This window comes from Drosophila takahashii, chromosome 2R (genome assembly GCF_030179915.1).
Source record: "Drosophila takahashii strain IR98-3 E-12201 chromosome 2R, DtakHiC1v2, whole genome shotgun sequence".
Classification (NCBI taxonomy): Eukaryota; Metazoa; Arthropoda; class Insecta; order Diptera; family Drosophilidae; genus Drosophila; species Drosophila takahashii.
The window spans coordinates 21652664-21897165 of record NC_091679.1 but is presented as its reverse complement, the minus strand read 5'-3'; the positions used below and the strand labels follow the sequence as shown (position 1 = coordinate 21897165).

The window sequence follows — 244502 nt, the reverse complement described above, 5'->3', positions numbered from 1 at the left end:
TCTATTGCAGGTAGTATATATGTCGGAACGAGCCGGTTCGGACAACTATATCATATTATATAAAAAAATGCAAAAAAATTATATTTTGAATGATTTTTAACATATAACCTACAACGTTTGGAAATACCATTTTTTATCTAATTCTAAATTTCGAATTAATTTGTTTTAAAATCAGACGACTATATCATACAGCTGCCATAGGAACGATCGGAAAAGTAATGAGAAATAAATGAATTTAATAAATTTTTCGACCAAGACCTATTTATTTTTCGCCTGTGTGCTGCTGCTGTTGATGCAGGGACATTTAAGCAGGGGTATGTGCAGCCGCGTCTTGTTGATTGTCAAAATTGACAATGAATGCGTTCGCCGGTGGACGGAGGACGGTGGATGGAGGGGCTCCCATAATGGAGTTGGAGGCTGACCCAGCCCAGTCAGCCGGAGACAAGTGCATGTCTCGCGTCTGCAGTTTGTCTGGAGGCCGTGGCAGACACTCGGAGCTGCTGGCGATGTCGATGTTGGTCCTTAAGTGATGCAGATGCGTTGCGTTGTTGCATCCAAATATGGACCATGGGCCGATGTGATGGTCGGTTCTGCAGCAGCAGCAGCAGCAGCAACATCAACAGTGACGGCAATGCAGGTGAACCGACCGTCGGATGGGATAGTGGCTGCTGTTTCACACTTGTGCTGCGCCGCGGAAAGTTATTTAAATGATATGCACATGCAGTGCTCCTCCGTCGCGTCGCGTTGTCTGGTAGCTGTAAACTGAGACTTCGACTGATTCCCAGTCGTCTGCGATTTTGCCTGGGCATGGGCCTTTGCCAGTGCCTCTGCCTCCGCCTCTGCCAGCAATTATGAGCGTCTGGCCGTCTGGCATTTTACAATATTTTTAATTATCGCGTTTTTTCTAAGCACAGATAAGCATCTGAGCGGCTGGACTACTCTTCAGCCACTTTTCGAATTTCAATTTGAGGCAACGAAGGCAGCCCGAATTGTCGCCACTGTTAATTGCCTCTGGTCAGCAGTAGCAGCCATCTTGATGACTAAGCGAGGAGCAGGTCTTGGAGGCTCTTCTTGGACTCTTGGGCTCCCGGCTGTCTGCTGTCTGCTTTCTGGCCGTCTGACCATCGCAGGCCGTAAATTAATGCAGATTCGAGCAGCTCCATGGCCATGCCCCAACTCGGGCCCAAAGTGGAATCGCCAATCTTGTGGCCATGGTCAGGTAGTAAAAGTGAAAAATAACTCCAAGCCAAGTGCTGTCAGTCGTCATTTGGTCTATTGATTAGGCACCTGTCGTCAGTCTTAAAGGAGCTGCCCATTCAGACACAGACAAAGCCATTGGGATCTATTCGAACAGAGATGGCAAGGAGGGTTTTAAGGCTCATTATACCCTTTCAGAAAGTATTATAATTTCAGTCAGATTTTTGCAACGCACTGAAGGAGACGTTTCCGACCACATAAAGTGTATATATTTTTGATCAGCACCAATAGCCGATTCCATCTAGCCATGTCCGCCTGTCCGTTTCTATGCAAGCTAGTCTCTCAGTTTTAAAGCTATCGCGATGAAACTTTCCAATAATACGGACCACTATATCTAATGACCTCATAAGAATATTCGAACGTTATACGTTTTTCGTTTTGAAGTAGGCAATTTGATTTTTGAGCAATGAGCCATTTTAGATTTGATTTTTAAATTGTATTATATAATTTAGTTTAAATACATCTGATTTACCAGAAACGAACCCATCGAGATACAGCGTTTGAGGCTGTCAAAGAAGGCTAATTAAACAGTGAGTATGTATTTGAAATGCAAGGGTATACAAACTTCGGCATGGCAAAATTAACTTCCTTTCTTGTTTTACTGTTTAAGTCTCCAACTCTGGGTTCTATAATTTGATTGACCTGATTAGAAAACATCCAAAAATATTAAAATAAATAAAAAACAAGAGAGAACGCTATAGTCGGGTTGGTGTCTCGACTATCTAATACCCGTCACTCAGCTAAAGGGAGTGCGAACTCGGGTTGGTGTCCCGACTAATAATCGTAACTCAGCTAAAGGGAGTGCGAGGGAGATAGATATTTGAATGCGTATAACTTTTTAATGAATGGTCCGATTTGAAAAATGTCTTCTACATTTCGATAGGTATAAATATACACAACAAAATTGCATTTATACTTATCGGAAAGCTTTAAAGACGTGGGCGCAGGACCCATTTTAAAATCGTTAGTGGGCGATTGTGGGCGTTAGAGGGGGCGTGGCGCTCGGCTGAAATAAACTTGCGCTGCGTAGGAACCTTCTAGCTTTTGTAGTTTCTGAGATCTCAGCGTTCATACAGACTGACAGACGGACATGGCTAGGTCGACTCGGCTAGTGACCCTGATCAAGAATATATATACTTTATGGGGTCGGAAAAGCTTCCTTCTAGCTGTTACATACTTTTGCACGAATACAATATACCCTTTTACTCTACGAGTAACGGGTATAATAAAATAAACAAGAGATATCGCTATAGTCGGGTTGGTGTCCCGACTATCTAATACCCGTCACTCGGCTAAAGGGAGTGCGAGGGAGATGGATATATACCATTTTCTTGATTGCGTTTTTATTGAATGGTCCGATTTGAAAAATGTCTTCTACATTTCGATGGGTATAATTATACACAACAAAATTGCACATATACTTCTCGGAAATCTTTAAAGGTGTGGGCGCCAGACACATTTTAAAATTGTTAGTGGGCTATTGTGGGCGTTAGAGGGTTCGTGGCGCTCGGCTGAAATTAACTTGCGCTGCGTAGGAAGCCCAAGAATGTGTGTGGAAAATCTCAACCTTCTAGCTTTTGTAGTTTCCGAGATCTCAGCGTTCATACGGACGGACAGACGGACGGGCAGACGGACATGGCTATATCGACCCTGATCAAGAATATATATACTGTATAGGGTCGGAAACGCTTCCTTCTCCCTGTTACATACTTTTGCCCGAATACAATATACCCTTTTACTCTACGAGTAACGAGTGTAATAAATAACCCAAGGAACAAGCGCCTTTAAAAAATAAAACAAAGTAAAAAAGAGAGAAAAAAAATAAACAAAAAGAAAACAAGAAAGGAAGCTAGCTTCGGCCAGCCGAAGCTTATATACCCTTGCAGATAAAGTAAATACCTATAATTTAATGCTCACTCGGTGCAGTTCCAGGGATTCCAAATTCAGCGTATTTAAATTTTGTTTTATATTTGTTTGAATATTCCAATGAGAGCCTTAAGATATAGTGGTCCGATCCGGCTCGCTCCGACATATGTACTACCTGCAATAGAAAGGAGACTTTCGGGAAAGTTTCATCGCGATAGCTTTAAAACTGAGAGACTAGTTCGCATAGAAACGGACAGACGGACAGACAGACAGACGGACAGACAGACAGACGGACAGACGGACATGGCTAGATAGACTCGGCTATTGGTGCTGATCAAGAATATATATACTTTATGTGGTCGGAAACGTCTCCTTCACTGCGTTGCAAACATCTGACTGAAATTATAATACCCTCTGCAAGGGTATAAAAATGTCTGTTACTTATCTTGTTAGACTAAGAACTTATTAAGAATTAAGAACAAAATATTGAGAAACTATAATTTTTTTCAAAGGATTCTCCAGACCCCAAAAGAGCCAAGACGACAGCACTGTCCGTGACTGATGCGTTCTTCGATGCTAAAGCACTGCCAAGGTAATCAAATAAATGAAGATGCAACCTTACCATAAATGTCTCAAATACCACTCATACTCCTGCATTCTCCACTGGCTACGTGCAACTCCTGCCTGATGTTAATACAAATATAAGTAGGCATACATATATAGCTATATCGGTTTTGAGTTCCAGCTTATTTATAGGACAGCAACGACGCGTGCCGGCACGCCAGGATGCCAATGGCTTGGAGACCACGACCACGTGGCGGACAATGAGTTCCCATTGTGGAATAGGATACATAAATGAATGAAATGGCGTTTATGGTAATTCGCACCGACCAAGTTTGTGCTTCAGTTCGCAAACTATGCTAATGAGACTGTGGATGGCTGCAGCTCCAAAAGCGGCTTGTTGCTCTCAGGAATATGACGAAAATGAGGAAGCATTCCGCTCTATTTAAGGTGTCGTTCGAAAAACTACTTCGCGCAGACTTTTCGTTATTTCTTAACGTGGCTGAAAGTCTGTAAAATCTATTTATAACATTTATCAGAATTTACGACAATCACGAATTTTTTATGTACTATTTTGGTTTTGTGGCCCCATTGTGCCAAGGAAATAAAACTTTTTACCATCGTTTTGCGTCGCGGCAATGTTGGTTAGTCGTTAGCAAACGAAAAACAAGGAAGCATGCTTTAATGTTCTGTAATATTTGCTTAAAGAAAAACAAACTCCAAAATGTATATTAGTTAACAAAGAAACTAATAGAATGTAGTAGTGAATTAAATAAGTGGCCTATGACTTATGGGGCTTTAAAGAGAAAATAGTAAATATATTTCATTTCCAGCTATTTTACTAATCTAAAAAATAATTAAAATAGGTAAATATTGTTTTTATTTTTTCGATGAGATTATGGCCCCTACATTCGAAATGAACAGTGTATTTTACATCGATTTTCGTTCGTCCCCAGCTCAAAAGTATGCAGCAAATGCAGGGTTTAGACTTTAAACTTTTAGGAAATAATTTATATTATTATTACACACGATCTGCCCTGACTAAGTTGTCACAAATTAACAATAACAATTTAAATTTTGTAATTTACAATAGTTCTAAACGAAACTGATCAGGATGTGCGAGTTGGTGCTCCCGTGCGAGTACAATCCGAAGGCATGCCCTCGTCCTTTGCCTGAGAAAAGCCGTCTGTTCACGATCCTGCTCCTTTATTGTTGGCAGCGGGAGTACGACGAGCGACCCTACCGGCAGTTCCAGTTTAAGAGACTGCTGTTCGAAGAGCGGATCGGTCGGAAGTATCACTGCATACGCGACTTCCGGATCATCGTTAACTATCTGCTGCGGCGCCACCAGTTGTCGGTGAAAATTTCGAGCCTGGTCGTTAGCAACTGGGATGCTGGTCTGCTAAAGGACTTTGCCCGCTCCCTAATCCCGGTTTGGTACATAGATCTGAATCTGATGCGGTTCCCCCACGAATTCTTTGTGATGTTACGTCTCAATGCGAAAAAGATGAATGTCAGCCAACTGAGTTTGGAAGGTAAGAGCTGAAGTGAACGTAGGATTGAATGAAACACATTTTAGTGACACAAAAAAAAATAATGATGAGTGTACAATATTTATACCCCTTACTCGTAGAGTAAAAGGGTATATTGAAATCGGGAAAAAGTATGTATCAGGTAGAAGGACGCGTTTCCGGTCCTATAAAGAACATTGATTCTTGGTTAGGATCACTGGCCAGGTCAAACCAGCCATGTCCGTTGTTTATATGTATTTCTTTTTATCAGCATTTTTCGAACGTTGAGGTCCTTGTGCTGAGAGTCCTTGCATCGGGGATCTTTTTGGAAAACGCAGTTTGACTTGGGAATTCGTAATGAATTTAAAAATGTAGCATCCATCGAGGTAAATTTTATATGTTGCATAGTGTAATTTAGTTGGAAACATTTTGGCTTTGCTTAAAGAATTTGTAGTCATTTTCTATTTTCTTTCATGGCGGAAATCAATTAGGTCTCTTACATCTGCTACAAAATGAAAATGATAAATTGCCCCTTTCCCGTCTCCTTTCCCCACAGCATTACCCCTCCCCCTCATCAGTTTTTTGGCTGTTGCTCTCTTGGCATCGGCTCTCTGGGTTTCGCTCTCTCGGCAGGCTTCCGCAAAACGCGACGCAATAACTTAGAAAATTGTAGCGAACTACGTTTCGAGAGCTGGTGTAATTTGTAGCCTACGTTGAGCACGCGCTGGTTCCGGCATGTGTTACCAGTAGAGGGGGGTCGGGGATAGGTTTTAGGAACGCTGCTACTTGCTCTATAGACGAACAACAAAATCTTATTACTTCGCGTGCTATAGGGTACGAGGATCTCCGCAGGACTAATGGACCGGACTATTGACTAGCAAAGGACAGACAAGGACGAACAAGGATGAAGTGCCTTTATGCCAGCGGTTGTTTGTGCTGACTTGCCCTCCCTACCATGATCACCATCGACCAGATATATATATGGCGATCCCTAAAAGGCGACTACACTTTACACGACAGATAACATTCGACGACGCATGGCTTCCCTATTGACTCTACTCAACTTTAGACAACATTATAAATTTTATTTTTAAACATAGACTAATCCTATTAAATGACACAAATTAATTCTAGACAAGTTCATTAGGATCCTAAGAAGTGATTAACATCTAGATTGAAATTAAAAATGTGAATTTAATGACTAAAAATTAAATTTAGCGATCGCTGAATATTTCAGTGCTCATGTATATGACATCTAGATTTTACATGAAGCAATACTAATGTAGAGAGCGGGTATAATGGGTAGAATGTATGTATGTTAAATTATGCCATTATATGTGAGACTTTAAATTTTATTTTATTGAGCAGGGAGTTGTGGTTTGGGCTTTGTGGATAGGACATTTTTTTGGAGTTTGGATTTTTTAAATTTGTTTTTTTTTTTTTTATTCCGGCATTTAGTAAGGGGTTAAATTTTAATGTTTGTTGTCTCTTTGGACTTTTGTGTTATTTAAAAAAAGGTAGTTGAGATTCATTACAATGGACTCACTTTGTATCCCACGATGAAGCGCTTCTCGAAGGGGCCTGTGTAAGAGAACCTCAACTACTTAAGAGATCGATTAAGTTACTCTCGCCTTACTTGTAACCTACAGCGGTACGGTACTCTGCCGTTAAGATATGGGAGAGGGAAGGGAAATGTACATGGGAAGACGGGACTGCTCAGCTCTAATGCATATTTTTCCTGTTATTGACCTTCTCTCTTCATTCAAACTATACTCTTAAACTACTTAAACTAAAATTCTGCTTCGATCTGACTCTACGCGTAAAATTCGATCTGACGCGTAAAATCTGTAACTTTTAGTTTCTAAATGCGATTAGAGTTGGTTTTGTATATTTCCGGGGATTATTACTTCATTTTTTCCTTGGGCTATATTTCCCTACGGCTTACGGACGGTATTGCCGGTAAATGGTCCCTAGCCTAAATTTCGTTGGCTACTGGGCTACTCTACAACATATAAACGTAGAAGTAAAAATGTAGAAAAAATATGTAGATAATAAAAATAAATAAAAATTCTCGGCGCTATGTTCTGCTGCTGCGGGAGCTCGGATTCTGCTGCTGCTGGTTCTCGGATGCTGATCGGTAGATGGGTCGATTGGTTGCCAGTTTGCGATTGATTCCGGTTGGCCTTTCCCACTTCTTCCACCAAGCTTGGCTTCTAGCGCACAGAGGTTATGTAATTAGGTGCCACCTAAAAACATTAGGGCGTTCAAACACCGTTTTAACACCTTCTCGCACTCAAAAAACTTACCCACTAGGGGTTGGCACTTTAGCACTTGTTTTTTGTTTCTATGCAACTTGCAACGGCGATTGCTGGGAATTTTGGGTAATTTTGGCTTTCCTTTAATTTGTATAACTTTGATCTTCACTGCACTTGCAACTAACTTGTGTTTCGATCCACTGGTAATTTTGGTGTGAATCTAAACGAAATTGCCTTCGGGTCGGGACCCTGAGTACGACCTCGCTCACCACTTTGGTGAAATTTTCGGAATTTTGGCTCAAGAGACTTATCCCCGTCCAAAATCGTTCTGGCCAAATTCCGTTGCCTACTTTTGGGCCGAAACATTTTCAAGCCAACCGACAAGCAATCCTACAAAATCGAAATAAATTCGTTAAAAACTTAAAGCAATGTTAAAAACTAGAAAAATAAAACTTAAGCATTTGGGCCATAGAATAACTTATGATCCCTTTTCAAACCTTAAAATTCGGTAAAATCCAAATTTCGAAACTCTTACCACTTTAAAAGGTAAGCATTTAATACATCTAATTTTTTTGCTCAAAATATTGACGTTGGAGCCTCCAGGGGCCCCAAATCTTCTGCATTTTGATAGGTATAAATAAAAGCAATAAAATTTGTATTTATACTTCTCCGAAATCGTTAAAAATGTGGGCGCCAGACACAGTTAGAGGGGTCGTGGCGCTGCGTTGGAAGCCCAAGAATATGCGTGGGTAATACCAACTTTCTAGCTTTTGTAGTCTCCGAGATCTCAGCGTTTAACCAGACAGAAATGAAATCATGGGTAATTGATCATATGTCTTGCATTGAATGTTCTCCCCCTGATCCGCAGGTACGCCCCTCACCGACGACGATGTTCGAATCCTGCGAGAGTTCCTGCTGGTGAGCAGGACACTGCGCAGGCTCAACGTGTCCCACTGCAGCCTGACTCAGTACAACTTCGCACTGATCGCGGACGGAGTGCACAAGTCGCCGGGAGTGCGACGCCTGAATGCCGGAAGGCTTCTCGGACTGAGTCTCAGCCTCGACACGGAGAAGATTGCCTCCGTGCTGGGTTCGCTGCTGATGCAGAACACACTATGGAGTCTGTCGTTGGAACACTGCGAGCTGACCGCCCAGGATATGATTCCAATTGCCGAACACCTCGCCCTGACTACATCGAGATTCCGCCGCCTGCGCATCGCCTGCAATAAAATCGGCCCGGATGGAGCCTTTTTCCTGCTGCGCGGAATGTCCATCGGCGGGATGCTGGAACTGCTGGACATTAGCCATTGCTCGATTGGCACCCACGGTGGCGAGTGGGTGGCCAAGTACCTCACCTCGTGCCGCCAACTGCGAACCCTGCTCTTGAACAACAACGACATGAAACCGGAGGCAGTCAACCTCATCCTTCTGGCCATGAAGAAGCGCTGCAAGCTGGATCGCCTGACTTTGTATGGCAATCACTTTGACTCGCGTTCCGCGATGATAGTTCGACGTCTGCTGGACGCCGAGGTGGTGCTGCATTCCGAGCTGGACATCAGTTACACCTACGACGAGGCTCTCCACGACTACAGGGTGGTGCCGTGGCGATAGGGAGTGGATAGTAATTTTCTTGCTCTGTTTGCAAAATAAATTTAAATCTCAACTTTTCGGTTATAATAAATGTTTGTCGTTTATTTCTTTTCGAATCTATTACTACACAATACTATTCAAATCCTTTTATAGTCTCCGACAAACGGACAGACCGTTTTGGCTAGATCGACTTGACTATTTAAGCAATGGGGTCGGAAATGCCTTTTTATATCTTTATTTTTATAGTTTCGTATATTTGTATTATTTATTTAGCACTCAATGAATTTTGTACATACTGACTAGCTAAATAAATACATTTGTTAATATAATTAATAGACGGCGGATGATATGTGAAATCATTTCCTTACACCGCCAAATAATTAGTAAACAAATTCTATTCTTTCCTCTTTGGGGCATCCACATAAAATCTACAGCAGAAACTTTTGGCACACCGTGATGAGCATAATCAGGGATACGGATGCCGTGAGTTCTGCTGTTATCGATCGCTCTTCCCGTTGCTCGACCAGGAAAACAGCGCGGTGGTTATCGCTCTGCAGCTCCCGGGAGTTGTTCTGCAACTGCTTGCCCTTTGCGAACTCAATTTTCTTAAACTCATTGACCTGGTCAAGGGTGACCGGCAATGTCTCGGTGAATACAATCCATGTGACGATCTCGTTGCAATTGGGCGTTGTCAGTGAGCCGGCATAGGTGAAGTATCTCTTCACACTGGGAATCCAATCACCCACAGTCAAGGAGTCTGCCATAAAAACAGGCTTGTCTACAAGATCCCAGCTCTTCACGGTTCTTAGACTGTTGATGATACTGCCAAGTGCCTCGTTGGGCTTATTGGACGTATGAAAGAGCACTCCAATAACCACGAGGCCATCTTCGGAGTTTTCCGCCATTGTCATGTTGGGGTAAATGGTGTTCCGGTGCACGATGTGCACTTCCAACGGATACCGGTTGCTGTTGATTGTATGTTCAGACGACCAATGCATGTGGATCAGGGCAACCTCGTAATCATTTAGCAGGGCGCCACCACTCAAGGTGAGTTTTTGGTTGAAGCCAGATATCTGAACTGAATGTCCATTGTTGACCATTAGCAGTTTTTCTTGAAGCTCATCGTAGTTCTTGAACTTGAGAGGAGCATATTCGTCCAATGTAGCCCCATTGGCATGCAGATCTATGGGGCTTTGTCTCTTGCCTCTTGCGCAAAGACCGCCCCATTTTGGAAAGGGCTTACCCTGATGGTCGAATAAGTACGGATATCCCCATTCGGAGGCCCAACTGAGGGCCACAGAGCAACAGACTATTAAGGAGAGGGTGCTGAATTGCATTTTTTCTTGCGGGCTTATATTCGTTAAAAATATATTTTTTGAAAAATATTTCTTATTCGGTTATAAAACGAAAACTGAGGAAATTTGTTATGGTACTAGATTGGTACACAAACCGAGCTTATGAGAAGAAAACGTTCAAAGTACTACCTGTTATTTTCATCCCCCAGGTCGGAGTTTAAATTGCAAGGAATGGACCTCAAAATGTTTGGCCCACTGTTCGAAGGGAGCTTGCGACCACGTGCTCGCTCTCTAGGACCTCTCTCGTATCATCTCGTATTCCCGATGAATGAACAGGCGGCGCTGCCAGACTGCTTTCGTGTAGGAGGGAAAGCTTGGCTTGGGAGGGAGCTTTCAGGCCGAACAGCTGACCCTACAGTATGGCAACTTTCGCTTTCGTTTCCGGCTTCTGTTTTTTGTTATTGTGAGAGCGCAACTTGAACATGTGTGTGGGTGTACTTGTGAATGTATGGCGATTTCAAAGTCAGACAGCAACAACAGCGAGAGCATAATAAGGGAAAGAGAAAACGGCTGCGACGCTCGTGGAGAGAGAGAGCAGAGCGGGAGCAGAAGTTCGGGCAGCGACGCGACGTCGGCGAAAGGACAACGCTAACGGTATCCTTGTTGAGAGTTTCGCAATATATTTTTATTGCAGCATTCTCATCGAAAGCGTCGAAGCAACCAAATCGCATCGAACACCCGATAAATCGGTTAGACAGTGCAAAACTCCATTGCGAAACAAACACACATCCCCAAGAAAAATACATGAAAATATAAAACAGAAATACTTTAAAACACACAAAAACCAGATGACTAGATAGACTTTAAATTTTCGGTTCATTTATTGTTCGGTGACAGTGCTAAGATATGTGCTCCAGTTCTTGTATAACTCTTCATAATTAACAAGAAAGCTAAAACTGAGTTGTGCCAGCGGCAAAATTGTGTTTCCCCCGTTTGGTTTATCTTATTTCAGTTGTAAATTTGTTTATTTGCTTGCAGGCGGCTGCTCGTGTATATCCAGCTACTTCATAAAGGCCAACTACCCACCTAAACTTAACCAAAACCCAAGCCAGAACTAACACTAAAAACAAAACCAAAGCTAAACTCAACTAAGTAAACTAAACTAAAATTGAAGCCAAAGGCTGTTACAACTTTTGCTATTAGCAAAGTTAGACCAAAAATAGAGAAAAGATTCCCAGACCAAGTAAAATGAACGACAGTCGACGCAACACGGCCACTGAATTCAGCTACATACTGCAGCGCCAGGTGAGTCGGTCCGTAATTATATGCACTTAGTTTGAGAAGCGCCTGTTTTTCGAGTCCTCACCCTGAAATCACTGAAAGCACCCACAACTCGAGCACTTCCCTTGCAGCACCCTAATTGCACACTTCTCAGCCGCAGGAACTCCGACTAATTGCAACGCCACAAGAACTGGCAGATTGGCCAACTGCCCGCAGAGTGCATAATGGCCGGGGATATGGCAAAAGTCGGGTTTCTCAGTACTGTTGACCCACAGCTTTGTGCTTCCATTCTAAAGTATCAAATTTGCCTCCAGTTTTCACATCAAAAATTTTAAAAACTATCATGATTTTGTATCGATTTCTATCAACATTCAAAACGTTTCCTGTACAAAGAATATTTTATTCATCACGGCAATTTTACTTTATAAAATAAGTATATATGAAATTTCTTTAGTTGGTTTCATAAAAAACCATATTTTTCTTTGGCTGAGTTTAAAAGTGCCTTCATAAAAATTTTAATTTTACAAAACCTTTGAATAGCAATCAATTACGCGCTTTGTCAACTTTTCGGGCGCTACAATTTTCCCACTTTTGACTTTCTACAAATATTTACAAAAACATTAATGTTTTGTGCTTGCATTAGAAAATTATCCTCCCAAGTGTAAGATGTGCCTGTCATACATCCCGTGGAACGTAATCAATTTCGGTCATCTTCAACGCGTCGGGTAGGACAAAATTAAATTTTCTAAGCTGAAAGCCACAATAGATTTTACGACACATTTTCATGAGCGGATTCCCTGCTTGCCCAATGAATTGTTAATAAACAAAATGCCCCGTCGATCAATCATGGCTTAATAAATGCCCACGCCAACATTTGCATATGAATCTGGCCGAGGGGATTTGACTGGGGATTTTGGGAGCTGCCGACGGGTTATGCCCGATAATCCCTTAAGCTCGTTATGAATTCCATTTCGCTCAACTTCTGGAATTGGCTTGCGTGTCTGTCTGCACATACGCAGGCACACACACTCGAAATCGTGGCTAGCAACTCGTAACTCTTACTGTGAAAAAGACTGTTAAATCAATTTGTTTTCAGCACCACCGCGCTTACAAGAGCGTAGTTTCCCGACCCCGCGGAGACCGAGACAATGACACATTAGATCCATCGAATCGTGTCCTGATTGAGTGATTATCCAAAACACAATTCGCAGCATGCTATGATTGATGAGGAGCAATTGAATCAGTTGGGGCCCCAAGGATTCTGCTATTTATTGTCTCACCGATGACCTTTGACGGGCGTGAAAATACGACCGAAATCCTTCAAGATTTAATTAAGCTCTCCCATGGGGCCGTCCGCCAAAACGCTTGAGATAACGAAATCAATAAGCGGCGAGCACGACCTTTAATTACACAACACCCCGCCCAAAAGGACGAGGATGGGCGGAGGATTTATGAGTCCCGCTCCAGTTATACATCTATTCCACAGCCACAGCCTCAGCCATATCCGCATCCACTTAATCGTCGCTTAGTATGCATGGCATGTGGTGGCATCGCCGCGCATCTGCTGTCTGGCCTTGGACCTGCTGCTCCTCGAGCTCCTCCCCCAATCCTTGTGCTCCTCCCCGCTCTTCCCCGTGTTGCAGCTGTGCCAGCTGAGGCATCAAATAAGAATGTCAGCGGCAGCAGCAGCAGCAGCGGCAGCGGCGCCCCCTTGTGAGATAACAGAAATCAATGTCAGCTGCAGCCAGTGCACTTGGCCCTGGAGATTCCAGTTCTCCGACACTCCGTGTCGACAATTAAGTTCGCATTGGAATTTCAAATTGGCCCGCCAGCCCCTCTCAAACGCTTAACTCAATCCCACTTTCAGTTGACCCAATTAAATCAAATATTTTTCAATGGGAAATCAATTTAAATAAATTTCAAAGGCAATGGCCATTGATAATCGGACCTCAAGTGAGTCAACAGAGGCCTGGCAATGACAGGAAGTGTACTGAGTGCTTGAGCGAACGTGACGTATGGGTAACGGGCATCACGCATACGCCACCGCTAAGGTTATGCAATAACTGTTGCATACCCCAGTGCTTCTTAGCCATTCCGGCTCGCAGGCAATCAAGGTGAATCGCCAAATCCCTCTCGAGACGCGACTAAGTCCATCTCCTGGGCCTCGAGTGGGTGTGTGGATGTGCGACGGGTGTCTTAAATGGTTTCGATTTCGGCGCCTTACGGACTATGGCGCCCCCCGCTGACTCCCCGCGGTGGCAGTAGAACAATATCTCGGAAATTGACGGCCAAAACGATAAAAAAAAGAGGAAAACCCAGCCAACCACTGAACCCGCGCTCGCATTTCCCTCAGCGATATATAAAAACACGTGTTCCATAAAGATATGTGCGCACTCTTATATGCACATATATGTACCATGTACAGATAGAATATATATATTCGGCATGCGAATAAATTGGAATTTTTTGCGGTATGATTCGTATTTCTTTATATGCATGTGTGTTTGATTTGATATGTATTTTACGTTTATGCTTTAAGCGAATCATTCAGCGCGCACTCGATTGTTGTTGAAGTGAACTCGATTTAATGGCTAACAATTTGATTTTCATGCGATTCATCAGGGCAGCGATGTGTCGGTTGCCGAGGCTTATGCATTCGATGACTTCAACAATATAATGAAGGTAAACTTTGACCCACATTCCCCTTCCCTTTCCGGCATTGCACTTGCATAGCAAACCGTAGTCGTATTCACACTCAAGTCCCCTTCACATTTATTAAATTCCGAGTAACGCCTACACTCGGTCTGGGAGAATGAGAGAGAGACGGCGACAAGGATAGACAGGGACGGGGAGACTGGGACATACATATCTGACATTCTGGCCGCGACCTTCTCCGGGGTCTTTCGGGCGGTACAAATTGCTTTTGGTCTCTGGACATCAAAAGAATTTCTTTATTAGGAAATACTTGCTTGCCTACTTCGCGAGCGCCTTATTAAATATTGCATTGGGCAAAGTCATGTACGAGTTGATAATGAAGACAAATTACAATTGAAAATGTGTTCTTTTATTGCATACTTTTGCCCAGACTTGGTGGGAAATATAAAATTTAATGAGAATTTACTGTGCGGCGCTTGGGAACGAAGTATTGGTTTGTTGGAATTAAAGAGCAGCAAAAAGGGTGTGAAAAAAATAAGAAATTATAATATTTAAAACCTATTTTTTATAAATGTTTATATCACAAAATCGTTTTATTGTTCTTAGGGATATGGTGATGACTTTAAGCTTCAAGTCGAGTTTAAGAGCCTACCTTGGCTGATGAAGCAAAATCTCATCCATCTAGCTCAACGCTTATTAAATGCTAACAGAAAAGTGTACTAAGACCATTGCAAGCTGACTGGGCTTTAAGCCGAATCTAATCCCGACAACTAATGCCAGAGAATGTGTGTCGGAAATGGCAGGGAAGGATTTCCCATACATATTCTCGAACTTAGTTGGCTTTTTTCCGGGGCAGGGGAAGGAAATGAAGGAGGCGGCGAGCGTTGGGCCAGAACCTGAAGGGAACATTGTGTAATATTTGATGCATTACCATGCATAAGTAAGGAATGCCAGTGAGTGAGTGTGTTCGGCCTTTGTTGATTTCTTAGGCCTCGCACCGAAACTTTTGTTGTTGGCAAAGCCATTAGGCAGCCAAGGCTGGCCAAAAAATTCCAGCATTAACGAGTGGGAGAGGGTGCGAATGAAGGAAGCCAAAGAGCCCTGATTGTTTGCACAACTAATGGTCGCGCCGGCTCAAAGGCAAATTGCCAATAGTTGAGACACTCTGCCGGCTGTTTCTCAATTAGGTTAGTTCCAGCGGAAAGTGGAACCACTCTTGGGCGGCGGAGACTACTCATTAATTGCAATGAAAGGGAACTGCAAAAATTAAATTAAACACGAAAACTGCAGAGCACTATGTGAGCACACAAATACACTTTGAAAATGATTTAATGTACATTTCAAAAACATTGCCAAATATTTCATGATGACTTGACTTCATCTTATCTTACATCTAAATCCTTAACAAAACGTATACTTTTTATATAAAAGATTATAAATGAAATCTTGTAATTTTAAAAGTCTTTATAGTTAGTAATAATTTAATGAAAAGTGAAGGTGACTTTAAAAAGGGTTTTTAAACTTTCTTTGAAACCCGTTTATGGTGAATTAAGCCGGACAATATTAAATTAAAACGAAACTTTCCGGTTCATTGAAATTCGAACAAAACCTGAATATGTCACCATTTTCGTATTATTTTGCTGTGCAGCTGGTAAAAGGTCAAACCCTTTCCATTTCCCTAGAACAACACCCCATTCAGAACACATCCCCGCCGCGGGTAAAAACCAGACCCGAGGACCATTTGGCTGCCTTGCATGTTTGTGTTTGCTTTTTTACTATATACCGAGATCGGGGGATAGGGGGTTCCGACACAGTAGGCCCTGTTTGTCTATCGGCAGGGGCGCAACCCAGGCAACGGCTGAAACTGAAATGACAACAATGCCGACACGGCTGTGTCAATAGTTCAGCGGGACACGGATTGCAATGCAAAAGCGTTGCAATTTCTGCGGCAACCGGCGGCTTTTACTAACATTGTGCCATTTTGCCATTTTGTCTTGCGCATAATTTCAGCTCCCGTGTTAATTGTTTGGCCTGCCCCAGAGGAGCACCCAAATATGCACCAGCCCTCTCAATTTGGGATGTGCATGTGGGTTTGGTGTTGACCAAAACGCTTTCATTAAAGTGCAAATGGTTGCCCCCATTGTGCTGTCGTCGCTCTCTAATTTCATTAGGCCAGCCAAATATGTGTCCAGAGTTTTGGCCAAACAACTTGTTTGGTCCCTTTGTAATACATATTATGCCTGGGGTATGTTGAGCCGTCAGAAGTACATACATATGTATTAGTCGCAGAAGTATAGGTATTAGGGTGGGTCGATTTGGGACCCCAAAAATCGTAAAGGGGGAACGTAATCTTTAAAGGATTCTAAGCCATATTGGCGAACATACTTATGGTCTAAAATTACTTTTGACCCCCCCCAAACGCGAAAGAAAAATACTGCTTTTTTGAGAAAAATAGCAGAGCTTGCAAATAACTGTCAACCGATTTTCCTGAGGCAGTTTAATCTCGACAAAACCGAAAAAAATGTTGCTCACAAACTCTCTCTCTGAGCGGAACCCTTTTTTAGTTTTGCTTGTCGGTTTCGGTCCGACCGTTCGGCTCAACCGAACAAAGCAATCGGTCTTTCAATAACCACTCGGTGAGACCCTTTTAAGTTAACAGTCATCTAAAAGGGTTTCTGAAAGACTACTGTTAAATAAAAGTCCAAAAAATGGGTTTTCTCTAGAAAGGAAAAAGTATAGGCCTGCTGTGATATGTGAATAAATTTTACATAGGAAATCAAGATAATTCTAAAATTGCATTGTACATATAAATTTATATAAAATTGTATTCTGAATATAGGTTAGCTGCTATTTTTTTGTTTGCTTCAATATATTAATTGACTATATAAGGAACTATCTTTAATAAGAAATGCCATAAAGAAACGAATTACCTTTCAAATGAGCTATACCATAAGAATAAATGAGAACTACCATAAGTCTTAAGATAAAAACTGGCTCAAAGTATTCCAACTAAGCCTATTCCTACAAAATGGATCGCGCGTTCCTTCAAATCTGTCGAAATATTTTGAATAAAACTGAATAATGTTGTGAAGATATTCTTAAATAGTTAGGAATTGATTTAAAGCTACATAAACAAAATTTGAAACTGCTAAAGGAGGTTTAACCTGTTAAAAAGCTCTAATTTTTCTTGCAGCTTAAAAGATTCGCTTCTTATTACGTGGATTTGGTTATTAATTACTACATAAGATAGATATGCCAAAAGTGGAGTTTTGGGATCGTAAATTATTTAAAATATGTAGAATATTGGAATTTAATGGTAAATGGGCTAATCTTACAGATCCAGCTTTGGAAAGTACACATTACGTATTTTTCCTTACCCTTTTGAATTTTAATAATCAAAAAGCAATGTTACGACTGAAGCATTACTGAACAGGTCACACATACAAACTCATACATTCACAAAAGACCGTTTTCCTTAACAGACCGAGCAAAGTAGTCAGTAGAAACCGAAACCGAAATAACTCTGAAAAAAGGGTTTTGCTCTGAGCGTAACATCTGTTAAGCAAAAACCCTTTTAAGGGGTTAGCTCACACCCAGTTGTCATAGGGTTTTTTGTGACAGGTTTTTTCCTAACACTTTGAAAAGGTTGACCGAACCTTGCAAGCTCTGAAAAATAGTCAGCACAGATATATTACTAAATATCAATTTACAATTTAAATCAATTTTTCCTAAAAAAAAAGCTGTATTTTTCATTCGCATTTGGGGGGGGGGGGGGCAAACGTCATTTTAGACCATAAGTATGTTCGCCAATATGGCTTAGAATCCTTTAAAGATTACGTTCCCCCTATACGATTCATCACTTTTTTCGGCCCCATACAAATCGACCCGCCCAAATAGGTATACCTTTTTAATAGGTATCTTTTTTACGATTCAGGCGAAACAATAGAATGAAAACGGCAGCTAATATTGTGTCTAATAGCTGAAATCTTTTGAGATTCTAAATCATTAAAATGTTACACTAGGTTAAACAAAAATTGATTAAAAAGAATTTATTTTTCTTATAAGTTAAAGTTGTCTAGATTATTCTCCCAAAACTTCAATTCGATCGGATCAATTCTTTAGGAAACATAGCCTTTAAAAGTTACATTCTTCTGGGCGTTTAGTTTGAATCAACGCACACCCAGAAAAAAAAATGACCTAAAATGTCAAAAAATGGCCTAGAATTTAGGTAAAATTGGCCTAAAACTGGAGCTAAGTCCTTGAATGGCCTAAAATTTAGGATACCATGACCTAAAATGTTAGGCCATTAAAGGCCTAAAATGGGGGTAATATTTGGCCTAGATTTTAGGTAATTGGCTGCCTAAAAATATGAGAAAACCCCTATCCAAAATTTTAGGCATTCTTTGGCCTAAAAATATGTACTGAAAAATTTATAATATTATAAAGTAAATACAGAAAAGTTTATAGCTAACTCGAGGTCAATGTCGGGCATAGTCTTCAAGAAGTCGTCATTATGCCAACACACAAAAAGGAGCGAGGAGGCTTCACAGTTCAGCAGTGAAATCGCTGTCTTATTCAACGATCGAAGTGGGTTACTATGCAAGCCGCGCTATAACTGGTTGGGAATTATAGCGTCGCCAAAACGGTATCAGAGTTCCGTGCAAATTTATTTAGGTAAAAGGCATTAATTTTAAGGCCCACGCTGACCTATACCTATAGGCTATACGGGACCTAAATAGTAGGGCAAATATACCAAAAATTTAAATTTTTAGGCAGTACTTGACCTAAAAAGGAACTTGTAGTCCATTTAAAATGTTTTAGGCTATGCATGACCTAAAATGTTGTCCATCATTTTTCTGGGTGCACTTTTATCTCATTTTTCTGGAAACCAAGAATTGGAACGCGGTGGACACGATAACTCAAGAAGTTGTCAACTGATTTTTTTAAGTATTTCGTAAAAATTTAGCATTTAAAAATCTTGTGCTTGAACAAAAGATTTTGAAAATTTGTAATTTTTATTCATTTCCAAAATTAACAAGAAAGGCAAGTCGCAGTTAATATATCCTTGCAGTTAAAATAACGCCTACTTCCTAGAAAGTCACAATGTTTTTTCTGATATCTTTATTCCTATTATTATTATTCCTATGGGAGCCATAGGATATAGTGGTCCGATCCGACTCGTTCAGACATATATGTCTACATATATGTACTACCTGCAATAGAAAGAAGACTTTTGAAATGTTTAATCGCGAAAACTTTAGAACTGAGAGACTAGTTCGCATAGGAACGGAAAGACGGACATGGCTAGATGGACTCTGCTATCGGTGCTAATCAAGAATATATGTATGTATATACTTTATGTTGTCGAAACGCTTCCTTTACTGCGTTGCAAACATCTGACTGAAATTATAAAACCCCTGCAAGGGTATAAAAACTAAAAAAAAAGACTTAAAAAATTTGTTTTCGCTATTTAATAAATAGCCGTTCCTCCTCTAAATCAGCGCGAGAGAGATGGAGATATGCAAGCACCAATCCATCAGGGGTGTCACAGAAATCACTTCCAACCGAAGACGGTTGGATTTTGCATTGATGCACGTAAGAACTTTAACGGATTTCGGTTGGAAATAATTTCTGTGACACCCCCGCATATGAAAACGGACCATCAAGCGGATATTCCATTAATTGCTCATAACTTTTAAATGAATGGTCTGAACTGAAAAATTATTTGGCATGCCGATAGCTATTGACAAATCCAATAAGATTAAATTTACACTGAACAAGAAAGGAAGCTAGCTTCGGCCAGCCGAAGCTTATATACCCTTGCAAATAATTCCTATTAATTTACAAATCGCAAAAATGTTAATTTTCCTATTATTTCTCATTAATTTTGCGTTCGTTTTAATGGCAGCTATATGATATAGTAGTTCGATTTTGATAAAATTAAAATCGAAATTCGAAAATATTTGAAAAGAGTTATATCCTAGAGTAGAAGAGAATACAATAAAAACCAACGAAGCAATAATTTATTTCCTATTATATTCCCATTAATTTTCCGAACGTTCCTATGACAGCTATATGATATAGTCGTCCGATTTTGAAAAAATTTTATTCGAAATTCAGAGTTAGATAAAAAATGACATTTCCAAAAGTAGGATGTTATAGGTTCAAAAACACCCAAGATATAATTTTTATACCCGTTACTCGTGGAGTAAAAGGGTATATTAGATTCGTGCAAAAGTATGTAACAGGTAGAAGGAAGCGTTTCCGACCCTATAAACTATATATATTCTTGATCAGGATCACTAGCCGAGTCGATCTAGCCATGTCCGTCTGTCCGTCTGTCCGTCTGTCCGTCTGTCTGTCCGTCTGTCCGTCTGTCCGTCTGTCTGTCTGTATGAACGCTGAGATCTCGGAAACTATAAAAGCTAGAAGATTGCCATTTTGAATGCAGATTCTAGGAGTTCCTACGCAGCGCAAGTTTGTTTCAAAAGGGTGCCACGCCCCCTCTAACGCCCACAATCGCTATATACGATTTTAAAAATTTCAATATTTTGGAAAAGTAAAAATGCAGTTTTATTGTGTTTATCAATACCTATCGAAATGTAGAAGAAATTTTTTAAATCGGACCATTCGTTTAAAAGTTACGGCGGATCAAAGTTTTTATCTCCACCTCCTTCGCACTTCCTTTAGCTGAGTAACGGGTATCTGATAGTCGGGCCACCCGACTATAGCGTTCTCTCTTGTTTTATATTTTTTTTCCCGATTGTTCGTATAAGAGCTATGTCCTATAGTTGTCCGATCCGGCTCCTTCCGACTTATATACTACCTGCAATAGAAAGAAGACTTTTGGGAAAGTTTTATCCCGATAGCTTGAAAACTGAGAGACTAGTTTGTATAGAAACGGACGGACAGACGGACAGACGGACGGTCAGACGGACGGACAGACGGACATGGCTAGATCGACTCGTCTAGTGATGCTGATCAAGAATATATATTTATATACTTTCTAGGGTAGGAAACGCTTCCTTCTCCCTCTATTCAAATCGGACCATTCATTAAAAAATTATAAGCACTTTGCTGTTCATGCATATCTCCATCTCCCTCACACTTCCTTAAGCTGAGTAACGGGTATCTGATAGTCCAATTACTCGACTATGGAGTTCTCTTTTGTTTGTCATGTTTGTCAATTAATTAAAATTTCCTTTACCTCACACAAAAAAAAAAAACTTGGTAAAATCAACTGTAATAATTGTCAAACAGGCCCCAACCAGCAAAATTGTCAATTCTACTAAGTAAATAGTCATTCCACAACAACAAAATACACACAACTAGCAAAGACACAAACCCAAAGCAAAAACAAAATACACGTAACTATTTTAATAGTTAAGTAACTTTCTTTGTTGGTCAATTTTACCAAACAAATTTTTTTGTGTGCTCCCTAGCTTTTTTCTTTGTTCAAACCCCCATGAGCCTTTCTTATTTTATTTACATGGGTTCAGGAAATAGGAGTTGGAAATGAGAGTATGGGCGCGGTCCAAAGACATGAGTATTATTAATTAAAATCGTGCAGTGCATAAAACGGTTTGTTTGCCATTAGAACCGGATCCCAGAATATTTCCAGGACCTGCCTGGCCCTCAGATTGCAGATTGGCTTTCGTGTGTGGCGTTGCTATTTGTGTTTGAGTTTGTATTTGCCTCCGACAATGTTTGTCTTTTATTAGAAACGTTCTGTTAGACAGGTTTTTCTGCCAGGTGGGTAGCATGTGTGCACGTGCCCGTATGGGCGAGCATTTGCACCTGAGAAGCCACCGAACAATTTTCATCTCTTGTTTTCCCCTTTTTTCCGCTTTTCCCGTTTCACACGCTTTTGAGTCAATTGAGTTTCGAACGGGTGCCTTATATTTCTTTTTTCTTCGTTAAATTAATTGGATTTGTGAGGTTTAATTGCTGACAGGGGATTGCTGGCAAATTATTTATGAGAATTCGAGCGAAATTTAATGTTTGCATTTTGACCGCCGATATATGCGAGACCCGAATTCGAATTTGACCCCAGTAATTCGCTCGATTGAACACCAGAAACAGATTTATTCATTCATTGATATCATTTATTCAAGCAATTATTTATGATTCCACATGCGCTTCGTTTGCTTCGGTGATGAAACTTTAACCAGCCCAAGGACAAGTGGCCATAACAATTTAATGGCGGGGTAATGTTCTATATGATAAACTAATCAAGGCAGCTGGCTATAAATTATCCTGTTGAGAGAGCGGAATTAGCCCAGCCTTCGAGGGTTTTCCGCCCCGGCTCGAGATTTACGTTGGCCCCATTTGCCTTCGACGGCGCAATTTGTTTTTCCCGTTTTTGTTCTTTTCGTTTTTTAAGGACAAAGGACTGTGGGCCCCTGTCAACGGACACTCTGTAATTTCGTTGGGCCGCAGCTGCTGTAACCTTGCCCAACTGAATCAGCCTTGGCACTGAGACCGTTAGCTGGACTTTGGCCGGGTTTCCCGCGCTCGTGCCTCATAATTAGCCATTTTCTTTGATACTTGACTTGCCCCAACCCGAATCAAAAAGAAAACACCTCTCGCGACCTTTGACGCCACTTAATTGAATTGAAAACTCAACTGAACTCAACTCGCGCGTAATTTGCCTTTGGAAATGTTCATTACCCAAACACCTTCAGAAACCATTTTAAAGTAGTTCTGGCAAATGTTTACTTTACGCTCGCTCCCTTAATAAAGGGCGTTGGGGGTAAAGCTGCAGAAGTGTAAACTTTTACTTTGTTTGTTTGCCGTTTCCCTCGAAGTTCAGTTGCGAGAACTTCTTTAATTGCCAGCTGGCTAAAGTTTTTCTCCAATTTGGCCTTATCCCTTCGGTTTTTTATTATTTCTGCTGTTTTATTTTTTAGTTGCCATGCTGTAAATGTGGGCTACAACATTGGCCCGCTTTTCGTGACTTTATGACGTGGCTGAGGAATTTTATTTATGTTTATGTGAGAGCTCTTGATATAAAATTGTCTTTTATGGCAGGCGGCTGGAGCCGGGGATCTGGGAAATTCGTAGTACCAACACACGTATATAAACACATAGAAAAACTCAATACTGAAATTTTACATTTGGGAAATGTCTATCAGGTTTGAAACATTAAATATTTATTTAAATTTAAAATGTTTTAGCTTAAATAAATCTAGTAACCTCTTCAAAATTGTACAATTTATTATATGAGATTAAATTTTAATTCTAAATACTTTTTTTTTAATCATCAATAAATAAAATAATTATTTTCCTAACACTTCATTATCACAAGGCATTCTGAGTTATTTCTGTGTTCTGAATTATGATATTAAACGTCAAACGTTGTTTAAATGCCGACTTTCAATTCCATTGTACAATGTTTTAACACAGTCTTTAGCCGAGAAATTCCCTTCTTGAGTCCTTGTTTTCTCAGTGCACACACGGGGGAGGGGGGAAGGGTTTTGGCTCAACCGCAATTTACGATACGGATACGAGCTGCCTTTGTCTTTACCTCTACCTGAATATTGCGTATACGCAACATTGGCTGGCGGGAGTTGGGTAGTGTGTGGCGAATGGGTGATGGTAGATGGTGGGTCCTGTTGGTTTTGCTTTTGATGTAAAGAGGCACTCGAGGCAATTTTGCGCTCTTATCCCAATCAACGTGCAGTAATGGAGAGCACAAGGGAGACCGATAGCTAACCTTTGTTGTACGTTACACCGTCCTAGAACAACCATCAGACACATCAGCAACAGGGCCAGCCGCAACAACAACAGCAGCAGCAACATCAGCAGCAGCAACAGCAGCAACAGCAGCATCGGCAACCTTCGCAGCAGCAACCACAGCAGGATGCCGGACTGGGCGACACGTTGTCCTCGCTGCCACAGGCCTCGTTCAACTACATCAACTCCATCGTGGGCAGCGGCGTCATCGGCATACCCTACGCCCTCCACAGGGCCGGATTCGGCCTGGGGTTGGCCCTGCTCATCCTGGTGGCCTACATCACCGACTACTCACTCATCCTGATGGTGAGTGGCAAGCCCTAACTCGATGCCTTTCCCAAATCGGTTTAAAGTGGCGATCAGGCCGACCAAAGCCAAAGTCACATGCTAAACGCATTTCCGTTCGATTCCGGGCTTAGCATTTTCCGCATAATTAACGAGCGCACTCATTTGCGAGGGCGTGTGCAGCCGTTAAAGCCTCATTTCATTTGCAGGTCAGATGCGGCCACATTTGCGGTCGGTTCAGCTATCCAGGCATCATGGAGGCCGCCTATGGCAAGTACGGCTACTACTTGCTCTCCCTCCTGCAATTCATGTATCCATTCCTGGGTGAGTCGGTCAACTCCTCTTTTCACATTACATTGCTCATTGCTGTTTTATTGATTTTGTATACATTTCTTTAAATTTGTGTTTACATTTTAAGTGGTAACAAAGCTATAGTTGTATAAAACAAACATATTCTTAAAATACAAAAACTATATTAAAGTTGTTAAGAAATTTTGTTGAGATTATAATTTACAAGTCGAAATACTCCTAGATATCCTTCAACCCACATATTTTTATGAAGCAATATAAATTTTACGACCAATTTTTGTGATAGAAATTTTCTTATACATTTTCCGAACCCTCCTTGCAGCCATGATATCCTACAATGTGGTGGTGGGCGATACGCTGTCGAAAGTGCTGGTTCGCTTCTTTCCCTCCTGGGGCGGTTCCATGGGCGCCGTGCGGCTGGGCGTGGTCTTCTTCGTCAACGTGGGCGTGGTAATGCCCCTCTGTCTTTATAAGAACGTCTCCCGGTTGGCCCGCGCCAGCTTCATTAGCCTGGCCTGCGTGGTCTTCATCCTGTTTGCGGTCATCATCAAGCTCATGTCAGGCGATTATAAAGTGTAAGTATGTTCGCTCTATCATAAAACAACATCCCTTCTATTTAGTTCGTCCTTTAACTTTTTTATCAAATTACACTTGTTTAGAACAAAAATTCCTTGAAGGTTTAAATGCCAGATTCTGGATCACAAAATATCACCGACTTGGGTTGTTAAAAAAATCGATAGCACTATCGATACTATCGATGGTTTTAATATTTAGGAAACATCGATGGTTTGAACCCACAATCGATACTATCGCTCCAAAAAAATAATTGAATTTTACATGAACATGTATTTTATTTTACATATTTTAAGGAAAGAAAAGGTTTTTAAAGTATATACTAAGAACACGACGGTATTTTAATTGTTGAGGCTCAACATCGAATTTTGTTTCACTTTAATCGCTGTAAAAGTTAGACCGTTCTTTTCCCCCTAATTCTTATGAGTCAACCACACATTTTCCATAATTTGTTTTTCATAATTTTTCTTTATTTTAAGAATTTGTTTTTATTTTCTTTACTATCGATAGTATCGATAGTGACCACTATCGATAGCCAAAAACATCGATGGTGTCCACTATCGATTTTTTAACAACCCTATCAACGACCTTTGAAATGGCACAGCTATTTTTTTTTCAAATTTTTTTCACTTAAACATTTTTAAAATGTTTAAAATAAATGGGTTTATATTCTGGATCAATTGCAAAAGTATTAAATCGGATTGCAAATAGACATTATTAAACTATATATATTAGCTCTTATCGATTTCAATAATCGAAGAGGGATAAGAGGGACACAAAATTCGTTTTTATTTTAGATAATAAGATTGACCACCAAAAAGTCCAATAAAATTTAAAAGGAATCAAAATAAAATTTAAAAAAATCTACAGCGGAGGAAAAAACCGAAAAATAGTTATAAAAGTAGTTTGACCATTTACAACGTTCCTTGAACAGCCTTTCCTATGATACCAATCTCACTCCCATGGCTTTTTATTTGTAGTTACTTTTCTAAGTATTCCAACCCCTCTTGCCACAAAATGAAAACAATTATAAAAATATTTGATTTCACTATGCGGTTTTTACCAGTGAACACTAAGAGAATTTGGAACATTTTGGCTGTAACTAGTGTTATCTTTAAATGGCGTGTGAAATTAATTGAATAATGTTTTCACTGAAATGCCACCGTCTATCGATTGGGTCAATTAACGTTTAATTTTAGCTAATAAATTACAAATGCAACTATCTGATGGCTGACCTACATAAATATTTCATTTCCAGAATTGAGCCGGCGAGGAAATACAAACAGCAAATGAGATTTGGAAAATTAGCCGACTTTTACCGAGAGCATTGCGCTTTCAATTACTGACAATTATTATACCTGATCAGTATACACATGCGTTGAAATGTTATTCAATTAGTTTCACTTTCCAAAAGTATTGAATTTTGAATTTAATTATAACGAAAGGAAAGTCTGATTGTCATAATTGATAAATTTCCGTATTAAAATGTCACAAAAATGTAGATTTATTTGCAATTAAATTATGAATTGTGCGACTTGAACACAATTTATTTGAATAAATTCGTTTATAAAATCAATAACATGAAATATAGCTGATTTTATGGGCCAACCTACCCTGAATATTAAAAGTAGGCGAAGCAATTTAACGCCACCTTGGAGAAAAACTTTCTAGCCGGCAAGGCAATTTACAAAAATTACGGAAAAAAACGGCGTAAAGATTTATTTGTGTTTTAATTACATATTGTGTACTTTGCTCGATTTTCCCTAACCGCCAACAAAGTTGCAACCAGTTGGACCTGAGCTTGGGAATAGGGCTGTGGGTCGGTCTGTGGGTGGTGCTGGTGGTTTGGGCGGTGTTGGGGGTGGTTCTGGCTTTAGTGCTAAGTGGCGCTTTAGTGCTTTCAAATCTGTGGCAACTGCCCAGGGCGGTGGTGCTCCTGTTCCGGCTCCCGTTCCCCATCCCACTGGCGGTGCAGAAGCTGCTGGGGAGCACAGAGCTCATAAAATTTAGTGTGCCACTTGTTTGCCTTTTATGGCTTTTCATTAGGCGAGTCGAGTTGAGTCTGTTGCAGTGGCAACTAAGTTGTATGCATACATACATATGCGCTGGAAGAGCGGAGGACGCAACACTTTCCCCTTGCAGTTTCAAGGTCACTGGGGGCCAGAAGCTCCCCTTTTTCAGCTGGCGGGGAGCGAAAACCTTGAATGCTGCGTCTGCTGCGGCTTGGTATAAAATTTAAATAAATTTCCAATTTGCGGCTGCCTGGCTTTCACTCGTCTTATCTCACGGTCCGCACCTTTTGTTTTTACTCATTTTTTATGCGAATAATTCACATTTCCGGGGGCCGCCGTCCGAGGGCGAGCCAACGAAATGTTAATTTGGTGTTAACTTTTGTGTAATGTTTCCCGGAAAAACCTTTTTTCCCACCCCTCAGGACGGACACGGCGGAGTCCTGGCGGTTTGCCAACTCGGATCTTATCCCGGCCACGGGCATCATGGTCTTCGGTGAGTTTCCACTTTTCCACTCGAGCGTCCGCCTTTATATACCAATCTATCTATCTATCTATTGGACATCTGTCTGTGCAGCTTTCATGTGTCATCACAACACCTTCCTCGTTTATCAATCAATGCGCGACGCGACCATGGAGCGCTGGGAGAAGGTCACCCACATTTCGATTGGATTCGCCTGGACGGTGGCGGCCCTGTTTGGCATCGCTGGCTACTCCACCTTCCGCGCCTTATCCCAAGGTGAGCGATTGACACAAATTGCATTTAATTGCACTGACAGGCAATTTGCGGACGTCTCCCGTCTGCTGTTTTTGGCATTTACTATTTACCGCTGGGACTTGCTTTGTTTGTGTTTGTTATCTTTGAATTTATTTATTTGTTTTTCAGGCGATCTGCTGGAGAACTATTGCTGGGACGACGACCTGATGAACTTCTCGCGTGTGCTCTTCTCCATATCGATACTGCTGACCTTCCCCATCGAGTGCTTCGTTTCCCGCGAGGTTGGCCCGGGATGCGGGATAGTTGGGAAAGTTTCGCAACTAACGTGTGTTTTGGGTGTATTCCCCACAGATTGTGCGCGCCCTCGTCCATCGGTTCGTGCTGAAGGAGCCCATCAGCGAGTTCACCCAGGACAAGGACCCCAGCCTGGAGAAGGGGGCCATAATCGATGAGTACTCGAAAGCCATTACCATGGCCATCGTGTTCAGCGCCTTCGTCATCTCGCCCATGACCGACTGCCTCGGTTCTGTGCTGGAGCTGAATGTGAGTAGGATTTTCGCATATCGTTAATCCATGATTTCTATCCACGTCCTCCGGTCTGAAAAACGGGCGTCGTACCCTTGACCAGAATTGTACAAATACTAAATACTTTGCCAAAAGATTATGAAATATGACCCAGAGTCAGAGATAACAAGAGAGAACGCTATAGTCGAGTGCCTAGACTATGAGATACCCGTTACTCAACCAACATTAAAACGAGAATTATCGGACCCGCTGACCATGCAAGGCAGAAATGTAGGCGCTGGATAGGTTTTTGCGTTAGAGTGGGCGTGGCAATATTTTATTAAGTCCATCGATAGGTATTGACGAATCAAATACATTTTAGTTAAAATTTTATTTTTAGCATTAAAACTTTTGCTGTTTTTTGCTGTTTGTGGGAGTTAGAGAAGGCGTGGCACTTTAAGATTCAGATAGACAGAAGGACATTGATTGATCCACTCGGCTGGTAATCCTGATTGGGAATATATTATATACCTGTTACATTTATTTTTTCAGAAATACTCTACGAGTAACGGGTACAAAAATAACATTAAAAATTCATATATATCATGCGCGGATCCACGGGGGTGATATGGGTGATATATAACCCCCCACTCGGGTGAAAAATGAAAGAAATTTTGGTATTCAAAAAGTATGCAACAAAAAAATTGTTCTGATATCACCCCCCACAAAAAAATCCTGGATCCGCCACTGATATATATACATTATGGAGAACTAGCGAGACATACTCCCAAAACAAGAAGTTTTTATCTTTTTTTGACTAGCTACCTCATTAATTATTTCTTTCTGCTCCTATGGTGTGTTGTTCTGCGGTACTTTTCATGATTATCTGAGCATTTCCGTTATTCAAGTGCAAACTTTTGTTAAACCACAGATAGGAAGAGTTTAGTCGAAAGAACTCAAATCAAAAACTGGTCTGGTTGGGTTTTATGTTTTTTTTTTACCATTTTTTGATAATATTTATATTTATACATTTGCCATTTATCATTTGGATATTGGCCACAAAACTTTGAAATTGGGAAATCTCGAGGTTATTTATGACTATTTTAGTTTGTATTTATGTTCTAGCTCAGCTCGTTTAATATTCTGCAGTGCGGTGCTATCGTTTAAATGGGAAATGGGAAAACCATATTTCCAGTGCTTCATTAAATACATCTGAGACTAATTCGAACTTCACCATTCACAATGGGGAAACCTTATGGCCAAGTTTATTACAATCTACAATCAGCAAGATGTTTGCCTCTTGTATTCTGGTCACGGGTATTGGCCACATGGCCGATCCCAAATGGCATCCACAAATTCAGTCCCGAAGCCGGCTTTGTATTTGCCATGCAAATTTATGCCCCACCCATTCAACCGTTCACCCATTCATTCACCCATCCACCCATTTTCAGGGTCTCCTGGCGGCCATACCCTTGGCCTACATCCTGCCCGGCCTGGCCTACATCCAGATGGAGCCGCACGCCCTGCTCAGCCGCGAGAAGCTGCCCGCCCTGGGCCTGGTGGTCTTCGGAGCCCTGGTGACCATCCTGGGGGCGGCGGTCCTCCTGCCCGGGCTAATGGGCGGCGACTGCCGGTCGGATATTGTGATGGGCTACTGCCGGCAGGAATTCCAGAACTCCACCGCCGCGAACTAAGTGGGCGGAAGCCGGAGTCGGCCCTCAATTTAGGCTGCTGGTCGGGATCGTATTCGTATTTTGTTTCCCTTGTTTGGGGTTATGACTCTTGATTTTTTGCCTTGGTTCTAAACACAGCTGCACCATGTCGCATCGAAAGAAACTTGTACCTGAGTCCCAGACGTTCAAAGTATCTGCGTAAGTAAGTAGTAGGCACAGTGTTGAATTGGCTAGTGGAAGTGTGATACGGGCGAACCTCAGTACAAAGGCCAGGCATTCTCTCCGATCGAGCAACCCATGCATATTTGCACCGGATAGTTATTTATTGCATACATTTCGTTGGATCCCCGTTGTTGATGTCGATATTGTTGAAAGTAGTGAAAGTTCCTCGATATATATGTATGTATGTAGGTACTCTGGAGTCATTAAATTAAAAAAAAAACAAAATGAAATGTAACAAAACGAAACGAAACGAAAAGAACGAAAGCAAACTAAACCAAACTAGAACTAGATGTTATCCGTAGCTTTAGCGTAGTCTGAAACTATTTGGGCACCAATATACACATGCAATCCTTAACGACAACCGACTAATCCCCAAGTTGAGAAGCAAATCAAAATCGAACAAGTATTATATGTATGTACCGACAACCATTTGTAACTATGTATGTATGTATATCTATGCCCTGACGTTACCGAATCATATTCCAACGTTTTATATATGTATATGTATACAAGGAGTAGATAACAGCGCTTTAAAAACAGAAACAAAAACTAAAATCAAATACTTTCCATTGAAACACATCGATTTAAACAACAGTTTTGAGTTGTTAACGGCACTGAATTCTATTTTGAATTGCGTATATACACCACACACGATCAAATATTTATATATACACTCGACAAAGATATATTTTTCTACAACTCTTGATTTATACTGCACGATATTATGTAAATACATGTGTATGCATTTTTGGATGTGATTAAAGTCTTTACACTCTATACACAAGCTTTCACTTCTTACTTTCTCCTCGGGGCTGAGAGATCGGAACCAAGCTGAAGACCCACCCCATTAACTCTATATTCTAAGAGCTTAAACACTACATATCATGGCCAAGGAACACGGGACATGCCCAGGGCTTTTCTAAGATACTTTTTACGAGATCTTAAGATCTTACCAACTGAAACTATCGCCTATACACAACGAAAACAGAATCGGAAACGGAAACAGCAGAAACAGAACTCTATTTCTACAGACTTCTTGTATATACACGCTATATAGATCCGCTTGTCGTACGATATTTCTCATGTTCTCATTCGCCAAATATCTTGTTGTCTCTCTCTCTTTAGCGCTATACTATATAAATACGTATAACAAAGAAGTAGTAGGGAATTAGGGAGGTGTTGATCGATTATAGCCGAATTGTAATTATTATTATTGCCGTATTATGCATGTAGCGACAAATATATACATATAATAAATTGTTTAGATGGGATTGTAAGCGAACAGATCGTATATGTGGAGAAGTTTTAATTTACCACGCAGGCATACCCCAGAGATAACCAAATCCGATTTCATTCCAATAGTACATATGTATAGATAAGCTAAACCAAAAAAACAAAAGTATTCTTGAAATAATAAAACTGCATTTTAGAAATATGCTAAAACAAACACTGCGGTTTTGAAATCCCTATCACCGCATTTCCAGAAACTTTCTCAGGCGCTCTGCGGTTTTTGCTGCTGATACTGGATGTTCCGTAGTTCCCGGGTTTGGGTATAAAAAGCATAGCTCTTTCGGTGGATAGTCACAGTTGTGGAGTTACAACGCTTTCAGTGACACTTGCTCAGTTAGTTTCCCTCGAGATCCTGCAGTAGACCAATCCATCCAAAAATGACCGACAAGAAGAACCTCCTCCTGCTGTTCGATCATCCTACCGAGCCCGTCTTCATGGACAAGGGCAAGAGGGTGACCGTGTTCGATGTGCCCGACTCCTTCCTCACCGACCGCTACCGTCCGATCAGCAACGAGGTGCAGAGCCGCGTCGGCGACAAGGTTGAGCAGCGAGTGCCGGTCAGGGAGATCTCCATCCCCGACCTGAGGATCCCCATGTCCCTGGGCCGCGACGAGCAGTTCTCGCTGTTCCTGCCCAAGCACCGCAGGATCGCCGGCCGGCTGATCGACATCTTCATGAACATGCGCTCCGTGGACGACCTGCAGAGCGTGGCCGTGTATGCCAGGGATCGCGTCAACCCGGTCCTCTTCAACTACGCCCTGTCGGTGGCCCTGCTCCATCGTCCGGACACCCAGGGTCTGGACCTCCCCTCCTTCTCGCAGACCTTCCCCGACCGCTTCATCGACTCGCAGGTGATTCGCAAGATGCGCGAGGAGTCGTTCGTGGTGCAGCCGGGCTCCCGCATTCCCATCACCATTCCCAGGGACTACACCGCCTCGGACCTCGATCCCGAGCACCGCCTGTGGTACTTCCGCGAGGATCTGGGCATCAACCTGCACCACTGGCACTGGCACCTCGTCTACCCCTTCGAGGCCTCCGATCGCAGCATCGTGAACAAGGACCGTCGTGGCGAGCTGTTCTACTACATGCACCAGCAGGTGATCGCCCGCTACAATGCGGAGCGTTTCAGCAACAACCTGGCCCGCGTGCTGCCCTTCAACAATCTGAGGGAGCCGATTGCCGAGGGCTACTTCCCCAAGATGGACTCCCTGGTGGCCAGTCGTGCCTGGCCGCCGCGCTTCGAGAGCACCAAGCTGAGCGATCTCAACCGGGAGGCCGACCAGCTGAACGTGGAGATTGGCGACCTGGAGCGCTGGCGCGACCGCATCTACGAGGCCATCCATCAGGGCTTCGTGATGGACGTAAGTAGTTCGCTTCAGTTTCTTGGGAGGGTATGTTTAAATGGTGTTACCCTTTTCAGGAGCGTGGCAACCGAGTGCCCTTGGATGAAGCCACAGGCATTGACACCCTGGGCAACATGATTGAGTCCTCCATTCTGTCGCCTAACCGAACGCTGGTAAGTAAAACTTGGTCTTGTAACGACCTAAGAAACTGATGTGCTTTTCCCCACCCAGTATGGTGACCTGCACAACAACGGGCACACCTTCATCTCGTACGCCCACGATCCGACCAGCAAGCACTTGGAGTCCTTTGGAGTGATGGGCGATGTGTCCACCGCCATGAGGGATCCCGTCTTCTACAAGTGGCACTCGTACATCGACCGCATCTTCCAGGAGCACAAGACACGGCTGCCAGCCTACACGGACACCCAGCTGAACTATTCGGGCGTCTCGATCACCGGCATCCAGGTGGACACCAATGGGGGTCAGCCCAACACGCTGAGCACCTTCTGGCAGCAGTCGGACGTGGACATGTCCCGTGGCTTTGACTTCCTGCCCCGCGGCAATGTCTTCGCCCGCTTCACCCACTTGCAGCACCTTCCCTTCACCTACACCATCAGTGTGAACAACGACGGGGGTGCCCAGCGCTTCGGCTACGTGCGCATCTTCATCGCGCCCAAGAACGACGAGCGTGGCCAGCCCATGTTGATGCGGGACCAGCGCGGCATGATGATCGAGCTGGACAAGTTTGTGGCTTCGCTGAACCCGGGACCCAACACCATCCGTCGTCGCTCCACGGAGTCGAGTGTGACCATTCCGTTCGAGCGCACCTTCCGCAATCTGGACGCCAATCGTCCCGGCGCCGGAACTCCGGAGGAGCTGGAGTTCAACTTCTGCGGCTGTGGATGGCCAAACCACATGCTGGTGCCGAAGGGTCTGCCCGAGGGACTGCCCTGTGTGCTCTTCATCATGGTGTCCAACTATGAGAACGATAGGGTGGGTTAATGGCCCAAACCGGGTGTTGAGATCCTCTTCTGATCCTCTTTATTCCCTCCCTCAGATTGACCAGCAACTGGTGGGCCGCTGCAGCGATGCCGCCTCCTACTGCGGAGTCCGCGACCGCCTCTACCCCGATCGCCAGTCCATGGGCTATCCCTTCGACAGGCTGCCCCGCACCGGAGTCGACCGGCTGGTGAACTTCCTCACGCCGAACATGAGCATCGTGGACGTGACCATCCGCCACGACAATCGCACCGTCCAGCGCCAGAACTAGACGAACCGCTCCTGATCATAGACTATCGCCCTGACCCGATTCGACGGCCTCCACGCCCACCTCTAGATACACAACCCTTAGCAATCTATTGCATCTTTATTGAGCCGCTTAATAAACAAGACATCATGGCATTCCACAAAGCCACTTTTGTGCTCAATTATTGGGGGTCGGCCTCCGGACGAGAATCTCTCGCTGATTGCGCTTATCAGCCGCCCGGGGGAAGCTTTAAATGCCCAGCTCCACGGTTGGAGCAGCTCAGTCCGAGCAGATCCGGTGTTGAGTGCGAAAGTGAAACCGATTCCAGACTTCAGGTTTCCGATTTTAGATTCCAGAGGAGATGGGCCTGCTGTTGCTGCTGATAGCGGGCATTGGCGTAAGCATTGTAGCGATTAAGTAATCATTGATGAGTTTACACTAAGGAATTGGTTAAAAATAGACTTTAACTCGTCGTATTGCGTTTTAAGAATTGGCTAATGTTTTATTAAGATTCGAGTCTCTCGAGCTTCTATTTTACTTGCTATACCACTTGGGTGTAATTGAAATTAAGATACATTGGTTTGAAACGTTCGGCTTCCTATTTCAAAATAATGATTATTTTTTTTGAGTAAAAAATAAAAATCTCCATTTAATGATTATTTTGTAAGCAAAAAAAATATCGCTCAGAAATAATGATTATTTTGTGAGCGATATATTTCGCTCAAAAATATCACTCAAAGTGCGATTACAGCCGTTCTGTACGGAATTTTACAAACTTTTAAATTTCTGCTTGTAGGTAGAACCACGGAGCACATATTCCGTTAAGAAAAAAATAAATTTTCTTTGTATAAACCGCTTAAAAAAACAAAAAAAATCTTTTTGTATAAAAACACTTTCTGTGGGAATCGAACTCGTGCTTACAGCTCGGTGGACCAACACACTAACACCCAGCCCACATGTCGGGTTGGATCTAAGTGGAATAGTTCATAACATCTTGTTAAGTCGTTTTACTAATAAATAAATGACATAAAGTTCTAAGGTGGATACAACTTGTTGTATTTAAGCATACCTCATGTCAACTAAAAACCGCGTTTTAAAAAGTTTATACAAAGAAATCACCTTCTTTTATTAACTCGATGTGTGCTCCGTGGTTCTACCTACAAGCAGAAATTTAAAAGTTTGTAAAATTCCGTACAGAACGGCTGTAATCGCACTTTGAGTGATATTTTTAAGCGAAATAATATCGCTCACATAATAATCATTATTTCTGAGCGATATTTTTTTCGCTTACAAAATAATCATTAAATGGAGATTTTTATTTTTTTACTTATAATGATTACGGTCCCTGGGAACAACCAGGCACAAAATGATGAAAATTAAAAAATAAGTAAATGGGATAAGAAGTGAGAAATTTTAAATATTTAATATTCTTTTTTTTGATTCTATAGTGACTTTATTCTGTTTTGTCCAATACGGCATATGTACGTCGAACAAAAATAGTTTTGGCATATACAATTGACGGTTAGGTATAAGATAATATATAATATATATCTGGATATAGGATAAGAAATGGATGAGCACATTCCTTCAGTAACTAACAACGCAGTTAAAAGTTAACTTGATATTTTTAATTTAATGATTTCATTCAAACTTAAGTGCGCAAGTGCGGCCGCCAACGTTGACCTCGAGGCCAAGACGTTTGTGAATCAATCGAGTGACCGCTACTACAGGTTCTACAACGAAATAGCCGCCGAAACGTATTCGGCCAACAACGAGGAGGACTTCGATGCCCTGTTCTCCAAGCTGAACAATGTGAAGCGAATCGCCGAGGAGCTGGTCAGCATCTCCCGACAGGCTGCCGGCTTTGATCTGGACAGGATACGCAGTCCGGAGACGAAGCTGGCCCTGCAGGAGCTGCGAAGTGCGGGCGATTTGTTTGTCCTGGGCGATGATTACTTCTCTTCGGTGCAGATGAACCTGGCCGCCCTGCAGACGCTCTCCACGGACAAGGACATCGAGCCCTATTTGGGAGGTGCTAAAATGCCCAACGAGGACGACAGTCCGCTGGCCTACTTCCCGGACATCCAGAAGATCGTGCAGAGCAGCAGGGACGCCGACGAACTGAAGTACTACTGGGAGGCGTGGCGCGAAAAGAACCAGCTATGGGCCTCCCTCAATTTCTACACCATTGTGCAGTCCTATCAGAGGGCTGCCAAGATCCTGGAGGTGCCGGTGCACAAGTTGTGGTACCGCTACGACAGCCAGGAGATGCTCCAGCAAATGGAGCAGGCGATGGTGGAGCTGCGTCCAGCCTACCAGCAGCTGCACGCCTTCGTCCGCCAGGAGCTGAACAAGAAGTACGGCGGAGAGCTGGTTAGTTTGAATGGACCCATTCCGGACCACCTGTTCCAGCAGGTCCTGGAACAGGCCTGGGCCAGTGGCAGCATCCTGGAGCAGTACTATCCCCGTGCCCAGCTGCCGGAGTTCGACGAGTTCGTCAATCACCTGACCGCCAAGGCAATGGTCAATGAATCCGAGAGCTTCTACACTTCGCTGGGCTTCGAGCCGCTGACCGCGGAGTTCCACAAGAACCAGCTGAAGGAACCCAACCAGGACAGCCCAAATGACGACTGCCGACCGTCCATATTTGACCTTACGCCCCATGTCTACCTAATGTACTGCGAGAAGGTCAGTTTCCGGAAGCTGATGCAGTACCACAGCCACATGGCCAGGGTCTACTACGCCCAGCAGAAGAGCCACCTGCCCTCGTATTACTTCAAGGCCTACAACCTGGAGTTCGCTGTGGGCGAGGCTGTGGTCCTGTCGGCCTCCGCACCCGCACATCTCACTGGACGTCGGTTGGCGAAAGGAGAGCTCGGTCAAACGGCCCTCATGAGTCGTCTTTTCCGCATGGTGAGTGAGTAATTGGTCCCAAAAACGACCTAAAAACAATAGTATTAAGTCAAAAGACTCAGAATTTATGTGAAACATTTTAAGTCTATAGCCAAACATTACAGAACGTTTCTTAAACCTTAAGGGCTAGTACTCAACTCAACAAAAAGTCGTCCAAAATTTCTTGACATTGTTTTCATAGTTTTTTGTTTTGGACGACTTTTTGTTGGGTTGAGTACTAGCCCTTAAGAAAGTATAACCCATTTTTCAGTTTTTTCCCCTAATTTTCTCTTCTAGGTGGGTATATTCTATTCGTGTAAAAGTATGTAACAGCTAAAAGGAAGCATTTCCGACCCCGTCCGTCCGTCTGTCTGTCTGTTTCTACGCAAACTAGTCTCTCAGTTTTTAAGCTATCGGGATAAAAAATTCTAGGTTCGGTGTTATTTTAAATATAACCTTCTAATCTTAAGAATATTATTTTTTAAATATTTTTGAATTTTGAAATAAATATTAAAAAAAACGGATCTCTATATTATATAGGTGCTATAGGAACGGTCGGAAAATTAAGTGGAAATTAATAGGGAAAAAATTATATCTTTGTTGATTTTTATTACATTCTCTTCTCCTCTGGGATATAGCTTTTCCTTAACATTTTGAAATTTGGAATTAAATTTAACAAAATTCGGTCATCTATATTTTATAGCTGCCATAGGAAGAATTTAATAAAGAAATTAATGTCAAAATAATTCGAAAGTCAAAATAAAACTTGGATTGTTGTAAGATATACGCAAGGAAATCTAAATTAAATGTTTTTGTAAGTTAATAGAAATGACCAGCAAGGGTATATAAGCTTCGGCTGGCCGAAGCTAGCTTCCTTTCTTGTTAAGTTGTCAAATTCATAACTTTTTTAATGCAATTTTTTTAATTAATTAATTTATCTAATAAAATACAAAAAAGTTTGGAAAATGCGAGAATTGTTGGCGGACTCAAGGACATAGTTGGGTATAATAAATTTGCAAATTTCGGTAGGGCGTCACCGCTACCTTATCAGCCTGAGAACAGGATGAGAGCTGAGCGTCGAAACTTCTATATACAGCACATCTAGGAATATGTAATTAAGAATTTGATACTTCTAAGATTGTGACACAAAGCTTCGTCGCTTTAACTTCTAATGTGTGTGAAAGCTAGAATGACTGTCTATTGGAAGCGATCTGCTTGATTTTACAGACGTAAATAACAGCTATTTAATTAATTGTTGATTTCGAAAATAATTTGTATTTTTATTGAGCTTACTTATTAATATTTAAAGTCTCAAATATTTTAATATTTTTACTACAGGCTATCCATACGATTCTTAGCATTCCATTGTACTATGTGCACACCAAGGTGATGCACGATCTCCTCGACGATACTGTGGACATGGACACCGTGAACAAGCATTACTGGCGACTGATGGAGCAGCATGCGGGAATCGAACCGCCCTCGGATCGGTCAGAAGGTGCTATAGATTTTCCTTACAAATTCTACGTAAACATTGATCAGAGCTTTCAAACTCAGTAGGTTAAATTAACTAAATTACTAAGAAAGGCGCTGTAACTTATATTACTCAATTTTAGAAAATTCATCTCGGAGATTCTGGGCTATCAGTTCTATCGGGAGTTTTGCAAGAAGAGTTTCAGCAGGGGACCTCTTCACAACTGCGATTTCTATGGAAGCTTGGCCGTTGGCAACGATTTAAAGTCAGTGCTCGAGTTTTTTTTATCTAATTACTGAAATATATTATTTACCTTAGATCTATGATGTCTTTGGGTTCTACCAAGCCCTGGAAGGAGGTGGTTGGAAAAATACTACCCAATAACACTGGACTCAGTAGCTTGGCACTGCTTGATTACTATCAACCTGTTTTAGATTGGCTAAACAAGTATAATAAGGAGGCCAATTCCAAAATTGGATGGTCGGCAACCAAGAAAAGTAAGCTTTAAAAATCGAAACTTTTTTCCAGTAATAAACAATTATTGTATCTTTACAGAAATCGTTTGAGGTCTTTATAGGCAGCTTTTAATAAGCTCGATTCAGCTTGCGCACAAATGTCATTAAAATACTTTTTTTTATTTGGAAACACTTTATCCTTTTAAAATGTTTTATTTTCAAATTTGAATTTGAATTTACAACCGCCAGAATAAACACATTTTGCAACACTGCCACGAAACGGTTTTCTGCATGAACCGGTTCACTTTAGCTAGTTATCTCTTTCGCACTTTCTTTATCTTGTATTCTGTTGTTTAGATTACAGTACTTATGAGTTAGAGGGAGAAAACTCTAGGGATGACTTCGGCGCGTCAGCAACTAAATTCAAATTTCCAATTGCATATGATGTTTAAGAAACATAGTACGCTAATAATGGTTTTCCAATATTAGAAGGCAGCTTTTGCATTTTTAACTATATAAACGAAAATGAAATTAACAAGGAACAGCTAAAGACAGCAGAATGGACCGGCTTGCATAAAATCTATTCTTAAAATGGCGAGAATTTCCCAACTCTCCACCAGTCAACCGGAAAATCGGTTCCGGCTGTGGCCAGCTTTGACTTTTTCTTTTAGTTTCCATCGCGTTTGACCACAAAGAGTCGGTGGCGGCTGCGTTGTAACCCCAAGAGTCCAAAAGCCCTCGAAAAGTTGCTTTGGCTGCGTTGAAGTGTCGCAATCGAAGCCGAGAGCCTGTCCTTTGAAGCCATCCAAGCGCGCCGCAGCTCGTTGTGCGTTGGTCGCTTGATTGCATCCACTGACCACCGGCCACATCCACATCCGACCGAACCACTCTTTCAGCGGTTGTCGCCAGACAAGATGACGATATATATTTTGCCCACGTCACAGATACTCTTTCCGTCTTCTCTGCTGGGCATATCAATGAATTTGGTAATCATTTTTGTTTTTGTCAATTGAAAAATCTATAGTAATAATAACACTATGCAGCATCAAAAATTAACCTCGATGAATGCTATATTTTTGGATTCGTTACGAATTCCCAAGTAAAATTGCGTTTTCCAAAGAGTTCCCCGACGCAAGGATTCTTAGCAAAAGGACCTCAAAGTTCGAAAAATGCTGAAATTGACCAACTTTGCGGAGCTCTCAGAGGCAAATGGATGCATGGCTTGGTTCGAAGTTAAAGTTTTTTAAAAGATACACCCTTTATCTTTCAAACCCCATACATGAAATAATTTTAGGATTTTTTTTAAGGCAGAAATAAATTCCAAAAAACATAGTCAAAAAACTGAAAAACATACAGCTGCGGTCAAAATAGTAGCAGTGTTGCCGCCTTTCGTTTTTAAAAGTTTGATGTTGTAATTTTTTCTTATCCAATTAGTCTAATAGTAAAATTATAATCAATACAATATTACCAGGAAAAGATCAATTACAACAACAAACTTTTAAATACACAGGGCGGCAACACTACTACCATTTTGACCGCAGCTGTATACTTTTATGTTTTTTGACTATGTTTTCTAGAATTTGTTTCTGCCTTAAAAAAATCTAAAAAATTTTTTAAGTATGGGGTTTAAAAGATAAAGGGTGTATCTTTTAAAAAACTTTAACATCGAATCAAACCATGCATCCATTTGCCTCTGAGAGCTCCGCAAAGTTGGCCAATTTCAGCATTTTTCGAACTTTGAGGTCCTTTTGCTAAGAATCCTTGCGTCGGGGAACTTTTTGGAAAACGCAGTTTAACTTGGGAATTCGTAACGAATCCAAAAATATAGCATCCATCGAGGTAAATTTAAAAAGCACTAAAAATGCTGCACAGTGTAATTAATTAGGCTCAGCATAACTTACAAAGTTTTATGAATAAAAATAAAAGTTTATGAATAAATAATATTTTAATGAATATAAATAAATCAGTATTTCCCTTTTTTTTACAAATCTGTAATAATAATTTTTATAATTGTTACTTCCAATTTTGTTCACAGCTTTAGAGGTTTCCAACGAAAATACAAGCTCTGTACTTATTGTAATTTAAGATAACATTATTAAACCCAGCATTAAATGATTTATTTTTATAGATTAAACCTAACATTTCTTTGACCACGATTACAATTACCCACACCGAGCCTAATGCTTATTTTATTTTTGATGTTGTCAGGGAAATCTTCATTCGGCTTTAAGGTTACTTGCCGGATTTGGCGACTTGCAGCTGGCACGCTTCACTTGCTCTGCGACTGGCGAAAGGTCAGCGGTTCTGCCTGCGTCCACCGCATGGTCATTAGCCAAGACAGAGACCAAGCCGAATAGATTGTGGAGCAATCGTGGGCGGCAAGGTCGGTGGATCGACCAGCCCTCCTCATCCCAGACCCACCCTTCGACCATCCCGACAGCAGGCGTTCCTCGTTTAGCTGGACGAGTGCTTTTCCCCCGACTGGATTTCCTTTTCGCTTTTCAGTGAGGGGGCGTCTGCGGCAAACGGGCGAATAGGCACGCAAGTCAGCCGATCTGCAATTCTGCCTGCTGCTAATTGCGCCAAATTGCGGAGGCCGCGCACTCGCTGCGGAATGAATGGCCGTGAAATTGAATCATTTCCAGCTGCAGCAGAAGCTCACTGTGCACTCGACTCGAATCCAACTTTGACATGGCACGCCGCCCATCCGTCCCGAAACGGAGTTGAGTGAAAGGCACCCACGTATCCAGGTATTTCTCTTGCTTTTATGCATGCACTTACCGAAATCACCAAGAACGAACCGACGAAACTTTAAATGCTCTTTAAAAATAATTTATTTGTAAGCCATCCTCAAAATTTACAATACCATAGTCCTCTTAAAAAATATCAATAATGTAAAGTTAACTACCATTTATTGACATTTTTTAATTTTAATAGAAAATGGATATGGCAAAGTTCTCAATCCCATGAGATATTATAAAAATTAATTTTAAGTTCGATCAGAATTTAAATTTATTTTATTAAAAATATATGTCAAATAGGAAATAAATTTTTTATAAATATTTCTGAAAAATGTCACTTGGCTGACTTTGAAATGTAAGCTTTTTTAATTACAGCATCTTGCCATTTCAGGTTGCAAATTTCGAGCTGAAATTGTCTTAGCCCCTTTGGGAGAGTATAAACACTTAGGTGTCCAAATTATGCATAGATATACGGGTATGGGAATGCTGTGTGGATGGAGAAAAGAGCCGAAACGGAAACCGCAAAGGGAAAACAAGTTAAATGAAATTTGCATGTCGATGTCAGACAATTTGGTGAACTTTTTTAAATTGCCCATCAGCAGATGCATTCACATTAACATTAACCCAAAAAGTAAATCCCCATATATGAACACACGTTAACAAGTTCGGAGCTCAGTGTTATATGCGAATTTTGTTTACATATTCATCGGGCACGTTGGAGTCAAATATTTGAACAGACGAACGAGTGAGCAAATATAAACGAAATTCGACTTAAGTTCAGCACAATAGGGCGGAATCAGAGGTGAATAGTTTTAGCATAATGTGTGTGCGGGTAGTCGGAATAAGAGAGCTGGGAATTAGACCCCGAAATGGCTTTGTTACGTGAAACCATTGTCAAGTTCAGTTTTGCAAATGACAAAACAATAGAGAGCTTATAGCAAGCTTACGAGGAGGATCTGTTAAGAAAAACCTGGGGAAATCGTTAAGGTCAAGGAAGTGTGAGGTACAAACTCCAATAGGAAGCTTGCTTCGTTACCACTTTAAATAAAAAAAGAACAATAAAGGAAGCTAGCTTCGGTAAGCCGAAGCTTATATACCCTTGCAGATCATTCCTATTAATTAAGAAATCGCAAAAATGATAAATTTCCTATTATTTCACATTAATTTTTCGACCGTTTCTATGGCAGTTAATTCATATCTTTTTTAATATTAAAATCGAAATTATCGAATTAAATATTTAAAAAATCGGATCACCATAGCAACGGTCGAAAAATTAAATGGAAATTAATAGGAAACAAATAATACCTTTTTTGATTTTTATTACATTCTCTTCTACTCTGGGATATGACTATTTATAAATATTTCCGAATTTCGATTTTAATTTTAAAAAGATCGAACTACCATATCATACAGCCGCAATGAAACGATCGAAATTAATAGAATGATCTGCAAGGGTATATAAGCTTCGGCTTGCTGAAGCTAGCTTCCTTTCTTGTTTTTATTTCTATAACGTTTTGGCCCTGTTATTGCATCTAAAAGGTCAAATTTTAAGGCATAGTTTTCTGTGTGTAATATTCTTGAAACATTTAAGTTTTAAAAAGCATTTTGTCTGTTGCTCTCTTTTATTATACCCGTTACTCGTAGAGTAAAAGGGTATATTAGATTCGTGCAAAAGTATGTAACATGTAGAAGGAAGCGTTTCCGACCCTATAAACTATATATATTCTTGATCGGGATCACTAGCCGAGTCGATCTAGCCATGTCCGTCTGTCCGTCTGTCTGTCCGTCTGTCTGTCTGTCTGTATGAACGCTGAGATCTCGGAAACTATAAAAGCTAGAAGATTGACATTTTGCATGCAGATTCTAGGAGTTCCTACGCAGCGCAAGTTTGTTTCAAAAGGGTGCCACGCCCCCTCTAACGCCCACAATCGCATATATACGATTTTAAAAATTTCAATATTTTGGAAAATTAAAAATGCAGTTTTATTGTGTTTATCAATACCTATCGAAATGTAGAAATTTTTTAAATCGGACCATTCGTTAAAAAGTTACGGCGGATCAAAGTTTTTCTCCATCTCTTTCGCACTCCCTTTAGCTGAGTAACGGGTATCTGATAGTCGGGGCACCCGACTATAGCGTTCTCTCTTGTTTTTAACTTAAAATACCCATTACCCCTTATAGGACTTTGCTCATTGATTACTTGTGTCCTGCTGTATGGTAATTATTTTTCGGCTCCAACTTTCATAACGATTGCGGACGATGAGTTGAAATAGCAGGCTGTTGCAGAAAGATCAGCCCGTGTCGAGCCGAGGAAGAAACTGCAGATCACCATCAGCGTCACGCGCTCGCGCAAAAATTATGATTATTTGACGAAATCGCATGCTGAGTCTTATCCAGCTGCCGCAGCGTGGCGCCCCAAAAAGGTGAAACAACCAAAAGCCAAAAGAGGGAAAAACAGAAGAAGCAATCAGCCATAACAAACCAAGCGAGCATCCATCCATCCAAGCATCCAACCATCCGAGAGCTGACCCCAAGCAATTAAGAAATTATGTATATTATGACGCGCGCTGTGATGATGGCAGCGCAGTCGAATAAAAAGCAATAAAATGTTACTGCAACAAATGCGAGCGTCGGCTGAGCATTATGTATACGCACCGCTGGACGGCGAGCCCTGCAGGCGGTTCGCTTTGCTCTTTTCCCTGCGTTAACCTTTCTTCGGCGCGACTACAATAACACAATGATATGGCTCAGCCATAATTATCATTTGTTGCATCTCCCTTTTGGGGCTGGGGACCATTATCCGCACCGCACGCCGAATACTGTTCAGAATGTCCGAGTATTTATCATGGAAATGAGGGAGCTTACGCTTCCTGCAAAAACAAAAGACCGAAGACACGAACTCGAGTCCGGGGTCGCCTCGGCCGGGTTTTGTTTTTGGTTTTGCCTTACGTAAGCGCGTGCTCGCCTTAAATTAAAGTCCACAATCACGCGGCGGCGACGACAGGGGTCAACAAAAAAGGAGAGGGAGAAAGAGTGGATGATGGCCTGCTGTGTAGGTGGAGAAATTATGTTGACATCATCGCCAAAAAATGGCCGAGAAGCGAGAGGCGAGCGGCGATCAGGCAGCGGGTGCCCCTTGAAAAGCCGAAAATAAAAATTAATTTTACTTTCATTTTCGCTGTGGCGCACTGCTGGCTTCTTTTACTTTTCGATGTATTACTCTTTTTTGGCCAACATCTCCGCATCTATTTTCGGATTTTTGGCTTGTGCCACTTCAGCTGGCTGATTGCACTTTGATGGCACGGAGACAGATGGGTTCCGTTTGGCCTCCGGTCGGATTAATTTTCTAATCGCTCTGCAGCCTGCAACCGGAGTTGTCCGTTAAGTGGAGGCATTAGCAAGCTAACTGATCGATCGATTGATCGATCAGTCGACCGATGAAGTGAGCGGCGGCTGCAATAAGGAAACGTCTGTTTATGAAAAGCTCTTCGAACGAAAGTCACCAGCGCTTGCCGTTTTCAATTGTGTTTTAATAGGCCAAAAGCCAATTTCCTGGCCCGCTGCCAAAAACGGTGGTTTGCTCAACGACTGCTGTAAACGGTCCAATTTTATTGCCCATTTCGGCTGCGCCTTATGAAATGTCTTGCACTGTCAGCCCATGGGGCAATTTTCTAGGTCGCTCATCGGTACATATGTGGATATGGTGATATGCGACGCTTACGAAACGCCAAATCTCTCCCACGCACTAATGTGCAAATTAAAGGCATTTCCAAATGGCTTTGCATACTTTAGTATATCATCTGCCGGGCAATTACATTTACTCAACATAATTTCTTGCACTCAACTTTTATGGGCCTCTTACTTAGGCTGCTCAGCGAGCGGATAGTGGATGTGGATCGTCTTGCCGTCCCGCATTCGTCATAAGGTATTTCTTGTCACATTTCAAAAGGAAAATACACCGAGACACCCTCGGTTACGCATGCTCCCCATCGAAGTCGACGCGTTGGTTCATTGTATAAGCCTCGCTCTTCCCGCATATGACACAAAAATGTGAAAAAGCTCGGCACAGACAATTGGGTAATTAGCGAAAAGAAACAACCCAGAAAAAGTCGGGACAGGGAGAGCCGCCAGACGCCAGACACAAAGATCTAAACGCCTATTCATAACGTCACATCTCCAACTCTACGATCCCGTTCAATTGTCTGCAGAGGCCATTTGGTAATCCCAATCGAGGAAAGCAGCAGCTGGCAGTTAGCAGTTAGGCACCTCTCTTCATCTTGAGCTTATTCTGCTTCCTATTCATTTTTTGACTGCCGCATCTAAAATTGATTTATGGAGTTTGTGGTGTTTAATGTCGGGCTGCTCTTCAGAAAGGGGTATTATACAACAGAGGGATTTTTTACATTGTTACTTCTTTTTATATTAGTTTCTTCATACATGTTACTGCCTTTGATATTAATTTTTATATGATTTTTTATAGATTTACCAATGATTAAATATTATTATTATTTACTTAGTGAATTGAATGATTATACAACTAAGTAGTTGTTTGTCTGATATTAATTAATTCGGTACTTAAAACGGTTACTTAAAACTTACTTTCTTTCTTTATACTTTTAAGCAAAATACTTTAAAGGCAAAACAGAATTTAACGTTTTTGACTTTTGAAATAATTTAGTCAAAAAATCTTCACAAAATAATTAAGTCAAAACATCTTCTTCAAAATGAAGAGTATTTCAGATTTGTCCATTTTCGTGAAGTAATACATTTATTTATGTCTTTTCGCACCGCAGCTCACTAATTGAAGCGAGTTTCGCGATCAAGTTTGGCTCGTGGCAGACCCTACAACCATTGACTTTATGCCTGGCACTGGGATACTCTTATACACATATATGATTGACAGATCAGATCTGTTTTCGACATATCGAGACTGGAATGGAAAGTTTTTAATGTCCTATCCACGCGCCTTTGGCCATCTCCATCTCCGAGCTGCATTCATTTCGTTTCGGTTGCTCGGCAGTTCTGCTATTTATTATTTGTCTCAAGTGAACCGACATCTGCTAATTGGCTAACTAAATATTGGCAATTTGTCAAGCTTTGCTAATAGAATTAGAAGGTGTTATTGATAATCGTTAGCAACGATTGAGTGCTGGTGCTAAATTCGCATAAACAAAAAGCAGATTAGATCCGTCAGGGTTCAATTGTTCTTGGACTGGCAAATGGAATTGGGGGTGCTAAAATTGATCACGGGATTGGGAAAACCACAAAAACCGATAAATGTTGTGTAGAAGATGATATATAGGTTCTGGGTCCAGTGAAAATTGTAGTGCCTTAGAACAACATTTAATTGGGAATAGTTTTAGAAAATAATTATCTGCATATTGAATTTAGCATCTCGTATTAAATAGTGGTACGAAAAACAAAAACACTTACTATACTTACTTAAGGAAATATTTAACTATTGAAAAAAATTATCATATTAAAATCAAAGTTTTAAATCCTTAAATTAAATATAAATGTTCAATTTAATATTTCCTTAAAAACCCTTAAATTAAATATTTATGTTACATTTAATATTTCCTTATTTAAAATTATTGGAAAAATAGTTATATTGAATACTTATATCTGTTTACTTAAAGTTGTGGATTGATTTAGCAGACCTAGTGCAGTTAATACACAACATAACATAAACTGTTGGCTGTAAAATGCCTTTTATTCGCACTCCAGCTTGATTAGACATTAACGATCGGCAGCCAGTAAAGGAAGAGGCGAAGATTAGTGCCCATATCTCACTTAACGTCCCAGGAAGAGGCATCTGGCGCGTTGGTGACGTAGTCAGGGGATCGCTGGGTTGAGTCCATTATATCACCTCTGGGTGAAAGTGATGATGGCATACGCGAGGCCTCTGCGCCAATACTCGTTTGCGAATATTTTCCCGTATGTGGCACACAGGGTGTGCTTCCACACCCGCCGATACGCCCCGCAACACCCTGTTGCGGCAAATATATGCTAATGCCGTAGTTTTTCATTTTTTCCTGCAAATATTTTTTTTCAATTATCGATTTTCGTTTGCTTTTTTCTTTGGAGGTGTGTGGAAAAGCGCTGCGACTTCCTCGTTGCAGTTGCCCGTTTTTTGCGATGCTACAATTGCCGCTGAATTTTGCCTGCCACTGTGGGGAGAGAAATCGCGCCGGCGAATTCCAAACGCCAAACCAAATGCCTGTCATCGATTAATGAATATTCATAATTGCGGACAGGCCAGAAAGCCCAAAGCAGCAGCGGCTGCCCCTTGGAAATTGTGCCACACGAAATTAAGAGCAATTGCTACTCGAATTTGCGGTTGCTGCTTTGCTGGCGGAGTGTATGCAAATATTTGCCCTGGCCGCAAAAAATTAAAACACGAAATGGAAAAAGCAAAGCAGCAAACACTTTCCAACTGTCGCAAGCATCCGCTAGCAGCTGGCGTTGGACTTGGAGTTGAAGTTGAAGCGTTCACGCGGCAGCAGCACCCGCACCTATCCCAGTCCTAATCCGAATCTCCAACTTCACGGCAATACCAATTTAACACACAAAACATATTTTGTGTTTTCAAGATGCAATATATATATTTTTATATTAACAAATAAATAAATATACATATTAATATATTTAATAAATATAAAAATAACCAAATTAAAAATATGACAAAACAAGAGAGAACGTTATTGTTGGGTGCCCCGACTATCAGATACCGGATACTCAGCTAAATGGAGTGCGAGAGAGATGGGATATACCACTTTAATCGTGCATAACTTTTGAACGAATGGTACGATTTGAAAAATTTCTTCCACATTTCGATAGGTATTGATAAACACAATAAAACTGTATTTTTATTTTTCGGAAATCTTTAAAGGTGTGGGCGCCAGACACCTTTGGCGCAAGCATCCGCCAGCAGATGGTTAGGGTCGGAAATGCTTCCTTCTCGCTGCTACATACTTTTGCACGAATACAACATACCCTTTTACTGTACGAGTAACGGGTATAAAAATTAGTCAACTTCTTCAAAATACCATCTTTTTTTTTAATTCTTATTATGTTCTTATGCTCTAAAATAGTAGTAACATTTCAAAATATGAAATAAAGTTCATGTGCCAAGTATGGGTTTATTTTCACTTTTTAGCTTATCTGCCTGAAGGTTTTTTCAGTGCATCAGCCTCTTGACAGCAACTACAGATACAGATACAGACGAAGAAATGCTGCCACTGCTCCTTTCACTTTCAATTCGTGTGCGAATCGAGAGCAAAATGGACTTTTAGCTTGGCTAAATAGCAAGGGGCAGCAATCAAAGGTAAATAGAAGAAATCCGCCAAGAAAAAAACTGATGCCGGATGAATCACCCGAAAGCGGCAGCGGATGTTGTGTTGACCGCCTCGCGGTTTTCCAAAGGCCACTCCGCTGGCATGGGCGACATTAAAGTCATCACATGCCATCCGACGATGCTTTGGTATCGGGTAAAACCCGTACCACCCCGTTTTAAGATCAAGGCTTTCCCGTCCAGCCTTGACGTTGAATTGTTAAGTATTCACTGCATGGGTTTGAACGCTCGAGTGGCTTAATCAGATAACAGATGAACCATTGTGGATTTCTTCGGGCAGTAAGTAAGTTGTCAAATTTCAGCTATTGAACTCAGACCTGGTAATTGTGGGCAGCTACAGAAGGTCTTGCAACTTGAAATGGGAGTATCTACAAAAGTCAGTAAATGTTTACGTATAACTACATATATTTTAATGTATTTATGTACCTAATTTAATAGATTAAGTATCTATTCGATCACAGTTTACTGAATTTAAAATGTAATAATAAATATTTAAATATTTGATCCCTTCACAATCTTTCTTCCATTTATACTAATTTTCTATGCTTTTCGTTGGTCCATTTCTTTCCTGTTTTTTTGTATGTTCAATATTTTTAAGGTTCCCTATAATCTTCAGACTGAACAATGGACTTCTACTGCACCCTTGTGATATGGTTGTAGTTAATTTGGCCTGCTCCCCACTGGTTAAAAGTCGGTGTCAGTTGGACAAGGCGCACACGCTGCTTTATGTACATTTCAATCAAATCAACTGCAATTAGCTGTCACAGCCGAGTCACAGTCTGTCACAGTCTGTCAAAAGGCATTAAATGTTGCGACGCTTTCGTGAATTGCGGGTTCTGTTTTTCTGTTTATCTGGCTTGTGGTGCTTTTCCTTGCGGCCAAAGGCATTGGGAAAATATGAACTGAAAATGTTTAATTGGCGGCTGTCATGTTTGGCCGGCAACAAAAACTGAAATAAAACGATGGTGCTTACTATTGGCCATGGCGGCCAATGATGCTTTACGACTTCATATCATAATTGCAGCTTACAAAAGGGTGGTTAGGGGGAACTGACAGAGGAGGTAAGCTTACACCGAAAGAAATACATTAAATGGAGGTCGATTTTTTAACAACAAACCCAAATTGATTTAGATTATTCTTATTATTATTATTTTGTTAATTTCTTAGTGCTTGTAGCACAATAAAAATACATACACACTTCCTACTTATTATTTGATTCCTGTTCGGGCGCCATCTGCACGAATGGATCTTGGACATCGGTTTGTGTGAATATAAGGCATCATCATCTCAAAATTCGTTCACAGTGTGTTACAAAAATATCAACAGTACCTGTTTAGTTTATGCGTTAATAAATGTAATAAATAATAAGATGTGAGATAATCAACAGCTTCTGAAAAAAAATTGATTTCGGAAGACCTGGGCTTAGTTTATAATTTTTAATATTTTCGGTGTACGTTCGTCTGCCGGCATTAAGCAATAATTTGTATTATTTGTACAATGCGGTGGCTGTTACAGTACTCCATCTCCCTGCTCGATCGGCCCGGTCCCCAACCCCTTTTTATATCTTTTACGCTTGTCTGTGCATTTATTGTTGCCTAATCGACGCATGGTCAGGGGGAGGGGGTTGCAGCGGCAGTGGGATGGCGGACAGCTGATTTTCCCAGTACTGCTTTGGCGCTGCTTCGTAGGAAGAGCAGCGGCGTCGCTGCGACTGCGCAGCAGATCGAAAAGCTCGCGCTCAGCTTCGCTCAGCTTTTGCGCCTGCGCAGACCGTTCAGACTTCTTTGAGACTTCGCTCAAGAAGGTCGTGTTCGCGCTTCGCTCCCCTCAACTTCGGTTCGCGTTCGTATCTGCAGTTGTTTTTACGCATACATATATATTTCGCGATCGCTGTAAGTGCCACTGTGTGAGTGCAGGATTAAGATAAAGCCCAGGACTTCAGGCGAAATATGGCCAAAAACTGCAATTAAAGTGGCACCCAGTAATAGCTGAAATTGAAGAGCGAAAGGCAGAGAGAGAGGGAGTGAGTGAGTGCTACGGATTGGATTTAGCTTGCAGTTGCCTGCAATTTCAAACACCGCCCCCCGCCGCCCTCCTTTACCCACCGATCTTCGCCTGGCCTGACAGTGAAAGTGATTTGATTTTGCAATTGGAGTCGCAATCGCCGATGTTGTTGTTGCGAGCGACTTTGAACAATATTTCTGCTTGTTTGCTGATCCGATCAGCCAGCAGCAAGAGGCAAAAAATAGCATTTTGTTTTTATTATTACTCTCGCTTTAACCAAACGAAATAAAACACGGCAAAACAATAAAGAAAAGTGCAAAGAAAACAGCCACATAAATTGCGAGCAATTTTCCATCGGGATCCTAATACAATTTCTTTCTCTCATTTCGAACAGTACCCCCAAACTGTGCCCCTAAACATAAACCCAAACAAACAAACCTGGATTAATTCTCTGCTGATTTCACATAGCTTTGAAGGTGAGATAACCAAATTACTAATCATTTTCGTTAAATACGGCTCGCAAATCGACTTTTATCGATTTTTGCCGCTTCCAGCGATTAAATCATTTGAACGTTGCAACATTCGCACAGCTCACGAACCGCAAAAAAAGAAACTACTCAGTTATGGTGCAAAAGTAAAGCGTCATTATCTAATAAATCTTACCATATACCACTCTGCAAAATGCATAAAACGCAAACCTCATGGCGTGGTCGTGGTCTCTTGCAAAATGTGGAAAGTATTTGCGCTTAAATGCTTGCAAAATGCCTGGACACATAATCCACCGCAGTCGAACCATCAGGGTGTCCCGTTAGGGGAGTGGTTGTGGTTTTGGTATAACACCTGTGAAAGATATGCATGTATTTCGACTTTTCGAGTCCACTAGAATACGGTGGACCACTGGATTAATTGCTCTCTGTGCCTGCATTCATAAAGTGGCACACAGCTGGATAGGAATACAGGAAAATATTGGCCAATAGAGTTTAAACTAATTTTTAGAAGGCTTTAGATTAAACACTTGTTTATACTTTTTATAAGATAATTAAAAGTCAATTCTGAAATTTCAAAAATTAACAGTTTGAAACGGTATTTTAAAGATCTATTAAAATATTCAGTTATCTGCATTAAACCCTAATCTGTAGTGTCTTGAAAACTTTGTAACGAAATACATTAAAGCTGAACTTCAAAATGAATACTTGATGACCCAATAACATGTCGTATCAACAAAACAATGCCAAAATTCGTCCGATTGCAATGAATTTCCACATTAACAGCTTGATAATTATTATATAACCCACACAGGCTTGGAATAATAAATAGGTTGGCTTGAAATGGCTGAAACAAAAAACCATGTCAAGTCGCCAATAAAACAATTAAGAGCCAACGAAATGCAAAAAGGAAAGAAACAACAAACCGGAAAACATAAATAGTGAGAGACACACAAAAGTGCGTAAAAGAAGGGCAAACGAAATGTGAAATGAGTCAAAAGCCGAAAGAGGAAAGGAGAGGCGCATCGCCGCGGCGTCTTAGCCTCAATTTGGTTAACTGCAGCTTGAGCCACAAATTATTTGGCAACGTTTTTATGGCCCCGTCGATGTCTTGTGTTGAATACACAATATACTTTTGTACGAGTGTCTGTGTGTACAAGTATGACATGAACTTCATTATCAGCAACGCCGACGCCGTCTCTTTATTTTTTGGTAACATCTCTTTACTTTTTTTCGTTTTCCTGAAGTGGTTTTATTTTATTTTGCTTTTTCAATTTAGGGCTGGCTTATTGCATAAGCGGAGAAACTCGTATGGCTCGGCCTGCTCTCTGGAGCATGGTACTACTTTTTTAGGTGCCATATTAATATACATACATGGCTGGCTTGTTGCGGCTGAGAACTTTCTTTCCAGCAGCCCGACACAAATTACTTAATTTTAGGAGCTGCTGCTGTGGCCTTAAATCCGGTTCGGGATGGGGTCCCTTTTTCATCATGTAATAAAATCCGAAATATACGACCCGAGCGCTGAAAAACAAGTTCCGCCAAATTGTGACCATGGCCATGGATTTCTTGGCTTCATTTGCCTTGCTTTTATTTTCTTTTTCGATGCTTTATGTAAATATTTTCCTCTCTTTTACCTTCTTTGTGCATTCGCTGGCTTATGTAAGCCAATCGAAATGCTCAAAAAATGTGGCTGGCTTTATGCAAATGATTTCTCAATTTTTGTTTTCATCATTTTTCTTTCTTCGCTTCGAGTCCAATTGATTATGCATTCGGGTTGTTTGTTTATCGGCTTGTTGTTGTTAATTGGGCGCTCTGTCTTTTGAGGGGGAGGTGACCGCAGTAGCTACTGGCTGTGGGCCAACTAATTATTTGAATTTGACTGAGTTGACTGTGCTATTAGCACCAAGTTTGTGCCCTGAGTCTTTTGTTTTAAGAGGTTGGTAGATACGTAAGCTCTTGCAGCATCCTTGATTTGCTATTTGCGATTTGAAGACTGGAGGAACTTTATCCTGAAGTCTCTCAAGTTTGTTTCCTAAGTCTTTTGTTTTTTGAAGAGAGTATTTGAAGAGAGTATTTGAAGAGAGTATTGTAAAGTGTTACATGTGCACGAGTCGTTAGCACGAAATTCTCCAAAAGTTGATTGCGCTTATCTAATCGACCGGCATGGGCTCAGACAATCTTTCTATTAATATTGCTCATACGCCGTGCTTTCCTTTCGTAGTATAAGTGGCGCTAATTGCATAATCATCAGTATATCGTGAACGATTTGCATGCAATGCTACATATATAAACTTATCAGCTTTGTTATTGCTGTTGCCATGGTCTATACACACTCGGCTACTTCTTAACACTCGGCTGCTGCCGGTGTTGACTTAACACATTCGTAACAATTGCGCAGCAGCCTTGCGTATTGAATATTAATTAGCACTCTGTGCGCCGTGTGTGTGGAGCAGACGTCACAGGTGCCATCTTTCGGCCATCGATTGATTAGGTGGTCGGGCGTGTTGAAACGGTCTTGGCTGCGGCTTACAACGGCACTTACCTTACCCAACTCTCGCGGCTCCAATACGTATATTCCGCTTGTTGGCGGCTCTGTTTTGGGCCTGGCAAAATGTGCCAATGGCATGACACCGATTTCCACTTAATTTAGCTTTGGCTTTGGCCAGGCCAAGACGAGCGCAGCTGTTGACCCACTTGAGCGATAGGTGGTGGGAAAGTCAAATGGGTTTAACCTTTCGTCTTGTGCAAACAATTCGTAATTGCAAATGGTAGCAATTCAAAATAATTGAGCAAATCTATTTTAATTCCACTTGGCCAAGACGACATCCACCAAAAGTGGGTGTGGGAGTGGATCGCTGCAGAGGAGGGGCTATACATTTAGTGGTTGCTGTGATTGTCTTTTGATTGCTTTCTTAGACCAACGTAAACGTTTTTCCAATGAAAAGTGGGGAAAACACGAAAAATAGTGAATGCTTGTTAAAGTGTTGTGTTTATTTTATCAACAATACTTAAAAATATTAATATATTAATATTAATATATTATTTATAAACTTAGGCCAAACTTAAAAAGTTGTTTAAATTTATAAGATCAAAAGTAATTTTCTGAATTGAAAGCAATTTTTTTTCTTGTCGAAAAATTAAAATATTTACAAAAATATTCTGTCAAAATATCATCTTCTTTTATCCTAATAAGCTCTTGTTAATTTTGTAAAGAAAAATAAGTATAGCTTAGTTTACAATTAGTTCAACTGCATTGTTTGCAGCTAGTAGTTTTCACAGTTTTCTGGTTAGGATGAGCCGCTAACTTGCATCTGGCGTGAAAGCGATTTCGGCAGTCTTCTTTCGGCTTTCTTCATTTATTAGGCAAGCATTGGTCTCCCTCCTCCATAATTTAGGCATTTTCCCCCAGTTCAGCAAAATGCATACAAATTTCCTAGAGCCGGCGGTGAGGCTTGTCAGGCACTTACTTTATGCGCAACTCATCAGCCGGCGACAAACGGGAGACAACGAAAATGACAATTTGGCTGAGCTTTTGTGCCGCCATTGTTGTGGATGTTGCAGCTGTGGCCGCTGTAGCTATTGCCATTGTCATTCGCCGCATTAGCCATTGTCTTCAGTTGCGGGGAGAATTCATTTGTCGTGAATTATGCGTGGCCAGATAAAAGAAAAGTCTTCGGGATTTGTGACGCATAATCGACTGCCCAAATGCAATGAGCAGTGGAATATCGCATCTGCATACGCAACTGCAACTGCAACCAGTTGCTGATGCTGCTGCTGCTGCTGCCGCTGCGGTGGCGCATTTAAAATGCATTTATCTCAATTACGGCCAGAAAAGCAACAAAATCGCTTGTTTACAACGAAATGGAAACGAAACGAAATGAACGACGCATTGTTTGCAGCAGAAAAAAACTTTCACTGCCAGCGCAAAACTAAAACAAAAGTAATCAAGTTGCGGGCGAGGGATCTGGGGAATCCGGCCGGGCCATATTGCTCCCGAGACCCTTACAGAAAATCCCAGCGAAGTATTGTTAATTAAAACAAATAAACTGAAAGCGGGCAGAGCAACGAACAAAGCGACTTTAAGTTATGCGTAAGAGCCGGAGAAAGAGAAAGAGCTGCAGAAAGCCAGTTTCCGGCGTCCTTCACTCAAGGCCGTTTCCATATGGAAGCGGCACGCATGCGCATTGTTGCTGTCCGGTGGTCATGATGCTGATCTGATGCTGATGATGATGATGATGATGGGGCAGCTGTCAGTAAAGTGCAGGCTTACGTAACCCGATCCAGGAGAGGTAGACGGGATGGATTAGCCCCGGACTTAGCATGCACTGCTCGAAATGTAAATTGAGTTTTGCAGTGGTTGCATCACGGTGCGTCAGCGGCTAAAATAAAAACAAAGCAAAAACACCAGCTGGCAAAACCAGTTGAGTCGCCAAAAAATATTTCATAACCAACATCTATACATAAAGTGTCCGCAAAATGTGTTAACTATTATGCAAAGCTGTCGAAGCGCCGAGTCACGTTTTTCGGGAGCCAGCTTCCTGGTGCATTGGGAAATCGCTAGCCACACACCGCAAATCAAGTTCAAAATGTCAAGTTTGAACAAAGTTAAAGGAAGCGTTCGGCAGAGCGGCAAAAGCAAAAACTGTTCGTCGAGCAGCTGCTCTCGTGGTGCTTGAACTCGAAATGAAAGTGAAAATACGCCGACTTTGGCAGCATCGCTGGCGAGCAAGGCGAAAAAGCTGGCAAACTCTTACTTTCAAGGCAGTAGCCGAAGCTCGGTTGACCAGGCACTGCAGTCCAGAGTACAAAGAGTTCTGAGCGTAGTCGACACTAAAATGCACTCACTAAATCATTGTGACTAATTGAGTTTAAGACTAATATAAAAATATGCATAATTTTATTTTTTATTAAACATTATAAAAACTTTTAAGGATTTTCAACCCAAACAAAAAAACTTTATATGAAATGAATATCGATTTGATGTGATGTGGTATCAATTTTGACTTGATATGCTCGAAATGTCAACAACAGGCCAGAATATCGAATGGGTCTTTCTCCCTCCCACTCATGTCATTACATCGCTCCATTTCGAAGTAATGCTTTTTCCTCTCTTTTTCGAAATCAGAGAATCCGAAAGAGATAGATTTCGGTAAAAAACTATATGCGAATGCAATACCATGTCCATATCGATTTTAACGCGACGATCTTTTTTTGTGTGATTAGGACCATATAGTTTAACATTTCTGTATTTACAAAGAAAAAACGTAATTAACATGTAATAGGAAAAGTTCCAATGAAAATTAAACCCCAAACTTCTTGAAAGCTGTGTAATTGTGGAATAAACAACTAAAATAAATAAATAAGCATAAATAATAACAAACTCGAATATATTTGATAGGCAATTACTTTCATAATCAATGTGTTTCGTAACACTGCATACAAACTAAACTAATAAACTGAATAGGCTCACATAGGGTACTAAACTACTACTCATATTTACTTTTATTGCGACTCTTCATTGCATTCATTCATTTCCTTCTATCGTTAAACGTAAAATGTAAAAACATGACGAAAAGGAGTAACAAAAAATTAGGCAGAAAATGCGCAAAAAGTAAAAAAGGGAAATTAAATAAAAACACTGCAAGTTGGCAGCTGCTGATGATGGTTTTTCCAGTTTTCCCAGATGCTTTTATCGCGGCGACAGGTTTCCAAAAACTTAGCTGTGGATTGTGTGACCGAGGAAACGCGTGTTGCGTTGTGCTGCAGTGGCAAGTGCACCTCTGCAACAACGGGTTTTAGCGCAAATTGATGATTTAAAATTAATTTGCTACGCGATTAATGGGAATTTAATGCGCAAAGCGGAGATTATGCCAGCCAGACGAAAGCGCATTTGAGCATTTTAGCTTTTACGGCTCTTACGGTCTCGCACACCCACTCCTAATTGCCGAAATTAAACCGGTCTTTCAATAACAATCTCTGTTTATCCGTTGCAGGCAATTAAGGAAGTAATTCGTGGCCAGAGCTACTCGTGGACGTTGTCGCGATGCGGTGCAGCAGGCAACCGCACGAAACCGCTTGAAACGTCGCTGTTAAAGCGTCAACAGCAATTGCCATAATTGCCATTGGAGCAGCTCAGACCAATAACCGCCGGACCCACGAGCACATACCCAAACATCGGGCACTAAACACCATCCCACCATCACCATCACCAGCACGATCCCATCCCGGCACCCGGACCAATTCGGATTCAGCCACCGCTGGCTGAACTGGCGAACAAAACCCGCCACACGAGCTGAGCTATCGGCGGCAGGCACACAGATTGCCGCAAATCCAGCTGAATTGTAACAGAGCCGCCGCGCCGCAAAATCAGAAAATCGGAAAATCGGAAAATCCCAAAAGCCGATAACCAAGAGCAGGCCGAAAACCAGTGGGGAGATCAATGAACGCGGCACGCAGCTGACAGCATTTGGTATCCACTTTTCAGCACCAGCAGCCAGCGGAGCGTAGGAAAAAAGCGAAACGGACGAGCTTGGCTTGGGCGGCATTCGGCGTTCAGTGTTCATCGTTCAAGTTCAGGCGGCGCTAAGCAGGAAGTTGTGCGGCTGCGCCTTAATTGGAGCCAGTGTCATTACCACCAGACAACCGAGCAGCCACCATTCACCATTCCGCTCATCCTGCTCGATGTAAGATGTTAGTGGCCAAAACGAGCAACAACAGCAGCAATAGCACCAGCACACGCAACAACTGGCGATGGAGCCGACTGGCGTTGGCCGTTAATCTGTTTGCCTACTGCTGCTGCGCCTCCTCCGCGGCCACGCCCACCACAGCGGTGACCACGGCCGCCCTTCTCACGGGTCACCAGCTGCTGCCCTGGCAAACGGCGTCCTTGGCGGCCACCACGCCCTCCACCGCCCGCAATCTGTACGCTCCCTACCAGAGCTTCAGTCGGCAGGACGACATCAGCTTCAAGGATGTGCGCCAGCGCAGCGATGGCACGGTGGTGCAGTCCTTCGGTTCCTATCGCACCGCCCGTCAGTTGGGCGCCAGTGCTCCGACCACCGCCCAGCGACGCTCCGACTCCAACTCCAATTCCGCGGTGGAGATCGTCCCTGCTCCGTCCGTGGAGCTGCCCCAGAGCGAGCTGATCACGGTGCCCAAGCAGCTGGTGCCCACCATGCCGGAGAATGTGACGCGTCAGGGGAGGCGGCGCAACTACATGTACATTCCGCTGCAAACGGAGGGGGGTGAGAACGGAGGGGCATCCACGGGGGCCTTCCTGCAACTGCGCCCCAGTCGGAATGCCACCCTTTCCGCTCTCGGTCCTCCTGCCGATGGAGTGGCGGCGGTGGCCCATGAATTTGGCGCCGAACTGGCCACCCAGGGCAGTCCGGAACAGCAGCCACTGGAGCTGGAACTCGGTCCCGAGCGCACAGAACGCAGTGACCTCCTGGCCTCGGCCAGTTCCACGGATAAGCTGGAGTACGCTGAGCCGGAGAACACAAGTCGGCGTGTGGGCTTCCAGTTTCCCAGCTACAGCCTGAAGCCCGCCAGCCCCTTCCACCCGCAGTCGTATCGCGAGGACAATCCCATCTTCGGGGAGACCAGTGCCGGTGGCTATGAGCCTCAGCCGTTCAGCGAGGATGCGGCTCCCGCTCCGCCTGCTCCCACGCAGTACGAGGCTCAGCATGAGACGCGGCACACCCGGCAGCTGTACTTTGATTCGGACTCTGCGGCCTCTTCCAGCTTCGAATTCCCCGGCCTGGTGAGCAACTCCAAGCCCCATGGACTCAAGCTGTACCGCGACGATGTCACCAAGTTTGGGGACATCAATGGTCCGATCACTGCCCTGCCGCAGCAGCGACCACAGCGCGGCTTCTATTTCGGCGACACCGAGTTCCGGACGGGTCCGCCCGCTCCGGTCCGCCAGTTTGGCCCGCAGAAGAACTTCCAGGAGTACGTGGGGCCCAGTGAGTACCAGGGATCGCGCAAGAGCCGGTACTATCCCTACAAGTCATCGCGCAGTCCTCGGGTCGTCTTCCCCACTAACGAAAATGTGGGCACCACCGGACCTAGTGGTCCTCCCGCCGGCGCAAGTGGACCCTCCGGAAATGGAGTTTATTTCAGCGATAACATTGCTTTTAGGTGAGTATTTTTTAGAGAGTTCAGAGTTAATGGTTTTAATATCTATAATTCAGTCCTCAAAATGCAAGCTTTTTGATGGAAAATATTACACTTGAAAGTTTCAAGTTGAAACACCTGTTTTATATTATTTTTGATTGACAAAAGATACATTATTTTACTATATTTGGAATTTATAGGGATAAATTGGAACGATATTAACTTACATACATATTTTATACAAATATTAAACTAAAGAAGTAGAACCTTACATATTCTTTGGCTTACGCAGCGAAAGTTTGTTTCTCCACGCCCACAATTGCCTTTAATCCTAACCGTTTTTGTAAATGCCATTTGGTTGTATGTATTTACTTATACCTATCGAAATTTTAAAGAAAGTTTCAAAATCTTTCCATTTATTAAAAAGTTATAAGCAAGTAATGCAATGCGTGCACTGAAAGCAGTCGATTTACTGCTTGCTTAACTTCTCCTCATCGTAGTCCCTTTAGCCTAGTAACGGGTATGTGATTCTCTCTTGTTATTTATTTCTTTTTAATTCTGACATATATTAAAATTATTTAAAAAGCAGCGACATGTCTTTGATATTTTTATTTATGACAAATAACTGACATCCGATCTCTTATGCCAACAGGGACCAGAACTTTGGCATCAACGAGCTGGCCGCCGTGCAGGATGTGCGCAACGACTACAGTCTGCAGGAGCTGGACAGCGCCTCGGAGGCGACCAGCAGTCCGCAGTCGGCGAGCACGTTTAAGGAGAAAGGTAAGTGCCCGCGCACCCGACTCGTCCTCGTCGTCGACGTCGATCTCGATATCCTCCCCCCCATTCGGTAGGGCTTAGGAAGGGGCTTCAGTCAGCTGCTGGGGAACTGCTTGCACTAGAAAACCACACCACAAGCCCATGACCCCTGAACTTATGAACCTATGAACCCAAGAACACCCCCTACCAAACACGAGAACATACCGATTGCAACTCCGATTCGATTCCCATTCGACAGTCGACATCACAACGGACACGGAGTGCCAGCACCGGGGCGGTACGTGCGAGTTCTTTTTGGGCTGCTGGCTCTCCGGCGGCCTCATTCAGGGCACCTGCGACGGACTGCTGCGCGGCTGTTGCCACCGCACGGCCAAGTCGGCCAATCTGGGCAGCTCGGACTTCGTCGGCAATGCCGTAGATCTCACAGATCTGCCGCAAAAGAACTACGGACCGGTCAACAACGAACCCAGTGAGTGTGGCAGCCTCAGCGCGAATGCAAGCCAAACAAAATCAAAACCAAATCAATCCAATCCAAATCAATCCAATCCAATCCATTTCAAACCAACTCCAAGCACGTGCACACTAAACCCAAATACCAAAATACAAAGTATAAATAAAAGCAACGGCTCAATGAAATAGTTGGGAAATAATTTGCATGCCACCTCTAACAATTTACGTATATTTTGTAGTTCGTTTTGTTATGTAGTTATGCACTCGTAATTCGCATTTGTTATTGTCTCACTCTTGGGTAGTTATACCCGTTACTCGTAGAGTAAAAGGGTATACTAGATTCGTGCAAAAGTATGTAACAGCTAGAAGGAAGCGTTTCCGACCCCATAAAGTATATATATTCTTGATCAGGGTCAGTAGCCGAGTCGATCTAGCCATGTCCGTCTGTCCGTCTGTCTGTCTGTCCGTCTGTCCGTCTGTCCGTCTGTCCGTCTGTCCGTCTGTATGAACGCTGAGATCTCAGAAACTACAAAAGCTAGAAGGTTGAGATTTCCCACACATATTCTTTGGCTTCCTACGCAGCGCAAGTTTATTTTAGCCGAGCGCCACGCCCCCTCTAACGCCCACAATCGCCTACTAACGATTTTAAAATGGGTCCTGCGCCCACATCTTTAAAGATTTCCGAGAAGTTTAAATGCAATTTTGTTGTGTATATTTATACCTATCGAAATGTAGAAGACATTTTTCAAATCGGACCATTCGTTAAAAAGTTATACGCAATCAAAAATTATATATCTATCTCCCTCGCACTCCCTTTAGCTGAGTTACGATTATTAGTCGGGACACCAACCCGACACAGCGTTCGCACTCCCTTTAGCTGAGTGACGGGTATTAGATAGTCGGGACAACAACCCGACTATAGCGTTCTCTCTTGTTTTTAGTGTCTAATTAAGCCGCAATCTCGGCAACAACTTGGCTAAAGTATTTCGATGTTCGGAGGAACATGGATGCCTATAACAACACCACCACCACTAAAACCAAAGCCACCCGCGAAGGAGGCTCAGGCTCCACCGTCGATGAGGCAGCGAAAGAAAGGCTGAGCACTGAAAACAGAAATATATAAGTTTAATTGCCCGGCATGAGCATGTTAATTACCACAGCACGCTAATGATAATTAAGCCATATATTACACATAGCTTAACGGCATTACGCTCCATGTCCAGAGACCCCGACCACATCACAAACTGAGACCCCAAATCCCATCAAGACGCGACGACTCAACGACTCGACTCTAGAAAGCTGATCTGAACCCGGCAGCAGCACGTTGCCCGCTTGTTTGCCTAATTTGTTTGCTTGCTTGGTGGTCACCGGTCACCCCGTTGATAATGCTTCACTAATCCAATCCCAGAAATCCCCGTCAGGCTAAGCCAAGAGGTCCTGGTGCGCGGTTCCATCTGATTTGACTTCCCCTTTCATTGCCATTTCAGGCTGCGGCATTTCGCTGGCCAAGCAGACCGCCCAGCGGCGCATTGTGGGCGGCGATGATGCGGGCTTTGGATCCTTTCCCTGGCAGGCCTACATCCGCATCGGTTCCTCCAGGTGAGCATCTTTGGGCCCACTCACTCCTCCCCGAGCTAACAGATGTGCACTTTTTCCTCTCCAGATGTGGAGGTTCGTTGATCTCCCGCCGTCACGTGGTCACCGCCGGTCATTGTGTGGCCCGGGCCACTCCGCGCCAGGTGCATGTCACGCTGGGCGACTACGTGATCAACTCGGCCGTGGAGCCACTGCCAGCCTACACCTTCGGAGTCCGGCGGATCGATGTGCATCCGTACTTCAAGTTCACTCCGCAGGCGGACCGCTTCGACATATCCGTGCTCACGCTGGAACGCACCGTGCACTTTATGCCACATATAGGTGAGTCTATCTGGCTTATTTCAATTGATAATAAGAAGTATAATACAAAAAACTACTCATTTCAAATGAATACGTTGAATGCACAAAGCAAATCTATTTGAAAACGTAGGAGGAGAAAGTATCTATTCAGTTTAAATAAAATAAAATATACAAATATTTTAGGGGCTTGTATTTATATTTCAACGCCTTAATATATAGAACACTTGTATTTTAGACATATTTAGTACAGTTTTTGATGGCTTTTTAATAATATAAAGCAGTTTAATTTAGCTTAATAAGTAAGTAGTAGGTAGTTTGGTAGTTTTTTATATTCTTAGACTGAACCTCAAAGAACAAAATAAATAAATTTTTAGGCAGAACTGTTACTTCTGTTACTTCTTGTTTTTCCCGTTTTCCACATACATAAATATATATTTTATTTAATCTTACACAGAGAAAATTAGCAACATTTTTAGGTGCAAAATCAGGGGTAAAACATTTTAAAAAGTAAAAATATTGGTTTACTTTTACAACTTTTTATACCCTTGCAGAGGGTATTATGATTTCAGTCAGAAGTTTGCAACGCAGTGAAGGAGACATTTCCGACCCCATAAAGTATATATATTCTTGATCAGCATCACAAGACGAGTCGATCTAGCCATGTCCGTCTGTCCGTCCGTCTGTCCGTCTGTCCGTCCGTTTCTACGCAAACTAGTCTCTCAGTTTTAAAGCTATCGGGATGAAACTTTCGTAAAAGTCGTATTTCTATTGCAGGTAGTATATATGTCGGAACCAACCGGATCGGACAACTATATCTTATAGCTCCCATAGGAAGGATCAAAAAAAAAACGTAAAAAAATTCTAGCTCCGATGTTTTTTGAAATTTTACCTTCTACTCTTGGGAATATTTTTTTTTATATATTTCTAAATTTCGGTTTTTTTGTTTTTTAAATCGGATTACTATATCATATAGCTGCCATAGGAACGGTCGAAAAATTAAATGGAAATTCATGGGAAAAAAATTATATCTTTGTTGGTTTTTATTACATTCCCTTCTACTCCGGGATATGACTATTTTGAAATATTTCCGAATTTCGATTTTAATTTTTAAAAGATCGAACTACTATATCATATAGCTGTGATAGAAACGATCGAAAAATTAATGTGAAATAATAAGAAATTTAACATTTTTGCGATTTGTAAATTAATAGAATGATCTGCAAGGGTATATAAGCTTCGGCTTGCCGAAGCTAGCTTCCTTTCTTGTTATTTTTAATTTTAAAACTTTTTACAAGAAAACGGCACCCAAAGCGTCGTATATTTTCTCTGTGTATGGTAAGTCGTGAATACTTATTAAATTTTAATTGTACCAACATTTGGTCCATCATCCTAAATACGGTATGTAACGTTACTTCCCCCTTACGACTAGAAAAAACTGTTTTATTTGTAAAAATGCCGCCTCTATCCCCTGCTTCCTATGTGTAGTTGCGCTGTACGAAAGGGTGTTAATTAAATTAAGAATTTAAGTAGTATTTATAAGCCACCTTATTATTCTATTCAGCTCCCATTTGCCTGCCGGAGAAGAACGAGGATTTCCTGGGCAAGTTCGGCTGGGCCGCCGGATGGGGAGCACTGAATCCAGGATCGCGGCTGCGTCCCAAGACGCTCCAGGCCGTGGATGTGCCCGTGATCGAGAACCGGATCTGCGAGCGCTGGCATCGGCAGAACGGGATCAACGTAGTCATCTACCAGGAGATGCTGTGCGCGGGATACCGGAACGGGGGCAAGGACTCGTGCCAGGGCGATTCCGGAGGTCCTCTGATGCACGACAAGAACGGACGTTGGTACTTGATTGGTGAGTGCTGTGTGAGAGAAAACCATATCTCTATAACCTATCCTCGCTAATCTCCTCCAGGTGTGGTCTCCGCTGGATACTCCTGTGCGTCCCGCGGCCAGCCAGGAATCTATCACAGCGTCAGCAAGACGGTGGACTGGGTGTCCTACGTAGTCGGACTCACGATGAACATCTAGAGGAGCGACACTAATTTATTCTCATTGCATTCGCATTCTTATTTGCACCTGCCTGCTAAGTGGGCCACAGATTGTTTTGTACATAACTCACTTCATTCTGCTCCCGACTCTGCTTTCGATCCACGCCGACTTAATTTATGGTTACACAAGAAATATAATATAATATAATTTAACAAAAACAAATTAGCGCAGTACAATTTAGCAGTTAGGACTGGCTGTGTGTGTCTGAAAGATACACACGTGTGCGATATGTTTGCAAACACCCTAAACACCTTTAAATTAATTATATCTGATAATTACGGTCTAATTTACTTAGTCATATGCGCTGTTATGTAATTTTAAAACTATTTATGAACTACATTTCGTGTGTAAATAAATTATACAAATGTTGAAATGAATTCGAACTTGTCAAACGTTTATTAATCGTACAAACGAAGTCCAAATGTCACTTTTTTATTTTTTCACTATTCGTTGTAGTTGCTGTTGTAGTTGCTAGTTGTGGTCTTGATGTTGCTAAAGTTACTTTTGGATTGGCAGACGCGGCAGATAGACCTGCTGATAGGGAACCCCAGCCGCGGTCCACGCATGCTCAGCATCCTGATAGTAAAGCCCGCCCAAGGCCCCGTCCTTCGACTGCTGCTCCATCACTCGAAATAGGGTGAAGACCTCGTGGTAGATCTTGTAAAATATAACTAAAGGAATAAAATTTGTATAAAGACTTTGGATTTTAGGTATATGAGAGACTTACCCAGCACAAGGGTGAACACCAGAAGACACATTAGAAAGCTCGACAGGTCAATAAACAGACCTGCGGTCGCATAGAAAACTCCCAAGTAAAGACCAAAGCCAAAAATAACGCCATGATAGATCAACCAGGGATACATCAAACAACTTGAGTCCTGTGAAAAGGTGTTTCTTAACTAAGTTACTCGAATGCTTGAATAGAAACTCAAGACTTTTAGTGTAGATAGGTAATGTTTGCCGAATAACAAAAATATCTGAACATGATTACATACCAGAGCATGTAAAAACAGTTGACTATTTCTAGATGTCTCAAAATAACTCTCACTTTGGGACCCATTGAGCAAATAGTCACATAGAAACTGTTTATTCTGTTTCAAAAGGTTTTCGGTCTTTGCTCAACCAGTAACCGATTTTTATACCCTTGCAGAGGGTATTATGATTTCAGTCAGAAGTTTGCAACGCAGTGAAGGAGACGTTTCCGACCCCATAAAGTATATATATTCTTGATCAGCATCACAAGACGAGTCGATCTAGCCATGTCCGTCTGTCCGTCCGTCTGTCCGTCTGTCCGTCCGTTTCTACGCAAACTAGTCTCTCAGTTTTAAAGCTATCGGGATGAAACTTTCGTAAAAGTCGTATTTCTATTGCAGGTAGTATATATGTCGGAACCAACCGGATCGGACAACTATATCTTATAGCTCCCATAGGAAGGAAACGTTAAAAAAATTCTAGCTTCGGTGCTTTTTGAAATAAAACCTTCTACTCTTGGAAATATTATTTTTTAAATATTTCAGAATTTCGAATAAAATATTTTAAAAATCGGACGACTATATCATATAGCTGCCATAAGAACAATCGGAAAATTAATGGGAAAGTTACACAGAAATAAATTTTAGCTTTTTTGGTTTTTATTGTATTCTCTTCTAGAACATGACTCTTTTTAAATATTTCCGAATTTCAATTTTCATTTTATCAAAATCGGACGACTATATCATATAGCTGCCATTGGAACGATCAAAAAATTAATGGGAAATTAATTGGAAACAAATTATAGCTCCGTTGGTTTTTATTGTATTCTCTTATACTCTAGGATATGATTTTTTTTTTAATATTTCAGAGTTTTGAATTAAATTTAACAAAAATCGGAAGACTATATTATATAGCTGCAATAGGGGAGGATAGATAAAATAATATTAAAGTAATACGAAATTTAAAATTTTTGCGATTTGTAAGTTAATAGGAACGATCTGCAAGGGTATATAAGCTTCGGCTGGCCGAAGCTTGCTTTCTTTCTTGTTTTGTTTCAAAACGGTTTCGGTTGATAAAAGACCGTTTGAACTGAACGGAGAACAAAAACGGTCTTTTGACTTTTTATACATATGTGTTTAAACACAAATATTTCCAAATATTTTAAACTTAACTACATTTTTTAAATATAATTTCTAAAAATAATTCCATTTTTTATTTATAAAAATCTTAAACAAGAGTATTTTGGATTTTATTGTGCCTTAAGCTTGAACGCGAAGTACAGAACTTTAGCAGACCAATATTTCCAGTTATATTTTTACCTAATGTAAAATATGAGAAACCGCGAATTCTTCAGAAGATTATGGAAGATGAAGATAATTTACTCGGATAATACTCTCTTAGACGCTTTATCAAACAAAATAAAAAACCGCGAGGTCTTCACAAGTTGATGGCCATTATGTATATTTACTCGTATAACACCATCACTTAAAGGCTATATCTTACAAGACTTAAATCCGCGAATTCTTCAGGAGATCATGGTCATTGTATATCTTTACTCGCTTTATCATAAAACTTAAAAGCAGCGTATTCTTTAGAAACCGCGAGTTCTTCAGAAAATGATGGCCATTGTATATATTTACTCGTATAACATCACTTAGAGGCTTTATCTTACAAGACTTAAATCCGCGAATTCTTCAGGAAATGATGGCCATTGTACACTCATAAAAATAATTTTCTACATTTTAGAAAATTGCCCTAAAAAAATTTTCGCCCTTGAACTGAGAAAAATTTTCTATTTTCACGACAATTTTGCCATAAATTCAAGGCAGGTGACCATAAAAAAATATTTTTAGGGTTAATTTTTCTATTTTTCTAATAATTAGGGCGATTTTTTCGATTTGCTTCGATTTGACCTTTTCTAAATCCAACGGCGAATTGCCCTAATTTTTTTTCTAAAATTTGTCTAAATACAAGGGCGATTCGCCTTAAAAATCACTCCAAAAGTGTGAAATTCGGTAGCCCAGCGGTCTAATCACTTGCGCTTTCAACTTTGCTATATGAGGACTAAGGTCGTGGGGTTGTGGGTTCGAACCCTGTGTGATTCAACTTGATTTTTATTTATTTTTTTTTTTTGTAAACGTTATAATACTAAGGACATTTTTTCGTCCGAATTTTAAATTAAAGTAGTCTTTAAACCTTTAAAACGTATGGGAGTTCTGAGTTAAAAGCATCTTTGTGTTTGCTGGCAAGAAAACGGGACTAATTGTCACAATCGTCAGGAAAAAATATACGGTTTAGTTGCCTTTAGTCAAAATATAACGTAGACCTCAAGAAAATAAGATGTCTGCAGAGTTTGTTCGTTGTCTTGCGCGATGGGTCTGTGGTGCAGCGGTAGGACGTTAGACTCTAAACCGAGAGGTCGTGGGTTCGATTCTCGCAACGACCAAAAAAAGTAAGTTGTTTTTTCTCCTCATATTTATTTCCCTAATTCGTTTACAAACATGATTTTTCAGTTCTAACGGCTGTGTTGTATAGATCGGGCCCCCCTCTTAACGCAGCTCCCATATAAGCTACACACCAATACAATAATATGAAACGGTGTCCTCCGCCGGTGTTGTTTAATTAAAGCAGCAGTCCCAGAATATAGACGATTAAAAAAAAAACATGCTTCCCAAATTCAGTTAAGCATGCTCAAACACGATTTTTTTTAATTTGTCTAATTTTTTAGGGCATTTGCCTATAAAATCAGAAAATTCGCCCTTAATTTTAGAAAAATACACCTTAAAATTAGGGCAAATCACCCTAAAAACAGGAAAATATTTCTTATTTCAAGAAAAATCACCCTAAATTAAACCAAATTTCCATCGGGATTTTTTAGAAAATTTTTCTAAATACACGGGCGAATCGCCAGCGGATACGATTTATGGGCGATTTTCTAAATCCACGGGCGAAAAGTCAGTTTTTTAGGGCGATTTAGGGTAAAAATTTCTATGAGTGTATGTCTTTACTCGTACAACAGCATCACCAATGGTGCTTTATCATAAAACTTGAAAACAGAGTATTCTTTAGAAGATAATGGTAACAGCAATTGTAATGCACCTGGTGCTAATAACACAGGTACACAGCCAAAAATTTCCACGAACCATTTCAAGTTTTCCATGATATTTGGGTGCTCCTGAGTAAAAGTCCCATACAAAATTATTTTCCATCACCTACAGGTTCCGCGGTATAGCTAAGAATACAAAAAACCGATGTTTGCCGACATTTTGAATTACGTGGCCTATATAATTGGACCAACATTTATTATTTTCGGTAGGACCTACTCTCAATACATCAAGTAATTTTAACTATTCATTGTATCTATTGTTCATTGTATGCTTTAATTTCGGTTTAAAGCGTTTTCATGAGAACATTTTATTGGATTTCTTATACTAATAAAACCGATTTTTTTATTTCATTATCTACTCCTAAATGTTGTCAAATTTTGAATAAGTCATGGCAACCTCTAGAACTAAGAAACTAAAATACGTTCACTGAACATACACAGAGAAATGTAAATGTTTACTCCCATTCTGTAGGATGCCTTGACTTTTTTAAAATTTGACAACATTTAGGAGTAGATAATGAAATAAAAAAATCGGTTTTATTAGTATAAGAAATCCAATAAAAAATATTCTCATGAAATCGCTTTAAAGCGAAATTAAAGCATACAATGAACAATAGATACAATGAATAGTTAAAATTACTTCCATTCAAGATTTAATCCTCAGAATTGTTTTTCCATCAGAAAAATCTCTACAATTTTGGGATTTTCAACTTTGGCGTCGAATTCCAAAGACATGGGCAATGGTTCACAATGGGGACTATTTTTTAGGAATGCCTTGATGTATTGAGAGTAGGTCCTACCGAAAATAATAAATGTTGGTCCAATTATATAGGCCACGTAATTCAAAATGTCGGCAAACATCGGTTTTTTGTATTCTTAGCTATACCGCGGAACCTGTAGGTGATGGAAAATAATTTTGTATGGGACTTTTACTCAGGAGCACCCAAATATCATGGAAAACTTGAAATGGTTCGTGGAAATTTCACAAAGTTTAATTTTGTGTTCCTGTGTAATTGTTATTTACCATATAGGTATTTTCAAATAGATGTTCTATATATTAGCTTAAATTTTTAAAGATTTAAGGCAAAGGAAAGGCAGAACTGTTAAAAAAAGACCGTTTTTACTGAGCATTTCAAAGTTTTGTTCATCTACTAACAGTTTTTTGAAGGATCGAAAAAATTGTTTTTCAGTCGAGAACGGTCAGCCGAAACAAACTAAACGAAGTGTTTTGCTCAGACCGAAACCAAATTTTTAAATTTTTTTCGTTTTCGTTCACACCGAGACAGCAAACGAAATACGATCAACTGTTTTTTACATGGTCTGTTAATACAAAACTAAATATGATTTGCAAAATATGACACATGATATTTTTCCCTCTAAATTTTTGTAGAGAAATATTGCACTTAACCTTTAACTGGTTTGGATCCTATTTTTTAAGATTACTATTACTTTCCATTTCACTTACCCGGGCGATACCTATTAGCAGCAGCAGACTGACTCCCATGTTGATCAACGACAGTCCGTAGACAATGGAGCTAAAGATGGTCAACACTGAGGGAAAATTAATCAAAAATAGGTCCAATAGGCCCAAGGCTAATGCCCAACATCCGGGAGTACTCACAATTGATCAGTAGCTGCTGTTCTGTAACCGGGATCAAGTTCAGGGGCCACTGGTTGAGCAGCAGCTCGATATCCGGACGCAAATGGATGGTCAGAACGGAGCTGCCGAGGATAACGCTGGAGATGATCACGCCCAACCAGCCGAGGATGATGACATTGTACTTGAGGTTCTGGCACTGTACGTACGAGATGGAATGGCTGGCGGCCAGTGCCACGGCAGAAGCCTTGCCACCAGGATGCGATGGATCGTTGGGGGCCATTGTTACCGTTCGTTGGAAGCCAACTTAACGTACGTTTTGCCGGATTCTGTTTTGGTAGTCCGTTTTTGTTGATGTGTTTGCAACAGAACAAACAACGATGTACTGAAGCCCAGGGGACTAACGGCCAGGTGACAGGAAAGCTGGGGATCATGGCCTGCTGAAGGTTTTACTGGAAGAAACTATTTTGTTGATGGATTCATTTTTACTCCTTATGGCTGATGATTTCAGAAGTAAAATCAAACCCAATGTGCTGAGATGAAATGAAACGTTATTAATTTTAGTTAGGTTGGACTTTATTTTCACTTTCCTATCCAGAGATACTTAAAAGTGTGACACCTAAGAACCCTATTTAATATGCTAATCCCCCCAGCCCCTCACAGCTGGCGACAAATTAGAAAGTTACATAAATGAATGTGTGGCCCCCATTTCGGCTAGTGGTTCTATTTTGTCTAGATGGCCTAACCCAAAAACTCTCCGGTTGCCGCGAGAGAACTGTTCCCATTCCGTCGACAGATGGCAGCGGTTGTTGCAATTATGTCGCATAAAATAATTATAACAGACTGGGAGAACATTTCCTGCGCCGCTGGCGGCGTCATCAGCATTTCGTAATAATTAGTAAAGATGAAGAAGATCGGCAGCAGCAACTGAAGCAGCAGCAACTCAGCCCAGCAGCAACGTCAACTGGCGACAGCAGCAACACAAACCAGAACCAAGATCAACCTGTTGCTGCGTCTTGGCTAATGGCGTGAAGTTAGTTTGCGTTTGGACAGCGGCGCGTGCGGATGTGGCTTATAACACCATCTCCAAAGTCGAAGAACAGTTCTCGGTATCATCTCGGGAAATGTGTGAGACTCGGGTGCGTGGCTGCTGGGAAAAGGAAAATTAAACTGTGAAAACTGTGCCATCGAGCCAGCCAAACGAATTGGCACAGTTCCCATTATGATGGTTATATAAAATCCATTAGCCCGACCACCGACCGCCGACCCATTTGCAAGCGACCCCGAAACTTGTTCGCCTATCAAGGACACAGATCTCTTTCGCTCGAGAAGAAGCTCCGTGAGTCACCCAGACAAGCCCATAAAGAGCAGCGTCTTCTAGTAAAAGTGGAGCAGCAATAATAGGAAATGTAAGAAGAAAACAGCAGAAGCAGCAGCAGAAGCAGCAGCCAGCTTAAAAGTGAATAAGAAATTGTCATGCTTTCATTAGCAACAAAAGCGTTATAGTCCGTTCCAATGAGCGTTTGAGTGTCATCCTCGGCGGGGTACAGTGAAGTGCGAATTGTGACCCCGAATAAGACTTTAAGATGCAGTTGCTACTGTGGCTTTGGCTGTCCCTGAGCCTCCTGCTGCTCTGCCACCTTGGCCCCACCCAAGCCAGTGAGTATAGAATGCGCATGAAACCCTCCCCGAGTTAACGACCCCGATCCCCGCCAGATATTCTGAACACTCTGCTGGGCGTGCCCGCGGAATGCGTCCACCAGAGCGGCGTCTGGCCCTGCAAGCTGAGCTTCTCCTGCTGGCTGCAGGGCGGCAAGCACGCCAAGGGATGTGGCAGCAACAAGTGGCTCTTCAGCTGCTGCGTCGCCGACCCGCAGCACCAGCACCACTCCCCCTCGCCGCTGGCCAATCTCGTGGACTACGGCAAGCTGAAGCTGAACCTCAACAGCCTGCCCAAGCGGATCATGCTGCGCAGACGTGACGACAACGAGCTGCTCACTCTGAAGGTGGGTCGGGTGCACATAATTGAGCCATGGCAACCGCAGAGCGGGATAATTGAGCAATTTTACTTGACAGACAGACGGGCAGGATTTGTCCAATTAAAGCTAGAATAGGGACAGCTACACCTTTCTCAGGGGTGTACCATTTCGAAATCCAACTTTATTGGATAAAGTTATGTGCCCAGAGTCAAGCTGTTGATATTCGTTCAACAAAGGAAATGACAATGAGTTCAAAAAGAAATAAAGAAACAATTTAAAGAGGTAATTTAGTTATTGAATTTCTAAGAACCCAGGAGTAAACAAAGAAAAATAAGAACGAAAAAAATCAAGAGCATTATTCATGATTCACGAACAAACAGTGGCCATTTTTGTTATACTCTTTGGGATCAAATCATTAGTCAATCATTATGAATTGTCCACAAACGGGCCTTCACAGGAAACCCACCATGTTAATTTTGAAATTGGTCAACAGAGTAACGGGTATCTGATAGTCGAGGCGCTCGACAATTTATCTTTATTACATGGCCGATAAAAATTATTTTTAAAAATTAATTTTTACCAAAATCGCTTGCAGCCCGAATGTGGACTGCCACGAACGGCACAGAACACCCTGCAGAAGCGCATCATCGGCGGTCGACCGGCGCAGTTCGCCGAGTACCCGTGGCAGGCGCACATCCGCATCGCGGAGTACCAGTGCGGCGGAGTGCTCATCTCGGCCAACATGGTGGCCACAGCCGCCCACTGCATCCAGCAGGCCCAGCTGGCGGACATCACCGTGTACCTGGGGGAGCTGGACACTCAGGATCTGGGACACATTCACGAGCCCCTGCCCGTGGAGAAGCACAGCGTGCTGCAGAAGATCATCCACCCGCGCTTCAACTTCCGCATGACCCAGCCGGACCGCTATGACCTTGCCCTGCTCAAGCTGGCCCAGCCGACGGCCTTCACAGAGCACATCCTGCCCATCTGCCTGCCCCAGTACCCGATCCGGCTGATCGGGCGGAAGGGACTGATCGCCGGATGGGGCAAGACAGAGGCGCACATGGGCCACGCCGGCACCAACATGCTGCAGGTGGCCAGTGTTCCCATCATAAGTGAGTGTTGGTAGTTAGCCTGCTTTCCTAAATTACCCACAACTTATTTTAGCCACCTTGGACTGCATTCGCTGGCACGAGAGCAAGCAGATAAATGTGGAGATCAAAGCGGAGATGTTCTGCGCCGGCCATTCCGATGGCCATATGGATGCGTGCTTGGGTGAGTGGATGCCGTTGTTTTGGCCAAAAACTTTCAAAGACAATGCAACGAAATGTTTTAACTGTGCTGCCAGCCTTTTGTACAGGGAAAAGGCTTAATCATCAAGCTGCCAAGGAGATTGACATTGATAAGCCTTCTTTCGTGATTCAAGAGTTTGGCCCAGAGGCAGATCTAAGATTTGGTTGTAAAGGATTTTAGAACAAATTCTTTGTTGAGAACTTTCGAGTGGGGGTACTTATTCCCGTAGATTCGCGCATGCTTAAAATGTACTGGACTAAATTGAACCGTTTTATTATTAAGTATATTAACGGACATCCACGAATCGAAACATACTTTTGGGCATCACTTTAAAAGCAGGGGTTTACTATTTAACTGGTTTTTATGGTTTCACTGTTAATATTGTTTCTTTGGATCACATGTATTTTGATGATATTGATAGTACTATGTCTCTGACTTAATTTTATTTATATCATTACTTTTCAGCCAATAATTAATTTTATTTTATCTATACCGAATGTTTCAATTTAATATTTTTAAGAGTATACATTTAATACTCATCTTATTGATGCAAATTTGACACTCAATAGGGTAGAATTCATGTACCAATAGTTTCTTAACAATAGTTTTTTTTGGATGTTGTCGTACCTATAGAAATATTTAAATTTTCAAGGCAACAAATGAAGATTAATTTCAATAAATTTTAAATGTTCAATATTGATGTAATTGATCCTCTTGATCCTAATAAAAGTCAATGGTATCAAGAATAGACGACTTTTAATAAATGTTTTAGATATTAGCGCCGTTTTTTGTGCACTTTTAATAGGTATAGTAAATGTTAAAAAACCTAGAGCCTAACTTACAGTCAAATTTCGTGATAATACGATTGATTTAGATTATTTACAGAAAACGATGTTATAGTTTCCTTACTTCTGAATTAAAGATATCATTATATTTTCAGGAGATTCAGGAGGTCCGCTGGTGATCAAAGAGCGCGGACGCTTTGTGCTCGTGGGCATAACGAGTGCGGGCTTTGGCTGCGGAGTGGATCATCAGCCAGGTGAGATTCGGGAACCATCCAAATTCGAGAATTGTGTTATTCATTTCTTACAGGCATCTATCACAACATTCAGAAGACTGTAAGGTGGATACAGGAAGTGGTGACCCGCAACGAGTTATAGCTGCTGACGACCCTGGGAATCCCCTCCGAACCATTGGCAATGCAACCCATCTCATTAGATTACGGCTCGTAGCATTAGGCAATGGAAATGTGCAATCCGCAGCCGGAGACGCAATATTTATTAGATTTAATAAACAATACAATTAGCTAATTGTAGTTGCTTTTGCCGTTTTGGAGAAGTGGGTTGGAGACCGACCTTGAACGCCGACAGCCGCCTGCCGCCAAAAAAGAGAAAACCAGCTGGCCGAAAACAAACGAGCCTCTTGTTGGGTTATGTCACTGGCTGTGGCCTATTTGGTGGAGTGCCACAAATGGCACAATCCCTAACTGCCGGGCGGTAATTTGTACATTAGGCACATTAAGCCCAGGCAGCCTGCGTTGCCCAATGTTGTTGCGCAGTGCAACTGCTGCTGCTGGGATTGCTGGCGTGCTGCACTGCAGGAACATATGTCGGTGGGCGGTGGCAATGAAATCGAAAATGTGTGTCATTGAATGGTTAATAACTATTGACTGGTAATCATGGGGCCCCCGGCTCGAAAGCTTCTTTGGGCCGAAAGTAAATGTCACGCTTGAGGCGAAGCTCGATGTTGCTGAGTGGGATTTTCCGGCAGCAATTTGTTCGGCAATTGTTGGTTTTGCTAAAACACCAATTTGTGTGTTGGGGGAAAACGCGACTTCCTCTTCGGAACGGTGAAGTTGGAGAGGAGCGAGTGGGCAAAGAAATTGGATATTAGTCATGGCGACAACAGCCGCAGCCGCAGCAGCAACAGCAACATGCAATTGCCAGTTGGGTTGAGCGACAAAACTCGTTGGCCACTTTCGTTTTCAATGCGGGCTCTCGCCGACTTAGCCTGGCTTTTCTCTCGTCTTGGCTTCTCTTTGGTGACTATTACTCAATAGTCGGTGCTCGGCTCGCTGCGTACCGCTCACCAGCTTACCAGCCAGCTCGCGGTGTTGATGGCATTTTGATTTTGAATTTGTCAGCCAACTGTTTATTAAGTGTTTCGACGCGACGGCAAACTGTTCGCGAACTGCGGCTGCATTTGGGCGACGCGAAACCGCAGAAAACGCCGAGTGAGGAGTAAAAAATATTAAAGATACACTCTGAATTATTGCCAAGCCCGCGAAAGAAGAGTGTGGAAGGTGGAGAAAATTGTGAGCTTAATTCCATTTACTGGGCCGCGCACTCCAACTCGGCCTGCTATGCAAACGAGGTGCGATTATTCAATCAAAAACTCGCGCCGCTACGTGAATTAAGTGAAACACAATTGCAGAAATCAGTGACAGGCGGTGGCAACAACAAGTGTAAACAACAACGAAAGTATTGCAAAATGCGCTCTCCGCAGCAACTGCTAGTGTTGCTGCTTGCAACAGCTGCAGCTGCGCACAGCAGCAATTACAACTCGGTGTACAACGAGGTGATTCCGCCGGAGCTCAAGCAGGCCATTGATAAGGAGCTGCCCAAGGAGGCCAAGTTCTTCGACGAGCTGGACTGTGAGTATTACAATCGGAGACGCCCTCCCCTGCAGTCAAGTCAAATCGAGTTCGTTGCCTAAGTCTTTCGTTTCGACTGGCACAATTTGCATATTAGTTAACACGCCATGCTTAACCTTGATCTTCGCTGCTCCCCCATGTCAAGTTCGGACCCAATTCCCCATCGGGAGGTTGAGAAACCCCCTTGGAAATCGGACTTGGGCCTCCGGCGAAAGTTGGACATTCCGTTCTTGGGCAGCCAATTCATCTTGCTTAATTGGACTTTCCAAAAGAAAGACACGAAAGCCAATTAAGCCCGAGCTTAAGGTGATTACACTTTAACATAAAGGCACAAGCTGCGAGATGTAGATCCCAAAAGAAAGGCCGCGTTTTTGGGCAGCTGTGAATGACTATTAAAACGACGGCCAGCCGGGCAAAATATTATAAATCAAATTCCTGTGTGTGGCGGCTGTGCAAGTTCAATGGCAGCTGCTGCCGCCACGGATATACACATGTAATACGAGTATGAGCAAAAGCAAAAGTGTTTCCAGATACCGATACACAGACAGGAAAATCAACTGCAATTAACTTCAATTGCACACTCGCAGCATTCGAAAGTGTTAACAGCAACCGCCGTGAGTCGGCCATTTTCCAAAAAGATTATAGATTATTTGGATTGGTTTGGTTTGGCCTTTTATGTAAGCAGAAACCTTGGCCAAAAAAAGCGACAAAACAAAAAAGAAAAGAAACAAGAGTCCAATTGGAGTCGGGCAAGCAACATGTTGTCGGTTCGCTGGCAACATTGCTGCGCTCTGTTTCAATGAAGTTGCTCTGCAAGTGAAATGGCTGAAAGCGGCATCTCTTCGGGTCTTCGGCTGCTTTTCGGACCTCGTACCTCGGCTCACGGCTCATGGCTCTTGGCTTGGCGGCCGCAAAAGCTTGGCTTAGTTCTGAGCCGATTTTCCCGACGCGCGGTCGCCTTTCCGTTAGCTCGCTCCTCGCTCTTTAAAGACTGTGTGCGCATGCGTAAAGAAAGATAATTCCAGGGGCATAAAAGTGAAGCGAAGATTACAAATTTTCTTTTTTTGGAGCGGCGAAACTGCGCATGCGTGAACCGCACAAGAAAACGCCAAATGAAAATAAAAGTGAAATCCTTGGTGAACTAGTGGCAGGACAGCAGCTCTGCCCGATCCACTTGCAGTAACTCCAGTGGCTGAAAATCAATCATAAGCCAGAAAGCGAAAGTGCAACTACCCCAATCGAAAGTGAAAGTCCGCGTGGAGCTCCACCCCTTCCATCCGTTCGCTTGCCATGCTCCCACTGCCCCGGCACTCCAAGGACACCTGGCTGCGGCTGGTGGTCCGAGTTGGCCTAGTGGCCCTCCTGATAGCCCCAAGAAGAGCCGATGGCCTGGGCTATCCCAGTGCCCAGCAGGAGCACGACATGCTCATCCTGGACGCCCTGTCACGCCGCAGTGGCACCGGATACTATGGCGAAAACAGCGTGATGGAGATGCTATCCCGAAGTACTTAGCCCCAACCAATTTGACTTGGCTCAGACCCCTTACCCTCCGACCTGTTGACTAATTTTCTTACCCCACCGCCCCTGTCTTTGCAGTGATACCGCAGTCGTGCCGCTTTCGTGGCCACAAGTTCGAGTGCGGCCTGTCCATCTCATGTGTCTTGGGCGGCGGCAAGCCGCTGGATCTTTGCTCCGGCGGCATGATCTGGTCGTGCTGCGTGGACAAAGATCTCGACGCCGAGGAGAGTCCGCACGCCGCCCCGGTCAACAACACGAGTGAGTATCAAGAGCGCCCTTAGCCCCACCATTCCCATTCCGATGACCAAAACCCAGACAAACGGTTGATTCTGAAAGTCATTTCGCCTCCTGCTTTTCCCGCGTCATTCCCTACAATTGCAAATTGCTGCGCTTCGAGTTATGCAACTCGGTTTCGTATAATGGAGCTATAAATTAGCTTGCATTTCGAAAATGACAAAAAATAGCTCAGCTCACAAGCACACAGCCAAGAAGCCTTTAGGCCTTGTCCGGGGAAATACAACTAAATAGCGCAGAACAAGTTTATCCAAGTGGAATATGGCGTATAGCGTACTTAAATATAACATATATACAGCAGATATTATGGGAATGTTTTAGTCCGCGAAATATATATGCACTGATTGGTCTAGTGCTTTAAGAGAAATTGTATAATTCTTTACCTTACATTGGACTATTTGATTTTTTTACAAAAACATAACTTTGTGTATTTAAAAACTTATAACTTATAAAACTTTTCAAATAAGCCTTGACATATAGGCAATTGGAACTTCTTAAAAAAAAAACCGAAATCTGGAAAAGGCCATTTAGAAAGGTAATTTATTACCTTTATAGTGGTGTTAGTAGTTAGACAATCGTTAAGTGAATTGAAATAACTAATCCATATAGACTTACTATTTACTTATACCTCAAATTTGTTTATACCCATTACTCGTAGAGTAAAAAGGTCCATTGTATTTGAGCAAAAGTATGTAACAGGTATAAGGACGCTTGTCCGAACCTTCTGTCTGTCTGTCTGTATATACCTATCAAAATGTAGAAGAAATTTTTCAAATCGTAATATTTATCAACAAGTTTTGAGCAAATACATGAATTCAAGCAGTACATGCAGTCGATTTGCTAAATGCATATCTCGCACTTTCGTTAGCTGAGTAACGGGTATTTGATAGTCGAAGTACTCCACTATGGCGTTCTCTCTTGTTATACCCTTTACTCGTAGAGTAAAAGGATATATTGCATTCGTGCAAAAGTATGTAAATCGGAGAAGGAAGCTTTTCCGACCCCATAAAGTATATAAATTCTTGATAAGGGTCACTAACCGAGTCGATCTAGCCATGTCCGTCTGTCTGTCCGTCCGTATGAACGCTGAGATCTCGGAAACTACAAAAGCTAGAAGGTTCAGATTTCACACACATATTCTTGGGCTTCCTACACAGCGCAAGTTTATTTCAGCCGAGCGCCGCGCCCCCTCTTACGCCCACAAATTCCCACTAAATGCCCACAGACATATGTGCAATCAAAAAATGTTACATATCCATCTCCCTCGCACTCGCTTTAGCCTAGTGACGGGTATTAGATAGTCGGGACACAAACCCGACTATAGCGTTCACTCTTGTTTTAACTACTGATGTTCATACGTTCACATTCCGAAAGAAACAACTTATATAGAGAATTCGCTGGTCAATGGATCAATTGGTTTGCCATCAAGTGCATTGGTTATATCGTAATCGCAGTGGATGCAATTACGAATTCGGCAATAACTGCAGCTAGAAGACCAATGAGAAGAGGCAGGCCACTTATATTATGCCACACACGCATGAGTTTGGCCCACGAAGTTTTGTTTTGTTTTTGGTTACTTTGAGTTGCTGTTTTCCTTCTTCAGCTGTTCCGCAGCTATTTTGTTGTGCTCTGTTTAATTTTCTAGACTTCTGCCTTCTTTTTCGAATGCCCGCGTTACAAACATAAAAGCAACCTGAACAATAACAAGGCATTACAACATGTTATGAATAATTCTTAGTGGAAAATTTTGTTTTCCACCGCCTCTCTCTCTTTTCCTGCCGCTTTTTGGACGCACATCAATCTCGGCTTTAACCTTTTCTTTACCGCAATTTAACTTAATTTTGAGAGTTTTTTCCCCACTTTTCGGTTGAACATTTCCTCGAAGCCTATAAAGAAGTGGGTTCTGCGTGCTTTCTTTGTTATTTCATGTGTAAAGTTTTCCCAAGCCGTCTGGCGACAATGATAAAGCCGAAAACCGGAGTCAGCCCCAAAATGGGCAAAACTCACTTGCGGAAATAAACGAAGGTGAACGTTTTCGCATTTAAAAGTGAAATTTTTGGTTTTCTTTCTTTGTTTCAATTCGACTGGGGCCACCCTGCACCCTGCCCCTGCTCTGCCCTGCGAGGGTTTTATTATTTTGTTTGCTTTCAAATGTGGGAAAAATCACAGCGCAAAAGTTACGGCATACTTGAATCAGGCCGAGCTCCTCGAAAGTGTTAATCAAGTCATGACGCCGTTCTGTGTCTCCCCCGAAATGGCTTTCGGATTGGTTTGAATTACGTGCGAAACGCCCAGTCTTTGTCTTAATGGCCAGACTGACCAGTCTGGGCCCGTCTTGTCTTTGGGACAACTGACATAATCGCAATCGTGTCTGGGGTCTTACTTTTTATTATGATTGCTGGTCAGTTTTTGGGGAAAGTCTGACGTAGACCTCCGGAGACGCTGCCCAGACCATCATCCTGAATCACGATTCTCACACACAGGCGACATAATACACTTGCATGACATTTATCCCGACCTGTCGACGAACGCCAACAAGCCGCAGCACCACCTGCACCACCACAGTGGCAACGGCCTGTCAGCGGCCCCGTCCACCTCATCCACGGCGTCCTCCTCCGCACGACCGGCTTATCCCAGCAGCAGCTACTACGGCACCAAGCGACCAACCCTCTACAGCGGTTCCAATCCCTATAAGCCAGGCTCGGGTTCCAGCCGACCATCCTCCTCCTCCTCGTCCAGCCTGAACAGCTGGGAGCACGAGAGCGGCGGCCACTTGGGCTCCGTCAGTGGGATCACCAACCATCTGGACAGCTTCTTTGATGCCGAGTCCCCCTCGCCGTCGTTGGACTCATCCGGCGCACCACCGCCCCACGAACCGCTGCCCAACGCCCAGGCCTTCGCCGTGGGCAATGTCCTGGACCTGAACGCTGGCGAGGCAGCGGAGGAGTACCAGAGTGGAGGCTACCACGATGCCAGCTATCGTCCAGTGCCGGGTACAAAGCAATCTCACACTCTCTCTGTTCTCTGGCACCACTGCAATTGGTTTTCCTATAAGCTGCACCACACAACCACCACTCACCCACTCTGTCACTCTCTTCTTATTCTGTAGTTCTTTTCTCAACTCACTTTGGTGTTTTTTAAGAATGTCTTAGGGGCTACCTATACAATAGATTCTTCATCTGTTTATTCCCAGGCTGCGGCGAGGTCTACACGCGGTCCAATCGCATTGTGGGTGGGCATTCCACGGGCTTTGGCTCCCATCCCTGGCAGGTGGCGCTAATAAAGAGTGGATTCCTCACGCGAAAGCTCAGCTGCGGTGGTGCACTGATCTCCAACCGATGGGTGGTCACGGCTGCCCACTGTGTGGCTACGTAAGTGTTGCAGAAAGGGGAAAAGGAAAAGGTACTTAAACCATCTTTGATATCCATTCAGCACTACCAACTCCAACATGAAGATCCGACTGGGCGAATGGGATGTCCGTGGCCAGGAGGAGCGGCTAAATCACGAAGAGTATGGCATCGAGCGGAAGGAGGTGCACCCGCACTACAATCCCGCCGACTTCAAGAATGACGTGGCCCTGATCCGCTTGGACCGGAATGTGGTCTACAAGCAGCACATTATTCCCGTCTGTCTGCCGCCTTCGTCCACCAAGTTGACGGGCAAAATGGCCACTGTGGCGGGCTGGGGGCGTACGCGACATGGCCAGAGCACAGTACCCTCCGTGCTGCAGGAGGTGGACGTGGAGGTGATCTCCAATGATCGCTGCCAGCGATGGTTCCGCGCGGCAGGAAGACGCGAGGCCATTCATGATGTGAGTAGTCAATGGGTTGGGTCTAGGGATTTATAAAATATCATATAGCTGCCATAGGAACGATCGGAAAATAAATGGAAAAGTAATAGGAAATAAATTCTAGAGTCTTTGGTTTTTGTTGTATTCCCTTTTACTCTAGGGTATGACCCTTTTTAAATATTTCCGAATTTCAATTTTAATTTGATCAAAATCGGACGACTAAATCATATAGCTGCCATAGGAAAGATCGAAAAATTAATGGGAAATTAAATGGAAACAAATTATAGCTCCGTTGATTTTTATACCCGTTACTCGTAGAGTAAAAGGGTATATTAGATTCGTGCAAAAGTATGTAACAGGTAGAAGGAAGCGTTTCCGACCCTATAAACTATATATATTCTTGATCAGGATCACTAGCCGAGTCGATCTAGCCATGTCCGTCTGTCCGTCTTTCCGTCTGTCTGTCCGTCTGTCTGTCTGTATGAACGCTGAGATCTCGGAAACTATAAAAGCTAGAAGATTGACATTTTGCATGCAGAATCTAGGAGTTCCTACGCAGCGCAAGTTTGTTTCAAAAGGGTGCCACGCCCCCTCTAACGCCCACAATCGCTTATATACGATTTTAGAAATTTCAATATTTCGGAAAACTAAAAATGCAGTTTTATTGTGTTTATGAATACCTATCGAAATGTAGAAGAAATTTTTTAAATCGGACCATTCGTTAAAAAGTTACGGCGGATCAAAGTCCCTTTAGCTGAGTAACGGGTATCTGATAGTCGGGGCACCCGACTATAGCGTTCTCTCTTGTTATTGTATTCTCTTCTACTCTAGGATATGATTTTTATTTAATATTTCGGAATTTCGAATTTCGGAATTTAACAAAAATCGGATGACTATATTATGTAGCTGCCATAGGGAAGGATAGAAAGATTAATACGAATTTAAAATATAAAATTTAGAATTTAAAATACGAAATTTAAAATTTTTGCTATTTGTAAGTTAATGGGAATCTGCAAGGGTATACATATAAGCTTCGGCTGTCCGAAGCTAGCTTCCTATCTTGTTTTTTTTCAAATTGAAATGAATATAGATTTATCGCAAATATATTACAATGTTAAAATATCGATGTATTTATCGACGGTTTCGTTAAATATTGATTTATATATCCACTTTTCGTATCAATATTTTGTGCCATCCTTAGCGTGTCATTAACCACCTCTTCTCTTCCAGGTCTTCTTGTGCGCAGGCTACAAGGATGGCGGGCGGGATTCCTGCCAGGGCGACAGCGGCGGGCCGCTAACGCTGACCATGGACGGTCGCAAGACATTAATTGGACTCGTGTCCTGGGGCATCGGCTGTGGGCGGGAACACCTGCCCGGCGTCTACACCAACATCCAGCGCTTCGTGCCCTGGATCAACAAGGTCATGGCCAATGACAACGCGTAGGCGCCACTGCACCGCGGAGACGCATCCCGTTAGCCAGGCCATGTGATTCCTCTACGACTCGGGGTTGCTAGTGTGTAAGACCAAGGTCTTTTTTCGGCCTTGTATTTATTTTACCCGTATTCCATCTCCTAGGGATCCCCCGCAATCTCCCTTCGGTCGATCCTTTCGCCTTTCATTCGTTTCTCATTGCATTACACGCATTCGATTTAAGTTTTCGATATTTATTATACACTGCTCGACGCAAGATTCCTACATTTGAGATCCACTTTCACTTACATTCATATTTATAACTTTAATTATGTTTTAAAATACAATAAAAAGAATTAAAATTTTAAACGTTTAGTGATTATAAGGCATTGCCCACTTACAAAATGGCCGCAAACCACACTGAAAACTCCAGAGGTTACAAATAACTGTCAACCGATTTTCCTAAGGCAGTTTGACTCTCGACAAAACCGAAAACAATTTTGTTCACAAACTCTCTCTCTGAGCGGAACCCGAAGCAGCTCAACCCAACAAAGTAATCGGTGAAACCCTTTTAAATTAACTGTCACCTAAAAGGGTTTCATAAGACGACTATTAAATAAAAGTCAGAAAAATGGGTTTTCTCTAGAAAGGGAAAAGTATAGGCCTGCTGTGATATGTGCATAAATTTTACATAGTAAATCAAGATAATTCTAAAATTGCATTGTACATATAAATGTACATAAAATTGTATTCTGAATTTAGGTTAACTGTTATTTTTTTGTTTGCTTCAATATATTTATTGACTATATAAGGAACTATCTTTAATAAGAAATGCCATAAAGAAACGAATTACCTATCAAATGAGCTATAAAAGGCAGATCGGTTCAAATTAACTATCATAAGTCCTAAAATAAACAAGAGAGAACGCTATAGTCGGGCTCATGTCCTGACTATCTACTACCCGTCACTCGGCTAAAGGGAGTGCGAGGGAGATGGATATATAACATTTTTTTATTGCGTATAACTTTTTAATGAATGGTCCGATTTGAAAAATGTCTTCTACATTTCGATAGGTATAAATATAAATAACAAAATTGCGTTTGTACTTCTCCTAAATCTTTAAAGGTGAGGGCGCCAGACACATTTTAAAATCGTTAGAGGGCGATTGTGGGAGTTAGAGGGGGCGTGGCGCTCGGCTGAAATAAACTTGCGCTGCCCAAGAATATGTGTGGAAAAACTCAACCTTCTAGCTTTTGTAGTTTCCGAGATGTCAGCATTCAACCGGACGGGCAGACAGACAGATAGACATGGCTAGATCGACTCGGCTAGAGACCCTAATCAAGAAAATATATACTTTATGGGGTCGGAAACGCTTCCTTCTAGCTGTTACATACTTTTGCACGAATACATTTTACTCTACGAGTAAAGGTTATAACAAGAGAGAACGCTATAGTCGGGTTGGTGTCCCGACTATTTAATACCCGTCACTCAGCTAAAGCGAACGCTGTACTCGGGTTGGTGTCCCGACTATAATGGTAGCTCAGCTAAAGGGAGTGCGAGGGAGATAGATATATAAATTTTGATTGCGTATAACTTTTTAATGAATGGTCCGATTTGAAAAATGTCTTCTACATTTCGATAGGTATAAATATACACAACAAAATTGCATTTATACTTCTCGGAAATCTTTAAAGATGTGGGCGTTAGAGGGGGCGTGGCGCTCGGCTAAAATAAACTTGCGCTGCGTAGGAAGCCAAAGAATATGTGTGGGAAATCTCAACCTTTTAGCTTTTGTAGTTTCTGAGATCTCAGCGTTCATACAGACGGACAGACGGACATGGCTGGATCGACTCGGCTAATGCCCCTGATCAAGAATATATATACTTTATGGGGTCGGAAAAGCTTCCTTCTAGCTGTTACATACTTTTGCACGAATCTAATATACCCTTTTACTCTACGAGTAACGGGTATAAAAATGTCTCAAAGTATTCCAACCAAGCCTATTCCTACAAAATGGTTCGCGCGTTCTTTCAAATCTTTCGAAATAATTTGAACAAAACCAAATAATGTTGTGAACTACATAAACAAAATTTTAAACTGCTAAAAGAGGTTTAACCTGTTAGAAAGCTCTAATTTTTCCTGCAGCTAAAAAGATTCGCTTCTTATTACGTGGATTTAATTATTAATTACTACATAAGAAAGATATGCCAAAAGTGGAGTTTTGGAATCGTAAATTGTTTAAAATATGTAGAATATTGGAATTTATTGGTAAATGGGCTAAGCTTACAGATTCAGCTTTAGAGACACATTACGTATTTTCCCTTACCCTTTTGAATTTTAATAATCAAAAAGCAATGTTACGACTGAAGCATTACTGAACAGGTCACACACGCATTCATACCTTCACAAAAGACCGTTTTCCTTAACAGACCGAGCAAAGTAGTCAGTAGAAGCCCAAACCGAAGTAACTCTGAAAAAAAGGGTTGTTGGGGCGGGGGTGGCTTGATTGTCGAAGCGATGATGAGTCCCAGGGAAATGGATTAAATCCGCGCAGAAATAAGTTTCGAAAACACGGTTAGAAACCTTCGGGGTTTTGCGCGACGTGCGGCTGTTTATTTGGTCACTTGAAAATAGGAACTCCTTAAGCCTAACTTAGCTTATGGGCTCCAGAGCGGAGCGGAGACTTGCGGAAGAGTTGGAGAGGGAGAGCGAAGGGCAGTGCGAGCAAGCAATATGTGGACATCTGGAGAAAACTGCCGCTCGACACTGCCTCCAGAAATTAAACGCCTTTTTGGCGTGAACAAGGGTTGTGCTCTGTGCGTAACATCTGTTAAGCAAAAACCCTTTTTTCATAGGGTTTGTAAGTGACAGGTTTTTTTGAAAAAAACACTTTGAAAAGGTTGACCGAACCTTGCAAGCTCTGGAAAAAACCAGGGACCGTAAATAATCATTATTTGAGATTATTATTTTAAAAAGACTACTGTGATATTTGGTTTTAAACGTCAAAAATAACGTTATTTTTATTCTTGTCCACAAAGTATATGCATTTCAACAAGTCTGGAAAGCAAATTAACTGTTATTTGTTCATATCTATAAACTGCATAAAAACCAGTTAAATTGTTCATTAAAACTTGTAAAAACCTCAGTAGGCCTTTTAAAATAAAAATCTCAAACAATTATTATTTACGGTCAAAACCATTGAAAAATGAAATTAGATATCTGCATATTCAGTAGTATCTCAGAAACCGGCGACGGTTGAGTTTAAAACGGTTTTTGTGACACTGAGATTTGCTTTTAGGGGTGAAATTTTGGTTGGACATCCCTGAACCATTTTAAAATACCGTTTTTAAAGGCGCTGAGCACATGTCTGTACACTCAGGAAAAATGTCAAGTATTTTGTGCTTAAATCTAGCATTTTGAGTGCCAAAATTCACACATCGATGAAAACTGCTAGCTAAGCATAGGAGTAAGCGAGAGGCAAATAGGTAGCTTACGCCTTTAGCCGGGGACTTTTTTCCACCGAGGTACTCAGACGAGCTAAGGAAATTGAAAGGAAATACCACAGAAAATGGAAAGTGTCATATCTTCGCGCGACATATGTATCTCCGCGCGACATATCTCAACCCTTCTACGAACGACATATCTCCGGGCGGAGATATAACGTTTAAAAACGACATATATCCGCGCGAAAATATTTTGTTCGTAAACGTCACATCTCTGCGCGGAGATATGTCGGTTTCAGTTTTTTAGACGACATAACTCCGCGTTGATCAACGGGAAAAATATGTCGTTTATAAACGACATATCTCCGCCAAATAAATCACGACATATCTCCGCTGACAAAATACATACAATACAAAAATACCATATTTAGCGAGCGAATTCCAATGAAAGCCTACACACAAAAAAAAACTTGGTAAAATCAACTGTAATAATTGTCAAACAGGCCCCAACCAGCAAAATTGTCAATTCTACTAAGTAAATAGTTATTTCACAACAACAAAATACACACAATTAGCAAAGACACACACCCAAAGCAAAAACAAAATACACGTAACTATTTTAATAGTTACGTAACTATCTTTGTTGGTCAATTTAACCAAGCAAATTTTACGGACTTCAAGTCCTACAATTGGGCTAAGAGTTTCACTAGTCGAAAAATATTATTCTTTTGTAGTGTGACCGAAGTTTTCAAAGTTCACCCGCTTTGCTTGCATCATGGTCTTATTGTAAACCAGCTGGGTTCACAGCAAGCAAATTAACTGGCGCCAATTTTGAAATTTTACAAAATGTTGAGCCGACCTGCTTTAAATTGGCTGTTGGCTTGAGGATATGTATTGCCGCAACTCCTAGAGGCAGTTTTCCATTGGTTTCTAGGTTTTTCATTCCATTAATAACATGTTATTGGCACACCGCTTCTGCACAAACACAGCCAAAGATTCAATTTTTTCTTCTTTGGGCCGCACAGTGGGGCGAAAAAGCCAAAAGTCTGCCTTAAATCAGCGGAGCCCTATATCGAATATCTTTTGATGGGGCATTGTTGAAGGCAATTAAATATGTAAAAAAACATCATAAGGTGAATTTTTTTAGTGAAATTTTTTTGTTGTAAAAAATTTTTAAGAAAAAAAAAAAATTGTTTTTTTAAGGAAAGAAATATAAATAAATTACTTATAGGGTTCTAAGTTTCCCAATATTTTTTTTTAATTTAACTTGATTTTTGAAAAAAAAAATTATTCAAATCGGTCAACTATATCTTATAGCTGCCATATAAACGCTTATTACAAAGGGGAATGTCTCGGTTCTATTTCAATATTGGTTCATATAAATTGGGATTAAGTCATTATTTATCATTTTAGCTCTATGCTTACCTTTTTTTTTAATTGGTCAATGATATCTTATAGATGTCATAGAATCAATCAAGGAAATATAGCATATTTTCAAAAAAAACTGGTAGAAACCGGTATTTACTTCATATATGTATTCTTAGTAAAATAACATAATTTAAAATTGTAAACCCAAATTTGTTTACTAATTTATCATTATCTTCATCAATACCTTCACATAAGTAAAATATCTTCATGATGTTAGGGCGCGCGAATGAACCAGGGCTGACGATATTTCAAATTATGAACATTTCTTGCTAACTTAAACTGCGGTTTTCTCAGAAGAGGCACAAAAGGGCAGGCTAATTTTTTCAGAACATGTAGTTAAATATCTAAACTTTTTTTTAAAAAAAGAATTAAACGGGGATCTAGGGTGTAACACTACTTTACGTCCAAGGATATCCAAAAAATCCCTTTTTTTTGGACCACTTTTAAAAAATTAAAAAAAAATAGTAATTATGTATCTAAAATTTTAATTTTTTTTTTTAATAATTTAAGAATTGGTTGCTCTTAAAATTTCAATCGTTACATATACAACTTAGGCCCTTGGGCGCTTTCAGAAAAATTTCAAAGATGTGTAAAAATACCGTTTTTTCTTATTGGCTAAAATTATATTTCGAAAAATCCACTTTATAAATCTGTAGTGGGAGAACCATTCAACACAGATCACTCATTCCTTTTGATGTGTATAGAGAATTCAATTGTTTTTTAAGTTACATTGCAACATTTTGGAAAATCTTAAAAAAAAAAAAACCATTTTGGCAGGCTTTTGTTCTAGGCGCCCCACAGTGGGCCGCGGCTAAAGGCGTATAGTAAATATAGTATTTTTGTGGTATTTTCTTACTATTTCCTTAGCTCAACTGAGTACCGAGGTGGGATAAAGTCCCCGGCTAAAGGCTTTAGCTACCTAATTGCCTCTTGCTTACTCCTACGCTTAGCTAGCAGTTTTCGTCGTACTGAGTACTAGACTTTAATTTCATTGAAATCAAACCCACAGATTTCGAGAATTCAAGTCATTTAAATTGGGCTTTCCACGCGGTCACACTATCCAACCAGCGAGACAGCGTGCGGATAAACCAAAATCTTGGTATTTATATCGATATATCGGCAAGTACGATCTACAACACTAAGTTTAACCAACTGGCAACTCTTGTGTTCCGCGGTAATTCGCAAAATTCAGTTGTGCTGTGCATGGCTTGACAAATCTCGATGGAGAAATGTGTAAGTATTGTGTTATATACTATTTTATTTATAATAACACTAATCTGTTTTTCAGACAATTACCAATTTTAACGTGGGGGATCTGCCATCACCGGAAGGGGATCGACGACGACAGCGACGAGCCGCCAAATCGGCGCCAACGCGCTGCCGATGGGGATAGCGACTTCGAACGGCTACGTCCTCGCCGTCGCAGGAACCGTCGCCCCAAGCGTCCCGAATTGGAAGGGGCCGAGGAAGGCGGCGAGGAAGCTGAAGCCGAAGATGTGGATGCTGCCAATGAAGTGCTGGTGTAACTGTTCACTTTTCTCTAATATACATATTAGGTGTATATATATACAATTCTCGATCTGATATAAATGCCAGCGTGTATATAATTGAATAAATTGAATTACTTTGCACTGCATTTCAATCAACACTCTCATCGAGACCATAGAGTAAGAAAATATATAGAGGGAAAGTTTATGTTTTTTTTTCGGAAATTTTATTGCACAGATTTTCCAATGGTACTCAGATCGGCTGAGTTTTTCAAAACTTTTCCGCTGGCAATCAAAACGTAACAAAACAACGTGAAGTGCAATCAAAACGTAACGAAACGTGAAGTGCAATCAAAACGCTAGGTCTGAGCGAGAGAGGCAGAGCGAGCGTAAGAGCGTAAGAAAATGGAAAGAGTTTTCCAAAGTAGTAAGAGTAGACATAGAGCATAGAGTAAGAAACTGTATAGAGGCACCATTTCCTCTGCCCGAACCTCTGCCCAAGCTCTGCTGAGAGCCAATTCAAGGCCAAGTTCGAAGCAAACATTGATTTCTCACCGCATCCAACATGTGCGAAGCAACAGCAATAGTGGTGAGAGTCCATAAAACTCACCATGGGCCCAAAATGCATGTTTGAATCGAACATATTAAAAATTAGGGAAATTTTCGTTTTTCGCCTAGGTGGCATCATTGGCGAATTCGCCGAAGAGAGCGGCAGAGCAAATGGAGTTTCTATACCTTATTACTCATAAACGCTTAACAAATTAACTACGTTAACAATAAGAGACGCTAAATCGATTAATCATTACATAGGTTATTATAGTTCAAAAAAGGGATTAATCAGAAAAGTCGTTAAGGAAGCGGTATGGTCTTTGGCATCAAAAAATCAAATCCAAATTCCACCATTCCATTTTCGTTGCTAACTGGTCGACGCTATTATGACGTTCATATACTAGGCTTTAATAGCCTCTTCCCAGAGAGTCCATTCGTTTGAAACGGTTGGAATTTTTTGGTAATTTATAGCAACTTTGGAACTTTATAGGAGTACAAAGTACACTTTTAATTAATATTATTTATATTTACGAAGTGCAGAACATATTCTGGCACTTTGCTGCAAAACATTGATGTTTTCGTACGAACAACAGCTTACATTTTGGACCACACATAGCAACCTGCTTGCGAACGCTTTTCCGCTCCTAACAAACTACAAATAATTCAAAAGAAACCCAAAAAACAATGAGCTGAAGCATTATTTAATTTTTTCCCGCCATCGATTTGATTTGTTCTCGCAGTCATCGTTCCAATTTTCACAGTCAAGAGGAAGAATTCAGAGTTGCACCAAACATCGCCTAACTATCGCATAAAAGAGCCCGTCAAAGTCCGTCAAAATTGGATGGCGGACTAACTAGGAAATTTTCGGAACGGCAAAACCTTACGGACCATCCGTTCTGTGGTAAGACCCTATTGTTGGACCAACGGAAGTCCCATTAAGCTGATTTTGGGGAAAATTGTTATGTATATTTTGGGTCGGTCTTTTACAGATTTTCCTATATGCAAAATCATGCTCCGATCAGAATCAGATTTTGGTAACGGTTCGAAATTTTCCTTAAAATTTTTTTTATTTTTGAAATCCAAAAACTCGATTAACAAATTATTTATTAGTTTCAAACGTTGTCCAAACGTTATTAATTTGGATTTGTAAAAAACATTAATTAGCTCCACTGCACACACACACGAACGAAATGCAAAAAAAATGCGTATTTACCACACAAAATCTCTGGATATGTTTTATTTTATTTTTTAATTAGTTTGCATAGATCAAAATCTTTTTTCGGCTTTTAGGCAAAATTTTGGGAATTTTTAAAGTTAAGTAGCGAAGATAAAGGTATGCCAATATAGCTGATATAAACACAAAAAAAAACTTGGTAAAATTAAACAATTAACAATACAATTGTCAAACAGTCCCCAACCACAAAAATTGTCCATTCTACCAATCAAATAGTTACTTTCACAACAACAAATACATATTTGCATGGTTGAAAAACAGAAAAATCTGTCATTCCAAGGCCGACTACGAAAAAAAAAGAATTTTATTAGACCTCAAAAACTAGCCGACTATGATGAAAAAAAATAAATATCAATCACGATACAAATTGTCATCTTTGCTTATTCAAATACATATCGCTCACTGATCGAAAAATATTCATCATAAGTGAGGAAAATAAAATGATGAAAAAAATGAGGGAAAACAAGAGAGAACGCTATAGTCAGGTTGATGTCCCGACTATCTAATACCCGTCACTCAGCTAAAGGGAGTGCGAACGCTGTACTCGGGTTGGTGTCCCGACTATCTAATATTCGAACCTCAACTAAAGGGAGTGCGAGGGAGATAGATGCATAAATTTTGATTGCGTATAACTTTTTAATGAATGGTCCGATTTGAAAAATGTGTTCTACATTTCGATAGGTATAAATATATACAACAAAATTGCATTTATACTTCTCGGAAATCTTTAAAGATGTGGGCGCAGGAAACATTTTAAAATTGTTAGTTTGGCGATTGTGGGCGCTAGAGGGGGCGTGGGGCTCGGCTGAAATAAATTTGCGCTGCGTAGGAAGCCCAAGAATATGTGTTGAAAGTCTTAACCGTCTAGCTTTTGTAGTTTCCGAGATCTCAGCGTTCATTTAGACAGTCAGACAGACGGACATGGCTATATCGACTCGACTAGTGACCCTGATCAAGAATATAAATATATACTTTATAGGGTCGGAAACGTTTCCTTCTCCCTGTTACATACTTTTGCACGAATACAATATACCCTTTTACTCTACGAGTAACAGGTATAAAAGGTGTAACGGGGAGCACAGTCGTGTAATGCCTGGCATGAAAGATAAAATATCTGTACTTACCATCAGAACTGCAAGTCAATGTTGGCTGCGATTGACATCATCAATCATACCAAAAATTCGCAACCACCTTTAACCAACTATAAGGATTGCCTTTACCAGCTCATTTGTCCAGACCGGAATCCCGAGTGCTACTTAAACTAGTGTGTCAATTGCCCCGATGTAAATATTCTTTCGACGAGGTTAAAAAATTTACTTCATGAAGATATGAATGAAAAGGTTGAGTCTAAGACATGGAAAGCGGTTGACAGGACAAGATTACTAACCCAGATTTTACCAGTTGACAATTTTGTTGACTTACTATACGAACGACTTCTTAATTTAAAATCGCATCATTTTATTTCGACAGAGCAAAGTAATTTTATAAAAAAAATTAAATGAAAGTATTAATCCTGAAAAAAATTATATAGCAAAATTATTCTTGGATGGTGATAGACTTAAACACGAGCAGAGAGTAACATACCTCGGTGTTACCTTAGGCCGCCGTCTATGCTGGAAGGGTCAGATTGACCGTATCTGTGGGTCAGCGAGGACGAATCTGGACAAAATGGACTGGCTACTTCGCTCAGATAGCGGATTATCCCTTCAGGCCAAGGTGCGGCTCTTTAAAGCCATTGTTCTCCCAACCCTAAATTGGGGAATAACATGCTGGGGCACCGCTTGCGACACGTCGCTAAGAAGGGTTCAGACTTGCATCACAAAAGCATTACGGAGGATGCTTGGGGTGAAGTGGCATCATTACGTTGAAAATAGCACTTTATTTCGAGACACTGGAGTACCAACAGTGACTGAGATGATAACTCAGTTCTCGAATCGATACAGGGATCGACAAACATGAAAACAAGAACTATTTTCTTGTGAGGCGTGTTAATTAAAAATGTGCCTATTTCGGCTTATACCAAAAAAGCAAAATTATATGCTGCACTGATGGAGCTGCTCAACACTATAAAAACAGATATCAGATGTCAAATCTTTTATTGCATAAAAGCGATTTTGGAATACGAGCAGAAACACACTTTCATGTAACTTCAAATGAAAAAACGGCTTGCAATGGAGTAGAAGCCATTTTAAAGAGGGAAACAAGGCGAAGAAGTTTGCAATCTGTTGATTTACAGAAACATATCCTTACCTCAAATTCCATATATCTTTGGTCCAAACAACATTTCACAAATCTGACCATTCATTTAAAAGTTATGAGCAATCAAAAAAATTTGATGTATCCATCTCCCTCGCACTCCATTAAGCCGAGTGACGGGTATTAGATAGTCGGGACACCAACCCGACTATAGCGTCCTCTCTTGTTTTAAGCAGGCCATCAACAGTCGAATTTGTTAGGCGAACAAATTTGACTGTGGATGGCCTGCTTAAAACAAGAGAGTAACGAGGAGCAAAGAGGAACATTTCTATGGAGGATAAACTAAAATCAAGAATGCTAAACCGATTCCAGGGATACAACAAAATCACTCTTTCGCACCAAGAGGACAAGGCGCCCTGCTCATAAAACGTTATTCATTAGCAAGCATAGGAATCATTTTTCCATTACACTTTAAGGCCTCTTTACACCTCAGTAGGAATTTTTCAAATGGAATTTCATATGTTTCAAGCCCGTTAACATAGTCTGTTGTTATTTCGGTGAAACAATTTTAAAAAGCTGGCTTGGTCTGACAAAATTGTTGTATTCAAATGTACATTTCCTGTTATTATTTGGTTAAAATATCTCTAAAAAATGTTGCAATGTCTCACAACATTTAAAAAAACGTAATTTGCAAATTAAAACTATTGTGTCTGATTTTACAATGGATGACAGATTTTATTTGAATCTATTCTGAGTAAATTATTGGATCTCACTAATTCTATATTTTTTTTAATCGTACGCACTAGCGGTTTTAAAATCCTAATATTTACAAATAATATTACATAGCTGCATCCATATATTGGTTTACGAATGGTTTATTGTTAGATGATCAGAAACAAGTTATATTTCCAAGGTCTGTGCTATGGCAGAACCTTTGCCTATAAAACCATCCTGCCAATGAAAAAATCGAAGACAAGTTCTAATTTTACAATATATTTATTTTGCTTCACCAGTGATAAGACATAAGTTCATTGGCTGACTTCAGAAAATCTCCTGTTTGTATTATCCACAGGATCTGTGGTTTTCTTCATCTTCTTCTTATAAGCCTTGTTTCCACCCATGGGCTATTAAAAGGACCGCTTTTTGAATGGGAGGGCTGCATGGAATCCTATAAATAAGTCAGTGCGCATGGTGTTTACGATTGAATCCTCTTTGTTGCATTGTTTTTATTTTTTCGAGCTCCAGATATTTTTTGGAACCACAATCACTTTGACAACAAACGAAATGAACACCATTCATTTCATATAACCTCTCATGGAATATGTACTCACACACATATTCCAATCGAGTCAAATAAAATAACCTTAACAGATCAAAGTTCTGTTACTGTCGAGCAAATGTTAAATTTTACAAGGGCTTCTATTCAAAATTGTTTTAATCTATGTTAAACATATGAGGCTTTTCTTAGAATCTTGACCAAATTCCATTTGAAGTGTAAACTCGAAATGAAAAATGAAATAGAAAATGGAATCTATTCCATCTCAGATTTTGAAATTTGTATGAAAAATTGGATTCCATGTGACATTCCATCTGAACTGTAAAGAGGCCTTTAACAAAAAATCATATCCAATCAATTTGGTACTGTCCACACACAAAAAAATTTGCTTGGTAAAATTGACCAACAAAGATAGTTACGTAACTATTAAAATAGTTACGTGTATTTTGTTTTTGCTTTGGGTTTGTGTCTTTGCTAATTGTGTGTATTTTGTTGTTGTGAAATGACTATTTACTTAGTAAAATTGACAATTTTGCTGGTTGGGGCCTGTTTGACAATTATTACAGTTGATTTTACCAAGTTTTTTTTTTGTAGGTGCACCTACAAAAAAAAGGGGGGTGGCCGGGTTGATATGGAACGCCCCCTATAAGTCCCAAATTCAACGAAATTAAATAACACTCCAAATTTGTTTTAGGTGTTTTTATGTGTATTTTACTTTTAAATTTTAATAAAATGTAGTCAAAAATAAAAACGTCAATTTACATACCAGCCACCAACAGTTTTAACTGTGGGATACATATTTCAGATGGCTTTTCTCATGGCTGCCTCATAATCTGTTGTTATTGTTAAAGCCTCCAAATCGAATACATATTAATTGATATATTGTAATAATTCTTCAGGACATTTTTTATTTTTTTTAATCATTAAAATGAAAAACACTAGGTATTTTCTAACTTAACTAACTACTTAATAAATGTTAAACTATCAACATAACACCCTTAACTTCTAAGAACTTATAAAAAGCAAAGAGTCTATAAGATTACCGATAAGTAAATATGAAATCATAATTATTCAATTTCAAAATTGTGCACAGGCGAAACATTTTTTTCTCTCGATAAGAATGATTTAAATATAACGTTGTGTTTCTAAATAATTTATGAATTCGTTACTATTCTATTTGTTTGGAAGGAATGCAGTTATTTACCTCCTCAAGAAGCTGTTTCATGTACCCTTCTGAAACTATTTTAATAGTTCCATCCATTAGGAATCTTCTAATCTGTGGTATATTTTCTTTTATTCCACTTTTTATTTTCAAAGACGAAAATAGCTTGTTTTTTCTCCTTGAAAATACAATCCGTAAGAATGGCAGTGGATTTGAGATATCCTTGGTTAGACCAAAGGAAGTCCAAACATGTTCAAAATTAAATGCCTCTATAACTTGCACGGGAATTTGAGGTGAAGAAAGAAAGGTTTGGCTGGCGATATATTGTAAGCCGGGTCAACTTTTGCCTAACTCAATTTTTTTTTGTATCTTCTGGGAAATAACAAAATGATTAATATTTTTAAACCCTTGCAGAGGGTATTATGATTTCAGTCAGAAGTTTGCAACGCAGTGAAGGAGACGTTTCCGACCCCATAAAGTATATATATTCTTGATCATTTTTCTATTTCATTATCTATTTTTAAATATTTCCGAATTTCGATTTTTATTTTAAAAAGATCGAACTACTATAACATATAGCTGCCATAGAAACGATCGAAAAATTAACGTGAAATAATAGGAAATTTAATATTTTGGCGATTTATAAATTAATAGAATGATCTGCTTCCTTCCTACTTCCTTTCTTGTTTAAAAAGTTGCATACGCAAATACCTTTCGCAGGCATTACGATAAGCTAATCGAACGCCATTAACGTTCGAACATTGTTGTTTTATATCATTCAGAGCTATTATTATACCCGCTACTCGTAGAGTAAAAGGGTATATTGTATTCGTGCAAAAGTATGTAACAGCTAGAAGGAAGCATTTCCGACCCTATAAAGTATATGTATTCTTGATCAGGGTCACTAGCCGAGACGATATAGCCATGCCCGTCTGTCAGTCTGTCTGTCCGTATGAACGCTGATATCTCGGAAACTATAAAAGCTAGAAGATTGATATTTTGCCTGCAGATTCTAGGAGTTCCTACGCAGCGCACGTTTGTTTCAAAAGGGTGCCACGCCCCCTCTACCGCCCACAGTCGCTTATAAACGCTTTTAAAAATTTCAATATTTCGGAAAATTAAAAATTCAGTTTTATGGTGTTTATCAATACCTATCGAAATGTAGAAGAAATTTTTTAAATCGGACCATTCGTTAAAAAGTTACGGCTGATCAAAGTTTTTATCTCCATCTCATTCGCACTCTTTTTATCTGAGTAACGGGTATCTGATAGTCGGGGCACCCGACTATAGCGTTCTCTCTTGTTTTTAAATATGCCCCTTCCTCGTTTTCATGATTATGTTCAATTAATTTTGTAGGCAGTTCGCTGGTACCATTTCCAAAAGATTTAACTGAACGCGGCATGTTTTTTTCGGCATTGTAGTTTTTATACCCTTGCAGAGGGTATTATGATTTCAGTCAGAAGTTCGCAACGCAGTGAAGGAGACGTTTCCGACCTCATAAAGTATATATATTTTTGATCAGCATCACTGTCACTGTCACAGTCGGAACGAGCCGAATCGAACAACTATATCATATAGCTCCCATAGGAATAATCGGGAACAAAAATGTAAAAAATATTATATTTTGGGTGTTTTTAAACATATAACCTCTTACTTTTGGAAATACCATTTTTTATCCAATTCTGAATTTCGAAAAAAATTATATCGAAATCGGACGACTATATCATATAGCTGCCATAGGAACGATCGGAAAATTAATGGAAATATAATAGGAAATAAATTATTGCTTCGTTCGTTTTTATTGTATTATCTTCTACTCCAGGATATAACTCTTTTTAAATATTTTCGAATTTCTATTTTAATTTTATCAAAATCGAACTACTATATCACTAATGTGCATTTTGTTCTATCGAAAATTTGCCATTCGTGAAAGAAAAAAATTTGCCGCTCAATTATTTTTAAAGTTATGAGATGATTATTGATTATAATCAATAATTATTGATTAGTAGCAGAACACCCCCACTAAAGTTCAAAATTTCCAAAATCTTTTTTAATGGGAATTTGGGGGATGGAAATTTGACCGCGGGAATTAAGGCCGCGGAGAATTTTCTTCGGCGGCCTAAATTCAGTTACTAAAATAAATTATGGCCGCGATAATAAAGTGAATTAAGGACGCGCGTCCTTATTTCATTTTAGTATCGCGGCCATAATTCATTTTAGAAAACAAATTTATTATTTAGAGCTCTTCTGTTTTTTTTTTTTTTTGAAAATTAATATTAAGTAGGTATAAATATGTTATAAGAAAAGTTAGGAATTTGTCTTCATACAAAAATTTTCCACAGGACCGTTGCAGTAGGGACACTTTAGTTTTGGCCTGTTATCTTCGCCTAATTTACGCTCTTCAAACTTGGCCAGCTTTTCCACAAAATTCGAATGCCAATTTTCCCAGCATTTTTCACAAATTTCGATATGCCCACATGGTTAAATTGTTACTTGGCTTGGAACATCCATACAAATACAACAAGGCATTAGCTTTAAGGCTGAGAATACATTCGCCATCTTTGTATCGTCATCAGAAAAGTCGAAATTTTCGTTTTCAGGTCCATAGTTATCAGTAAAAAAATCGTCCATTCCTTTGCATATTTGTGATTTCGGATACGACAAGCGACTTAAAAATATGGATGCAGTAATTTTTCCCCTGTCTAGCTCTTCGCTTGCATTAGCAATTTTTTCAGCGCGATCCTAAAAAAAAATGTGAATTGAGCAATTGTATTTAAATGTGAAACATTAAAAAATACCTTATAACCACGTTTTTTTTGTGGTGCAGTTAAGCCACCACTTTTTAGCAGCAAGTCAAACTCTCGGGATTTTGTAAACTCATAGGATAAAAGGTACCCAATAAACTTAAAAAAATGTCCGTGTTTCATTCATCTTTTTCCCAGCACTCCATTCTGGGCCTCAAGCGATCCTGTTGTTCTTGTGGACAATTTAAAGACAGAAATATTTTCCGGTCCCTCCTTAGATTCAAGAAAAATTTATTAAATTTAACAATTTCAAAAAAAGGAAGGGAAATACCTTTTGAATCCATTGCTTTTCAAAGTATTTGAGAAAGTTATGAAAATCTTTATCATAACCCGCCTCTGATTTTACCATTTCAAAGCAGGGAATTATCTCCGAAGCTGGTAATAATGGAAGGCATAACAATTTATAATATGCGACTTTAATGTTTGCATTAGTTTTTATAAGGTGCGGAAGATTCATTAACTGACTCGCTTTGCGTTTAGCCGCCTGACAAAAATGAAACCAAAATCTTACGATTTAATACTGGGATAAACTTGACGAAAAGCACTTCGCATTGCTATTTCATAGTCAGTCATCACCGAATTCCCACTCATTTGAAAGATTTCCTTCAATGTTTGGAATAAATGAAGATAGCACTTTTCCGATTTTCTTGACATCAACACATAAATAAATGGTAGGGGAGAGGTCTGTAGGTTGAGACACCTTTTGTTTTTAGTCTCCCATTTGGACATTCGCTTATGAAACTTCACGTGTTAGGTACCGATCGAAAGCTTAGTCTTTTAGCTGTAAAAAGTGAAAAGTGCCAAAAAATGACAATTTGAAAAAGAGGTGTGTAGGTTGAGACACTTTTTAGAACCATAAAATAATTATGTAAGCATTAATATCTTTAGCAAAACTATTTATTCATGGAAAAATAATGGTTTTTAAATTACGTTTTTTGAAGTTCTTTTTCTTTCTTAATTTTTAGTTTGGCTTCTTTTTCTTGTGCCAATTTTTCTTTTTTTTCCTGTCGTTTTGTGGCATTGTTTTCTTTTTTAATCTTAGCCTCAATGCGTTGGGCTTTCTTAGCCTTGAGATCCTTTCGGTTTTGACTGTTTGTCAAAATTGTGCTTTGTAAAGGCTTGCGCCCACGATTTGATTTCTTTTGCGGTGATGTTGATTTCTGCAGTGGTCCGATACTGTCAATCATTGTCGTCAAAGTGCTGTTCCGAGCAGCTTTTGAAGTGGATGTCTTTTCAAAGCCACAAAAAATTTCTTCAAAGCCACAAAAACCTTAAAAGGGAAAAAAACTTAGTGCAATAAAATGTGGTGATTGTGAAGCTTATTACCATTTTTGGAGTTGAATATCTAGCAACTTCCTTTAGAGCATCAATAATTTGCATGTCTGTTAGACTACCAATCCCAGTAACAAATTTGTCCAGCTTTGAAATATATCGTGCTAAACTAGCATGCGGTATCTCACTGTCTCTGGCAGCCTTACGAATAGACACTTTTTCAAGTTTAACAGCTTTTACAGCTCGTAGCAAAACATTGAAGTCTTTTACGCCGTGGTCTGTTTTCCTCTGATGTCTTGTTGTCATTTTGTTCCAAACTATATCCGAATTACACCAAACACAACATTTTTAAGCAAAAGGCATTAAACTTTACGTACCGCCACTTTTTGTCAACTTGCCGTACTGCAGAACTGTATTTTTGGCGCAATTATATCGGGGAATTCATATCGATGGCTAACTATCGTTTGAATTATCGATATATCGTAGTTTTACATAGTATTATTTATTGTTTACAACTTGCATGTAATAGTCTAGTCACACTATGTGGGGTAACCTATCGAGTGAGCCAATAACCCCATTACTCCATAAAAGTGTTTCCACATGGTTAACCCTATTTTTCGGGTTATGTCAGTTAGCCTTTGTTTTGATATTCATTTGTGACAAAATTCAGAGGAAAATTTTAAAATATGGATAAAAAAGATATTGAAGCGTTGCTGATTGCTGTGGCTGACCATTATGATAAAACAATGGTAAGGCTGATGAGCTTAGCAGGAATGTCCATTGAATCCTTCCGGAACTTTAGAAGTCGTCCATCTCGGAGTGTTTGGACCTTGGTAATAAATTAATTAGTTTTCGCAGACATCTTGTTAATTTTTATTTAAACCAGCCACGATTTGGAACCTTTTGGGAGCAGGATGTACCCAATAATTCGGAAGAGTTCTTCAAGGAACATTTTCGCTTGGAAAAAAGAACTTTTGATACCCTAGTGGAACGCCTCCCAAACCTCCGAAAGAAGGACACGCCATTTCGTATGGCAATTCCTTTGGAAAAGAGAATAGCGATAGCCTTGTACACTCTTGGGTCCTCTGCTGAGTACCGTACGATAGCGTGTTTGTTTGGTGTGTCCAAGCCGATAGTGTGTCGAATTCTTCATGAGTTTACGCGGGAAGTTATTGTTAAACTTGCTCCGGAGTATCTTCCGCCTGTCTTTTTAACCCAGGAGGCCATTTTAGAAAACGTAAAGGGTTTTGAGGACATGGGTTTTCCACAATGCTTTGGAGCAATTGGCAAGTGCATATTGAAACTGTCGATTATATATACTTATACAAAAACTATTCCTAATAGATGGCTGCCACATCGAAGTGCGACCTCATGCTAAGGACGCTGTGGACTACCATAATTACAAGGGTTGGTATTCAACCGTGCTTTTTGCTATGGTCGACTATCGCTATAGATTTTCCTACATAAGCGTCGGCAGTCCGGGTCGGTGCCACGACTCAAAGATATTTGAGAATTCAAATCTTAAGCGGATTATCGAAGAGTCTGAGTTAATGGATGAACATTCCAGAATAATTAATGATGTCGAAGTCCCTGTGCTTATTTTGGGAGATTCGGCATTTCGTTTTTCGAAGAATCTTATGAAACCCTATCCGTTTTCCGTAGAAGCCAACGAGGAACAGAAGGCTTTCAATTACAACCTGTCAAAGACTAGAAGAGTAGTGGAGAATGCTTTTGGCCACCTCAAGGCACGATTTCGAAGGATCGGAAAAGGACTAGACAACAGAGTTGAAAAATCTTCCCAAATTATATCCTGTTGCTGCATCCTGCACAACTTCTGTATCGCCCACAACAGCTTTGTGCCAGAGTCATGGCAGCAAGACGCTGAATTAGTCCAAAGACAGGATACTCCGGAGCACGAGCTTTGGCTAGGAAATACAAATGAAAGAGCAGAAACGATACGAAGAGCCCTTGCAATGGAATTCTTAAATCGTAATGCCTAATTGCCTAATTGCTTGGATAAATAAAAAATTACTAAAAGAAATACTATTTTAATTTATTTATTTGGTATTAATCTTCGTCCGAGGCACGCGTCTGTAGTAAGCCCAGCACCTTGCGATGAAAATCGGCAGATTCTTTGGCAATTTCTTCCATTACTTCCAGCTTCCTTTTTTCAATTTGAAGGAATTCATCGTCCTTACTGGTTTTGCGACGCTTTGCCTGGGAGCCCGAGGGGCCATCAAAGTTAGCGGCAGTGGTCTCGTCCATTTCGTCGCCTTGCCCATCGCTGCCAAAGCTTGAGAAGTCTGCAAAAATATCAATTTATTGGTATATTTGAGTAATTCTTATGTTTACTGCGGTATGCGTTACCTGTGCTATCAGTTGGGTGCACATCCACTGCTCGCGACCCTTGCATCAGGATAGCCACCCGCTCGAAATACTCCCATGTTGAGGGGGTACCCCCCGAAGGTCCAACCTTCGCCAGTTCGACTCTGAAAGCAGGTCGAAGAACAAAAATGTTAATTTATGTTATGTGTATCCCTATTTAAAGTTACATACCTGTATTTTTTCTTAATGTTTTCCATTTTTTGTTTTACCTCCACATGTGAGGGGCCGAATTCCTTAAGGCTGTTGGCCATCTCCTTGTATATGTGCGTGTTCTTTCGCACACCACGAAAACCATCCATGTTATCTTGCCATAGATCGAAGAGAGTTAGCACGGCCTCATTCGACCACACAAATCGGGATCCTAATAATAATAAAGGCTTTAAACTAATTAATAAAATAATTAAATATATTTTCTTACCTTTTTGTGTCGACATGGTAATCAGAACAGCTTTGCTTAAATTTTTCACTAGGGATGAACCGTCAACGATAGGAAAACAAATACGAAATATACCAAATATACCAAAGACCCTAAATGTACCCTACTTTTTCCCTGCTCTAGTTGCCTATACAAAAACTATGTAAAAACAAGAAAGGAAGCTACCTTCGGCCAGCCGAAGCTTATATACCCTTGTAGATAAAAGAATACTCACTCGGTGCAGTTCCAGGGATTCCAGATTCAGCGTTTCGATTTATTTCAATTTTGTTTTTAAGTAGTCAAGAATCAAAACGCCTACTTCCTACAAAGTTACAATGAATTTTCTTATATTTGTTTGGGAGCCTTAAGATATAGTGGTCCGATCCGGCTGGCTCCGACATATGTACTACCTGCAATAGAAAGAAGACCTTCGGGAAAGTTTCATCGCGATAGCTTTAAAACTGAGAGACTAGTTCGCATAGAAACGGACAGACGGACAGACGGACAGACGGACAGACGGACAGACGGACAGACGGACAGACGGACATGGCTAGATAGACTCGGCTATTGGTGCTGATCAAGAATATATATACTTTATGTGGTCGGAAACGTCTCCTTCACTGCGTTGCAAACATCTGACTGAAATTATAATACCCTCTACAAGGGTATAAAAACAGGGTTTTGTCAATAACCCCATAACTCCATAACTCCATAACTCCACCCTAGTGGAAATAGGCCTTAAAATTACAAGCATTTTCTAAGCTTAAGATGACTCTAAGATCAGTTAAATTAGCAGACGCGGGTGTCTCAACTTACACGCTCAAAGTGTCTCAACTTACACAAAATGGGATGTTTCGGGAAAAAATTAATAACTTTTTTCTGACTGTCAAATTGAGCTAATTCTTTTTTTAATTTGTTAACACTTTAATTATTAATGTTTTAAACCTCTTACCAAGTTAGTTTTAGCACGTTATTAATTTTTAATAGATTTTTAAAAACAGTGGACAACAACTTTTTTGGTGCAAAATGGTACACGACTCTCACAGCTTAAATCTGGCTAGAGCCTGGCTTATAATGTTTTCCCCAAAAGTTTAGTCACTGAAAAGGACTACAAAAAAAAAAATAAAAATAATAAATTTTTTTAGTGGAAAAGTTTTGAGAAAATTGAGTGTCTCAACTTACAGACCGTCTCAACCTACAGACCTCTCCCCTATAGCCTATAAGAAATGTATTTACAATTGATTAAAAAATAGTTGACTTATTATAAATCTGTATGAATACCTGGTCACAGAAGGCCACATAAATTATAAGAAACTGATAGAACTCTCCAAAAGGGTATATTTTAAATGTTGCGTCCATTAGAAAATTACGGTTGATCTCCGGAATATTTTTTCGGATGTTATTCATTATATGATCAGAAGCAAAATAACTGTACGAAAAATCAGCACATTCATATGATCCTTTGTAAAACTCGAAAGATGAATTTTTATGTTTGGTATAGCTATAATTTTCCAAGACAGTCTTATTTTTATAAGCCATTATCACCTCATTCACATTTTTTGGAGGCTTAGGCATATTTGCATTTCTGATCTGTAGTAGATTTCGACGATGTTTGTTAAAGTTCAAATCAGAATCTTGCTGTCTTCGATGGTAAAATAGATCAGTTTTATTAAGTTAATTTTTTATGTATTATGTACAACTTACTTTAAAACGGCAGCATCGAAAATTTCTCTAACTTCAGAAATTTGCGAAGTAGTCTGTGAGCTGGTAACTTTTTCACAGTCGCCCTTTACTTGGGCGAGGAGTTTTTGGTCCTTGATTTCCGATTCTCGGTTTCCATGATTATGTTCCACAAAGGGCTCGCAGTAAAAGCATTTTTCGCCTTTGACATAGACGCGTGCCTTACAAGATTTCAATTGACAAGTATATGCAATCGAACCATTTACCAAAACTTTATTCCGAACATAAAGTTGGTGCTCCGTGATCGAATGCAACACTTTTTTGTCTCGTCTTTTTCCAGGAATCTTTTCAAATTCGCAGAATTTGCGATCGCTGCCTGAGGCCTCATTAGAGGATTCAGATGCTGTTTTAGGGTCATACATCATGTAGAGAGTATAAGTATTACAGCAAGTTTTGAACGGTTAGAACAGATATTTTTATAGTTATTTTTTAAAACTGATATTTTGACGGAACTTCCGCAACTATGTCTTTTTTGCAGTTATGGCGTTGGTGTTACCATGTTTTAAAAATAAGTGTTGGAAAGTTTGCTTGAAAAATTATTTGGCAAATCAATATAATGGCCCATCTACACTAGCACGAGCTTATATGGTTTTTGGACGCTTCCATGCACCTTCAAAATAAAAATTCATTGTATTTTTAGTTGCTGGCAGTGTTGGGATAGGTACTTCTTTTACCTAAACAAGGTGCAAGTTGTATGTACGTCAAAATAGCGTCGACCAGTTAGCAACGAAAGTGGAACGGTGGAATGTGGAACACTGGGGCCATTTTTATACCCTTGAAGAGGGTATTATAATTTTGGTCAGAAGTTTGTAACGCAGTGAAGGAGACGTTTCCGACCCCATAAAGTATATATATTCTTGATCAGGATCAATAGGGGAGTCGATATAGCTATGTCCGTCTGTCCGTCTGTCCGTCTGTATGTCTGTTTCAATACCGTTTGCGAGCTCAGTTTAAAAGCTAGCGCCTTGAAACTTTCACAGTCGTCCTAAAACATGTGTACGCAGATCAAGTTTGAAAGCCGACCCGATCGGACGTCTATATCCTATAGCTCCCATAGGAACAATCGGATATCGATTTCACAAAATGAAGATATTTCGCTCAGTGTAAGAGCTATTGACAAGAATCTTTCCAAATCGTATTTTTTTGTGCGTACCTTGATCAGGGTAAAAGCGCGTGCCGTCGGTACAATAGGGTGAAATCGATCAAAATTTGACGTTTTTCAGGATATTTCGCGCAAAATATTAGCTATTCCCATGAAACTTTCCAAATCGTATTTTTTTGTGCGTACCTTCATTAGGGTAAACGCGCGTGCCGATCGGGCGTCTATATCCTATAGCTCCAATAGGAACAATAGGGTGAAAAATTTTAAAATTTTATTTTTTCAATTATAAAATATTTTGTTGTTTATTAATGCATGTTGCTAGTCTAGTCAAGTTTTAATTCGTAAAATCTGCAAGGGTATTAAAACTTCGGCTTGCCGAAGTTAGCTTCCGTCCTCGTTAATTTTTAATTTTCTCGCTATTTGGGGGCTGAATTGAAAAATGTTTGATGCAAAATTGTTTAGAATTAAAATATCTATCGATCTTTATAGGTTGGGGCCAAATCCGAGGTCTGCAAGTTTTTCAAAAATGCATTTAAAAAATTGGGTATCCACCATTTGGTTAACTGCTCCCCTCACAGAGGTTGTGCCAATATGCACGCTAAACCAGGTTATTAGGCGTTAATTCAAGCTTCTTGTCTGAAAGTTTCATCAAAATCAAACCCACAGATTTTGAGTAAAACGCCTAACAGTGAACCAACCTCGGATTTTTCCCATACAAAAAAGGGGGCCAAAAATTAATTTGTCTGGGGCTCCACTCATAGAGGTTGTGCCAACATGCACGGTAAATGGGCAGATTGGGGATCCTCCTAAGAACGTTTTGTGAAAATTTCATGAAAATTAAACCCACAGTTTTCGAGAAAATTGATTTACAGGTGCGGGTTAAATGGTCAAATTTTGAAATTGGCCGCTTCCCGCTGACTGCGCCAGCGAGACCACCTTACAGCCATGACATCAACCATGTTAATATCCATACATTTTCTATGCAAACTTTAAGTAATCAATACAGCTCTCACAGAGGTTGTGCCAACTTGCACGGTATATCAGTAGAAGGGGCATCATTATAAGTAATTTCTTTCTTAATTTCAACGAAATCAAACCCACAGATTTCGAGAAATTCAAGTAATTAAAACTAGGGTTTTCACACTATCCAGCCAGCGAGATAGCGTGCGAAGCCATGACATAAACCAAAATCTAGGTATTTATATCGGCAAGTACGACCTACAACACTTAATTTAACCATGTGGCAACTCTTGTATTTCGCGGTAATTTGCAAAAATTTCAGTTGTGCAGTGCATAGCAGATAATCAAGATGGCTCGTCAGATTTCAATGGTAAAATGCGTAAGAATTCTCTAAGCTAATACATATATAATATTATATACTAATTATTTAATCTGTTTTTCAGTCAATAACCAATTTTATTGTGGGGGATCCCCCAGCCCCTGAAGAGGATCAACGAAGCCGCAGCCTACGTGACGACAGCGACGTGGACAGCGACAAGCCGCCAGCTCGGCGCCGGCGGCGCCATCACGCTGCGGATAGCGACAACGAACAACGTCGTCCTCGACGTCGCAGGCGCCCAAATCGCCCGAATCGGCTGGAGTTGGAAGGCGGCGATGGAGGTTTCGACGAAGAAGCTGGCGCCCAACAAGCTGGCGGCCAAGAAGCAGGCGCCCAAGAAGGTGGCGCCCAAGACTGTGGCGGCCAAGAAGCTGCCAATGAAGAGTAACTGATCACTTTTTCAAATATATAATACACATATCAATGAATAAATGGAATCAAGTGTCATTTAAGTATCATCTAATTTTTATAGCCGATACTATCGGCTAATATATCGGTGGCAAGGGGGGGGGATTCCTGGAAACTTATTAAAAAGGCGTTTTGCGGTGTTCACCGTACCTCCGCCAAATATGATCGGATTTCCATTTTGTTTTAACATTTCGCTTAAGAATCTTGCAAAGTCAAAAATGGTTTTCAAGTCAATTGTTTTTAATAGTTTTCCTTCTTCGCAAAGACAATACTTTCGTTGGCGTTGTTATTTCTCCTAGTTTCTGGTGTTATTGTCCGCGCATCTGCGCACCCTTTGTCCTGGTAGCGACATCCGTCCTCCTAGTAGCGATAGTAGTTGGGCTTAAAAGGACCCGCCTTTAATTCAAGTCATTTAAATTGGGCTTTCCACGCGGTCACGCCATCCAACCAGTATTTATATCGATATATCGGCAAGTACGACCCACAACACTAAATTTAACCAACCTGGCACCTTTTTGGCGCCTAATATCGAAAATAAATATATTTTTATAGAGAATTTTCAATTAATATGTATGCATCCCATAATTGGACTTGCCCTCCTGATCATTTTAATGTTTAATTCATTCAAATCGATCCTGTAGTTTGGTAGAAACTAACAGTTTACTAATTTTGGAAAAATGTAATAATTTTTTTTTGAGCGGTTGTGGAGTTGCCATACTGCAGAAAGCCGCTATCCCCGTTACTTTCGAAGAAGACAGAAGAGAAGTAAACGAAGCTACAACTAAAAACTAAGCTAACTAAAAACAACTAAAAACAATGGAAATCCGATCATATTTGGCGGAGGTACGGTGAACACCGCAAGACGCCTTTTTAATAAGTTTCCAGGAATCCCCCCCCCTTGCCACCGATATATTAGCCGATAGTATCGGCTATAAAAATTAGTAGATGATACTTAAATGACACTTGATTCCATTTATTCATTGATATGTGTATTATATATTTGAAAAAGTGATCAGTTACTCTTCATTGGAAGCTTCTTGGCCGCCACCTTCTTGGGCGCCTGCTTCCTGGCCACCTGCTTCTTGGCCGCCAGCTTGTTGGGCGCCAGCTTCTTCGTCGAAACCTCCATCGCCGCCTTCCAACTCCAGCCGATTCGGGCGATTTGGGCGCCTTGTCGAGGACGACGTTGTTCGTTGTCGCTATCCGCAGCTTGATGGCGCCGCCGGCGCCGAGCTGGCGGCTCGTCGCTGTCCACGTCGCTGTCGTCACGACGGCTGCGGCTTCGTTGATCCTCTTCAGGGGCTGGGGGATCCCCCACAATAAAATTGGTTATTGACTGAAAAACAGATTAAATAATTAGTATATAATATTATATATGTATTAGCTTAGAGAATTCTTACGCATTTTACCATTGAAATCTGACGAGCCATCTTGATTATCTGCTATGCACTGCACAACTGAAATTTTTGCAAATTACCGCGAAATACAAGAGTTGCCACATGGTTAAATTAAGTGTTGTAGGTCGTACTTGCCGATATAAATACCTAGATTTTGGTTTATGTCATGGCTTCGCACGCTATCTCGCTGGCTGGATAGTGTGAAAACCCTAGTTTTAATTACTTGAATTTCTCGAAATCTGTGGGTTTGATTTCGTTGAAATTAAGAAAGAAATTACTTATAATGATGCCCCTTCTACTGATATACCGTGCAAGTTGGCACAACCTCTGTGAGAGCTGTATTAATTATTTAAAGTTTGCATAGATTGATGGTTTATGTCATGGCTCCGCACGCTGTCTCAGTGTGACCGTGTGGAAAAAAACCATAATTGAAATGACTTGAATTTCTCGAAATCTGTGGGTTTGATTTCGCTGAAATTAAGAAAGAAATTACTTATAATGATGTCATGGCTGTAAGGTGGTCTCGCTGGCGCAGTCAGCGGGAAGCGGCCAATTTCAAAATTTGACCATTTAACCCGCACACTGTAAATCAATTTTCTCGAAAACTGTGGGTTTAATTTTCATGAAATTTTCACAAAACGTTCTTAGGAGGATCCCCAATCTGCCCATTTACCGTGCATGTTGGCACAACCTCTATGAGTGGAGCCCCAGACAAATTAATTTTTGGCCCCCTTTTTTGTATGGGAAAAATCCGAGGTTGGTTCTCTGTTAGGCGTTTTACTCAAAATCTGTGGGTTTGATTTTGATGAAACTTTCAGACAAGAAGCTTGAATTAACGCCTAATAACCTGGTTTAGCGTGCATATTGGCACAACCTCTGTGAGGGGAGCAGTTAACCAAATGGTGGATACCCAATTTTTTAAATGCATTTTTGAAAAACTTGCAGGCCTCGGATTTGGCCTCAACCTATATAGATCGATAGATATTTTAATTCTAAACAATTTTGCATCAAACATTTTTCAATTCAGCCCCCAAATAGCGAGAAAATTAAAAATTAAAAATGGCCCCAGTGTTCCACATTCCACCGTTCCACTTTCGTTGCTAACTGGTCGACGCTATTTTGACGTACATGCAAGTTGTTTCCCAAAATTAACCACCTAGGTACGGCGAAAGATCCACCACATTCTCAATACCTAGGTAATAGTGTGTTTAGACTAGGCGAAAAAAAAATACCAAAAGGAACTATCGGTTTTTACAAGTTTGCTCATTGATTGCTCATTACAGCTTACATATGTATGGCTTGCTCGCAGCTACTGAGAAAAATTGCTTTAATGAATAACCGCATCACCTCGTGTACTTTAGCGCGGCCTAATTTCATCTTTGTGTCACGGTCCTATTTATATTAGAAAATGAAAAAGGACCGCGCGGCCTATTTTCATTTTTGAGACGCGGATCTATTTAACTTTCCAAGAAGAATTAAGACCGCGCGGTCTAGTTTCATTTTTGAGTAGCGGCTTTATTTCAGATTTAAAGAGGTATTAAGACCGCGCGGTCTAATTTAATTTTCTTGCCGCGGCCTTATTTCCCGCGGCCATTTTTCACGGAGCCGGGAATTTGCCGTTATTTTGCCGTAAATTATTCGTGAAAGAAAAAATTTAGTTGCTCTTGCTTTAACATTTTTTTTTTTAAACATAGTTGTTCTGCTAAGTTGATATCAACTATATATACCCAAGACAAAATATTTGATTTTAAATAATTTTTTGTTTTGTTCATTATTTAATATTACATTTTTGTGTAAATCAAGAGTTCCGGCTTCCGGATTTTTTTCGGAATTTGTGTTTTGTTTAAGATGTTATCGTAAACTGTCCAGTTTGTGCTCCTTCTTGAAAACGCCCTATAATTGGCACACACTTTTTATCCTAGTAATCACGGGAGGACCAACAAAATCGATAAACCCTAATAAATTATAAAGATCACCATTTTTTGGGGATCTAAAAGTTGTCGGAATTGCTGAAATTCTAACTGGTTTGTCGATGTCTACACCAATTAGAATAATGTGACCTAGAAAGTATAAAATACATTAATGGTCTGACTTTTAAAATAAGTACATGTAGCTCTTACCAATATCGTGAATGCTATTTTTGTTAACGTTGGCGCAGGAACCCTGTCAAAATTTGGTCCCGATAAGGGCCACATGCTGTTGAATGGCATTCTCCAGGTCTTCAGTTAACTCCTGTGCCGTGATAGTAATGGTTGGCAGCATTGTAATCCGTTCTTTGCATCCAAAAGGACAGATCGAAATTTCTTTAAAAGACGGAGTGGCCTTCACCCAAAAAAAAACCCGAAAGTTTAGATTTAATGAGCGTTGTATTAAAAGTATACTACAGCTAGTGTTAAACTGTCAGTATTAATTCAAAACTAAATAATGTAAGGAGCAGACTCAATAGTGTTTAGTTTATGCCCTGAGTTTAATTTGTATACCGAAGATTCGATTTTCTATCCTGGTGTGAGTCAGGATGCTCTGGTTTGGAACGTGGACATTTCGAACAGAAAAAGTGTTACCGCTTTTTAATCTTATTCGATGCGTTAGTAGTTTAAGGGTTTGACATTAGTGTATTTTGTAAACGACGCTGTGGTCTGTTTAAGGTTTGATTGTGAAAATTTCTTGTGAAAATTTTAATATTTGCTTATTTTGGGCTTATTTGAAATGTAAGTATATTTAAATTGTGTCTTAGTGCATAACTAATGAGTAAATTCTTCCCTTTTTACGGACACCACCTTGAAATCCGCTCCAGATGCCGGGAAACTAAGGATCTTGCAATTGGCTTGGTTTTTTCTGATCGCGGCCAGTGCAATGTTTACTTCAATATCAGCGTCCTCGACCAAGCTGCGGTGTTCATCTGGACGGCGTTTACTCTGGAGATGATCAGCGACATAAGCGGTAAAACGGCTGCATTTGCTCAAATATGCGTACATACGTACTTATTGTGTACATGTATTGTATTTATGTATGTTTGTTAAATTAACAAGAGAGAACGCTATAGTCGGGTTTGTGTCCCGACTATCTAATACCCGTCACTCAAGTAAAGGAAGTGCGAGGGAGATGGATAAATAAAAAACTTTAATTGCGCATACCTTTTTAATGACTGGTCCGATTTGAAAAATGTCTTCTACATTTCGATAGGTATTTACAAACACTATGAAATTGCATTTATACATTTTTAAAATCTTAAAAGATGTGGCCGCCAGACACTTTTTAAAATCGTTTGTGGGCGTTAGAGGGGGCGTGGCGCTCGTCTGAAACAAACTTGCGCTGCGTAGGAAGCCAAAGAATATGTGTGGGAAATCTCAACCTTCTAGCTTTTGTAGTTTCCGAGATCTCAGCGTTCATACGGACGGACAGACAGACAGACGGACTGACGGACATGGCTAGATCGACTCGGCTAGTGACCCTGATCAAGAATATATATACTTTATAGGGTCGGAAACGATTTATTCTAGCTGTTACATACTTTTGCACGTATACAATATACCCTTTTACTCTACGAGTGACGGGTATCACTATGGACGGCAGTCCATGTAGTGACGAAGCGCACCAGGAGAGTGTGCGAAGGCGACTACTATATATACACGAAGAAATGAAAATCTGCTGTGATAGTCCGATCGTAATGAGTAATACACAAATCGAAAGGTATTGCAAAAACTTAAAGGATTGCATACCAAGACTTTAAGAAAATTAATTTGATTGGGAGAGAGAGCGGTGAAAGTGAAAAAGTGCAAATTTCGAAATTTGGAGCTGTTGGGGCCGGTGCAAATAAATGCCCCCTCGCAATGTTTTAGTTGTGTTCCTATTGAAAATACCCGTCGAATGAGGGGTCATATGATAAAATCCGACGCTCCGTTCAAAAGTTATAGCCAAAATAAGATTTTCTTCTTCTTCCCAAAATGAAAATTTAATTCTGTTTGTCAGTTTGTCCAAAATATGTTTTTTAAGTTCTGAAAATTTAATATGACGTTCATCACATCGATATAAAAAACTTTTGTTTTACCACTTTTGGAAAAACCCGCTAGTTTAGCGGGAAAACAGCTATAAATAGCTAAAATTCGGAAAGCCGTAACTTCTATACTACTAAAGCTACAGACTTGTGCTGCATCTCGATTGAAAGGTATTTTTAAATGCTATAAACGCCTTCTATATGCAATTTGTGTAAATGTAATAGTTAAAAAGATATGAACAAAAGTTTAGTTTTTTTTTTTAAATTTTGTCAAAAACGGCTTTAACGATTTTCCTTACAACTTTAAACTGTATAGCCCTTGAGATTCCTTAAATTTTGGTATATATCATGCATTTATCATGCACGCTGCAATAGAAAATGCCTATGAAGGTAAAAAGGCTAAAATAGTATGCTAGGGCGGGCCGAATGAGAAAATATTAGAAAGTGTATTTAATGACGAGTGTAATAATTTTTCGTCACAAATGTTGATATCAGAACTTTTAATTTAATTTTTTTTAATTTTATTGTTTTCCTATCCTAGCACAACAAGCGTGAAACTTATTTTTACTGCACTAGTCACTATGAACATTAAATCTTAAATTAATTACATTAATCAAAATCTATTACAAATACAGTTACAAGTTATTATTTTATTATTTTATTATGCCTTTTACTATTATATTTTATTTAACTACTTTTGTTTTATGTGAGTGTGTTAAAGTGTTGTTTAAGTTTAACACTAAATTTTAATGTGCCAGTAATGGTTTTTAAGGAATGCGGCAAAGAGTTCCAAATTTTTATGGCATATACAAGAAATTGTTTCTCCGAGCTTGCAAGTTTTGTTCTAATGCTTATTATATTGTTCGTCCTTTGTGAGGACGTAAATCGAATCATGTCATACAAGTAATCAGGTTGCCTGGAATTAATAATTTTATGAAGAAGAACTAATATTTTTAGGTCAATCCAGCTGTCAATATTCAAGTCAAAGATTTTTTTGGCGCCTTCAGTAACATGGTCATTCCTACCCAATTGGTATATGTATCTGGCTATATTATTAAATGTCACTTTTATTTTATGTTGAAGGTGCGATCGTCACTAGTTTTTTACCTCGTTAAGAGGTGTTTTTATTTGATAAAAATTACCTTCAGTAATTTATAAAAATGTAAAAAATATTTTTAATAATATATGAAAAGTAAAAAACAACATTTTTTGAATTTTGTCTCTTTAATACGGGGTATAATATTTATACTGGCATTATACTAAATAGTATCGAGTATTACTATAAAAGAGTAGATGTCGATTTGCGTCATGTTCCCCAGCCCAAACCATAAGACCTAAAATTCTGGAAAAAATTGGGTCTGAATCGTGTGTTAGAGGAGGTGTTCACTAAAAAAGGATTTTTTAAAATTCGGCTCCTAAGAACTCCCAGGACTCTCGAAAAATTTCGGGATTAAAACATGAACCATTCCCACAGTTTTCAACCAAACAAGTTGAAATTTTGATTTTAAGCTTTATTTGTGGAAATCTTTGAAAGCCCAACCGACTTCCGATCGCGATCGCATCCGTTTTTGTTATAAAGTGTTAGTAAGGTATTTTTTTTTTTTTTTTTTGGACCCACGGTTGATTTTATATGATCCTTTTTGTTTGCGGGGGTTGCAGGGGGCCTCTTTGGCAGCACGTTGTTTTTGTTTTTCGCAGCACTCACGAACGTCAGCAAAGGCAGAGCGAGAGAGTAGTGAGCAGAGAGAGAGAGAGAGTATTTTGAAGCGAAAGAGAGGCGGCCAATGTTTTTTTTCTGGCTTAGGAACACCTGATAAAATTTGTACTATTTGGATACCAGAACGGATAATCTAATGGATGCAGTTCTAAGTCAAAGTGTGTAGCCAACCCATTAAATGCATTAGGAATTTTTGTTTTGATTTTAAAAAATTTTGGATTGGGTTTCAATGACACACACACACATCGATAAATTGGCATGTACATACATACATAAGTATGTAATGATTTAATTAGGATAAAATAACGGATCACCCAATGCAGATATTCTAAATCAAATATTTTGCAAAAATTTAAATTATGTTAAAGACGAGGGGCGCACGACGAAAATTGTTGGCAAATTTCGCCTCCAAAATTACACCTACTGTTTTCACCCAAAAGAGTTGGAGCTTTAGGTGCTTTTTTTAATTTTCCTCATTTCCCGAAATATAAGTAAGAGTAAGAGTTTTTCTCTGCATTCGCTTAGCTAACCAAAATTATATAATTAGGCTACCAGAACGGTGTAGTTAAGGTGGGAATAAGGTGAGGTTAGGGGTTAAGTTGCGATTAAGGAGGTATTACATAGGTTAGGGTAAAAGTAATGTAAGGGAAGGGTGAAGAAGCTGTAAAACTAATTTCGGTTTTTAGGCGTGTATTTTTATTTGATTTTTTTTGTATTTTTTTGTGTATTTTTTGCATTTTTTTCAACTTTTTTAACTTTGACCAGGTGCAGCTTCTAAACTAATGACTAGAACTCAATGCTGTGTATAGGAAAGTTAAAGGGCATTATATTACCTGTAAACTGAAATTTTAAGTGCCCATTTCTTAATCAGGGAGATGTACTTTACCGGAAAACCAAGATTGCCTTCGAGTAGGTGTTATTGATGTAGCCTTTCTACTATTTTGTTTAAATATATAAAAATTAAAGGTTTTATAACGGCTAGGACCGTGAAAAAGGTTACAATAGATAATCCTCATTGGACCGCGATTTCTTCAGATTCACCTAAAGGATATGTATGTCTTGGTCATCCGTGGTCACTCCAGTTCTTAAGGTATCACTGCCGAGGATATTTAATTCGCTGTTGTGGGGTCTGGCCTGCTATAAAAACAATTTCACATTTTTGTCGAATTTCATTATTTTGACAACAAACGAAAAGCCCATATGTTTTTTATAGTAAAATGTCACAAAACACCTAAAAATCCTAGAAAATGCTACGTTGTTATACCCGTTACTCGTAGAGTAAAAGGGTATACTAGATTCGTGCAAAAGTATGTAACATCTAGAAGGAAGCGTTTCCGACCCCATAAAGTATATATATTCTTGATCAGGGTCACTAGCCGAGTCGATCTAGCCATGTCCGTCTGTCCGTCTGTCCGTCTGTCCGTCTGTCCGTCTGTCCGTCTGTATGAACGCTGAGATCTCAGAAACTACAAAAGCTAGAAGATTGAGATTTCCCACACATATTCTTTGGCTTCCTACGCAGCGCAAGTTTATTTTAGCCGAGCGCCACGCCCCCTCTAACGCCCACAATCGCCCACTAACGATTTTAAAATGCGTCCTGCGCTTACATCTTTAAAGATTTCCGAGAAGTATAAATGAAATTTTGTTGTGTATATTTATACCTATCGAAATGTAGAAGACATTTTTCAAATCGGACCATTCATTAAAAAGTTATACGCTTTATAAATTGTCAACATATATCTATCTCCCTCGCACTCCCTTTAGCTGAGTTACAATTATTAGTCGGGACACCAACCCGACACAGCGTTCGCACTCCCTTTAGCGGAGTGACGGGTATTAGATAGTCGGGACACCAACCCGACTATAGCGTTCTCTCTTGTTTTTTTTAGCAAAACACGAAACCTTGAAATGCAATTACAAGAGAACCATGCATTTCCGACGATAATCTTCTTCACGTAAATTCCTAAGAAATTGCGTTCCATCGAGGGTAATTTTTTCCCAATTTTCCCCAAAATCAGCTTAATGGGACCTTCGTAGGTCCAACAATATTTTGAAATGTAATGTTTTTCTAAAAAAACCGCAAAAGAAACGATTTGCTATCAAATCGATTTTTAAACCGCGCATTTTAAATGTGATGTGACTACGACTAATACGACTAATAGTGTCTTACCACAGAACGGATGGTCCGTAAGGTTTTGCCGTTCCGAAAATTTCCTAGTTAGTCCGCCATCCAATTTTGACGGACTTTGACGGGCTCTTTTATGCGATAGTTAGGCGATGTTTGGTGCAACTCTGAATTCTTCCTCTTGACTGTGAAAATTGGAACGATGACTGCGAGAACAAATCAAATCGATGGCGGGAAAAAATTAAATAATGCTTCAGCTCATTGTTTTTTGGGTTTCTTTTGAATTATTTGTAGTTTGTTAGGAGCGGAAAAGCGTTCGCAAGCAGGTTGCTATGTGTGGTCCAAAATGTAAGCTGTTGTTCGTACGAAAACATCAATGTTTTGCAGCAAAGTGCCAGAATATGTTCTGCACTTCGTAAATATAAATAATATTAATTAAAAGTGTACTTTGTACTCCTATAAAGTTCCAAAGTTGCTATAAATTACCAAAAAATTCCAACCGTTTCAAACGAATGGACTCTCTGGGAAGAGGCTATTAAAGCCTAGTATATGAACGTCATAATAGCGTCGACCAGTTAGCAACGAAAATGGAATGGTGGAATTTGGATTTGATTTTTTGATGCCAAAGACCATACCGCTTCCTTAACGACTTTTCTGATTAATCCCTTTTTTGAACTATAATAACCTATGTAATGATTAATCGATTTAGCGTCTCTTATTGTTAACGTAGTTAATTTGTTAAGCGTTTATGAGTAATAAGGTATAGAAACTCCATTTGCTCTGCCGCTCTCTTCGGCGAATTCGCCAATGATGCCACCTAGGCGAAAAACGAAAATTTCCCTAATTTTTAATATGTTCGATTCAAACATGCATTTTGGGCCCATGGTGAGTTTTATGGACTCTCACCACTATTGCTGTTGCTTCGCACATGTTGGATGCGGTGAGAAATCAATGTTTGCTTCGAACTTGGCCTTGAATTGGCTCTCAGCAGAGCTTGGGCAGAGGTTCGGGCAGAGGAAATGGTGCCTCTATACAGTTTCTTACTCTATGCTCTATGTCTACTCTTACTACTTTGGAAAACTCTTTCCATTTTCTTACGCTCTTACGCTCGCTCTGCCTCTCTCGCTCAGACCTAGCGTTTTGATTGCACTTCACGTTTCGTTACGTTTTGATTGCACTTCACGTTGTTTTGTTACGTTTTGATTGCCAGCGGAAAAGTTTTGAAAAACTCAGCCGATCTGAGTACCATTGGAAAATCTGTGCAATAAAATTTCCGAAAAAAAAACATAAACTTTCCCTCTATATATTTTCTTACTCTATGGTCTCGATGAGAGTGTTGATTGAAATGCAGTGCAAAGTAATTCAATTTATTCAATTATATACACGCTGGCATTTATATCAGATCGAGAATTGTATATATATACACCTAATATGTATATTAGAGAAAAGTGAACAGTTACACCAGCACTTCATTGGCAGCATCCACATCTTCGGCTTCAGCTTCCTCGCCGCCTTCCTCGGCCCCTTCCAATTCGGGACGCTTGGGGCGACGGTTCCTGCGACGGCGAGGACGTAGCCGTTCGAAGTCGCTATCCCCATCGGCAGCGCGTTGGCGCCGATTTGGCGGCTCGTCGCTGTCGTCGTCGATCCCCTTCCGGTGATGGCAGATCCCCCACGTTAAAATTGGTAATTGTCTGAAAAACAGATTAGTGTTATTATAAATAAAATAGTATATAACACAATACTTACACATTTCTCCATCGAGATTTGTCAAGCCATGCACAGCACAACTGAATTTTGCGAATTACCGCGGAACACAAGAGTTGCCAGTTGGTTAAACTTAGTGTTGTACGTCGTACTTGCCGATATATCGATATAAATACCAAGATTTTGGTTACCGCACGCTGTCTCGCTGGTTGGATAGTGTGACCGCGTGGAAAGCCCAATTTAAATGACGCAAGTTGGCACAACGTCTGTAAGAGCTGTATAAATTATTTAAAGATTGATGGTTTATGTCATGGCTCCGCGTGTGACCGCGTGGAAAGCGCAATGTAAGTGACTTGAATTCTCGAAATCTGTGGGTTTGATTTCGATGAAATTAAATTCTAGTACTCAGTACGACGAAAACTGCTAGCTAAGCATAGGAGTAAGCAAGAGGCAATTAGGTAGCTAAAGCCTTTAGCCGGGGACTTTATCCCACCTCGGTACTCAGTTGAGCTAAGGAAATAGTAAGAAAATACCACAAAAATACTATATTTAGCAGATGAGCTCCGATGAACGCCTTTAAGCCTAGTACTAGTACTAGTTTTACTAGTCGAAAAATATTAATATTTTAGGGTGACCGAAGTTTTCGGAGTTCATCCGCAATGCATGTGCAATGGTCTTACTCTCAGCAAGCAAATTAACTGGCCCCAATTTTGAAATATTACAAAATGATTAGCCGACCTAGGTCTCAAGCTTTAAATTTGCTGTTGGAATGAGAATATGTATTGCTGCAACTCCTACAGGCAGTTTTCCATTGGTTTTTGGGGTTTTCATTCTATTTATAATATGTTATTGGCACGCCGCTTCTGCACAAACACAGCCAAAGATCAAATTTTTTATTCTTTGGGCCGCGGCTAAAGGCGTTCATCAGAATTCATCCGCTAAATCTAGTATTTTAGTGGTATTTTCTTACTATTTCCTTAGCTCAACTGAGTACCGAGGTGGGAAAAAGTCCCCGGCTAAGGGCTTTAGCTACCTATTTGCCTCTCGCTTACTCCTATGCTTAGCTAGCAGTTTTCGTCGTACTGAGTACTAGGCTTTAGCCGCGGCCCAAAGAATAAAAAATTGGATCTTTGGCTGTGTTTGTGCAGAAGCGGTGTGCCAATAACATATTATTAATGGAATGAAAACCCTAAAAACCAATGGAAAACTGCCTCTAGGAGTTGCGGCAATACATATCCTCAAGCCAACAACCAATTTAAAGCTTGCGACCCAGGTTGGCTCAACCTTTTTTTATATTTCAGAATTGGCGCCAGTTAATTTGCATGCTGTTTGTGAACCCGGCTGGTTTACAATAAGACCATGCTACAAGCAAAGCGGGTGAACGCTGAAAACTTCGGTCACACTACAAAATAACAATATTTTTCGACTAGTGAAACTCTTAGCCGAACTGAGTACTAGGCTTTATTCGAAAAATATTTATTTTGTACTTCGGATCTAATATAATTAAACCTACTTTACAAATTTTCGATTTCGGTTTTTAGGCGTGTATTTTTAACTATTACCAATAAAATGAGTCTTTGATGACCGAAATCAGTTTATCACAACTCGAGTTAGAAATTGAAAAGAAGTTAAAAACGTTTTTACACTTAAAACAAGAAAGGAAGCTAGCTTCGGCCAGCCAAGCTTATATACCCTTACAGATCATTCCTATTAACTTACGAATCGCAAAAATTTTTCTATCCTTCCCTATGGCAGCTATATAATATAGTCGTCCGATTTTTATTATATTCCGAAATATTAAAAAAAATCATATCCTAGAGTAGGAGAGAATACAATAAAAACCAACGGAGCTATAATTTGTTTCCAATTAATTTCCCATTAATGTTTCGATCGTTTCTATGGCAGCTATATGATATAGTCGTCCGATTTTGATCAAATTAAAATTGAAGAGAATACAATAAAAACCAAAACCTAATTTATATTCTATTACATTTCCATTAATTTTCCGATAGTTCCTATAGCAGCTATATGATATAGTCGTCCTATTTTTTAAATACTTAATTCGAAAATTTAAAAATTAACATATTTTTCAAAAAACAACGAAGCTAGAATTTTTTTAACGTTTTTTTTTCGATCCTTCCAATGGGAGCTATAATGCCCTCTGCTCTTTATGAACGCGTCGCGTTTGTATCCATTTATCGTTGAACGAGACCAAATGCCCAAAACAGCTGATTGTCAACATAAAAGCCGGCAAAATGGAAAACGTAGCAGGTTATTTGATGTAGTTTAATAGTTTATATTAAAGAATTCTCTTCACAGAAAAAAGAAAATTGCTCTGGACAGCAGATGTGGTGTTCGGAACAACACCGACATATACCAGGAATAAAATTGAAAACCTGACAAAAAAATACATGTAATTGGTTTATAAACAAATTCTTATACCGACAATTGATTTATTCCATTTTTTTTTACAGAAAGGAACTTACCAGGGTGGGAATATTTCGATAGGATTAAGGCGATCCTGTCCTGCTCAAAGGCCATAGACTCCCAGGAGGTAATGATTGAAAGCGTTGGTAAGTTATTGAAACTTTACATTATTCTAGAAATAGAAAAGAAAAAAATATGCTTGATACAGTGGATTGCCGAGAAGCTCAAAAATTTTAACGAAAACACTAGGGGCTTCCAAGAAAGGGTTCTCAAGCTGTTTGAGCGAAACATGCGGGAGTAGACCATATTTGACTGATACCCATTGTTAATTAATTAATAATGTGTTTTGATTTATATTTATGTATTAATTACTTGTAATTAGGTTAAAGGGCTGTGAAATACATGAATACAAAATTGCTTATGAAGTTGTTTGATCTTGGTTTTCATTAAAATGTACTGCAAGTGCTTGTCGAATAGTTTCGGCTTCTTCTTTCTGGTTCCCCATCCACACCACATGCTCAAGCTGCTGGCGTTCTTCTCTGATTTCCGTTGTCCATATTGTTTGAATTTCGTGTTGTTCGTGTAGTTAAAGGCTCGTTTTTCCTGAGAAGGGTCTAAGACCTAAATGCCGAGTCGCCAAGGACAACGACTGAGATATGAGTTCCACATATTGTATTCGCATTGTCTTTCAACAATGGTGTCTCCTCCAACATTGATTTCAGTTTACTCTGCATGTAAATTTGAGAGTCGTGACATGGTCCTGGGCATCCAACATTGACGTAAAGAAACCGATACCTGTACACTCATAGAAATTTTTACCTAAATACTAGAAAAGTCGCCCTAAAACCGAGGTCGCCCTAAAACTACGAAAAATTTTCTTATTATACGGGTGGCTAGCCCTAAAGTTACGAAAAATCGCCATGGAAAATATTTTTTAGGGTTAGTTTTTCCAAAAAGGCCAATTTGCCCTGTTTTTTAGGGCGAATTTTCATGAGTCGACTCCAAAAGTAATTCCTTATTTTTAGGGCGAAATCGCCTTAAAACGTTGAACAAAATAGCAAAAAAAATGTTCTGAAATTGCCCTAAAAACAAGGAAGAGTCAAACGAAATTTTAAGACGCAATTAATGGATACATATGTAATACATGTGTGTATGTGTGTGTGGTTGACAGCCCAGCGGGAACCCACCGGGAAAATTCCTCTGGAAAATAACATATTTTCAAGAGGTTTCTCCATAGAAGCGGAAGGGACTAAACCTCATTCACCCCTTACATTTCTTCCATCTCTGGTTTCAAAATACACGGGGGTGACACAAAAAGTAAGGGGGAAATGAGGTTTCTATCTGGATCTCTGGCAGAAGAATGCAGGACAAAATCCACTGGTTTTTCGACTTCCCGCATTATAGATTTTCCACACGTACCCAGTTATGGTTTTCCTCCACTTGCAATATCTGCTTTTCTACACCCTCCCAGTTTTGGTTTTTCCAGACCCTCGCAGTTTTGGTTTTGCACTGCTTTGCAGTATCTGATTTTCCACAATAAAAATCATGTTTTTTGTAATATTTGTTTGTGTATTTATTAATAATATTTACAATCGAAGCATTGGAACTAAAAATTGTTAATGCCTGAAGCATTCCCGGGTTTTGCGTGGCCGAATGCAGTACTTAGATATCCATTTCTTGTCTGTCTTCTGAAAATATCAAACATAATTTAGATATGAATGTAAGACCAGGAATAATAATAAGAGTAATTACCATTATTAGGTCTCCGCACAAAATTAAAGGATCTCTCCAGAAATTATGCCTGGTTTGCCATGGCCGATCATTTACCCTCTGTTCAGTTGTTTTATGTCGGGTATCTATATCAAAAACTATGAGAAGAAAAAATAAAATATGACAAACGCAGGCGCAACACTTCTGGTCCCAAGAAGTCTCAGTCGGCCTGGCTGAAATAAATGTAATATTTTGATTAAGTTAAACAACTAAGTTAGTACTGAAGTACTATTTATACAACCATTTAATGAACACCTCACACCATTTACCACTGGTAAAGATTAAAAACATTTCAAGTGTCACTGAAATGCAGAATTTGTGTTGAAGATAGCATCCGGAGGCGTATATTTATTAATGGCGAAAATATATGTGATACTAACCTTTGTAACGCTGAAATAAAGGTTATAAAAAGACAAAATTCATTTTATCACTCACCTTTTTATTGTTTTTTAGATTAAAATTAACTATTTTCACTTTTTTTTTCACTTTTTCCAACAAATTTAAAAATGATGTGACCCTGCATTATATTCTTGATAATACCATACAAAATGCAGATAAATGTGGGGTAAATTTCGTTGTAATGTTGGGTCACACTTTGGCGCCGAATAAATATTTAAACAATACTTTTCAGGACCGTAATCATTAAAGGTTACGTATATTATAGGTATATTAGGCATTTTTGGTGTTATCAATACCACCAACACGAATTTTTATATTTTAAGAACACTTAAAAATGGCTTAGGCCACGATCTGACGATCAAATTATTTTATTTCACAGAAAATGTTTAAAAATGTAAAAAACAACAATAGTTTTCTTTGTAATTTAATGTAATTCCTTGATAAATGTGATCAAATATTTTAATCGTCTTACCGTGGCTTTTCTCTATAATTTGGTTGAATCCCACATTCATCCTTATTATTATTATTATTATAGACATTATGATAATAATGTTATATAGTTTAATTTTTTTGATTAACAATTATTAATATTTTTTCTACGACTTTTAAAATTACTAAAAATTAAAACTAAATGTGAGAACAAGTCTTTTGGTTTTGGTGTAAATCATAGGATTTTATAATATTATAAGTTGGTGATTTTTTTGTTAAAAAATATTATATTCGTAGTGCCACAGAAATCACACAGCGCATAAATGGCCTGATATTGATGCTACTCAGAAACCCACCCTCATTTAGCGCTCAGAAATTATTATTATTGAGGGTGGGTTTCTGAGTAGCATCAATATCAGGCCATTTATGCGCTGTGTGATTTCTGTGGCACTACGATTATAATATTTTTTAACAAAAAAATCACCAACTTATAATATTCAAAAATCCTATGATTTTCACCAAAACCAAAAGACTTGTTTCTCACATTTAGTTATAATTTTTAGTAATTTTAAAAGTCGTAGAAAAAATATTAATAATTGTTAATCAAAAAAATTAGACTATATAACATTATTATCATAATGTCTATAATGATAATATTAATTTATTTTACTCAACATTTTTCAAATAATAATAAGGATGAATGTGGGATTCAACCAAATTATAGAGAAAAGCCACGGTAAGACGATTAAAATATTTGATCACATTTATCAAGGAATTACATTAAATTACAAAGAAAACTATTGTTGTTTTTTACATTTTTAAACATTTTCTGTGAAATAAAATAATTTGATCGTCAGATCGTGGCCTAAGCCATTTTTAAGTGTTCTTAAAATATAAAAATTCGTGTTGGTGGTATTGATAACACCAAAAATGCCTAATATACCTATAATATACGTAACCTTTAATGATTACGGTCCTGAAAAGTATTGTTTAAATATTTATTCGGCGCCAAAGTGTGACCCAACATTACAACGAAATTTACCCCACATTTATCTGCATTTTGTATGGTATTATCAAGAATATAATGCAGGGTCACATCATTTTTAAATTTGTTGGAAAAAGTGAAAAAAAAAGTGAAAATAGTTAATTTTAATCTAAAAAACAATAAAAAGGTGAGTGATAAAATGAATTTTGTCTTTTTATAACCTTTATTTCAGCGTTACAAAGGTTAGTATCACATATATTTTCGCCATTAATAAATATACGCCTCCGGATGCTATCTTCAACACAAATTCTGCATTTCAGTGACACTTGAAATGTTTTTAATCTTTACCAGTGGTAAATGGTGTGAGGTGTTCATTAAATGGTTGTATAAATAGTACTTCAGTACTAACTTAGTTGTTTAACTTAATCAAAATATTACATTTATTTCAGCCAGGCCGACTGAGACTTCTTGGGACCAGAAGTGTTGCGCCTGCGTTTGTCATATTTTATTTTTTCTTCTCATAGTTTTTGATATAGATACCCGACATAAAACAACTGAACAGAGGGTAAATGATCGGCCATGGCAAACCAGGCATAATTTCTGGAGAGATCCTTTAATTTTGTGCGGAGACCTAATAATGGTAATTACTCTTATTATTATTCCTGATCTTACATTCATATCTAAATTATTTTTGATATTTTCAGAAGACAGACAAGAAATGGATATCTAAGAACTGCATTCGGCCAAGCAAAACCCGGGAATGCTTCAGGCATTAACAATTTTTAGTTCCAATGCTTCGATTGTAAATATTATTAATAAATACACAAACAAATATTACAAAAAACATGATTTTTATTGTGGAAAATCAGATACTGCAAAGCAGTGCAAAACCAAAACTGCGAGGGTCTGGAAAAACCAAAACTGGGAGGGTGTAGAAAAGCAGATATTGCAAGTGGAGGAAAACCATAACTGGGTACGTGTGGAAAATCTATAATGCGGGAAGTCGAAAAACCAGTGGATTTTGTCCTGCATTCTTCTGCCAGAGATCTAGATAGAAACCTCATTTCCCCCTTACTTTTTGTGTCACCCCCGTGTATTTTGAAACCAGAGATGGAAGAAATGTAAGGGGTGAATGAGGTTTAGTCCCTTCCGCTTCTATGGAGAAACCTCTTGAAAATATGTTATTTTCCAGAGGAATTTTCCCGGTGGGAGGTCAAAACAAGTGAATGTGTGTGTATATTAGGGCGGACCTTTTTCTATGAATTTTGATGCTGAGCGCATTTGACTTTAGAGAAGTCCACCCTTTTTCTTCTTCTTTGCTACTTTTCGTCCGTTGCAGTGGCAAGGGTGGGGGTAGAAAGAGTTGCATTGTCTAGACTTTGTCATAATTTTTCGGGCACTTGGCGGCGAAAGACGTGTTTGTGAAAAAGTGAAAAATGTAAACGCTATTAAAGGACTTGGGAGGCGATTCTTTCTCTGTTTTCTGGTGAGTACATACATATATAATTGTGCAATTTGGATATTAATAACTAATTGAATTTACATATCTGTAACAGAGGAAAATGCAGCTGAAACTTAAAAAGATTTGACTGGAAGCAGCGGTCCAGATGTAGAGTTTTGGAAGTGTGGCAGAACAAAGTAAGAACATTAATAAGAGTATACATATACATATGTATGTGTATATGTAAATAATGCTTGAGGTAAAAAAATGATGCAACAGAATATACACATGTATACAGATGTATATATTTACCAGAAATCTGTATTTATGCACCGGACAAACCGCATTCACAAGTGCATATGCCAAAATAACCCCCAAATTTCTATTGCGTCATTTCGTCAGTAACCGAAATTTGCTTTTGTTGCTTCTTTTTTTCCAGAAGTAGCAGCAAACGCAATCGCAGGCTAAATGAAAATTCTGACTGTTAGTAGTGCATTTTTATATTAATTTCTAGCAATTTTTTTCTTGTTTTAGATTGAGAACGTCTTTGAGATCCAGCTTCCGCAAACCACTTTTCGCACTTTTTAAAAGCGAAAGTAAGGGAATAAAACTGCTCAAATCTTTGGAAAGCCACGCTGAAGGTATGTGCTTTTTCTCTTTTTCTTTTCTCATTCAATAAATAGACTGTTTTTATTTAATAGAGATACAATCAACTTTAATTTGGCTTGCGATGTATTCAGTGTTGGTGCGACAGCAATGACAAAAAAGGACGGCGGGAGCAAGAACGCGAAGCACACCATTGCGGACCCGCGAAGCCGTTTCTTGGTTTGGAAGGCTACTGTTGGGGAACTGCAAACACATCTAAAGGCATTGACGGAAAATTGCTAATCCGGAAAGCCGAAACTGCAACCATTCAGCTGCAACGTGGGAACAAGCCCTTTTTGACCTTGGTGAATTTCCAGTTTACCTATCAGAGGTTTTTTTATAGAATGCCAACCTTATTGAAAAGTATTGATGTGTGCTTCAAAATATTTTTTGTTTTAAACCACGACATTTATCCAAAAAATGTTTTATGAAATTCATTTAGAGTCTGATAAGAAAGGTAAAGCTTTATCCGGACTCTTGAAGGATTATAAAACCTTAAAACTGTAACTATTTTAAAGAAACAATCTGTTCATTCCAAAAAAAAGTATTATTTCTATGCATTCAATTAGAAGTAAAATTTGATAATCAGTACTTATTGTAATAAACCTTAAAAGACCTAAAATTCCCTCCGGCGGAAGCACAAAACCTAAGGACCAAAAAATACATTAAGCCAAAACATTATTTTTAAGATCGATGTAATTCTTTTAGCAATAAGAATAAGTAGAAAAGTATGTAAAATGTATATAAGTAGAAATTGTGTAAATAACAACAAACAAAAATATAAAAAAAACAAAAAAAATATAATGAAATCGTATTTTTATTTATGAAAAAAAGCCGGGAAATTTTGGGGAGCACTTTGCTTTTTTTAGGGCAATTCGCCTATAAATCCAGAAAAACGCCCTAAATTTATAAAAATCTGCCTTTAGTTTCAGAATATTTTTTCATATTTCTAGGGCAATTTGCCCTAAAATCCAGAAAAACACCCTAGATTTATGAAAATCTGCCTTTAGTTTAAAGGTATTTTTTCCGATTTCCAGGGCAATTCGCCTATAAGTCCAGAAAAATCGCCCTGGATTTAAAGGAAACTGCCTTTAGTGTAAGGGTCTCATTTCCTATTTTTAGGGCAATTAGCTTTGAAAATAGAAAAATCGCCCTAGATCTACGAAAAATCGCCCTAAATGTGTGACAAATTCACCCGTATTTTTAGGGCAATTTGCCCTAATTTTGTTGCCTAGTCGCCATTGACCCCCGTTTTAGGGCGATTTTCCTTGTTTTTAGGGCGATTTTACCGGAAAATTTCTATGAGTGTAATAGCATACAAATTTGTACTTAAAATAAAATACACAGTAATTGAACTACCTATAATCAACAAGAGCAAATAAAACAGTGGAATGCCATCCTTTGTAATTGTAATAATCGGTTGCATCCTTGCCTCTAGGTCGTATTTCGATATGACAACCATCTGAAAAGAAATAAACAATCATTAAATTGCATGAAATAATATATATATATATATATAATATAGACCTTACCCATAGCTCGAAAACATTGTGGGAATCCTAGTTTCTCAAATCCTTCCACACATTCTTGAACCTTCTCTTCGGTCAAAAAGTTTGGGGACAAGTATTCGGGAGCCATTACTGATATGACTTCGACACAGAATTCGTTGACTATTTTGCATACCATGGTGGTTGATATGCCGAATAATCTGCCAATAGTTCTGTATTCTGCGGATGACCCAAGCGTATAGAGAGCAACAGCAATCCGTTTATCCAATGGAATGGCTCGTCGAAAGACTGTGTATTTTTTGCCAGGCCTGGCAGCAGCTCCACCAAATTCTGAAAAAGTTCCTGTCTACGCGAAAAGATTCCTTAAAGAACTCGTCTGAATTCACGTGCAGAAGATTATTTGCGGAAATGCATTGTTCTCTTGTAATTGCATTTCAAAGTTGCGTGTTTTGCTATAAAAACAAAGTAGGATTTTCTAGGATTTTGAGGTGTTTTGTGTCATTTTGCTATAAAAAACATATGGGCTTTCCGTTTGTTGTCAAAATAATAAGCGTTCGAAAAAATTCGACAAAAATGTGAAATTGTTTTTATAGCAGGCCAGACCCCACAACCGCGAATTAATATCCTCGATGGACCGTGATTCCTTAAGAGCTTGGGCGACCATGGATGACCACACTCATAGAAATTTTCCGGTAAAATCGCCCTAAAAACAAGGAAAATCGCCCTAAAACGGGGGTCAATGGCGACTAGGCAACAAAATTAGGGCAAATTGCCCTAAAAATACGGGTGAATTTGTCACACATTTAGGGCGATTTTTCGTATATCTAGGGCGATTTTTCTATTTTCAAAGCTAATTGCCCTAAAAATAGGAAATGAGACCCTTAAACTAAAGGCAGTTTCCTTTAAATCCAGGGCGATTTTTCTGGACTTATAGCCGAATTGCCCTGGAAATCGGAAAAAATACCTTTAAACTAAAGGCAGATTTTCATAAATCTAGGGTGTTTTTCTGGATTTTAGGGCAAATTGCCCTAGAAATATGAAAAAATATCCTGAAACTAAAGGCAGATTTTCATAAATTTAGGGCGTTTTTCTGGATTTATAGGCGAATTGCCCTAAAAAAAGCAAAGTGCTCCCCAAAATTTCACGGCTTTTTTTCATAAATAAAAATACGATTTCATTATATTTTTTTTGTTTTTTTTTTATATTTTTGTTTGTTGTTATTTACACAATTTCTAATTATATACATTTACATACTTTTCTACTTATTCTTATTGCTAAAAGAATTACATCGATCTTAAAAATAATGTTTTGGCTTAATGTATTTTTTGGTCTTTAGGTTGTGTGCTTCCGCCGGAGAAAATTTTAGGTCTTTTAAGGTTTATTACAATAAGTACTGATTATCAAATTTGACTTCTAATTGAATGCATAGAAATAATATTTTTTTTTTGGAATGAACAGATTGTTTTTTTAAAATAGTTACAGTTTTAAGGTTTTATAATCCTTCAAGAGTTCGGATAATGCTTTACCTTTCTTATCAGACTCTAAATGAATTTCATAAAACATTTTTTGGATAAATGTCGTGGTTTAAAACAAAAAATATTTTGAAGCACACATCAATTCTTTTTAATAAGGTTCCCATTCTATAAAAAAACCTCTGATAGGTAAACTGGAAATTCACCAAGGTCAAAAAGGGCTTGTTCCCACGTTGCAGCTGAATGGTTGCAGTTTCGGCTTTCCGGATTAGCAATTTTCCGTCAATGCCTTTAGATGTGTTTGCAGTTCCCCAACAGTAGCCTTCCAAACCAAGAAACGGCTTCGCGGGTCCGCAATGGTGTGCTTCGCGTTCTTGCTCCCGCCGTCCTTTTTTGTCATTGCTGTCGCACCAACACTGAATACATCGCAAGCCAAATTAAAGTTGATTGTATCTCTATTAAATAAAAACAGTCTATTTATTGAATGAGAAAAGAAAAAGAGAAAAAGCACATACCTTCAGCGTGGCTTTCCAAAGATTTGAGCAGTTTTATTCCCTTACTTTCGCTTTTAAAAAGTGCGAAAAGTGGTTTGCGGAAGCTGGATCTCAAAGACGTTCTCAATCTAAAACAAGAAAAAAATTGCTAGAAATTAATATAAAAATGCACTACTAACAGTCAGAATTTTCATTTAGCCTGCGATTGCGTTTGCTGCTACTTCTGGAAAAAAAGAAGCAACAAAAGCAAATTTCGGTTACTGACGAAATGACGCAATAGAAATTTGGGGGTTATTTTGGCATATGCACTTGTGAATGCGGTTTGTCCGGTGCATAAATACAGATTTCTGGTAAATATATACATATGTACACATGTGTGTATTCTGTTGCATCATCTTTTTACTCTTATTAATGTTCTTACTTTGTTCTGCTACACTTCCAAAACTCTACATCTGGACCGCTGCTTCCAGTCAAATCTTTTTAAGTTTCAGCTGCATTTTCCTCTGTTACATATATGTAAATTCAATTAGTTATTAATATCCAAATTGCACAATTATATATGTATGTACTCACCAGAAAAACAGAGAAAGAATCGCCTCCCAAGTCCTTTAATAGCGTTTACATTTTTCACTTTTTCACAAACAAAAGGTTTCACAAACACGTCTTTCGCCGCCAAGCGCCCGAAAAATTATGACAAAGTCTAGACAATGCAACTCTTTCTACCCCCACCCTTGCCACTGCAACGGACGAAAAGTAGCGAAGAAGAAGAAAAAGGGTGGACTTCTCTAAAGTCAAATGCGCTCAGCATCAAAATTCATAGAAAAAGGTCCGCCCTTATATACACACACATTCACTTGTTTTGACCTGTCAACCACACACACATACACACATGTATTACATATGTATCCATTAATTGCGTCTTAAAATTTCGTTTGACTCTTCCTTGTTTTTAGGGCAATTTCAGAACATTTTTTTTGCTATTTTGTTCAACGTTTTAGGGCGATTTCGCCCTAAAAAGAAGGAATTACTTTTGGAGTCGACTCATGAAAATTCGCCCTAAAAAACAGGGCAAATTGGCCTTTTTGGAAAAACTAACCCTAAAAAATATTTTCCATGGCGATTTTTTGTAACTTTAGGGCTAGCCACCCATATATTAAGAAAATTTTTCGTAGTTTTAGGGCGACCTCGGTTTTAGGGCGACTTTTCTAGTATTTAGGTAAAAATTTCTATGAGTGCAACATATACATTTTTAAGATGTGTCTTAAGAAATCGCAATCCGAGGAGGATCAACCTTAGTCTTTATCAGTACCTCCTTATACTTGTAACTTATTTGTAATAGTAAATAAAATGCTATATAAAACTATGGTTAATGATTGGACAGTAAATATTTATTTATAAAAAATGCTGGTTAGTGGTACAGATTAAGCCTATTCTTTTTCATTGTCCGTATCGGTGGATTCCTGAAATTTAAGATAGTTAATTGTTAGTATTTAAAAAGAGATGGGAAATGCTAAAAAAGATTTTTTTTTTTTTAATTTTTTTGCCTCCGGCGCTTTTTTAGCATTTCCCATCTCTTTTTAAGTACTAACATCGCGTTCAGGATTAAACAATTCGCCCATTGCTGAGAAAATTGCATGGAATCTTGAGGTGTGGTTTGGGTGCCTTTTCAAAAAAGTGAATCGCGCTAGGTACCCTTGGTAGTGCTCCGTTTTCCGGCCATAGTGGGGAATGTTCTCCTTTAGATCACGCCATAGTCTCTCTATTCGCTGTGTATTGGCTCCCGTTTCAGGGTCGACGAAGTTTACTGAGTGATTAACGGTCATGTGAGAGTAGTTCGCATCCTTTAAACCATTGTATGACTTCCAGCAGTCGGATATAATTCTGGTTCCATTGGCGATGTTGGCCTCTATAATTGGAAGGAGCGTTTCCTGGCTACGGTCCTCCACAGGCACCAAAAAAAAGTCACCGGTTTCTCTGCAAATTCCTCCGAAAACCCACTGGCCATCCACCACGCGACCGCAATTATACTTGCGCCGGCCAATTTTGGTTTCGTCAATTTCGACGGTTAAACCGTCTCCACCTATTATTTATTTTGCGTTCTTCTTCGTCCAGCTAAGATAAATTTACCGAAGAAAATTACTCCAATCAACCACCGTCTGTTGGGACCAGCCTAGTTCTTCCCGAAGGAATGAGATTGTTGAACCCTTCATCTCCCAAGCCACAAAATTACAGGCCTGTTCAATGCCAACGTGGGACTTGCTGAAGAATGTCCGTTTGATGGCGGATTCCTTACAAATATAATTTAAAGCAATATTTTTTTAAATTAAACAATTGTTACCTTAAAGGAGCATTGAACTTTTCTTAATTTTCGTTTCTGTTGATGATTACTTATCATCCTGCGGCACCTCCAAAATGGCGTACTAATCGGTCTCTTCGCATTGAAAGACAATGTTGCGGGCTTACTGCAGTTGGGACAGTCCTTGCTCTTTAGAACAACTCCATGTCTCTGCAGAAATGCAAACACTTCTTCTTCGTCCATGGCAAGAAAGTCTTTATAAGAAATAGTGCACCCGTTGCAGGAATCCATAGTAAACAAAAATCAAAAGTGCCATTTCTGATTAAGCAACAAAAGCCTACTTGTTTTTTATAGCAAACCCATAAATTCCTTGAAAATGCTACATTGTTTTTATAGCAAAATGACACAAAACACCTCAAAATCCTACTTTGTTTTTATAGCAAAACACGCAACTTTGAAATGCAATTACAAGAGAACCATGCATTTCCGCAAATAATCTTCTGCACGTAAATTCCTAAGAAATCGCGGTCCATCGAGGGTAATTTTTTCGCGGTTTTTGGTGCTCAGGCCGCTCTTCTAGACTATTACCGGTTTTTCTATCGCAATTAGCATACACTTTTGTGATGCTCGACGCATTGCAGAACGTATTGCGTTTGACCCTTGTCCTTTGTCATCTTGCCGTTGTATATTTCCCAGGGTTCGAAAATACTACTATAGCAGCAATTGTAACTACAAAAATGATATTCTATTGCTACGAGAGTAATATCTATGAGGCCTGGAGCAAAGCACTTTTGAAATGCTAAAGTTAGAATACTATATGGAGCCGTAGCAATAACAAACACTATAGTTCTTTTTTGGAGCAGAGCATTCCATATGACTATAGTAGCTATAGTAAATAAGCTATAGTATTTTTCAGGGACCGTAATCATTATGACCTCACACAATAATCACTATTTTTGATTAAAAAAAAAACTCATAAACAATCATTAATTCTGATCGGAAAAAATAAAACTCCATCGACTCCTTGTTCTCCTACATCGTTAATGACGCAAAAATAACCCTCGAATTCTAGGTTTTTCTTATCGTCTTGCCTAAGCCAGGACAAGGGCGGCGTTTGCAGAAAGAAACATAGTTGAAAGCTCCCAGCGCACAACGGTTCCGTCAGAGGCCAAAAATCAAAAGAACCGATCAGAAAATATTTAAACTCTATTTACGCAGTTAGTCTCTAAAATGCCCAAGCTTCTTCGAGGCATACCAGATTTTTCTGGAAAACTATCAGTACCTTCTATAAATAGACCTAAAGTCGTGAGCACGTGCTTAGTTGCAAAGCAAAACTGCGCGCATCACTAATTTTTCGCAGCAACATTAAACTTTGAAAGCGTGTATTTATCATATTTCGTGTCCAAGTTAATATTCTGTGTTATAGATTTTGAAGTTAAAGGTATTATCTATAAATCAGGGATCGTAAATAAGAGTTAACCTATTCAAAAAAATTGACATATGGGACGCTCCATATCAACCCGGCCACCCCCCTTTTTTTTTAATTTTCTATGTGGACAGTACCACATTGATTGCAAAGCCCCTTGCTTCCAATATTTTACCTCATACCCATTTTTTCAATGTTACCACTCTTTCGCCGTATAATCGCGTAAAAAAGAAAACACAAAATCATTTTTATCCTGCGAACGAAAGAAACAATTGGCATGGTTCAAAATCAGAAAAACCTGTCTTTCCATAGCCGGTTACGAGAAAAATAATAGATTTTATTAGACCGTAGATGACCAAGCGATAGCGTTTTTAAAGTCTAAAAGTAGGATTTCGTCTAAAGGGCCAGTCTGCAAAAATACCATTATATTTTTCTCAGAAAGCCCCATATTTAACGGATTTTATGCCACTGATTTCAAAGTGGGATCTCTCGTGAGGAATTAGCTATGAATTCTTTTGTACGTTTTTGTAGTAGTTAACTGTCAGAAAAAGCTAATAAGTAAAATAAAATAATCGTATATGCTTTGGAAAAAATTAACAAATCAATGAAAAGAATTCATAGCTAATTCCTCAAGAGAGATCCCACTTTGAAACCAGTGGCATAAAATCCGTTAAAACTCGGGCCTTTTGAGAAAAATATAATGGTATTTTTGCAGACTGGCCCTTTAGACGGAATCCTACTTTTAGACTTTAAAAACGCTATCGTTTGGTCATCTACGGTCTTAAAAAATCTATTATTTTTCTCGTAATCGGCCATCGAAAGACAGATTTTTCTGTTTTTGAACTATGCTGATTGTGCCGTTCGTTCGCAGGTTAAAAATGATTTTGTGTTTTCTTTTCAGCGCGAATATACGGCGAAAGAGTGGTAACATTAAAAAAATGGGTATGAGGTAAAATATTGGAAGCAAGGGGCTTTGCAATCAATGTGGTACTGTCCACATACAAAAAAAATCAAAAAAGGGGGTGGCCGGGTTGATATGGAACGTCCCATATAACTCTTATTCTCAAATTTTTATTATAAAAGTTGACAAATAACTCTTATTTGTTGATTCTTATAATAAAAATTGAAAATAAAGATTGAATTGAAATGACTCTTGAACTGAGGGGTGCATTGGTTTAAAATTGATATGTATGTAATCTACGATTAAATACCTTTCTGTTGATATGCCATATGTCTCTAGAATATTTTTTTTTAATTTTATAAAACTAATGTTGTTTATTTAACAGGAGTGTACAAAACTGAAAGAAGAGGATGATTCGAATCCGACTTAATCTCAAAATTTATCTGAAAGTGGTTTTTTAAGCGACTTATATATGAGTGATTCTTTGTGAAACGTATTGAGATTTTCTTCATGGTTTCAAAACGATATCTAATTTTTATGATACTATCACACCATTTAAAAAGGATTTTTAAAAAAGTTAAAAAAAAATTCATTTGACAGAAGCGAGGATATGGCGATGCTATTTTTTTGTTTAATTCATTTATAATTTTAAATTACGTTGGGTAAAAAATAAATAAAAATACTCAAAAATTATTATTTTTGCCAACCTTTCAGATGAAAATAAAAGCCATAATGGTTCCAATGCAAAATACAGTCCAAACTTAAAAAAAAATATTTCATTCGCGGTTTTCTGCAAATCGGCATTCTAAATCTTTATAAAAAAGTAGCACAATGTTCTATACATAATTCTTGTTGGCTCCTAAAAGTTTCGTCATGGGACCTCCATTATATTCTGCATAATTTAATAAAACATTAAAAAACAAAGCAGTCTTTCGTTGTTATACATTAAATTTTATTAGACGAAAAGTTTTCGTTCTTCTTGAATTCCGGGAGAACGACCGTTCCCATTTAGGTAAAACTAATAGGAAAAATGCAACAAATAAATCCCTACCAATTTCAAGGTGGAACAATAACTTCTTGCTACTTATGTAGTTCTAAGGAAGAACAACACGTTAGCAACACCTTACATCCAAGCTAAGACCATTCCACGTTCTCAAAAGTACCATCATATTGCTCCAACACCTCTTTTAAAAAGATACTCATTCGCTAAAGACATTTAAATTTTCCCAATACACAAATCATTGTAAGGAGGCTTAAAACAACAGAGGAGCGCCGCCACAGGGGGAATCAAGGAGCGATATGAACCGAACGAGGTGCGTTATTTACCAGGAGCCTGAAATGGTCTTAGCTTGGATGTAATGTGTTGCTATATATTCGAGTGTTGTTCTTTAGAACTAAATAATTAGCAAGAAGTTATTGTCCCACGTTGAAATTGGTAGGGATTTATTTGTTATACCAAACTGCATTTTTCCTATTAGTTTTACCTAAATGGGAACGGTCGTACTCCAGGAATTCAAGAAGAACGAAAACTGTTCGTCTAATATAATTTAATGTATAACAACGAAAGACTGCTTTGTTTTTTAATGTTTTATTAAATTATGCAGAAAGTAATGGAGGTCCCATGACGAAACTTTTAGGAGCCAACAAGAATTATGTACAGAACATTGTGCTATTTTTTTATAAAGATTTAAAATGCCGATTTGCAGAAAACCGCGAATGAAATATTTTTTTTTAAGTTTGGACTGTATTTTGCATTGGAACCATTATGGCTGTTATTTTCATCTGAAAGCTTGGCAAAAATAATAATTTTAGAGTATTTTTATTTATTTTTTACCCCACGTAATTTAAAATTATAAATGAATTAAGCAAAAAACAAGAGAGAACGCTATAGTCGAGTGCCTCGACTATTAGATACCCGTTACTCAGCTAAACAACTTAATAGAAATATGCCTTCTTATATGTTTTTCGCCGCTCGATTTTTACACAGGGAACTCTTTCTAGAAGAGGCTTTCGAGAACTTTCAATTCTGCCTAGGACATCTTCCGTCTCTCTCTAGCGCAGGTGAATGCACTTGCGAAAAACGTATACGATCAAAAAGAGACAAAATGCGCGCCCCATTTCAAATAATTTAAAATTTGCATTAACATAATGTGAATTAGAGTGACCACAGAAAAAAAGGCAGATTTTTTCCAATGCCATTTCTTAGATGGCGCTAGTGTATATTGTATTGCGCCACCTACCGCCAGATATTGGTACTACTGGTCATGAAAGGCGGAAATGTAGGCGCTGGCCAGGTTTAAGCGTTTATTGGATTTGTGGGCGTTAGAGTGGGCGTGGCAATTTTTTACTTGGCCAATCGATAGGTATTGACGAAGCGAATACATATCAGTTACTATTTTAATAATTGCTTTAAAGCTGTGGGCGTTAGAGGGGGCGTGGCACCTTTTTGAAACAAACTTGCGCTGCGTAGGAGCTCCTAGAATATTCATGCAAAATGCCAATCTTCTGGCTTTTATAGTTTCCGAGATCTCAGCGTTCATACAGACAGACAGACAGACAGACAGACGGACAGACAGACGGGCAGACGGACATGGCTAAATCGACTCGGCTAGTGATCCTGATCAAGAATATATATACTTTATGGGGTCGGAAACGCTTTCTTCTAGCTGTTACATACTTTTGCACGAATCTAGTATACCCTTTTACTCTACGAGTAACGAGTAAAAATAGCATCGCCATATCTTCGCTTCTGTCAAATGAATTTTTTTTTTAACTTTTTTAAAAATCCTTTTTAAATGGTATGATAGTATCATAAAAATTAGATATCGTTTTGAGACCATGAAGAAAATTTCGATACGTTTCACAAAGAATCACTCATATATATAAATCGACATGTTAATAAAAATCGTACTTGTGAAATTTTTCTCGTTACACACAAAAGCTGAACTGGATGCTTAGAGGAAGCAGTGCACTCAGCCTTAGCAACAAAGTTTTACTGTACAGGTCAATTGTAGTTCCTTCCCTAACTTACTGCATCCAAATATGGGGCACTGCTTCGGATTCCAACATCATGCGGATTCAAAGACTGCAAAACAAGACCCTGCGCACCATAGCGAATGCACCGTGGTACGTGAGAAATGATGTCCTAGCCAGTGACCTGCACATTCCCTCAGTGAGGGAGCAAATTAACATGCACTCAAGTCGCTACAATGACCGACTACTGGCACACTCCAACCAACTAGCTGCATCCTTGGCGAATCCATTTACCAGAAGAAGACTGAAGCGTCGACACCCTGGCGATCTCTGGGCTAGAGGACGACACCAGACCCGCGTCCTGACACAATAATGTAGAACTGTCAATGTCATAAAATTGTTACTTCCACACACATGTTATGTTTCCGGTTATTTGTTTCTTTATTCTAAATTATGCGTTTTATAACCATTTAATTGGTTGATCAACGTCTAAATAAAAGGGGGAGTGCGAGGGAGATGGATATATACATTTTTTTTGATTGCGTATAACTTTTTAATGAATGATCTGATTTGAAAAATGTCTTCTACATTTCGATAGGTATAAATATACACAACAACATTGCATTTATACTTCTCGGAAATCTTTAAAGGTGTGGGCGCCAGGCACATTTTACAATCGTTATTGGGCGATTGTGGGCGTTAGGGGGGGCGTGGAACTTGGTTGCGCTGCGTAGGAAGCCCAAGAATATGTGTGGGAAATCTTAACCTTCTAGCTTTTGTAGTTTCCGAGATCTCAGCGTTCATATAGACAGACAGACGGACAGACGGACATGGTCTAGATCGACTCGGCTAGTGATCCTGATCAAGAATATATGTAGTTTATAGGGTCGGAAACGCTTCCTTCTACCTGTTACATACTTTTGCACGAATCTAATATACCCTTTTACTCTACGAGTAACGGGTATAAAAACACACAAAAAATAAAACTTGATAAAATGAACTGTTATAATTGTCAATCAGTCCCCAACCACAAAATATAGTCAATTCTACTAACACTGTGCAACATTTTTAGGGTTATAAAATGTAACCGCAATTCTGATTTTATGGGCAGAAAGAACTTATCGAAATAAGCTAAAACCCATTTGGGTTTCTCTGGCTTAGCTCGCGTTTACCTATTATAGCGAGTTAAAGTTTTACATACAAAAATTATTTGTAACGGCCATATCTTGTGAACCGATTAAAATTTCACTATCAAGTCTTCAGTGATTATGTAGCTATGAACCCAAGGAACTAAATTGACAAATTTTTAAATTTAATTTTAAATTACATTTTTCATGTTGCACTGTGTAAGTAATTAGTTACTTTCATAACAACAAATACACACAACTAGCAAAGACACACACCTATATCCTTGACAAAATTGACAATTTTTTGTGGTTGGGGTCTTTTTGACAATTTTTATACCCTTGTAGAGGGTATTATAATTTCAGTCAGATGTTTGCAACGCAGTGAAGGAGACGTTTCCGACCACATAAAGTATATATATTCTTGATCAGCACCAATAGCCGAGTCTATCTAGCCATGTCCGTCTGTCCGTCTGTCCGTTTCTATGCGAACTAGTCTCTCAGTTTTAAAGCTATCGCGATGAAACTTTCCCGAAAGTCTTCTTCCTATTGCAGGTAGTACATATGTCGGAGCCAGCCGGATCGGACCACTACATCTTAAGGCTCCCATAGGAATATTCAAACATATATAAGAAAATTCATTGTAACTTTGTAGGAAGTATGCGTTTTGATTCTTGACTACTTAAAAACAAAATTGAAATAAATCAAAACGCTGAATCTGGAATCCCTGGAACTGCACCGAGTGAGTATTCTTTTATCTACAAGGGTATATAAGCTTCGGCTGGCCGAAGGTAGCTTCCTTTCTTGTTTTTTTGTTTGCATGAATTTGAAATAAAACATGTTTTGTGTCTATTTTGTGAACGTCTTTTTATGTTTACCTTAAGTTTTAGTGATGATCCCAAAAAGTACCATAATTATTGGTATGCCAATTTGTTTGTCTGGCTTTTAGGTAATATGTGTGTTAAAATTAGCAGCGGAAATCTGCGGATGGGCCTACACACAAAAAAATTTGCTTGGTAAAATTGACCAACAAAGATAGTTACGTAACTATTAAAATAGTTACGTGTATTTTGTTTTTGCTTAGGGTTTGTGTCTTCGCTAATTGTGTGTATTTTGTTGTTGTGAAATGACAATTTACTTAGTAGAATTGACAATTTTGCTGGTTGGGGCCTGTTTGACAGTTATTACAGTTGATTTTACCAAGTTTTTTTTTTGTGTGTACAATCGTACAAGTTCTAACACCTTCACATCTTTTTTAATTGCAAAACTGGTCGAACAACTATTTTTTTTCCGCTTTTTACTTGATGTGCTGTTGCTTTGCCTTCCCCTTTCGTGATTGTGAATAATTTTCCAACACTAAATATTGAACTAAATTATATTTTTGCTTTTAATTGGGATAGGTGTTTCTTATAAGTGCGTATTCGCACGTTCTTATGTTTTCAATTTATGGTGCAGTGAAGATGGAAGCAGCGCAGGAAGGCAAAAAAAGCTGATTGAGGATATAGAAACGAACATCATAAAACATGGATATATATTTGACTTGGGTGAACTATCAAAGCGAATTGGCTACATAAGTAAGCAAATGGCTACTTATTAGACTCAGAATAAACGGAAAAATCATCAATTCAACAATATCGATATGATTGGCTAAATTTATGGAAGTCAATTGGGCTTGAGTCCACCAAAAATTCATCTCAGGAAATTCCTATTTCCTATTAGTTTTACAGAAAAAATGTATAGAACATAAAATACTCATTTATTTAATAGTTTTCATTTCTCCTAGCTAGCTTTTTGATTAAGTTATTATATTCGAAGATATTCAAGAAACACAGTTTTTACCGTTATTTTCCATGATCCCGTTATTTGCGACAACTTTGACTATTTTTCCAATAATCAGGACCCAAAAACACGTCGATATGGAAAGTTTGAACAAAATTGGGGGTAGGAGCTAAACGGAAGTTCACCCCTAATTTCAAAAAGTAGCCCTTCAATAATTTGGAAAAATCCGCAACCATCATCTACACGTTACTGCAGGCCAGGTCGTTTTCAGTTCAAAAAAAGAGACAACTGAACCTCAATAGGAAAGGAAAAATGCTTTAGAAAAAAAATACATCAACTCGGGCCGACAGAATTTTTGATTTATAATAAAAAGGTAATAGTTGAGCTTAGTTTACAACTGTCCATGGTAGACGGAAAAGAATGCAAAAAATATTTCGAATTTGGTTTATCCCCACTTCATGCGAAAATACGTTTCTTCGAATGCTCTCTACATCTTTCCTATAAGTCCTATCAAAATGTGGAAAGCTAGAGGTCCGGAGCAAAAATTTAAAGTTATAGACCAAAAGAACCCCTTGGGTACAAAATAAATTTGGTGAGAAATCAATGTTTGCTTGGAACTTGGCCTTGAATTGGCTCCCAGCAGAGCTTGGGCAGAGGTTCGGGCAGAGCATATGGTGCCTCTATATATTTTCTTACTCTATGACGTTGTCAAAAATCAAAACGCCTACTTCCTACAAAGTTACAATGAATTTTCTTATATTTGTTTGAATATTCCTATGGGAACCTTTAGATATTGTGGTCCGATCCGGCTCGCTCCGACATACATATGTACTAAGGTGTGTTTCAAAATTATACGACACCATTAATTTCTTAAATATTATTATACACTTGCAGAGGGTATTATGATTTCAGTCAGAAGTTTGCAACGCAGTGAAGGAGACGTTTCCGACCCCATAAAGTATATATATTCTTGATCAGCATCACAAGACGAGTCGATCTAGCCATGTCCGTCTGTCCGTCTGTTCTACGCAAACTAGTCTCTCAGCTTTTGAGCAATCGGGATAAAACTTTCCCAAAAGTCTTTTTTCTATTGCAGGTAATATATAAGTCGGAACCAACCAGATCGGACAACTATATCTTAAAGCTCCCATAGGAAGGATCAAAAAAAAAAACGTAAAAAAATTCTAGCTCCGGGGTTTTTTGAAATTTTACCTTCTGCTCTTGGGAATATTTTTTTTTATATATTTCTAAATTTCGGTTTTTTTGTTTTTTAAATCGGATCACTATATCATATAGCTGCCATAGGAACGGTCGAAAAATTAAATGGAAATTAATGGGAAACAAATTATGTCTTTGTTGGTTTTTATTACATTTCCTTCTACTCTGGGATATGACTATTTTGAAATATTTCCGAATTTCGATTTTAATTTTTAAAAGATCGAACTACTATGTCAGCTGTGATAGAAACGATTTAGAAACAATGTGAAATAATAATAAATTTAACATTTTTGAGATTTGTAAATTAATAGAATGATCTACAAGGGTATATAAGCTTCGGCTTGCCGAAGCTAGCTTCCTTTCTTGTTTTTATTAAAAGTCGTATTAAGGTGATTGTGTTTGTATTTAATCGTTATAACAAAACAAAGAATTTCATGTGAAAACAATATAATATTTGCCTCCGTGGCATAACTTATAACAAAATCTTAATTTTAAGGTGTTTCATAATTATACGACACCATTGATTTTTTCCGGTTTTTATGATTAAACTTACCCGAAATTTTTTTTCTGGTTAAATATAAACTAAAAGATTCGATTTTGAGAGTAATCCAGCTTTGGGCTGGATCTTTGATCCTTCTAATCTTCGGCCCATACATAAATATTGAAATTTTTTCTCTATACCTTAAAAAAAGTTGTTTTTCGAAGTCATATCCCCCAATTCGTCTTAACTTTTGTCTGGTCAATATTCTTAACACTTTTGAATCAAATAAGAATCCTGTTCAAGGTATTACGTGCACGAACTAGACCTCAAAAATCATTTTTTAAAGAATGGCCCTTTTGGAACCAAACTGTTTTATTCCAAAAATATTTGATTTTGGGCGATACTTTTTGTCAAAATGCAAAAATTTGTTCTTCAAAACCTTAATAAACGTTCCACATTTCACGATTGGAACATTTGAAATGCGATCCCCAATCTGCGCCCCCTTATTGAAATCCCATGGAGAAAACACTCAAATTCGTATGAAAAAATTTCGAAAAAACTTCAAAGTGGCGCAGACTGGGGATCGCATTTCAAATGTTCCAATCGTTAAATGCGGAAAGTTTATTAAGGTTTTGAAGAACAAATTTTTGCATTTTGACAAAAAGTGACGGCCATAATCAAATATTTTTGGAATAAAACAGGTTTTGTTCCAAAAGGGCAGTTTATAAAAAATGATTTTTTAGGTCTGTTTCGTGCATGTAATGAACTGAAAGGGATTTTTATTTGATTCAAAAGTGCTAAGAATATTGACCAGACAAAAGTTAAGACGAGTTGTGGGATATGACTTCGAAAAACTACTTTTTTAAGGTGTAGAGAGACATATTCAATATTTATGATTGGTTGAAGATTGAAAGGACCTTTGGGCTGGATTACTCTCAAAATGGAACCTTTTAGTTTATATTTAACCAGAAAGTCAAGTCAGTCAAGTTTGATCATTGGAACCGGAAAAAATCGATGGTGTCGTATAATTATGAAACGATCGCACATAGCCAAAAAATAGACTATATTTCGAAAAATTAGCGGTAAATCCTTAAAAAGAGGATCAAGAAGGCGTGGTATTTTATTTCGTACACATCATACATTGTTCTTTCGATCTGCGTTTAAATGATTCGCTGATATAAACAACAACAACGCTAAAAATTTTAAACAAATAAGTGTGTTGGTGTCGTATAATTTTGAAGCACACCTTACCTGCAATAGAAAGAAGACTTTCGGAAAAGTTTCATTGCGATAGCTTTAAAACTGAGAGACTAGTTCGCATAGAAACGGACAGACGGACATGGCTAGATAGACTCGGCTATTGGTGCTGATCAAGAATTTATATACTTTATGTGGTCGGAAACGTCTCCTTCACTGCGTTGCAAAAATCTGACTGAAATTATAATACCCTCTGCAAGTGTATAATAATAGAAAACCATTGTAACTTTGTAGAAAGTAGGCGTTTTGATTTTTTACAATGTAAAAACAACATTTTAAGTAGGCATATCTGTAAGGGTATATAAACTGCGGCTGGTCTAAGTTAACTTCCTTTCTTGTTTTCTCTTACCTACGCACTTTGTAATTTGAATTCCAGCTTCAGTTCGTTTCGAGATTTCTTTGTGATCAGTGCGATATGTTCTGAATTTCTGTGTTTGTAATGAAATGCGGAGTGAACCCGTTATTTTTTATATACCGCGTACGGTGGAATATAAATAAACTACAATATTTATTTACATCAAAAATTAAAGTGATTGGATTGTCATGCGAAAGCAAAAGGAATTACTTGACGTGAAACTCTGGGCAAACCGAAAACTTAACTAAAATAATACAACATTATTTCCTACAAGGGGCTGTCCATATATTACGTAATCACGTTTTTGGTGATTTTTGACCCCCTCCCCCCCCTGGTGATCAAACGTAATCATTCAATAAACAACCCCCCCCCCCCCCAATGATTACGTAATCCCCAGAATAAAATTTTGTTTGTTTTAATCTGTGGATTCAAACGGAGATGCAACCCAATCTTTAATATTGTTTATAAATGAAGTTTGGTATGACACATTCGGTTCGTCTACGCTGATATTATCCCCAACATACTCTTCGTCAAGCCATTCCAGGTCTTCGCGTCCTTCGTGTGATTGAACCACTAAACATTCTTTTTTTCGCCGCCCAGCCACTACAAAAATTTTTTCTCTGCTTTCCTATTTAAGTTTGTAGCAGGGACCGTAACTGTTATAAGTTTTATTTTAAAAATCACACTTTAACAGTTATTTTCTGATTTGTAAAGTAAAACTCAAGGAATAACTGTTATTTTTTGAGTTTTATAATAAAAGTTGGCAAATAACAGTTATTCGTCGTGATCAAAAATATAACTCAAACTTGATTTATGGCGATTTTGTGGGTAAAATAAATTTAAAAAAAATATAGGTATAAAATATGCATGGTTGCCTTTTTTAACAAATTTTTAGTAAGTTATATAAAACACGGGAATCATGTTTTTTTTTTAATTATTTCATTTTTTCAAAAATGTCAAGGGAATAACTGTTATTAATAAAAATCAAAAAATAACAGTTATTTTTTGAGTTTTATTATAAAAATCAAAAAATAAAAATCATTACGGATTTGTAAACTACAATGCGTGATTTTTTTGTATGAAAAATTTACAATAACACTTATTTTTGGTCCCTGGTTTGTAGATATAATTAAAGGTAAAATGTTTTTAAATAAATTCTTTAAATAAAGAAATTAATATAAAATGATTACGTAATCATTGTACAAGACCCCCCCCTCCCCATGTAATCAAACATAATCACTTCAATGACCCCCTCCCCCCCCCTAGGTGATTACGTAATATATGGACAGCCCCCAAGCTGATGGACCGTGCTTACATGCCGCAATGCTTTTGTAACTATACATTTCAATAACTGTGTTGAAAGAATAAACATGAAAAATGAGCACAAAAAACATATTTTCCTTTTAACCATTTTGCAATTGGGAAAGGATCTTCTAGGTATCTTCTACAAGTGTCTTCTGAGTAACATCTGGAAATGACTTCCGCGACACTTCTAGAAGTCACTCAGAAGTGACTTCGGGACCCAGTGGCGCAATCCATGGTACAATTATAGAAGCCCAGTGGCGCAATCCGCATTCGGCCGAAATTGGGTATGGAGATGGAATGCATTCGAGAAGGTATATTCGTAATCGATCGTTTCTCCAGCTTCTGGAACGTAGGATTGTAATGGGGCATTGTATTCGTTTCCTGCTCTCCCTTTTCATCGGGACTTCGGGAATCGTTCGGGTCGCACGTTTTTTTTCTGTTGAACGTTTCTATGATTTTTTAATTACGCACACATCCGAGCGCCTATGTTTTTTACAGCAAGTTTTGGTTTCCACGGCATGTTGTTTGTGTAATTTTTTGTCTACTCTTTTTTAACGCGCTTTTTTCTTGCAACGCGTCACTTGTGTTTTGGAACTTTGCAGAGTCTGACGTGTTATGGTAAAATATAGTGGAAATTTTGATGTATTATATGGGAAGTACAGCTAAACATTCTTAATAAATTGACAACTAATTTCCCATTTATTCTTAAATATAGATGCTGTAATAAAAAATGGACTAAGTAGCATATTCTACGTTACAATGATGCCAGCTGTCTTAATAAAAGAAATAAAAAAATTATAATTTTTAGTTGAAAATCACATTCTTTAATTTGGCTTCGAATAAACCCCTATTACGTGGTATACCAGTTCGTAAAGCATTTGCATTACAACATGTTGGTTGTACAGGTATACAGGGTAAACCAGTCAGTAAAACGGGTGCACTACAAACCTATAAACCAGGTATCCTATTCAGTAATGCACTTGCATTACAGCCTCATATACTTGGCATGCCACTCAGTAAAGCGAATAGATTACCACCCTATATGCAACAGTATATAGGACGGTAATGCAGCACGAAGTGTGCTCAGCTATCGCCTACTGTCCTTTTCATTTTTTCGTAGAACTTTTTGAAACCAAATGTTGAATTTGATCACTATTTTTATACCCTTGCAGAGGGTATTATGATTTCAGTCAGAAGTTTGCAACGCAGTGAAGGAGACGTTTCCGACCCCATAAAGTATATATATTCTTGATTAGCATCACTACACTCATAGAAATTTTTACCTAAATACTTGAAAAGTCGCCCTAAAACCGAGGTCGCCCTAAAAATACGACAAATTTTCTTATTATACGGGTAGCTAGCCCTAAATATACGAAAAATCGCCATGGAAAATATTTTTTTCACTCAAATAAAACTCACCAAGCAACAATTTTTGATCCTTCAAGGATATTGCCAATATTGTCCTATGTCCTTATAAAGGGACCCTAGAGCAACATTTTTAGTATTGATTTAAAAAATTAAAAATCGATAAGGAATCATTACAAAGTAATTTTTAAAATATTACTTATAATAATTACGGTCCCTGAAAAAATTATATCTTTGTTGATTTTTATTACATTCTCTTCTACTCTGGGATATGACTATTTCCAAATTTTGATTTTAATTTTAAAATAAAATTTAAAATATAGGAAATTTAACATTTTTGCAATTTGTAAATTAATAGAATGATCTGCAAGGGTATATAATCTTCGGCTTGCCGAAGCTAGCTTCCTTTCTTGTTATTCCATATTTTAATGCCATTTAAAGTAATTTGTAAATATTTGTAAATACATTGACTTAGTTTTAAATACTTACCGATTTTATGCCTGAAAAGTGGTTTGCGTGAAAAATAACAGCGTCAATCCATGTTGCCCATCTTGTAACAAATGGCGCAGATGGTAACATTATATCCAGGTTTTGGTGATCGACAACGTGATTTAAGAAATACTTTCCTAACATTCGAAACATTTTGTTATTTAACCGAACCGTTAATCGAACCGTTTTCGCGATTTGATGTAATGCTTGACCAAACAAGTGATGTGAATTATGTTTGGATAAGGCGCTGACTTGCCTTTATCACATATGTATGCTAAAGCCTCAAAGCGTTACTTTGTTCTCCATTTCACTTGGCCAAAAACTTTTTAGTGATATCGCTAAACTTTCTACTTTATATTTCCTTGCAAGCTATTAGGTACGGCGTGCTATTTTCATTTTCATTTATACTTATGTTTATAATATTTACTATAATATTTTCCTGCTTTATCCTTTGTATCGTCTATACAGGACCATATGATATTGAAAACTATGTGTTCTTTAATTTCATTCATTACACCCGTTACTCTTAGAGTAAAAGGGTATATTGTATTCGTGCAAAAGTATGTATGAGGCAGAAGGAAGCGTTTCCGACCCCATAAAGTATATATATTCTTGATCAGGGTCACTAGCGGAGTCGATCTAGCCATGGCCGTCTGTCCGTCTGTCTGTCTGTCTGTCTGTCTGTCTGTCTGTCTATGAACGCTGAGATCTTGGAAACTACAAAAGCTAGAAGGTTGAGATTTTCCACACATATTCTCGGGCTTCCTACGCAGCGCAAGTTTATTTCAGCCGAGCGCCACGCCCCCTCTAACGCCCACAATCGCCCACTAACGATTTTTAAAGATTTCCGAGAAGTATAAATGCAATTTTGTTGTGTATGTTTATACCTATCGAAATGTAGAAGACATTTTTCAAATCGGACCTTTCATTAAAAAGTTAAACGCAATCAAAATTTTTTATATATCTATCTCCCTCGCACTCTCTTTAGCTGAGGTTCGAATATTAGATAGTCGGGACACCAACCCGAGTACAGCGTTCGCCCTCCCTTTAGCTGAGTGACGGGTATTAGATAATCGGGACACCAACCCGACTATAGCGTTCTTTCTTGTTTTATCCTTAATCCATGAAAGAAAGAAAAAGTAAAATTCGAGTCCCTGGGAGACAATTACTACTTAAAAATATTATTTTAACAATAATAACGATAATTATCGAGATGCAAGCAACTCTGACTTCTCTTTTGTCAGCTCTAAATCTCGAATCCAATCATTTAATTTTTCTTGAGAAAGTAGGATAACTTCTTCTTCACCCGGACTGGAGTCATCGGACATAGAAGAGCTATCCGAAGAAGTGTAATTATCTATTTTGTCGGGACATACTGGATATGGGACATTAGCGGAAGGAATTTTGGGAAGTGTCGCTGAGCGCACTTTCGCGTATTTCCAATTTGCGTCTTTCCGATGCCTAAGCATTTACTAAGGCAAAAGTAGCAATCTGTTACATGACAAGATGGTTTTCTCCACATCATTGGCGTGTCAAACTTCATGTAGCATCTATGTCAAGAAAACAATAATGGGCCTTTCAAAAAAGCATCGAAAACAAAAACATACCGTTTGCCTTCGCTCCATTTAAGTAATGTCAAGCGGCAATATTCGCAAATTCTCCTCGGTGTCCAAGCCTCTTTAAGATTTGGTTTAATGCGAAAGTAGAGGAAATATCGATCTTCTACCTCACTGTCAAAGGGTCGAAATGTATTGCTCATAATAAATTTACCACACACATTGCAAAAAGTATCTGGACCATTTAAGCAATTGTATTCCTTAATTTTATTCATTATCACACACAATCACAAGCACAATCCTCTTTTTTTATTCGTAGTCTTATTTTATTTTTTTGATACTGCAGTACTTATTAAAAAAAGCATGCTTTTTTTGAAATTTATTCAAATGGATATATTAAAAATACTCACAGTCATAACGCAAGCAATTTTATATTTTTTAAGGAATATTTTAAAATGTAATTTATTTTTATAATTTTCTAGCTTTTAAATATCTGATTTAGCTAAAATTTGAACTTCGTCAACCGAAAAAAGTAGAAAAATCCGAACTTTAAAAATCCACCATAAATCCAATTTTTTATGAATTTGGGCCATACTCGGCTTGTTTTGTCGGGTGGGATGTAAACTTTAAGTTTGTACCCATTATAATTTTTCAACGGATTTATTTCGAGTTTTTACGATACATACAGCCGACCTACAGAGGACCAAAAAACACATTTTTCATCTTTGTCGAGCTGCTGCGCTGCCATTACTTATCCAATCATATTGATCTGTATGGCAAAGTTAAGCTCTGATCTATTGACTTTATAATGAAACAAAAACTGGCCCAATTGGGTGGATATTTGCCGATATATAGGAAGAAATTCGAAAAAGTCCGATATTTAACATTTTGAACTTTAAAAAATCTGTAAAAAAAAACTGTGCCATCGAAATAAAAATTAGTGGTATTTTCAAACATCAATTTAGACCATAAGTATGCTCGCCAATATGGCTTAGAATCCTTTAAAGATCACGTTCCCCCTATACGATTTTTGGGGTCTCAAATCGACATACTCTAATGTACATACATACATGAGCAAAAAAATATAATTTCGTCAAAATTTGAGAAAATGATAAACCGGCATTAAAAGCGCCATTCATAACTAGCTTAGCTATTGCTAAACAGTGCAAGCCATTTTCCGATTTTTCCGATGCTGGGGAAAAATAATGGCTTTATTGGGCAATTAATAAAAAATAATATGCGTGCGCAATCCTGTCCTGTGCCATTCATCAGGAGGCCTTGAGTACCAAAGGGACGAATAATATTCACACAATGAAAGTTGTGGTAAAAATTATCAACAAAATAGGAGGAGGTGATAATTCATTAACCCACCGCAAACTTTAAATGTTTCTTGAGGAATGCGAAAGTCAATATAAAGACCTACTTATGTTCACGGAGGTGAGATGGCTTAGTCTGGGAAAATGTCTTGAACGATTTTTTGAATTACGTAAGGAGGTGGTGGAATTTCTGGATCTAAATATGACAAACTTTGAATTTTTAAATGAAATAAAGTCGGATGAATTTAATATTAGCCTTGGGTTTTTGACTGATGTTACAGCACACCTCAATCCATAACAGTCTCTTCACTAATCTCTTCAAGGAAAAAATAAGAACATATTTAATTTAATCCATTAAAGGATTTAAAAAAAAAAAAACAAATGTTATTCTCTTTGATTTGCAATTAAAAAAATTAAGTTCGTTTCCGTCCTTAGAATTAGTTTTTGATGAATTCAAAATTTCTACCTATAATTTCACTGCACTTAAAAACCATATAATTGCTTAAAAAGTTAATTTTGAAAAAATGTTGAGTTCAGCCACTGCTCTTCAAGTCAGCTCTTATTGGACATGGATGTGAATGGAAACTCTATGGGAACACGAATTTCACATTTGTCAAAAATCCCAACCGTTTTCACACGGATGGACTCTATGGGAAGAGGCTATAAATCACATCCACCAATTTTGAAAGCCAATAATATCGGCTAATATATCTGTGGCACAGCGATTTGCGGAACACTACAAAATTTCGTCGAGAACTAAATGTAGCTTTTAAACAATTAAAACACATTTAATATTAACCTTAATTATCTTGGCCTTCTGTAATATAAAAATTCATTGGTGGTTTCATGCCGTCTTGACTAAAAACCAGGGACCGTAACAGTTATAATTTTTAAATCAAAACAACAGTTATTCGAAAATTTGTATTAAATAAATCCAATGTTGTGTCAAAGCATAACAGTTATTCAGTGATTTTTATTTTGGCATAACAGTTATTCAATGATTTTTATTATAAAAATAAAAATCGAAACCAAATAACGGAAAAAAACGGAAGACGCATTTTTAGTTTTCGGATAAATACCTTTCATATGTTATATTCGGGGGTGTCACAGAAAACCATTCTCACCGAATTTCCCCCAAATAGCAAATCTCGGTGTCACAGACGTCATTTTTGACGGTTTCTAAACCCCCCGTATTTTGCCGGACGTTTTGATAAAATTACCCAACTTATAAATGTTTCCCAAAAATATAACTTTATTTAAGACAACTCTAATAAATTTTATGAACTACCTGTATACTACGATTTTTATACCTACTTCGGTTTATATTTAAAAATATGCTTTTTATAAAACCTCTTGAAAAAATTAGCTTAAAAAATCCGTCGGCAAACCGTCTACCTGGCAGTGTTACCAATTAGCTAGAACTTTAAAATACCAAATTTGTCCAAATGTCGGAGTTAGTTATCGAAATGTTTTGTTAACAAATTATTTATTCAAAGGTACTTAGTATTGTAGTTAAAAATGAAACTTATTTCTGGTAAAAATTGTATGGTAAAGAAAGTTGTAGTTATTGAGAAATTAATAAAAACAGGACGCCTTTTGCAAAAAGTTGGCATCACTGTCGTGAAAATGTCCTATTTTTGACAGATAAAACGCCGGCTGTGAAGAAGAAGAAGACATGTAAGTGAAAAAGTACAATATTTTTGTTTATTATTAATCAAATAAAAACACCTCTAAACGAGGTAAAAAACTCGTGACGATCGCACCTTCAACGTACAAAAGTTCTGATATCAACTTTTGTGACGAAAAATGATTTTAGATGCGACTAAATTAGTGCGCTACCTAAAATTTACTCGTTCCGCCCGCTTTAGCAAATATTTAATATCTACACGAAAGTTTTCTGTTGTAGCGTGCCGAACGAATAAATTTTAGGTGGCGTACTTATTTAGTCGCATCTAAAATAATTTTTCGTCACAAAAGTTGATATCAGAACTTTTGTACGTTGAAGGTGCGATCGTCACGAGTTTTTTACCTCGTTTAGAGGTGTTTTTATTTGATATCAGAAGTTTTTGTTTGTTTACTTTTGCTCTCAAAGGTGCTTATATAAACATTTAAATTTTCCAATCATAATTTTTAAACTATTGTATTTTAACGAATTAGGTTAAAAAGGCGTTGAAGTATTTCAAAATACCTTTTAAACGAGGTATAGCACATGTCTGTACCTTTAGTAGTGTAGAACTTACAAACTAACGAAATTTAGCTATTTTTAGCGTTTTCCCGCTAAAATAGCGGCTTTTTCCAAAAGTCGTAGAACAAAAGACTCCTATATGGAACTCCATGAACTCCATGACCCTAAAATACAGTTCGGATACCCTCACACAAAATTCAACTCAGGGAGCGTTAGTTGTTCGAGCTGTCAAAAGTGGCTATTTTTGTATAAAAATAACTTTTAAACGTGACTTTTTACAGTAATGTGTTATATACCAAAATTTATGGAATCTCAAGGGCTATACAGTTTAAAGTTTTAAAGAAAATCGTTAGAGCCGTTTTTGAAAAAAATAAAAAAAAGCTAAAAAAAAGTTTTAAAAAATTGTCTTTTGTTCATATCTTTTAACCTATTACATTTACACAAATTGCATATAGAAAGCGTTTATAGCATTTAAAAATACGTTTCAAACGAGATGCAGCACAACTCTGTAGCTTTAGTAGTATAGAAGTTACGGCTTTTCGAATTTTAGCTATTTATAGCTGTTTTCCCGCTAAACTAGCGAGTTTTTCCAGAAGTGGTAGAACAAAAGTTTTTTATATCGATGTGATGAACGTCATATCAAATTTTCAAAACTTAAAAAACAAGTTTTGGACAAACTGACAAACTGACAAACTGACAAACAGAATTAAATTTTCATTTTGGGAAGACGAAGAAAATCTTGTTTTGGCTATAGCTTTTGAACGGAGCGTCGGATTTTATCATATGACCCCTCATTCGACGGGTATTTTCAATAGGAACACAACTAAAACATTGCGAGGGGGCATTTATCCCCACCGGCCCCAACAGCTCCAAATTTCTAAATTTTCAATTTTTCACTTTCACCGCTCTCTCTCCCAAGCCAATTGATTTTCTTAAAGTCTTGGTATGCAATCCTTTAAGTTTTTGCAATACCTTTCGATTGCTGTATTACTCATTACGATCGGACTATCACAGCAGATTTTCAATTTTGCGGCTATATAATAGTAGTCGCCTTCGCACACTCTCCTGGTGCGCTTCGTCACTACATGGACTGCCGTCCATAGTGATTTAAACTAATAAGCGTTGCTAATTTGTACGGGTAAACATAGGTCACCAGCGCAAGACACCATATTCTTCCGATTCATTCGCGACATCGACTGCTTGAAAGGATCTGGCCAATGAGTTAAATCCCCATGGACTACCATGTAAAACCGTTGCACACTGGGCCAGAAAGTTAATTTTTTGGCCAAAAATCTGTAATTTCTTTTCTAGGACAGTTAGAAGGATGCAGTTTTTTGCGTTTTTTTCTTAAAAGATTGAACTTTCCAACGAACTAAAAGTAAAATTTCTTGGAATTTTATATGATATAGATAATCCAGACCAAAGTCGGAAAATTTTACGTACTTTTCGGTTTTTTATTTTTAAAAAAATAACTAGAAGACGCACTTCTTCCATTTTCGAAAACAATAAAGTATGAGATAAAACAAACTAAAAAAAATTAACATCACTAAAAAATATTATGTCATTTAAGATTTATGAACCGTTAAAAAGTGCAACTTTCGGAGGCTCCCACATCAACGTTTATCAAACAATCGATTTTAAAAAAATTTCTATTTTTTTGTTCTTGTTACCTTTTAAGTTTTATATAATCAAATTATGTATAAAAAAATTGTTTAAAAATATTGTTTTTTGATTTGTTTAATGTTAATTTGACATATTCTGAAGTCATCACAAAAGTATGCTACATTTTTATTTGCATAGTCCTGATTAAATAGATAGATATAGGTTTGGAAAATACCATAATCGATTAGTGTACGTAAAAAGTAGATTTTAGATGTTAGTCACACTAAAATCAAATATTTGAGCGCAAAATGTTCACCAAAACCTGAAGAAATAAAGTATGGCATACTCTTGGGCTCTCTTAGCTAAGCTCTTCAAAATAGCTCGACTTCGAGTTAAGCCTTCAATTAAAACTTAAATTACCGAAAACTAAGGCAAAACCGCATCGAGTCGGTGGGCTACGCTTTTAGTAAATTGATCAACGAATTTTTTTTTGAAGGAATGAACTAATTTGGGTATGGCACTCGAAGGCACTCGAAAAGCAAAGTACTCATTTGCTGAAAAAAAGCGTAAAAATTAACAATTACATTTATTTTAGCAAACAAGTAAGACATACGAGCTATATTAAATTTTTTCTTTGTTGAAAATAATCCCTTCTGCAAGTTTCGGAAAGAAGTCGAACAGCAATATCAGCATCTTTGCCTTCTAAATTTTTTTTCATTTCCATCAATATTTTATGAATTTTTCACTTTGAAAATATGGTAAAAGAAAACTACTTGCCCGAATTCTTTGAAACTTTGGCATAAATTAGTTTAATGTATTATAAAAAGGATCCCAAACTCAATTTGGTCATTTTCTTAAAAAAGAAAAACGTATTTTTGGCCAAAAATCTGATCGGCTGGCCCAGTGTGCGTTGTTAGGATCTCCTCTGCGTCCTAGCCTCTCGCAGTTTATTCCTTCGCAAGTACTCTAGAGCAGACGGCATTTTGTTTCGCTTTTAAAATTCTCGCCAACTTGTAGCCTGGCGGGTAATTCAAATTTTTAATTTTTTCCTTTATTATGTACAATATGCGCTTTAAACATATATTCTTTTTGTAATTTTTCAAGAAAAACATAAAAAAAGTTTAAAACTTGTTGGAAAATAGTCCAAATAAGTCAAATAAAATTCCATAATTATTGAATATTCGATATTTAGTGTATGCATCCAGCCCTGCTCGTTTTTTGGCAAATTTTTCGAGAAAAGGAAATCTTTCAAATTCCTGTGACACCAACGGTTTTGGTCGGTTGGTTTTAGAGCCCTGCGTGAATCATTCAATTTTTGTTTTATCATAGTATGCCGTGAAATCTCTGATTTCTTTAATTCAATTCTATGTGAAATAAATTGAATATTTTTCTATTTTATTTCGAATTGAATAAATGAATGAATCACTTTTATTAATTTTTTGAATTTGCCAGATTTTTTTTGTGCCCTCTTTTGAGAACAAAAAGTGGACAATTTTTAACAAATCAATGTCAACTGCTTAGTAAATAAAATGTAGGCAGATTTAATCACAAAATTATGGCCCTATTTTCTTCAAAAGAAATTGTCGCTTGAATTATTTCGGAATTCATGCCATTCATTCATTCAATTCTGTTAAACTCAAAATTCAAATTCATTCAATTCTATTAAGGGGGGAGATACATATGGAACTGCAATTTTGTCATGTTTTTCGTGATTTTTTTTTACCAATAAGGAATAGTGCTGGGATTTCATAACTTGGCATGTTGATTACATTGTTCTTATATAATTTTAACCAATTTTTTTTTCTTGAATCTTTCAAAATGGCGGCCGTGGGAATTTTTTTGTCAGGCTATATTTAAAAAAAGTAGGCCAGCTGCGGATCGTCCACAGGTCGCTGTGTAGATCCGATTTTTATGAAACCAAGTTTATTTTGTTAAGAAATAACGTAGAAACTGTCTGAACCTAACTTACATAAAATATCTGAAAAACTCTGGTTGTGGCACTCTTTCAAAGTCAAAAATATTTTTTTTCATATTTTTTTTTGTTGTTTTTTTTAAAACAAAAAATACTTAACCGTGCAAATTTTTACATAAAGTAGGTTCAGACAGTCGCCAATTTCATTACAAACATTTCTGTAAAAGCAGCATGATGATCGAAGCATTACTTTTCGAGATACACGATCCGCAGCTGAGGAAAACATGGTTTCGAGAAAAACGCATTCAAAGTAATGAAATATATCTACTGCACAAGGAAGGTGGGTGCCGTCATCCTGGTATAAGTTCCAAAATAGTTCGAATTTCTTCGTGAAACTTTCATGACACATTCTTAAAGAGTTGTTCTACCAATGTAAATAATAAAAAAAAAATGGAATTTTTTTTTGTCTATATGTATCTCTCCCCTTAAACTCAAAATTCTAATCAATTCATTCTTATAAAACAAAAAATTAAAAATAATTCATTGAATCCATTCATGCAGGGCTCTAGTTGGTTTCTAAAGCAACCGTTCGACGGTTTCTGTGACACCCCTGATTACATTACAAAATCATCGATGAGCCGTTACCGGGAAAACTCCGCTAAGATAGTTTGACATGCTCGGTATGCTGGATTGGTCTAGCGCAGCCTCAAACCTCTCCGTCTTCTATCTTACATTTTCTAAAAAACTAAAAAAAAAGAATACTTTTAGGCTGACCTTAGAAAAAAAATCAATCTCAAAAGTCTCGAAAAATTGTCGAAAAATTTAATTTGGAGCAAATCTGGTCACTTTAAAATGGCAGATTAGAATTATGTTTGAAAATGAGAAAAAGGTTAGGAAATTAAATTGTCTCTCTAGAAAAAAAAAAAAAAACAAATTTAATTTTTAGACTGCTTAAAGACGGGAAAAAGAAGCAAGAAGGAGGGAAAACCAAATAAATTCAAAATATATTGGAATCTGTATTTATCTTGTTGGGCAAATAGGAAACACAGGCAGCAAACATCGGCCATAATTACATACACAGTACACAAAAGACACGAAAAACAAACAGAGATATCTTTTTGGGCCGAGATAAGCTGGAAGGTCCAAACTCTTTAGAGTAACTGGGTCCATGCAACAGGTGCCACATGCGGCGCATGGGCTGAATTTCTAATGAGCCCAACTTCCGCCGGGCACTAGCCACTAACTAAAATCACGACTGGGCATCATGTGGATGGCGGTGCCATCAAAATTCAATAACATAATCAGGGGCAGAGGCAGAGGCCCCAGCACCGGGACAGTAGTTGATGAAGGAGCTTATCAGCTGCTCTCTCAGCAGTCGCCAGCCACATCTCTCCGCTCTTAGCATCCACATTGGCATCCACTTCTTCGGGCAATTGACCAAAGAATCGGGGATCGCTTGGGTTTCCAGTCCTCAGTTGCCGTGGAGCAGCGCCAGTGTCAAGGTCTCTCGAGTTCAAGGAACGGCCAAAGACACGCGTCATCGCCAAGTCAGTCAGTGGTTGATAGTTAATTGTGCGTTTTGCGTTTTGTTTTGCCTGGCTTTGGTTCATTAAACAAAGATGTTGTGAGACGCGATTTTTGTGTGATTTATAATTGGGTTTCTTTGGCAGCTAAATGGCTTTTTCATGAACCCTAATGATGAGTGTTTGTGACGGTCCTGGCATAATTTATGAAGTGAATACCGATGAATGCAATAAGAGCATTTATTGGAGGAGTAAACAAACTAGAAAGTGCATTTCCCGAGGGTTTTAAGAGAAATATAAATTATGTAGAGGACTTTGACAAAAAATTGATTTGTTTCCAGACGAAAAGTGTTGGTTTTCGCAGAGCAGAGGCTGTTTCCCTATGGTTGTCAGACAAATACTTCAAAGTAAAGGAAGTCGCCCTGCAATTCTTATCAGCCAACAGGTTTGCCTGTAAGCTCCAGCATAATAAAGATTGACTTTCTTAACCTGACGACGTGCATAAATTAAAGCACAAACAAACGGCGGTCCTCACACTCACACGGGTGACAACAAAGAATGGCAAGCGGCAGCAAAAACAAACTCATTTGCACCACAAAATATTAAAAGAAAAAGCCAGCCAAGTGTGTGTGTGTGTGTGTTCGTTGGCCGCTCTGTTGTCTTCTGCTTCTTGCTATTTTAATGTGAAAGCGCTGTTAGCCCCGAACTACAGCCCCACCCCCACCCCCCGCCAAACACCTTTTGCCGCCAATCAGCTGTGAGCCGCCTCAAAAAGAGAGAGGTGGCCAAAAGAGAGAGAGGTTCATTTGAATAAGAAACAGAAACAGAAAAAGCGCCTAGCTTTTGGCCGTTCTCGGTGTTGGCCTTAATGGAAACCGTTATGCGCGTAGCGCAGTCGACGCCGACTGCACGCATGCGCACATGTTGGAGGCTTTGCCTTTGCCTTTGGCTTTAAGCCGGAGCGAGCGAGAGAGTTGGCTTACGCTTACTTACCAATTTCGCCTTACCAACTTCTTCAGCTCTGCCGGCGTGGCCAAATCTCAGCCGAAGCGGGCAGAGGCAGCGGCAGCGGCAGAGGCGACTCCACCTGGCTCACCTGGTTTGTGGATCTTTTGTGTGAGCTCCACTCCGCAGACGTGCGCAACTTGTCGCGCTCTTAACTTGGTCTTCTGCTCGTCTTCCGTCTTCCGCGACTCTGTGTGTGTGTCTGCGGGGCCCAAAACGAGTGTGGTGTGTGTGTGTGAAATAATTGGCCTGACCCAAAGTCCCGAGGCAAGTTCAAGTGCAAGAATACAAGCCGAAAGGAAACGAATCTCGGGAAACACAGATTTTCCCAGCCGGCTAACAGTGCTTTGTGTGATTTTTTTGCCATAAAACAAAGGGTAGAACTCCGGAAAAGGCCAGAGAGGAGCCAGTGTCAAACCAACAAGCGAAAAGTGAAGAAACTCATAAAACTAAGCCAGCCACGAAGTTGAGAGTTATAACAACACTCATATGGTAACAGCGAATTAAAAGAAATGACCCAAAATAGCTGGCCGCAGTGAACCGAACCTCCGACGTCAACTGGCAGCCAACGCAAGTAAATGCAAAAGATCCGAGACTAAGATACGCATCCGCCAGATACGCCGGCTTTTGTGTGTGTATGTGTATGGCCCAAAGTAGCTGTGCACTTTCTACCGCGTACAAGTCAATTAAGCGCCAGCCCACTGTGGCCACAGATACAGATGCAGCCACAGATTCAGATTGGGATTCCGATACAGATACAGATGCCGAGATACAGCAGCCGATAGATGCGCATAACTGCAACTAACTGCACCAGCAGAGGCAGTGAAACAAGAGCAGCAAGTTCAAGCGCCGCAAACACGGCCAAAGCTCAGAAACGAGTCCAAAGCAAAAGTCGCTCCTTCTGTGTTGAAATTTATTGAAATTCCTGTAAAATGCAAGCAAGCCAAGGCGGCTTGTTGGCAGCAGCAACAGCAGCAGCTTAGTACAAGTGTTTCAATTGCGCTGCGACTGCTTCTGCTTCTGCTTCTGCTTCGGCCGCTGAGAAGAGACCAGGCAGAACTTTGCCTTCTCCAGCTTCCAGCATCTCAGCCGCAGCCGCAGCCTCCGCTGCACCTTGGCAAACGATTTTTGCTTTTCGGTTTAAAGAACTGGTCTGATCGTGGTTATGCCAATGGCCGGGCGAGGGTATCACGGGTTGCATGGACTGGGAGTCCTACTGTGTGTCTTTTGGTCTTTTCAAATTATATACATTTCAAAAAGAATTCCATTGGGGCATTTATTTCCTCAAAGATAGGACTTCAGCTTTCAAGTTCTAAAACCCCACCTATTTCCCCTGATAGATCAGTAGCAATAGGTCGACTAAGCCCCAACCACACACGGCTCTTCCTTATTGTTGGAGGCCTGCCAGTCCGCCTGTCTTTGGTCTAAAACGCACTCGACAGCAGGGCGGGAATGGGGGAAGCGGAGGGGGCAGCACGTTTGTCTTGCGGCCACAGATGATCTGGCAGTAGGATGCCTGTTGCGTTATTTGCATTTCACGTTCTGGGGCCGCTCTGGTTTATACAGGTTTGCCTGCGCCGGGCACGTCTCCTGCCAGGCCGATGATGATGGGATGATAGGATGAGGCTGCGTAGAGTAGCATAAAATGGCTCGGCGTAATTATTGTAATTTGCATTCGGCATTTGCAATTGAGAAATTGCCGTTGATGGTTGCATTGAACCTGCAAATGCAGCTGCCGAAACAATTAGCCGGCCCTCAGCTCCGCGACAGGCGATGCGCACGCCTGCCCATCAAGTTTGTGCCCAGAGTCTTTCGTTTTCGGCTAATGAAACGGGGGACAGTTGGGCACAGGTAGCCCGGAGACACCGAACTGCTGAGCCATGGCTGCCCGCAGCTGAGTGGACACAATACGAAAAAAAGTAAAAAGTAAAACACACAAACAAAATTTCTCCGAGCTCCGTTTTTGGTAAGCAGAAATGAAAGCAGCGCCAAGCGAGACGCACTTCTTATTTGATTACACTAGAAACATAGTCGATGTGTATGTGTTTTCTTTTGACGAACTAGTTGTACCACGGCAAATGGCATAATTCTTTTGTTCAGCATTTGAAATTACAAGCCGCTGCTGGCATTTCACTTTTCTTTTAGGTAAATACTAAAAAAGCCACAAAGAAATTCGTTGGCTTTCGCTTTTACCCAGGGCAAACTCAGCAAAATGTATTTTTAATAACAAACAAAACAAATTGTAATTTCACTTTTAACGAGCAAATGAAATTGTCACTTGTATCGAGTAGCGAGTGGAAATTACTTAATTGCCCATAAAGCGAGGTGGAGCTGGAGGGACAGCCCCGGACAGCCCGACGCCGAACCGATGGAAATCATGCAAATCATCCGCTGCTTCTGACCCAGATCCGGCCACATCTCGCTCTTCCCAGGCGTATTCTGGTTATCGCTCTCAGAAATTCATGTTAATTTGCACACACCGCGAACGCCAACACAATTATACAGATACGCATACCGATATGGTCTGAACGTGACCCAAATACACAAATAGCTGGCCAACATTTTTGAGGCTGCGAAAAGCCAAACAATCGTGGAACTGGACTTGCGATCGAATGTGTAGTGCTAGACAATGGTGTTCGATTCGATGCGAATTGAATCCAGCACTTAATTGAGGCAACCCGCCTGCATATGTTTTATGGCTTCCGGTCTTGATTACGGACTCCCGATACGGATTTAGCATTCGGGCTTAATTAAAGCTATTTTCTGAGCTCTGAGTTCCAAGTTCCTCTCGGCCAGGTTCAACGACCGTATTACGCAACTCACAGAAGAGTCGCTAACAATAAGAGTTACTCTTTTGCCCCTTTTCCCGCGAACGCAGCTAATTTCTCAACGCTGCAGAATCGTGACTGAAAGAAAGACCCAGCGAAACCAAGCCAAACAGAACCGAACAGAACGCTCGATCAATGAATGTGCTGTCACCGCAAGATGCCTCCGGGCATGGGCACAAGTATGCGAGACATAGACTCATATAGACGCGCCTTGTCATCGGATCCCGGAGCAGGTCCAGTTAACTCCAGCCAACTCATCATCATCATTTGTTGTCGCCAGTTATTGGTTCGCTTTCTTTGATTGCTCCGGTTTATGTCATCGTTTCTGTACATTTCCCAGCGCTGAACTTTCTTTGCCAGATCGAACTCCGGCTCAATTAGGCGTGTGTTGAACCCCGACTTGAGCTGGGATGAGAACCAGCTGGCAACTGGCAACTGGGCCCTGGGAATGGGAATGGGAACCTGGGGTTAAGTGCATTTCCGCACGGTTATATAAACGGTGGACAGATTATACAATCACTTAAACGATTCCCGTTTGGATCGCTTTCTATGCACACACACTTTTGCTTTCCATTTGGGGCATTTTAGGCATGACTAAACCAGCAGTCCGGCATATTACACATACGCCCCGTCTGCCCTAGCAAATTTAGCTCTGCTCGGTTTCTGTTTCTGTGTTTTGTTTCATTTTTCCCCGTTTTTGCATATGCAAGTCACCGGAGACAGACTTTCACCTACTTGAGTCAGCGGCAGCGTGTTGCTTCTACGCACTTGCTGCTTCCTCTGATTCGCCCGCTTCTTTTCCCTTGTGGTTGTTGGGCCGTGCCCATTGGTTTGGTGTATAAAAATATAGATTCGTTTAGTTATCAATTTGAATAGGGCCGTAAAAACGTTTCACATTTCCCATGACTCATCTGAAGACTTATAGTTTTGTATACTCTTTTTGCAGATGGGTGCACAACACACGGATACAGACACCTATACGTACACAGCAGCAAGGGCGGTAGAAGCCTCAGATCTGACCCCCAAAAAAAGTAGTTCATCAGCGATAACCCCGGCCAAGATGCCACGCCCCAGCCTCGTCTTCAGCCTCCTCACACTGGGCAGCCTGCTGCTGCTGACGATAGACGCCAGTCCCGTCTTTGTGGATAATCCCAGCTTAGCACAGTGTAAGTACCCGAGTGCCCGAATCTCACTTCTCACTTCCCTTATTGAATCATCGGCCAAATCAAGTTTATGGGTGTCAGCTAATTGACGCTCTCGCTTAGCTGGAATTACTCAGCGGGAAGATATTCGGCTGCAGATGCAGATACCGATCCCAGCAGGCCCTTTCTTCTACATTGCTTCCCAAGAACTCCAGCACTTTCTCTCACGTAGACAATTAAAAGTTTTTTTCGGGAAGGCACAGCCAGGGGGAGCATCCACTGTGATTACAATGGAATTAAAATCATATCCCAAGTAGCCCCACCTTCAACCAGAAGCTACAAGAAACTTGAGAAAATATAATAAGCACGTTTGAAATGGAGTAATAACTATGAGAAGTGAAGATAAATTGTTTTAATAATAATACAAAAACGTGATTCATTTTTAGAAACCAAAGCATAGATATACTTTGTCTGAATCTTTATTGAATGCATGAATAAGTACACAATATTTTTTAACAGTAGAAAAGATCGGTCAAAAATACTCACAAATAAAATTTATCTAAAGAAAATGTATATATTAAAAACATTTAAGTTCCAATAAATAGAAAAGTTAAGTAATGGAATAAACCTATACCTAATTCTTCTAATCCCTTGCAGACATTTTTTAATATTCTGAATAGTTTCTGGATCTTTAACTTCATGCTTAGGAAAATATGGTTAAAGTCTGGTTCATGGTTGGTTGGAGATGGTTGATGATCTCGCGATGACAGCAGCTGGTAGCAATAAACTTTATTGCCAAAAAGACCAGAAATGGGCAGCAGAAAACAAAAGACTTAAGCGACGAACTCGTTCGCAGTGAGACCAAATTGAGAACAGAAACAGAAACAGCGACAGAGCCAGAGCATTTCTAATGAAAGTAATCAAAATTAATGACAATAGAGACAGGCGTTGCCGGGAACGAAGATTAATTGGGTCATAGCCATTAAGAATCAAACTTATACGCTATTAGCACTTCCTCTGCGGCCCCACACAGCTGCCAATTTGTCTGCGAGAAAGACAACAAAGCGCAGCCTTTGAGCGGCCAGCGGAAAGATGAAAATAAAACTACGAAACTTTCATATAAACCGAGGCTGGCCTGGCCAAAGAGCCAAACTGGCAAACGTCAGCGAGCAAAAGCAATTGAGGTCAGCCATCAAAGAATGTTGCCATAAAATAAGCAACCACCGCCGCCAGTCGGGCCATTCCGCAGTCCGCAGTCCCCCTTGGACACTTGGACACTCGGACGCGGACCGGGAATCAGATTCGGAATCGGAATCATACTCGGTCTCGCACTCTTGACAAGAAAGCGTGTGCCGGCGAGCATTTCATGTTTACGACTGGACCGCAGCGGCAACAAAGAAAATATAAATAATATGGATACACACAGGCAGACAGACAGATACACCCGGGGACGGGAAGAGGCGGCTGCAGAAAGCGGAAAGTAAATTTGATGGCAAGTGAAAGGGAAACAAGGCAACGAGCCCGGGGATCGAACCGGACCCTCGGTTCTGGCCTGACGCTGACCCACTTAAGCCGCTGCGCCACTCACCCACAATCGGGCCACGAAAATGTGGTGCCGCATTCGCATGCCAAAAACGAATTTCCTACATTGCAATGCGGGTCTGTTTCCCTCTATCCGCCCCTCACTTCGCCGCCTTCGATTCTGGCTGTTTGGTAGGCCAGGCGAGCGGCTAGCGAAACATATGCTAAGCTGTTGACCCAAAAAGCCACAAAACGAAGTGCAAACAGAACCGCTGCCGGTTCTTGGCCACGATCTATTGAACGTGACAATGTCTCGGGCTGAATCCACTTTTCGTTGGATTGATTTTCGTTTTCGGCTCTGCTGCCCGCAAGTTCGTGCCTTGAGTCATCTGTTTTTGCGCCGCCTTCGAGGCATGGAAACTCATATGCCTCGGGGAGCTCTGGCGAGAATGTCGTGTTAATTGCATAAGAAATGCGCGACACTTTAACGGCTAAAGTTCAATAAACGCAAAACACCAAAAAGGCAGTGGGCAATATTTATTTGAATACCCTCTAGAAAGGTGGCAGTATTAAATTTTGGGGTTGCGTTAAATTCCCCAACATGAATTTCCGAAGCCTTTTTAAAATTTAAAATTTAAATTAATTCCTTGAGTAGAGATTTTTGCAAGGCATTCAAAATCATTTTTGCGGAATGCCATACAATTGTCTGTAGTATGTTGCCCAACATATATATTTATAATTTACGTGCAATATTTTATAATATGTCCAAGAGTAAACGGCAGTTTATAAAAACCAAGGTAAAATTAATATCCAAAACTCGCACCTCCATAATGCTTTCCAAAGAGGTATTTAAAAAATCGCTTTAGTCAAGCGGACCCGATTTGTTTTCTTTACGTTTAGCAGCAGAAGTCAAGCAAAGTGGCTTATTTATGTGCGAGTATTTTCAGCGTTAAGCCTGAAATGCCTCTGCTCTCTTGTTAAGTAAATTTATGGCCAAAAGGGGGAATCAGGACCGCCGACTGGGCTTTCTTCGGACACACTTACTGCTCCAAGTGCTTTTGTCCCTGGCCGCGATTTGTCAGAGCCCCGAAACACAAATAACTCTTGGCCCCGTGCTGCTGCCTGTAATTATACAAGTTCAAAGCTCGAGCTCTTGGATAATTCTCGGCTCGATTACACAATGACGATGATGACGATGCTGGCGGTTCTTGGAGAAGCGGCAGCCGCAGAAAAGCAGAAATCATAAATAAATAACAATAATGCGGATGGGCTACTGTTGCCTCATCGGGCGGTCTTATGTGTATGTTTTGGCCTGGTGATGATGACGCCCTTCAGCGATCTGGCGGCTTTTATGGGTTCTCCTCGTGCTGGGCTTTGGGCTCATGTTCGTGTTCGTCTTCGTCTTCGTTTGTTGCCACTTCATTTTCAATTGTGTTAACTGTTTGCCTAACGGTAAAGGCCTGGCTCAAATTGGCGTACAAATTCGAAGGCGTTAATCGCCGCAGCAAACGGAAATGGTGTGGAGCAGTCGATTCGAGTCGGTGGAACCAGAATAGGAATCTTATTTGCTTTGCCCCTTACCACCATCATCATCATCATCACTATTATCGTTATTTTGTGTTACCATTATACTGATTGTTCTGGTAATTATCTTGCTATTAATAGTCCAATCTGGTCGAAATATCCGTCACCTGCCCTGCATCGTTCGCAAGTCGGGACGCTCTGGAGTCTGCATGTTTGCCATCGATTGCATCAAGCAGAATGGCACGCACCTGGGCACCTGCATCGATCGTTTCTACTTTGGCTCGTGCTGTGCGATGAAGGTGAGTAAACAGTGAACCCCCCGAGGTAACCACAGATCCTTTTCATTTGATTTTATATGTGTCAACCAGGAGGAAGGCTCGCTCTTCGCGCCGGAGATCAACGACAACAGCATCGACCAGAACACCATTTCCCACTTTGCCCACGAGTCCACCACTTTGCCCACCAGCGCTCTCTTTAAGCTTACCACCGAAAGCAGCTTCTCCAGCAGCAGCAGTGGTGGCAGCACCACCCACCAGCACACCACCAACGAGCTGCTCAAGAACGTCACCCAGTCGTACCTGAGCACCGCCAAGCCGGCACCTGTCCGCACCACCAGCAACCACTCGCTATCAACCACACGCCGCCCACCGTTGGCCCACACCACCCACAAGAACTCGCACTTTGTGGTGCGCACCACTCTGAAACCCAACGTGGTGCCCACGACGACGACGGGGACGCCAACCATTAAGCCACCACGCCGCCGCACCACCACCGCCAGACCGGTGCTAACCACCGCTCCGGTTGTGGAGCAGCGCATTGAAACCACCTCGGTGCCCACCAAATTTGTGACTTTCCAAATTGTGGAGACCACGACGCCGCCGGTGACTGAACCCACCCACCTGCAGGAGACTACAACAACCACAACCAGGCGGCACACAAGACCGACAGGGAGCAGCTCGGTAGCCAGCAGGACAACCAGCAAAACAACAACCACTAGCACGACTACAACAACAACAACAGCAGCTCCACCCACAACAACGAGCACAAAGGCAGCCGCAGGCACCCAGCGTCCAACACCGCCGCTGCGCACCACCACTGCAAAGCCGCATAAAACACATTCCAGCCGAAGGCCAGCGCCAGCAAAAAAGCCAGTCGGTTCGACAACAACCACCGCCAGTGGAACGCAATCCACACGAAAGCCGGCCGACAGTCTGGCCAGTAGCAGCACCACTGCGAATGGCACCACAGCCACCACAGCCACCACTTTACCAGCTCGCAGGCCAGTCGTTCAGACGAGCAGCAGCAGTAGTAGTAGTAGCAGTAGCTCCAGCTCAACATCAACAACCACCGTGTTTAGAGATGAAGTGACCAAGAACCGTACCACAACAAGGCAGCCGGAACGCACCACTCAAGCTCCGCGACCCAAACCAAAACCAACCGGGGAAATTGTGAAGGTTCCCGCTCTGCTGGCTGAGCCAACAACAACCACTGTAGAAACAGATTCATCCAGCAGCAGCAGCCCGTCGAAGACGCCAGCAACTAGCACCACTCCTTTGGTAACCAAAAAGAGGCCAACCACCACCACTACAGCGCCGACAACAACAACCACTACAACAACAACACCAAAACCGACTCGAAAATCCACAACAACAAAAGTTCCAGCAACAACCACTTCTAAGGCTACTACAACAAGCACCACAAAAGCAACAACAACAACCACCACCACAACTACAACTACAGCAAGACCCGTGCTCACCACCGAGGCAACAACCAGTGCACCCTTAACGACAACCACCAAAAAGACCGGCCTGATTACCTGGACAGATGTGGAGGCTGAGCCACCGACCAACGCCAGCATTTCAAATGATTGGCAACCAGCACCACCTTCAAATTGGGTACCCCTAGCCACCGAAACACCTGAAGCGACGAACAAAACATCGGCTACCACAGGTGAGTCTTGAACCACTAAAGCTAAATAGCTTAAACAAATAATATTTCTAACCGAAGATTGCTCTATGCTTGACTTAAAGTTAGATTACAATTAAGTTTTAAAAACAAGTAATTTTTGGTTTTAGACATTTTTAAGTTTAAATAAACCCTTTTAAAGTGTATTTTGCCAGTGCACCCAATGGCTTTGCTAATGCTGCTCTATATCCTTTCACAGCTCCACCCAGTGCCACCGACAAAGTGGTCATCTCGGTGGCCACCAGCGTCAGTGAGGTGGAGACCCACGGCCCGGGTAAGCCGCAGAAGACCACAAAGCCACCTAAACCCACCAGCACAGCAAGGCCCACAACAACAACAACACCCTCTACGACCACTGCAGCACCGACAACCACAGTGAAAACCACAGAGGCACCAGCGAGCAGCATAGAATTAGCATCATCTACATCATCTTACACTGATCTTAGCAGTGAGGTGGCTTCTAGCAGTATCGCTAGCACCACCAGCAGCCCAACAACCACAGCTGAAACCACCGATTATAGCGGCGAAGAACCGAACACAACGACCATCGAGGCTACAGGCACCACCACCGTGGCACCCGCCAATGCATTGGAGGGCGTCGATTACAAGGAAGGTGAGTGTCGAGAAAACCCGTTTCCTGCAGGGAGAAATCTATTAATACCTCGTGGCTGACTTTGGCCATAAGACAAAGCCAACGTGCGTGGCCATTAAATTCAATTTGAAGGCTAAACGCTGGCCTTGAAGGCCAAGAACCAGAGACATCTTCCGAGATCCTGTCCTGGGCCAGCTCATAAATGATTACACAGAGAGAAAGCACAACCAAATCAGTTGTATTTATGCAGGGGGTCTCTTTCATATCTGGAATCACATCGAATGTCTAAGTCTAAGTCAAAGCTTTGAAACTTAACATTAACCTTGTGAACTACAATCCTTGATTTAAACTACATTGTTTAAATGTTAAAACTATAAGCGACTATATAATATGTTTAAATTATTTAAAAGTGCTTCGATCCAAAAGTGTTTTTGGATGAAAAGGCTGGGCTTCAATCATGAAATTGTACTTAAATTCTAACATAAATTTATTTACCCTTCCTTCAACATTACCTTAAAGTTTGATGAGCTGCCCAACATTTTTCTCCGTGCAAGAACACTCCTAAGCAGGACTCTTGCTAGACGCAGTCCACAACAATTTTTACAGCAATCATTTACAATAATGACTGCATCGTGTATGGGATCGCGTCGGTCATTGTGCCGCATGGGTCACGTTGTCGGTCGTCTGCCAAAGACAACCAAAAACGAGCCAATCCCGCGCTTCTCTTCCCTGCAGCCCGTTGACCGATTTGCGGCGGCAAAAGCAATCTTGATGCACGAATCGAAACGAGTCGCGCTGCGGTGCAGATCGCCTCGGTTCGGTTTGGTTCGGGCCAAGACAAGTTGCTGGCCATAAAGTAGGCCGCTGACTGCCTGCCTTGCGGCTGGCCAAAGCAAGGACTGGGCTGCTGATGCGCCTCCTTGGCCAAAGCACATTACATTTGCGGCCGAAATGACTGAGTGCCAGGCGGAGTGATTAAAATGTTTAAGGCCCTGGCGGGCCCATTACTTTAATTGTGACCTAAAGCAGGCCTATTAACCAAGATCCCACTCTGAATCTGCTCTCCCTGCTTCAGTCTGCGGTCGCCGCATGTTCCCCGAGCCCCGTATTGTTGGAGGAGCTAATGCCGCCTTTGGTCGCTGGCCCTGGCAGATCTCCCTGCGCCAGTGGCGCACCTCAACCTACCTGCACAAGTGCGGAGCTGCCCTGCTGAACGAGAACTGGGCGATCACGGCGGCCCATTGCGTGGACAAGTGAGTAACCGATGGCCGTTCCCCATTCCAAAACCATTGCTCACGAGTGTCACTTCTCAGTGTGCCACCCTCTGATCTCCTGCTGCGCCTGGGCGAGTACGATCTGGCGGAGGAGGAGGAGCCCTACGGCTACCAGGAGCGACGTGTGCAGATCGTCGCCTCGCATCCGCAGTTTGATCCGCGCACCTTCGAGTACGATCTGGCCCTGCTCAGGTTAGTTATGCCCCATATGCCCGCGCAGGAGGCACTATTAATTACAACTTCCGGTTCCCGGTTCCCAGGTGCTACGAGCCCGTCGTCTTCCAGCCGAACATCATTCCCGTTTGCGTGCCCGACAACGATGAGAACTTTATTGGCCAGACTGCCTTCGTCACCGGCTGGGGCCGCCTGTATGAGGACGGACCCCTGCCCAGCGTTCTGCAGGAGGTGGCCGTGCCCGTGATTAACAACACCATCTGTGAGTCCATGTACCGCTCCGCGGGCTACATCGAGCACATACCGCACATATTTATCTGCGCCGGTTGGAAGAAGGGCGGCTACGACTCCTGCGAAGGTGAGTAATGGCCAGTGATTGGAGGCACTTCTGTGAACCCGTCTATCTTTCTTCGCAGGTGATTCCGGTGGCCCCATGGTGCTGCAAAGGGAGGCGGACAAGCGATTCCAGCTTGGAGGCGTCATCTCGTGGGGCATCGGCTGTGCGGAGGCCAACCAGCCGGGCGTGTATACGCGCATCTCGGAGTTCCGGGACTGGATCAACCAGATTCTGCAGTTCTAGATTCTAGATCCCGCCGCGGCCAGATCCTTAGTGAATGCCTAGCCCGTCTTCCCCTTGAACGGCATCGGAATCCAACTGAAACTCGGACTCGTGCTCCGGTTATGGAGAGATCACAGGATCAGATTGGCCATAACCCGAGCAACGATTCCAGTTGCCACCATTTACCTCCACCTGCCCGCACAGCAACCACTGAACCAGAAACTGAAACTCCCATTGTCATAATCGTAATCTAACACTTAGCGTTGCCTAGCCCTAGCCCTAAAACTAGTTAGTGAATGTGATTAACCATAGATCACTGTTGCAGTCACGGCTCTTGTAACGTATTAATCGATTGGACTCCTAATTTATTCCCATTTGCTGTACATAATTTTCTAAATTATTGCATAACATTTACACTTAGCTTTAGTCCTATACAATATTAAATTAGGGGACTCAACGTCTGTTGGGTCCTTCGGTAGGGCATCATTATCACGTAAGTCGCTTCTTCCGGAATCGAACCATGCGGCAGAAGCTATTGTAATTTTATTTTATAACTTACTGTAATTATTTATTTATAGCAGCATATGCACTACAAAATTAATTCAATTAAAACGTTTAAAACCAACCCATTTCGTAGGTGCCTTTTTTCACAGCTCGATCATCTAAGCAAATACCTGAGAATTAAATCGCATTGTTAGCCTCCACAAATGAATATCGATAAGCGTAAGCCAGTCGTCCCTCGAAGAATGTCGAAACGAATTTTAAGGACCGAATCTTATTTATAATATTTTTATCCGTTAGTCGTAGAGTAAAAGGGTATATTGTAGAGGTGAAGAAAACATCGACGTTTCCTCGATAAACGATGTTTTTTTGACTTAAAAATTAATTTCTGACTGAGCTGAACTGGTAAAAGTTATTTAAAAAACAACAGAACGCTATAGTCGGGTGCCCCGACTATCAGATACCCGTTACTTATCTAAAGGGAGTGCGAAGGAGATGGGGATAAAACTTTTGATCCGCCGTAACTTTTTAACGAATGATCCGATTTAAAAAATTCTTCTACATTTTGATAGGTATTGATAAACACAATAAAACTGCATTTTTACTTTTCCGAAATATTGAAATTTTTAAAATCGTATATAAGCGAGACAGACAGACAGACAGACAGACAGACGGACATGGCTAGATCGACTCGGCTAGTGATCCTGATCAAGAATATATATACTTTATAGGGTCGGAAATGCTTCCTTCTAGCTGTTACATACTTTTGCACGAATACAATATACCCTTTTACTCTACGAGTATCGGGTATAACAAGAGAGATCGCTATAGTCGGGTTTGTGTCCCGACTATCTAATACCCGTCACTCAGCTATAGGGAGTGCGATCGCTGTACTCGGGTTGGTGCCCCTATTATATAATAAGCGTAACTCTGCTAAAGGGAGTGCGAGGGAGATAGATATATAAACAATTTTAATTGCGTATAACTTTTTAATGAATGGTCCTTTTCTCGGAAATCTTTAAGGATATGGGCGCAGGACACATTTTAAAATCGTTAGTGGGCGATTGTAAGCGTTAGAGGGGGCATGACACTCGGCTGAAATAAACTTGCGCTGCGTAGGAGGCCCAAGAATATGTGTGGAAAATCGTAACCTTCTAGCTTTAGCGTTCATACAGACGGACAGACGGACAAGGCTACATCGACTCGGCTAGTGACCCTGATCAAGAGTACATATACTTTATGGGGTCGGAAACGCTTCCTTCTAGCTATTGCATACTTTTGCACGAATACAATATGGGCACTTTCGCTCGGGACATGTCGCTCGGGACATTTTTTCCGACTGTTTTGTAAAGCGGATTTCTTTACCTCTATCTCTCAATTGCTGGATGTTTTGCTTTTAACTTAATAGTTTAGCATGTGAATGAAGCATTCAGTACAGAAAAATGTCACATATTAGCATTCCTATAGGATAAATTAACAACAGAAGACAGGTCCAAAAAATAACAAAAAAATAGCCAAAAACCAACTTTTGTGTATATTATTGTGGTTTGTCATAAAAATAATCAATTTATACTCCAAATGTTTAGTTTAGCTCAGGATCCAACTAATTAGAAACTAATATAGCGGCAAAATCATGTGGAAATATGTTTTTTTCAAGTTTCAATTTTTTAAGTTTCCACCTTTTGGTGGAAGTGCCCATATCACTATGGACGGCAGTCCATGTAGTGACGAAGCGCACCAGGAGAGTGTGCGAAGGCGACTACTATATATACACGAAGAAATGAAAATCTACTGTGATGGTCCGATCATAATGAATAATACACATATCGAAAGGTATTGCAAAAACTAACAGGATTGCATATCAAGACTCTAAGAAAATCAATTGGCTTGGGAGAGAGAGCGGTGAAAGTGAAAAAGTGAATATTTCGAAATTTGGAGCTGTTGGGGCCGGTGGGGATAAATGCCCCCTCGCAATGTTTTAGTTGTATTCCTTTTGAAAATACCCGTCGAATGAGGGGTCATATGATAAAATCCGACGCTCCGTTTAAAAGTTATAGCCAAAATAAGATTTTCTTCTTCTTCCCAAAATAATTCTGTTTGTCAGTTTGTCCAAAATATGTGTTTTAAGTTCTGAAAATTTAATATGACGTTCATCACATCGATATAAAAAACTTTTGTTCTACAACTTTTGGAAAAACCCGCTAGTTTAGCGGGAAAACAGCTATAAATAGCTAAAATTCGGAAAGCCGTAACTTCTATACTACTAAAGCTACAGACTTGTGCTGCATCTCGATTGAAAGGTATTTTTAAATGCTATAAACGCGTTCTATATGCAATTTGTGTATATGTAATAGTTAAAAAGATATGAACAAAAGAAAATTTGTTTAAACTTTTATTTTAAGCTTTTTTTTAATTTTCTCAAAAACGGCTCTAACGATTCCCCTTACAACTTTAAACTGTATAGCCCTTGAGATTCCTTAAATGTTGGTATATATCATGTTTATGTAAAAAATCGCATTTAAAAGTTATTCAGAACCGAAAATAGCCACTTTTGCTAGCTCAGAACAACTAACGATTCCTGAGTGTTTAATTTTGTGCGTGGGTATCCAAACTGTATTTGTATATAATGAGAAAATATTAGAAAGTGTATTTAATGACGAGTGTAGTAATTTTTCGTCACAAATGTTGATATCAAAACTTTTGTATGTTGAAGGTGCGATCGTCATTAGTTTTTTACCTCGTTAAGAGGTGTGTTTATTTGATACCCTTTTACTCTAAGGGTGACGCGTATAAAAATGTTGTTTTCACTTATAAAATATTTTGTTTAATAAACAAGTTAATAAAAACTAATGTTGCTATTCTCGTCACATTTTTAAACCCTTGCAGAGGGTATTATGATTTCAGTCAGAAGTTCGCAACGCAGTGAAGGAGACGTTTTTGAGAAAAATAAAAATAAGCTAAAAAAAAAGTTTTTAAAAATTGTCTTTTGTTCATATCTTTTTAATTATTACATTTACACAAATTGCATTTAGAAGGCGTTTATAGCATTTAAAAATACCTTTCAAACAAGATGCAGCACAAGTCTGTAGCTTTAGTAGTATAGAAGTTACGGTTTTCCGAATTTTAGCTATTTATAGCTGTTTTCCCGCTAAACTAGCGAGTTTTTCCAAAAGTGGTAGTGTGCGTGGGTATCCAAACTGTATTTGTATATAATGAGAAAATATTTGAAAGTGTATTTAATGACGAGTGTAGTAATTTTTCGTCACAAATGTTGATATCAAAACTTTTGTATGTTGAAGGTGCGATCGTCATTAGTTTTTTACCTCGTTAAGAGGTGTGTTTATTTGATACCCTTTTACTCTAAGGGTGACGCGTATAAAAATGTTGTTTTCACTTATAAAATATTTTGTTTAATAAACAAGTTAATAAAAACTAATGTTGCTATTCTCGTCACATTTTTAAACCCTTGCAGAGGGTATTATGATTTCAGTCAGAAGTTCGCAACGCAGTGAAGGAGACGTTTCCGACCCCATAAAGTATATATATTCTTGATCAGCATCACAAGACGAGTCGATCTAGCCGTGTCCGTCTGTTTCTACGCATTCTCTATAGAGAATTCAATTGTTTTTAAAGTTGCATTGCAAAGAAATAAAAACAAGAAAGGAAGCTAGCTTCGGCCAGCCGAAGCTTATATACCCTTGCAGATAGAGTAAATACCTATAGTTTAATGCTTACTCCGTGCAGTTCCAGGGATTCCAGATTTAGCGTGCCTATTTATTAAATTTTGTCTTTAAGTTGTCAAAATTCATAACGCCTACTTCCTACAAAGTTACAATGAATTTTCTTATATTTGATGGAATAATCCTATGGGAGCCTTAAGATATAGTGGTCCGATCCGGCTCGCTCCGACATATGTACTACCTGCAATAGAAAGAAGACTTTCGGGAAAGTTTCATCGCGATAGCTTTAAAACTGAGAGACTAGTTCCCATAGAAACGGACAGACGGACAGACGGACATGGCTAGATAGACTCGGCTATTGGTCCTGATCAAGAATATATATACTTTATGTGGTCGGAAACGTCTCCTTCACTGCGTTGAAAACATCTGACTGATATTATAATCAAATAAAAACACCTCTTAACGAGGTAAAAAACTAGTGACGATCGCACCTTCAACATACAAAAGTTCTGATATCAACATTTGTGACGAAAAATTTTCAAAACTTAAGAAACATGTTTTGGACAAACTGACAAACTGACAAACTGACAAACTGACAAACAGAATTAAATTTTCAATTTGGGAAGAAGAAGGAAATCTTATTTTGGCTATAACTTTTGAACGGAGCGTCGGATTTTGACAAATGACCCCTCATTCGACGGGTATTTTCAAAAGGAATACAACTAAAACATTGCGAGGGGGCATTTATCCCCACCGGCCCCAACAGCTCCAAATTTCGAAATTTTCACTTTTTCACTTTCACCGCTCTCTCTCCCAAGCCAATTGATTTTCTTAAAGTCTTGGTATGCAATCCTTTAAGTTTTTGCAATACCTTTCGATTGGTGTATTACTCATTACGATCGGACTATCACAGCAGATTTTCAATTTTGCGGCTATATAATAGTAGTCGCCTTCGCACACTCTCCTGGTGCGCTTCGTCACTACATGGACTGCCGTCCATAGTGATACCCTCTGCAAGGGTATAAAAACGGTTTTATTAGTATAATAAATCAAAAAAAAAATATGAAATCGCTTTAAACCGAAATTAAAGAATACAATAAACAATAGATTCAATGAATATTTAAAATTAGTTCCATTTAAGATTTAATTCTCAGAATTGTTTTTTTATCACAGAAATTGTGAAAATTTTGGGAGTTTTAACTTTGGCGTCGAATTCCAAAGACATGGACAATGGTTCACGATGGCGATTATTTTTTAGTAGTGCCGTGCTGTATTGAGAGTAGGTCCTACCGAAAATAAGGAGCACCCAAATATCATGGAAAACTTGAAATGGTTCGTGGAAATTTCACAAAGTTTAATTTTGTGTTCCTTTGTATATAGCTTTTCTTTGACATTTCAAAATTTCAAACTAAATTTAAGAAAGAGTAGGGTCTTGCAAAAAAAAAGTTCGATTTTTTTTTTAATTTTTTTTCTTGTTGATTCACATCTTAAGATTATACAAAAAAAGTTTTAAGTCAACCGGGCAAAAACTTTAGAAGTTATGTCAAAATTAGTACCCTAACCTCCAAGACTTTAGGTACGTAAGTGCATCTTTAAGTACATTTTTCTCGAAACCACGTTTTGAAAGTGCGTGTTCATCGGCATTTCTAAACGGCTTAACCGATAGTTTTCAAATTTGTCGCATATTTTTCTGCATAAAAAAAACCTGCCCCCTATGAATTTTTTTTTTTTAAATTTTTTAACTTTAAACATTTTATTTTTAAGCCGAAAGTAAAATTTACGTGAAAAAAGCATTTTTAACTTTGGACTATCAAAAAAATTCTTAAAAATAAAATATTAAAAACAGGGCTTCATAGGGGGCGGGTTTTTTTAATTCTTAAGCGAAATGTAAAAACAAAATGGAAATCCGATCATTTTTAGCGGAGGTACAGTGAACACCGCAAAACGCCTTTGTTTAATAGTGTTCCAGCAATCGCTTTGCCACCGATATATTAGCCGATAGTATCGGCTATAAAAATTAGTGGATGTTAATTAAATGACACTTAATAATATACAAAAGGTTTGAATTAAATCCATCCAACCAGCTTTTATAGAAAAAATCGCAAAGTTAGTCGATTTTTTGGTGCCAAAGACCCTACCCTCCCTTAACAAAATTCGGTCGGCTATATTATTAAGCTGCCATAGAAAGGATCAGCAAATTAATGCCAAAATAATAAGAAAGCAGCTAAAATTTTGTTTGAGCTTACGTATACGCAAGTAAATCTAAATTTAATGTTTTTGTAAGTTAATAAGAATACTCTGCAAGGGTATATAAGCTTCGATTGGCCGAAGTTAGCTTCCGTTCCGTTTTTATATTAAGTATGTTTGGATTTGGAGGCGTGTTTTTATTTGGTTCAACGAGCACCAACACAAAAAAAATTACGAAAAACATGGCATCAAAATTGTTTTTTGGATGGTCGGTTTTTTGGAGAATGGCTCATATTTACCTTTTACCTTTTCCTAGGAACTGAGAATTGGATGTTCTTTTTACCCTACCTCGGAGTTTTTATTTGGCAAATACCGTGTACATTACCTAAGTAAAATAAAGCAGTACCTGTCTTACCTGTGACCAAGTCTAGAGTTAATGCAAGAAAAAATTACTTTTTGGCCATAGTCTACTCCTTAAAAAGTGATGAGCAAATTTGGAAAATATATTCTTGCTCAGGAACACTAGCCGAGTCGATCTAGCCATGTCCGTCTGTCTCTTTGAACGCTGAGATCTCGGAAACTACAATAGCTAGAAAGTTGGGATTAACCACGCATATTCATGGGCTTCATACGCAGCGCAAGTTTGTTTCAGCTGAGCGTCAAGACCACTCTAATGCCCATACTCGCCTTAAAGGACTTTAAAATATGTCTGGCGCTCACATTTTTAAAGATTTAAGAAAAGTATACATTTTGTTCTGTTTAAAAATACCTATCAAAATGTAGATGACAATTTGAAAGTCCGACCATTTATTAAAAAGTTATGAATAAAAATTAAAACAGCCGCTAGATGGCGCCAGTAGCTTTGATGACTGCATATCTCGATCTCCCTCGCACTCCCTTCAGCTGAGTAACGGGTATCTGATAGTCGAAGCTCTCACCATAGCGTTCCATGTTTTTTTGAAGACATATTTTACAGAAAAAATTTGTTTAAACAAGAAAGTAAGTTAACTTCGGCCAGCCGAAGTTTATATACCCTTGCAGATTAGACCCCTGCATGAATCATTCAATTTTTGTTTTATCATAGTATATGAAATAAATTGAATGTTGTTCTAATTCATTTCGAATTGAATGAATCGAATGAATTATTTTATGAATTTTTTGCATTTTCCAGATTTTTTTTGTGCTTAGGTTAGGTTAGGTTAGGACGGCTGCCAGACTATAGCCCGGCACACTTAGACCTCTGTGGGTCCATTGTGATACCGTATGATCTCTATATTTGGGTCCCCTATCCGTTAAGAGTCAGCCTGTAGGTTGGTCGATCAGCAAGTCCCCCATCCGGAGGATTTAATAAAAGAGCTTAGACTCTTCAGATTAATCTGCGATATTTCGGTCAGGTCATTTATGAAAGGATATCCTAAGTGTTTCAGTCTAAGCCTGCATAGGGCTGGGCATGAACAGAGTAGGTGTTCCACCGTTTCCTCTTCTTCCTCATCCCTGCAGCTTCTACAAAAATCATTTTTTGGGGCTTTTAGCCTGCCGGCCTGTGCGCCAACGAGCCAGTGGCCTGTGAGTACTCGAATTAGCATGCCGCACTCAGTGCGGCTGAAATTAAGTAGGTCTGATGTTTTCTTATTGTTTATTGCAGGCCATGTCTGGTGAGAGATTCGGCACTGCAGTGTGTTTTGCCAATTGGTGTTGGCTAATTTGCAGAAATGGTTTTTAATAATTAGCTTAGCTTTTTAATTAGCCATAGGCATGCCAACAGTCTCCTTTCCTGGAAGGAGAGGTATGGTGGTTCCTTGCCTGGCTAGCTCGTCTGCTATACAGTTGCCTACGATATCCCGGTGACCCGGAACCCATATAAGGCTGACAGTAAACTGACAAGCCATCTCGTGAAGAGATTTGCGACAGTCTGCTATTGTTCGGGAGTTTGTGTTCGTCGAGTAGATTTATTTAATAGCCGCTTGGCTATCACTATATATGTTTATGTGTCTGTTCTGGGTGTTTAAGCCCCTTAAACAGACGAGTGCTTCCATTATAGCATACACTTCCGCTTGGAAGACACTGCAGTGGTCAGGAAGTCTGAATGACTGCCTGATCTCTAATTGCTCGGAGTATATGCCTCCACCTACGTGTCCGTCAAGTTTGGAGCCGTCTGTATATATACAGATTGCGTCTATTGAGCCCGGTCGGCACCGATCCCATGCTTCCCTACCTGGGATCAGAGCTTTGAAGGGCGTGTGACTGTATTCACGGGTTTTACATAGATCCGTTTTTGGCGGGATCAAATTGTCATGCTGAAGAATCTTAGCGTGACCATACAGTTGGGAGTTCCATTGCCCCGTATCCCTTAGTCGAATGGATGCCGATTTCGCCCTTTCCATGCCTGATAAGTCCAGGCTCTGGAGGTTCAAGATCGCATTCAGCGCTTCGTTTGGGGTAGTTCGAAGGGCTCCACTAATACACAAAGCCGCCATTCGCCTTTGTTAAGGGGAGTTAAGATACATTGTTTGTGTAGAGCGGTCCACCACAGAGCCACTCCATATAGTAGGATTGGCTTTTTTGTGCTTATTTTGAGAACAAAAAGTGGAAAATTTTTAACAAATCATTGTTAACTGCAAAGTAAATAAAATTCAGGCAGAGTTAATCACAAAATTATGGCCCTTTCTTCTTCAAAATAAATTGTCGTTTGAATTATTTCGGAATTCATGCCATTCATTCATTCAATTGTATTAAACTCAAAATTCTAATTAAATCATTCATATAAAAGAAAAAATTCAAAATAATTCATTGAATCCATTCATGCAGGGCTCTATTGCAGATATGCCTACTTAAAATGTTGCTTTTACATTGTCAAAAATTAAAACGCCTACTTTCTACAAAGTTACAATGTTTTTTCTATTTTTCTTTTTGATAATTCCTATGGGAGTCATAAGATATAGTGGTCCGATCCGGCTCGTTCCGACATATGTACTACCTGCAATAGAAAGAAGATTTTTGGGAAAGTTTCATCGCGATAGCTTTAAAACTGAGGGACTAGTTCGCATAGAAACGGACAGACGGACAGAAGGACAGACGGACATGGCTAGATGGACTCGGTGATGCTGTTGATGCTGATCAAGAATATATATACTTTATGTGGTCGGAAACGTCTCCTTCACTGCGTTGCAAACATCTGACTGAAATTATAACTCTGCAAGGGTATAAAAAGGAAGTTGTCAGTATTTCCTTGACACCGACGAATTTTTTGTTTGGTCTCCAAACTAGAGCCCTGCATGAATCAACACATTTCGAGACAATTTATGTTTCAAAACATTTTCACAAATTCGAATGATTCGAAACATCTAACACAAAGTGGTCCTATGTTTCAGCCTCTATAGAAAATCTGGTATTAATAGGAAACAATTAATTACCCAACGTAAAATCGACGCCTTCCCAATGTTTCGGATCACCTTAGATAGTTTCATATATACCATGTACAATATGGGCACTTCCAAAAAAAAGTCCACCAAGCCAAAAACCTTGAAACTTGAATAAAACATATTTCCACATGATTTTGCCCCGATATTAGTTTCTAATTAGTTGGATACTGAGCTTAACTACAAATTTGGAGTATAGTTTGATTATTTTTATGACAAACCCCACCAATATACGCAAAAATCAGTTTTTGGCTATTTTTTTGTTATTTTTTGGACCTGTCTTCTGTTATTAATTTATCCTATAGGAATGCTAATTTGTGACATTTTTCTGTACTGAATGCTTCATTCACATGCTAAACTATTAAGTTAAAAGCAAAACATCCAGCAATTGAGAGATAGAGGTAAAGAAATCTGCTTTACAAAACAGCCGGAAAAAATGTCCCGAGCGACATGTCCCGAGCGAATGTGGTTGAAACTGCATAAAAAAAACAACGGAAAACAATTTTTGAGTAAAACCAAAAGCATTTCACAGCGACATGTTTGAACAACATTCTAAAAAAATCGCATTCAAATATTCCATCAGAATTAGCTAATTTCTGGTGTTGTATGAACTTCCCCGAAATCCACTTCTATTTTTGTCCCGAGCGAATACGGCAGTTTTTTACCGATATCTTAAAAACTAAAAGTGGTACAAAATCAAGATTTTTACCAAAAATAGAGCTTGGATAGAGTGAAAAGAAAAGCCCATAATTAAAATTAAAATCCATTGTTTTACAATTTTTTTCAACTTTAAAGGTGTGCAAATGTCCCGAGCGACATTTTGGAAGTGCCCATATTCATTATACATATACAACAAAATATCCGTTATAGACGAAACCAAAATATTTTCATTAGTTAGGTAACGTGTTTTCTTTTTTGAAAAGCAAAACCAAATATAAATATCCGTGCGTGGCTTAGTGGAAATTTTAACTTATCAATACCTAAAAATAACATTATAAATTTAATGCATAGCGGGGGGTCAAAAAAACAATATAACACGACATTTTTGATTTTCGATTGCATAAAACTAGAATACATCTGAATACGGAAAAGGGATGGATTGCCTTGTTAAATTGCGGTACGCTATTGAACCAAAACGGTATCGTGCTCCTGTACAGAATAGAAGTCCAGCGTTTTTGCGTTGTTGTCCAGCGGAACAATTAGGTCCGGGTGCTGGCCATCAACATAGCAAAGTTGGGGAACGTTGCCGCCAAGCCGAAATCGCTTCATAACCAGTCCCTGCAGAGTCTGCACAGTAATCATTCGTGGAATCTTTTTCTCCCAAGTCTCGCCCGTAATCTGATGCCGTATGCAAACGTTAATTAGGTTCGATTGTTTCGCTTCGTTACGCGGTACAAAGTCTAACGGGGTACCATACTCTGAAAAAATATGTTAAAATTTCGGAATCCCCTAAACACAAAAAATACATACTTTTAACTAGCAGTGGATAGGTGCGATGTCTCCGGCAGAACTCACGCAAGGAATCCGATCCTTGGTGCGTCGCCTGCATCCACTCCAGGGCATACTTCTTCCAAATGTCGTACTCAGCCCCGCGTCTCTCCTCCGCTGTTACCTCAGCCTTGTTGATAAATTGCAGGCCGCCTATGCTAGCCACTGCCTTTGAGACCATTTCATCGAAATTTGACTTCAGATGCGGAGTCTTATTCAGGCGCCTTAGCTGCGGTAGCTTGTCCAGCTCGTTAAAAGCATCAGCCTGTTTTTGAAAATGATATTTCAGTTTTATTTTTGATTAAATAAGTGGAGTCGGGGTCTACCTCATTCCAAATGGGATTGTGAAGAAGATTCAACTGCTCCAGCGAGACAAACAAATTAAGCTTTTCCTGCGGATCACAATCGGGAAGTTTTATTTCCTCGATGCCGTTCTCCATGAGATTCAACACGCGCAACGTCGTCAAGTTGCCCAACTTTGCCACCTGGTCAAAATCCATTATGTTCGTTCGGTGCAAGTCGAGCTCCTGGAGTTGCCTGAAGATCTTCTTTCGATCGACCTCGACAAGCTGACCGAAAGAGTTCTCCTGCAGACCCAGTGACACAATATTCGGCCAGAGAAGCGCCGTCTGCATCACGTCTTTCCAATCCGAGAAGCCGCAGTTGCGCAGGTTGATGCGCTTTAGCTGCCGAAAGGAGGGCTCCAGATCAGTGATTTGGGATACCATGGGCAGGACCAGTCGGTTGGAGCTGAAGGGTTAGTAAAATGACAGTGGCAGTCAACCACAAATTAATTGTGCTCACTCACCTCAAGTTCAGGCTACTCAGGCAGGGCAGCTGCTGTGCGATGCTGGCCACAATCTCCCAGTTCCAGATCAAAGTGTGGCTCACGTTCAGCGTGGTCAGATGTGTCAGCTCCTTCAGGTACCCGGCAGCGTTTACGGGGGTCTGGTCAACGCTTACCTCTGCCAGCTGCTCGAACTTGCTCTGCTTTCGAGCGATTTTGTCCATGCCCACGACCTCAAAGAGCGAGGCCTGCAGGCTAGCTTGGGCCTCCCGGATGAGGGACTCGTCGACATTGCTCGAGTCGTAGTTCAGGTACCTCTCCCGGGCAGCGTCCTCCAGGGTGGCGCACGGCCCCACCTTGCCCGGTCGGATGAAACTGCCCCCCGTGGGCGTCTGCGTCTGAAAGTAGCGCTTGCCGTCTACGATGCCGTTGTGCTTGCCCCGCAGCCCGTCGTCCCACTCGATGCCCAGCCAGGTGCCCATGTGGCCGCTCACCTGAAACACGGACCACAGATCGGGATTAAGCTCTGCGGAAAACCTACTCCATCAACTTCCGTACCTCTCCCACATAACGCACTGTGCCGTAGTTCTCGGCTATCTTGATGCGGGTCCCGAGGGGATAAAACAGCTGTGCCTCATCGATAATTCCCACCATCGCTGGGCTGTTGTTTTTGTGTTTGCGGCGCCCACACAAATACACACGGGTCACTCGCACACGCCTTTGTGTCTGTTGTTCGCAGCTGCTGCCCAATTGTGCTCTATTTTGTCTCCGGCTGATTTTTCCCGGGCTTAAATCGACTTTGCAGCTTAGAAGGTTCGCAATTAGTGCTGTGAAAAATAATACAGCCGAAATTCTGAGTCACAAACTAATATTTTTATTTAGTTAGGTCTAGTGTGGCCGTAAGTGGAAGGTAACGAAATAAAGACCATTGGTGCAATCTGGTCTTACTTTACGGGCCAATGTAATGTAACGTTGCTATACGTAACGTAACTTTCTATACAGTACGTTACGTCTCGGCTATTCACATTATAGCCTGTTCAGACAGATGTACATATTTCTGCAACAGCGACCAAATTCATCCACAATTCATCCACAACAACAGGTATTGAAAAGACCAAATTAAAAATCAAAAAGATAATTCGAAATCCACCATAACTTGGGGGCTAAATTTTAAATTAATTAATTGGATTTTAAAAATCTATACGGCTGCTCCGAACAATATGATTTTTGGATCAACAGTTAATTCTATGACCCAAATGCTTAAATTTAAATTTTTCATATTGTTAACAATTTTGAAGTATTTTCAAAGAATTTAAAGATTTCTTCAGCATTTTTATACCCTTGCAGAGGGTATTATAATTTCAGTAAAAAATGTGCAATGCAATGATCAGCACCAATAGCCGAGTCCATCTAGCCACGTCCGTCTGTCCGTTTATCAGTCTGTCCGTCTGTCTGTCTATCCGTCTGCCAGTTTCTATGCGAACTATCAGTTTTAAAGCTATCGCGATAAAACTTTCACAAAAGTCTTCTTTCTATTGCAAGTAGTAGGGGAGAGGTCTTTAGGTTGGTACACTTTTTGTTTTTAATCTGCCATTTCGACATTCACTTGTGAAACTTCACGTATTTGGTACTGATCGAAAGGTTAGTCTATTAGCTTAAAAAAACCAATAACAAATTTTTTTTTCGTTAGGGAAAAATAAAAAATAATTTTTTTTTAAGTGTCAAAAAACGACATTTTGAAAAAGAGGTCTGTAAGTTGGGACACTTTTATAAGTCAATAATACTCACACAAAAAGTACTCGAAACTATAAGGAACTATTTATTTATGTTAATTTAATCAATTTTAGTTCGTCCTAAATTATTTCCCATCGATTTTTTAAGAACTTAGACCAAATAACAATTAAAATCAAAAGGCTCTTTGAACATTCACTTTTCCCCTAATATCAAAGAAATGTACTAGGCAGAAAGCGACCTCTGTCGGGCTAAGGGCCGGTTTATCGAGTCCCTGTCAAAGTCCCTAATAGCTATCTGTTCGAAAAACTTAAAGACCAGATAAACTGTTCGTAAAAGCAAATCCGCTTTCTCGACCGTTTAATTTATCTGAACGAGAAACAATTACAGAGTGCTGTTAACGCACAAAATTGTGCTGTAAAGGGGAAAAAATGGCGTGCTTCGATTATTTCATCAGCTGTTTGGGTATAATTCAAAGGAAAAGTCAGCTGTGATTTCGTTTCTTCTTCATAGTTGGCTTTGGGAAATCAGCTGTCATTCTATCGAGTCGAAAACAGCTTAACAGGGACTCCGAGTCCCTGTCAAAGTTAGCTCTCACATTGTTGCTCGAGAAAGCCAAAATGCCTTAGCAGGGACTCTATCTGTTCGAGAAATGTTAGCCGGCACTCGAGAAACCGGCCCTAAGGCCTTTTTGTATGAAAAACGGGTGTCTCAACTTACACGATCAAAGTGTCTCAACTTACACAAAATGGGATGTTTCTGAAAAAAATTAATAACTTTTTTCTGACTGTCATATCAACCTGATTCCCTTTTTAATTTATTAACAGTTAAATTACTAATGTTTTAAATCTTTTACAAAGTTAATTTAACGTGCTTAAATAAATTTGAATGGAATTTGGAAAAAGTGGACAAAAACTTTTTTGGTGAAAAATGGTACACGACTCTCACAGCTAATATCTGGCTAGAGCCTGGCTTATTATGTTTTCCCTAAAAGTTTTGTCACTAAAAAGGACTACAAAAAAGAATTAAAACAATTTTTTTAGTGAAAAAGTTTTGAGAAAATTGAGTGTCTCAACTTACAGACCGTCCCAACCTACAGACCTCTCCCCTACATATGTCGGATCGGACCACTATATCTTAAGGATCCCATAGGAATAATAAAACAAATACATATAAGAAAATTCATTGTAACTTTGTTGAAAGATGGCATTTTGATTTTTGACAACTTAAAAACAACATTTTAAATAGGCACGCAGAATCTGGAATCCATGGAACTGCACCGATAGAGTGAGCATTAAACTATAGGTATTTTACGTAACTCATACCTATTTTTGAGCACAAGTGACCCTTGCTTTAAAAATATTTATACATGGGCGTAAGCTAAAAGCTGGAGGGGGATTACACTTCAAGCATTTTAGCCCCCAAAGATTAGTAGGCTACGCTCATGTGCTTATACTCAAAGCAAAACTACTTAGATCGTTTAGAATTATGATATTTAAAATTGTGACAGGTTTGGGCACTGTTTGTGAATTGTCACTGTGAAGGAAGTAAGAAAAACAATTTTAAAAATTCCAAAACAATACACAAAAACCTGATGAGTGTCCTAAAAATTAGGAAAAATATTTTTATTTAATTTTTAAACGCTGTTCACAAATGAAGATTTTTAAACTTTGCTGTGACTATAAAATTTTGAATGCGCCCACCTCCTCTTGTGGTTGAGTTAGATTGAATTTTCCAAAACGACCGTATAAAAGAGACATGTAACTATTTAATTCCGAAAAGATTACCAAAATTGGTTAACCACTATTGAAGATATATCCCAAAAGCCGAAGAAATTTTGTGATTTTCTTAAATTAACGATACCGCAAATGCCAGAGCTGATGGACTATAGGCGTAGTGGCAACTTATGCTTAGAAAAGCCTCATTTATCGAAATAAAATGGTGGCCAGCCTGGACATCGACCCATGTCACATTTTGTGGGCCTGTGTAATAGGTAAAACTTTACATGTTTCAAGTTCCGTAAAACTTTTCAACAAATAACAGTTGTTTGAAAATTCAACAGGAACCATTTTGGGTCGTTCCCTTAGTTGTTAAAATTTTCTGTTGAATTTTTAACAATCAGCAATTCAACAGTTTAGGGACTACCCTCAACATTTTTCGACTAGTGAAACTCTTGGGGCCGGTTTCTCGAGTCCCTGTCAAAGTCCTTGATAGCTATCTTTCCAAAAAACTTAAAGACCAACTGTTCGTAAAAGCAAATTGGCTTTCTCGACTCCTTAAATTTATCTGAACGAGAAACAATTACAGAGTGCTTTTAGGGCAAAGTCAGCTGTGATTTCGTTTCTTCTTCTTAGTTGGCTTTGCGAAATCAGATTCCATTTTATCGAGCCGAAAACGCTTAACAGAGAGTCCTAGTCCCTGTCAAAGTTAGCTCTCAGATTAGATTTTTGTTTTTTATTTTAAAAATAACTCTGACCAGCTCAGCTCGTTAAAAATTGATTTTCACATCGATGTTTTCTTTATCTGTTTGAGAAATGTTATACGGCACTCGAGAAACCCGCCCTTACTCGACCTGATCTACTATACTTGCTTTTTTCAATCAAGACAAACAGCTCATCGTAAAAATTTTGAAGCTGAACTACTCGACCCGAAAATTTTTGTGAGCTGATTTACTGGAACTCTTTTTAAAGGGCACTTCGAATATACTCGTACGGGGCTCTAGTTTAAATTGAGTTTAACTCGATTTGTCAATACCTCCATGGGCACGCCAACAATTTTTCAAATCGGACCATTTATTAGAAGTAATGATCAAAAAATTTAATGGACGGTACGTGGCACTATCTTGGAAACAGCCGCTTTGCTGCTTGCATCTCTCCATCTCTCTCGCATTTTCTATAGCTGAGTATCTGGTAGTCGAGGCACTCGACTATAGCGTTCTCTCTTGTTTTATATATATTTATTAGCGTAAAGGCACCGAAGTATTATCTTTTCTGGGTCACTCGCCCCTCAACCATCGACCACTGCTAATCCAATTTGCGGCCGTCCACGGCAGACTCCAATACACAGATGGCTGAATGCACATCCGCATCTATATGTATACATTTGCATGTACACATACTTGGCGTATGGTGCACCCTCGACCCAAAGCAGCCGGTACAATAATTTTGGCGCCTAAATTAGCAGAGAGAAAGAGACCGAGAGAGAAAAAGCTTGGGAACGCGTGCGCCGAGAGGAAGAAAGTGAAAGCTTGCCCAAGGACAATGCGAGGCAACGGATCTAAAAGTCTCAGTCGCTCCCAGCCAGTCGCCCAGCAGAAACGACGCGCCTTACTTGCTACCCGCTTTTTTCCGGCCCACGGTTCGCGTGCTTGATGCAGATATGTATGCAGACGAAATGTGATTAAAGAAAAATAAGTAACAACAAATGTCCCATAGCCGTGGTTTTTGCTTAACGGTGTCGACAGCTCGTCGGTGATTCGAGGGGACGTAATCGATCCTAGCATCAAACCACGTGGTAGTTCGAGACAGGGGACGTATAGGTAATGGAAAAATCGAATCAATGTCGCCAAATGGCGGCTCTGTCGGACTTTTCTCTTATATTTTTCCGCAAAGTACGGTATCGTTTTTTTTTTAAAGGTAGTCGTTAAAAAACAGCGATAATACAGTTTAAACTCGGCGAGATGAGTTTTCTATACCAGCGAAAATATACATATAATACAACATATATTTGCTTGAACCCAAAGGCCGATTTCAATATGTACATTTATCGAAGAGCTTAAAGCCTTAAAGCCCAACCGTCCATCCATTAAAACTGATTACCTAACCCACAAAGGGGTACAATTAAATCAATATTGTCCCGCATTTTCGTTGCCATATGTTTTTGCTGTTGCCAGTGATAGTTGGTCAAAATAGTTGACAGTTCGGTATTTTTGTCCCAGTTCCTTTTTTACTTAGAGCTTTCCTATTTTCTTGGTTTTAAGCAACCCTGTCCTTCGTGCTCTTGACAATGAAGAGCACAATGTCAGGGTCTGCCCGTCAGTAATTCTGCTTATTAAATGTGATCCTTTTGGTCCATATTTGTGGCCTGATCTGACACATTATTCATAGCCTGTTTGGGGGCACACGGTCAAAAGTGAGCTTCGAATACGTCGCTGACTAAAAATGCAATAAGCCCGATGCGCTGACACACGGTGGCTAAATGTCTCGGCCTTCGGCTTTACGCTTTTGGGTCTTGGGCCTTGGCAAGTGGCCAATGGACAGCTGCGGCAACTGTCAACGCTGACATGATTTCATATTTATCTTTGCTCTTTGCCGGCAGGCCAGTGCCCATTTGGTTTTCCCGTATATTTAGCACCCAAGGACCCACTCCAACCCCTCCCGTGATATAGCACTCGCTGCTGCAATAACTAAGTTCAACAAGCAGTCGCGACGAATTGCACTCGGCAGAAAACACCGACCCACCTGCCGACGAAAGCGGAAGTCGAACAGTTTCATTTTGAGTTAGGCGGCTTAGCAGCCAGCAACTGAATGTGGTACAACTTCGCAAAAATTATATCATAACGATTTGTTCTCCGGTTAAAACATACCTCTAATTTAAAATATAAGTTTTTACATCAAGTAAATTTAAAAAGTCTGTTTCAACCTTGCCAAATTGAAAACTACCCAAAGACATGTAGGCTTTTATATGGCTTTGGAATATGACAACTTTTCCTCTGTGCATTATATGACTAATCAATTTATGTTCCTTTTTCGTATACAAGTTTGTGACCATTATTATAATCAATAATCTTTTTTAGAACCAATTAACCGAGGATCTCATTGAACTATCGCAGATAACACCGCCATAAAATGGGATGGGACTGGGACTGGGCAGTCGGAGGCATATCCGATGAGATCCCAAGGACTACTGGGCCAGAGTGCATCAATTACATGACAGACAGACGACGTTGGGTGGAGACGGTACTGCTGTCCGCCCTCTTCATCTTTATAATGCACCGCTCTTGGAAACGTCTGGCACCTATTAAACTGCCACCCCTGCACGAGATTCAGAAGCCACACAGTCCGACGAGGCTATTTCTCCTAATCGCTTTGTCAATGATTTTCGGCATTGAAATGGGCTTTAAACTCTCCGGGCAGTCGATGATTTTCGCCCTGAATCCATGTCACGTACAATCGTGTCTGCAGGTTATAGCTTTATCATGTGGCTTAAATACCCGAAATTTATATTGTGTATGATTCAAACAGATTTTTCTACTGGCTGCCAAGCCGACGAAGACGACGACAGCACTCTTTCGGATCCAGATGAGCAACCTCAACGGCCCTTTCCTGGCCTTTCTTTTCCCAGAGGTGGAAGGCCGCACATATCCCTTCGAGCAGGCTACGTATTGGATCCAGCACGCACTCCTCTACATTATCCCTATTTATCTTATTCGGAGCGGTAATTATAGAACACTTTGAGTTAGGCTTGAAACTTAACCGTATTTTCTCTTTTAGGAGCGTACACCGTCGAGGATTTCAGCGAATTTCACTGGTCTCACATAGGTACCGCCTTCATGTTGTTTTACCACTTCGTCCTGCTTTCGCCGCTCTCTATAGTAAGTTGTCTTACACAGAATATTTATATTACTTTCACCGATGCATTTCCAAGATCATTGTATGAAAGAAAAAAACCTCTTAAAGAGATATATGTATATATATAAAGTATATACATTCTTGATCAGGATCACTAGCCCAGTCGATGTATCCATGTATGTCTGTCTGTCTGTCTGTCTGGATGAACGGTGAGATCTCGGAAACTACAAAAGCTAGAATTAACATTTTTAAATCGGACAATCCATTAAAAAGTGAGCAAAATTGAAAACAGCTACTAGATGGCGCTGACGACTGCTTACCTCTTTGCCTCGCACTTCCTTTAGCTGAGTAACTGGTATCTTGTTGTACATATGTTAAGTCATAGAAAGATCCTGTTTTATTTCTATAGAAAAAACGATACAAACCATGAAAAAATTTCTTCACGTACATTCCTAAGAAATATGGGTCCATCGAGGATAATTGTTTCGAGTTTCCATAATCAAAACAATTACCAAAAACAATTGCATTTTAAAGCTAGTAGTTATGTATACATTACTATATAACCTAGGGGAAATCACGGTACATCGATAATACTATTTTTACTACATAATAATATTTTTCTCCCTACTTCTTCGCAGTTCACTGGCATCAATCTGGACCACATGCTGTGTGCGGCGATGTCGGATCCATTTCAGGGCTCCAACTACCGACTGTTCGCCTGTTGCCACCAGACTTTGCTGTGTCCGCTGCTGAGCAAGGGCACCGTTCTGCTGTTCAACCGCCGAAGTAGGAGCAGTACCGGCCTAAACGGATCGGGGGGTTTGCCGGCGGCGAGGAGCGAGGAGGCTCAGTACCACCAGCTGACTCCTGCCGAGTATGCTACGCAGGGGGACGCGATCATGAGACATCGATTCAGCGGCCAGGATGCGGCGGACGAAGGACATTCCCATGACGCAGGCGAGATGGCGTCCCTATCGGCGGAGTACATGCCGACGACCAAGATCGACTAGTACAGAAGCGGAAAGGAGACCGAGAAATGCCTACTGCGTCTATTATGCCTGTCAATTCCGAATCCGCGTAGGGCACCTTCAGTGCTAGCCTCATAGCCCGATTATTCTGAAATACGATGGATTTCATGTGAGAACTGAGAGCTGAATGTGTTGATCAAAGACGTGTAGATAATAACAATTAAGGCTAATTTTCATGCTCATCGAGGTTATACTTCTAAAAAAACCAAAAATTAAATACTTGTTCAATTCTTACTTTGATGGCAAATCAAAAGTTAAAACACAGCAAGGAATAACAATAGTATACATTTCTTAAATTGTAAGCCCCTAGCGAACCAAAAATAAATTACAATTTCAAATCGCGCGCCAAGGGTTGGGCCACTCCGTAGATACGCGGTCGGTCCGGCAACACTGACCAACTGAACTAACCAGTGAAGCAGCCAAAGTCGGCCGAAAATCCAACGCAGCCGCCAGGTCAATAGTAAACGCTTCAAATAGGTGAGGTTGGTTTTCCTATTTCTTGCAGTCGACTTACAGCAGTTTCCTGTCGTAGCGAGGCTCAGCTGTTCAATGTTTTGGTTCGCCCGCGAACTAGTTCGCTCACGCTGAGTCACGACGAGCTAGCATTTTGTTCTAACGTGAGTGACGAAGCGCCGCGCACCAAATTCTGCTGTTTGCCAAAGAAAAACGTGCTTATTGCAATTTACTTATTTTCCGATAGACCGACTCGTCTCTCCGCGCTAACCCTGTGCCTGTGCTGTGGCAGAACGGTCTGCAATACTTTGTTTTGATTCCTTGTGCCCTGCGACGACAAACAGCACAACCGCCCTAGAAAAAAGGCCCTCGTTAAGTATGCGCTTCTCGGGCTTTCGCAAATGTTAATTTGATAACAAAAAGCGGCGGCAGTGCCTTTAATTTCAATTAGGTGTAAAAAAAGCGGCGGAGGCGACGTTTACGCCGCAGATTTGTATAAGAATATCCCGTATGTTCGAGGGCGAGTGTGTGTGAGTGAGCGCCGAAGATGCGCGAAAACGTCAATTAATTGCTGCAACAACAACCGCACGGCGCAAATAACGTGGGGCCAAAAGGTGCGAATGAAGCGCAAAAAAAGAAAAATCAATAGGAATAGAATGCAAATCGCTCGGGAACATGTATCGATATACGGCCCAAGCCCAGGTCCAAGTCAAAATCAGCGCCAGCAGGAGCCAGCGAGTCGTCGCTATTAATAAACAAAATTAATATCGCAATATCGGACGGCCGCTGCGTCGCCTACGCAGATGATGCGTTGCAAACGCCGAGTTGCGTAATTGCCGCAGCAAAGTGTGCGAATCGAGTCCGCGAAAAAACAACAAACAGGTAACTTGTATTTCGCCGCTAAAACGTTAGAACAAAGTTCGTGGCCAGAGTCTCCTCTCTAGCGTGTGTGGTCGACCGTCTCCGTGTGCCCGTGTGTGTGTGTTTACTTCGGTGTAAGTGCAAGTTCTGTGCCAACAACAACATGGCCGCCGCAACAGATGGATCTGGCTCTGCCAGGGCAGCCGCAGCAGCGGCATCGACGTCGCCGCGAACAGCATCCAACGGCAGCGTTCTGACCGGCAAACCGTTCGGATCCGCCACCTCGGCTGCTGCGGCGGGTGCGGGCTCTGCGGCAGCCTCCTCCGCCGGATTGCCCGCCTCCGTCTCCCACTTCTACTACAAGCACGGCCTCTTTCTGTCCAGCTACCCGACGTGCGCGTCCAGCATCGCCTTCATGGCGATTCTGCTTTCGTGGTGAGTGCCAAATGTATACATATGTATGTGCAAGATTACGAAGCTGTGTTGATTGATAAAGCTTGGAGTTGATAAAAAGTTCGAGTTTATAATCTGTTAGTCAATCTTGGCATGAGTCGAAATTGCATTTTCGAATGTAGGTGTTTCCGGTATGCACATTGCAAGCCAGTGGTGCGCAGCATAAAGCAGCAGCCCTTGCCCATGGTAAACGATTTTTCTATGCCGCCAATCTGCCGACGCGCAGTATAAATACGCATCAAGTTAGCAGGACAACTTTTGAAATTGCAATTTTTATTATTGACAATTTGCCGTTATTTATCCGTAAATTATTCGTGAAACAATTAATTTTGCCGCTCAACTATTTTAAAAGTTACCAAGACTTTCCAACCATACTCCCACCACAGTACTAATTTGCACCATAAAGCGCTTCGGTGGGAGTGACATGGTGTGGGGATCAGTTGAAGCCTCGCGAGTCGCGATGAGGAAATTTGGTCATCGTCGAGGGTATTATGGTTCGTTCTCAGTATAAGACCATATTTGAACATAATTTGAAGGCATCTGTGGACAAATAATGCCTCGGAACCATCTCGATCCACCAACAGGATAATGATCCTAAGCATACGGCGCATAGCCTGAAGAATTGGCTGCTGTTTTATGCTTTCCGGCAATTGTTTTCACCATCATAAGGCCTGGGCATAGACTTTTGTCACTTTTGGACTTTTGGCATAGACAGTTGTAATCAACTTAGCAGAACATCTCATAATTTTAAAAATAATTGAGCGGCAAATTTTTTTTTTCACGAATAATTTACGGATAAATAACAACAAATTGTCGATAGAAAAAAATTTGCATTTTCAAAAATTGCATTGGTAACTTTATGCACATTATAGAAAGAGCACTTCAATTCCGTTTAAATGACACAAAAGTATTCTTAAGCCATTAAGACCCCCTAAGCTTTTTTTTTGTCCATCTTGAGACACGTTATCCTTTTTCTTTTTTATTGTTGAATGCGCTTAGCACCAAGCTTTAAAATGTGACATTCCCCTTTTTTTTTAATTACTTGGTGATTTATAAAAAATTAAAAAGTAAAACCAATATACTGGCCACATAGGGGGGTAAAATCGCCACACCACTGGGGCAATTTCGTCACCTGAAAAATGTAGGGAGTTTAACGCCTGTAAATATGCTACACTGATCAAACGTACCATTTTTGTTGACGTCCTATATTTGTTGCTGCTGCTGGTAGTCTGTTCGTTAGCAAGCTCGTCAAATAAAAAAATATGTATTTAAAATAGGTGCGAATTTACCCTAAGCATAGGGTGACGAAATTTCCCCACATAGTACTTTTTAGAAATAATTTTTTTTCTTCCGAAATTAGGCGCGAAGTTAAAATTCACTAACGCAGAAATGCACATTATAGCACTGTGCATTATATAAAAAAAACTGTATCGGTATATTTTTGTTATATTTGTTTATTTTTGCTCAAACAAAATAAAAATCAACAATTAACATTTCGAGGGACCGTAATTATTATGAGTTTTATTTTAAAACTCACACAATAATCATTATTTTTGATAAAAAAAAATAAAACTCTAAAATAATCATTATTCATGAGTTTTAAAATAAAAAGCAACAAGAAAGGAAGCTAGCTTCGGCCAGCCGAAGCTTTATATACCCTTGAAGATCATTCCTATTAATTAACAAATCGCAAAAATGTTCAATTTTCTAATATTTCTCATTAATTTTCCGATTGTTCCTATGGCAGCTATATGATATATACGTCCGATTTTGATCAAATTAAAATTGAAATTCGGAAATATTTAAAAAGAGTCATATCCTAGAGTAGAAGATAATACAATAAAAACCAAAGAAGCTAGAATTTATTTCCTATTACTTTTCCATTAATTTTCCGATCGTTCCTATGGCAGCTATATGATATAATAGTCCGATTTTTTAAATAATTATTTCGAAATTCAGAAATGTTTAAAAATAACATCCCCAAAAGTAGAAGATAATATTTCAAAAAACACCGAAGCTAGAATTGTTTTAAGTTTTTTTTCCGATCCTTCCTATGGGAGCTATAAGATATAGTTGTCCGATCCGGTCGGTTCCGACATATGCAATAGAAAGAAGACTTTTACGAAAGTTTCGTCCCGATAGCTCAAAAACTGAGAGACTAGTTTGCGTAGAAACAGACAGACGGACAGACGGACGGACAGACGGACATGGCTAGATCGACTCGTCTTGTGATGCTGATCAAGAATATATATACTTTATGGGGTCGGAAACGTCTCCTTCACTGCGTTGCAAACTTCTGACTGAAATCATAATAATAATTATTTCTGATCATGGAATGGAATGGTGGACAAACGGTGGACAAACGATTCCATGCAAAACAAGAGAGAACGCTATAGTCGAGTTCCTCGACTATTAAATACCCGTTAATCAGCTTAACAACTTTAATATAAATATGCCTTCTTGTATGTTTTTCGCGCGCCCAATTTCAAATAATTTACATTTTGCATTCACATATTCCAAATTAGAGTGACCAGCTTTTTTTCAGCACCAGCAGGAGTGTTGAACACGCGGCGACGGCGCCATCTATGGCACGGAATTGGTACTGTTTGTACACAAAACGGCTTTTTGCGGTTTGTAGGTGTTAGAGGTGGCGTGGCATCTTGATAAAATAAACTTGCTGCGTAGGAAGCCCAAGAATATGTGTAGGAAATCTCAAACTGGACGTTAGTCTAGCTCAGAGAAGCTGGTTCGAGTAAAATGACAAATTCAAATTTTGAAAACGGGAATCGTTTGACCCCCATTTGATCAGTTTTGCCCACCCTTTAGTTTTTTTGACCACGTCCAGTTTCCAAAATATCAAATTTCGAAAATTTTCGAAAATCAAAAATTAGACTTTTTCAAATCTTTTTTTGTGGAATCGTTTGACTCTTATTTGACCACCATTGCCCACCTTTTAGAATTTTGAAAAAGTCAAAACTTTGGAAACTGTGGCCATTTTTCGTTTTTCTCAAAATTCGAACATTTTAAAGTCGTATTTTTCAAAACTTTTTTTGTCCAATCGTTTGACCCCCGATTGACCATCATTAAAAAATTTTACACTTTTAAGTTTTTGTTAAAAACGGATTGAACATCTCTTAAAATTAGTCAATTAGTTTGTCCAATAGCTTAAACTAATTATATTCGACATGGGTTATGCAAAACAGGTAATTCAGCAGTCAAATATCTGAATGGAGAATTATAGCAGGTAGTGAGTAAAGTTTGCAAACCTTGTTACCTGTGCGAAAGGGTTAACATTTTTTACGATACTTTTTATGGGTTTTTCGTAAGAGGTATCTTCCGCAACCTGCTTCAATTTTAAACCTGAAACACTTGTCTCGATTTGAAAATCGCTTTCCTCCTCGAATCTCACATTAGGTATAAAAATCGACACCCAGAACGCACAATTAGTCTATTTTTGTGTGAAAAGTGAAGTGAAAAGTTGTGCGCGATATTTGAAAACGCTTGCAGTGTACCAGAACTATTGTGAATCGTGAATAAAAGTGAAGTGGCATTGTACGAAATTCTGCGTCTTTGTGTTTGTGGATCCTTGTTAATTTTGTTAAGAGTCTTTTTTAAGACTTGCAAATGTTTCAAGTTTGATTTGTGATTTAAATATCAATTCGTCCTGATACCAGAATTTCGTGCTGTGTCATAAGTGTTGGTGCATAAGTGTTATCAGTGTTGTGACTATTCCTTCGATTTGTTTCACAAGGAATTGAAGTGAAGTGGCGTTACACGAAATTCTAAGAAACTTCCTATGTTAGTGTTTTATTTTGCGCATCCTTGTAAATTTTGTTTAGAGTCTTTATAAAGACTTGGTAGTATACATTTAATCTGTGCGTTTTACATTCCCTGTAGTTCGCCGGGACTGGTCCCGAACTAGCGAAATCGCCATACACCGGGGGCTTGGGACTGACTCCCGTTCATACCACCCGCAATGTAAATTTCTATCCACTTTTACCACGGCATGTCCTAGGCGGTGGTCATATGGCGAAGTTCTGCATTACCTTTCGCCACAAAAGGGACCGATAGGTGGTCCCATTTCATACCCCTTTTCGCCACAAAAGGGGCCACCTATCGGAACACCTATCGGTCCCTTTTGTGGCGAAAAGGGGTATTAAATGGGACCACCTATCGGTCCCTTTTGTGGCGAAAAGGGGTATGAAATGGGACCACCTATCGGTCCCTTTTGTGGCGAAAAGGGGTATGAAATGGGGTTGGTGTTTTCAATACCAAAAAAGCTGAATGCTATGAAACTTCCCAAGAAAAAATACTTTTTGTTAAATTAATTTATTGTATTATAAGTAGACAATTTTTCTATTTTTTTAATTTATATTTATTGAACAAAATCCTCTGCTGACACGTTTTTGTTGAGTTCCTCATTGTTGTTATTATTTGATTTGAATTTATTTTTAAAAAATCGTTTCTTTTGCAATTGAATTGCCTTGGGAATCAATATTTCTGCATTACCAGATTCTGAAACAATATCTGAAAAGAAAAAAGATTTTAGTGTTTTAAAATAAAATGAGAACAGAAACTAACTTCGGCAAGCCAAAGTTTTAATACCCTTGCAGCTTTCAGGAATAAAATTGTAACTAGAAAAGCATAAATATAAAATAAGAATAACCAACAGTTAAATGTAGACTTATTTCACGCTTTTGAAACTTGAACCGACAGACAGACGGACATGGTTAAATGGATTTACTTTATAGGTTTGAAAAGGTCTCCTTTACTGCGTTACAAACTTCTGGACTAAATTATAATTCCCTCTGCATGGGTTTATATATATATTTTTAGTTTTTGTTATACAAGCCTGTTCACATCAAGCCATGTTTTAAAAGTGAAAAGCAGAAAAAGACTGAAAGAAATAGGATTAAAGACAGATGGCATTCTAAGAAAATAGATTGAAATTGAATCAAGAAACTAAGTATATTATAAAAAATACAGTTATAAAAATAACCTACCTTGGAGTGCACCATAAAAATGTGTAAATGAGTTTAAGGCTTTTTTTCCAGAAAGGCCTTTAACATTAAATCCCACAACGAACTCATCTGTGAGAATCCTCCCCAAGTTTTTTAAAACCCCTTCTGGCAGCAACAACGATCTCATGGCTTTAATCTAAAAAGGAAGAAAATTTCAATATAATGTTTATATCAAAGAAAAAAGACTTACGTAGGAGTCCTTTGCACAACTATTAATATTTTGGTTGACTATATTTAGGGCCTCCTCATCTTTAATTGGGAAACATTTCGCCACGTTTGTGTTTTCCACTCGTTGCCGCACCAGTTGCGAAACAATAATTTTTTGTTCCGCAAGGGAAAGAATTATTTCCTCAAGTTTTTCTAAAAGAAATTAAAATTTGATTATAAGAGCATTTAGCAAGGAAAAAATATACATATTTAAGAAAAGAAACATCACTGAAACACTTATTTAAAAATAATATAAATTAAATAAAAATTATTTTATATTTTTTAAAAACAAAAAAATGTCTAAGGTTTATAGTGCAAAACAAAATTTAACGTCAAAAAGTTTAACATTTTACCATTTATTTCCGCGATTTGCTTCTTAACTTCGCAACAATTTGTGCACACTGACGGCGGTTGAAAAGGTTCGTCTGAAATGGAAAACGAATGTACTTTACGTAACAAATTCGGTCGTAATGAGATTATACATACCAAAGGAAAAATCTGTGAAACTGCGCTTCGAGATTTTTGAAGGAGTAGCCATTTCTGTTCTTCTATTCTATCTTCAAAAAATATAAATAAAAACTAACAAAACCAATGAAACCGACACATCTGACAAAACAAACAAATCGACAAAAACAAAAAACTACAACATTAATATTTATTTTTTTAAACTTCCCTAATAAAAATGAAGCATGGGAAAAATAACCATCCCACTTTCCCCTGGAATAACAACGGCCTTGCACTCTAAATTTTCTAAAGGAAATCTTTCTTCCTCTTGCATAGACATATCTTTAGCAAAATAAATACCTAAACATGTTGAAACTACTGGTAGATCATAAAACCTGTCTAAATTGGTAAATCGTTTCCCTACTATTGCTGCCCCTTGACTGTCTAATTCTATAATTTTTATTGGAATTCCTTTCTTTATAAAACAAAAATTATCAGGTGACTTACAAGTAAGCGTACAACCCTTAAAATTACATTTTTTACCTACAATTTTGGCATATTCTTGCACTAATGGTGGTTCATATATTTGTTCTGATAATTTCCTGTGAATTTGCTGCAAAATTAATGACGGTTTTTTTACCATTTTTTTCAAAGATTGTAGATAATTCTCAAAGGAATAACAGGATCCAGAAATTGGATCACCTACATGCTGGACCGTCTCTTTTAAATGAACTAAACTATGAATATTATACGAAATACTATTTTGACCAAATAAAACAGCAAAATTTTTAACAAAATAATTTAGCATTGCTTGGCATAGATTTAGGTTTGCCTCTCGTTGCTGTGAACAACACAGAAACCTATACGAACAGTGTAAAAGTAGAAACTCGTAATAAACATCATGATGGACACAATCTTTAAGAGCAATTGGTCCTGAATACAATAAAAATTGCCGAAACTCAGTAGCCTTCCAATGATTAAGATCAACTAACGATCTGGGCTTTCTTGCAAATTCATTAGGGATATATCGACGCATATTTATTAACCTATTTGAAATGGTATCTTTTTCTCTATTGGAAACTCTAATCGAAACGCTATTACTTATGAGTCCCTTTAAAAATTTACGCATTACTCCTAGTTCTACGAGGTGCATGCTATCTAAAGGAATTTGTGTCACCATGCCCACATTTAAATTTTCTAAGACGGTTTTCTTTGCCAAGTATTCGGCCTGGTGATGATCTGGATATTTCCTATCTAAAAAATCCTGGTCGCTAATTAGATTTCCTGATTCTGTACAATATGTTAAAGTACCCTCTATTTTTTTCCCCACCTGGGTACATTTTGCGCAACCATGTCGGGAAGTATGACCTGGTGTTCCACTAATAAAAGCCCTAGCAGGAGCATCGCAAACAATTGCCCTAATTTTCATATTTATAAAAGTCCCATTTTTTTCCATGCCATTCTCAATTATTCCAGACAATTCTTCAAACAAAGGACTCAAATATTCTTCACAGTTGTTTGGTTTTGTGTACCCCAGAAAAACTCCTACACAAATAACTGGCGTATTTACAAAATTATTAACTCTTATCAAAATGGGCCAAAGTTGCGCCCGGGAACTTTTAAAAATTGGCAGTCCGTCTATATTAATGTCAATCACTAACTGATTTTCACTCTGATAGCAGTCTAATAACTTCATAAATTGATTTTTAACTCCTACATGTAAGTATTGGCCACCTGCTACCCGCGAAATAATTGGCTTGGAGGGACAAGAAGACTTATAAAAAGAACTGACGTCTAAATTTTCTTCGCGCAAAATTTTAATCAGGTCTTTGGCGCATTCGCGGGAGACTCTATGCTTATTGTGCCATTGGCGAAGCTTGTCATTTAACAAACCACTATTTCGGACTGGAGGTCCGTCATTAGTTTCTACACGTAACTCTTCTGTTTCTAAGGCTTCCATATGATTATCGAAATCTGCTGTATTGAATGCCCAACTATCAGACACTTCTAATTCACTTGGCGGCTGCGCTTGCTCTATTTCCCTAAATCTTTTCTGACATTTCTCCTTTTCCTCTTTAATTAATCGACGAATGTGCCTGTTGCTGTTCATGGCTGAATATCACATATTATTAGGGATTTAACTTGCACAACATATATGGCGGTACTCACCTGTTGACGACACTTCAGAACACAACAAAATATAACACTTTAAATGTACAATAAGACAATTTACAATAAGACAATACAATGTTTACAAAATTTGGCGCACGCGTTGGGTTAGTGATGGTAGCGGAGTTGGGTAGTGATGGCAATCCGTTACGATTAATATTGCGACTACCGATATCGTATAATCGATGGCAATAAAAACATTGTTAAAAATATTGCTGCAGCTAAATTGCTCATTATTAAATATAAATAATATAAAAAGAAATAAAATTCTATCATTTATTATTTTATTTTATCTCATTATTAAGTTTTTATTTTATTATTTTAACTTTTTTTAAATTTGTTTTTTATATAAACAAAATAAAGTTGTATTCGTTATTAAAATCATTATATACTTGTCAAAAATTTCATTTTACAATTTTTTTAACTCATATTGAAGTGTTCACATAGAAGTGTTCACTCTCCGATAACTCTTTTGCTCTTGTAAAAAATACACACGCCACCTATTGACCCTTAAGGGACCACTGGGTGGTCGATCCCTTTTCTACCCCGAAAGTGCCACCGGCCCCCTTGAGAACTACAGGGATTGCTAGTGCTTGCGAATTACCCTGTAGTTCGCCGGGACTGGTCCCGAACTAGCGAAATTGCCATACACCGGGGGCTTGGGACTAACTCCCGTTCATACCACCCGCAATGTAAATTTCTATCCACTTTTACCACGGCATGTCCTAGGCGGTGGTCATATGGCGAAGTTCTGCATTACCTTTCGCCACAAAAGGGACCGATAGGTGGTCCCATATTATACCCCTTTTCGCCACAAAAGGGGCCACCTATCGGACCATCTATCGGAGCACCTATCGGTCCCTTTTGTGGCGAAAAGGGGTATTAAATGGGACCACCTATCGGTCCCTTTTGTGGCGAAAAGGGGTATGAAATGGGGTTGGTGTTTTCAATACCAAAAAAGCTGAATGCTATGAAACTTCCCAAGAAAAAATACTTTTTGTTAAATTAATTTATTGTATTATAAGTAGACAATTTTTCTATTTTTATACCCTTGTAGAGGGTAGTATAATTTCAGTCAGATGTTTGCAACGCAGTGAAGGAGACGTTTCCGACCACATAAAGTATATATATTCTTGATCAGCACCAATAGCCGAGTCTATCTAGCCATGTCCGTCTGTCCGTCTGTCCGTCTGTCCGTCTGTCCGTCTGTCCGTCTGTCCGTTTCTATGCGAACTAGTCTCTCAGTTTTAAAGCTATCGCGATGAAACTTTCCCGAAGGTCTTCTTTCTATTGCAGGTAGTACATATGTCGGAGCCAGCCAGATCGGACCACTATATCTTAAGGCTCCCAAACAAATATAAGAAAATTCATTGTAACTTTGTAGGAAGTAGGCGTTTTGATTCTTGACTTAAAAACAAAATTGAAATAAATCGAAACGCTGAATCTGGAATCCCTGGAACTGCACGGAGTGAGTATTCTTTTATCTACAAGGGTATATAAGCTTCGGCTGGCCGAAGGTAGCTTCCTTTCTTGTTTAAATTTATATTTATTGAACAAATTCCTCTGCTGACACGTTTTTGTTGAGTTCCTCATTGTTGTTATTATTTGATTTGGATTTATTTTTAAAAAATCGTTTCTTTTGCAATTGAATTGCCTTGGGAATCAATATTTCTGCATTACCAGATTCTGAAACAATATCTAAAAAGAAATAAGATTTTAGTGTTTTAAAATAAAATGAGAACAGAAACTAACTTCGGCAAGCCAAAGTTTTAATACCCTTGCAGCTTTCAGGAATAAAATTGTGACTAGAAAAGCATAAATATAAAATAAGAATAACCAACAGTTAAATGTAGACTTATTTCACGCTTTTGAAACTTGAACCGACAGAGAGACGGACATGGTTAAATGGATTTACTTTATAGGTTTGAAAAGGTCTCCTTTACTGCGTAACAAACTTCTGGACTAAATTATAATTCCCTCTGCATGGGTTTAAATATATATTTTTAGATTTTGTTATACAAGCCTGTTTACATCAAACCATGTTTTAAAAGTGAAAAGCAGAAAAAGACAGAAAGAAATAGGATTAAAGACAGATGGCATTCTAAGTAAATAGATTGAAATTGAATCAAGAAACTAAGTGTATTATAAAAAATACAGTTATAAAAATAACCTACCGTGAAGTGCACCATAGAAATATGTAAAGGAGTTTACGGCTTTTTTTTCCAGAAAGGCCTTTAACATTAAATCCCACAACAAACTCATCCGTGAGAACCCTCCGCAAGTTTTTTAAACCCCCTTCTGGCAGCAACAACGATCTCATGGCTTTAATCTAAAAAGGAAGAAAATTTCACTAAAATATTTATATCAAAGAAAAAAGACTTACGTAGGAGTCCTTTGCACCACTATTTCTCCTTCTCCTCTTTAACAAATCGACGAATGTGCCTGTTGCTGTTCATGGCTAAATATCACACATTATTAGGTATTTCACTTGCACAACTCATGGTGTTACTCACCTGTTGACGACACTTCAGATCACAACAAAATATAACACTTTAAATGTACAATAAGACAAATTAAATACAATGTTTACAAAATTTGGCGCAAACGTTGGGTTAGTGATGGTAGCGGGGTTGGGTAGTTATGGCAATCCGTTACGATTAATATTGCGACTACCGATATCGTATAATCGATGGCAATAAAAACATTCGCTAATATTATTTTTGTTTAGTTCTATGTATATAAAATTAGGTACTTATATATTTATTTTATATATCTAAGCACCAATAAAATCCGCTTGTTATGGAAGGAAAGAAAACGTTTTGCTACTGAACCACCGCTATTGTTAAAAATATTGCTGCAGCTAAATTGCTCATTATTAAATATAAATAATATAAAAAGAAATAAAATTCTATCATTTATTATTTTATTTTATCTCATTATTAAGTTTTTATTTTATTATTTTAACTTTTTTTAAATTTGTTTTTTATATAAACAAAATAAAGTTGTATTCGTTATTAAAATCATTATATACTTGTCAAAAATTTCATTTTACAATTTTTTTAACTCATATAGAAGTGTTCACATAGAAGTGTTCACTCTCCGATAACTCTTTTGCTCTTGTAAAAAATACACACGCCACCTATTGACCCTTAAGGGACCTCTGGGTGGTCGATCCCTTTTCTACCCCGAAAGTGCCACCGGCCCCCTTGAGAACTACAGGGTATGTTTCCCGTTTTTAAAACTTGACAATTAAATTTTTTCCCCAATTTAAAGATTGTTTTTCTTGATAATTTTTTCAAAGGTCTGCACCCAGAGAAATGTGGGACTATTTTTTAGGTAATGTACAGTGTTGGGAAAGGTACTGTGTTTTTGTACCTAGGTAAGGTAAAAGGTATTGGGCAAAAATAAATACCTAGGTAAGGTAAAGGTACTTAAATTTCCCAGTACCTAGGTAAAGGTAAAAGGTAAATATATTGTTTTTTTATTTTTTATAAAAGCTGAGCTCAAGGAACCGAAAAAACGATTTTTAATTTTCCTTACAAAGTTCCATATTTGTCTTAGCTTTCTTAGCTTTCATGGCCTCGTAGTCCGTGTACATGCTTGGATGAACCCTCTAAAGTTGTTGAAATTAAATCCAATTATTTATAAATATAAGCTTAAATAATTTTGTGTATATATTTTTAAAACACGCGGCATGAATAATTGTATTCACGTATCACTTTATTAATATATTTATGAAACCCTCATGTACATATTTGGCGCGCAAAAATTCCGTATATAGAAACATTGACTATATGTATATTGTGCATATGTATATGCCGTTTGTTTACGTACATACGGCATTTTTGCGCGCCAAATACACTTTGGTTTCATAAATAAATTGATGTAGTGATGGGAACATACATTCTTGCACAAAATTATATAAAATAAAACCGCGATTAGTTTTCATTCTCGAATATATACATATGTAAGTAATGTGTATATGTACATATCTCACACATAAAAAAGGCATAGGCTGTGTGTGCAGATTTCCTGTCGATTTATCATCGAATTTTATTGTTTTATTAACATACAACACGCACTTGCCGTCCGGGCTAAAAAATTTGCCATTTAATATTGTTGGCAACACTTTCTCGTTTAAATTATCTTTTTCGGCCATGTCTGTCGCGCAAAGTCAAATTGTTTTGTGCATTTGAGAAAATTGCAATGCAAAGGCAACTTTACAAAACAAACATGAGAACGGCTAATTTCCAATGACTTAATGCTGCGTTCCGACTATTACAATTTCGAAACGAAATGATACAATGACGTGTAGATGTGGTGGATTTAGCTTATTTCAGTGTCGCAGTCAGATGTGGCTAGTTTACATCAGAGCAATGTTTAATACCTATGTAAGTACCTTAATAATTCCAAAGGTATATACAAATTTGTAGCTAGGTAAGGTAAAAGGTACCCAATTATTTTCATACCTAGGTAAGGTAAAAGGTACCACTAAATTGTACCTAGGTAAAAGTATCTAGGTATGTCCCAACACTGGTAATGTATGACCTAAAAAATTTTCATAGAGTAAAATTTCAGATTTAGGTAATGGGTTACCTTAAAATATTAGCATGTGGACTATGTTCCTACTTTTTAGGTAAAGCTAAAGAGATTTTTATAGGCCATCGTAACCTTAAAATTGGTCCATAAGACCTAAAATTTAGGAATAGTTTGAAGTCGATTATTACTCACAATTTAAGACAAATATTGGTCCTTAATATTAATAAACAATCTTCTCGGTTTTTTAAGTTTATTATTAAAAATTTTTATTAGACTTATCTTAAAGCTAGTGAAGGAAAAGTTTCAATATATAAACTCAATACCAACGTGGACTATTTTCCTACTTTTAAGGTAATAGTGCCATATTCTAAAAATAGAATTCGCCTGTGCCCCTAGAAGCAGTCTTTGGTTTTGCCGCAGGGCTTTTAAGTAGTTCCGTAGACCAGAGGCTAGCCTATTGGACTCTCGCGCAGAAGACCGGGGATCGATTCCCACCGAGGACAAAATAAATTGATTGTTTTTTCAGAAAGGTAAAATGTTTACTTATCCGAATAAAACAATATAAGCAATTAAAATAAACAAATATGTTACTATCAATAGTAAAAATGTTAACTTTTTTGAAAATACCTAATATTTAGGTAATTTTGACCTAAAAATCAAGTCCACTAGCCATTTTTTTAGGTAACGATTACCAGAAATAAATTAAAAACTGCGTAAAAAATATAGTCCACATGGACAACATTTTAGGTAATGCATACCCTTGGCGCGTTTTTCTGGCCATGTTTCCTAAAATTTTAGGTAATTAGGCCCCTTTTTAGTCCATTTTGTTTTCTGGGTGTGTAAATATTTTAGCTCAGAGAAACTGGGTTGGGTAAAATGAAATTTTTGAAATTTGAATACGAGAATCGTTTGTCCATCATGTGTCCACTTGTGTCCACCCTTTACTTTTTTTTGTCCTCGTCCAGTTTCAAAAATATGGAATTTCAAAAATCAAAAATTTGAATTTTTCAAATTTTTTTTTTTGGTGGACAGATAAGTCCTCACTTTTTAGTTTTCACTAAATTCCAAAAAAATTAAACTCGAATTTTTCAAAAAAAATTTTGGTGGACAGATATGTCCTCGATGAGTCCACTTGTGTCCACCTTTCAGAATTTGGATAAAGTCAAAACTTTGAAAGATATACCACTTTTAAGTTTTCACTGAATTTCGAAAAAAATTAAAATTTGAATTTTTCAAAATTTTTTTGTAAACAATTTTCGGCCACCACTTACAAATAATAAAAATCTCTTAAAAGTAAATATTTAAAAATAGGAAACTACTGTCAATTTTTTAAAGAATCCGAAGAAATATGCAGAAGATGCTACGAAGAAGAGATCGTTGAAGGAGATCCAGGTCCTCATGTCATAATAGACATCGAATTTGCGACGCATAGTGCCTTTCATCGATAATCCACAGCCGGCTCAACAGGATCTGCAACATTGCTCCAGATACCACAGGAAATAGTAATACAGAATAAACAAGAGAGAACGCTATAGTCGGGTTGTTCTCCCGACTATCTAATACCCGTCACTCAGCTAAAGGGAGTGCGAACGCTGTGTCGGGTTGGTGTCCCGACTAATAATCGTAACTCAGCTAAAGGGAGTGCGAGGGAGATAGATATATAATTTTTGATTGCGTATAACTTTTTAATGAATGGTCCGATTTGAAAAATGTCTTCTACATTTCGATAGGTATAAATATACACAACAAAATTGCATTTATACTTCTCGGAAATCTTTAAAGATGTGGGCGCAGGACCCATTTTAAAATCGTTAGTGGGCGATTGTGGGCGTTAGAGGGGGCGTGGCGCTCGGCTAAAATAAACTTGCGCTGCGTAGGAAGCCAAAGAATATGTGTGGGAAATCTCAACCTTCTAGCTTTTGTAGTTTCTGAGATCTCAGCGTTCATACAGACGGACAGACGGACAGACAGACAGACAGACAGACAGACAGACAGACAGACAGACAGACGGACAGACGGACATGGCTAGATCGACTCGGCTAGTGACCCTGATCAAGAATATATATACTTTATGGGGTCGGAAACGCTTCCTTCTAGCTGTTACATACTTTTGCACGAATCTAGTATACCCTTTTACTCTACGAGTAACGGGTATAAAAATACATTTTGAGTGGTGCCATTGAGTACCTTCCAGCGGCAGGAAATGGAATTGGGCACTACATTTCTTATTGCCGCAGACTAACAGGATATTGGGAAGTTCACGACGATATGTGCCGACAATGGAAAAGATTCACGGCTTCTACCACGAAAATGATTTTCCATATACTTGTATATACGCAGACCGAGTAATATGTATTGTATATTAATTTAAAATTCGAATTTTGTACAATTATTGTTAAGATGATTCATTGTTATTTTGTTGAAAAAAAATGTTATTTTGTTTAAAAAATTGTTATTTTGATTTAAAAAAAATAAATTGTTATAAAGTTTACGAAATGTATTTTTTTTTTGTGGGAAGCTAAACTAAAGTGTTTGACTTTAAGGGATGGAAATTAAAAAAGAAGAGATTGACAGTAGTTTCTTATTTTTAAATATTTACTTTTAAAATTCTGAAAGGTGGACACAAGTGGACTCATCGAGGACTTCTCCACCAAAAAAATTTTGAAGAATTCAAATTTTTGATTTTCGAAAATTTTTGAAATTCCATATTTTTGAAACTGGACGTGGACAAAAAAAACTAAAGGGTGGACACAAGTGGACACATGATGGACAAACGATTCCCGTATTCAAATTTCAAAAACTTCATTTTACCCAACCCAGCTTCTCTGAGCTGAATATTTTTAAAAGACTTACGAATATTTTAAGTTTAATTTTTTGAAACCTCTTTTTGTGATGTATTTTCTAAAGTTTTGACTTTTTCAAAATTCTAAAGGGTGGTCAATCGTGGACAAACGGTAGACAAACGATTCCATGCAAAAAAATTTAAAAATTTCAACTTTTTGATTTTCGAAAATTTTTGCAATCCCATATTTTCGAAACTGGACGTGGACAAAAAAAACTAAAAGGTGGTCAAACGGTGGACAAACGATTTCCATATTTAAAATTCGAAATTTTAATTTTACCCGACCCAGCTTCTCTGAGCTCGCATTCAATATATCTTGAAGGATTTTTAAAAAAAGTCGTTCACTATTTTTGTCCACACTTTTGCAATGTAAGAAGTAAGGTTGGATATTCAGCTTAACGTATGGCAGATCCAAAACGTTGGCAAATGCTTGGAGTTGCCAACCGTCGTCTGTCAGCGGAATCAGATGAACCGATGCTTGCCTTATCGGAAGCGTAGTATGTTTTGGTATTTTGCAGGGCCGGTGTTTTGGCACCTATCACAGCGCTTATCACTGTAGAACGTCGTGGTCAGCACCGTTCACCGGTTGGTCACAGCTAGAAACTCTGTTGTCTTGGGCCCAGGCAAACGCTTGTTGGCCCGCTGACCTTGAATACTCTAATGCGAATTGCTGATAGTAAGCACAGAGAAAAAAAATCTAACAAGAGAGAACGCTATAGTCGGGTTGGTGTCCCGACTATCTAATACCCGTCACTCAGCTAAAGGGAGTGCGAACGCTGTACTCGGGTTGGTGTCACGACTAATAATCGTAACTCAGCTAAAGGGAGTGCGAGGGAGATAGATATATAAATTTTGATTGCGTATAACTTTTTAATGAATGGTCCGATTTGAAAAATGTCTTCTACATTTCGATAGGAATAAATATACACAACAAAATTGCATTTATACTTCTCGGAAATCATTAAAGATGTGGGCGCAGGACCCATTTTAAAATCGTTAGTGGGCGATTGTGGGCGTTAGAGGGGGCGTGGCGCTCGGCTAAAATAAACTTGCGCTGCGTAGGAAGCCAAAGAATATGTGTGGGAAATCTCAACCTTCTAGCTTTTGTAGTTTCTGAGATCTCAGCGTTCATACAGACGGACAGACGGACATGGCTAGATCGACTCGGCTAGTGCCCCTGATCAAGAATATTCGGCATGTTCCAGTTTTCACTCGGAAGTGAATTTGATTTCATGCTAGCGGATTTAAGTCCGCCTGTCAAATGCTTAGCGGAAAGTTTCCATGCGAATTTTTCGGAAGTTAACAGAGTAACAACAAGGGATATTTAAGTCCTAGCAATTCTTTCGGAAGTGAGTCCTGGAACAGGTCTGAGAATTCCGTGTGAATCTTTCGGAAGTGAAAACTAGAACAGGGCCGTATATATACTTTATGGGGTCGGAAACGCTTCCTTCTAGCTGTTACATACTTTTGCACGAATCTAATATACCCTTTTACTGTACGAGTAACGGGTATAAAAATATACTGCTTAGGAAAAAATAGAATTAGAAAACTCTTAAAGCTAAGGACCAACTTTTCGAGTTTTCGTATCCACGGACCTCATGGTTTCGTGAAAATGCCTCAGATTAAACGCCCAGAAAAACATATCTTCTAAAGTATTGGTTCGATCAAATTAAAGTTTTGTAACAAAATAAAAAATTTTTTTTCTTTTAATTGTATTATTTATTTTACCATTCTTTATACCGTTACTTGTATAGTAAAAGGGTATATCGTGAAAGTATATAGAGGTAGAAGAAAGCGTTTCCGACCCTATAAAGTATATATATTTTTGATCAGGGTCACTAGCCGAGTAGATCTAGCCATGTCCGTCTGTATGAATGCTAAGACCTCGGAAAATATAAAAGCCAGAATGTTGGGACTCACCATACGGATTCTAGGGGTTGCTACGCAGCGCAAGTTTGTTCCATCCGAGCATTGATGTCCGTAAGAAAGAAAGAATTTTGTTAATAAATGTTTTAAATGACATCGCCGTCTGCGATTTAAGTAGTTTATGTTATTGGGAAAATTGTTGATTATCCTATGCCGCTTTTTATACCCTTGCAGAGAGTATTATAATTTCAGTCAGATGTTTGCAACGCAGTGAAGGAGACGTTTCCGACCACATAAGGTATATATATTCTTGATCAGCACCAATAGCCGAGTCTATCTAGCCATGTCCGTCTGTCCGTCTGTCCGTTTCTATGCGAACTAGTCTCTCAGTTTTAAAGCTATCGCGATGAAACTTTTCCGAAAGTCTTCTTTCTATTGCAGGTAGTACATATGTCGGAGGGAGCCGGATCGGACCACTATCTTAAGGCTCCCTTAGGAATATTTAAACAAATATGAGAAAATTCATTGTAACTTTGTAGGAAGTAGGAGTTCTTATTTTTGAAAACTTAAAAACAAAATTTAGCTTCCTTTCTTTTTTTTTGGTGTATATAACCACAAAGCACTTCTGCTGTCGCGATTGCTTAAGCCACGCGTTAGATGACGAACCGCTGCGAGAAAACACGCGCCGGTCTTAAAATAGCAAATCGAACTAAAAAGCCGAGTACTGTCATTAATGCCCGTCTCTCTCTCTCTCGTGCAGCTATCCGTTAATCAACATACCTTTGCCCGGGACAATACCCACCAAGATTTTGCTACCCTACGAGGCTTGGTCTGGGTACAACCACAGTAGCTCCACAATTTCACCGCCAGCACCCCCAGCCGCCGGCGAACCATCGTCCTCCGGAACCGCCCACCCTCACAATGGCAGTGCCACGGACCGCAGCCTGCCCCCTCTGCTGCCGTGGGCGCAAAGCAGTCCTGCTTTTTTCTATGTCCAGCAGATAACCCTGCGAGCCAGCGTTCTCCCCTGGACAGAGGGAATGCAGCTGATGGATGCGTTCCGTGCACCACTCTATGAAGTTTTTAAACTGCTTGAAATTGTGCGCAATCATCAGAGCAACGAAAAGTGAGTAAATCGAAGGGGTCTTCAGTCTCTGGAATAATCTAATTTACTTTATTGTTTGCCACAGCCAGCGCACCCTAGAGCATAACTGCTTGCACGTAGAAAACGTAAAGCGCGGGACACATGGACAACTGGACCAGATCTTTCCCGAGTACGGATGCCTTCTGCTCTCGCCTGCCAACCTGTGGACTCAAAACGCTCAGAATTTCACACGGGACACAAACATCCTAAACACGATATTTCAGTACCATGTAAGTAGACACCAATATATATATTGCATCCAAGTAAGTCCATGAACTTCAATGTCGTAGAGGAAAATTAGTTATCTTACACCTGCTCGGACTTTATCAATTCGGATTAAAGCCCCACCTCGTCGCTCTTCGATTAAAGTGCCGGGTGGCCAAGGCTACAGACCATTGCCCATATACATACTTCATGGACTGCTGCCTTTACCAAGCACTAGCAGTCTGTAAATATTTTTGAGAACTCATATGATTTGGGTTGTGAATAGTAGTGTAGTCTAGACACCACACAAGCCAGACCTTTGGTCTTTTAAGTGCATACCTTTAAATGTGCACTGTGTTGTTGAGACCAGCCCGATCGGCTTTGAGCTAATGAAAGGCATACACACCGCGTAATAGCTCTCCACCCTAAGTTCTCGGAGGCAGGTATTTATTCAGAAAACTCAATATGGCGCCGATCGAAATAGATTTTATTAAATACTGGGATCTTCCATTTTATTTACTGAAAAATATGAGCATAATTTACCTTTCATTTTGAAATGCACTTTTAAAGCTACCCAGCTTTTAGAATGCATTTTAAAGAAGCAATTTAGCGATTTGGGCGTTAGAGTGGGCGTGGCGCTTGGCTGAAACAAACTTGCGCTGCGTAGGAAGCCCAAGAATATGTGTGGTTAATCCCAACTTTTAGTTTCCGAGATCTTAGCGTTCATACAGACAGACATGGCTAGATCGACTCGGCTAGTGATCGTGATCAAGAATATATATACTTTATAGGGTCGGAAACGCTTCCAATATACCCTTTTACTCTACGAGTGACGGGTATAAAAAAAAGCATTTGGTTATTAAAATGTTTTTAAATTTGCGTAAGTTTCTGAGATATTTTTTTATAACAAAATTATTTTGTTTTTTAATTTGGTAACTTTGCAAGCAAAGCGATTTCATAGATATGATAAAGGTAAAGTTCAAGGAAATTGGCCTTCTGTTGAATCGTGGAAATACTTAATACTTAAGATAACGCAACAATCAGAGAAAAATGCTGGCTTTACCCTCTGTACATATATCAGTGTGGGAAGTATTGATACAGTATAGGAGTTGCGGAACCATCTATTGATAGCATACATTATAAGTTCTTCCGATAAGCTTCTTGATAATTAACTCTCAAATCGGATCGATTAATTCCGTCTAAAAATGGTTACAAGTGCCGATTAATGTAGGGTAATCAACTTTCATTTTATGTTTTTGAACATGGCCTTGGAATCTTAAATATTATGTTAATCAACTTTTTGCTTAACTAAGTCCTCATTTTAAGTGAATAAAAAGGACCATAAAATGATTACAAAGCATTATGTTCGCATACCAATACTAGTAATTCCGCAATCCTTTACCTTTTTCCAGAACCTGCAAAAGTCAAAGGTTTCCGCTGCTGAAATGCTGTTTGGCCTGCCCATGCAGGACACTGGATTCAAGCGCTATCCTTTGCGCGCTCGCTCACGGATCATACAGTATGCCTTGACCTTGGTCCTCAAGCACAACGACGTGGAGTACTTGGAGACACTTAAAAAGAAACTGCAGCGACATTACCCGCCGCTGCCATTGTCACCGTCGGCAAGTGAGTCCGTGGAGGAGCCATCGACAATTACGTATATATTTTACCCGGGAGAGTACCGGATGTGGGAACTTGTGCCCTATACGGTGGCTTTTATGCTGGTGTTTGCGTACGTCTACTTCTCCGTCCGTAAAATTGACGTTTTCCGCTCCCGCTTTTTGTTGGCTCTGTGCAGCGTAATTACCACGGCAGGAAGCCTGGCCATGTCGCTTGGCTTGTGCTTCTTTTTCGGCCTGACCATTTCTCTGCAATCAAAGGACATATTTCCCTACTTGGTAATACTGGTGGGACTGGAAAACAGTTTGGTGATCACAAAAAGCGTAGTGTCAATGGACGAAACCTTCGACGTGAAGATCCGTGTGGCACAGGCACTAAGCAAAGAAGGCTGGCATATATCAAAAACGTTGTTGACGGAGATTACAATCTTGACTATTGGCCTCGCCACATTCGTTCCAGTCATTCAGGAGTTTTGCATATTCGCCATAGTCGGCTTGCTCTCAGACTTCTTGTTGCAGATGCTGCTCTTTTCCACCATCCTAGCAATGAACATTAAGCGGGCCGAATACACGACAGAGGCCAAGCATCTTCCTAAGATGCTGCTTAGCTGCACCCAAGGGGTGGGTCGCCAGGACTTTCGCTTTTTTGGGGCCACCCCGGCGATTCCGCCCTTTGTTCCCGGCACATTCCAACGATCACAGTCGCATCCAAAGCTCTGTTTTGCAGATGCCGCATCTGTCAACGAACGGACAAGCAACGGCCACTCGCCACAGGAACAGCGGATCCCCAAGCGCATCAAGATTGTAAACTTTTGGGCTCGGACCCGCTTCTTTCAGCGGGCTTTTATGATCTGGATGATTGTGTGGATATGCTCTATAGTGTATAACTCGGGATGCCTGGAGCAATTGTTTAGCATGGAGAGTAACGGGACTATGACTGCTACCTTTGAACTCCAACGGCGTCTACAAGCGGGACGTGGAGCCGTTAGCAGCTTTTTCGAGGGATGGCAGGCGGACGGGCAGCGGACCACGACGAATGTTCCCAGCAGCAACGGCTTTTCTGCTCCCTTAAAACCTCCACTCGCGCAGGATATCAATGAGACGGCCGAGGAAATGCTGCGTCTACGGTATCCAAACTTTGACCTAAATTATTTCCTCTCAAACTTCCACTGGTCTACGATCATGAAGCAGTACAACATTTCACTAAGTGGGCACTACGTGACATTACTGCCAACCATTCGGCTAAGCCATGCCATCGCGCCCGAGATGGCCACATTGTTGCGCAACCCGCAGGAGCAGCTGCAACAGAATTTCCAGTGGAAGGCCTTGGCCGCTGCGCTCGATCCCCTCGACTTTAACGACGACGACGTGCGACGCGAGTCCCCGATGGTTATGGCCGGCGGGATGCCGTTGGTTCCTAAGAGCCCCATGGAAATATTCTTCGCCATCCTTTTGTGCTGCATTAGCATCTTCGTGCTCTGTTACACAATGGTGGTTTTTTACCGCTGCATCTGTACCAGGAACTATGCCGAGTGGCGTTCTAGCTGGCACGAATCTGAAGTGCCGTATAAGCAGACTGAACAAATCCTAGAGGGTGTGCCAACTCAAATCGCAGGCCACAAGCATCGCATTGAGTGCCTGGTCTCTGACGGTGCCTACATAATAAGTTGCTGCCTTAAAGGCCAAATCCGTGTGTGGGATGCCCGCAGTGGTGAGCAGCTAACCAACATCGGCCGATCCGACATCGCGATCTCTCACCCGCGACCAGATGGGCAGACGCTGGTACGGAAATTGGCCGTTTCTCCGGTGTGGTGTCTGGACTACTTCGACAATCTCATCGCAGTAGGCTGCGCTAACGGACGCGTTGAGCTGTGGGAATCCCCTGCCGGTTTGCTTAAATGTGCATACCAGGAAGACGCCAAGAGAAACCAGGGTATAACCCACATCCACTTGAATGGCGATCGGGTGATTGTGGCACGTCTGAACGGCCGTCTGGACTTCTATCGCTTAGAGACGTATTACAAGGGGAAGCAGATAGACTGGGGCTTTACCTCAGCCTACAGACGCAGTACGTTTTTGCTGATTCCCGTTCGAAATAATCTTAAACATTAAGACTCTTCTATTTTAGCTCACGTGCGAACAGGATCCACTGGAAGCCTGGGACTGATGATGCAGCAACAGCGCTGCCATCAAGATGCCGCTCAGAAGACCACTAAGGAGGAAATGAAAATAACATTGGAGGGTGTAAGACTAGCCCATCAGCAGCCAATCACGTGCATGCAGGTAGTCAACGACATGGTCTTCACCGGCAGCCAGGACCACACTCTCAAGGTTCGTCCAAAAGCTGTCCTTTGAAACTATTTTGCTTAATCCACCTTGTCTCCAAAGGTATATTGCCTAAACAAGCCGGATGCGGAGTATACGCTGCACGGACACTGTGGGCCCGTGACATGCCTATTCGTGGATCGCTGGCAACCGGGCACCGGGGGATCCGGTTCCCAGGACGGTCTGCTTTGTGTTTGGGATCTGTTTACGGGTGCCTGCATGTACAACATCCAAGCCCACGACGGCGCCATCAGCTGCCTGGCATGCGCCCCTAGCTATGTGATATCGTTGGGTACGGACGAGAGGATCTGCGTGTGGGAGCGATTCCAGGGAAATCTGCTGACTACTATCAAAATCTCCAACGCCTACTCAAGTCTGCTGATGCTAACACCTTCGCTGTTGGTGACCAGCAAAATGGGTAAGGGGTTCTCTTGGTTGTCATCTTGGGTAGTAGAGTACAACAGTGGCCAGTAATGGAAAACCTTCTTGATTTATATAGCATAACCTTAAACTTTAAAATTCAATTTCAAAAGAACCTCTGCTTTCCGCATAAAAAATTACTTACGTATTATTTTAACTTATTTTAAGAACTTAATAAGACTAAAAGTTAACGCTGGTAGCTCATTTTGCTTTGTTATCCTGAAGAAACGTATTTGTTGATCGCATTGCAATGTTATTCATAAAGTAGTGGAACTGCCTCCTGGAAAAAGTGCATGTAAACTTATTTATGACCGTTTCCTCATCTGCATTTTAAATTCCAGTACATTTTTAATGTTCAAAGTTTTCTTTTAGTTTGGGTCAAAAGGGTTAAGAAATCCAGCGATGGCCATTCTTGTTCTAGGGGAACAAACTTACTATTACTTATTACCCTATATTGATTATAGTTTTAATTAATTTAGTCAATTATATTGCAGGATCTCTTATTGTTTGGGATGTGCGCACTGGGCAGCCGGCTCGCGAGGTCAAGCTGGACTTTGCCAACCTACAGCTATGCCCCAAAATTATGATGCTTGCCTGCGATTCAGTAGTTTGCGACTACGGAAATGAAATCCGTGTCGTCCGCTTCCCAATCGTGGCTGACAAGTGCCACTAAAGTGCAAAAGATGAATTTACCGTCTCCCGCTAGCACTTAGGAATAAGTTGACTCTCGGCTCTCGAACGCCTCGAAGCCATTAACACATTCACTAAGTAATACATAGATACATTGTTAGGGCTCGCAGCAATTTACTACATAAACATGTATGCCCAATTTACATTGTTGTGTTTTTGTGTATTAAAAAAATTCTAAACAAATGTCTGTGAGACCTAAAAACTTAAAGAAATTTATATTGCCAACAATTTAATACCTCCTAATAATGTCCTAGATTTATTGCGTTTGTATCATATTTATGTATATATATTTTTTTAAGTTTCTAGGTCCCATAGGTGTATGTTTAAAAGTTTTATGAGCTTACACAAAATGCTATAAAGTGTTATTCTTTGCTAGGATTTCTTTTTAAAATTTGCACCCTAAGGGCATGACGATATGTTAAGGATTTAAGCTAAATGAAAATAATATACACACATATATTTTCGCGTAATTATATTACTACATAGTGTCTTAAAGCGCCTCAACCTAACATAAAATGACTAAAAGTTAAATTAAATACTATATTTATTAGAATCACTTTACGCTTAATTTTCTGTATGAAAAGTAAAACATAAAAAATGTATATTGATTTGTTTTTTTTTTATGTGTGATGTGCACTGTTGGGAATGGTCCTACCTATTTTATACTCGTAGAGCAAAGGGGTTTATTGTATTCGCGATATATTATATAAAAGCCAGGATTCCATGACTAACAGAATTGCTAGACAATATTTATTTATTTATTTACAATCTGCTGCGTAAGTACACTCAAAGAAAACAAGAAAGGAAGCTAGCTTCGGCCAGCCGAAGCTTATATACCCTTTCAGAGCATTCCTATTAATTAACAAATCGCAAAAATGTTCAATTTTCTAATATTTCTTATTAATTTTCCGATCGTTCCTATGGCAGCTATATGATATAGTCGTCCGATTTTGATCAAATTAAAATTGAAATTCGGAAATATTTAAAAAGAGTCATATCCTAGAGTAGAAGATAATACAATAAAAACCAAAGAAGCTAGAATTTATTTCCAATTACTTTTCCATTAATTTTCCGATCGTTCCTATGGCAGCTATATGATATAGTAGTCCGATTTTTTAAATAATTAATTAATTAATTCAGAAATATTTAAAAAATAACATCCCCAAAAGTAGAAGGTAATATTTCAAAAAACACCGAAGCTAGAATTTTTTAAAGTTTTTTTTCCGATCCTTCCTATGGGAGCTATAAGATATAGTTGTCCGATCCGGTTGGTTCCGACATATATACTACCTGCAATAGAAAGACAACTTTTGCGAAAGTTTCGTCCCGATAGCTCAAAAACTGAGAGACTAGTTTGCGTAGAAACAGACAGACGGACAGACGGACGGACAGACGGACAGACGGACATGGCTAGATCGACTCGTCTTGTGATGCTGATCAAGAATATATATACTTTATGGGGTCGGAAACGTCTCCTTCACTGCGTTGCAAACTTCTGACTGAAATCATAATACCCTCTGCAAGGGTATAAAAACACCAAAAGCGCCCCTGGTTTTAGAATATCTTCTAAGTTGTTTCAGTTGCGGTTTTATCTGTATTAAAGAAAGTATGTGTTTGGAGAGGGTATTATAATTTCAGTCAAAAGTTTGCAAAGCAGTGAAGGGGACGTTTCCGACCACATAAAGTATCAATAGCCGGGTCCATCTAGCCCATGTCCGTCTGTCCGTTTCTATGCGAACTAGTCTCTCAGTTTTAAAGCTATCGCGATGAAACTTTCCCAAAAGTCTTTTTACTATTGCAGGTAGTACATATGTCGGAACGAGCCGGATCGGACCACTATATCTTATATCTCCCATTGGAATAATAAAACAAGAGAGAACGTTATAGTCGGGTGCCCCGACTATCAGATACCCGTTACTCAGGTAAAGGGAGTGCGAGGGAGATGGAGATATAGATTGAAAACTTTGATCACGCATAACTTTTTAACGAATGGTCCGATTTGAAAAATTTCTTCTACATTTCGATAGGTATTGATAAACACAATAAAACTGCATTTTTACTTTTCCAAAATATTAAAGTTTTTAAAATCGTATATAAGCGATTGTGGGCGTTAGAGGGGGCGTGGCACCATTTTGAAACAAACTTGCGCTGCGTAGGAACTCCTAAAATCTGCATGCAAAATGCCAATCTTCTAGCTTTTATAGTTTCCGAGATCTCAGCGTTCATACAGACAGACAGACGGACAGACGGACAGACGGACAGACAGACGGACAGACGGACAGACGGACATGGCTAGATCGACTCGGCTAGTGATCCTGATCAAGAATATATATACTTTATGGGGTCGGAAACGCTTCCTTCTCCCTGTTACATACTTTTGCACGAATACAATATACCCTTTTACTCTACGAGTAACGGGTATAAAAAAACAAGGAAGGAAGCTACCTTCGGCCAGCCGAAGCTTATATACCCTTGCAGATAAAGTAATACTCACTCGGTGCAGTTCCAGGGATTCCAGATTCAGCGCTTCTATTTTTGAATTTTGTTTTTAAGTAGTCAAGAATTAAAACGCCTACTTCCTACAAAGTAACAATGAATTTTCTTATATATGTTTGAATATTCCTATGGGAGCCTTAAGATGTAGTGGTCCGATCCGGCTGGCTCCGACATATGTACTACCTGCAATAGGAAGAAGACTTTCGGGAAAGTTTTATCGCGATAGCTTTAAAACTGAGAGACTAGTTCGCATAGAAACGGACAGACGGACAGACGGACATGGCTAGATAGACTCGGCTATTGGTGCTGATCAAGAATATATATACTTTATGTGGTCGGAAACGTCTCCTTCACTGCGTTGCAAACATCTGACTGAAATTATAATACCCTCTACAAGGGTATAACAATAGAATCAAGAGAGAGCACTATTGTCGGGTGCCCCGACTATCAGATACCCGTTACTCAGCTAAAGGGAGTGCTAGGGATATGGATATATAAAACTTTGATCAGTTTTTTCAGTAGTTTCCGAGATCTCAGCGTTCATCCGGACGGACATGGCATAATCGACTCGGATAGTGATCTTGATCAAGAATATATATACCTTACGGAGTCGGAAACGCTTCCTATCTGTTACATACTTTTGCACGAATACAATATACCCTTTTACTCTACGAGTAACGGGTATAATTATCATTCTGGTACTATACATGTTTACTCGCATTTTATAGGATGCCTTAACTTTTTTAAAGTTTGACAACATGTAGGAGCAGATGCTTTAATCAAAAATGTGTTTTTATTCGTTAAATAAATCCAATAAAATATCCTCATGAAAACGCTTTAAACGGAAATTTAGGCATACAATGAACAATAGATTCAATGAATAATTTAAATTAGTTCCATTTAAGATTTAATTCTCAGAATTGTTATTCCATTAGAGAAATGATTAAAATTTGGGGATTTTCAACTTTGGCGTCGAATTTTAAAGACATGGTTCACAATGGGGACTATTTGTTAGGAATGCCGTGATGTATTGAAAGTAGATTTCAGCGAAAATAATTAAGGTAAGTCCAATTATATAGGCCACATAATTCGAAATGTCGGCAAACATCAGTTTTTTTAATTCTCAGCTATACCGCGGAACCTGCAGGTGATGGTACATAAGTTTGTATAAGAATTTTACTCAGGAGCACCAAATTATTATGGAAAATTTGAAATGGTGCGTGGAAATTTTTGGCTGTGTACAACTATTTAAAATAGTTTCAAGGTACAAAAACAAAATACACACACCCGTAAGCGTTATATTTTAATAGTAGTTTAACTACTTAATGGTACGCAAAGTAAAAACAAATACACGGACGACTATTTTTATGGTTAAAGTACTATTTTTTATAGTTACTAAACTATCTTTATTAATCAATTTAACCAAGCAAATTTTTTTTGTGAACATTTTTATGGTTGGGGCCTGTTTGACAATTATTTCAGTTGATTTTGTGTGTACATGTTTTTTTGACTACATAATACTTCCACAGAACAAGAAGTTACACATACAGAACATTAAAAGACATTTTTAGTCCCTTGTCCTTGGACATGGTCGTTCATAACTCATATATGAAAGGCATTGACACGAAGATTAATCCTGTTTTTATATTTTTGCAATGTACTCATTGGTTGAAAAGATATTTGCATTCAATTTTTAAAAAGTCTATTGCAGGTCTATACATAGTCGAACCCAGCCGGATCGAAATAACATTTTTTTAATAATTCTTAATTTCGAATTGAGTTTTATCGAAATCGGACGAATATATCATATAGATGCCATAGCACATTGGGATGAAAAGCCTTTTTTTGGCATAAAGTCCCAAATTATTTTGTGAAATTTTTGGTTTTTCTTTTTTTTATCCGTTAAAGAAATGTTTAACTATCTTAAAACTATTTTTAAAATATTTTTGTGACCATCCCTGGCTTTTTGCCAGCTCTCTAAAGTCAGCTGTTCGAGTTAAGTTGCGTGCGCCTAAATTTTTCTACGAAGTGTCACAAAAGCTTAATTATTTATTCTATTGCAAATTAAGCGCATTCTTTTCGGCTAAATTATGGGAAATCTTCGTCAAGGTATGTATAATATTGCTTAGAGGGCTTACACTAGAAGTGCTTTTGTTTTGTGCTGTTTTTAATTGTTTTATTGAACTATGTTTTGTGTAGAAGTTAACCTATAAATATTTGTGTTTCGTGGAGTAGAACTAGCAAGTGTACGCAGGATTGCGAAAAGTGCAAATGTGGTAATATGTGTTATTGTGTCACCGTAAGGCAAAGTTATGCTCTGATCTACTGACTTTAAAATAAATCGAAATATCCACCCAATTGCGTGGATTTGTGACGAGATATAAGAAACAAGACTATCTAATACCCGTCACTCAGCTAAAGGGAGTGTGAGGGAGATGGATATATACAATTTTTTTCATTGCGCATAACTTTTTAATGAATGGTCCGATTTGAAAAATGTCTTCTACATTTCGCTAGGTATAAATATACACAACAACATGGCATATATACTTCTCGGAAATCTTTAAAGGTGTGGGCGCCAGACACATTTTAAAATCGTTAGTGGGCGCTAGAGGGGGAGTGGCGCTCGGCTGAAATAAACTTGCGCTGCGTAACCTTTTAGCTTTTGTAGTTTCCGAGATCTAAGCGTTCATACAGACGGACAGAAAGACGGACTGACGAGTAACAAGTATAAAAATTAATGTTGTACTTAAAAAAATTTAAAAAAAACTGCCATCGAAAAACAAGTAAGTTGTATTTTCGTGATCTAGGGCTCCAACAGTAACACAGTTTGCCAACAATTGCTGGGAAGCACATAAGTAATATTATTTTGTAAACTAGTGTAATCCACGGGAAACATGTTAACAACAAAAAATGTTATTGTAGTCTTATCGAAAAGGCGCTAAATTTTGATGTAGAAACGAAAATTAAGAGAGTTCTCTCCCACATAAGAGAGCAGTATTATTTTATTTTGAACAGCTGACTTGGTAAGTGTGTGCGTTTAATATGATTCTTGGAAATCGCCGTTCTTTGTCAACAAATAAAACCGGTGGCGATGAATAATACGAAAAATCTGATGCGTTTCTTGTGTCTTTTACAAATCATGCGTATGATTATTTACTAACAAAAGCTGCTACATATATTTACATATGTACTCTGTACATTGTACATACATATGAATAACTCTTGACATAAACAAAAGTGTAGTCGAATAACCAATAGCTATCACTTGGATAACACAAGATAAAAAGGGAGAGACTTCCTCTGCGGTCGTTATTATAATATGCGAACTCGTTTGACATTTTATAACAGAAAGATCGTTTGCCATTAAAAGTTTAGGTATTCAGTTGGATTCAGACGACTATGAGTAAGTGTGAGCGCAGGGGCATACCCGGAGATTCTATCTGGGTAGGGAGAGCAACATATGTATAGCAAGACCTGGTTATCAGCCACGTCCACGTCGGAGAGCAGATAACACACACGACGGTGCGCAATTAGCACAGAGGCGTAGTGCCGAGGAGTCGGATAAAATCAGATCAGAGCGGCGGGGGGCATCCGATGAATAAGCCCCCTTATCTGGGGTCTCTCTTATGCGAAATTCTTTTCGCCTTTTCAGTGTCGCGAGAACCGCCGTTCGGTGCACAAGTGCGCCACAAAGCTACAGAGGCGCAGGGTGAGAACGCGAGATAAAGATAGAAAGCTCCAGCGCACGGGAAACGGAGTGATAATGGGTTGGTGGAGCAAGAAAAACGAGACGGACCGCAGCCAGCCGAAACAGGCGCTGGTGCTGCAGGACCCGCGCACACGCGTCAAGACCACGAGCGCCGCCACGGAGACAACCAACACGGCCGTGCAGAACTCCACGATCACGGACAGCAACAAGCAGACGGTCACCTTCCTCTCCACCCGCCAGACGGTGACGCACACGCAGCGGGCACATATCACGGAAACGACAACGCGCCGCACGCCCAGCCAGGCGGAGTTGGAGGCGCTCTTTGCCCAGATGAGGATGGGTGGCGAGGGAGGAAGCGGTACCACCACCACCACTACGACCACCTCCTCGAGGTCCCGACCGCCCAGTCTGAACGGAGTCTCCTTCCGCTCCACACAGCCCTTCAAGGCCACGGCCGGAAAGCGTTCCAGCACGCTTGTCAAGACCGAGCAGACGACTGTCACCAAGAAGAACGGGCACACGGTCACCCAGCACCTGGAGACGCAGCACGTAGACCTCAAGGGCAGGGGCAGCAAGCCGAACTGGTCGCCGTTCACCTCCACGGCCAGCAGCTCGGGTTCCACCTACGTTTCGCCCTACGCCCAGAAGCCGAGCCTGGCCATAACCTACACGTCTCCATATGTCAAGACTCCAGGAGCCACTAGCTCGGTTGCCAGCTCCGTTACGAGTGTGCCCAGTGCTCCCAAGTCGACGTCATCCAGCTCCTCTTTTTCAAGTTTTTTTAAGCCTTCCCCCAAAGCAGCTGACAAGCCGCTGACGGCCACTGCAACACCCAAGCCCTACATTAGCTTGGGATCACCATCGACTAGCGTCAAGCCCAAAGTCACAGGCCCCGCACGCACCCTCGACGCCCAGGGCACTAGTATATCCAGCCTCGGTTCCTCAAAGTCCAGCCTAACCAAGAGTAAACTGAAGCCCGCCAGGGTGTATATCTTTAACCACGAGCGGTTCGATAACAAGAACGAGTTCCGTACGGGCAGTTCCCAGGATGTGAAGGTCTTGCGATCCACTTTCGAGCAGCTCAGGTGCAAGGTGGAAATCATCACTGACGCCACTCTGGCCACCATCAAGCGGACGGTGCGAATGCGTAAGTAGAGCGAAAATTCTTTCGTCTGTCGATTGGTGTCGCAAGCCACATTCATATTTGCAGTTGAAACCAAGGATTTTGAGGACAAGAGCGCTTTGGTGCTGGTGATGCTCAGCCATGGAACGCGCCACGACAGACTTGCAGCAAGGGATGATGACTATTCCCTCGACTACGACATTCTTTTCCCAATCCTGCGCAACCGGACACTAAAGGACAAACCCAAGCTACTATTTGTCCAGGCTTGCAAGGGCGCCAACGAGCTGGGGGGATTTATGACGGATGCCGCTCAGCCCAATGGGTCCCCCAACGAAATTCTCAAGTGCTACAGCACCTACGAGGGATATGTCTCCTACCGCACGGAGGACGGCACTCCATTTATTCAAACTTTGTGTGAGGCCCTCAATCGTACGGGCAAGACCTCAGATATCGACACAATAATGACCAATGTGCGGCGCGTGGTTAAACTTCAAACCAAGTAAGTGGATAAGGGACCCTGTGTAAGTCAAAATAAAATTATGATTATTTTTTTTAGAGACGGCCAAATTCCATCAGTTACCAGCACGCTCACCTCTAAGTACGTTTTTGGAGATTACATCTGATCAAAGTATTCTTTACCATATATGTATTTCCCTTAATCCCTGACATGAGCTTTAAGTCGAGATGTAGAAGCACCTAAGTAGAATAAGCCAAGTGTACCAGTAAATTTACTATAACAATTTGGTAGCATGTTTTTTGTTGTTGCATTTTTTGTACAGTTTTTAAGAGTGTAACCACAAAAGCTGGTACTTTTACAAAGCATGTGTATTTTGCTGTTAATTAAACTGTGCTTTTTAAATTTACCTTGATGGATGCTATATTGTTGAATTCGTTACGAATTCCCAAATTAAACTGCGTTTTCCAAAACGTTCCCCGTCGCAAGGATTGTTAGCACAAGAACCTCAAAGTTCGCAAAATGCAGAAATTGGTCCATTTTCCGGAGGTCTCAGAGGCAAACGGATTCATGGTTTGTTTTGATGTGAAAGTTTTTTAAAAGTGGCACTCATTATCTTTCGGACCCCATACTCCGAATAATTTTAATTATTCGTATAATTACACCAGTTTACAAAAAAAAATCGACCTCTTCCTACTCGAAGGCAATCTTGGTTTTCCGGTAAAGTACATCTTCCTGATTAAGAAATGGGCACTTAAAATTTTTGTTATGGTGTCAATTTTTTTTTAAGTGTAAAAAACGTTTTTGGGCCTTTTTATACCCTTGCAGAGGGTATTATAATTTTGGTCAGAAGTTTGTAACGCAGTGAAGGAGACGTTTCCGACCCCATAAAGTATATATATTCTTGATCAGGATCAATAGGGGAGTCGATATAGCCATGTCCGTCTGTCCGTCTGTCCGTCTGTCCGTCTGTCCGTCTGTATGTCTGTTTCAATACCGTTTGCGAGCTCAGTTTAAAAGCTAGCGCCTTGAAACTTTCACAGTCGTCCTAAAACATGTGTACGCAGATCAAGTTTGAAAGCCGACCCGATCGGACGTCTATATCCTATAGCTCCCATAGGAACAATCGGATATAGCTTTCACAAAAATGAAGATATTTCGCTCAGTGTAAGAGCTATTGGCATGAATCTTTCTAAATCGTATTTTTTTGTGCGTACCTTGATCAGGGTAAAAGCGCATGCCGATCGGACGTCTATATCTTATAGCTCCCATAGGAACAATAGGGTGAAATCGGTCAAAATTTGACGTTTTTCAGGATATTTCGCGCAAAATATTAGCTATTCCCATGAAACTTTCCAAATCGTATTTTTTTGTGCGTACCTTCATTAGGGTAAACGCGCGTGCCGATCGGGCGTCTATATCCTATAGCTCCCATAGGAACAATAGGGTGAAAAATTTTAAAATTTTATTTTTTCAATTATAAAATATTTTGTTGTTTATTAATTCATGTTGCTAGTCTAGTCAAGTTTTAATTCGTAAAATCTGCAAGGGTATTAAAACTTCGGCTTGCCGAAGTTAGCTTCCGTCCTCGTTTATTTTTTATCTTGAGTTCTGGTAAACCGATTGAGGTCATAGATAGCTCAGTTTACAGGTAATATAATGCCCTTTAACTTTCCTATACACAGCATTGAGTTCCAGTCATTAGTTTGGAAGCTGCACCTTGTCAAAGTTAAAAAAGTTGAAAAAATGCAAAAAATACACATAAAAAATACAAAAAAAAATCAAATAAAAATACACGCCATAAAACCGAAATTAGTTTTACAGCTAGTAGCCTTAACCATTGTGTACATTTAGTTTTACTAAATTCAACCAAATTTGTTCGGTTGGAACCTTATTCCTAAATTATTTTCGGTGTTTATTGTTCGTTGTGATTCAATAACAATCAAATTGCAAAAGTACTTAGAATTAAGATTAAAATATACGACCCTGTTCTAGTTTTCACTTCCGAAAGATTCACACGGATTCGAATTTCCCAGACCTGTTCCAAAACTCACTTCCGAAAGAACAGCACGAAATCGAATTTCCCTCTGTTGTTACTCTGTTAACTTCCGAAAAATTCACACGGAAACTTTCCGCCAAGCATATGACAGGCGGATTTAAATTCGGCAGTATAAAAATTAATTATTAATTAAACTCTGCGATAGCTTTATAAATCAATAATATTTTTATGCTATTCCTTGATGTTTTATGTTCCTGATTGCATCATCGGAATCGAAATTATTTGCATATATGACTTATTAATAATTATTTTGTGGTTGCACCTTAAAACCCGGTAAATTCTAGCTATGACAATTGGTGCAAATCCTCCGCCCTTGTTCTAAATTTCGCTCGGATTTGGTAAAAATGGCCTAGAGTTGTCACGGTATGGATATAAGTTAGTATTTCCTTGGGACTTATTCTAAACTTATCCGATAAGGTTAATGGTTCTTTTATAAGAAAGATAATTTATCCTAATTAACGAAATAAGTGTTTTGGCTCGGAATACCACATTATTTCATGTGAAATTTGAACGGGGACATTTGATAGGGACTTTTTTTTCGACTTTGCCATCTCTGTATGCTCTTGCAGTTTGCAATACTATGATTCCCACACTGATTTTTAATACTATTCTGTCGGGAGCCTTTCAAAACTGCAAAGGGACCAAAGGGAAATATTATAAAATGTCCCTAACAAGTAAGGGAAATTTAGTACTGTTAACGGGAAATCCGATAATGTTAACAAATTCACTTCCGAGTAAAAACTAAACAGGCCGGATAATAGTATTAATATATTTTTTCTGGGTAAGTGTTTTAGAAATATGTAAGTCCACAAAAGGTAAAACTAAATAAATATATAAAACAAGAACAACAAGAAAGGAAGCTACCTTCGGCAAGCCGAAGCTTATAAACCCTTGCAGATAAAGTAAATACCTATAGTTTAATGCTCACTCGGTGCAGTTCCAGGGATTCCAGATTCAGCGTGTTTATTTAAATTTTGTTTTTAAGTTGTCAAAAATCAAAACGCCTACTTCCTACAAAGTTACAATGAATTTTCTTATATTTTTTTGAATATTCCTATGGGAGCCTCAACATATAGTGGTCCGATCCGGCTCGCTCCGACATATGTACTTCCTGCAATAGAAAGAAGACTTTCGGGAAAGTTTCATCGCGATAGCTTTAAAACTGAGAGACTAGTTCGCATAGAAACGGACAGACGGACAGACGGACATGGCTAGATAGACTCGGCTATTGGTGCTGATCAAGAATATATATACTTTATGTGGTCGGAAACGTCTCCTTCACTGCGTTGCAAACATCTGACTGAAATTATAATACCCTCTACAAGGGTATAACAATAGAATCAAGAGAGAGCACTATTGTCGGGTGCCCCGACTATCAGATACCCGTTACTCAGCTTAAGGGAGTGCGAGGGAGATGGATATATAAAACATTCATTTTTACTTTTCCGAAATCTTTAAAGGTGTGTGCGCCTGAGACAACTTTTAATCGTTTAAGGCGATTGTGGGCGTTAGAAGGGGTGTCCTCGGCTGAAACAAACTTGCGCTGCGTAGGAAGCCCAAGAATATGTGTGGGTAATTCCAACTTTCTAGCTTTTTAAGTTTCCGAGATCTATGCGTTTATACAGACGGACAGACAGACAGACAGACGGACATGGCTAGATCGACTCGGCTAGTGATCCTGATCAAGAATATATATAGTTTATAGGGTCGGAAACGCTTCCTTCTACCTGTTACATACTTTTGCACGAATCTAATACACCCTTTTACTCTACGAGTAACGGGTATAAAAAGTGACAAAAAGTACTTCAGAAAAATCTATTGTAGCTAAAGAAGTTATGGTCGCCCAACTTTGTGATTGGAAAATCTTGAAGTTAAATGTTCAAAGTACATTTCCCGCTAAATTGTGGGTCTGTGAAGGGTTTTCTTACTATTAAGTCGCAAAAAGTGCCTAAAAATCGAAAATTTGGAACTTTGACCACGGATTTATCAAAACTTCGACGTGATGGAAAGTTTCCAAGTATGAGGTAGTAGGATACAGCTAAAATCCTTTGAGGATTGGTAGCTTTTATTCTTGGGCTTTTTTTGTCGACCAGTGTAATCGGACACTCGCTGAATACTGTTTTTTATACCCTTGTAGAGGGTATTATAATTTCAGTCAGATGTTTGCAACGCAGTGAAGGAGACGTTTCCGACCACATAAAGTATATATATTCTTGATCAGCACCAATAGCCGAGTCTATCTAGCCATGTCCGTCTGTCCGTCTGTCCGTTTCTATGCGAACTAGTCTCTCAGTTTTAAAGCTGTCGCGATGAAACTTTCCCGAAGGTCTTCTTTCTATTGCAGGTAGTACATATGTCGGAGCTAGCCGGATCGGACCACTATATCTTAAGGCTCCCAAACAAATATAAGAAAATTCATTGTAACTTTGTAGGAAGTAGGCGTTTTGATTCTTGACTAATTAAAAACAAAATTGAAATAAATCGAAACGCTGAATCTGGAATCCCTGGAACTGCACCGAGTGAGTATTCTTTTATCTACAAGGGTATATAAGCTTCGGCTGGCCGAAGGTAGCTTCCTTTCTTGTTTTTTTTTATGGAACTTGCTGCAAACTTTGGGTTTTTGGCATTGAGATTACTTTGTAGTAGAGATTAAGAGCAGAAACCATTAATACACTGCACAAAAAATTTAAAATGGCTCCAACAGTGGCGGATCCAGGATTTTTTTGTGGGGGGTGATATCAAAACAATTTTTTTGTTGCATACTTTTGGAATACCAAAATTTCTTTCATTTTTCACCCGAGTGATATATCACCCCCCGTGGATCCGCGCATGGAAAACTCAATTTCGAACTGAAAAGTGTACGGAAATTCACTGGATTGGTAGGAGAAGTCAAGTCTATTGTGGAGGACATTATTATGAGGTTCCGGGAAACATTTTAATTTGACAATAGCAGCGGGGAAGGCCGAATCAAGATGTTAATGACGGCATAATTCCAAAGTACCTTAAGATTTAAAAGGATACAAAATATTTAAAAAACGAGGACGGAAGCTAACTTCGGCAAGCCGAAGTTTTAATACCCTAGCAGATTTTACGAATTAAAACTTGACTAGACTAGCAACATGAATTAATAAACAACAAAATATTTTATAATTGAAAAAATAAAATTTTAAAATTTTTCACCCTATTGTTCCTATGGGAGCTATAGGATATAGACGCCCGATCGGCACGCGCGTTTACCCTAATGAAGGTACGCACAAAAAAATACGATTTGGAAAGTTTCATGGGAATAGCTAATATTTTGCGCGAAATATCCTGAAAAACGTCAAATTTTGACCGATTTCACCCTATTGTTCCTATGGGAGCTATAAGATATAGACGTCCGATCGGCACGCGCTTTTACCCTGATCAAGGTACGCACAAAAAAATACGATTTAGAAAGATTCATGCCAATAGCTCTTACACTGAGCGAAATATCTTCATTTTTGTGAAAGCTATATCCGATTGTTCCTATGGGAGCTATAGGATATAGACGTCCGATCGGGTCGGCTTTCAAACTTGATCTGCGTACACATGTTTTAGGACGACTGTGAAAGTTTCAAGGCGCTAGCTTTTAAACTGAGCTCGCAAACGGTATTGAAACAGACATACAGACGGACAGACGGACAGACGGACAGACGGACAGACGGACATGGCTATATCGACTCCCCTATTGATCCTGATCAAGAATATATATACTTTATGGGGTCGGAAACGTCTCCTTCACTGCGTTACAAACTTCTGACCAAAATTATAATACCCTCTGCAAGGGTATAACAAAAGAAAACGCTATAGTCGGGTTCGTGCCCCGACTATCTAATACCCGTCACTCGGCTAAAGGGAGTGCGAGGGAGATGGATATATAACCTTTTTTTGATTGCGCATAACTTTTTAATTAATGATCCGATTTGAAAAATGTCTTCTGCACTTTGATAGGTATAAATATACACAACAAAATTGCATTTATACTTCTCGGAAATATTTAAAGATATGGGCGCCAGACACATTTTAAAATCGTTACTGGGCGATTGTTGGCGTTAGAGGGGGGCGTGGCACTCGGCTAAAATAAACTTGCGCTGCGAAAGAAGACCAAGAATATGTGTTGGAAATCTCAACCTTCTAGCTTTTGTAGTTTCCGAGATCTCAGCGTTCATACGGACAGACAGACAGACGGACAGACGGACATGGCTATATCGACTCGGCTAGTGACCCTGATCAAGAATATATATACTTTATAGGGTCAGAAACGCTTCCTTCTGCCTGTTACATACTTTTGCACGAATACAATATACCCTTTTACTCTACGAGTAACGGGTACGATTATTAGTTGGGACACCAACCCGAGTACAGCGTTCGCACTCCCTTTAGCTGAGTGACGGGTATTAGATAGTCGGGACACCAACCCGACTATAGCGTTCTCTCTTGTTTAGGGTTAGTTTTTGCAAAGTTTGCCTCTTTGCAATATTTTTTAGGGCGAAATTTTATGAGTCGACTCCAAAAGTAATTCCTTCTGTTTAGGGCGAACTCGCCCTAAAACGTTGAATAAAATAGCACCAAAAATTGCCCTAAAAACTACCAAGATTCAAACGAAAATTTTAAGACGCAATAAATGGATACATACATGTTAAATATGTTATGTACATTAGGGTGGACTTATTTTGTATGATATTTCTGAGGCCATGCTCTCACCCCTTCATAAATAGTTTAGGCCGTGCGCAACGGCTTTAAACTTCATTTTCATTTCTTTGATCATAATTTGTATTGGCGAACGCAAAAGTGATAGTTAATCTACAACATTTTAATATAGAATCTCTATTTTATTGTGAGTCACAAAAAAAAGTATGGTGGGTCGGGTATCGAACTCTGTCCTTTATGTTCGGAGACAGAAGCTCTACAGGCTAGGCTGATAGTATTCATGAAATAAATTTCTACCTTACTCTTTTATTCGAGCGGAGCCAAAAAGCTGACATTAGAGGTGGAGAAATATCGATTTTTGGGAACATCGATGTTTTCGATGTTTATGTCAAAAAACATCGATGTTTTTCGATGTTTTTGACTAAAATTTGACATTTCTATTGGCTTGGCGTATATTTGCATAAATATACCTTTGCAGAGGGTATTTAAATTTTAGCTAAAAGATTACTACCAAGAGCAGGAGACAGACCGGAACGAAAAACATCGATGTTTTTAAATAAAAATGAATTTTTACAAAAATTTTGGGATTAAACGAAAGAACATAAACATATAAAGAACATAAGCATATAAAATGTATATTATTAAAGTAAATAGCTTACATTGCACTAAGATTGCAGCTTTGTCGATCTAGCCATGTGCGTCTGTCTGTTTGTCCATTTGTCTGATTTGTATGTCCATTCTTTTAAATATTAGTGCGATCTAACATTGCACGTTTTAAAAAGTGTTTTGATTTTTGTTCAGAAATAAAAGTTTGTCTACAGTATGCGGCTTAAGTCGAGTCCGCCTATCCGCCGCTCTGTCTCGCACGATATTGGAGGAACGCATAAATATTTATTTGAGATCTCTTTTAATGTCTTCATATTTTCAGAATTTGTCTAAAGGACAATTGATTAATATTAAGAGATGTTTCTTATAACTCGAAAATTTACCTTCCAAAACAAAAGTGGGTCACATTCCTCGGGTTCGTTATTTCTATAAGATGCTGCCTTAGCATGCTAATAGCATTAGCTCGCGATGATTGCCCTATGTCCTTAGACTTCGATTTCATAAATGAAAACTTTGGTTTTTTCGAAGGAAGATTTGGTTCAGGTTGGGTTACATGTTCCGGGGCGTTTTTAAAATAATTGAGAATATCTCCTCCTCCACAGCCTTGACAGCTTCTTCTGCATTCTCTGACAACTTAAACCCATCCTATTTAAGTCTTGGATTTATTAATGTTGCAATTTGAGGAACAGTTCGAGTCTCATAGTGAGCAAATCGTTTATTTAGGAAATTTTTGTAGATTTGTTGCCAGAGATGGTTAAAGTAGCATCTTCGAATGGAGAAAGAAGTTCTTCAAGTTCTTTTAAAATTATCATTTCATGGGATGTAAATGGAACTGGAGCTCTTAGTGTACCCAATAATGTCACTGCCAAACCTTTTTTTGTTTCAAGAAGCCTTTTAATCATATGAAATGCACTGTTCCACTGAGTTGGCACCTCCTGGATTAGGCCTATAGGCCAAATTACCACTATAGTGGAAACTCAACATTTTGGACTTGCTTGAACTTTGCCATCGCAATGGTGCTGCGCTTCATACAGCTGACTATTTTTTTACATTTAGTTAAAATTGGATCCTGAATGGCCAGTTTTAAGGCATCCTGTACCAGGAGGTTAAGCGTATGAGGAAAACAGGGAAAACGAGTAACACCGAGATACTCGCTTGCCTTTTTCATGCTCCTGTCGTTGTCCGTCATTTTTGAAAATAAAAAGTCTTCTTGGATTCAAGAAGAAAAATTCTTGGTTTCAAGAATAGGCGTTCTTGGTTCCAAGAATAAATCTTTCTCGGTTTTAATAATTTCTCTCTTACCAAGAAGAACGTATTCTTGGTTTCAAGAAGAAAAATTCTTGGATTCAAGCATAGGCATTCTTGATTTCAAGAATAAGCGTTCTCGATTTCAAGATTAGGCGTTCTTGATTTTAGTAATACATCCTCTACCGAGACGAAACTCTCCTTGATTTCAAGAACGATTCTTCTTGATTTCATTATTAAGAGTCAAGCACACAAGAATACGTTCTTCTCGATTTCAAGAATGTTCCACTCTTGATCCGAAAAGTAATTTTTCAGAAAAATTGAAATTTTTATATTACATTCTTTATATTTTATTAATTTGTATTTATTACACTGTGCAACATTTTTAGGGTTATAAAATGTAACCGCAATTCTGATTTCATTGGCGGAAAGAACTCATCGAAATAAGCTAAAACCCATTTGGGTTTCTCTGGCTTAGCTCGCGTTTACCTATTATAGCGAGTTAACGTTTTACATACAAAATTTATTTGTAACGGCCATATCTTGTGAACCGATTAAAATTTTACTATCAAGTCTTCAGTGATTATGTAGCTATGAACCCAAGGAACTAAATTGACAAATGACTCTTGCGAAGACGTACACCTAGCGCAATAAAAATCGAAAAATTAGGCAAATTTGTTTTTTAAGGCGCTAGGTGCACTAGGTTCTAAGTGCGCAAGAGTCATTTGTCAATTTAGTTCCTTGGGTTCATAGCTACATAATCACTGAAGACTTGATAGTGAAGACTGAAGACTGATAGTGAAATTCACAAGATATGGCCGTTACAAATAAATTTTGTATGTAAAACTTTAAAAGGTAAAAGGTAAACCAGAGAAACCCAAATGTAGTTGGCAGGTCAACCCAAGTGAGTTAGAATGGGTAGCGCAGCGGTCTAAGCACTTGCACTTTCAGCTTTGCTGTTTGAAAATACAGGTCGTGGGTTCGATTCCTGTGTGAGTCAACACTTTTTTTTTTTTATTACAGTTTTTATTACTAAAGGGTTCATAGCTACATAATTAATGAACCCTTGATAGTGAAATTTGAATCGGTTCACAGGATATGGCCGTTACAAATAAATTTAGTATTTAAAACTTTAAGTCGCTATAATAGGTAAACGCGAGCTAAGCCAGAGAAAGTAAAATAAATTTTAGCTTATTTCGATGAAATCAAAATTGCGGTTACATTTTTATACCCGTTACTCGTAAACTAAAAGGGTATATTGTATTCGTGCAAAAGTATGTAACAGGGAGAAGGAAGCGTTTCCGACCCTGTAAAGTATATATATTCTTGATCAGGGTCACTAGCCGAGTCGATTTAGTCACTATTTTAAGTTTTTATACCCTTGCAGAGGGTATTATGATTTCAGTCAGAAGTTTGCATCGCAGTGAAGGAGACGTTTCCGACCCCATAAAGTATACATATTCTTGATCAGCATCACTAGACGAGTCGATCTAGCCATGTCCGTCTGTCCGTCCGTCTGTCCGTCCGTCTGTCCGTCCGTTTCTACGCAAACTAGTCTCTCAGTTATCGGGATAGAACTTTCACAAAAGTCTTCATTCTATTGCAGGTAGTATATAAGTCGGAACGAGCCGGATCGGACAACTATATCATATAGCTCTCATAGGAACATTCGGGAAAAAAAATGTAAAAAAATTATATCTTGTTTTTGAACCTATAACATCCTACTTTTGGAAATGCCATTTTTTATATAAGTCTGAATTTCGAATAAAATTTTTTCAAAATCGGACGACTATATCATATATCATATAGGAAATAAATTATTGCTTCGTTGGTTTTTATTGTATTCTCTTCTACTCTGGGATATAACTCTTTTCAAATATTTTCGAATTTCGATTTTAATTTTATCAAAATCGAACTACTATATCATATAGCTGCCATTGAAACGAACGCAAAATTAATGAAAAATAATAGGAAAATTCAAATTTTTGCGATTTGTAAATTAATAGGAATTATCTGCAAGGGTATATAAGCTTCGGCTGGCCGAAGCTAGCTTCCTTTCTTGTTTGACTTTGTTTTCTGGAATTTATTTCTGCCTTAAAAAAAAATCCCAAAATTATTCGAAGTATGGGGTTTGAAAGATAAAGAGTGTATCTTTTAATAAACCATTAAACCATGAGAGCTCAGGAAAGTTGGCCAATTTCAGCATTTTTCGAAATTTGAGGTCCTTTTGCTAAGAAACCTTGCGTCGGGGAACTTTTTGGAAAACGCAGTTTAATTTGGGAATTCGTAAGGAATCCAAAAATATAGCATCCATCGAGGTAAATTTAAAAAGCACTAAAATGCTGCACAGTGTAATATATAAAATACCTAATATAAATATTAATAATTTTATTTTTATCTTTTTTGTTATCTTTTCTTTTTTAGGTAATACTCTAGTTTACGATCCTCACCCTCAAAATTCGCGAAAAAATTATCCTCAACGAACCGCGAATTCTTAAGAATTTACATGAAGAAATATAGACTACCATGGCTCTCTTGTAATGAAATTTCAAAGTTACGTGTTTTGCTATAAAAATAAAGTAGCCTTTTCTATGATTTTGAGTGCTTTACTATAAACAAGAAAGGAAGCTACCTTCGGCCAGCCGAAGCTTATATGAGTCAAAATCTGCCAAGTGGGCCACCCCTGTTCCGAAGGTCCGATTTTCATCGAACTTTTTTACTTTTCCGGTTCACAACGAAAATATAAGAACTTCATTTGAACGGTTTTGCGAAATTTTGAGTTTTACCGGAGTTATAGGGGTCAAAACATGGCATTTTTGACACTTTTTCGAAAAAGTTGCACTCAGTCATTAATTCATAACTTCGGAACGGTAAGATATATCTTTATGATGTTTTCACTAATCGCTCAAGAATTATTATGGCATTCCATAAAAAAAATGTAAAAAAAAAATAAAATTTATTTTTCTTAAAAATAAATCAACATTTTTTTTTAGTTTTTATTTTTTTCAGTGTTCTTCACCAGCTATAGAGTTTAAAACCATTTGAAAATAAAGTTTGATTCATTACGAAAAAGATCAAAAAAAAAAAAAGAGTGGCCCGGCCAAAGGTTTTTCGCAATATTGAATTGAAGAAGGGCGCACAGCGGATTCCCATACAAAACGACAAGAAGTGCCTCATTGACATCTTCAGTCGGCTGACGCTACGCGCGCAACGGCATGTGTTGACCAGCCAATTTTCACGAGCAAGCCGTTTTTGTATGGAAAACCGCTGTGCGCCCTTCTTCAAATCGATATTGCGAAAAACCTTTGGCCGGGCCACTCTTTTTTTTTTTGGATCTTTTTCGTAATGAATCAAACTTCATTTTCAAATGGTTTTAAACTCTATAGCTGGTGAAGAACACTGAAAAAAATAAAAACTAACAAAAAATGTTGATTTATTTTTAACCGTTCCGAAGTTATGAATTAATGACTGAGTGCAACTTTTTCGAAAAAGTGTCAAAAATGCCATGTTTTGACCCCTATAACTCCGGTAAAACTCAAAATTTCGCAAAACCGTTCAAATGAAGTTCTTATATTTTCGTTGTGAACCGGAAAAGTAAAAAAGTTCGATGAATATCGGACCTTCGGAACAGGGGTGGCCCACTTGGCAGATTTTGACTCATATACCCTTGCAGATAAAGTAATGCTCACTCGGTGCAATTCCAGGGATTCCAGATTCAGCGTTTCTATTTCAATTTTGTTTTTAAGTAGTCAAGAATCAAAACGCCTACTTCCTACAAAGTTACAATGAATTTTCTTATATTTGCTTGAATATTCCTATGGAAGCCTTAAGATATAGTGGTCCGATCCAGCTCGCTCCGACATATGTACTACCTGCAATAGAAAGAAGACTTTCGGGAAAGTTTCATCGCGATAGCTTTAAAACTGAGAGACTAGTTCGCATAGAAACGGACAGACGGACAGACAGACGGACAGACGGACATGGCTAGATAGACTCGGCTATTGGTCCTGATCAAGAATATATATACTTTATGTGGTCGGAAACGTCTCCTTCACTGCGTTGCAAACATCTGACTGAAATTATATACACTCTACAAGGGTATAAAAAAGTACAACGTTCTCCAAGAATCTGGACTTGTAATTGTCTCAACGTCTCTCCAGGATACCATAATGATAGGATGGGAAAGAGTAAGAGTTCGTCCTCATATTCCACGCCCATTAAAATGCCGCAACTGCCACAGGTTTGGACACCCTACGAAAGCCTGCAAGACCCCAACCAAAGCCTGCAACAACTGCTCAGGGGAAATACACACTATAGACGACTCTGAATGCGACAAACCCAAGTTTTGCATAAATTGCAAATATGACATAATAATACGACCACAGTCCATTAGATAAAGCATGCCCAGCTTTTATTAAACCAAAAGAAATCATTACAATAAAAACACTACAAAAAGTTGACTTTAAAACCGCTACAAGAATTTATCACATGGGTTACACCCACCAATCTACCCCGTACTCCAAGATAGCTTCCATCCAAAAACCTGCAATCACAGAAAACAAAGTTCCAAAGACTGCCAGCACCGAAGGCACCAACACTAACACCAACCGTGAAATAAGGACCTACAGCGACATCATCAATCCCCTACCCAGCACTTCGTCCAAACTTATCAGGCAAACAACCAACCCCGGCATCGAAGATATGGATACTGAAACCTCCACAGAAGTCACTGCTACACGCCCCAAAAATACAACTCTTGAATCCGATCGTAAGCTTAGAAGCCAAACTAAAGATAAAGCAATTGTAATTTCCAAACTATCTCTCAAGGCTAAAGTCAAAGCAGATAAATCAAAGCCCATAACCACATCAAAATTAGCAAACGAATTAAGCAGATTAGCCAATCGCAACAGCTCTGAAGAAGAGCTTAAAATAGTTTTTCTTTTTTAGTTTATTGTTGTTATTGAATGTTAAAAACTAATCACTCAAACTAGTACTAAGTAATACACCTACCCCTTACATTCTAATGCTTAAAATTATTCTATGGAACATACATGGATATAGAAATAACTACATCGAACTCCAATCCCTGATCAAGACCTTCAACCCCCGAATTCTTGCCCTACAAGAAACACACATAGCCAACTTTAACTCATTACCCATTCTGATTAACTACACACTCTACCAACAATGCTGCACCAACTCCTACGGGGGCGCAGAACTCCTGATACATAACTCAATATCTCGAAAACGAATCTCAATCACCCAAGACTTCGAAGCAACGGGAGTCTCAATAGATACTAAACTTAAACTAAACATATTATCAGCCTACATTTCTCCAACCAAGCCCTTTAACAGAACTAACTTAGAAAACGTCCTCTGCTTCGACAACACACCCACGCTAGTCCTCGGAGACTTTAATAGCTGGCACCCCTACTGGGGCTCTCCTAGCCCTAATACCAGAGGCAATATTATTGCCAAATTCCTAGACCGTTCAGATTACATCTTATTTAACGACAAAAGTCAAATTGAAGGTAGAGATGCCAAACGCATCTTTACCTTCAATTTCACTTACGATATTAGTCCCTTCTCATCTTCAGCTAGAATATGGTCCAACATCAGACGGCTTTGCGGCTTTTACCCCACAAAGCATATACATTGCACTAACGACCCTTCTTTCCCCACCCCCAGAACATCCCAAAGTGAAATTGCTAACTCTTTTGGACTAGCCTGGTCCAAAGAAGCCGACGACAGTAACTTTTCAACAACTTTTCGCACTAACAAATCTCTCTTAAACCACACGATAGACTACCAACCCTCCAATTCTGCACTCGAAATAGAAAAGGACATTTCGTTCATAGAATTCAGCAGCGCACTTAACTCCCTAAAAGGCAAATCTCCAGGCTTAGATCGCATCTCTTACAATATGATCAACAACTCCCCTATATTATTCAAACATAGAGTCCTTAACCATTTTAACTCAATCCTAGATTCCTCAATCCCCCAAGCCTACAAACATAGCCTAGCACTGCCTATACTAAAACCCCAAAAACTCAAAACAGATCTAAAATCTTACCCTCCGATATCCCTAAATTCATGCCTTGCCAAAACACTTGATAAAATTATCGCGAAGAGACTGTGGTGGTTTGTTTTAAATAACAATCTAATCAACAGCCATCAGATTGGATTTAGAAGGGGAAGATTTGTTATAGACAGTCTACTTTTAGTAGACCACATAGCAACAAGATCCCTCTCCCTCAAGAAACACATCACATACATCTCTCTTGATTTCAACAAGGCCTTTGATAAAATGGGCATACACTCAGTAATTAACCAGCTGAAGGAATGGAAAATTGGCAAACGCATATTAAAGTACGTTCACAACTTTACTTTATGACGAACAGAAAAATAATCATTAAATCCGGCAACAACCTTTTAAACTTTTACCCACTCAACAATGGCATCCCCCAGGGGTCTCCAATCTCAGTAATACTCTTTCTTATAGCTTACAACACTCTCTCCAATATCATCTCCATACACAAAGAAATAAAACTAACAGCATACGCCGATGACTTCCATCTTATAATCGAACACAATAAACAAAAAAACCCCACCACCAACCTCCAAACCCTGTTTTCACAAATAGACGACTGGTGTAATTACTCTGGATCAATTCTATCAAAAGAAAAATGCCAAGTTCTTCATATATGCAGAAAACATAACTGTACTGCCAGTATCCTTACAGGCGACACAAATTTTCCCAATACCAACTCAGAATACTAGGACTTACTATTAACAACAAATACACCTGGTCCAACCATATTTCAAATTTAAAAACAGAATTATCAAAAACGTTAAATATCATCAAACATCTCTCTTCCCTTAAATATAAATGTAACACCTCCACTTTAATCAATACTACTAAATCTATCCTCATTTCAAAAATCGATTTTTGTCTACTTATTTACGGGTATTCTCCCAAATCGAAATTAAACTGTTTAAAAACAATAATAAATGCAGCTCTAAGATCAGCCTTGGGAGCCTATCGAACCACACCAGTAAACAACTTACTACTAGAATCTAAAACAAACACAATAGAACAAAAACGAAACTTCCTTACAGCCAAATTAAGGGTCGGTTTCTCGAGTGCCGGCTAACATTTCTCGAACAGATAAAGGCCCTGCTAAGGCATTTTGGCTTTCTCGAGCATGAATGTGGGAGCTAACTTTGACAGGGACTCGGAGTCCCTATTAAGCGTTTTCGACTCGATAGAATGACAGCTGATTTCCCATAGCCAACCAAGAAGAAGAAACGAAATCACAGCTGACTTTTCAAAGCACGCCATTTTTTGCGCTTTACAGCACAATTCTGTGCGTTAACAGCACTCTGTAATTGTTTCTCGTTCAGAAAAATTAAAGTAGTCGAGAAAGCGGATTTGCTTTTACGAACAGTTTATCTGTTCCTAAAGGGGGGATTCCCTAAACTGTTGAATTGCTGAATTGGTGAAAATTCAACAAAAAATTTCATCAATTAAGGGAACGAACCAAAATGGTTCCTGTTGAATTTTCAAACAGCTGTTATTTGTTGAAAAATTTCACGGAACTTAAAGCATGTAAAATTTGACTTATTATTGCTAGTTACTGTCTAAAAGTGTTACCAAGGTAAAAAGAACCACAAATATGCTTTCTAAGTTGATTTTAAAATAAATAATGCGTACTGGTGATACTAAAATGTTACAGAGTTGCCACGACTTTAAAAAAAAGGTGACAACTCTGGCTTTTCAGCAATTCAACAAAATTTTCAACAGCCCCGAGGCTGTTGAATTGCTGACATTTTTGAAAGTTGACTTTGTATGGAACAGATGATTAACAGCTGACCAAAATTCAACAATTCACCAATTCAACAGTTTAGGGAATCCCCCTTAAGTTTTTTGGACAGATAGCTATCAGGGACTTTGAGAGGGACTCAAGAAACCGGCCCTAAGTAAAAATATCCTTTTCGCCCACTACTCTGTGGGATATCGTCGAATTGTCTGAAGTGCGACCTATCGGCGCAGATATCAAGACCAAAGAAATTACTTCGAACATTACAGTGATAAAGAATTTGTTAAAAGGGTTCTCTTGCAACAAAGCGGCGCTATTTGTTCTGCAAACAAATTTTTTTTTTGCTTTTGGTGTTTTGGTGTTGGCGTGGCTATAGCGTCTTTTTCAAAACAATTTATGATTGCACGCATGTAAGAATTCAATCTCCTGGTAGCGATTCCGAAGACACCGGTTCTACAAGAATTGTCTCCTGTTCATCGGTATAATTTTTACCGCGAAACTTTCTTTCTGCCGACATGGTTTTTTTATTAGTTTGAAATTTTGTTTATATCATCAGCTGTTAGTATGACTGTTTTAAGGTATTTTTCGATAGTTTTTTCGATTAATTTTTGACAATTAGTTAACTCTTCTGTTGTGGGGCTGCCACCTAGTCTCAAATTAGTGCGCCTTTTATTTGGAGTTTTAAATGATGGACGAGAAAACGAAAACCGATTTGTCACCGGGATAAATTTATCCTTCCATTAGCTAAATTTTACTTTGCAGGACCGACGAGAAAACGGCCCATAACTTCCTAAAATAAAAGTAACTAAATTTTATGTATCTCGTAGGCGTTAATTTAAAAGCAAGAGTGGTCGAGCAGCTAAATACATTTAAGTTAGATTTAGATAACGCTGTTATCGTAACGGACCGGGGACCCAACATGATCAGCGCTTTTCAGAGCATTGAGCATATTTATTATGTAAACCATTTGCTGAACAATGTTGTGGAAAAAGCAATTGCAAACTCAAAAAAAATTTTCGAACTTTTGGTCAAGTCAAATAAACTGGTGAAGTACTTCAAAAAATCAGGAAAGAACACAGAACTGAATGCAACTTTAAAAAGCTTCTGCCAAACTAGGTAGAATACCGTTTATTTTAGCATGTCTTCAATTGCAAAAAACTGGGATACTATCACCCGTTACAGAATAAGACTCGACTCTCACAAAAACAGACTTGCTCTCACACTATCCAGACCTATGAACAGAAAAAGACTAACAATATACCCTTTTACTCAACCAGTAACGGGTATATAAAAATTGCACCTATCAGACAATCTGATGCTTGCACAGTAAATAAACGAACTATTATAAGCATTTGTCATTGTAAGAACTTGGACTTCGGTAGGATGTTAGAAGGAAAGGTTCCTTTCGTGAACCGCGAAATCTTGAGAGGGACATGAAAATGCAAGTGAGTTTTCTTTAATGAGGGATAGATATGTTTGTAAGAATTTGTATGGGTAAGCACTAGATATTCTTCTGAGGACCGCGAGTTATTAAGGCATAAGAAGGTTATTGGAAAAAATCAGATTTTTGCGAGTCCCTGTTAAGCGTTTTCGGCTCGATAGAATGACAGCTAAATCAGGCCCCATAGCCAACTAAGAAGAAGAACCGAAATCACAGCTGACTTTTCCTTTGAATTATACCCAAACAGCTGATGAAATAATCGAAGCACGCCATTTTTTGCGCTTTACAGCACAATTCTGTGCGTTAACAGCACTCTGTAATTGTTTCTCGTTCAGATAAATTAAAGCAGTCGAGCAAGCGGATTGGCTTTTACGAACTGTTTATCTGGTATTTAAGTTTTTTAAACAGATAGCTATCAGGGACTCTGACAGGGACTCGAGAAACCGGCCCTAAATCTACTTAATAATTCTATCACTCTCACTCACTCTCACTTTGACTTGTATCTCTTGTATTCCCTTACGAGTAATAAAGTGAACCAAGTGACCCAGGACCACTCACTTGAACCTAACTTGTAAGGTGTGTGGAATTGAACACTCTTTTTTAAAAAACTGACTAGTTGCTCTATTGACCACATAATAAATATCAGAATTCCTCTGCGGACCGCGTCTATTAATTGGCTAGGAGAGCGTCAAGTAAAGCATCGTTAAGTACTAGTGAAATTCAAAACCTTGATGGTTTAAAGTTACATTTTTAGTTTTTTCGTTAAAAAAATTTTATTTTGTGTGGTTTAACAGCTGTAATTGGTTAACAGCAACAAGGGCAAAACTGGTAACAAATTAACTAGTTGTTTCTGATGACAAGCATATGAGAAATGGACCAGTTCGTTACAAGGAAATAGACATAACTTTAACTAGTTAATTTTCCTGTCCCAACTAGTATTTTACTGGTCCAAAACAGGGTGAGTAAGGGCGGTCATCACCCAATAAATGGAGTTAACCCAGTGTAAACAGTTTTTTGGAGTAATCGGGTTATTGGCTCACTCGATAGGTTACCACACATAGTGTGACGAGTTAACCCCATAACACGACTGCAGTGTAAACAAGGCCTTAAATGTTACTCTAACGCCAGCAGTATTTAAGGGTAAGTGAAAATACAGCCACGATTATCACATATGTTGTCAGCGGCACTCGACCACATATTTTACATATTTCCTCGGTCGTCCTTTAACGAAAAAGAGATGTAATATTTGAAAAAGTTTATTTCTGGCAAGTTCTGATTGGGCGGTTTTGCTCGAAAAATCAATTAAATTGTTCTGTTTTCATTCAAAAATTGTGTAACCGACTGTCAAAATACACGGTGGTTTTACAACTATAACAGGTATACAGTGCGCATGTCCTAAAAATTCAGAAAAAAAACTAGAACAGACCAAAATATAAACAGTTGTTTTTAGATTTCTAATGATACATTGTATTGATAAAATAATTTGGTTAATTTAACCAAACAGAGCGTAAAGGTGTATTACCTGAAAAGCAAAGTTTAGCGGTAATATACATATTATCGTAAGCTTATTTTTATATACAAACTTATAACGTTTTCTTTAGGTGCATGTCACACCAGTTTTTTTTATTTTGAGAAATAAATACTGGATTATATAAGTAATATTTGAAAAGAATTTGAAAAATTGATAAAGTTTCCATATTAAATCCAAATCAGTTTTTGAACGCTTTGAAATATGCAAATTTTAAGCTTGCGCAATTGATTTATTTTAATTGGCAAAACTTTTTTGTTCTTATACTTTGCAGATTTTAAAATGTCGCACAAATCTTGCGTGGAACTGAGCGAAATTCGAAAATTGGATAAAATAGTGCAGCAATGTGAGCTCTACATGTCGAACAATAATATAAATGATACAGCTAAGAAACCGCCTTTAAAGGAATTCAAACGAAATTGCCTTGCAAAATCCACTAAATTTGTGGAGAGAGAACTCTTTTCTCTCATGTGCAACCTAAATAAGATTGAAAAGAAACAGGTTTTTGTTTCAGATATTTTGATAAACGCGAGTATGTTTGACGACAAAAAGGAGAGTTTGTCAAGATTTCCGAAAAGTGTAACCGACCACAGCAATCTGGTATATCACAAGTTCATGCGATCCAGACCCATTAATGATGAAGAAACAACAGAACTTAGAATCAAGCTAAAATCCAAGGAAAAACAAAGCACTAAGCACACTGGAGATTGCTTCTTTTCGCCTCTGTTATTTAAAATCAATAATAAGAGGGAATGTTTGAAAAGAGGTAAGTCCAACAAGGGAGAAAATCAAACCGAACCGAATTATATCTCAACCGAACATAAATCAAGCCTATCCAAAAAGCATAACGGTAGCAAAACGTCGAAAAAATGCATCAAATGTGATAAAAAGAAACTATACATTAAGAACTATCAGACAGCTGCTAGAAGGGATTGCGATTTACTGTGCTCATTTGATCCATCGCGTAAAAATAACAGCGATATTTTTCAAACCCATAAGGGAAATTCTTACGAATGCATGTTTAAGAACCTGAGATACAATCAAAGCGAAAAAACAACCGAAAACATATTGGGGAGTTCATATGACGATATGCTTGACAAGGAAGCTCTTCTCGGATCGAAGACTGAACAAAAAATGCTAGATCCGAACGAAATGGTAATATCTTAATCATAAAACCACTTAATAGTTAATTATAGAGTTCTTACAACAGATCACTTCCCTTGGAGGAAACATTCTTCTAGACCAGAAGTTACAGAACAACTACTATCATAAGTGGACTCTATTGCATTATTCGCCTTTTAAAGCTGTGTGGGATTGGGTGATATTAATTCTGGTTATGTACACTGCAATTTTTACCCCGTATGTGGCGGCATTTTTGCTTGGAGAACAGGATTACCAGCGTAGAAATAACAAATATATCAATTCTGACCCAATTGTTATAATCGATTTAGTTGGTATGCATTATGCATTATATTGTAAATTAACTTATTAATTCCTATTTTTAGTGGACGTTACTTTTATTGTCGATATCTTGATTAACTTTCGAACCACTTTTGTCAACGCACAGGATGAAGTGGTAATGCTATGAACCCACAATTTCGAAAAACAAAAAGCTATAAACTTATAATATTATATTATAGGTATCCCACCCAGGGCGAATAGCAGTTCATTATTTAAGCGGCTGGTTTTTAATCGATCTTGTGGCAGCGGTTCCATTCGACTTGCTTCTAGTTGGTAGTGATACCGATGAGGTAAGCTGTGATTACTCTTTTCTGAACTTTTTTAATGGCGAAATTCGTTATTCC

The 244502-nt window shown here is 39.4% G+C and overlaps 20 protein-coding genes and 5 long non-coding RNA genes across 69 annotated transcripts in view; 15 read left to right on the top strand and 10 right to left on the bottom strand.

Moving 5' to 3' along the window:
• The first annotated feature begins 4714 nt into the window (after nt 1-4714).
• On the top strand, nt 4715-9144 carry LOC108061977 (leucine-rich repeat-containing protein 34). The gene is made up of 2 exons (XM_017148454.3): nt 4715-5219; nt 8319-9144. Exons 1-2 carry the CDS (start codon nt 4799-4801, stop codon nt 9059-9061), a joined length of 1164 nt encoding a protein of 387 aa, XP_017003943.2. The 5' UTR covers nt 4715-4798; the 3' UTR covers nt 9062-9144.
• Nucleotides 9145-9194: 50 nt separating this feature from the next.
• On the bottom strand, nt 9195-10668 carry LOC108061976 (carbonic anhydrase 2-like). The gene is made up of 2 exons (XM_017148453.3): nt 10525-10668; nt 9195-10451 (listed from the first exon to the last, which is right to left on the bottom strand). The coding sequence occupies exon 2, from the start codon at nt 10375-10377 to the stop codon at nt 9469-9471; it is 909 nt and encodes a 302-aa protein (XP_017003942.2). The 5' UTR covers nt 10378-10451; nt 10525-10668; the 3' UTR covers nt 9195-9468.
• Nucleotides 10669-11036: 368 nt separating this feature from the next.
• Nucleotides 11037-31803, top strand: LOC108061979 (putative sodium-coupled neutral amino acid transporter 11). Of its 3 annotated transcripts, XM_070212539.1 has the most exons (12): nt 11037-11084; nt 11374-11640; nt 14239-14298; nt 24013-24312; nt 24501-24615; nt 24923-25175; nt 27608-27678; nt 27760-27921; nt 28069-28181; nt 28252-28443; nt 29856-30138; nt 30216-31803. In XM_070212539.1, exons 2-11 carry the CDS (start codon nt 11584-11586, stop codon nt 30096-30098), a joined length of 1566 nt encoding a protein of 521 aa, XP_070068640.1. In that variant the 5' UTR covers nt 11037-11084; nt 11374-11583; the 3' UTR covers nt 30099-30138; nt 30216-31803. The 3 variants fall into 3 exon arrangements, with proteins under 3 accessions (XP_070068640.1, XP_017003945.2, XP_017003946.2); XM_017148456.3 differs by having other exon boundaries at nt 29856-31803; XM_017148457.3 differs by lacking the exon at nt 14239-14298 and having other exon boundaries at nt 29856-31803.
• Nucleotides 31804-31958: 155 nt separating this feature from the next.
• On the top strand, nt 31959-34342 carry PPO2 (Prophenoloxidase 2). The gene is made up of 4 exons (XM_017148455.3): nt 31959-32950; nt 33010-33105; nt 33164-33925; nt 33990-34342. The coding sequence occupies exons 1-4, from the start codon at nt 31967-31969 to the stop codon at nt 34200-34202; spliced, it is 2055 nt and encodes a 684-aa protein (XP_017003944.1). The 5' UTR covers nt 31959-31966; the 3' UTR covers nt 34203-34342.
• Nucleotides 34343-34465: 123 nt separating this feature from the next.
• Ance-4 lies at nt 34466-39271 on the top strand. 2 transcript variants are annotated; one of them, XM_017148467.3, is made up of 6 exons: nt 34466-34575; nt 35835-37091; nt 38409-38626; nt 38687-38809; nt 38863-39041; nt 39100-39271. In XM_017148467.3, the coding sequence occupies exons 1-6, from the start codon at nt 34540-34542 to the stop codon at nt 39108-39110; spliced, it is 1824 nt and encodes a 607-aa protein (XP_017003956.1). In that variant the 5' UTR covers nt 34466-34539; the 3' UTR covers nt 39111-39271. The 2 variants fall into 2 exon arrangements, with proteins under 2 accessions (XP_017003956.1, XP_044248808.1); XM_044392873.1 differs by lacking the exon at nt 39100-39271 and having other exon boundaries at nt 38863-39052.
• Nucleotides 39272-57815: 18544 nt separating this feature from the next.
• Nucleotides 57816-65259, top strand: LOC108061107 (uncharacterized). Of its 2 annotated transcripts, XM_017147155.3 has the most exons (7): nt 57816-59728; nt 60357-60487; nt 60723-60953; nt 62422-62533; nt 62598-62851; nt 64392-64685; nt 64746-65259. In XM_017147155.3, the coding sequence occupies exons 1-7, from the start codon at nt 58275-58277 to the stop codon at nt 64859-64861; spliced, it is 2592 nt and encodes an 863-aa protein (XP_017002644.2). In that variant the 5' UTR covers nt 57816-58274; the 3' UTR covers nt 64862-65259. The 2 variants fall into 2 exon arrangements, with proteins under 2 accessions (XP_017002644.2, XP_017002645.2); XM_017147156.3 differs by lacking the exon at nt 60723-60953.
• Nucleotides 65256-70944, bottom strand: LOC108061108 (uncharacterized). Its single transcript, XM_017147157.3, has 4 exons — nt 70582-70944; nt 70426-70511; nt 65610-65760; nt 65256-65553 (listed from the first exon to the last, which is right to left on the bottom strand). Exons 1-4 carry the CDS (start codon nt 70838-70840, stop codon nt 65381-65383), a joined length of 669 nt encoding a protein of 222 aa, XP_017002646.2. The 5' UTR covers nt 70841-70944; the 3' UTR covers nt 65256-65380.
• Nucleotides 70945-71722: 778 nt separating this feature from the next.
• On the top strand, nt 71723-75104 carry LOC108061069 (serine protease 33). 2 transcript variants are annotated; one of them, XM_017147082.3, is made up of 6 exons: nt 71723-72216; nt 72274-72563; nt 73132-73651; nt 73704-73811; nt 74770-74868; nt 74922-75104. In XM_017147082.3, exons 1-6 carry the CDS (start codon nt 72144-72146, stop codon nt 74987-74989), a joined length of 1158 nt encoding a protein of 385 aa, XP_017002571.1. In that variant the 5' UTR covers nt 71723-72143; the 3' UTR covers nt 74990-75104. The 2 variants fall into 2 exon arrangements, with proteins under 2 accessions (XP_017002571.1, XP_017002570.1); XM_017147081.3 differs by having other exon boundaries at nt 74770-75104.
• Nucleotides 75105-75950: 846 nt separating this feature from the next.
• Nucleotides 75951-83866, top strand: LOC108061111 (serine proteinase stubble). 4 transcript variants are annotated; one of them, XM_017147161.3, is made up of 6 exons: nt 75951-76482; nt 78079-78258; nt 80778-81287; nt 81488-81665; nt 81727-82105; nt 83315-83866. In XM_017147161.3, the coding sequence occupies exons 1-6, from the start codon at nt 76320-76322 to the stop codon at nt 83528-83530; spliced, it is 1626 nt and encodes a 541-aa protein (XP_017002650.1). In that variant the 5' UTR covers nt 75951-76319; the 3' UTR covers nt 83531-83866. The 4 variants fall into 4 exon arrangements, with proteins under 4 accessions (XP_017002650.1, XP_017002652.1, XP_017002649.1 ...); XM_017147160.3 differs by lacking the exon at nt 75951-76482 and adding an exon at nt 77421-77986; XM_017147163.3 differs by lacking the exon at nt 80778-81287 and having other exon boundaries at nt 75955-76482.
• Nucleotides 83867-100968: 17102 nt separating this feature from the next.
• Nucleotides 100969-102381, top strand: LOC108060124 (putative nuclease HARBI1). Of its 2 annotated transcripts, XM_017145711.3 has the most exons (4): nt 100969-101181; nt 101235-101634; nt 101693-101755; nt 102011-102381. In XM_017145711.3, exons 1-4 carry the CDS (start codon nt 101035-101037, stop codon nt 102346-102348), a joined length of 948 nt encoding a protein of 315 aa, XP_017001200.2. In that variant the 5' UTR covers nt 100969-101034; the 3' UTR covers nt 102349-102381. The 2 variants fall into 2 exon arrangements, with proteins under 2 accessions (XP_017001200.2, XP_044248784.1); XM_044392849.2 differs by having other exon boundaries at nt 100971-101181; nt 101693-102378.
• Nucleotides 102382-102389: 8 nt separating this feature from the next.
• LOC138912602 (uncharacterized) lies at nt 102390-103286 on the bottom strand. Its single transcript, XM_070213734.1, has 4 exons — nt 103152-103286; nt 102905-103094; nt 102716-102837; nt 102390-102651 (listed from the first exon to the last, which is right to left on the bottom strand). Exons 1-4 carry the CDS (start codon nt 103165-103167, stop codon nt 102416-102418), a joined length of 564 nt encoding a protein of 187 aa, XP_070069835.1. The 5' UTR covers nt 103168-103286; the 3' UTR covers nt 102390-102415.
• A 5403-nt stretch (nt 103287-108689) lies between these two features.
• LOC138912603 (uncharacterized) lies at nt 108690-109187 on the bottom strand. The gene is made up of 2 exons (XM_070213735.1): nt 109138-109187; nt 108690-109073 (listed from the first exon to the last, which is right to left on the bottom strand). Exons 1-2 carry the CDS (start codon nt 109165-109167, stop codon nt 108750-108752), a joined length of 354 nt encoding a protein of 117 aa, XP_070069836.1. The 5' UTR covers nt 109168-109187; the 3' UTR covers nt 108690-108749.
• A 2622-nt stretch (nt 109188-111809) lies between these two features.
• Nucleotides 111810-121487, top strand: LOC138912604 (uncharacterized). Its single transcript, XM_070213736.1, has 4 exons — nt 111810-112074; nt 120997-121090; nt 121152-121250; nt 121313-121487. Exons 1-3 carry the CDS (start codon nt 111879-111881, stop codon nt 121183-121185), a joined length of 324 nt encoding a protein of 107 aa, XP_070069837.1. The 5' UTR covers nt 111810-111878; the 3' UTR covers nt 121186-121250; nt 121313-121487.
• A 1117-nt stretch (nt 121488-122604) lies between these two features.
• On the bottom strand, nt 122605-123443 carry LOC138912605 (uncharacterized). Of its 3 annotated transcripts, none has more exons than XR_011418163.1 (3): nt 123310-123443; nt 122857-123176; nt 122605-122792 (listed from the first exon to the last, which is right to left on the bottom strand). It is a non-coding gene; the product is annotated as an uncharacterized lncRNA (long non-coding RNA). The 3 variants fall into 3 exon arrangements; XR_011418165.1 differs by having other exon boundaries at nt 122857-123047; nt 123116-123442; XR_011418164.1 differs by having other exon boundaries at nt 122625-122792; nt 122857-123047; nt 123310-123426.
• A 1333-nt stretch (nt 123444-124776) lies between these two features.
• On the top strand, nt 124777-127549 carry LOC108070132 (uncharacterized). 7 transcript variants are annotated; one of them, XR_011418158.1, is made up of 7 exons: nt 124860-124874; nt 125008-125068; nt 125137-125327; nt 125392-126173; nt 126244-126325; nt 126663-126769; nt 126830-127549. It is a non-coding gene; the product is annotated as an uncharacterized lncRNA (long non-coding RNA). The 7 variants fall into 7 exon arrangements; XR_011418157.1 differs by lacking the exon at nt 125008-125068 and having other exon boundaries at nt 124777-124874; nt 126830-127548; XR_011418156.1 differs by having other exon boundaries at nt 124794-125068; nt 126830-127548.
• Nucleotides 127550-130080: 2531 nt separating this feature from the next.
• On the bottom strand, nt 130081-131003 carry LOC123002533 (uncharacterized). Of its 3 annotated transcripts, XR_011418162.1 has the most exons (5): nt 130821-131003; nt 130669-130750; nt 130427-130470; nt 130269-130375; nt 130081-130208 (listed from the first exon to the last, which is right to left on the bottom strand). It is a non-coding gene; the product is annotated as an uncharacterized lncRNA (long non-coding RNA). The 3 variants fall into 3 exon arrangements; XR_011418161.1 differs by lacking the exon at nt 130427-130470 and having other exon boundaries at nt 130269-130395; nt 130821-131002; XR_006412134.2 differs by lacking the exon at nt 130427-130470 and having other exon boundaries at nt 130821-130991.
• A 26262-nt stretch (nt 131004-157265) lies between these two features.
• Nucleotides 157266-170519, top strand: Np (serine protease notopleural). 6 transcript variants are annotated; one of them, XM_017149931.3, is made up of 9 exons: nt 157266-157334; nt 162090-162309; nt 165472-165629; nt 165699-167280; nt 167495-167908; nt 168963-169140; nt 169201-169353; nt 169422-169693; nt 169752-170519. In XM_017149931.3, exons 2-9 carry the CDS (start codon nt 162090-162092, stop codon nt 169913-169915), a joined length of 3141 nt encoding a protein of 1046 aa, XP_017005420.2. In that variant the 5' UTR covers nt 157266-157334; the 3' UTR covers nt 169916-170519. The 6 variants fall into 6 exon arrangements, with proteins under 6 accessions (XP_017005420.2, XP_017005418.2, XP_017005419.2 ...); XM_017149929.3 differs by having other exon boundaries at nt 157268-157359; XM_017149930.3 differs by having other exon boundaries at nt 157273-157338.
• A 9912-nt stretch (nt 170520-180431) lies between these two features.
• On the bottom strand, nt 180432-182884 carry Tbce (Tubulin-binding cofactor E). The gene is made up of 5 exons (XM_017149935.3): nt 182515-182884; nt 181978-182450; nt 181496-181919; nt 181152-181434; nt 180432-181099 (listed from the first exon to the last, which is right to left on the bottom strand). Exons 1-5 carry the CDS (start codon nt 182608-182610, stop codon nt 180804-180806), a joined length of 1572 nt encoding a protein of 523 aa, XP_017005424.1. The 5' UTR covers nt 182611-182884; the 3' UTR covers nt 180432-180803.
• Nucleotides 182885-186875: 3991 nt separating this feature from the next.
• LOC108068589 (transmembrane protein 164) lies at nt 186876-190623 on the top strand. Of its 4 annotated transcripts, none has more exons than XM_017158251.3 (5): nt 186876-187225; nt 188519-188870; nt 188931-189123; nt 189180-189280; nt 189896-190623. In XM_017158251.3, the coding sequence occupies exons 2-5, from the start codon at nt 188535-188537 to the stop codon at nt 190265-190267; spliced, it is 1002 nt and encodes a 333-aa protein (XP_017013740.2). In that variant the 5' UTR covers nt 186876-187225; nt 188519-188534; the 3' UTR covers nt 190268-190623. The 4 variants fall into 4 exon arrangements, with proteins under 4 accessions (XP_017013740.2, XP_017013739.2, XP_017013741.2 ...); XM_017158250.3 differs by having other exon boundaries at nt 188483-188870; XM_017158252.3 differs by lacking the exon at nt 186876-187225 and adding an exon at nt 188120-188218.
• Nucleotides 189842-190935, bottom strand: LOC138912792 (uncharacterized). Of its 2 annotated transcripts, none has more exons than XR_011418346.1 (2): nt 190800-190935; nt 189842-190373 (listed from the first exon to the last, which is right to left on the bottom strand). It is a non-coding gene; the product is annotated as an uncharacterized lncRNA (long non-coding RNA). The 2 variants fall into 2 exon arrangements; XR_011418345.1 differs by having other exon boundaries at nt 190694-190833.
• SCAP (SREBP cleavage activating protein) lies at nt 190897-216144 on the top strand. Its single transcript, XM_044392719.2, has 7 exons — nt 190897-192034; nt 209901-210266; nt 210331-210514; nt 211901-214175; nt 214236-214438; nt 214496-214850; nt 215347-216144. Exons 1-7 carry the CDS (start codon nt 191763-191765, stop codon nt 215523-215525), a joined length of 3834 nt encoding a protein of 1277 aa, XP_044248654.1. The 5' UTR covers nt 190897-191762; the 3' UTR covers nt 215526-216144.
• On the bottom strand, nt 196363-200037 carry LOC138912790 (uncharacterized). 4 transcript variants are annotated; one of them, XM_070214111.1, is made up of 6 exons: nt 199894-200037; nt 197767-197837; nt 197634-197705; nt 197264-197433; nt 197056-197209; nt 196363-196579 (listed from the first exon to the last, which is right to left on the bottom strand). In XM_070214111.1, exons 2-6 carry the CDS (start codon nt 197816-197818, stop codon nt 196428-196430), a joined length of 600 nt encoding a protein of 199 aa, XP_070070212.1. In that variant the 5' UTR covers nt 197819-197837; nt 199894-200037; the 3' UTR covers nt 196363-196427. The 4 variants fall into 4 exon arrangements, 3 of the variants coding, with proteins under 3 accessions (XP_070070212.1, XP_070070213.1, XP_070070214.1); XM_070214112.1 differs by having other exon boundaries at nt 197767-197833; nt 199894-200033; XM_070214113.1 differs by having other exon boundaries at nt 197767-197859; nt 199894-199925.
• LOC138912791 (uncharacterized) lies at nt 201172-202751 on the bottom strand. Its single transcript, XR_011418344.1, has 4 exons — nt 202407-202751; nt 202277-202351; nt 202068-202222; nt 201172-201591 (listed from the first exon to the last, which is right to left on the bottom strand). It is a non-coding gene; the product is annotated as an uncharacterized lncRNA (long non-coding RNA).
• Nucleotides 216145-221383: 5239 nt separating the features above from the next.
• On the top strand, nt 221384-223735 carry Strica (Ser/Thr-rich caspase). Its single transcript, XM_017158680.3, has 3 exons — nt 221384-222897; nt 222961-223372; nt 223430-223735. Exons 1-3 carry the CDS (start codon nt 221805-221807, stop codon nt 223494-223496), a joined length of 1572 nt encoding a protein of 523 aa, XP_017014169.2. The 5' UTR covers nt 221384-221804; the 3' UTR covers nt 223497-223735.
• Nucleotides 223736-242302: 18567 nt separating this feature from the next.
• sei (seizure) overlaps nt 242303-244502 on the top strand; it is a 10301-nt gene continuing 8101 nt past the window's right edge. For 9 of the 14 annotated variants that reach the window (XR_011418166.1, XR_006412131.2, XR_006412132.1 and 6 more), the window contains exons 1-5: nt 242322-242546; nt 242972-243852; nt 243908-244151; nt 244203-244273; nt 244338-244448. Coding sequence is in view for 11 of the 14 variants with exons in the window: in XM_044392810.2 (XP_044248745.1) it covers nt 242980-243852; nt 243908-244151; nt 244203-244273; nt 244338-244448 (1299 nt within the window). In the remaining 3 variants the exon portion in view is untranslated. The other 5 variants (XM_070213740.1, XM_070213741.1, XM_070213739.1 and 2 more) reach the window with 5 other exon arrangements.

What these genes read in the sequence shown, in the direction of transcription:
- LOC108061977 (XM_017148454.3), top strand. Translation starts at nt 4,799, where the DNA reads ATGTGCGAGTTGGTGCTCCCGTGCGAGTACAATCCGAAGGCATGCCCT. An exon ending in CAGCCAACTGAGTTTGGAAG is followed by an intron (nt 5,220 to 8,318) that starts GTAAGAGCTGAA and finishes CCTGATCCGCAG; the next exon opens with GTACGCCCCTCACCGACGAC.
- LOC108061976 (XM_017148453.3), bottom strand. Translation starts at nt 10,377, where the DNA reads ATGCAATTCAGCACCCTCTCCTTAATAGTCTGTTGCTCTGTGGCCCTC.
- LOC108061979 (XM_070212539.1), top strand. Translation starts at nt 11,584, where the DNA reads ATGAACGACAGTCGACGCAACACGGCCACTGAATTCAGCTACATACTG. An exon ending in ACTTCAACAATATAATGAAG is followed by an intron (nt 14,299 to 24,012) that starts GTAAACTTTGAC and finishes ACACCGTCCTAG; the next exon opens with AACAACCATCAGACACATCA. An exon ending in GTTCTGTGCTGGAGCTGAAT is followed by an intron (nt 28,444 to 29,855) that starts GTGAGTAGGATT and finishes ACCCATTTTCAG; the next exon opens with GGTCTCCTGGCGGCCATACC.
- PPO2 (XM_017148455.3), top strand. Translation starts at nt 31,967, where the DNA reads ATGACCGACAAGAAGAACCTCCTCCTGCTGTTCGATCATCCTACCGAG. An exon ending in TGTCGCCTAACCGAACGCTG is followed by an intron (nt 33,106 to 33,163) that starts GTAAGTAAAACT and finishes TTCCCCACCCAG; the next exon opens with TATGGTGACCTGCACAACAA. An exon ending in CCAACTATGAGAACGATAGG is followed by an intron (nt 33,926 to 33,989) that starts GTGGGTTAATGG and finishes TCCCTCCCTCAG; the next exon opens with ATTGACCAGCAACTGGTGGG.
- Ance-4 (XM_017148467.3), top strand. Translation starts at nt 34,540, where the DNA reads ATGGGCCTGCTGTTGCTGCTGATAGCGGGCATTGGC. An exon ending in TGAGTCGTCTTTTCCGCATG is followed by an intron (nt 37,092 to 38,408) that starts GTGAGTGAGTAA and finishes TTTTTACTACAG; the next exon opens with GCTATCCATACGATTCTTAG. An exon ending in GATCAGAGCTTTCAAACTCA is followed by an intron (nt 38,627 to 38,686) that starts GTAGGTTAAATT and finishes ACTCAATTTTAG; the next exon opens with AAAATTCATCTCGGAGATTC.
- LOC108061107 (XM_017147155.3), top strand. Translation starts at nt 58,275, where the DNA reads ATGTTAGTGGCCAAAACGAGCAACAACAGCAGCAATAGCACCAGCACA. An exon ending in AGCGATAACATTGCTTTTAG is followed by an intron (nt 59,729 to 60,356) that starts GTGAGTATTTTT and finishes TTATGCCAACAG; the next exon opens with GGACCAGAACTTTGGCATCA. An exon ending in CGGACGTTGGTACTTGATTG is followed by an intron (nt 64,686 to 64,745) that starts GTGAGTGCTGTG and finishes AATCTCCTCCAG; the next exon opens with GTGTGGTCTCCGCTGGATAC.
- LOC108061108 (XM_017147157.3), bottom strand. Translation starts at nt 70,840, where the DNA reads ATGGCCCCCAACGATCCATCGCATCCTGGTGGCAAGGCTTCTGCCGTG. An exon ending in TGCTAATAGGTATCGCCCGG is followed by an intron (nt 65,761 to 70,425) that starts GTAAGTGAAATG and finishes ACCTTTTCACAG; the next exon opens with GACTCAAGTTGTTTGATGTA. An exon ending in GGTGTTCACCCTTGTGCTGG is followed by an intron (nt 65,554 to 65,609) that starts GTAAGTCTCTCA and finishes TTATTCCTTTAG; the next exon opens with TTATATTTTACAAGATCTAC.
- LOC108061069 (XM_017147081.3), top strand. Translation starts at nt 72,144, where the DNA reads ATGCAGTTGCTACTGTGGCTTTGGCTGTCCCTGAGCCTCCTGCTGCTC. An exon ending in CCTTGGCCCCACCCAAGCCA is followed by an intron (nt 72,217 to 72,273) that starts GTGAGTATAGAA and finishes GATCCCCGCCAG; the next exon opens with ATATTCTGAACACTCTGCTG. An exon ending in GGCCAGTGTTCCCATCATAA is followed by an intron (nt 73,652 to 73,703) that starts GTGAGTGTTGGT and finishes AACTTATTTTAG; the next exon opens with CCACCTTGGACTGCATTCGC.
- LOC108061111 (XM_017147160.3), top strand. Translation starts at nt 77,773, where the DNA reads ATGCTCCCACTGCCCCGGCACTCCAAGGACACCTGGCTGCGGCTGGTG. An exon ending in CGCCCCGGTCAACAACACGA is followed by an intron (nt 78,259 to 80,777) that starts GTGAGTATCAAG and finishes TCTCACACACAG; the next exon opens with GCGACATAATACACTTGCAT. An exon ending in GCTGCCCACTGTGTGGCTAC is followed by an intron (nt 81,666 to 81,726) that starts GTAAGTGTTGCA and finishes ATATCCATTCAG; the next exon opens with CACTACCAACTCCAACATGA.
- LOC108060124 (XM_044392849.2), top strand. Translation starts at nt 101,035, where the DNA reads ATGGATAAAAAAGATATTGAAGCGTTGCTGATTGCTGTGGCTGACCAT. An exon ending in CTCGGAGTGTTTGGACCTTG is followed by an intron (nt 101,182 to 101,234) that starts GTAATAAATTAA and finishes TATTTAAACCAG; the next exon opens with CCACGATTTGGAACCTTTTG. An exon ending in ACAATGCTTTGGAGCAATTG is followed by an intron (nt 101,635 to 101,692) that starts GCAAGTGCATAT and finishes TATTCCTAATAG; the next exon opens with ATGGCTGCCACATCGAAGTG.
- LOC138912602 (XM_070213734.1), bottom strand. An exon ending in AACATTAAGAAAAAATACAG is followed by an intron (nt 102,838 to 102,904) that starts GTATGTAACTTT and finishes ACCTGCTTTCAG; the next exon opens with AGTCGAACTGGCGAAGGTTG. An exon ending in GCACCCAACTGATAGCACAG is followed by an intron (nt 102,652 to 102,715) that starts GTAACGCATACC and finishes ATATTTTTGCAG; the next exon opens with ACTTCTCAAGCTTTGGCAGC.
- LOC138912603 (XM_070213735.1), bottom strand. Translation starts at nt 109,167, where the DNA reads ATGGCTCGTCAGATTTCAATGGTAAAATGC. An exon ending in AGATTTCAATGGTAAAATGC is followed by an intron (nt 109,074 to 109,137) that starts GTAAGAATTCTC and finishes TCTGTTTTTCAG; the next exon opens with TCAATAACCAATTTTATTGT.
- LOC138912604 (XM_070213736.1), top strand. Translation starts at nt 111,879, where the DNA reads ATGAGTAAATTCTTCCCTTTTTACGGACACCACCTTGAAATCCGCTCC. An exon ending in GATGATCAGCGACATAAGCG is followed by an intron (nt 112,075 to 120,996) that starts GTAAAACGGCTG and finishes TTCTCTTCACAG; the next exon opens with AAAAAAGAAAATTGCTCTGG. An exon ending in AACCTGACAAAAAAATACAT is followed by an intron (nt 121,091 to 121,151) that starts GTAATTGGTTTA and finishes TTTTTTTTACAG; the next exon opens with AAAGGAACTTACCAGGGTGG.
- Np (XM_017149931.3), top strand. Translation starts at nt 162,090, where the DNA reads ATGGGTGCACAACACACGGATACAGACACCTATACGTACACAGCAGCA. An exon ending in TAATCCCAGCTTAGCACAGT is followed by an intron (nt 162,310 to 165,471) that starts GTAAGTACCCGA and finishes TGCTATTAATAG; the next exon opens with TCCAATCTGGTCGAAATATC. An exon ending in CAAAACATCGGCTACCACAG is followed by an intron (nt 167,281 to 167,494) that starts GTGAGTCTTGAA and finishes ATCCTTTCACAG; the next exon opens with CTCCACCCAGTGCCACCGAC.
- Tbce (XM_017149935.3), bottom strand. Translation starts at nt 182,610, where the DNA reads ATGGTGGGAATTATCGATGAGGCACAGCTGTTTTATCCCCTCGGGACC. An exon ending in CTGAGTAGCCTGAACTTGAG is followed by an intron (nt 181,920 to 181,977) that starts GTGAGTGAGCAC and finishes CTAACCCTTCAG; the next exon opens with CTCCAACCGACTGGTCCTGC. An exon ending in ACAATCCCATTTGGAATGAG is followed by an intron (nt 181,435 to 181,495) that starts GTAGACCCCGAC and finishes TTTCAAAAACAG; the next exon opens with GCTGATGCTTTTAACGAGCT.
- LOC108068589 (XM_017158251.3), top strand. Translation starts at nt 188,535, where the DNA reads ATGGGATGGGACTGGGACTGGGCAGTCGGAGGCATATCCGATGAGATC. An exon ending in ACGTACAATCGTGTCTGCAG is followed by an intron (nt 188,871 to 188,930) that starts GTTATAGCTTTA and finishes TGATTCAAACAG; the next exon opens with ATTTTTCTACTGGCTGCCAA. An exon ending in TGCTTTCGCCGCTCTCTATA is followed by an intron (nt 189,281 to 189,895) that starts GTAAGTTGTCTT and finishes ACTTCTTCGCAG; the next exon opens with TTCACTGGCATCAATCTGGA.
- SCAP (XM_044392719.2), top strand. Translation starts at nt 191,763, where the DNA reads ATGGCCGCCGCAACAGATGGATCTGGCTCTGCCAGGGCAGCCGCAGCA. An exon ending in AATCATCAGAGCAACGAAAA is followed by an intron (nt 210,267 to 210,330) that starts GTGAGTAAATCG and finishes TGTTTGCCACAG; the next exon opens with CCAGCGCACCCTAGAGCATA. An exon ending in GCCAGGACCACACTCTCAAG is followed by an intron (nt 214,439 to 214,495) that starts GTTCGTCCAAAA and finishes TTGTCTCCAAAG; the next exon opens with GTATATTGCCTAAACAAGCC.
- LOC138912790 (XM_070214111.1), bottom strand. Translation starts at nt 197,818, where the DNA reads ATGGCTACTCCTTCAAAAATCTCGAAGCGCAGTTTCACAGATTTTTCC. An exon ending in TTTCACAGATTTTTCCTTTG is followed by an intron (nt 197,706 to 197,766) that starts GTATGTATAATC and finishes TTTCCATTTCAG; the next exon opens with ACGAACCTTTTCAACCGCCG. An exon ending in GTTGTGCAAAGGACTCCTAC is followed by an intron (nt 197,210 to 197,263) that starts GTAAGTCTTTTT and finishes CTTCCTTTTTAG; the next exon opens with ATTAAAGCCATGAGATCGTT.
- Strica (XM_017158680.3), top strand. Translation starts at nt 221,805, where the DNA reads ATGGGTTGGTGGAGCAAGAAAAACGAGACGGACCGCAGCCAGCCGAAA. An exon ending in CAAGCGGACGGTGCGAATGC is followed by an intron (nt 222,898 to 222,960) that starts GTAAGTAGAGCG and finishes TCATATTTGCAG; the next exon opens with TTGAAACCAAGGATTTTGAG. An exon ending in GTGGTTAAACTTCAAACCAA is followed by an intron (nt 223,373 to 223,429) that starts GTAAGTGGATAA and finishes TATTTTTTTTAG; the next exon opens with AGACGGCCAAATTCCATCAG.